Source organism: Prionailurus bengalensis, chromosome A3, assembly GCF_016509475.1.
Source record: "Prionailurus bengalensis isolate Pbe53 chromosome A3, Fcat_Pben_1.1_paternal_pri, whole genome shotgun sequence".
In the NCBI taxonomy this organism is placed as follows: Eukaryota; Metazoa; Chordata; class Mammalia; order Carnivora; family Felidae; genus Prionailurus; species Prionailurus bengalensis.
The window spans coordinates 110,690,654-110,910,259 of NC_057354.1; the positions used below are offsets into that span (position 1 = coordinate 110,690,654).

General features: G+C 42.2%; 2 protein-coding genes across 5 annotated transcripts in view; one reads left to right on the forward strand and one right to left on the reverse strand.

The window, feature by feature from the left end:
* The window catches only part of STRN (striatin), a 94,214-nt gene extending 60,191 nt beyond the window's left edge, over window positions 1–34,023 (forward strand). The window contains exons 8-19 of one of the 4 annotated variants that reach the window (XM_043604171.1): window positions 147–257; window positions 2,305–2,391; window positions 2,856–2,999; window positions 7,559–7,695; window positions 13,065–13,240; window positions 15,320–15,367; window positions 16,134–16,276; window positions 19,593–19,760; window positions 21,447–21,587; window positions 26,028–26,132; window positions 28,018–28,104; window positions 28,222–34,023. In XM_043604171.1, coding sequence (XP_043460106.1) covers window positions 147–257; window positions 2,305–2,391; window positions 2,856–2,999; window positions 7,559–7,695; window positions 13,065–13,240; window positions 15,320–15,367; window positions 16,134–16,276; window positions 19,593–19,760; window positions 21,447–21,587; window positions 26,028–26,132; window positions 28,018–28,104; window positions 28,222–28,391 — 1,517 coding nt within the window. In that variant the 3' untranslated portion in view covers window positions 28,392–34,023. The remainder of the gene's footprint in view (window positions 1–146; window positions 258–2,304; window positions 2,392–2,855; window positions 3,000–7,558; window positions 7,696–13,064; window positions 13,241–15,319; window positions 15,368–16,133; window positions 16,277–19,592; window positions 19,761–21,446; window positions 21,588–26,027; window positions 26,133–28,017; window positions 28,105–28,221) is intronic. The other 3 variants (XM_043604172.1, XM_043604173.1, XM_043604175.1) reach the window with 3 other exon arrangements.
* Window positions 34,024–57,497: 23,474 nt separating this feature from the next.
* On the reverse strand, window positions 57,498–162,631 carry VIT (vitrin). Its single transcript, XM_043604176.1, has 15 exons — window positions 162,338–162,631; window positions 139,657–139,726; window positions 132,412–132,477; window positions 118,761–118,917; window positions 112,425–112,558; window positions 107,284–107,361; window positions 100,549–100,740; window positions 95,707–95,763; window positions 88,920–88,964; window positions 87,388–87,450; window positions 82,794–82,941; window positions 69,610–69,713; window positions 65,987–66,213; window positions 63,010–63,523; window positions 57,498–58,822 (listed from the first exon to the last, which is right to left on the reverse strand). The coding sequence occupies exons 2-15, from the start codon at window positions 139,706–139,708 to the stop codon at window positions 58,644–58,646; spliced, it is 2,016 nt and encodes a 671-aa protein (XP_043460111.1). The 5' UTR covers window positions 139,709–139,726; window positions 162,338–162,631; the 3' UTR covers window positions 57,498–58,643.
* Window positions 162,632–219,606: the final 56,975 nt, after the last annotated feature.

The window sequence follows — 219,606 nt, forward strand, 5'->3', positions numbered from 1 at the left end:
TTTGTATGACTTATAAGCAATAACTTTAAAATTAGTGTTACATTGAAGAAAATGGTTGTTGTCATTCAGTGACACAACAGTGAATTGACTTATAGTGTTCAATATTTAATTTAAAAAGGCTATTTCATTTGTTTTACTCTATTTAGAAAAGGAAGACCAGTGTCTCATGCCTGAAGCCTGGAATGTGGACCAGGGAGTAATTACCAAACTCAAGGAACAATACAAAAAGGAGAGAAAGGGGAAAAAGGGGGTGAAGAGTAAGTGGAAAACATTGTATCTGTAAACCATAAATCTTTCCTTTTTTATATCCCCCAATTTTTTTCCCCAATGTTTTCCTAAAACCACTTACTCTTTTTCTTTTCTGCTCCTGGTCTCTTTCGTTTTCATCTGCTCTCAGGGGTTGAAATTAAGTGGTTAGTTATTTGATTGTGACCTTAAAAAAATAAAAACAACCATGCTTCTGATTATGGAATCATAATATATCCCAATAATAAATCTAGAGCCTTGTGAGAATATGGAACTATATATTCAAAACATAGTGATAATTTCATTTTTAAAGTATATGTGCTTAATTACCACAATGATTTTTCACTGTTGACAGTTTTAAATCTCATCTAGTTTGACCCTCTGGCAATCCACCAAAATTACTGCATATAATTTTAGACCTTGGAGACAGAAAGTTAATTTCTACCCCTGAATATTCTGTGTGTTCATAACACACAGTTCATTTGCTCTCACTACTATATGCTATACAGGGCAGAGAGTCAAATACACAACTTTTAAAAGTATTTATTTTCTAATTTAAGAATTTTGGCCAATTTCATTTATAATAATATTGCCAATTAGCTTTTTTCTTTTTAATAAGATGTCTGCCATATAAAAACTGGAAGCTAAAATGAAATTGCTAGCCCTGTGAACCATATATAACCATATATATATAATTATGCAAATTATTAGGTTTAGCAGTAGATCTAATTAAGTATGTAAAGTAGAAACCTTGAAGAAGCTTTCAAGCATCCCTGAAAACCATCTAAAACACCTTTTTAGGACAGCAAAGCTAAACTACCTCCTGTGCTTCCACTCCCGTTGACCATATGCACATGGGTCTCCCTTTTATGGCAAAAGGAATTGCATCCTTTGGGATATTAAAGTAGTGTAAAGTGGGATTAAAATCCAGTTTAGTGAAACATGCATTTAAAAGTTGGAAAAAGTGTAGTTGTTATTGATAAACAATTCAAATCTTTATTTAAAATATGCTAGGAGTTACAAGTATTTAACTTGAATGGATTAAAAAGTCAGTGGCTATTTTTGATGTTATACTTGTAACGATTACATAACTAAGAACTATTATTTGATGCCTTCTCAATATAAATTAAATTATAATGAGAAATATTAATATTAAAACATTAAGAGCATTTTGTACTTTTTATCCAAATGTATGGATAATAAATGTGATCTTAAACAGTAATGAGATATGATTTACTAGGGCTTTTCAGAGCCATGGCAAAACCAGTTACACTGAAATTTTAATGCAAATGTCATAAATGAGAAAGGAGAATATTTTAATTTTCAGGTTGACATAAGTTGATATTTCTTTAAGTCATTATGCTACAATAATGTTTTGAAATGTAAAAAATCTCTCATTTGGAAGGGTATCCAGGATTTACGTAGAATCCACCTACTATTATACTGGTTATTCAGTTCTTGTCAAATATCAAGGCATTGCTGTAGTTGGCATTTAGCACTTACGATCTAAAATGGCACCATTTGACTGGAACCGTACTTCTACTAATGGAAGCTATTGGCTTTCCTGAATCTGGAGATTATGATCAGCATGCAGGTATATAGCACATAATTTTTTTGTATGACAAAGAAAAATGACTACAGGGGGAGAAATTTTAATATCTTAGGGTAGAGGGACTGCAGGGTGAGGCTCCACACATTTTGTTTATCATCATCAGTTCACACTGTTTTCATAAAATGGTGATCTGGGAACAAGTGAAGACATGGTAAAAACAGAACCGAAGCAAAACTTTGACCTGGTATGAAGCAGAAATTTACAAACCCCCACAAATATTTTTTTAATTGAACGTTTACTGTTGGAAAAATTTGATTCCAATTGATATGGCCCAGTAGAAATATTTCCAGTCAAATCGTGTACTCCAATCATACGGTCTTGAAATATATTTCTAGGTAGTAGTTAAAATTGCTTAAAAATAGTTGTATTCTTTGCTGGTATAGGAAAAAAAAAACCATAATGGACTATGGGTAAGATTTTCCCATTCTTAATTAAACTTGTAACAGGAAAAACTACCGAAGATCTGTTTCAGCCTCTATCCTATATAAAACAGTCAAAACAGGGATGTGGGAGAATGAAGAATCAAAGTTCAGGTAAGTAATCAGTAGGGCATGAGACTTCACCTCGGGTACCATAGCTTCAGGATGTAAGGCAGTGAATGCAACTTCACATAAATGGACAAAAAGGAATGTTGCCGTTTAACTCAGTACACAGTAGCTTCACAATCCCTGGTATCTGTCGTCATTTAGAGCAATATATAAGGATTAAAAGAATGCTATTATTTTTAATGGTCCAAATTGCATATGAACATGATTTTTTATTGAAATAGCGATATTATTCCATTAGCTTAATTTTTAAAATATATGTAAAACATAATTCTTCTCAAGAAATAAACTTTTAAAATAATTTGAAAACTTGGAAAGTAATTACTTTTTAATATGGTAGGGTAGTTTTAAAGGTGAATGTAAGCAAATGTGAATAAGGTTTATGGCACCATTTTGATGCAGTTGGATAATTCCATTCTTTTTTGTTCTCTTCTTCCCTGTTTCTGGGCTAGGGCCCAATAGGTCAAAACTACAAGATATGCTTGCTAACTTGAGAGATGTTGATGAACTTCCCTCGTTACAGCCATCTGTGGGTTCACCTTCCAGACCCACCAGCTCCAGGCTTCCAGAACACGAAATAAATAGGGCAGACGAAGGTAAGTATATGACACTCCTGAGTGCACGCGCGCGCGCAGACACACACACACACACACACACACACACACACACACACACACACACACTACTGGGAAATGCATATCTAAATTCAGTTATTAGAAAGGACTTTCCTAAGAAAATAACTTTATTTTACGTATGTTTGATCGACATGGTGTTCCCCAAATGTAGGCTTTCTTACATTGAAGGGGTTTGATTCCCCCTTCAATCTGTTAGACTTGAAAAGGGTGCATAAACAGCAAGTCCAACTCCAGATTCTAGTCCACCTCCCTAGAAGCCGTGTATTTGGTATGTACAGGCTGTTTTATTCACCCTACTGAAACAAGAAGAAAATTAAGTCCATATGATAGGTAGTAAATGTTTGCTTCGAGATTCACGTAAGTATTTTCAGATGTTTTCTTTAAAGTCTGTCATCGATAAGTGAAAACGGGGGGGGGGGGGGGGGGGGGGGGAGGGGAAGGACACCTGAAAGTCTACTCACACTTGCAACTGTGTTTCTTTGTTCCCTTTCAGTCCTTGTCTAACTGTGTGTATTTTTTTAAACAAAGTTACAGTCACCACAGAGTAATTCTATCTTGTTTTATTTATGTAACATAAAGTCCCAAAACAACTTTCATAATTATAATTTTGAGATTACACATTATATTTTAGACTTGATACTTCACCATATCCCTTTTGGATATTTAGGTTCCCAGTTTTTTACAGTACTGTCTTACGATATTTAAATACAATTCTGCCTGTTTTCTAGACATAAGTTCTGACTTATCTATTTATAAATAGATAAAATGCTTATATGTAGAAATTGATCTAAACTTTTTTTTAATGTTTATTTATTTATTTTGAGAGAGAGAGAAAGAGAGAGAGAGAGAGAAAGTGTATGTGCAAGTGGGGGGAGGGGCAGAGAGAATTCCAAGCAGGCTCTGCATGCTGTCAACACAAAGCATGATGTGGGGGCTTGAACCCACGAACCATGAGATCATGACCTGACCCGAAATCAAGAGTCAGGTGCTTAACTGACTGAGCCACCCAGGCACCCCTAGAAATTGATTTTAAAGTATGTATTTACTGGGGCGCCTGGGTGGCGCAGTCAGTTAAGCGTCCGACTTCAGCCAGGTCACGATCTCGCGGTCTGTGAGTTCGAGCCCCGCGTCGGGCTCTGGGCTGATGGCTCAGAGCCTGGAGCCCGTTTCCGATTCTGTGTCTCCCTCTCTCTCTGCCCCTCCCCCATTCATGCTCTGTCTCTCTCTGTCCCAAAAAAAAAAAAAAAAAAAAAAAAAAAAGTTGAAAAAAATAAAGTATGTATTTACATTAGCTGAAAATCCAGTATGATGTAAAAGGAACCTTAATGATTAATAAATATTTTTCAATATTTATTTTTTAAAATTGCCTTGAATTTAAATACTGTAATTGTTTGCAGTGAATATGCTTCTTCAAATTACTATTTATTGAATAAAACAGACTGGGAAAAAGCCACAGAAAAATCATAAGTGTTTTTCTTTCTTGGGTTTTAAATTCAGTTACATTTTAGAGAGACATAAACTGATAGAACCTTGATGGACAGATTTTCATGGTCGGAGTACTTTTTAAATGAAACTTTTGACCATCACATGGTTAGTTATTAGAGTTAATTTTATACATAGTATACCTGGAATTTATTACTCATACATTAAGTAACGAAGACTTGTACATTATACCTTTATACTCTAAATACACAATTTCTTTGATATAGAGACGTCTTTTGAATTAAAGATGTGAAGTCATGGGCCTCATTAGGTATGTTTGTTGTCCTCTAGGAGATACATTCACTTGACACTATCCATGTGAGAATTTTAATCAGTTTGTTATTCTAAGATCAAGTCTAGATAAGAAGTTCATTTTTCTTTTGTTCTAGTAACTCCTAAAGAGTTTTATCAGAGATTTCATCTTGCAGAATTCTAATAACAGAGACAGAATAAGTACTATATACTAAATGACAAATGTATAGAAGCATTACATAAGCCACAGAAAGTGCCCTTCATGGGAAAAAATATTGAAGAACCTTAAAACTGAAGCATTGAATATCTAACTTACTGTCTCTAACATGGGTCCTATAAGCTTTCTTCCTCAGTGAAAGGTTTTCAAAAATATAAAAAGTATGTAAGAAATACACGGTGTATTTAATTGCCCATGAATGATGCCTCTTGGTCTCCAGTTTAGTTTCAGAAAAAGTGTCCATAGCCTGTGTGTGCTATAAATGTTTATCACTTTATTTTTGTTTTAATGGTTTTGTTTTAATTATTTAACTGTAAATAGTAAAGAGGCACAGTTAAATAATTTTGTAAAAGCTGAAGAAATGTGGCCTATCGTCTCAAGTTGTAAGGAGTCTTAGAGTTCTGCCCATGGTCGCTCCCTCTGGCCCTCGGGTGTGCTGGCTTAGCCAGGGAGTGTGCTGGAAGGAGCTCTGCCTTTGTTTCAAGGTTTGACATGGCCATTTTTAGAGCATTGTTTAAATTAGCCCAAACAGAGTGTATGCTCAAATCCCATGAATCTTAGTCTTGTTTTTAAGAGTCCTTTTTATTTCACACCTGAACAAAGTTGTCTGGATACAGTAGAAATGAAAACAAACAAAACACCTGGCTGAAGACCCAGTCTCATAGTCTCCTGTGAGTCATTTGATTGAAATTTGGCATGAAAATTGCTATTCTAACCTAAACAGTCTCCACCCTGCAGTAGTTAATGTGAGAGCTGCTCAAACCCCTCAGAGGATATGTGGTATGTTTGGGTAAAACCCATTTTTATTATTGCTGCTTTATTGCATGGTGGTTTTAATTGCATAAGGTCTTAATTTATGTTCTCCTTTGTTCTTACAAGGGTTTTAAGACATAACTCTTATGTCTACTATTTTTAAGACATAACTATTCTTTCATTTCTTCAACAAATACTTATGATTGAATCTAAACTTACATAATTTAAAGGTGAAAAACACCTTTAAATCCAGTTTTCTACATATGCTAATTAATATATTGACTTGTTTTTCTTAAGGAAACAAAACATTTTTTTAGCAGCCGGAGTTTAAACTGTTAAATTCGTCTTACCAACTTATAAATGTTTGTTATTAGTAAAGTAACCACCTCTAGAAAACTACTCAAAGACTATCTTTGACAGTTTGCCAGCATAATTGCATTTATAAAAATCCGCAATTTACTATTGACCAAATTAGGTAAAACTCCTGTTTTACTTTGGCATTTTGCTTTTAACTGATTCTTCTATGATGGTGATTGGAGGAATTGGATTGGTATGTTCAGTGTCATCTATTACAAAGAAGATATGGCGTCAGCTCGCAGCTAATGAAACTGTTCAAACGGACACTTCGTTAAAAAAAGTCTTTGAAATAAAAATCCACTTATAGTGAAAAGAAAATGTCTTTGAAACAGACATTTTTAACTGAACTGTACCTGTGGAAAACTGTAGAAGTGGTAAGGGAGCAGGTCAGTGAATTATCACAAAGTGAACCCAGCTGTGTTACCACTCCCTCGGTCAGAATCCGAACATTACCAGGGTCTTGAAGGGCTGCTTGGGCTTCAAGTTACTGCTTCTCCCCTTCTCTCCAGACACAGTCCTGAGTTCTAACACCAACATTAGGTTTGCCTCATATAGGCATATTTTATAGTTGTAACTATTTTACTTCTTTCTTTTTTTTTTTAATGTTGATTTATTTTGAGAGAGAGAGAGAGAGAGAGAGAGAGAGAGAGAGAATGCACCATGAGCAGGGGAGAGGCAGAGAGAAAGGGAGAGAGAGAATCCCAAGCAGACTCTGTGCTGTCAGCATGGAGCCTAATGTGGGGCTCAAATTCACGAACTGTGAGATCATGACCTGAGCTGAAATCAAGAGTCAGACGCTTAACTGAGCCACCCACGCACCCCAGTTGTAATAACCATTTTCGTTTGAAATTTTCTGTATTCTTCTGAGTTACAGAATTAAGCAATTTTATTTTGAATAAGACCAGGAGTGTTCAGATCACTTGTTACTTATGTTTAATATTTGATAGAAGTAATTTGAGTAATTAACATGAAATAGCAAACGAGGTAAGCCTACTTTGCTTTAGTCGTATTATTTTTTTGTATAGTGAAAAAGAAGGGACAATGGTCTATTGGATTTGTTTCCTGTTGTACTTTTCTTTTTTCTCTTTCTTTTTTTTAATGTTTATTTATTTTTGAGAGAGAGGAGAGAGGGAGCCAGAGGATCCAATGTGGGATCTACAGGGGCTGCGGAGAGCCCAATGCGGGGCTCGAACCCACAAACAGCAAGATCATGATCTGAACCAAAGTCAGACGCTTAACCGACTGAGCCACCCACAGGCCCCTTGTGTTGTACTTTTCAAATTAGATACCTTTGCCTATGGTTAAGATACAGAAAAAGCAACCAGTTCTTGAGGATTTTCTGCTCACTGAATTTTACTGTGTTTGAATGCATTTAAAAATAATCAAATATAGACATACCCTTAAGAGACTGTTTACACTTTAGAAGTTTTTTTATGTGTCTTCTGTCTTCCCCCTTCAGTGGAAGCATTGACCTTTCCTCCTTCTTCTGGGAAGTCCTTCATCATGGGAGCAGATGAAGCCCTTGAAAGTGAACTGGGACTTGGAGAATTGGCTGGACTTACAGTGGCCAATGAAGCAGATTCACTAACTTATGATGTGAGTCATGGTTTTATTTTTGTTGTTTTTTCATTTCTTAAAAATAAAAAGTTAACCTAATAGAAAAAGATAACAGTGGTAAAATTTCCTTACGGGTATAGAATTTGGTTCTGTTTTAATTGCAAACTTTGAAAATACAGTATTTTTCACATTGTGTAGAGATTAAAATTATGGTCTTTGCCTAAATCCGTAAGTTTTTATATCTTGTTTATTGGTTTTAGATTAAGGGAAAGAATTCCCTTTCTGTTACAAGTTTGGGTTTTATGTTTTAAGGCACCAGAGATCACTTGAAATTCATGCCTCCCTAATGGCAACATTTGAGTTTCTTCTCCAGTACATTATCAGTGAATACTTGGTCTACAGGAGATTTTAGTTATTGTTAGGCAGGGATGTCTCCAGGGTGTCTTGCAGATGTTAAGGCCGACCCATCAGTGATTTAGACCAAAACTGAAATCGTCATACCTTTACACATGCATGCGTTTACTTAATCCCAAACACAGTTGTTTTATAACTACATTTAAATTGTCAGAAAAACAGTTGCTTGTTTTATAAAGTATTTACAACCTGTCTTGTCTTGATGAAAATGGTCTCACTTTGATACCTCATTATCTTTGTTGGAGAACACAGTATAGCTCCTACCACATGGGGGCTGTAAAGATAGATGCTTAAGCAAACCATGGATATGAGAAGGATGTGCTCCAAAGAGGAACCTCACCACTCACTCCTCTTCCCACAAATCAAAATTCTCACTCTTTGCTAAGTCCATTAGTAAGTCTTTTGGGTTCTTCCTCCAAAAATACCTAAAATCGTTAGCTGTTTTTTACTTTTCATCCTACTCCATTGTTTTCTTCACCTGGAACTACTACAATAACCTCATCTAAATGGGCTCTTGGTTCCCATTCTCTGCATATATGATACAGGTTTTTAAAAAATATTTGTTTCCAGTAGTTTTGTATCCTTATATTCTACATCTGTTGTGTATAAAAACACAATTTAGTTGACTTTTGTTTTTTCATCTAATATTTGACAACCTTTTTATTTTTTTAATTTTATTTAATTTTTATGTATTATGTACTTATTTTTGAGAGGGCGCAAATGAGCGAGGGGCAGAGAGAGAGACAGAATCCCATGAGGGGCAGAGAGCGAGGGAGAGAGAGCGAGAGCGAGAGCGAGAGAGAGAGAGAGAAGCGGGGCTCACACTCGCCCCATAAGGGGCTGGAACTCCTGAATCACAAGATCATGATCTGAGCAGACGTCGGATGCTTAACCAGCTGAGCCACCCAGGTGCCCCTGACAACGTTTTTAATTGGAACATTGAGTCCATTTCTTTTTAAAGTAATTACTGATATATTTGGATTTAAGCCCACTGTTTATTTGTGCTACTTGTTCTGTGTTCTTTTTTCTCCTATTTTTAGCTATATTGGGATTCTGTTTTTTTTTTTCAACGTTTTTTTTTTATTTATTTTTGGGACAGAGAGAGACAGAGCATGAACGAGGGAGGGGCAGAGAGAGAGAGGGAGACACAGAATCGGAAACAGGCTCCAGGCTCCGAGCCATCAGCCCAGAGCCCGACACGGGGCTCAAACTCACGGACCGCGAGATCGTGACCTGGCTGAAGTCGGACGCTTAACCGACTGCGCCACCCAGGCGCCCCGGGATTCTTTTTTATAAGTCACCCCCACTCCATTATTTGGAGATTATGCAGTCTTTCATTACTCTTTCTATTGTTACCCTAGAGATTACCACACATATCCTTATCAAAATTTTAATGCACAGACCTTAAGAACACTTTTAACTATACTTAAAAAATTCCTACTGTACATATATGTTACTATTACTATATATTTTGTCTCGACATTTATCTCCTACAAGATAATGTTTTATACACTCAACATTCAGTTACGGTTATCCGTTTTACATGATTCATTTTGCTTTATTCTCTTCTCCCCTGCGCATCTGACTGTCCATCTGGAACACTTTTCTTTTACTCTAAAAACAGTTAATATTTCTCTTTGGTGAAGGTCTACTGGTATCCAATTCCCTCAGTTTCTGGTTTTATTAAATTGTTTATTTCACCTGAGTGAGTTAACTTTTATCTCTGGTATTGAGTTCCAGTTGGCAAGGTTTTTGTTTTGTTTTGTTTTGTTTTGTTTTGTTTTGTTTTGTATTTAGTTTCACTTTAAACATTTTAAATATATTACTTCATTTTCTTCCTTCGTTTTCTGCTGAAGTCAGCTGTCATTTCTTTTATTGGTCGTTCAATGTTAGTCTGATTTTTTTTTTTCTTCTATGACTCATAATCTTCCTATGTCTTGACTGTTAGCCAAGGTTTAGTTTTCTTTTTATTTAACCTTCATGAAGTTCTTAGACCTTCTTGGCTTAGTATGTTTTTCTCAGTTTTATATAAAGTTCTCAGCTATTTATCTTCAAATACTGCTTTTACATGTCTCTCTTCTCCTTCTGGAACTCTAGTTATATTGTTAGAACTCTCTACATCCTCTGTCTCCTGCTCCCTTTGTTATGTATTTTCCATCTTTTGTCTCTATACTTCACTCTAGATGTTTTTATGACCCATCTTCTGGTTAACTAATTCTTTCTTCAGTTATGTGTAATGTGTAATTAAACCTATCTACTTAGGTCTTACACTGTTTGCTTCTAGAATTCTTTTTCTATAGATTTATTCCAAAATTTACAATGTTGTCTTTTATCTTCTTGAACACAGTAAGCATGATTATGTTCCCAGTTGTTTTCATTAAGCTGTATAATCTTTTGTGGGCATGGTTATTTTTTATTGTGTCCAAATAACCATACTTGAAAAAATGTCTATAGAAATAACTTTAGGCCTAGGATGATACCTTCCCCCAGGGAGTATATTTTAATTTGTTTCTCTCAGATGTCTGTAGCCAGTAGAAATCTGGATCACCTCATTTCAGTTTCAGTTTTTCAGATGATTTAAAGCTGATCTGCAGTCTCTGCAAGGGCTTTTGTTCTAGTTCACGCTTCTGTCTAGGATGCAACCCTTTGGACTCAAAACCCAAAGCACAGTGCTTCACCAAGCCCCACCTTCTTGGCTGGCCCTGGACACCAGTCTGTATCTCCTTGCACTGCCCAAGCGTCAAAAGCACAGCCTAACCTCTCAACCATCCCCTCTGGAATCAGTAAATACCCTCTGGGGAGAAACAACTCCAAATATCAGGCTCACCTTTTTAGATTTCTGTCTTCCCCTAAATCCTGGCCTCCTTTTTCTTCACTATTTTTCTGGTTCTCCATTTAAAAATTATTAGCTCTGCTTTTCTACTTGTCCTCAGTACAGACTTGATCCTAATGGTCTAGTCTACATCATGGCTAAAAGCAGAAGTTCCCATGAGATACTTTTGTCCTCTCTATACGTACCTCACAAAGATTTTGTCCCATATGTTACAGAATTCAGTCATGTCTCTAGACAAATGTCATTCTTTTTTTTTTTTTTAGCTGTTAGTTGTTAAAAACTTAGTGTTATGTCTGTGTTTCTAAAAGAAGTCTCTAGTTCTAATAAATATATTAGTAACCTACCGCTGTGTAACAAATTGCACACGACACAGCTTAAAACAACATTTGTTACAGTTTCTGGAGGCCAGCAATCTGGGGCAGCATAGCTGTGTGGTTCTGGTCTGTCATGTGGTTATAGTAAGCATGTAGCAGGGGTTGCAGTCTTAAATGAAGACTTGGGAAGATCTCCTTCCAGGCTCACTCATGCAGTTGTTCAAAAGCCTTGGTTCCTTGCTGGCTATTGGCTGGGGACTAGTTTCTCACCCAGGAGCCTCTGTGTGGCGTTCTCGGTGGAGCAGCTGGCTTCTCCCAGTGTGGGTGTACTTGAAAAGAGAGTGAGCAAGAACACCCAAGATGCAAGGTTTTTATGACCTGATTTTGGAAGTAATTTGCCACCACTTTTGCTATATGTTATTGGTCACACAGAGCAACCCTGTATTGTGGCAGGGGACTTCACAAGGTGTAAATATGAGGACGTAGGGCTGATCAGGAACCATCTCAGTGGCTGTCTACCACATTAAGACATTCAGAAGGAATCTAATTGTTTTTGTATATGAAAATCTTTCAGCTCTTCAATAAGAGCAGACAAGAGTCAACTTAGTTGTTCTGCTTCTCCCCCTGCTCCACGCACCCCCAACCCCCATGCAAAGATAACCAGCCCCAGATCTTATAGTAGTTCCTTGCATCGTGTGTTCTGTCTTCTTACTGCTCCAGTTGTGACCTGCTCTATCCAAATTTTTCTGCAGACTTTTAAACTTCTGGGTCCTAAGTTATAGTTTGTATTACGAGTGTAGCCTCTTAAGTCAGGCTATTTGGTTTTGAATCCTGAGTCTTCCACTTACTAGAGGGAACTCATTCAGCTTCTCTTTTCTTTACATGTCTGGTCCTTAAAGTGGGGATAATGTTGATTCCTTCATAGAGCTGTTGTGACACTTAAGTGAGTTAATGCGTGTTAAGTTTTTGAAAAATGTATAAAGTAATGAATAATGCTCAAAATAGCAGTTATTATTAGTATTGGGTTTTTTTTGTCATTGTAAGTATGGCAATATTTCTTCAGTGTGTTAGCCAATATGTGCCCTACTCGTGCTTAAATCTAGAATGCTTGTTAGTCATGGAGTGTAAAGTAATATGTGATAGGATATGTGGTGCTAGTGTAAAGTTAAACATGAACCTCTTTGGCTTTGCTGTTAGTTGGAAATGAAAAAAAAAGTTGGAATATTCTTGGAATGAAAAACTGCATTTTTTAAGTTGTTGAGATGGAGTCTGTGTGGAGAAAAGCAAGATAATGTTGTGCTTTGCAAATGGAATTTATTGTTTTGTAACATCTGATTGTCTCTTCCAGGGTTAACATTTTATGTTTCCAGTTTATAAACATTGTTACCAATTTGACAAAGAAAATTTAGCTTTTCATAGAAAGTACTGAAAATCTAGAAGTAGGATCATATTCTATAATGTTAATAGGTTATTAAAGGTAACTTAGTTTTCAGGTTTTATCCCAAATTAGTTTCTATACTATAATTTAGGTTGAAATTACTTGTCTGTTGTTTTTTTAAGTCATCCTAGTAAAGACCCATTCTTGTTATTTAGTCTTCTTGCAATTTTGAATTATGTTACTTGTTTTTATGTTGTGTATTCATTCATATTTCTTCAAAGAAAACCACTGTTGACGTACTGTTAATTTTGCCTTTTGATTTGATTATTTGCATTTAGAAATTATATTGTTTTGACAATTGCACAATGTGATGATTTAATGACAAATCAGCAGGAATTAATGTTGAAATATAATTTTTTTCATGTCCTGAACCAGATGTCCGGGTATCTTTCTTTTGTTTCCTTAACAGATAGCAAACAATAAAGATGCATTGAGGAAGACATGGAACCCTAAGTTTACATTACGAAGTCACTTCGATGGCATTCGAGCCCTTGCTTTCCACCCCACTGAGCCCGTTTTGATAACAGCATCAGAGGATCACACATTAAAAATGTGGAATTTGCAGAAAACAGCCCCAGCCAAAAAGTGAGAATATTCTACTTTAACTGTATTTGAGGTTTTTTTTTTTTTCAGTTTATTTATTTATTTTGAGAGAGAGAGAGAGGGAGAGAGAGAATCCCTAGTAGGCTCCACACTGTCAGCACAGAGCCCAACACAGGGCTCGAACCCACAAAAGGTGAGATCATGATCTGAGCCGAAATCAAGAGTCAGATGCTCAACCAGCTGAACCACCCAGACGCCCTGTATTTGAGTATTTTAATTATCAGTTTTCAGCAGAAAAGTACTTAATTATTTGCTATTAAATTTCTCAAGTATACCTTCCAGCTTTTTCTTCTTTACCATGTCACATAATTAGAATTTTTCCCTTCTTACTCACAATCTGATATCAGGTTGGAAAACTGACACTGAGGGAGAAATAGTATTATCTGATAGTTTCCCAGAGCTTGTGAATGCTGTTTACAATCCTTACACAGTATTTTAAATGGTTGTCATATTTGTGGATTCCCTTGTCTATATTGAAGGTTTCTACTGTTGTTGTAAAGAGGTGTAGGCGTGTCATCATTCCCCAGCACAACCTTGCCATATTATTTATTAGGTTTGGACTTAATGATGTGGAAGGGAGGCTGATTGAGGGGTGAAGGACTGTTCTTTGGTATTGTCTTTTGGCCTTGACCTTTTAGGTACTTTCCATACCTACCAACATGTATAGACTGAAAGGCACTGTTATTCCTGTCACTTAACTGCTATTTCTTCCCTCAGCCCCTCGGTTCCTCTCTTAAGCATGAACAGACATGAGTTGTTATAATCTCTTTTATCAGTGACCAAGCTAGTCCGGGTCCCACTTGGTAGGGTACTTACTGGAGGTCGCTCTCCTGTGTCCTTGAATCAGATGGTCCAAACCTAGCATGTGCCAGTAATGGCCCTTCTCTGGTGTCAGGCACTTCGGTTATTGGAAGGAGAAATAAACATGAACTGGCAAAGATTATAGAAGTTTTACTACTGATAGAGGATATCTATTGCCAAGTTTAAACGAGATCAGTGAACATTCCTGCTGTGAGTCCTACATAAACTTGATAAAATACTTGATTTATCAGTCTTCATCAACCAGTTCAACCAGATCTTGCTAAAACCAAGTGACTTCTCATAAGGATCAGGTATCTTCAGCAGAGAGTAATTATTTCTTTGTTATAAATCGTGCCTTTTGTCTTTTTAGTTCTCTGGCCACAATGGGCATCTCATTCGACCAAAGAATGTCAATGTCTCATATATTCTTGACTAAAACTTAGAAAAATATTGAAACAAGTTTCTTAGCTGGTGATAGCTTAGGAACAGTATCTCCACATGTAAATAACAGTGACCTGTTTACCTTTGAGCATAAAATTTTGGAAATGCTTGAGGAGAGAATCATATAAAAAACTGTAATACAATATAAGAAATGGTAAGTAATTGACTTTACATCCAGTTTCCATTAACAGTCATGGCCAGTATTAGTGTAGAGTATCTATACATTCAGTGTTCTGATTAATGAATTAACTGATGACTTGGACAACTTTTACAAGTATCGAGGACAGATATCTTAACCTTTATGGAAATGCAAAGAAATTAAAGTGCCATGTGCTGAAATCCTGCTAATGCCTGTTTCTAGCCTAGTCTGTTTTACATGTAGACTTTTATTTAATCCTGTGAGTATTTGGTATTATCCTGATTTTTCAGTTTTGTTTTAAATATGTAGAGGAATCTGAAGTTCCAACAGAATAAATAATTTGCCTGAAGTTAGCCAGCTAATTGAATCCAGAAATTTATCTCCTCAAAGCCTATGATGCTCTTTGAGTGTGACTCTCTCTTCCTTTAGTCAAATAGACTATGATAATGCTGAGAACACTACAATCAGGTATTATTACTAAACTACTACTAAACAAGTGTTTCTTGAGGCCACAAAAATATGTGATTGATATCAGATAAGCTGTCTTAGGTGTCCTAGGTTGAGAATGGTATATTACCACAGTGTTGGTATTTCTAAAGGCAATTTTGTGGCATATATTCAGGGCTACTGTTTACTACTGAAACTTAGAGTGGTAAAAGTCCTCTCTCTCTTGGATTTAGGAGTACATCTCTTGATGTGGAGCCTATCTATACATTCAGGGCTCATAAGTAAGTATGTGCTTTTTCTTTGTTTTAAGTCAGCATCACTGTACATCAGCCTGATTAGAGTATTTTATTTTCTTTCCCTTAAATATTTGTGTTATATATTTTTTGTATTTAGTAGCTTTTTTCTTTTGTAAATGTAAAAGAAACTGGCAGATAATACAGTGTTAAAAACAAGTTTATCACTACCAGAGATCCTTGCTAAAATTAGGTTTTATTTGGATAATGTTTAAATATGATATCTCTCTTGCTTAAAATAAGTTGATGCAGTAAGGGTTAAATATTATAAATCCTGACCTTTGTTTTCCTTAAAGATAATATAGATTAAAAAAACCCAAGAATTTTAAAATTATGAACACATATTGCATGCTGCTCATATTTCCACATAAGCTTAAGGGTTATACTTATTCACTTGATTTAACACAGAGATTGGCATTTTTTATAGAAAGGGTCGGATAGTAAATACTTTTTCAGCTTTGTAGGCCATATATTTTCTGTTGTATATTTTTGTTTTTAGTTCAGTTTGTTTTACAACCCTTTAAAACAAAATGTAAAAACCATTTTTAGCTTGAGGACTGTACAAAAACAGACCATTGGCTGGATTTGGCCCACAGGCCATAGTTGGCCAACCTCTGGTTTAGCAGCAGAAGAGAGATGTGCGATGCTTCCATAGTATTTTTATTCATCGTAAAAAGCTGAAACATAGAAACCATATTAATTAAGCACTCTTATTTCTAACAAGTCCTATTATCAGATTGATTTGGGGGAATAGAAATTGCTTTTTATCTCCCAGAGGACCAGTGCTCTGTGTGGTGCTGAGCAGCAGCGGCGAGCAGTGCTACAGTGGGGGTGCCGACGGACTGATCCAAGGCTGGAATACCACCAACCCCAACGTCGATCCCTATGACTCCTACGGTAGGTGTTTCCCCCAGGATATGCAAGAATAACTTGTCTTCCTTTTACACATTTTACATAGCATATATAAGGATAAAATGAGATATGTTAATAAATTGGTAAAAGACAACAAGGTCTTTATATGGTTGAAAAGGACTCTTGTATTTAGGAATCAATTTGATATATGATGTTAAAAGAAAAAAGAAACAAAATGGGTTATTCCTGCAAAAAACAGTTCCCACCCTCCCAGAGTTTTGTTGATTGGAAATGGTGGCTATGACTGACCATCGTTTTCTTCATTTTGGGCATCTGTACATTACTTGAGACATTATTACACATTTCATTACTGTTCTTGACAAACAGCCTAAGGAAAATTAATGTTGGCATCATCTTCTTGATCAGTTACTGGAGTGTGTAGAGGGTAATGATTTTTAAGCTCCATGACACCAAAATACTTGAAAGGCCTTAAAAATTAAGAAGTGCCTTTAGTCTTGGGAACAGTACTGTGAAACATAAATCCACATGATAATCTATCTCTAGATTTTACCATAAATTCTTTTGCAAAAACTGTTTAGGAATTGACTCTTTTGGTTTCCTCTTACATTCTCAGATTTTACAATGGTATGAAGTGTCATATTTGTCCTAAAACCATAGTTTCCTCTTCACTTTAGATTAATTTTACCACCAAACCTAAGTAAAGATAAATTCGATAAACAAAAAATTTTCCCAACATATATTTAATAAACATTTAACATGTATTTTGTGAAAGGTAAACCCCCTCTCTCTCCCCGGGTCTCTTTTTTTTTTTTTTTTCAACGTTTATTTATTTTTGGGACAGAGAGAGACAGAGCATGAATGGGGGAGGGGCAGAGAGAGAGGGAGACACAGAATCAGAAACAGGCTCCAGGCTCTGAGCCATCAGCCATCAGCCCAGAGCCTGACGTGGGGCTCGAACTCACGGACCGCGAGATCGTGACCTGGCTGAAGTCGGACGCTTAACCGACTGCGCCACCCAGGCGCCCCTCCCCGGGTCTCTTAAAAGTTGATCTGTTCCATATTTTTCCTTACTTCCTTTATCTCTCTATGAGAGGATCAGTTGTTCTGTCCCAAGGCAACCAGCCCTTCTCCTTTGGCTCTTGACCTCATTCTCTCTTGTTTCTTTTGAGACTGCACTTGATTCGTTCTTGCTGTCTCTCTTGCTCTCATCTTAAGCCTTGCCCTCTTTTCTCTCTTTCCACCCCCTCCACATATAAGTAAATCCAGCTAGCTCCTCTCCTGGGCAAGGGGAAGCCTTTTCTTGACTTCATTTCCCTCCCTGGCTTCTGTTTAGTCTCTGTTTTCCCCATCATCTGTGTGTGTGTCTCTTTGGTGGTTGTGACTAGAATACACAATTTGGAGTTACTAATTCCATGTCCTTTCCCTGGGCATCATCCCTCTGCAGTCTGTCTTCTGGTCATTCCCCTTAAATATACCAAGATTATCAGTGACTACCTGATTGGCTGATCCAAGGGGTATTTTCCAGTCCTTGTTTTTCTAGACGTATTGGCTATCTGAAACTGTAGAACATTCCATCCTTGTTGAAATTTGTCCACTATTGGCTTCTGTGACAATTTGTTTCCTATCCTTCATAAACTTTTATTTTTCTCACCTTAGATACTGGCATTTATCAAGGCCCACACCCTATTCATTCCTTCTTTTGTATGCATATTCTTTGGTAGACTGAATCCACCTCTACGGTTTTATATGCTGTTGACTCATAAATATCTTCTGTAAGCCTCAGACTGCCTACAGAACATTTCAAAGTCACCAACTCATTGTCCATAAATCCCTGCAAGTGCTGTGTTTCTTCTCCCATATATTCTTTATGAGATGGTGGCACCACCACAGTTACCCAAGCTAGAAACCTAACAGTTATCCTTGTTGCCTTGTTCTGTTTGCTATCTGCACCTTATTAATTTCCTAGTAATTAATATTTACCTAATATTCATTACCTAAATATTCCTTGAATACAGCCCTTCTGCTTTGCCCCCTTTCCCAATGCCCTCCCCTAGGTGTTCATCATCACCCCCCCCCAGACTGCTGGAACAGTTCCCTTGCCGTCATCTGGATTCTGTCCAGTCTGTCTTCTGCACTACAGTGAAGGCTACCTTATTAAATACCTACTTCATCCTACTGCTCCTGGAAAACCCCGTAGTGGTTCATTTTGCTTTCAGAATAACTCCCAACTACCTTGATATGCTGTAGAAATCCCACCTTAAGGTAGCCACTCTCCTCTCATCTTTCTGTCTCCAACTTCACACTTCAGTGGTGCTGAATTGCTTGTAAATTTCCTCACATGTCGTGCTTTCCTTCCTTTGTGATTTTGCAGGTGCCGCCTCCTTTGCCAGCAGTGGCTTCCCTCTAGTTTTGACTGGCCAGCCCCCGTATACTCTAGGTGTCATTCTTTCCAGGAAGCTTTCAGTCAATCCTGTTACTCTCCATGGATACGATGTCAGTCACTGTTATTGTACTTATCACAACATCTTTTGAGACCAGGATAGCACTGTGTCTTAATTATCTGTGTGGCCCCAGCATCTAGCATAGTGCCTAACACACCGTGTCTTCAATAAATATTTTATGATATGACAGAGAGTAGAGGACAGATGACATTGACATTTTAAACTTAACATGTGTGAGCCATCTTGAAAGTACTGCTTCATAGAGTCACTGTGAGGATTGATAATTACAGTTTCCAGTTTGACTTTTGTCACGAAACCGTGCTAAGTGAGCCTCCTTCCCTTCATGCACATCATTCACATGTCGGTTAGTGCTGTTAGAGGGGAATACCTGTATGTCTCAGTTCGTGTCCACCGTGAATTCCAGGGACCTGTTGCTCCCAGGAATAACTGCCATTTGTAGTGCGGAGGTACAGGAGGCTGGTCTGAAGAAGCGTGTCCAAAGTGCTGACAGAGCTCAACGAGGAAAGGATCTCTGTTCATTTCCTCGAGGAATAGTTGTGACTTCTCTGAACGCAGATTAAATTCAAATGATGTGTGTTAACGTGCTTTTTAAAAAATCTAGACAAATGGAAAGAAGGGAAGGAGAAGGAAATACCTGATTTTTTTAAGGAGAGAAATATGTACTTTAAAATTTTAATTTATAAGTCCTAGACTCTGCATGTGCGTATTTCCAAGCCTGTTTTTAGTTACTGCAACATTTCAGAAGAATAATAGAAACTAGGAAGCACATTTTGTGCTGTTATTAGACGCTTTTGTTTGTATTTCCTTTCTCTGGAATCTGAGTTACCTTTATGATTTGTTTTTTTCTCCTGATTTTGCATTCTTGCTATTTTGTGTAGATCCTTCTGTTTTAAGGGGCCCTCTGCTGGGCCACACCGATGCTGTCTGGGGCTTGGCTTACAGTGCTGCCCATCAGCGCCTGTTGTCCTGTTCAGCAGATGGCACTCTCCGATTATGGAATACAGCCGAGGCTGCTCCAGCCCTAAGTGTATTTAATGATAATCAAGGTATATGCTTTTTTTTTTTTTTTTTATCATTCAACTGAATCTTTTATAAAGTGTCTAACAACAAGCAAATAAATAAGTAAACGATTCTATAAACTCTTAGAGTTTAAATTTAATTTGAAGGGTTTTTTTTTAAGTAATGAAAGCATATTTGTTTGAATTTCCAACTTATGATTTTTAAAAGCATAGTATTCAATGAAAGAACACACATTAAAAAATGTTTTTTAAATCAAAATATAACATCTACAGTAAAAATGGATATTGAAGACATGTCTTACTGGGTTTGACAAATATATAACTCTTATACCTCTCAAGATCTAGAACCTTTCCTTCACCTCTTCAAAGTGTCTTTGGGTCCTTCCCAGCCCCTCTTCCCATTTCCAACCAGCGGTGTGATTTCTTTCATTACAAATAAGTTTTATCTGTTCTAAATTTCATAGAAGTGAAATCATATAATATGTACTCTTTTTGTACCTGGCTTTTTACTCTCTAATGTTTTTGTGATTCATCCATGTTCTACATATCAACTTATTTATTTTGATGTTTAATAGTATTTCATTAAACCAGTGTGTTTATTTATTTACCTTTTGATGGACATGTAGGTTGTTTCCAGTTTTTGAGTATTATGAACAAAACTACTATGAACATTCTTTATTTATTTATTTATTTATTTATTTATTTATTTATTGAGCTAGTAAAGAGCTAGAAGTAGAATTGCTGGGAGTTAGAAGTGGTTTTGTGTGTTCAACTTTATGTGAAATTGCCAAACTTATCCAGAGTGGTTGTGCCATGTTATACCACTGACAGCATGTATGAGAATTCCAGCTGTGCTTCATTCTTAATTAATTAGCATTTGGTGTTATCATTTCATTTAGTTTTAGCCACTCTGGTGGGTGTGTAGCAGTGTTTCATTGTGGTTTTAATTTGCATCGCTTTGGTGGCTAATTATTGTGAGCACTTTTGTGTGTGTGTGCTTATTAGCTATTAATGTATCTTCTTCTATAATATACAGATTTTTTAACTGCTTGCTTGCTTTAGATTTTCAACCATATAAAAAAATCAGATTATATTCATGTATATGTATACATGATATGTATACATCATTCTATTCTTTTATGTTTGTAAGTACACTGTAAGTTTAACCAAGTTTTATCCTATTCTAGATGATAAAGTACCTTCTTTATTCTTGAGCTGTTTTAACCTGTGTCTGGGTTTTGATGAGTTGCCTGCATTTGATATTTGTATGACTCTACCAGTAAATAATAATTTGAAATTTTATTTTTTTAATTCTGTATTTTTGATGAGTTAGAATTCCTCATAAGAGATGGTCTCTTAAAGAATTCCCACAATGCCACTCTAAGCCTCAGGTAAAAGTGGAAGCAACAAAACTTGTAGTCCAGAAATGTTTTCCATTTATTTTCTGAGTAAAGGCCTGCATTCTGTGAATATATTAGCTGAGTAACAGGTAGAAGACTTGCTGAACAGGTAAAGATAATAAAATAGGCTAGGGCTAACAGTAAAAAAAGAAATAATCTCTATTGAATGGCTAATGAGCTAATTTTTATTCTAATGTTGAGCCTTCTTTACTTCTTAAGGAAATCTTGTGACTATTTGTTTTGCTATATTATAAGGACATTTTCAACTAGACCCTCTGATCGCCATTCTCTGAATATGTTCTGACTCTCTTAGAATTGGGAATCCCTGCGTCTGTGGATCTAGTGAGCAGTGACCCGAGCCATATGGTAGCATCATTCAGCAAAGGATATACAAGCATCTTTAACATGGAAACGCAACAGCGCATTCTCACTTTAGAATCCAACCTAGATACAAGTATGTATACCAATTTTAAGTATTCTTTGTTTGGGTCAAATTTTTAAACTTTCTCAAAATTATAATTACTAGAGTCAACTACAGAAAATACTTGTTATTATAAAGAGTTCTGCCTTTTAAATCACAGAACACAGTTACTTGGATAAAATGATTTACAATTGATTTTAAGACTTTAAATTTATGCACATTTATAACTATACTATTTGGAATAGCATTTGAGCTATTCCAAAGAGGAGTCAAGTCACATCCCCAAAGGCAAAGGAATTAAAAGCAAAAATGAACTGTTGGGACCTCATGAAGATAAAAAGCTTCTGCACTGCAAAGGAAACAGTCAACAAAACTAAAAGGCAACCGACAGAATGGCAAAAGATATTTGCAAGTGACATATCGGACAAAGGGCTAGTATCCAAAATCTATAAAGAACTCACCAAACTCCACACCTGAAAAACAAATAATCCAGTGAAGAAATGGGCAGAAAACATGAATAGACACTTCTCTAAAGAAGACATCCAGATGGCCAACAGGCACATGAAAAGATGCTCATCAGGGAAATACAAATCAAAACCACACTCAGATATCACCTCACTCCAGTCAGAGTAGCTAAAATGAACAAATCAGGAGACTATAGATGCTGGCAAGGATGTGGAGAAACGGGAACCCTCTTGCACTGTTGGTGGGAATGCAAACTAGTGCAGCCTCTCTGGAAAACAGTGTGGAGGTTCCTCAAAATATTAAAAATAGATCTACCCTATGACCTGGCAATAGCACTGCTAGGAATTTACCCAAGGGATACAGGAGTACTGATGCATAGGGGCACTTGTACCCCAGTGTTTATAGCAGCACTCTCAACAATAGCCAAATTATGGAAAGAGCCTCACTGTCCATCAACTGATGAATGGATAAAGAAGTTGTGGTTTATATACACAATGGAATACTACGTGGCAATGAGAAAGAATGAAATATGGCCTTTTATAGCAACGTGGATGGAACTGGAGAGTTTTATGCTAAGTGAAATAAGTCATACAGAGAAAGACAGATACCATATGTTTTCACTCTTATGTGGATCCTGAGAAACTTAACAGAAGACCAAAGCAGGCGGGGGGGGGGGGGGGGAGGAAGAAAAAGAAAAAAGGTTAGAGAGGGAGGGACCCAAAACATAAGAGACTCTTAAAAACTGAGAATAAACTGAGGGTTGATGGGGGGTGGGAAGGCGGGGAGGGATGAGCACTGGATGTTGTATGGTAACCAATTTGATAATAAATTTCATATTAAAAAATAATATGGGGATAAAAAAACAAAGAGGAGTCAAGTTTTATACCAAATGATTAGTTTTCAATTCTGTTTGAAGAAAGTAATATTTATTCTGAATATAAAATAAATCTGTTTTTCATTTCTCATAATTTCATTTTTTAAATCAATTTAGTTTTGTATTAATAATATTATTTGACACAGCTCACTACTGATTAGACTGTAAATCAAGTTGTGTCTCTTAAAATCTCAAATATGAAGCTTCTCATTGGATACAGAAAGTCAGGAAATAATTTCTCAGATTGTGAAAAAGATACTATGGAATCTTTTTGATTTTTGGCTTTTTAACCACTGCTTTCTGTCTTTAGGCTTAATCTAGACAAGTACATTTTAGGTTGCAGTTGACAAAGGAAGCTGTGTACATATATATTGTTGTTTTAATCTGAGAACTAGCTTTGAAAATAATTACCATGGTGTGTTTGTGTGTGTGTGTGTGTGTGTGTGTGTGTGTGTGTGTGTGTCTCTGTCTGTCTGTCTGTCTCTCCCTCTCCCTCTCCCTCCCTCCCCCCGCCCCCACTCTTTTCCTTGCAAAAATTTCCCTCATTCCATTTTGGCTTTCTTCATTTTCTCTTCCCGATCTGTTGGCCTTTGTTTTTTTCTGAGGTCTTAGGAGAATTGTTTGGGGAAATACACACGAATAGAGTTTTGAACTATTTGGATGTAAAAGAGAGGGGTGAAAAAATAAAAACTGATATTATGGAATAAGAAAAGGAGAAACTTTTTTTTGTCAAGAAATAATCGGTTTTAGACTCTCAATAAATTTAAAATCAATTTAAATATATGACTTAAAGCTACAGTAGTAAAATACAGATAACAATATGAAACTAAGAAGGATGTGAACATTTTTGGAATTACCTTCAGAAATTGTAGTCAATTCTTAGAATGTCCTGAGTGGTAAATACTGACTTTAATGACTGCTACAAATTAATAAGATGTCAAGTCTGGTGGATGAGATGGATGAAGTAAACTCGGCAATCCCAATTTTCTCTTTAAGTGTGTGACAATAAAGTCATGTGACTTTTTGCCTGATACTAGAAACATTTTCTGAAGAAAACTGCCAAAAATGTTTTGAACAAAGGCAACATTATTGGAATAAGTGATAATTACTTTGAGTTATAATAATAATATGCCCTGACATTTTCTTTTTTAAATATATCCTTTTTTTTTTTTTAATGTTTATTTACTTTTGAGAGAGAGCGAGTGAGTGTGAGAACACAGGCAGGGGAGGGGCAGAGAGAAATGAGAGAGAGACACACACAGAATCCGAAGCAGGCTCCAGGCTCCGAGCTGTCAGCACAAATCCTGACATGGGGCTCGAATCCACGAACCGCAAGATCATGACCTGAGCCTAAGTCGGACGCTTAACTGACTGAGCCACCCCAGGCGCCCCTGTCCTGACATTTCCTAAATTATCAGTTTGATTACTTTCGAGTTGTATAAATTATCAGTTTTATTACTTCAGAGCTGTACTTTTATTCTTTTCTACTGTGACTACCCCTGCTTATTTATTTTTTTACTACATTGTTCTTTTCTGTAATTTAGCAGATTTTTAAAAAATTAAAGTTCAGACCAAAAACATGTTTCAAGGTAAAAGTAAATTTCTTATAGAATTAAAAAGGATGGAGGTTTTTGTTTTAAAAATCAGAATAGACTCACTTTCTGTTCATTAATGTCAGTGGTGATTTGTGATAAAGTCAAAGGTATTTGAAGCAGGTAATTGAGGTCTTGTCAGTCCAGTGAAAAGTAAGCCATTTCTACATTACAAGCTGAATACAAATACTTGCAGGAGTTTTTTAGATTCATTGTTCAATTTATTCCTAGTGTTCTTTGCATTTTGCTTACATGTCTGATTTACTATTAAGTGGAGAAACTTCCTTAAAAGTATTACTAAGTAAAAACTCTTTTGCTTCCTTCCATCATTTGATTTCTATCATAATTATTTTCTAGGTCTCAGCATAATTGAAGCTATTCTCAGAAACCTCTCTCTCAGAATACATGGGATATTTTACTTAAAGTATTTCTTGTCTTTTGTTACTCTCCTGCTAGATCCTACAGAGGATAATGCTCAGTGGTATGTTATCTCTGGAGGAAAGGAAAAAAAAAAAAAAAAACAACTACAGGCTGAGCTTTGAAACTAAAGTCTTTGTTAAGGACCATTTAAATTGAGTATAACTGACTGAGCTTACTCCACGTGGTCAAGTGACTTTTTCTTTTATTCTTAGATATCAGGCTGTTAGTACTGGAAAAAGATTACCTTCAGTTTTTAAGATGTCATATTTTTAGGGACCACAAGAAAATCCAATAGAGTACCCTAATATTACCATTATTTTTATCTATATTTAGCTATATTTTCTATTATGTGAATGTAAATTCGTAATAACTTAACTAAGATTTAAAAAAGTTTAACTCTTTTTGAAATAATTTTAAATATGCAGAGTTTCAAAAATAGTACAAGAACTAGTTACATTTCACACGGATTCATCAGTTTCTACCATGAAACAGTTCACGTACTGTGATACGGGCCTAATGACATGTGGCCTGCTTCTCTCATTGTGCGTATAATTGAAATTCTTTGAAACTTACTGTATAGGGCACAAAAACTACTGTTAGGATGCTGACTATTTGAAGATTCCAAACACGGTAGACTGTCAAATGATAACCATTTCTATTATGATGAGAAAGAGAAGATTATACATTTCAGAAGCTCTCTTTGTCATATTTGTCTTCAGATGATAACCATGTGATAAAGAATATCTAGAAAGAGTGGAGATTTAAATTTGGTTATCATCTACTTGTAAGTAATGATGGAACTTTATTAAAGCTGCAGAAATATCATAGATCATCAGAGAATGAGAAATGTCTGTGGCCCCACGCTCAGTGCTAGGTGGCACCCATTGATTGCAGGTGGTGGAAAAGAAAATTCTCATTTGTAAGTACCTCTACATTTGTCAGTATGGTATTGTTCAGGCACTTCTTCTTTCCTAACATTGATATTGAGAATACAGTCACAGAATAAATTAACTAAAGACATATTAAAGTCACAAAGTCTCCTAGGTGAGCATTCAGTCCTCTTATATGAAGAAATAGTAGCGTTAACTAACTTTGTTGCTCTTTTTTTTTTCTTTTTCGCAGCCACCTCTTCCTGTCAAATAAATAGAGTCATCAGCCATCCTACTCTTCCCATCAGCATCACTGCCCATGAAGACAGGCACATCAAATTCTATGATAACAACACAGGTAAGTGTTTATTACAGAGTGATCAGTGTTAAATAAATAAATAAATAAATAAAACCCACTGTAAGTAGGCTGACTTGGGTGTCTGTTAGTGGCTATATAGTCTAGGAATAAGCATGGAAACAAATACTCTTCCAGCTCAGTTTCTGTTCATTCTGTCCAAATCTGCTAAGAACTAGTCTTCATGATAGCATATAAAATCATCTTAGGTTATTTAAGTCATTTACTTAATGTTTTATTTATTTTTGAGAGACAGAGTACAAACGGGGGAGGGGCAGAGAGAGAGGGAGACACAGAATCCAAAGAAGGCTCCAGGCTCTGAGCTGTCAGCACAGAGCCCGATGTAGGGCTTGAACCCACGAACAGTAAGATTCACAACCTGAGCCAAAGTTGGATGCTTAACCAACTGAGCCATCCAGGCGCCCCTCATCTTAGTTTATTTAATAATAAGTAGATAATATGTTTTGGCCCTAGCACCAAGGTTATCACTAGGGACACAATTGAAAAGGTCATTCAAATACCAATAAAATTGATCTCTTGCTGTGAATATGTTGGGGCAAAGTAGAAACATGTTAGAAGTAAGAGGCATATGATCATTATATTTTGTTTAAAATTGTTCAAGTTTGGGGTGCCTGGGTGGCTCAGTCAGTTAAGCATCTGACTCTTGATTTCAGCTCTGGTCATGATTTCACAGTTCTTTTTTTTTTTTTTTTTTTTTTTTTTAATTTTTTTTTTTTTTCAACGTTTATTTATTTTTGGGACAGAGAGAGACAGAGCATGAATGGGGGAGGGGCAGAGAGAGAGGGAGACACAGAATCGGAAACAGGCTCCAGGCTCCGAGCCATCAGCCCAGAGCCTGATGCGGGGCTCGAACTCACAGACCGCGAGATCGTGACCTGGCTGAAGTCAGACGCTTAACCGACTGCGCCACCCAGGCGCCCCATGATTTCACAGTTCTTGAGTTTGAGCCTCGGTTCATGAGTTTGAGCCCCATGTCAGGCTCCACACTGACACTGCGGAGCCTGCTTGGGATCCTCACTCTCTCCCTCTCTCTCTCTCTCTCTTTCTCTCTGCCCCTCCCCAGCTCACAGTTTCTCTGTAAATAAATAAACTTTAAAATTGTCCAATGTTGGAGAGCCTTAGTGTTGGAGATAGAAACCCCTAAGTCATTTGTTTTTTTGATTCAGTTTTCCATAGACTACTCTTTTCGGTATTATAATATTGACTATCTGGTCCTGATTGATTTGAATTACTATATGTAAGGTGGGGAGGATATGTGGGCTTTCCCATTTTTTATTAGCTTTCATTCACTAGTCAGAAGGAAATTCCTGAAGAGCTGTGTTCGGAGGAAAACACTCCATATTGGCAGCCATATTTACCTGAGTATCTGCTATTAGCTTTGTAGATATATTAACTTTTGCTGACTTTGCTTAGCTGTGAGTAATGAGTAATTTAATATTTTAATCCCTTTCTATATGTTGTTTCCACCAATATTGTGGCTGGGTTTTCCCTCCGTTGCTTTGTCTTTCCGTCTCTTCTGTTCTCACAACCCATATAATTTGCCTGTAGCTAAAGGATGCAAAGTAGGTGATTCATGTCTTAGTCTTAGTTAATGAACATGGCTTAAGGGAATATTTGTGTATAAATGACTGACTTTTATATTGCTATTTGAAAGACAGAAGTATAATCTGAAATTTAAGCTTTTGTTTCTCATTACCATGGCTAGAGCAGGAGGGAGACACATTGTTTTAGCTGTGATGGAAAAAGCTATTGATGCAGTAAGTACACAGAGAGGGGTGACTGGAGAAATCAGTGTAACATGGTAACTGGCGTATGTTCAGGATGAGGAAAGCTGTTAATAAAGAGTAACAATCTCTTTTTCCCAAAGGCAAACTCATCCACTCCATGGTAGCCCATCTAGAAGCTGTTACAAGTTTAGCAGTTGATCCCAATGGCCTGTACTTGATGTCTGGGAGTAAGTACATCAACTATGGATTATTTATTTATCCTTACTATTTTCATGTTAATGTAATTTTTCCTTTCAATTTCTTTTTCTTTTCTTCTTCTTTTTTTTTCTTTTCTTTTGATACAGGTCATGACTGTTCAATACGTTTATGGAACCTAGAAAGTAAGACGTGTATCCAAGAGTTTACAGCTCATCGGAAAAAGTTTGAAGAATCAATTCACGATGTAGCTTTCCACCCATCCAAATGCTATATAGCCAGTGCTGGGGCTGATGCACTGGCCAAAGTCTTTGTATGACACAATGCATCATCTTCACCTTCTAGCTCTTTATAAATAATCAACTGCACAAAAGAGATACAGAAGACCAGGGCAAGAATCAACCTGTCCTGCCCTTTTGTTCTGCCGAAGGAGCACAGAGAACATTTGTTAAAGTATAGTTTTGCAATTCGTATACTGTTTTCTAAAACTAAGGTTTGTTCTGGTTGCTGCAAGCTCAGCTGAATCTGTGAGCCTGAAAACTGTTTCAAAATTTCCCCCAATAGGAGCTATTATTTCTGAGGTTGTTCTAATTCGCTAGGCAGGCCTGAGCGAACATAGGTTTAGCCTGTCCCTATTGAGTAAATAGGGCATGCTATAAGGGATAATTAAAAAGCTTGATGACTGGGAATGATAGAGGAAGAACAGAAATTTAGACCCAGTTCTCCCCTGAGAAATCTTGTTAACCACATTAGGTAGTCAAAACAGTAATCTTTACCATATCTGCTGTACTAACCCCGATGTGCATAATGAGCAGGCAGTGTTCAAATGAGTTTTTAATTTAGCTCTCCTTTCATCTGTGCACATAAAAGCACCTGGCAAAGCATTTTACCATTAGGGGAAAAAAATAAATGCAATAATATGTTAAATATATTATTATTCAAAAATGCTAAACAAATATTTAGTTTGTAAGCAGATTTCTATATTGTATTACCTTTTTGAAAATAGATTTGGTAACATTGTAAAGTTAAGCTGTCAAAAACAGTCACCATTATCAATAGTCAGTAGAGTCTGCTTTTACTAAAGAATTTAACTTATTCAGGTTCAAGATTCTGTTTATTTTTAAGGGCAAGCAGGGCATATCTTGATAATTTCTATTAATTTTAAAATTCACTTTATTCATGTGATATTTCTAGTACCAGAGTGGTTATCTCATATTGATGAAATCTTACCTTTTAGTGGTTGAAAAGACGGAAGTTATCTGTGAGTACTTGTTTTTCAAAATCCACATAACCATGCTTCGGATGACCTCTTGCTTTTTCTTTGTCTCTCATATTCAAATTATCCGACATCTACCAAAAACAGTTTATAATTATGTTTTGACAGCCCAAAGGGTATGGTTAATGTCAGGCAACTGCTTTTGCAGTACTAAATAAAGCACCTGGTTTGTGCCCCAGAAGTCTTCCATTAATCTATCCAAGAAGAAGAGCCCACTGGAAATCTGGATGGAAGAGTTCAGTGCATCCCTTGGTTAAAGAGTTTTCTCTTTACCTTCCCCTACCCCTCCATTCTCTAATTGGAGTACACAGCGTGTTTTAATAGGCAGTGTGTCAGTATTGTTTCTGTGGAAAACTGTCATAAAGGACCAGGGTTCCTTGAACTCACCTAGGTTCCTTGAGCTCACCTAGCCTGTGACCCACATGTGACCAGCTCTTAAGATTCCCATGACCCCACTCTTTGGACCTAGTGTCTTCACATTCTTTTGTTTGCCCCAAATGTCAGAGACCAGTGTAGAAATTAGGAATAAATTATTAATGCCCAACTTTTCAGCAAAATGTATATATAGGAGTTTTCATACTTAAAATCCATATCCATAAATGTTTTAATCTTTTAATATAATTCCTACATTCCTCTCCCAACATATTCCATTGTCGTAACAATGACACTTCTGATGATATGTATATTTACTCTGAAAAAGTATTCTGGTGGTGATATGGATAGTAATTGACAATTTTTCTTTAAAATGTCTGCTTTTCTGCCTCTAGAGTTTTGCAGCATACAAGCTAGATTTGCCTGGTTGATAGACAGATATACTTTAATATTTTGACACAGCTACCTTGTCATTTCATCTGTGCTTTGGTTCACAGTGGGCTCAAGGGACTCCTTTCTATAATCGAATGAATTGACCTGGACTTGAACTCCCAGGTGAATGTTTATATTCCCATGCAGATATAGAAGTCCACATTGTGTTTGGTTCATTCCTCTTTTTGGTTCTTCAGTGAGTAAAAAACAATGGTGTTGCTAACCTAACATTTATATAAGTATACTGGAAAATCCAGTCGGGTGCCCTTACTTGGCATGTTTATGATGGACTAAGCTATTGTTTTACCACTTACTGCTTAAATTACCTCGCAAGGTCTCCAGTGCCTGCTTTACTTACATCACTGAAATTCTCAAAACCAAGAAAGTCTCTTCCCTTACGTTTTATACCTCCTGGTTGAAATTTCTCTCTTCGTGAGTGGAAAATGACCATGAGATAGGTAAACTGTGGTGCAGATGATGGAGCTTTGGAAGTTCTTTAGCCAGCCAGTGCCAGGCCATTGGAGACCCTAGACAGAAACAGATTCCTCTCCACTAGCACTGTGTGATCACAGCCTAGAAATGAGCCAAAGCTGTCTTCCAACCAGAGAGAAGCATAGACATGTATCTGCTTTCCCCGCCAGCCTATCAGAAATTTAATCCCCCAAATGAACAAATTCAAGATTCACACAGTCATTGAAATGCTTTCATAGTGCTTGGTTTGTAAATATTTTGGGTGAAATGTATTGGGAGAGTATGAAAATCAGCAGGAGACATGGTCCCTGCCTTATTTTCATATGCTATGAATACATCTCTGGGACTTGCAGCACCCTTCTCAAAACCCAGATGTCATATGGAGCTCATTTGCTACTCGAACCCTAGACAGGTATTTAACATAAGTGATATAATGACCTTCAGTATTTTTCTATTGAACAAGTTTAGCGATTTTTGCCATTAAACAGATAATTAGTTATGCAAAGTATTTAGCTTTTATAATCATTTTAGTTATGACTAAAAGGGGGGAAATTATGCTGCATCACTGATAATGAACTTTGTGAAAAATTTTTGTTTATCTGACTTTCATTCCTTCAGTATTCTTGCTATAAATTTCTTTTGGAGATAATGATAAAGATTTATTTGAAAATGTCTAAAATGTATGTATATTTTATAAATATATATTATATATATTGTAGGAATATATATAATATATATAGACTATATATATTATATATATTATATATATATATATATATATATAAACCATAGGTGCATTTTACTGTTTTGTATTTTCATTCTTAGAGGTCGTGTACACCACAGGTAATGATGAGTATGATGAGTGTTGTGCTGTTTGCTTTTGCAGTATAATATATAGTTCTAAATGTTTCAATTACTGTATATACTATATTCATTATAGGCTAGCATGCTTGTTTTAAAGACTGTCATTCTAGTTTATTAAAATCTGAATGTAAGAAAACCTGGCTATTCAAATGTGAATTGAAAAATATTCCATTCTCAGTACTGAACTATTTCCATTGAACATTCAGGATTTTTTTTAACAAAACAGATATCATCAAGAAGGCAATAGCTAGAGAATGAGAGGTGCCTTTAAAATAAAATACAAATGCAGCCTTACAGTGAGGATGAGGATTGAGCTGGGGGGGTGGGGGTGGGCTATGGCAGAGAGAGATTGAGAGACAGAGAGAGAGTGAATGTGTGTGTGCGCGTGTGCGTGTGTGTTTGCCAGTCTGTGAAGATCCTGATTTGTGACCATCAATGTCTTTTCAGTGTATCTGCTCAACTTCTAGGATTTCAAGGGACATTTCATGCACTGTCTTCGTGCTCTTCTGAGCACCACGTGTACTTTCCAAGGATTTTGAATGTGAATTCCTAGAAATTTCAGTAGACAGGAAAATAACTATTCTTTCATGATAGTTAAGTTCAGGTAAAAGGAGAAATTATTGATTCACCAAAATTATGGGATCTTCTAATGTTGGCTAGGTAATTTTGTAAAAATGTAATTTTTAAAGGCTTACTTTTTTAGTACTTCATATATTTCCCTCTTACACAAGAGCATGCCATGAAATTCTTCTGTGATGAAGATCCAACTAGTAAAAATTATTTTTAGATTAAACACCTGAACTAGTTAAAATACCACCTAAGAATAGTGTTTAAATGGCATCTTTCATATCTACCTCGTTGTCATTGCTGCCATTTTAATGAAAGCAAATCTTTATGATCAGAAATGACTGGATGCAATTTCTCTGTTGGTGCTTTTCTCAGGCTTTGTCATTTAAGTTATATTGAACTAAGATGTCACAAATCAGATTGAAAGACTCAGAGTTTTGGTTTTCTTTTGAAAGAACTGCTTAAAATTTATCATCAGTGTTGATAGTGAGTGGATATAGTTCAACTCTGGTTAGTATACGTCTGTGATATTTTCAACCAAGAGCCAAACTGTTACTGAATTTACATGGAAAAAGAGCTCTAAGTACAATTTTCTTCAGCTTACTTTATTCTTTGAAAGCTATTTCAAGGCTATTAAGTACATAATCATTAATTTTATGTACTCAGAAGTTGCCTTTGTTACTGTTACTTGTCTAGTTATTTATATAATTGCAGTACTTTATGTGTTTGACACTGGGATTCAGGTTGTATAAAAGTAGTAGCTGACCGAAAATCATATGTATATTTTTGTGAAATGTATCAATTCCAGAAGTTCCTTTTAGGGGAAGGTCCAGAAAACATGTCCATCTTTAAAAACAAAGGACAGGTCATTGGTAAATGATTTGAATCATTTTTACTTTCAGCACTGGAAGCTTTTTAATTGGCCGTATCCATCATCTAGCTGGACCTCCATGTCAGTGTAAGGGACACCAGATTGACAAAGTATTTAGCAGATTGCATCAGTTTTGTTTTTGTTTTTCTGTTTTCGTTTTTTTTCTTAATCGGAAAAAAAAAAAAAACACAAAAAACAAAAACCAAAAAACTAATCTAGGCCAAACAGAGATCCCTAGATTCCACTTACTTATTCTAGCAGTATTCCTGAAGTGGTGCTTAGGGGTCAGAATTTTCTGGATCTTTGCTAGTTAAGCTTTAGATTTGATTTAACTGGGACCACATGGTTGCCATCCCTGTGATGCAAATTAGAAAGTTCATTTTAATTTAGATTAACTTTAATGTCTGCCTGGGTTTTTAACAGGCTGTGAACCAGTGAGTGCCTTGTTAATGTAGAATGATTTTCCCTGGTTGTTAGCTCCTTTCTGAAAATGTCTCAGAGAATGGTATTTTAGTTGACTTGTACAGATCTGCTAAGTTCGGTATTATCAGCAGTCAGAAAGCCTTCAGTCTACCATGTACCTCCCTCCCTGCTTTCTTCTCATTGTTTGGCTGAAGTTTGCCTCTTGTGAGAAACAAATTCGACCCCCCTCTCCACACACTTTTTTCAATCCAGATTAAGAGGTATTCCCTACATGCATTCCAACTGTATGATCTAATATCTGTTTTTAGGAGGAACCACTTCTTTGTAATCCTGAAATCTACTGGTTACTTTACGTCCTTCTTAACTTCAGTTTACTAGAGCTGACTCCAGGGCATCATCAGTTTAGATTCCTACTAACTTCTTTTCTCCACCCACCCCCCCCACCCCCTCCCCACAACTGGTGGGCCCTGGACCAGATTGTTTGATCTTCAGGTATTTTTAAATTTAGTTATAATATCAATTAATGTAAATTAATCCAAATGCTAATTTTTGTGGTGCAAGAAGTTTCTTTTGTAAATTCAGGGTATGGATAAGCTAATTAAGATATCTTTATTTGGTGGCTCTAAGTGTATTATTTGTTTTTAAATAAAGTGTACAAATATAGATAATGTGCTATAGGTGTCTCATGAATTGAAATATTTTGGAATCTAGTGGATTTGCAGTTTATTATAAAATACTTTAATACAACTTGATTTTGTTTTTTCCAGTAGGGGTGGGGCAGAAGAGGCATGCAGAGGAATGAAGGAGTATTAGACAAAGTAGATGTGAGTCCAAAGTAATAAGCCAGTCTTAATTATTGATTGTGAGGAAGATAGAGAAATTTATCATTATAGAGTGTGAACCTTTGGAAAGCCAGTAAAATTAAAATACCCCATGAGATTGGATAATTGATACTTTCAGGGACACACATATATTTTTCAAGTGTTTAGTTATATATTTTTTAAAAATTACACACACATATATAAATTTAATGTGTTTTTATTTTTATTTATTTTTTTGTTTGGCTACTTAACAAACATAAGCCCTCCCCTCCCCCTTGCCTTTTCAGATCAGCATTAGTTTTCAAGAGCTCTCTCTGCCCACAGCTCACAGTCTCTTTGTTCCAATCTGAAGCCACCATACTATGTGGAATCTGAAAGTGTCCTTGAAACTATCTGCCGTTCTCTGATGTTTTTGTATTCTGCTGTAGTGATGAGTTTATATCCTTTAGCACGTACACATTCTTCAGCAGCGTCAGAAATACCCCTTTTTGTGCCTTTTAATGAGAACTGAGACATTGCTGGAGTAATTTTTGAGTAATCTAGTACAGAAGGCTAGGAAGATGCCAAAAGTTTTTTCATGGATTAACGGGCCCTCTGGGGTGCCCCAGAGTGTTCCTCTGACCTGCATTGGGTTCCCCAAGACCATCACCGAGGTTTTGAGGGGCCCCAGAGATGTTCTGGCACTTAGGATAGTCCCCAGGAACACCTAGGAATCTAGCAGCGCCATGTAACTCAAACACTGTGGCTATGAAGTGCCCCTCCACTTGTTCCTTATTAGTTAACACCTGTTGCTTACAGTGATCGGGGTACTCTGATTTTATGGGAATCACTGGTATGCACCTCTAAAAATTAGAAACCCTGTCTTCTGGAACACTAACTTAGTATAGTTTGTATACTTTCAAAACCACAGAATTCAAAGTTCACCAACCACAAAATGACTCACTTTGCATTTCACTTAGATCCTACAACCCCAAGTCCTTTCTCCATCCTAGTGGTTTAATTAAGGGTACTGGTGGTTTTAGTCAGACTTGAAGAAGGATCTATTTGAGTGAACAAAATCTGCAATATCCTGCTAACAGGAAGGGCCTATTTTGTAGAAAATTCCCTTGTCCTCGATGATTTAGCCATTCACCTTACATTGCAGGCTGGTCCAGATGCTAACTCTGCATTGACTTTCCCTGTGTGCCTCTTTAAAGATATAATTAATCCAGTAATGTAAAGGAGAACCCACCATAAAACATCTGTTAAATAGCACTTGGAGCACTGGAATGAGTATGGCTAATTCATGTGCCACAGTTTTCTGTGCTCTCATAAACTGCAGTGTATATACCAGGTTCCCAATCTCTAACCTCAAACCACAGATATTTTTGAATTACCTCATATAATAGCATCACCAAGTTAAGGGTAATGGTAAGGGAAACCCATCATTTACAAATGAAATTTCCCAAACTGAAAAACTTTCTTTAATTAAACACTGCATGGAATGCAAAAATTTTATGTTTAGTATGAGTTGTAAAAACAAGGAGTTTGTGACTTGTGTAAGATGTGCTGAAATGTTAAAGTACACTGACATCTAGCTATTTTCTGAGTGAAATGGACCAAGGCAGTAGTTTTTCATAAGTAAGATTAACTTACTTAGAGCAAAAGAAATCTCATCAGGAAGTTTACTTTGGGTGCTGGCTAACTTGGGTGAGAGTGTGGGGGAAAACTACCGTACCAAGAAGGAAAAGCCACCAGCCCTGCCATCTGGGCCCACCACCCATTGGCTCCCTTTTTTCTTTAAATGACTTGGAACGATGACCTCTGAGATCTTTTGACCTCTAAAAGTGAATGGTTCCAATTCTGCCTTGTCATTGCTCCCTGTCACCTAAATGAAAGATTTTTAGGAAGTACATCAAAAGTATTCTAGAGCTCCCAGGTAAAGTGTCAGCATAGCTTTTATTATATTTTAGGAAGCCATATTAACATAGACCCAAGTATGTTGTGCCACTTGTATATGTCAGAATGACGACCAGAAATGTAAAAATGAGGCCTCTCATGAGGCCAAGTGATAATCCCATGAAAAGATCAGAAAGTCATTTTTGTAGGATGAGTTGTTTTGAGTGATTTTACTATGCTTTCAAAACCGTTTAAAAATATATTTGCATGTTTCTCTACAGACTTGAGCCCATATATTTCAGAATATCCTGTTGGTGGAATAATTTTATTCAGTGTGTATTTTAGAAAAAGAATTCAATGGTCTCACATCTTTTGACAGTTATTAATGATCAAACTCCTGACACTCCCTCCCCTTTTCCTCCCCTCCCCGCTGGAACTCATTGGTATGTAGACCAGTAGCATATGTCTCCATGTTTTGGCTGCCTGGAAAAACAGCATGTTGTATAGTTTGCAGATAAACATGGAGCCTTGTATATTTGATACATGTCAAAATGATAGTGAATATCATGTGAATAATGTTAATTAGCAGTGTCCCCTCAGCTAACAACATTAAGGTTAGATTCTGCCAATTACCATTCAGGAGTTTTGAAAGTATGCACATTGAGCTAAAATACCACTTAATTCATTTAAATGGAAACTTTATTTTTCAGTGAAACAGTACGTGTTCAGTTTCCTTGTAGATCTCAGGGTCAGAAGAAATCAGGCTTTCTCCCAACTCTAAAACATTCAGGCTTTCTTTTATTCATTTTGGTCAGCCTTTTAAATAAGCAAGACAATAAACTCCTATTTCTCATATCCTACTATACTTGGGAATACACATCTAATGATTCCAATTAAGAAAAAATAAACCCTGCAAGCAGGCTTCCCCCCACCCCCCCCCTCCCCGTTTTTAGGAACATCATTGCTTTCTGGAGGAGAAATTATTTTACTTCAGAAAATGAAGGTGAGAGATCCATGCAGTTTTGTCTCCTTGATATATGCAAGTTATGTACAGCTTTCCTCTGCAGAAAAACACAAATTTTATTTTGTATGATTTTTAAAAGTTATTTTGGAAGTACAAAAATCAGCAAGGAAGATGTGATAAGTTTATTTTATATACTGTCTTTCAAAATCTTAGATTTTTTGTGTTGCATGGGAAGCATGTAGTGATGAATTTTATTATGAATGCCTGGTTTCCACCCCATCCTCAACTCACATTTTACATACTATGTATTGCTCAGTGTCACGTAACTAAAACAGGTAAATGATTGCTTCAGTCTCTATAAGCTCATTTGTTTTTCTTATATTCTGCTTAGCACCTCTCCTGATTCCTTCCCATATAAAAAGTACTCAAATACTATCTGTGGGTTGAGAAATTAGAAAGCACATTTTCAAAACTCTAAATCTATCCAGATCTTCAAAAACAAATAAATCATCCCTGCAGGTTCCTAGCCGATCGCAGATATATTTAGATCTGTGAGGCTGATCCTAAGATTGAGGTCTGTATCCTAACTGAGGAGGAATTTGGATCTCACCTGGAAGGTGGCAGCAGAATGGCCAAGATACCACCCTCCTGCACACTTCCAGTCCTGCCTACGTGGGAATTAAGCAGAGCATGTGGGGGACAAGGACATGTGTCTGAACACTGTTAATGGTGCATCTTCTTTCCCTAACCTCTCTAGCACCAACCCACTGGCCTTTGATCTCTTGTGGGGCAGCTCCTCCAGTCTGGAACTTAAACCTGCCGGGACTGTCTTGGGCCCAGGCCAGATCCACCACCCTTTCCTTGCAACCCTCAGAAGGTCCAGCTATTCCTAACTGGCTGTTTTTTTCCCCAAAGAAGTAGGAAGTACCTCCCAGTAGAAGATTGTCAAGAAAGGCATTCCTCTGGGGGAACTTGCCTTGGATTTGAAGAATCTAGGACAAATCCCTCGGGATGTTTTCAGGGCTGCTTTTTGCCTAGAAGATTTGATGGTAATTATCTAAACGTTTATTAACTCTCCTGGGACCGAGCTCTGTGTTGTCTTGCTTTGCAGCTACCATTCCACCAAGGCCCAAGTGGCTTGCAGCCTTGAGCTGAAAAGCTGAATTGCTTCAGGAGCAAAATAGTCAACAAGTTAGAGACAGACTATATTTTAACAATCAAATGACTTTTAAATCATTAAGAGAATCATCAGAAGAGTAGTGAATTGAATTTTTCACATTTCCATTTCTAAAGGCTTATTATAAATAAAATTGAGTGTGAAATGTTCAATTAAATCTCAAAATAATGTTAAACCTATATATTATGTAAGAACTATTAGCTCTTCAAATTATTAAAAGAGGATTATTTCAAGATCAATCCAGGACAAAGGAAAGAACAGGATTTTGACCTGGACACAGGACATTGTCGGTGAAACTTTAGTGAGACTAACTCTTATGAATTGGTTTCTCATCTATGAAAAGGGGATTATACATCTGCCTGATAGATTGGTTTGAGAAAAGAGATAAAAACACCTGATAAAATGTTGGGCAGTCTTAAGCATCCAACAAATAATTATTCACACCCTGAGTTCAGACTTCTTGTCCATGTAATTCTGTCACACTCCTGGTAACTTCTAGAATATCAGAGTTTTAGGAGAAATGAGGTTAAAATGAACATCAAGAGTAGCCCTAAAGAAGAAGTTACTCCTAAAATATTACTTTCCTCAATATTTGAGTGCCTGCTGTGTGTCAGTCAGTTCGAGGTGCTGACATTCAGCAGTAGACAAAGTCCTTTACCTGATACAGCTTACGTTCCAGTTGGGAGGAACAAATAATATCAATAAAAAATATCGAATATTGGTGATAAGTGCTAAAAGGAAAGGAGATGGGTGTTTCACAGATGTAAATAGGGGTACAATTTAAATTACTGCAATTAACGAAAAGAGAAACAAGGTGCATGTGGCTGGCTCAGTTGGAAGAGCATGCGACTCTTGATCTCCAGGTCATGAGTTCGAGCCCCATGTTGGCTGTAGAGATTACTTAATTAAAAAAAAAAAAAAAGCAACAAGTGAAGTAATGAAGAGACATAATGGCAGAACTCATACCCCACCATACCATTCCACTCCCACCCCATCTTGTAACAGCCCGATCTATGTATCCCTATTTTTGTTCATCCAGATAGGTGTACACAAATACTACACAGGGTTTTGTCTTACTCTACATGTTCTCTGCAACTTGCTTTTAAAATTTAATGTGTATTTTGAGCACCTTCAAGTCCATACATAGACTTCTTTTAAATTCCTTAATCTACACACACACACTCTCGGGTAAATGAAATGAGATTTTTTTTGGTGCGTCTGTTTGCTGTAAATAAGTGGGATAACACATACCCTCTGCATCTTTTCTCATCCAAAAATGTGTGATGGAAATCCCTCCAAGTCTGTCTCATAGCTGTTATTTCATTCTTCTGAATGCTGTATAATACTCTATGATGATGACTTAAACTTCTTCTCTAATTAATGGACATTTACTTTGCTACCGGATTTTCACTATTATGGTAACTATGCCTGTGCACATACTCATGACCATGATGGTGTCACTTCTGTGGAGTAGATTGCCTGCAGTAGGATTTCTGGTTGACAGCTACATAGATTTAAATTTTTTAAATAACTATTGACAGATTATTTCCCAAAAAGGCTGGAGCAATTTATATCTTCATCAGTAAATGTACAGTATAAAAATTACCCATGCCCTTCATCCCCACTAGGGATGTTGTATCATTTAAAAAAATAATAGAAGAAAAAAAAAGACTGGTGGTGTGTATAATGATTTCTCAGTATTACTTTATTTGCATTTTACCTAATTATTGTAAATCTGCATAACTTTTCATATGTTCTTTGGTTATTTGGGTTTCACTCATAATTAAATTACCTTTTGTATTTTCTATTGCTGTATAACCGATTAGCACCAATTTAGCAGCTTAAAGTGATACCTGTTTATTATCTCACAGTTATATGGGTTAGAACTTCAATCAGGCTTGACTGGGCTCTTTGTTTACTGTCTGATAAGGCTGAAATGAAGGTGGGTGCCAGTCTGAGCTCTTAACTGAAGGATCTGGGGAAGAATTCACTTCCATGCTCATTCATGTTGTTGGCAGAATCTGAATCCTTAAAACTGTAGGACGGTTGTAGATGGAGGGCTCTGTTTTCTTGCAGGCTGTCAGCCAGAGGTTGATCTCAGCTTTTAGACGTTACTCTCCAGTCCTTGTACATGACCCCTCCCATCTTCCAAGTTAGCAAGGATTCATCAAGATCCTTCTCATGCTTGACTTTCTCTGCTTTTTCTTCTTCAAGCCAGAGAAAACTCTGCTTTTAAAGGACTTATGTACCTAGGGTGAACCCACCCAGATAATTTCTGTATGTTAAGGTCTACTGGTTCGTAACCTTAATTAAGTCTACAGACTCCCTTTGCTGTGTATATGTAGCATTATCATGGGAGGAACATCAGGGTGAAAGATTATGGGGGCCATCTTAGAATTCTGCCCTACCACAAATCTTCATATTTTTATTTATATCTTTATATTTGTGTCCATGTTTCTATTATGTTTGCCTTTTTATTTAGTTTGTAGGAGGTTTTTGTATATTACATATATTAAGCCTTCCTACTTTTGGTTGCAAATAGTTTTACCAACTCATTTATAAGTTGTCTATTGACCACTAATATTATTAAGTACTTTTTCCACAGAAAACTTAGCCATTTGGATTTCCCCCTTAAGGTGAATTGCATATTTGTATTTTTTAATTCACATTTAAAATTTTTACTCATTTTTTCATTTACTTGATTTTTTATTAACATTTTGCCCATATGTGCACTGTCTTTTAAAAAAATTTTAAGCACTCTTTCAGTCATTATATGTAAATGCTTCATCATATTATTTGCAAATTTTCTCCAAATCTGTCGTCATTTACCATATTTATAATACATTTTCCCATTAAAAACTTTATATTAGTATATACTCAAGTATATTAATTTACGAAATGTGAACACTTGTAAATACATAAAAATTTCAAAGTATTCTGTATTGATTAAGGCCTTCACTTCTGGGTGACGTGTGTAGTCTCCTAGAATGTCTTCTACATTTCATTTTTGTTGTTAGTGTTTTTTCACATTGTTTTTACTCCATTTGGAATTTGGTTTTGTATAGAACGCCAGCTATGGACCCAACTCTCCTTTCTTCCACGTGGGTTGCCAGTTGTCCCAGCACTTTTTATTAAATTATCCTTTAACAATGAAATGAAATACCAACTTTGTCATGTATTAAATTTTCATATATAATGAGATTTCTCAGTATACTGTGCTGTTTCACTTATAGTACTCTTTATATGTGGCAATATCACACTGATTTAATTACAGTGGCTTTATGTATAGTCATACAGTGGCTTCATAAAATGGTCAGGCAGAACTTTTTCCCACCCCACGGTCCTGCATACTGTTCTTTTTACTACCTTTCTTGGCTATTATCAGGCATTTCAAGTTTGTGATCATTTTATCCAATTAGGGGTTGAAATTCCATTAAATTTAAAAATTAATTTGGGGAAATTTGACATATGATATTGTCTTCTGTTTTTATTTTTATTTTTAAATTTAATTTATTTTTGATAGAGAGAGACAGAGCACAAGTGGGGGAGGGGCAGAGAGAGAAGGAGACACAGAATCCAAAGCAGGCTCCAGGCTCTGAGCTGTCAGCACAGAGCCTGATGCGGGGCCAGAACCCACAAATTGTGAGATCATGACCTGAGCCAAAGTCAGATGCTCAGCCGACTGAGCCACCCAGGCTCCCCGCCATATGATATTGTCTTCTAAGAACTAACAAAATTATATCATTTTCTGTTTGCTCAGATCTTGTCTATATCATTAGTATGATTAAGATTTGAGAGTTTTCTTCACTTAAGCCCTATGTCTTTTTTTTACTAAATGTAGTCTTGTTCCTTGGTTTTTTGGTCATTATTAAGAACAGATTTTTTCCCCCATTTTCATTTCTAAAGGCTTATTACAAATAAAAAACCTATTTTTTTTCCTGTGTGCTTAAACCTTATATGTAACAAATTTATTATATATACTTACTAAATTTTCTCATGAAGTTTTCACTAGTCTCTTGGGACTTTTAGAAATATAATGATGATACAAATATTATGATACACGAAATCACAAAAATAACTCGTTTTTTTAATAGTTGAAATATTCTTTTCCTCTCTAGAATCTTTAATGTCTAGAAACTCTATTATAGTGTTGAATGGTAATGGTGATAGCCAGCGCCTCTGTCACGGATTTTAATTGAAGTAGTTTATTGAGCTGTTTCGAATATTCATGTTGCTATTTGGTAAATAATCTTATCTAAACAAATTCTTGTTTTACCAAGACATTTTATCAGAAAATGCTACTGAATTTTGTCAAATGCCTTTTCAGCCTTTTTTGATGTGGTTTTGTGTTAGTCTTCTTTAATCTGTTGACTACTTAGATTACATTGGAGCTGCTGATATTAAGCCACTCTTGTCTCCTTGGAATAAAACCTACTTGGTCATAATGTGTTATTCTTTTTTTTTTTTTTATAAATCAGTATTCCAGTTGCTAATATTTTATTTAGAATTTCAGCATGCATATTCATACATGAGATTAGTCTATAGGTTTCTTTAGTGGTCTGTTTTTATTAGGTATAAAAAGTTATGCAGGTTGACAAAATGTGGGACTAATCAGAAGGCTCGCCCACTGTGGGTGAGAATGCAGATTTATTCAAATGTGTTAGAAAACCACTTGGCTGAATCTACTAACGTGAAAATATAAAATCTAGTAATTCTGCTTCTGGGCAAACACCCAATAAAATGCATACGTATGTTTACCAAAAGACATGTTCTAGAATGTTTATAGCAACATTATTAGCAATAGCTTCAAACCAGGAACTACCTAAAAGTCCATCTACTATAGCATGGATAAATACATTTTTGTGTTCATACAGTGGAATATTATACAGCAACAAGAATGAAGAGTTTATAAGCACATGCAATATATGGATGAATCTCAGAAATGTTATATCGAGCCTTAAAAGGCAGATATAAAAAGAATACTGTGTGCTTGCCTTTTTATAAGTGCAAAAACAGGCAAAACTAATCTGTTAACTGTTAGAAGACAGGAACGTGGTTATCTTCAGTGAGAGATAAGTAGAGGGGGAGGTAGTGTCTGAAAGAGTTTGAGGGGGATTCTGCAGTGCTGGTAACATTTTGTGTCTTTGTCTAGGTGCCTGTTTATGTTCGATTGTTTAGGTCATGGAAACTCATCTACTTTACACTTACATGTACACTTTTCTGTATGTATTTTATACTTGAATAAAATGTTTTTAGAAAGCAATACTTGTTTCATAGAATGAATTGGGGAGATTTCATCTTTTTCTACAGTTTAGAATTGTTTAAGAGGTCTTTGAAATTATATGTTAAAGATTAGATGAAACTTGGCTGAGAGACTTTCGGTCCTGAGGCCTTCTTGTTTAGAGGTAGGGTTTTTCATTGCTTTTCTAATACCTTTGGTTCAAAATACTCACTTCTTGAATTAATTCTGATAATTTATATTTTGTAGGAAATACTTCATTTTTTTGTAGGTTTTCACATTTATTTTCTATAGATCTGTGTTTTTATGTTTCTTGTAATTTCTTCAGTGTGTGGTATTATGGTTTTTATTCTTTTTATCCAAGGATTATCTATCTGTGTTTCTTAATTTTCAAGGAGTTCAGGAAAAGCAGTACTAATTTTTCACATTCAGTTCCTCTTGGCAAGTTGAGGGGTGAGGAGGAAACAATCAAGGTGGATCAAGAATTTGCTCAGAATCCCATCTGAAGATTCCTGGATCAGAGGAGGTGTGTTACTGAGCTTCTCCATGTCCCTTACCTTTCCTGGAAAAACAGGACACCAATTCTTTTTTCCCCTCTCCCCAAGTCTATTGCTTTACCCAAACATCTCTTTTTTGTGTGTCAGTTGGAAGAGTAGTGTGGCTCCTGATACTATAGTCAGTGGTCTGTTTCCACTAACGTAAACAGTCTTTCTAGATACAAACATGTGAAACAAATGGCAAGGAATAATTAGGAATTGGCTATGGATATTAGCCACCTTTCCTATCTTATTCCCTTTGTGTTTGGTCATTGTTACTGGGGCCTATTTGCCATCAATGTACAAAGTACAGCCCTGCCAATTTGCCTTTTGCTTCTGTATCAGCAAGAAATGGAATTAGCTTTTAAGTTTGAGAAAACCCAACAAATAATGGCCTAAAAATTAGGGTTTGTTTCTCTCCTATAAGAAGCCCAGTGTAAGGGAGTTGTTGGCATTGGTCCAACTGTTCAAAATGTCAAGAAGGACCCAGGCTCTTTTTATTTCTCTTTGCCCCTTCTGAGAGTATTGGATTTTCATCTATTGTTTGGTCTCAAGATGGTGCCCACAATACCAGTCATATTATCAAGTTCAAGGCAAGAAGAAGGTAAAAAGGGGGGAAGGGCAGAACTAATTAGGACTTTTCTTTTTTTGACAGCAAAGGAAATCTGCCCAGTGGCCCTCCAGCAGATTTCTCCATGTATCTCACTGGCCACAACATTGCCTCTCTACCTTTAATGGATGTTGAGAAAGTGAGTATCTCACTGTTTAGCTTCTGTAGTAGGAGATGGCAGTGAGAAGTCAATTTCAAATGGCTTTTGGGTTAGACAACAAATGTTCCCTCTCACAACTACCCCATTAGCCAGGAACCTCTTTAATCACTCATTTCTATTTTGCATTTGCCCTCATTTCTCCTCTCTCGCCCTGATTATGAAAAGAAATATATGTGGTTTGTGAATGCTGAGTCCTAATTTTCCAATTCTTGAGAACAGTGCCTCAAATCACCTTCCAAATGAGACATTTGCTTTCTCCATGGGATATTACAGTCATTCTAATCTTGTTTGTTCATTCCCGGTTTTGAATTCACTCACTCTCTGAAGAACCATCAAACAAACCCTGATAAGTAGGCTTCCTTTCACACAAATCCTGAAGAACTCTGTTGTCTTAGATATAGCCTGGAGTTTGTCTCTAAGGTTAAGTTTCATATCAGTTGGTACATAACTCTTCTTGAATTCTTTCTGCTCCAAGAGGATTACCTTTTACATCTTAGAAGAAGTCGGTTTGTTTTCCTAAAGTTGCTATAAAAAAAAAAAAAAACAACCTTAAGAAATGTCATAAAAAATAAACATCCTTACACATAAATTCTTTGGGCCAACCAGTACCAAAAAACCCCCTAAATTTCAACCTTCTGATATAAAAAGTGTACCCCTCCTTTGCTCTTTAAAATTGAAGACCAAATTATGCTTCTGGCTAAGTGAAGTAACAGAGATCAGATTTACCGTCCCCCTTTAAGCAATAGAGGGGAAAAAAAACCCCAGTAGTTTTCAGACATTGAACAACAGCCAGCACAAGGCAATAATCCCTGAGAGAGAGGAAAACAAATTGTTGACCTGGCTTCTTGCCTAGAGAGAGTGTCCATGATCAGTGCAAGGAGGGGCAACCCAGGCAGAGCTTAGAGATCTCTGAGTTGAAGAGACAGAGTTGGGAGTTTGGCAAGTCCAAGATAGTTAGAGTTTGCAGGACAAAATACTACAGGAAAGCTCTGGAGATCTGAACTGGGTCTTCTCCAACTCTTCAGCTGAGTATTGGTATGTACAAGCATGTGAGGAAACTATGAGAGGCTGAGGAAAGAGTCACCCAGTATATAGGCAGAACAATCCTCTGGTGTTACACAGGGTTGGGAATAGTTTGTTTCCACCAGCACAGTGGAATAATATAAAATGTGAGGCATTAGGTAGAGGGCTCAGAAGGATATTATTGCCTTATCACTGTGGAAAAACTCAGCCCTCGGCTAAAGGTTGCTTTGACTCTGTCTTAAAGCTTAAAAGTAAGATCTGGAAAGCTCAAACACACACACACACACACACACACACACACACACACACACACACCCTGAATATCTAGTTCCCCAAAAGGTAAAATTCAGAATGTTTGGAATCCAATTATCTGGAATGCAAAGAAGCAGGAAAACACAACCCCAAATGAGGAGGGAATGTAATAAATTAAAAATAACCCAGAATGAACACATACAGAATTAGTAAACAATGGCATTTAGTTGTTTTTATAACTATATTGATATGCTAGAAGACAGAGAAGAATCTTTAAAACACTGAAAAGAAAAAACTCTGTAAACTTTCAATTCTATACCCAATAAGAATATCTTTGAAAAACAAAGGCAAAGACACATAAGTGCCAAAAGTATTCATGACTAGTAAGCAAGTCCTTCAGGCAGGAGGAAATTGATAGCAAATGTAATTGATGCAAGATAATAACAGAAAAAATTACTCTTTCTACTTCTTAAATTGCTAAATGACAATGACAGTTTAAAGCAAAAAATAAGAAGGCGCCTGGGTGGCTCAGTCATTAAGCATCTGACATAGGCTCAGGTCATAATCTCATGGCTTGTGAGTTTGAGTCCTGCTTTGGGTGAGCCCCACTTCTCTCTGTCTCTCTCTCTCCCTGTCCCTCATGGGATTCTCCCCCTCTCTCTCTCTCTCTCTGGCCCTTGCTCACTTGCCCCCCCCCCTATTTTAAAAAGTAAAGCAAAAAATAATATACACAGGGTTATAAAACAAATGTAGAAGGACACATATGAGAATAATAACACAAAGGCTAGAAGAGGGTAATAGAAATAGACTGCAAGGTTCTTATACATTTCTGAAGTAGTATAATATAAATTATAGATGTATACCATTGAATCTAAGGCAACCATTTTAAAAAAGCCAATAAAGGAGACAAAATAGAATAACAGAATAATTCAATTAATCCAAAAGAAGACAGGAAGAGGAAAAGAGGAACAAAGAACAAGTATGACAAATAGAAAACAAATATCAAGATGGTAGATTTACACCCAACCACATAAGTAACATTAAATGTAAATGGTGTAAACACCATAATTAAAAGGCACAACTGACAGATTATATACAAATAATGAGACCTTGCCTACATGAAATGCTGCATACAAGAAATCCACTTTAAATATAAAGATTCAAATAGGTTACAAGTAAAAGGATAGAAAAAGATATGCCATACCAAAAGAAAGCTTAGTGACTATATTAACATCAGACAACATAGATTTCAGAGAAAAGAATATTTCCAGGGATAAAGAGGTTTATTTCATAATGATTAAGAGGTTAATTCATCAAGAGAACATAACAGTCCTGCAAGAGTATGCCCTTAATGGCAGAGCTTCAAAGTAAGTGGAGCAAAAGCTAATAGAATGAAGGGAGAAATAGACAAATCTACAATTATAGTTGGGGATTTCAAACGTCTTCTTGCAATAACTAAGAACAAGTAGACAGAAAAGCAATCAGGATATGGAAGACTTGGGTAACAGTACCAACTTAATTAACATTTTATGGAACATTCTACCCAACAACAGCAGAAAACACCTTTTTTTCCCCAAGTGCCAAGAACATTTACTAAGATAGACCATATTCGGAGCCATAAGACAAGTCTTGATAAATAGAAGAGGATCCAAATCATACAAAGTATGTTCACTGACCACAGTAAAATTAAATTAGAAGCCAATAAAAGAAAGGTGTCTGGAAAATCTCCAAATATTTGGAAACCAAATAACACACTTCTAAATAACCAAAGGGTCAAAGGAAAATTAAAAAGTATTTTGCCTGGTGAGGATGTAGAACAAGAAATCTCATTCACTGATGATGGGAATGCAAATGGTACCACTACTTTGGGAGACAGTTTGGCAGTTTCTTATAAAACTAGACCTACTCTTAGTATACAATTCAGCAGTCATGCTCCTTGGTGTTTACCCAAATGAGTGGACAGGTTATAATCACACAAAAGCCTGAATAAGGATATTATAGAAGATTTACTCATAATTGCCAAAACTTAGAAGCAATCAAGATGTCCTTTGGTAAGTGAATGGATAAATAAATAGTGGTACATCCAGAAAACGGAATATTATTCAGCACTAAAAAGAAATGAATTGTTGGGGTGCCTGAGTGGCTCAATCAGTTAAGCGTCCAGCTCTTGGTTTCAGCTCAGGTCATGATCTCATGGTTTGTGAGTTTGAGGCCCTCATTGGGCTCAGTACTGACAGTGAGGAGCCTGCTTGAGATTATCTCTCTCCCTCTCTCCCTCTCTGTCTGCCCCTCCCTGGCTTGCTCTCGCTTTCTTTCTATCAGAAAATAAAAAAATAAACATTAAAAATTTATTAAAAAAAAAAAAGAAATGAATTGTCAAGCCATGAAAAGACATGGTGGAAACTTAAATGCATATTACTAAGTGAAAGAATGAACCTGAAAAGGCTACCTACTATATGATTCCAATTATATGATAATCTGGAAACTAGAGATAGTAAAAATATCAGTGTTTTTCAGGGACTTGGGAGAGGGAGAGATGAATAGACAGCCCAGAAAATTTTTAGGACAGTGAAACTATTTGTATGATACTATAATGGTGGATATATGTCATTATACATGTGTGAACTCTGAGGTAAACTGTGAGCTTTGGGTAATAACGATGTGTCAGAGTAGGCTCATCTATTTTGATAAATGTACCACCTGGCTATGAGATCTTGATAGTGGGGGAGGCTGTGGAGGGTGGGGGGCAGGGAGTATATAAGAAATTTCTATACTTTCTGCTCAATTTTATTGTGAGACTAAAACTGCTCTAAAAAAATAAAGTCTTTTAAAAATATTGTGAACAAATATTTTGATCTGAATGAAAATGAAAATGCAACAACATTTGTGAGATACAAAATAAAGAGGACTCAGAGGGAAATTTATAGCACTGAACTCCTATATGAGAAAAGAAGAAAGCTTTCAATTAAATGACCTCAGCTTTCACATTAAGACACTAGACAAAGAGGAGTAAAATAAACCCAAAGTTAGTTGAACAAAGGGAATGATGGAAAGCAGAAATCAGTAACATGTAAAACAGAAAAACAGAAGAGAAAGTCAATGAAAACATAAGCTGTATTTTTGAGAAGATGAATAAAATGGTTATTCTGGCAGGTTCTCCAGGGAGCTCCTACCTGAATAGGTGGAGGCAGGGACTTGCAATGCCTTCTCACACCCAAGAAAGATGACAAAAAAGGTCTCTGGGTAATGAGAAATACCCACTACCGTCTCTGCAGGTGGCTGATCTTCTAAAATCAAGTACGATCTGTGTTCTTCAGTGAGGGAAAAACACAGGATTTCTTTTTTCATCCAGGAAACTTGTTCTTATCTAGTCATTTGAGAAGTTTCTATATATGCCTGAAAGTTTGAAAACAATATTTCTTCAAATAATTCTGTATTTCCGACTTCATGTTAGACATCTTTCTCTCATCCTCCCTCTTATTCAGAATTTATAACTTTGAGCTTTCTTCGTATCTTCACTTTATTTTGTTCCATGGCTTTTTAGGTTATTGGCTTTCTGTTTTCTTCTATAGGTAGCAAACCTTAAATAATTGTTTCCCCCCAAAATATTGGTGCATAATTTTATTGCATTTACTTAAAGTATGTTGTATTTACTTAAATGATTTTTTTTTTCTTGAGGCAGATTTGCATTTAAACCAGCCATTTATCCAATATGTGGGCCCAGACAAGAGATTCTCTGAGAGTCTATTTTTCCCTCTAAGAAATGATGGCTTCACATCTCTTATCCCACTTAAGTCCTGCAAAGATAGTAGCAGGCATCTGAAAGCCCCTCAGGAGGGCCAGGTTCTCAGCTCTTTCCTATTCCCACCCCAGCAAACCTAGGGTAGCTGCTCACAGTGTCCAGCCTGCTGCAAGAAGCTTTGCTGTGGAGAATTCTGGACCTGGTAACCAAAAGCAACACATTACAAAGACCTCTTGGTTTAAAAACATTCGTAACCTGGATCTTTCCAGGTGATTTATTTAGAAACCTTCTTAGGAAAGGAGTCACACTAAAATAAAACTAATTTTCTCCATTCCTAATTTTCCCCAGAAAATGATGAGATTTATTCAAAAGAATTTATAGGCAATGCCACATTTAGGAGCAAAAATCTAAAACAGCTCCCTTTTAATTCCCCAAGTGTGCTTTTCAAGATGCAGCTTTGCTCTTTAAACTATGGAGATGGATAGATCCCAACTCCCCCACCCCACTGCCGTGACAGATACCACGAATTGATTTTAGTGTCTCTTTCTTTAAGGGCCCTTTGGCCTCAGAATCTCTCTTCATATGCTCCGTTAGGCAGTCACTCCTACCAGACACCCAGACGAAACCTATGTACCATCCCAGCCCAAAGCTTTCAGGGTATCAACCCAGTGTGGTGAAGGTGGTGTGGTTGCAAACATGTGTATATCTGAAAAGAGAACTCTTTGTTCTGTACTTTGCTCTTAGGAAGAAAAAGTTCCCCAACCCCTGGCAGGGCATTTGCAACTGGGACAGGTGACTGGGGTAGGCCTTGGCATTGTTGTGGGTGTGCAAGATCTGGCGCATCTAGAAACCTCTTTGAGGGTGATACTGCGGTAGGAAGGGCTTCCTAGGGCAACTTGAAAAAAAACAGCAGCTGTCAAGTGGCCAGCAGGCCCCAGGCAGCCGCAATTACTGCCAGCGCCAGGTGGGCTTGCCACACTGCAACAGGTTTGGCAGCTAAGGACACAAATGGCCCAAGTGGCTTAAGACAGCCTACTACATAGGCTCTCTTGTCCCACGGGACATCAACGTGCATGGCAGGACACCAATACCAGAGGGCAGTGGATTCTCTTTATAAGCTATGGCTCAACCCTAGGGAGGGCCCAGGTGGAAAGTAAGTCCTAGGCATGATGTGGTGAATATAAATCTGCTAGCACAATTGGTGGCACGTTGGGACTTTGTCATTGATGTCTAACGGTTGGTTTTCCTTCTGTCACCGGAATTTCCCTAGGCCTCCTCAGCCTGTGGGTATGAAGGCAATCATAGGAACATAACTGCTCCGTAGTACTGGCTTATCTTCATGGGCATGCTGCAGGACCAAGCATTTCTGGGGTCTTGAGGGTTGTCTCAGATCTTCTCATGAGCAAGCCTGTGGTCCAGCCAGGACACTCTTGGCCGCTGCCCCTGTGGGCATCCCTCCCTCCCCACTGAGGCTGCCACAGCTCCACCAGCATTTGATGTCCAGGATGGGAGCAGCTCCCAGATGAAAAGGTTGATTTTTCACTTCAGGAGAATGCCCCCTCTCTGCAGAGAGAAACAGGTCTGTGGGTGTTCCAGGCCTTGCAAGTAGGTCATAGGAGCTGGAAGGGTCCCCTGTGGTTTCCACACTCTGGTTGTCTCCTGGTTCAATGAGGGTATTCTCTTAGGAGAGAACCAAACTGTACTGCCGCTCTGCCCTTTAGAAATTTCTGTCTGCTCATTTATTTTGCTTGGTGCATATCTTAGACAGTTATTACCACAGTGGTTTGTAGCCTTCGACTTGCCCCTGTTCCCTCTTTGGCTTTCAGACGCCACACACACCCCCGCCTATTGAGGTTGGAAAGAAACTCCCTTTCACTGGGGTTTCAAGGAGAAACTTGCAGACTATTAGGGTAATTGAAAAAAAAATCGATATTGTAATATCAGGGTACAGGTTTACAGATGCCTTGGGGATGTCAGGCTAACAACAATTAAATTGATTTGGGGTCTGGTTTTGGTGTTTGCAGTTTCCATGGCTTCCAGACCTTCCCTGTTTCTGTGCCCTGGGCAGCCATGTAAAGGCTCTTTGTTGAGAACCCAGATTCAAATTTGCCATTAACCTGAATATACCCTGCTCACCTCAACTGAGTGTGAAACTAGAGGAGGCACAGAAAGAAGCCATTCAGCTGGGATTGTACTTTTTATAAGAAAGCCTCAGCTGCCAAGCCGAGTTTAGGATTTGCTTACTTGGGCAGCCTCTAGCCTGCAGGCCCCGTTTGTGTAAAAGGGATGGCAGGAATAAAGCTAAGTTCAGTATTTCTCAATTACAGGAGAAAGAAAAGAAAAGAAAAAGGAAGGAAGAAAGGAGGGAGGGGGGAAGGAAGGAAAGAAGGAAAGGAGAAAGAGAAAGAAAAAAGAAGAAAGAAGGAAAGAAGGAAGAAAAGCTTGCACTGAAACTGTGGTCTTTCAATCTGATTTGTTTTCCATGTAGATGGTTATTTAAACAGCACATTTCTCCTTGGTCAGGCCTTCCTACTGAAAACAGAGGTGGATCCCGGAAGCAGTGCTGTGCCTCTCTGACAGTCTTAACAGTCTTCGAAGGCTGCAGCCTGTAAACAAGTAATGTAAGTGTAGCCATCCAGGCAGAAGGAAGTGAAAGTCTTAGCAAGACAGTCATTGGTTTTCTGGGGTGAAGCTTCTTTTTTTTTTTAATTTTTAATTTTTTTTTTTAGTGTTTATTCATTTTTGAGAGAGAGAGAGAGACAGAGAGGCAGAGCATGAGCAAGGGATGGGGAGAGAGAGAGGGAGACACAGAATCTGAAACAGGCTCCAGGCTCTGAGCTGTCAGCACAGAACCTGACGTGGGGCTTAACCCCAGGAACCGTGAGATCACGACCTGAGCTGAAATCAGATGCTTAGCCAACTGAGCCACCCAGGCACCCCTCTGGGGTAAAACTTCTAAAAAGACAGAGGGAGACTGCACTGCTGGAAGGCTTTTATTCAGCCTGTCGTTGGTTCTTTCCCAATGCAGGAACTTGTGGACACACAGTCACTAGCATTCCAAACAACTTGATGAAGGAACTTCAAGAGGTTACTACCTGTAAGGTGATCAGAAAGAACAGTGGGGGTGCTTGTCCCCAGCCAGCCATATCAGTGTAGTTTCCTGAGTGGCCTTGCTGAAGAAGGCTGCTGCAGGGGGTCAATCCTTAATGGGCAGGAAGCTTCACTCTGTTCCCTCTCTGCAGGGTTGCCCTACACTTTCCAGATGAAGATCTTTCTGGAGGAGAGCAGAGGGAGAGGGCTGCCTGGTTCTCCTATTCTGCTCCTGACCTTCCTCCCCTTTCTGTGACTTCTGCCTCCCTAACCCTGGACTTCATGAGTTACTCCAGTTTCCTTCCAAAAACTTCCCCTTTGCTTGAGCTACTGTGAATTGAGTTCCTGTTACTTGCAACTGAGAGAGTGTTACCCAATGCAGCCTCCTGTGGCCTGGCCCCTGCCTTGCTCCCCAGCTCTGTTCCTGGACACCTCACATTTCATGCTGTCACTCTCTCTGTGCATTGCTGCTTCCTGCCTCCTTGCCTTTGCTCCTGTCATTCCCTCTGCTGGGGTATCTTTTCCATCTTTGTCTGGCTAAAACAGACAAACCCAGCTTAGGAAGCCTCCCCAAGCGTGCCTGTCAACTATCCTATCAGTCAGATGTTAGCTGTTTATCTTTGTGTCTCCCACACTGGCCTCTAAGCTTCTTGGGCAGAGACCAGATCTTATTCATCATCTCTGTACCCTGGTGTCTATTACCATGCCTGGTACATGATAGGTGTTTGTTGGAAGAAAATATGTTTGTTGAAAGAGATTCAAGAGGGTGAACTAAAAAAAGGGTTTCCGTTTCTGCAGAAGTGAGAGCAGAAGGTGAGGAGAAGAGTTACCCTGTGGGTGGGTCCCTGGAGAGGATTTTTGGCCCTAGCCCTAGAAAAAGAGCGATTGTAACATACAGTAGTAGACGTCGGAAGGGTGTTCTAAACAGTGGTGCAGACTGGACGGAATTAGATCCTCTTTTTCTCTTGCCATCGTATCATGCTTCTCTCTTCCTGAAATATCTCCGCCTCCCATTCTACCAGTATTAGGGGTTGACACTGTTTGGGTGATTTACATTCAAAGTTCTCATTTCCTGTGTTCCATGTCCCTAGTGACATGTGTGAATTGTGTCCCCTAAAGACAGGGACTCAGGAGGTTGCTGGAAAATGGGTGGGTCAGGATTTTGTATCCAGAGAGTCTAAATCTATCTGAGCAAATTGGAGAGGGCTCCAAAGAAGAGGTGGCATTTGGCCTGAGACTTGAAGCATAATGAGGAGTTTAACAAGAGGATGGCGAGCCCAGTGTGTTCAGGGAGCTACAGGGACTGCGGATAATAGGTTAAAATCACTCATCTCAGGTCTCCTGGGTGGCTCAGTTGGTTGAACATCTGACTTTCGATTTTCTGCTCGGGTCATAATCCCAGGGTTGTGGGATGGAGCCCTGTGTCGGGCTTTTGCTGAGCATGGAGACTGCTTAAGATTCTCTCTCTCTCTCTCTCTCTCTCTCTCTCTCTCTCTCTCTCAAAAAAAAAAAAAAAAATCACTCATCTTAAGTGAGGGCAAGGTGGCCGGCCAGAGAATCAGGTGTAGGAATGGGGAGAAGTGCAGTGTACCTTGGACATTTAACAGACTCTTCACTTTGTACATTTAATAGACCCTGGGAGCACACTTTGCAGAATTATACATATACTTTAAACTGTTAAGCTTGGTAGAGAACCTTCTATGCAGCCACCATTAACAAGAAGCAAAGTGGTTAAGTATATAGACCCTGGAGTCAGATTGTCTGGCTTTAATTCCCAGATCTGCCTCTACCAGCTCTGTGACCTTGGGCAAGTTATTTGACGCCTCCATGCCTTGGTTGCATGGTCTGTAAATCGAGCATAATAGTACCTCTCTCAGCAAGTCATAGGGGTAAGATGAGTGAGTTAATACATGAGAAGCCCGCAGAATAGAGCCCAGTGCACAGCAAACACTCAGGAACTGTCGGGCACTAGTATGATTTCATTTCTCATAAGGTTGTTTGCAATCACCAACCGTGCACTTAGTGCATGATCCCATGATAGTAATTACATGGTGTTAGTTGTTCATTTGGTGGTGTTTCCCGCTGGACTGTGAATTCCTCAAAGGCATTAGCTGAATAAATGTCTCTTTCCAAAGTAATTGAATTCATGCTTTCAAGCATATTTCCTACTTACTACATTTATGTGTTGGTAATCTAAGGGGAGAACTTTCCTTAGGATTGTGAGGGGGAAATAACATTCTTAGTTGGAAACTCCTTTGCGAGGCGGGAAAATCTTTGCACACAGAAGCATTGTCTTCTTTATGAACCCAGGCCAGCCCCTTGAGATTGTTGCTGGAAAACTTGCTTCATGGAGGTTTTGTCCTATTCAAAAGGGTTTAAGGAGCCCAGAGAAATAAGAAATATCTGAACCCTGAAACTTGTCCATTTGGCTGGACATTTTTAGCAGAGCCTTGTTATAAAACTTTTAGCAAAGAAACTTCTTTCAAAGGGCCCTAACTCCTGAAAGGTGGGAAAATTAAGTTAAGTGGAGTTTAGACATCACATGCACCCAGAGAAACTGGCCTGATGCTCCTTCTCGGCTTGTTTTGATTGCCTTGGAGGAGAAAGGGCACAGAGAAGCTTTTCTGCTGAGACCACGGAATGAAAGTTAAAGTTGCCTTAGGAGATTGGCTCTGAGTCTGCAGGACCCAGGAGCTCTGCAAAGGCTGGACCATAGCCCAGAGGGCAGACCCAGATTATGTGTGTGTGTGTGTGTGTGTGTGTGTGTGTGTGTGTGTGTGTGAGAGAGAGAGAGAGAGAGAGAGAGAGAGAGAGAGAGTGAGAGAGAGAGAGAGAGAAAGAGAGATGGAGGTGAAGGTGGGGGTTCTAACTTCTAACCCTCCCCCACTCAGGAAGGCAGTCAAATAAGTCAGTTGGAAGACAGATCTGAATTCCCTTTGTATCTGCATGACCTTCCTCGAGACTGGTTTTTTCTCTTTTGCCATTGGAGGGCTTGACGTGAATTGTCTGTAAGGTTCTGTTCCCAGTGTTCAGATTCTGGCTTGGCCCCAGCAGTATTGGGCACAGTCTGGGTAGAGCAAGGTAGCATTTACTTCCGAGCTTCCCACATCATCCATCACCACCAGGACCCTTATCTCCAAACTGCTCTGTGCAACCCTGACCTGACCCAGCTCACTCCCACGCCAGCCTGCCCACTGCATCATGGGGCCACTCCTCTCTGTTGCCAGCAAGCTCCCAGAAGCCTCAGGGCTTTCTTGCCCCTGCTCATCTGCACCCTAAGGGGAGGCTCTTCGTGCTCTCTCATCCCTTGATCTTCACGCCTAGGGTGGGGAGAGGCCTGCTCCTCACCTCCTTTGCCCTTCCAGTCTCCCTCCTTCCTTCTGCAATGTCTCCAGCTCCCTTGGAGATCTGACCTCAGCCCTCCACCCTCATCACTGCTGTCTTCTCCCAACTGGATCACCTCTCGTTCGCCGAAGACGGTGAAGCTTGGCTCACTACTGGTCTCTCCATCCTGACTCACGCCACCAAATGTGGCGATTTGAACATCCACTCAGATGATTCTGGCAACTCCATAGTCTCCAGGTTCCTCGACAACCTCACCTCTGATGCTCCCTTCCTCCACACACATACACTCAAATATTTGTTGGCAACATGTAGACAATGGGCCCACTTGGAGAAGTTTCATTTATCTTGAAAACTATGATACCTAAACTAGAGTGATCATATAATTTATTTTCCAAACTGGAACAGTATTGTGAATAAAAGAGGACACCAAAGTGATTTAGATTATATTATTTTTGCAAATATTTACGTATTGATGACAAATTGGCTTTTATATTAAGGCCCCTATGAAATAATTATATTCAAAAACTATTTTCCCAAAATAAGTTTTTCTTCAAAAATTAAAAAATAACTGGGCGCCTGGGTGGCTCAGTTGGTTAAGTGTCTGACTTCGGCTCGGGTCATGATCTCATGGTTCCTGAGTTCCAGCCCTGCATCAGGCTCTCTGCTCTCAGCACAGAGGCCGCTTCAGATCCTGTCTTCCTCTCTCTCTGCCCCTCCCCCACTCATGCTCTCTTGCACACGCATGCTCTCTCTCAAAAATAAACATTTTTTTAAAAAAGACAAAAAATTTAAAAACACTTGTATGTGTACATATTTTTATGTATGTACATTGAAGAGACATTAAACAAAGTTCTTTTGTATTGATTATCTGCATATTCAAAAACATAAGCAGAATAAGATTTCCTTGTACTTGTTTTAACTTCTTTAATTAGTTTCTTAGCTGAAGTTCTCACTAATTGTGTGTGTCACTGGTATCTTTATAAAGAATTTCCTTTTTGAAAATGTTTTTGTATTTGGAGGTTTTTGAACAAATCTGTTTGTAATCGCTTTTGAAGTAAAATTTAGGGTTAAAGAATTTGAAATTGCTGACAATTAATGACTTGATTCCTCCCTGTAGACTTCAATGTTTTTAGTTGACAATATACTGTCTCTCCAGGTACCGAGAAATTTGGTAAGCTTGATACAAATTCTGCTAAATAGATATCTTCAAACTGTTTATGTTAAATATTTTGTCCCAAGTGTTGACACAGGTATAATCTTTTTGCCGCCATTCATGGTAGCAGCCTTCAACACACATTTTCACGAAACACAATTTGTCAGGTAAGTCATCTTTATTAAGGATTCTTTGGAACACTCCCCCATTACACACAGATTTCATATCCTAACAGATGAGTCCTTGGCAGGAGCTGGAAGTAGAAAGTGGAGCTCAACCAAACCCCATCCTGGCTTATCTGAATGCAACTATTAATGATCATATCTGGTTAACGACAAATGCAGCGCAAATGCTAAAACTGAATAGGACACAAGGCAACAGGCACAAACGGGCTCTCCCAGGAAACACCTATAACACTGACCCCTCAGAGGCAGCTCATGGTTCTCAATCAATGGCAGCATAGCAGTATCGCCAGAGAGCTCTTCAAACAATGCTGGTGTTCAGGCTCCACCCCCCAAGACCCAGATTCCATAGCTATTGGAATGGAGCCTGGGAGCCAGCATTTTAGTCTCTAAGAGAGTCTAAGGTGCAGCTCAGGCCAACAGCAGCCTCACGCACTGCTGTTAGGCCAGATCACCATGGTCCTCCAGGGCCATTCCTCAACTCCTAACGCTATAGGATGCAGGTACACAGTGATTCAGATAATAGAGAGGAGGGAGGTAAATCAAGAGTGGCTATGCTGCTGCCACACTTTCTCTGCACCCCCATGGTTGTATTGTTACCATGGGCCAGGGGTGGGTGCATAGCAGGTGCTCTGAGAAACGAGAAGAGCGGAGGGTGGTCCTGCCATAAACCCTGTGAACATTAGCCATGATATGGTCAGAATGATTGCATGTAATCCTTTAAAACATTTAATGAAGCTACTCCTCTATTGTTGTGATAAAAATGAAATTTGTTGAGGGTTACAGAATCGTAATTAGAAATAAAAATGGAAAAAATCTCACAAAAGCTCTAGTGAAGCCTGTCTTAAGTTCTGCACTCGATTCTGAACATTTATTTTGAAAATAATCACCAAATGTAAATCCCCAGCACCCTCAAAATGATGTATCATTTTGCCTCATTCTATAAGTTTCTGATCATCTTTCTCACTCCAAGTTTCAAAGTATGAAAAACCACACAGGCAGAAAACAATCACAGCACATCCATTGTCCAAGCCCTACACGCCTTACTGCCCCATAATGCATTGGGGTTGTCCCAGAGCCAGTCGGGAAAGCAGCATCCGTCAGTGCTTCACCTGCTCTGAATTCAGTTTCGAGGCTGTGAGTTGAACTCTGTACAAATGTTCTGGATGACCTTGGGGACAAATTTGTACAGGTTGTCAAACTCGTCGACAAAGAAGGAATGGTCCTTGGCAGGGTGAGTGGCAATGACTTCCAGCTCGTCCTGCGCAGCCCATGCGACACCTATTGCGTAGGTGATCACTCCTGTGGGGACAAAGTTTAGATGAAGCAAAAGTGCCCAAGAAAAGGTACTGCTGGGGCGCCTGGGTGGCGCAGTCGGTTAAGCGTCCGACTTCAGCCAGGTCACGATCTCGCGGTCCGTGAGTTCGAGCCCCGCGTCAGGCTCTGGGCTGATGGCTCGGAGCCTGGAGCCTGTTTCCGATTCTGTGTCTCCCTCTCTCTCTGCCCCTCCCCCATTCATGCTCTGTCTCTCTCTGTCCCAAAAATAAATAAAAAGGTTGAAAAAAAAAATTAAAAAAAAAAAAAAAAAAAAAGAAAAGGTACTGCTGATGAATCCTTGCCTTACCGTTGCTCTGTTGGCTATTGTGTTTGAATGCAAACAAATTCAAAATCAGAAGTGTTCCTCAAAGCATAACCACCTGCTATGTGCCAACAGTAACAAAATTGATAGAGCTGCCATCTCATAAGAGTTTGGAATCTTTGGGAGGAAAAAACCCAGACAAAATGGAATAAATAAGATGTTCATGTCCAAGGGCAGTAGAGGGTATTTTGGGACAAGTAAAACTTGGTGCCATGTAGATGACATCACACAGTACATGCCTGCTCTACCTGTGTGTAGAGCCAAATAAAATCTGATTGATTGATTGATTTTTTCAAAGATTGTTTTTGTTTTTAAATCATCTCCATACCCAATGTGGGGCTTGAATTCACAACCCTGTGGTCAAGAATCGTCAACTTGCTCCACTGACTGAGCCAGCCAGGCTCCCCTCAGTCTTAAATGCATCAAAAGTCAGTTTGAGATCTTAACGAAAACCGTGGAACTGAATTACTTTAGGCTTGAAGGTGACTTTACAAGCCATACAATGCAATGTCATTCCCAGCGCAGGAGCCCTTGCACAAGGACCCGGAGAGACGGTGACCCAGCGTCTGCTCCATCACTGGTATGAAGAAAGGCTTTCAAGACAAGGAAGTGCCCAACAGTGTTGGATGCTGCAGGGAGGTCATGTGGGATTAAAACAAACAAACAAAAATGCACATTGGATTTAGAAAACAAGACATAGGTAGAGTGGTGAGAGCAGTTTCAGGGAAGTAAGTAGATGCCAAAAACCCCAGATGAATTGCTGTGAGGTGAGAGTGAAAAAGAACAGAAGATGTGGACACAGCACATAGAACTGATCCTTTTCAAAAGTTTGGCTGCAAAGAGAAGGAGGTAGGTGGGAAGTGGAGCAGAACATGGTGTCAAAGAGTTTGGTTTTATTTTTTAGGGAGGGATCTCGGTGTGCCTAGATGCAAATGGGGAAGGGTGCCGGGGGGTTAAAGGTTCTGGACTGCAGTGAGGAAAAAGAGTCCCTAGGGAGGAGAGGACAGACTCAGAGACTAGGCATCTGTCCTCAGTGGGAAAACTGGAAGACTCGCTGCTGGATGGTTCCTGATTGGGGTTGGGGGCAGCTGGTCAGCGGGAGCTTGAGGTTACTCTGCAAAAGCCTGTTCCCATGCCACCTGCAGGCTGGCAGAGTGGGGTCAGCTACTTGGCCATGAAGCAGAGGGGAGAGCCTGGGTGTGGCTCTCCTACCCAGCCACCCATGGCAGCCCATGTCACCATCTTCCAAGCGCCCTGTTGTGCTGATTGGAGAGTCATCCACACCTCACATGGCTGTGGCCTAAGCTGCTTTTCAACTGTGGCTCCATAAGCTGCATTTAAGCTGCCAGTCCCTTTTCTTACCTCTCCAGTGTCTTTTCTCTGGATATTGTCTATGTTGTTGTCTACAAACACTAGCATTAGGCTTAAGAATGCTGCCAAGTGGCAGTGGGAACAGATTTGCTGCACAACGTGGCTTAGATCGGCTAAGCCCTCATTTTGCACAAAGATTGAAAGGCTGCCCCCCAATAAAGGCAACACAAACAGTATTAGAAATTTAGCTTTTCAGATCCTTGAGTCCACCCTTGTAGAGAACCTTCTACTGGCAATTCTGACCAATGGTCAGCCAGCCTTGGCTTGGACACTCCTGGGGACACAATGCTCATTGCCTCCACATAATTTGCTTCTATTGTAAAGTTTCCCAGAACGTCTCTCTCAGTCTTCGCTTCTTCTAATGAGGAGGCCGAGGATATCCTCTGGGTGAGGCCCAAAGGATGTCCATTTAGGAAAATGAGTAAGAGTGGAGCTAAACATGAACTGGAGACAGATGTTTGGAGATAGCAGGAGAGCCCTGGGCTTTCAGACAAAAGCTGGCCCATCTGGCTCTGCCCACTCACTTTGGAACTTTGAGAAGGCTGCGTCTCAGCTGTTTATCTTCACTCCGCTGACATGAGCCCGAGGGAGGCTGTGACTGCTGGCCGACATGCAGGCCATCTACCATTTTGCTGTTGAATACCCCCCGTAGGCTCTACAAGGGCAAATCACTGGGAAGACTCTGCCTGAACCTGGTGTCTGGTTACTTTGGTTCCCAGAAGGCAGAACTGCTGGTTCATGAAGGCTTGTTTATTTTTCCCCCTCCTTGTTTAGGGAAGGATTAAAGCAGCTTTAAAGAATACTGAATATCCTGCAAACTAACAGAAATCAAATGCAGGCTCAGAAGAAGGGGACAACCCTGGCCCTGAGTGAGTCTTCTACCCTAGTATGGATCTGTCCAGTCTTTGGTGTTCACGGACAACTCAGTTTACTTTGGTTATCCTTACTATTATTACTAGCACTTGGGTTTTTGCCAGTTGTTTGTATTTTTGTGATATTTTGTGGTACTTTTCAAAATGGCGATTAAACTTGATTCTGTGAAAAAGGCATTTAATGGGACTGATTTTCTAAACAGCTCAATTTTCATAGTTTTAATTTTTTTAGTTTATTTTTTGAGAAAGAGCGAGAGCGAGAGAGAAAGAGAGACAGAGAAAGTGAACAGGGGAGGGGCTGAGAGGGCGGGGAAGAGAGAATCCCAAGGAGGCTCTGCATTGTCAGTGCACAGCCCAATGTGGGGCTCAAACTCACAAACCATCAGAGCATGACTTGAGCTGAAATCAAGAGGCAAACGTTTAACCAGCTGAACCACCCAGGTGCCCCTCATTTTCCTAGTTTTAAACTTTCTGTTGCCCTCTTACAAATTTTTATTCAGAAATATCTCTTTAAGTATTTTGGATGAAAATTTCTTTGAGGTTTCCTCAAAACCCCCAACATCTGGCTAGCAGCTACTTACAAAAAATAGTACTTTTCTTTTATTTTTATTTTTTTAATTTTTTTTTTCTCAACTTTTTAAATTTATTTTTGGGACAGAGAGAGACAGAGCATGAACGGGGGAGGGGCAGAGAGAGAGGGAGACACAGAATCGGAAACAGGCTCCAGGCTCCGAGCCATCAGCCCAGAGCCCGACGCGGGGCTCGAACTCACGGACCGCGAGATCGTGACCTGGCTGAAGTCGGACGCTTAACCGACTGCGCCACCCAGGCGCCCCAGTACTTTTCTTTTAAAACGCTAGTTTTCTTCAAATTTCTAACACAATTTGGTGGCCTTCAATAGAGACTAAAATAATGAGTCAAATTCCTTTTTAATGCATTACAACTTCGTGTGTAATGCCTCAGAGTGTTGGGCGCAAAGGAGAGGGTTGATGTTCCCAGTCATCTGCAGGCCTTGGGTTTGCCATGACACTTTGTAAACCATCGTGGTACTCCCCACCTTGTTCCTTCTTTGCTGCTCATAGAGGCCTGTAGTGCTTACCAACACCTCAAATACATTCCCCATGGTTTTGGGCATTTTATTAAATGGTGGACAAAACCAGTGCATAAAAAGACAGCCCCGGGGTGCCTCGTGGCTCAGTTGGTTAAGCTACTGACTCTTGATTTCTGCTCAGGTTATGATCTCATGGTTCATGAGTTTGAGCCATGCAAACAGCCACAGCTGTGCTGTGCTGACGGCAGAGAGCCTACTTTGGATCCTCTGTTCCCCTCTCCCTCTGCTCCTCCCCTGCTTGCGCTCTCTCTCTCTCTCTCTCTCAAATATAAATAAATAAATAAATAAACAAACAAATAAATAAAATATTTATAAATATATATAAATATAAATAAATAACATTTATAAATGCATATAAATATATAAAAATACAAATAAATAAATAAAATACTTAAATAAATAAAACATATTTAAAATAAATAAAATAAAATAAAACAAAATAAAAAGACAGCCCCCTCCTTGTCCCTCACTGGACTGGTCAGCAAGACCAGCTTACCCTTGTGATGGGCAACCATGGCCGGTATTCGGACGTCATCATAGGATCTCCCATCAGTGATGAGGATCATTAACTTCCTCTTGTTGGGTTTGGACTTCTTGAAGAGCTGTTCTAGGGCATAGTTGATGGCAGCCCCTGTGCTGGTCCCACCACTCCAGTATCCCACCCTCTTGATGGCATTGAGGATGTCAGACTTGGTGTTGTAATCGTCAAATCCAAATTCCAGCCGCTGCTCGTAGGTGTACTGCACAGCCCCGATTCGTGTGTCTATGTCCGAAATCTCAAACTCTTTGCTGAGGTTGGCCACAAACTGGAGAACCGTGCGGAAGTTGCCTGTCCCCACGCTGCTGGAGCCGTCGATGACGAAGCCAATGTCGGCCGAGTTCAAGCAGGTCTTGCTACAGGCCAGTCTGTCGGTGTCGCAGACCCGCTTCACCAGGGCTTGCACTGTCTTGTGGAGGCTGAACCAGCTCTGCACATTGAGCGAGTAGAAGCCATTTGTTCTGCACACAGCCTGGAAGACAGAGGGAAGGGACACTCGCCACGTCAGGTGTCACATTCTCCAGGCTGTTGTCACTACCCTGACCAGCAAGGCAGGTGAAGAAAGAAGCAAACAGACTCTTGTTTTCTGCAGTCTTCTTCCTAATGCTCTTTCTGCACCACGGTTCCCCCAGTCAGGTGTTCATTGGGGCAAAGATCCCTCAAGTTGTCTCTGGACTCAGTCTTACTCCCTCAGCTGGCTCTCTGCTTTAGGGGAGAGCTATCACTTAAGCAAATCCTTAGAGAGAGGTGAATCACTCATTTCAGCTTTGTACCCGTGCCTCCCTGGGCCCCTCAGTTCATCTGTACTGGCAGCCGGCCATAAGATTGGCACTGGTGGGCACCAACATATGAGAGGATTAAAGAAAGTTTTTGTTCTGATGGGGAAAACAAGATACATGAGAAATAGCTGAAGAAATGTTTCCAGAGCAGCCTTGCACCCAGCAACAAGGGGTCCCATACATATGTAAGGAGTCATGCTAGAAGTTCTTGGAGAGATTCTCTCATAACCCCCTGCCCTCACCCTAAAAGGAGGATATAACCCCTCTTCGTGAAGGAACAAACTGGGGGCCGGCTGTGAAGGGACATCCCTGAATCCCTAAGACGGGAACACAAGTCTCTCTGCCTGCAAACCCAAATTCTGTCCTCCAGATGACCCTGCCTCCAGACAAATGAGTATTTATTGACTTGTGCCCAAGCGTGTTCCAGAAAAAATTTAAGGTAGCTACAAATAAACATTGAGCAACCTGACTGGTGTGCTCCTGGAAGGGACCAGGCTTGTTCCTAAAGTGAAGTGTTTCCTCCTTGCCGCTGTCTGTCCGGGGGTCACAGAGAGAGTCACAGACCTGGTGACTACAGATGAAGCAGTAAGATTACCAATTTATTTTAAAACAAGAAATGGCTTTAAAATATCCTAGGAAATGTTTTTAATTGGTTTGCAAAAACCTAAAAGGGGTTTATAAAACTTTCCATGAACTAGGTGGTATTTGAGCTGAGTTCTAGCCAGTGGAGGGAAAGGAGGGAGACCCACCAGGCACTGGCTGAGGTAATGGAGGGAGAGGGCAGTGGTGCTTGGCGTGGGCAGGAGATGGGTCAGGACCACACTCCAGAAGGCCTCAAGAGTGTGGGGGACAATGAAGGGTTTGGAGCAAGGACCCCTCCGGACTGGAAGAACTCTCCATAAACAGGAGTTGAGCTTCATTGTGGAATCTAAACTAGACTGGGGAGCCCTAAGGGGGGAGACAGACCAGATGCAGAGTGCTAGCGTGACCCAGGGAGGTGGCATTGGGAGTTATCGAGGCCTCTGGGACAGCTGTGGGGCTATTCATGTGAAGTCCAGAGGAGGAATAAATTTGGTGGGAAAGATGGCACTCAAGCTTTTTACATGCAAGATTCAAAGCTCTTCATGACATCAGGTGGAGGGAAGTCAATTGGCTGGAAACAGATGGAAACAGAGCTCAGGAGAGACCGGGGTTGGGGACAGATGAGGGTATTGTTGCTTGTGACTTGTGAGTGAAGGTGGTGGCTGTGACCTGGGAGGGCTCTGTGGGGAGAAAGCCCAGTGAGAGGGGAGGAGAGGGCCAAGCACTGAGTCCGGGCAAGTTGGGTGCAAGACAGGAAAGGGTAGAGAGAGCAAAGGAGATAAGAGCCACGCTGTGTCCTGGAAGTCAAGGGAGATGAGAATTTCAAGGACGATGAAGTGGTCAGCAGATTGGTGCAGGAGGTTGAGCCCTGTGAGATCTGGAGACACAGACCATCAAAGCTAGAAGGGAGTCAAAGACAAACCAGTACAACGTATTCCTCCCTCCTTTCTTTTCCGTTTCAAGCTGGGGCCTTTTCCTTGGAGGCAGGTTTATGTGGAGTCGCACTGTGTAAAACATACAAAAGGTGAGCTTCTCCAGGGGAGTGGGCGCAGAGGCCTGGCTCCCCGTCTATCCTGCTCCTGTCTGCTGCCAGCCATCTCCACAGAAACCATGAGCAGAGTGTGGAAACCTGATCTGCCTGACCTGATTCAATGCCTTTCTTTTCTTGTTTATCGGGTTGGTTAATCTGCAGTGTGTGTGTATGTGTGCATGCACATGTGTGTGAGCAAGTGGACATGTGGCTGTGTGTGTGCTCACATGAGGCCTCACCAGGTGGCCTGGTGGAGGTCCTCGGTGGCCATGGAAAGAGCCTGGGGAAGCCTCTATTGGAGACTTGGGGACACTGCTTCTCCCGAGGGGCTGTTGTTGGCCTCAGTTCACCAGGTGGGTGTGGGGTCTTGCTCTGAGAGGGTAAGTCTGGGTTCCAGACTTACTAGCCCCTCACTAGAGGCTCCCCTACCTAGAAGAGAGCTCAATCCTTCTTCAAAAGTAGGAGAACAGCCTTGATGGCAGTTACAGCTTTGCAAAGTGCAGCAGATCCTGACGGTGGGTGGGTCCCTTGGGCAGTTACGTACCTTATGAGAGAAGTTGGGCTCCACCACGTACTGCTTCTCATTTTCAGTGGCACCTTCAATGGTGATGAAGAAAATATTGATTCCTGACTCCCTTGCAAACCTCGAAGCCTCCTCCACCTTGTCGGTGGGCCAGCCATCCACAATCACCACGGCCACATTGGGAGCACTGCCTCTGTTCCCATTAGCTTTGGAAAAGAAGTTCTTGGTCACAAAGGAGATGGCCCGGCCTGGAAGAAAAAGAAACTTCATGCTTGGAGTGCTTAGAAATGCAGGCAAGATCCCAGTGGTGTAAAGAGAGCCAGAAAAACCCATTCATTCTCTTCTTTTGTTTGTTGGTTCCCCCCACCCCCACCAACTTTTTTTTTTTAAAACCACATTAACTGTTTTGAGGTGTACAATTCAGTGGTATTAAGTACATTCACAATGTTGTAAAACCATGACCACTAACCATTTCCCTCCCCCATGTCACTTTAAGCCTTTAACTTCTAACTGTCTTTTATTTAAAAAAAAAAAAGTGTTAGGGACCAGCAAACAGATGAGAAAGACTTTCATGGGAATAAAAGGGTCCCCTCTTTGCCTGCATGCTGGAACCACACTATGCTCTTTCTGGGAGCATGGGGTGGGAGGGGTTAACCTGGAGCGACAGGAGCCTTTTCTCCACCTCCTGTCACTGGGGGTCAGCCAGCCTGGTGCTCTAGGGGCTGCTGGGTGTGGAAGGCTACATTCGAAGTTGAGTGGTATCTTTTGTCCAGTTAGGGGCACAGGTCTGGCTGGCGAGGGAAGCACTGCACCTGCTAAGAACTGAGGGACTGTGTTCGAGCCCTGGCTGTGCTGCCTACTGGCTGTGTGGGCCCAGGTAGGTCACTCCGGGCCTCTGGGCCTGGATTTCCATTTCAGCTGAAAGCCACAGTTGTAAGATGTAATGGAGCCTCCCAGCCTGCCTTTCCAAAGCACATGTTTCACACCACATAGGACCTCAGGGATTTTTCAGTCAAGCAGGGTGACAATTGTCCCAGTTTTCTGGGACTTTCCCAGTTTAAGCGCTGAAAGCCCCATATGTTCCTGGGAAGATTGGGATGACCAGGTCACCCTAGAGTTAGCATAGCTGCATACAGTAAGGTGGTGCTCTTAACCCGGGCTCTGTGGACCCCTGGGGGCAATGGGCACTGTGTATCCACAAATTCCCTGAAATTATACACAACATTTTGTGTATAAAAGTATTTATTTGGGTAGAGGAGTAGCTTTCAGGAGATGCTCAAAGGGGTCTTCAATCTAAATAAAAGTTAAGAACCATCTTATGACTTTAGGATTAACGTCATTTCACTCAATGCTTTTTGGTTTTGGCCAATATCCTGGCTCCACGGGTTAATCTTAACCTGTCAAAGGAAGGATCAAATGATCACACATTCAGTTGCTGGAGAAAAGTCTTGGAAAACCCATGTGATCTGGCTGCAGGGAGCACAGTTGCTAAGGGAAAACCTGGCTGCTGAGAACTGCCTTCACAGCCAAGGGACATGTCCCTCAAGGCCCAAGGCACCTGGCAGTCCCCTCTGGCTTAATGTTAGATGCCTGTAAACAGAGCACACCCCTGGCCTCACTCAAGCTTAAATTTGGAGGCCATGGTCCATTACTGCTCAACCCACATTGCATCCACCTTCTAGCACATCTTGGAAGCAGAGGCTGGAAATCTGAAAACTACGTTGTTGAGACTCCCTTGCAACTACAGCCCTGGATTTGTTCTAGTTTCATGAATCGATGTGCATACATGAAATTTAGAAGAGTGAAGAGAGGCAGAGACTGTATTTTGGACTCTGCTCTTTCTTCTTATGAGCATCTGTAGGGTACTTCTTGGGTGGTGCCAGAGGAACTTATGTCTGCTGTCTAGCTTTGTTGCCATTGAGGTGGCAGGGTGCAGAACATTCTTTCTTTGCATGTGAATGGAGCAGGCAAGGCCTGGTTGGGGGGCTGACCACCGTAGCAGGAACTTCCTGACTGTGGTGGCTTCCTGGCTAAATCAGGTTCCTGAAGAGGCTCTACTGGCAGAATTGAGAATGTGATTTCCTGATCTTGGAAGAGGCAGCAGCTCCTTGGAGGTCCAAGTTTTGCAGGAAGACTTTAGAAAACATCTCTCAAAGTTCAACCTAGAGTTCATTTCTGCAGTCCTTTTGATTATCTTCAAAACCATTTAATACCTAGGAATAAACCCCTTTCTGCTTGAACCAGTTGAAATGGGTCCTGTTCTCTGAACCCAAACTCTGATCAGTACAGGGCAGGGATAGAACATGTTATCTGCTGAAAAAGGTATATGATTTTATTAAGACACCACTCTAATCCCATCAAGAACATAGGGTGTCTTCAGAAGTTTTAAAGTTTTGCTTCATGATACATTACTGCAGTATGACTGATATAAGTATTCAATTGAAAACAAATCAGAAATAAACTCTATCGGGGCACCTGGGTGGCTCAGTCAGTTAAGCATCTGACTCGACTTCGGCTCAGGTCATGATCTCATAGCTCATGGGTTCGAGCCCCATGTCGGGCTCTGCTCTGGCAGGGCAGAGGCTGCTTGGGATTACCTCTCTCTCCCTTTCTCTCTGCTCCTCCCCTGCTCACATGCTGTCTCTCTCTCAAAATAAATAAATAAACTTTTTTAAAAAAAGAAATTAAGTCTATTACATTTGCAATGTGGTAATACTGATTTGGGGTCCCAGATAGCAGTGACTTGGCTAATGTTTATTTAGCATTTTTCGAAGATCAAGGGCTTTTCATTTGCCAGATACTAACATACCGGTCCACAGAGATGTACAATGAAGCAGAGAACAAAATAATCAGACTTATAGTAACTTCAAAGATGTTCCTTCAGAGTCAGTTCTATTCTCTGTGTGCTCCATGCCAAGCAACTGTGGCTCACTTCTCCATTTCTTTGGGTTTCAATGATACAAAGAGGTTCCCTGAGAAGTAGACAGCCCTCCCAGTGCCCCCAAAGCCAGACTACTATTTATGAATTGATATGCTGGCATAGGCTTACTGGCAACTTTTCAGTTTGGTTAGTGTGGAAGGGTTCCCCAATGTCTGGATAGCTCCTGGTGAACTGGCAAAATGGTTTCTGGACACATTGAGGGCTAGACTTGGACTTCTGGTAAACCCCCCACCCCACCCCTAACCACCAAGGTGCAGACAACTCAGGAGACTCAGCTTGAAACAAGGAACCTGTGTCTGTTTCCAGAGTCAACACTAGAACAGGGGAGCTCATTGGAAGAAGATTCCCAAGGGGCACTGTGGAGCTTTCTGAGTGGAATTGGTTATAACATTTAATGTTAAATAGTTTATGGCTTGTCAGTCAATTAGGAAACAGTTACAATAGCAGTCCTGCTTGTCCTGAAGAAAGCTGCCAACCTGAGGAACCAGGCATGCTGGAACTCTTCAGCATATGTGTGGTGATGATTCTTACCCCTGAATCCATGATGATACCTTAGAAAAGATATAATTCATTTGTATATGTGTGTCATTTCTTGATGGATTATTATTATTTTTTTCCTCCTCCTATATAGGATGTTAGAAGACAATCACACAGAGGGAGAACCGTGGAAGCAAGCTAGAATGATCTGAATTCGGTCACATACCTGCATTGGAAAGCCCTCCTCTCTGGGTGATTTTCTCTATGGCAGTTCTCAGATCCCGGGAATTCATGTGAGTTCTGAGGTTAAACTGGGCAGAAGGGTTGTCTCTGGAGAGTGAGAACAAGAAATAAAAATTAGCTGGAAAGAGAACATGTTATATGCTGAAAAAGGTATATGGTTTTATTAAGACACCACTCTAATCCCATCAAGGATATAAGGTGTCTTCTGAAGTTTTAAAGTTATACTCCATGATTACATTACTGTAATGTGATTGATCTAAGTATTCAGTTGAAAATAAATCAGAAATCAACTCTAAAATCCAACTCTAAAATCCTTTGGAGGAAAGCAGAAATCAGAGTCTATTCTTTTATATATGAATAGAATGGAAGCCGCTTCAAAGCCTTGAGCTGGGTTTCATAAAATGCCCCACTGTGGACAGAAGGAACAATGAGATGGGGGGACTGGGGTCCTCTTCAGTGTGTGTAGAGAAAAGTGGTCTGTTTTAGGACTCAAGGTTCTAGTTTTGAGTGTGCTATTTCCTAGCTGTGTGACCTTGGAAAGTTGTTTAACTTCTCTCGGCTTCAACTTCCTCATCTAGGTAAAAGCAAAGATTGTGACATTCGGATTTCTAAAAAAAACCAGGATGATAGTCAAGTGGGATTCTGCAAATGTGTAGGTGTCCCCAGGTTGCCTCAGACCCTCCTCTCCAGGGAGATAATCCCAGCTGGCAGCCACTGCCTGGGTCACCCCTCCACTGGAATTGCGCCTTAACAGTGTTGTCCAGGAGAGGACATCCCTTTATTTTTTCATTTTGTGGTGCCTGTGACTGGGTGAGAATATTCAAATCTTACCCAAAAGGTTAATCTATTAACCAAAAGGTCAGCTGGAGAGGAGGTGGAGTGAATTAAATGGAGAAAGGGAGGGAGAATCCTTCTCTAGAGACGAGTCTCTGTGGGTAAGCTGGGCGTACAGGCATGGGAGCAGCTGAGCAGAGGGTGTGGATACCTTTTATGACCAGGTTGGGGAGGGGGGATCTATCGGGTGGGTGTTTGCACCCACAGCCGCGATGAAGTGGGGAAGCACAGTATGAGCACATCTCACGATGCACTGACACAGAGCCATTGGCGCGGCTTCATGTGAGTGTGACCTCTAAGGTCACGTGGGCCCCCCACTCCAGAAAAGCCAGTGCTCGGTTCAGTGCTCTGATGCTGCCATCTTGGAATCCTTAGTTTTTAAAACAGGGCCCAGCAAATCATGTAACAGGTCATGCCTGCAGTTTACTAAGCCTTCAAGGGGAGGGAGAAGACTTTTTTCTGTTTATTTATTTATTTTGAGAGAAAGGGCCAGTGCAAGTGGGGAAGGGGCAGAAAGAGAGGGGGGCAGAGAATCCCAAGCACTAATAGTGTGGAGCCCTACGCAGGGCTCAAACTCACGAAACTGTGAGATCATGACCTGAGCTGAACCCCAGAGTCAGAGGTCTAACTAACCGAGCCACCCAGACGTTCCAGGAGAAGACTTTAAAAAAGCAGCCTTTCCACAAGCACCTGGAGTAGGTCCCAGGAGAAGCAGCTTTAGGCGGTTTAGGTGGGAATTCCAAGGGGACTTACAGTGGATTCTTAGCAAGTCCTCTAGGAGACCTGGCAGTGTGGTCACCAGGAAGCCAGTTCCCTAGGACTGAGAGGAGACATCTTCTGTCTCTCTCCCTGCTTCCCTCCCCTACTCTGCCCATGATTCCCACTTTTCTAGGTATCTCAAGGTGATCTATGTCGGAGGAGAACTCTTGGAGACTGGCAGTGTGACCCTCTGTCCTCCATTTTATTAGTAAACGTGAGGGACATGGGCTGGTTCTCAGACCAAACCAAAGCAAAGTGCCCAGAAGGCATGCTTGTCTCGGTGAGAGGCAGGACAGGCTCCATTCAGAGAAGATGAAGGAGGTTTAAAAGCAGCTCAGTGATGTGAGTGTTGGGGCCAAACCCAACCAGAAAAATGCCACCAGATGAAAACCAAGTTCTAGTTTAGGATTCAACAAGAACAAACAACAACAAAGCAAACTGCAGAACGGGGAAATGTGGGCGTTTTAGCTGAGCCCGACCTTACTCTCAACCTAAGTATGGTGTGGGTCCTCACGAATGGGCTGCAGTAACACAAGCCCTGTGCGGGACGGGGAGGAGGCATCACACAGAGAAGGAGCTCTGTGGTTTCCATGGTTAGATTTCTCTCTCTCTCCTGGCTCAAGGGTTTTGGGGCTTATATGCTTTGCAGATCAATCAGTGAATGCTGAACTTGCCCCCTGGCCATCAAGACTCAAAACCTGGACTCCCATCGCTATTTGCTCATCATAGGGACCGTGAGTCCAATCAGTAAAACCCTTCAAGTTCCTCTATACACCATCACTTGCTTTCATCCCTCCTCCATATGTCTGCAGTGACCCTCTGAGTTCAGGCACCCTGCTTCTTGCTGCTTCTATTATAAGAGTCTCTATTTGGTCTGTGCAAAGCCAATTGTATGCACATCTTCTAAAAACCTCTTCCTCATGTTCAGCTCTGAGAGTAAAATTCCTCTGCTCAAAAATCATCAGAGGCTCCCATGGTTAAACTTCATATTTTGGCTTTCAAAAGCCCATCCATAATTTAATGCCAACGTACAATGTTCATATCATGCTCTCTGTCTTTGTCCCAGGATAACCTATATCCTAGTTGGAAAGAGCTGCTCACTGTTTCCTGGTTTTTGAGCTTTGTGACTTTGCTCATTAACTCCCTCATCTGGAAAACCCAAATTGTGCTCACTCTCTACCTCTAGCTCCCTGTCACCCTGCCCGGTGCTGACAACCTCCATACCTGACTCTGCTCTCCTCTAACTCAACACCATACACAGTATGTAATCCCTGCAGGTTCTCAATGAACAGTATGAAGAAACAAACATTTCCTCTTTTTCTGTGCATCTCTACCTCTAAATGATGGTGTTGCCCAGAGTGTATCTCCCTCATGTCTCCCTCCTCATTTATGCACTTCCCTGGGAGAGCTCATCAACTTCAGTCACCAGGGGTTCAGAGACCATTCACATGCCAACAGCTGTCTGGTGCACACTGGTGGGTGCTCTGTCTTGAGCCCCAGATAGACATAAAATGACTTCCATCCATCTCTGTCCAGAATGCACTGTGTGGTGCCTGGGGGCGGTCCACAGCCACCTCAGGTTTGTATTTCCAAAACTGAAGTCATTTATCTTCTAAATCTGCTCCATTCAACCACTCATATCCCCTTCTGTGTTCCCTCTTCTGACTCATTGTCATCTCAGCAGAAAACATGCTGGACATGTTCTGACACCTCTTTCATCAAATGACATTTCCTATCAGACCAACCTCATAAATATCTCTTGTATCTCTCCCTTCCTTTCCATCCCCATGTTTGTACTTTGATCTTTCCTTTCTTGAACTGCTAGAATTTCCTACCTGGTCTTCCTGTACCTAGGGTGGGCTCTGAAGAGGACCTTTTTTTTTTTTTTTTTTTTTTTTAAAGCAGGCTTCACACCCAGTGTGGAAGCCAAAGTGGAGCTTGAACTCATGACTCCAAGATCAAGACCTGAGCTGAGATCAAGAACTCGATGTTTAACTGACTGAGCCACCCAGGCACCTCTCTGCAGAGGACCTTTTATTCAATAGGCTATACATGCTGATCAGAGGCAAATTAACCTGGGAGCTAATAATACTTCTTCCAAGGGGCCTAATTTTGTATTTGTAATTTTGTGTTCTTTTTCTTCACAGGACCCTTGAGCTGCATAGGCTTCAGAGTCCCCAGTCTTGATCTTCCCTTGGTTACCAAGGACTAGGAACTTTCTCAAGGCCTAAAAAATAAAATACGAGTTGAACCAAAACAAAATATTATGGGCTATAAAATTAAAAGTTGCAAAATGGATATTGCCAATGGTAAGTATGTAAATTGTCTACCAAACATAACACAACTTACACTTCCATAGTTGTACAATTTTAAACTCACCAAATTTTAATTACATTTGAAACTGATTTGTGGGCTAGATTTTCTCCCTCTGCAGGATTTCCTGCACATGTGAGATGATCGTGTAGAAATCATAGCTAATCATAAAGTATTGCTCATACACACATAACTTAAAAAGCAAAAACATAAAATTTTCTTTTGAAAGTTTTTCCAGAAAAAAATGTATTTAAATGTAGAACCTAGTCACTTAGTCACGTCCACAGCATTCCCTGGAATGTTGCTCAGGAAGCTGTCTTGATATTCATCACTTCGCAGAGCAATCGATTACCTGTCTCTTACCCATTCTACATATACAGCCAAGCCTCCTTATTTGCAGTAGTTATGTTCTATAAAGTTGCTGCGAGCATCACATTAGCAAATACTGAGCCCTTGCTCCTAGGGGAAATACTGGCTTAGGTTCCTGTGGGCCTCTGGTCACAACATTTTCATCAGCAGATCGATATATAAACTTGTTTTATGTACGTTTCTGTTGGAAGACACCTAATTTAATATATGTTTCTTACAAATAATTAATTACATGCAATATTTCTGTCTAATAAAACACAGCTGAGAAGGGTTTAACAGTTTCCTGACCCTGAGTAATGTTACCATAAATTTCTTTGGCTTTTAGCCTCACAATGCTGTCCACCATTTTTTTTTTTTTTTTTTTTTTTTTTGCAAATCAGTCTTCACTTCATGAATTCATAAGTTCAGCTACTTTTCCATATTTTTCATAGCTTCATCAGACATTATAATATTACCTTAGAACTTTCCAGAGCAGAAGCACACACATATCAGCGACGTTCCTCTTTCTTTTTCTGAAAGTACTGAATTATTGGTTCATTAACTTTGAGCTCATGACCAACGCACTGTCACGCATGCCTGAAGGAAACTTATCAAACAGTTGTAGTGTCTCGGTAAGTGCATCACAGCCTTCTTGTGCTCTGGACCCTAGATAGCATTTTCAGCACCACATTTGGGGGGCATTTCAAATAGTGAACATAACCAATGACAAGCACAAAAATATGAAGACTGTGGCACTAGATAGATTGTGACAAGGAGACTTGTTTATAGCATGGCGGCTGAAACAAGGCACAACATTGCCTTGCTTGACCTGGGCTGGGGATGTGTGTCAAGCAACTCAAATCCCACCCCTATGCTGTGCTAGTCTGCAGATGACTGTAAAAGTACCATGAGAGTTTGCTGTCAAATATGGAAGCCATAAGTCAGGAGGATCGACTGTTACCTATTTGAGAACAGGCGCTATGTCCCGGTATTTCCTATCCCTAGTGCTTAGCGTACAAGTGATAATAGGTGATTGTGGAATAAATAAATGAAAGGAAGAAAGCTCAAATGTCCTTTCCTCTCTCAGATCATTCCCGGTGGAGTTGAACACTCTGCTTCTGGGCTCCACACTGATTCTTCTCTTCCTTTATGATACCATAGAGGTGGATGAATCCATCTACAGAGGCAGACAGATGAGCTATTCACATACCCAGTGAATGGATGCTTTTAATTTTATTTAATGTTATTTCTTTTAAAAATATTGCCTCCCTTACTAGATGGTGAAGTCCTGAAGAACACAATCTCTATCACATTTATTGATTTATTTTTAGCAGATTGAAAGTTTGGATCAGAGGACCTCTGAAACTCTCCAAATGCTAAAATTATGATTAGGGGCAAAGCAACTGAGCCATCCATCAAGAGACTTATAGGCAAATGTAATCAAACCACTTAGAAGAATTTCACATTAGCATCTCCTACAAATGGCATAGAGCTTAGTGCATGGTAAACACTCAATAAATCTTTATTAAATTGAAATGTAATTAAATCAGAGGGATGAGCGATAAGTCTTAAATCTGCAAACTGTAGCAGCTCTTGGTACTAGAACACATGGGTGTATGTATCCTTTTTCAGGATATACGGGCTGGTGGCCTGACACCCGAGCCAGGTTACTTTTCAGAGACAGACTAGTTAAAAAGTTCAAAGAGGTATGCCACTACATTTCCATCTAAGTAATTTTATTACAAGATCTCATTAAAGGAAAACAATTTTTTTCCCTCAGCGATTTCAAAGCTTTCCTTTGAAAATAAGAGAAGAAAATAAAAAAAGGTTTATAGCTCAAGGAGAAAATAACAAATTGTTCTGTTTGGAAAAGAAGCTAATGACGAGAAATTATAGGGAGCCAGAATTTGTGCATGGAAAGGAATAATTTATGTGACAGGAAATGATGAGTCTGTGAATGTTTAAGAAAAAAGAATACCTGTCAGAAATGGCCCCAGGTGATCAATTCCTAGGAAGGCTTGGGACCAGGGGCTAGGGAATTGGGATGGATATCAGTGTTTCCAGGCTTTCCTGCTGGTGCAACTCACCTGAGGCACTTGTTAAACTACATAGGTACCAGATCTCCTGCTGGCAGAAACTCAATTCAGTAGATCTGGGCTGGAAGTGGGAATTTTTATTTGTTTGTTTGTTTTAAACTAGGGATCCAGGCGAATCCTATCCTTAGGAAAGTTTGGGAAGGCCTGGGGTCTGAGGACTAATGAAGCCCTTTCAGTCCTAAGGTCCATGCAGTTCTAGTCCCAGAGGCTACTGCTTTACCCCCATAATACTTTCAGTCACACTGCGTGAGCCCCTCAAATGAATTTTTATGCCAGTAGAGACATATTAACTCATCATATAGCAAGAACCTTTCAAAACGGGTTCCTCCAACAAGGCATCACCTTAAGGTTACTAATGCTAAAATGTGATGATTCATGGGCTTAGTCACTGAGATGTACCATGTGAAATCAGGAGGATGTTCTAGGGTGACCCTGGCCACCCAAGGACATGCTGGTGGCTACAGATTGGGTGGCAAACTTGTTCCTTTAGTGCATTACCTGGCTCAGAACAGAAATGATTTTGCCCCCATCCTCTCAAAGGACTGAGAGCTATGGTCCACCCGGTGGCCTGGGCCAATCTGCTGAGGGACTTTGTACAACTAGCCCCTTCTGAAAGGACACTGGCCTTACACTTCCAAGGATCAGAGATGGGAAGCAGGGTCTCAGAATCAAATTTTGTCTTTAGATGAGTGTTTTTTTGTCACTAATGACAACAAATTCAATCCACCCACCAAAAAGTGGAGAATTGACCTGAGTACCTCTTCCTTATGGGGGAAAAGCAGACATGCAATCTGCTCATCTGAGAGTCACTCTGGAACCAACGGACTCTCAGGCTGGCTCATCTGTGACCACATCACAGGGCTCGGAAGCACTACAACGTGGAATGTCTTGGCAACAGACACACTTGCTGGCACCCCCTGGGCTCAGACGTGCACCCGATCTCCTGGGGATCCTGTCTGATTCTATAGGTCTAGAGTGAGGTCTGAGGTTCTGCCTTTCTCCCAGATGATACTGTGGATCCCATGTTGAGAAGCAATGTCTTAGAGGATGCCGCGCCATCAAGAAAATCAGCAGTGGGCTGCCAGTGATAAGGGGAAGGGAGGAGAACAGCTGAGGAGTCTAGAGGAAGCATGAGAAAGGCAGAGAAAAGGAGGAGGAGGACGGAGCGGAGGCAGCTCTGTAGGCACAGAGCTGGGAGAGGATTCACCAGATGACAGCACAAGCCTGTGGGACTATCTGTGCCTGAGCTCTCTGGTTGCACAACACAATCACCTGGGGAGCTCTAAAAATTAATGATGCCTGGGTCCCACACTCAGAAATTCTGATTTAATCGATCTGAGGTTTGGTCGGGGAATTGGGATTTTCAAAAGCTCCCCAAGTGGTTCTAATTGCATGGGGGTGGCCATCTGCTTCTCTAGCAGAATGATCTAGGGATCTAGGGATGTAGGGAGAATGATCTCAGGGGGGGCCCTGGGATAAACCCAGCCAACGTGCGGTGGGGGCTGAAGGGGGACCGCTGAAAGGGAAGTGGTAGAAGTCAAGTGCACTCTGTGTTTTATTTGTACCTCTGGGAGAACTGAATGGCGAGGAACAGAAAAAGCATAGGGTTCTTTGTGTAGATTTTATTCATAGCTCATTCAGCTTTGAGACTGTGTCCCTGAGGAGTGTGGCACCCAGGCTCACCTGTGATCCTGTGAGAAGGGTCCTGTGAGGAAGGCAGAGGCAGTCTTTACAAGTTCCATTAGGCCCTTGGAGAGGCTGCTTGGGGGCCCCGTTGGTTTCTGTAAAGGCAGTATAGACTAGGGCACGAGGAGAATGGGGTGGGCATGGGAGAGATCTGAGTTCTGGACGGCGTGGCCACTCTGCTCCTGGGAAGCCGAGCTGTGCCTGACTCTCTCAACAACAGACTGAAATTACAGACTAAAATATCAGCTTCTGGGTTTTTACCAGATTCTGACTTACTCAGTCTGGAATGGGACCTGGGCAGTGGCATCTGTGAAGCCCCCTAGGTGACACTAGCATGCAGTTGGGGCCTGGGCCGCAGCTTCTTGCTCTGAGCCCCCTGGAGCCATGTCTCATGCTCCAGCCCTGCCCGCTCCTCCTTTGCTGCAGACTCAAGAGAATGTGACAGAATGGTCCTCCTTGCCAGGCATATTCATTTTCTCTTTCCGCTGTAACAAATGGCCATAAACCTAGGGGCTTAAACGCTCAGTAGCTTACGGTTCTGGAGGTCAGAAGTCTGACACGGGTCTCCCTGGCAGGACTGTGTTCCTTTCCGGAGGCTTGGGGGCAGGGGTGGGGTGGGTCCATCTCTTTGTCTTTTCTATCTTCTAGAGGCCACTTGCATTCCTTACTCGTGGCCCCTTTCCTCCATCTTCAAAGTCAACACTCACACCTCTGACCATCTTTCCATAGGCATATGTTCCTCTGACTGATAACAGCTGGGGAAGATTCTCTGCTGTAAGGCCTTGTGTGATTAGATTGGGGCACTGGATAATCCAGGATAATCTCCCCATCTCAGGGTCCTTAACTTTAATCACATCTGCAAAGTCCCTTTTGCCCTGTGAGGTAACATAATTATAGGTTCCAGGGATTTGGATGTGGACGAGTTTGGGGGCCACTGTTCTGCCTGCCACACCAGGGCTGACATTGGTTCTTCCCTCCGCTCTGACTGTCCCGTGCACGGGGGCTCAGCTGATCCACGGGAGTCTCTGGGCATCCTTTCTTTGCGGGGAGGGGGCAGGGAAGGAGGGAGGGGAGCTGCTGAGTGTATGACTGAGGGTCTTCAGTCCAGGGCTGATAGGTAAGAAGGGTAAGAAAGTACAGCCCGCTTTCTACCACACTGGATGACTGTTACAGAGCAATGAGCAGAGAAAAGTCTTATTTCATTTTGAAATGAAGAAAAGCCAACATGTGGCTTTGTTCTGTAACTGTTTTCGAATGTTGATATCCTAGGGTTGATTACAGAGTTCAGAAGCACAGGTGCAATTCTGTTCCATTTGTACCGAAACTGGGGGCTAAAACAAAATCATGTTGAAGGTCAGGGGGCACGAGGCACACGTGGATCCAGGCTGCAGTGAAAACACCAGTGTGTTGGTTTCATTCGTTCTGCCGGCTCGAGTTTACCTACTAGCCGCTTGCTCCGGCTGTCCTTGCGTTTAGCCCTTCTGTGTGCCTGTTGGTATTAAGTGCAGTCACGAGCCTGTTGGCTGTGCACTTCTAAATCAGAGCTCAGCTGCAAAACAAGGGCTTGGTCCTAGGCTTTTTGCTCAAGCACAGCGTTTCAGTCTTCAGCTTGGTGGAAAGCTTCAATCATCAGAAGCTTTCTCGGCAGATGAGCAAAATCTTTGCTTTGAAGTCAATTTTGGTTGACATTGTAGGGATTAACCCAAGATTTAATACCTGCCCTCTCCCCAGTGGTCATGCATTTAGCTGTGTGCTCTTGGGCAAGTCACTCAACCTCTCTGAGGGCAGCACCGCCTCTCTTACAGCAGGCGTGTGATGATTGGGGAATGAACTCTGTGGTTGCCTGAAGGCTGGTGCGGTTGGGGGTTAGAGGCTTCTTCATGTGCAGGGAGGGGGGACGTGGGAGCATGCTGGTACCACAGTGGTTGAGGCCTCCCCTGGTCTGGATCAGGAGCAGAAGCCCAGGAAGTGCAAGGTGAAGGTGCGGAGGAGCAGAGACCGCGAGCCCGCTGCTGGGCTGAATGGGGAATCGAGGGGACAGAGAGACACAGAGAGGCAAAGAGGGAAGGACCAACCACTTGTCAATCCCGTGACATCAACCCCCCTTCCCTTGGGCTACCTGGACTGATTTTCTGTTTCTTGCACCCAAAAGATCTTTGTGTAGGATGCTTGGGAATGAGCACTGCATCCTGTAAATCAGATCATTTTTAATACTTCCAGTATTTTTATCTCATATTTGCCTTTTGTTTCCTGTTAATAGTATGAGTCTCTTAAATTCTAAATTTAAAAGTCTAAATCTAGCCGTGAAAGTCTAAATTCTGACGCAGCCCTCCTAAGGAAACGCGGGGAAGGAATCTTCTGAGCCTGGCACGTATGAGCAGAGTTTCCAGATTTCAGGGACTCCTGCCTGGCCAGCTTCTTCCCAGCCCACACCTCTCCTTGGAGTGCTCATTGTTGGTAGGCTGGGCACTTCCTGTAGAGCCTCATTTCCTCTCTATAACATGTGGGACTTTCTATGGCCCCAAGGCTCTGTGATCCTGAGAAAGCAACACGATCCCAGTGACCCTAAGGTGGGCACTGGAATCCACTGAGGACCCAAGACTCCAGGAGAGGGATCAGATACCAAATCAGCCAAGCACTGGCCCTTCCTGCTTTTCATCTTCCAGAAACACAGGCCCCACATCTGCCTCTACTTCTGCTTCCTCCCCTTTCCTGCCCCACTCCCTCTCTCTAGATGCACTAAGACCATTTGGTAAAGAAAGGATTGAAGGGAGCCCCCTCAGGAAGGAAGCCAGGGGGCTGAAATCAGAAGCAATTTCAGCTGGGCACACAGATTTCCCTTCCACCTCACACACACTTCTTATACCGCCCTCCAATTTATTGTGTTCCCCACATTCCACTAAAGGATGCATCACCTCCGTGCAACACATCATGTCATTACTGACCACGCCACCTAACTGGAACCAAGGCTGGAAGGAAGGGAGAGGCGGCTCGTTTAGTCTGTTAGCCCAACCTTCATTTATTGGGTGTCTTCCGAGTACAGAGCCAGTCACTGAATCACAGGACATCAGGGCTGGTGGCACCCTAATAAATCATCCCGTCCGCCCCCAGGACTTCACAGATGGCAGCACTCACACGGAGAGGTTAAAGCACCTGCTTAAGGTCACACAGCAGAGCTCAGGCCAGAATTCAAGACATCCTGTCACCAGTTTGTTGTGCTTTCTAGCCCACCCTATGGCTGAAGGAAGGTGCAGATGATTGATTCGCTTCTATGAGTACATAAAGTGAAGGAAAACATGCAATTTCTCTTAAGTGCTCCAAATTAATAAGGACCCAGGATACAGAAAAAGATGAATAGCAAAGGCATTTTTAGAAAGCGAAATTGGAAAGCATGGAGGTAACTCTTCTTCTGCAAATGGTGATCACATTAGGAAAACGTGGGGGGAAATAGTTTTCTGGGGGGAAGGAGCCTTTATTGAATTGGTTTTCCTTCCCTGCTACATTTGCTCGTTCATCCGCCTTCCCACTGGCACACAACACTATTCTTCCGCCCATTTTTCTTTCCCCTGACATATTTATTACCTTATTTTCATATTATACTATAACCCTTGGTATACACAGCTTTTAAAGCAGCTATTTTTAATGCAAGATGACGCGCCAAGCTTTGAACCCCCCAATAAAATTGACCGGGGACATCTGGCACTAAAATGCTTACACTTCCTCCCTAGAGAAGCCTGCTCTCCGTTTGCTATCTTTAAAAAGTAACGTAGGAATGAAAATAGGTTGACATTTCGAAAACAAAACAATGACCAAAAAATCTCATTTTTCTATTTCAAGTTAAAGTCTTCAAGATAGATCCCTTGAGAGTTGACATTTGACGCAATTGGTTATTTTCATATATTTGACTCTGACTATATACAAGGGCCAGGTAGCTCATCTACTAATTTTTCTTCAGAGGAATACAAGATAGTACTAAACGTGTCATTGGAATTCAATGTTAAAAGTACAAATGCTATAAATTTATGAAAACAAAGGATTTGTGATTATTTCTTTTGACAATTGAAAAATAAATATTCTAAGGTCTTTGAGATAACAGCCTTGATTAAAATACAGCTCCTGGAGATCCTTGGGGAATTCCAAAGGATCTGGAGACCCTCTGGTTGTTGTCAGGTACATATGTTTTTACATTTTAGGTGCAGAGAAATTAAGTCGTGACTGAAGCTTCTGAGCTACAGGCACAGAGGTCTGTGTTAGTTTCCGCTGCTAAGGTTAAGCCGTGGGTCTGCGGGGAAGAAGGGGTCATCTTGTGTCTGAGAGTCCTTTGTGGAAAGGGAGATAACTATCCTGCCCTTAATGGTTTCTGGTCAAAAGTCCATCTATTATTTGAGATTTGTGCTTGTTCGCTCTTCTGATCGTTTGCTTATTGCCTGTCAATATCTGTATATCTGCTTCAGGGAGAAGTAGGTTTCTCGTATTATAATGAAATAAGATGGGCTTATTATCCCAAAGAAGAGAAGAGGTTGAGATTGGATGTCAGTATGAATGCTTGATTTCTACCCCAGCTAAAATAATAGAACGGAATGGGGACAGGCACCTGGTGCTCAGCTGACTGACAGACCACTCCCCTCCCCGCCCATTCTTCCCCATTGCCTGGTGAGCTCTTCTGGTACCAGTGCAGAGGCCTAAGGTCATATGGAGAAAAGAGAAAGGTCAACCTAGAGCACCGTATCTTCTGGGCATCTTACCTGTCGGTGTGCAGGAGTGAGCACATGGTACGGTCCACCTTCCTCATCTACAGATGACAAAACTGAGGACGAGAGAGAGGCGAAGGCCTAGCCTGAGGCCACGTGCTTGTTGTGGGCGGAGCGAACACTGGATTCCAGCTCTCCTCCTTCCCAGATAAATATCCTCTCTACCAATCGGAAGTGCAAATGCCATTTACTTCCAAATGTTCATTAACCTGTCCTTCCCTTCTGGAAGAATCAGATTTCTTAAATGGCACCTGAATTGCTTCAGTTTCTTTCACTTACATTTGTATTAGGGAAGACATGAATTTATGCTCTAGGATGCGTTGGTATTATTTGTGGCACAAGATTAAGTATGCGACGCCACTTGGTTTCACAGCACTTACCCATACTGAACGATGCCCATCAGTGGACCGGCAGGGCCAATGTCAAGAGCTTGGGCAACATCAGCCAGGAACTGCTTTTGGATTCGGAACCGACGTTTGCCAATGCTTGAGCTCCCGTCAATTACAAATGACAAGTCAATTTTGCAGTCTGAGGAATGGAAAAGGGGTCTGTTATTCTGATGATCTCTCATTGCATTAACCTGGGCATTCTCCCCCTCCCTCTTTCCCCATCAGAGCCCGCCCCCCCCGATAATCCAATGAAAAGAAAATAAAAAAAAGTGGCAAGATGCGGGGTATATTCACTTATTTATATTCCTGACAGATTTTCACTGGGCCCCAAGGTCCGGGACACTTGGACTAGTACTTATTTCTATAAATGTTTTAGAATTCTCTGCCCCAGCCACACTGATAGACTTCAGAAGCAATGACCTCCCATTCAAGTTTGGGGAAATCCTGAGGATGGTTTCCTAGGCTCAGACCATGTAGGTTCAGACCCCTAGATGTAGAATTCACGAAGACTGAGTCTCAGGAGCTTGTGCTAACTCTCGTCTTAATTTTGTAGAATTATGTGTTGGGTCTTTATAAAGGCAAGAAAAAATCAGCAAGGCCAGTGCGGAGGGGAGGGCAGGAATAGTAGAATGAGAAATTAATACCAATCTTCTCGTCATGTCCCTGGGTAAGGCAACCATAGAATTAACCATAGAATTATCTACACCTATCAGTACTTGTTTGTAGCAGTCTTTGAATTTTTCCCTTTCTTTTAGTTGTGATAAAGACTGGGACATTTTTCTGGCTAGGATCCCTGGACTTTCATGAATATATGGAGGTTATGTTGGAGGTGGGGGCGAAGAGCTATTCTCGGCCTCTCAAATGCTGTAGAAATTGGTGGAAAGCCACATAGGCTAATAGTGTCTTCTTTGCTCTCGACTGAAATTGCATCACCTTAGTATGATAAAACTGATTATTCAAAGCTGATCAGAAGTTCTTATTGGGAGGTATGTATCCCTTTGATCAATAAAAAAAAAAACAAACAAACGGGGAGGGGTGCCTGGCTGGCTTAGCTGGTTAAACGTCTGACATCAGCTCAGCTCACGATCTCATGGTTTGTGGGTTCAAGCCCCACGTCAGGCTTTGCACTGACATCTCAGAGCCTGGAGCCTGCTTCGGATTCTGTGTGTGTGTGTCTCTCTCTCTGCCCCTCCCCTGCTTGTGCCCTCTTTCTCTCTCAAAAATAAAGAAACATTTAAAAAAATGGGGAATGAATCGTTTAACAACTGCAATTTGGGAGACAAAAATATTTCAAAGCACAGTTCCACGTGGAGAAAAAGAGAGGGGGACAGTAAAATTGGGAATTTCTGGGCTGGAGCATCCACGAGGACACAAGGACCAGTGATGCCCTTTGTGCTTGGTGGCCGCAGCTGCCTGAACAAGCCTGGATCTCTTTAAGCTGCCATAGGATCGCCCATGAGGCCACTCTCAGCCTTCTCTTCTCTCCAATGCATGTTGTATTGCTTCCATGCGACTGGGGTCTTCCCTTCCCCAGAAGGAGGTCGGTGGGCAGGGAGGGATATCCATCTACCTACCAATCAATCAAAGTATATATATATACATATATATATATATGTATATATATATACACATATATAATGAGAACAAGAAATGGACATGAATTGACACAGTTTTAAGCAGATTTGATGAGAAATACTTATTAAAGAGTGATACTACGGAATTGGCAGATTAAGGGAAAAAAGTTGTATCTGAGAATGTGCTTCATTATCTTGCACTGGTGCATGGCAATGAAAGCAAGGGGAGAAGTAGGCGATGACAGCGACCTCTCTGGGACTGGCTGACTCTGCTCCATCTGGAATCAGTGCCTTGGCTCATTAGTGGATCTTGCAAACTTTTGCTTCCTGTCTGCCTGGACATTTAGTGCCGGCCAACTCTTCTTTTTCTGCTGGCTTCCCCTGTCTTTGCTGCCCCCAAACTGCCTATACCCAAGCATGATCCTTGAGATGAATATTACAGGAATCAAAGAAAATCAAGAAGTGAAGCTTAAAGATGTCACAGAAGCCTGGGAAAAAGCAGAAGAGAAGCAGAACAGTTCTAGGGCTACTGATGTACCCCACACAGGGGGGGCCCATTCTTTCCTATGTCCGAGCTTGCAATGAGAATTGTTGCCAGCAGGTGGCAGTGGTGTTCTTCAGGGCTTGCCGCTCACCAGGCAGGCACCTGTGGTTTGCTAGAAATGAGGACTCCCAGGCTCCACCCAGATCTACAGAATCAGATCCCCATTTCAGCAAGAACTCCAGGTGACCTGTGTGCACATTAAAGTTTGAGAAGCACTCCTGAACAGGGCTTTTTCTTCTAGATGTCAGTAGATTAGTTCAATATGCCTTTTAAAATGAAAAGTCTTTTTTTTAATAACTGTTAATTAGAATAAGGCCCCGAAGTGACTTCCTTTCTTTTTTTTAAAGAATGTTTATTTTTGAGCCTGGGAGGGACACGGAGGATCCTAAGTAGGCTCCTCACAGACAGCAAGGAGTCTGATGTAGGGCTTGAACTCAGGAACCGGGAGGTCATGACCTGAGCCGAAATTGGATGCTTAACCGACTGAGCCCCAGGCACTCTAAGGGTGGTTTTCTTTTTAAATAAATAAAGCCCACGGGGCGCGTGGCTGGGTCCGTTTGTAGAACTTTGAGTCTTGATCTCAGGGTCAGGAGTTCAAGTCCCATGTTGGGTGTGGAGCTTACTTAAATAAAGCAATGAGCCTCTTCTTCATGGACAAATTTTTTCTCATTTCTTACAACTTGAACCTTGTTCAGGATTCAAGTGTTCACTTCATAGCTAAGCTTTAAAGAAGTTGAGATGCTCTCTATTTGCTTAGGTCTCTTTACTACTACCTGATGGCTGACATTGGAATCACCTGTGCTCCCCATTGCCCAGAATGCTTTAATGATCTGGCTTTCAGCTCTGCGCATGTGCTCACTGAGACACAGCGGCTTTCTCGTATTGAGAGGAAAACATGCCGATATGTAGATGGCATCACTACTACAGGATAGAACTGAGTTACTAAATGTTCAGCATGAACAATTTATTACGGTCACAGAGGGCAGAAGTTGGAAGACGAGGAAGAAAAGGTAAGATATAGTGTCTACGGGAATCAATCTACCAATTTTCTTAATTGCTTTGGTTTTCTCCAACATGACACAATTTTTATAGATTAATGCTTTGTGTTGTCTCATACATTAGGCCAGTGCTTCTTAACCCTGGATATATATCAGAGTCGCTTATGCAGCTTCAACAAATAAGAATGCCTGGGAATCTCTCTGGGCTGTGCTTCTTAAGGTTTGATGTGCAAAGAAATCACTTGACTCAGTAGGTCTGGGGTAGAGCGTGGGATTCTGCCCTCCTAACAGGCCTCCAGGTGATGCTGATGTGGCCAGACCATACACTGAGTAGCAAGATCTAGGGTGAGTGGGATTCAGTAGGTATGAGCAGGAACTGGACATCTTGAGTCTTCAGGTGATTCTCACACACAGCTGGGTTGGGGCTCACAGCGCCCTGGTAGCTGACTTCCAGCGACTTTCTAGGGGAATCTGTGGGTGCTCCCTTGGGCCTGTAGCACTCACCTGCCTCTCGGTTTTCCTCTTTCCCTCCCAACCCCGCCCGGATCCCTCCTGTCTGGTATCCTCAGGTGGCTTCTCCACCTATTTAGTGCTGAAGTTCTTCAAGTTTTTTCACTTTTTAAAAATGCATTTATTTATTTTGAGAGAGAGTGGGGGAGGGGCAGAGAGAGAGAGAGAGAGAGAGAGAGAAAGAGAAAAGAGAATTCCAAGCAGGCTCCACTGTGTCAGCACAGAGCCGAACACAGGGCTCAATCTTGCAAACCATGAGATCATGACTGGAGCCGAACTCGAGAGTCGTATGCTTAACTAAGGCTCCCAGGCACCCTGGAAGTTCTTCACGATTAAGCCCTCTGGTTTCCCTAGGTCACCTTTCCTGTTCTCATGACCTTGGTTTTAAACCCTAGCTCATCATCTTCCAACTCTGAATTCCCAGGGGGCTCCTCCTTCTCAAGTCAGATCTGGGGAGTCAGGCACCTACTGGACCAAATGTCTTTCAGAAGATGGAAGACAGAAACCATCTGTGGACCCCTGTGGACCTCATGGCAGTACCATTATCCCAGCTGCTTCCTCTCTCATACCTCCCCCTCCAAGCCTCTAGATTCTTCCTCTCTGTTTCCTGTTTCTCTCCATTTCCAGTTCCAGCTCAGAGCTCTGTCTGCCCTCATGCCCAGTAAGCCCCTGGCCCTGCTGGCAAGCCAGTCTCCTCCTCTACCCCCCTCCTTTGTCTCCCTTTTCCATCCCACCCTGTTGCCATAGTGATGTTTAAAAAATCCGATCCTCTCCCCTTCGTGTACACAGTTTAAATCCTCCATAAGCTTCCCTTTCCCCTTAGAACAAAGTGACAGAAGAGAGGAGATCAATAGATCCAGGGTGGGAAAGAGGTGGGTTTGGGTGGGAGTAAGCGGGGAGAGAGGGAAGCAGATTGGATGTCACGGCCACTATGGGTTTCTAGTTGTCAGTTAACTTACTTGGATCTCCCTGGGATAGCGGCTCCAAAGCCTGTGTGCTTAATTCTTCTTTTGGAACAAATCCTGGAAAGAGCAGTAAAACTTTTGGTGACTTACAAGAACAGGAAGCATCTGGCCTTACCCCAGGGATGGGGACATAATGGATATTCACACCCAGCTGCAGGGCGAGGGGCTTGGCTACAGGCTGACTGTGTTCTTCTCCACACCACCCCCACCTTGAGAGATAAGACTGAATTACTGACAGTCTACAAAAGACATGGCAGCTTATGGGTGCTCAGGGGTCTGAAGTCAGAAGACTTGAGTTCTGTTACCTACTGCCTGTTAACTGAGTCTGTCTGAGCCTTAGTTTTCTTACCTGCAAGCAGTAAGCACTTTGCCAGTGTGAATTATCCCTCTGTAAAACTCTGAAAATCTCAAGGTCAGGGCATGTGTCTTACCCATCGTATAAACCTTCATGGTGCCTATCACCATAGGTCCTCGGTCAACATTTGGTGACTGAGTCAATGCACGAAGATGGGTGAGACACATGGCCAGTCTAAGGGGGGGGGGGCGCAGATGCAAGCTGCAGGGCAGGAGATAAGACACCAGCAACTCCAACAAGTGAGAGGGTCTAGAACGCAACCCCTCCCCTCCACAGCCTGAGATTAGAGGGGAAGCTACAAAAGGGTTTTGTCCTTTTAGTGCGTGTGTGTGTGTGTGTGTGTGTGTGTGTGTTGAATTTCAGCCTTGGGAAAGTGCTTTAGAGCCATTTACATGGAAGCCAAATTCACACATGTATGATATAAGGGAATAAAGACCATCAATAAGATGGCCTGGGAAGTTGGTCTTCCTATTTTCAGCATGCCTGGAGTGTGGGGTGCCCTCCCAGAGGCTCCGTCAGAGGAGGGAAGTGCGGGGGGCTCTGCTCTTGGCTGTGGTGAGCTTTCTCCAGGCTTGTTAGTTTTTCCAATTTGCCAAGCACATGATTTCATCTTTTCATGAAAGGTCAGTCTGCTCATCCCACTTCCTCACATCATTTTGAAAATTCACTTTGGGTGTCTAACGGCATTTCTCAGCCAGGAGCCTCTCAGGGAAACTGTCCAAGGCTCCATGTTGGAGGGAGGGGGGAAGAAACGTGAGGCCAGAGGCCTCTCCTCCACCCCGTCGTTCCCTACCAGTAAAATCTACCCTCAGACCGAGAGCCAGAAGGCTGTGTTTGCTGTTGGAGTTTCAGACCCTTAATTCAGTAAACAGTAAACAGCGAGCAACACTCATTCATGTCAAGGGCCAAGCTGAATACCACTTTGCAAAGAAGGACAGGGCAATAGAGGGAAGTCAGAGTGTGCTTTGAGATGGAGTGAGCCTCTAAACCTAATTTTGGGGTGAGGAACTCACTCCCTTGTACGTTCGGGTCTTCATGACTCTCACTTCCCTTTCGTTATCCGGTGGACAACAGTGGCCTCTGTGCCACCAGCTGGATTATCAGACTCTCGTGATTCTGTAATCCTATGTCTCCATCTAGTCGTGGCCAGGGGGTTGGGCTGTATAATTACCTGCATCTAAAAGGACCGATCCAGGTTTCCACAAGTCCATTTCCCCTGATTTTCAAAATTAAAAAGAAGCAAACTTGTTATTTAGGTGAAACCAGCAGAAACTTTCAAGTGAACTGCCCGGATGATAACATTTTCCACTTGTGGCAGAGAGTTCAATAAAAGAACACGGGACCAGACGTTAGGAAGATACCACCTAAAACCTACAGCGTTTTTTCTCGTGGGAAGCTCTGAAAACCAAAGACAAAAACATCTTTGCCCTTTCCTTTCTTTTACTGTGAACCAAGAATCATGGACTATAAAAATCCCGGGATTCAAGGGGACCTAAAAGCTCATCCAATCCAGACCAACCTCCCCAGCATGCTTCCACAACATCACTACCAAGTGAGTGGATGGCTGGTGCTTGGATACCGCCAGAGACAGGGAACTCATTACATACCCAACCAAGACAGTACATTTCTTCTCGGACCGTTGAGACTGTTAGAAAATTTTTCATCGTATTGATCGGAAATCTTAATCCACCCCTCCATCCACACTTACTAAGCGCCCAGCATATACCCAATATCATTTCAGGTACATTTGACTCACCCATCTATTTTATGTTCTCTTCCTTAGAACCACACAGAACAAATCTGGCCCCGTCAGGGAGTGGGCAGTCCACTCATTTCCTGGGGCTCGGCTGCTCATTGTGTGCCTCATGCAGAATAAAGCAGAGTCACCGGGCATTTCTATGTGCAGTAAAATGTTTAATGCCCCACTATAAACTGGGGTTGATAAGGTGGAAAGCGTGGTCAGGAAGGGAGGGGGATTCTTACCCAAAAGTCCCTGACGTCTTTTGGAGAATCATGGCCAGGAGGGGCTCAGAAGCAGCACAAACGTGTTATGAAGCCTCATAAGGACACCAAAATAGCTGTTTCTCTTCCTCTGTCCCTTCCTTCTGTCCCCACCTCCCCAGCTCAGAAAGTGTAATCAGCCCATCAGCTTTGCGGCAGGCCGAAATGAGTAACACACCCAAAAGAAGTGATGTTTTCCTTCATAGGATGAAGGTGCCCGGCTATTTTGAAAGGCTGTCTGCGTTTGTGCACATTCTGATTTAGTGGTGAGAACTGAGTTTAATCTGGCTCAGCCATTAACCAGGTGTACACCTTAAACAAGTCTCCTACCCTCTGTGAACCTTAATTTCTCTGCGAATCACATTAGCAGGTTGGGTGAGATGATCTCCCTGTTCAAATATTTATGACTTAGAAGTTTAAACGGTCGGCTCGTCTCATTTCTCTATCGCCACCTACTGGTAAACACACGCACTTCACCCTTTCCTTGAAGAACGAGTCTGGTAGCATCTCAGTTTTTGCCCAAGGCTTTCAGCACCCTTGAATGCTACAACGAATTAGAATTCTGGGCATACTTTAGCAAGAGAGAAACAGTTCCCTGACAGTAGGGAACCAAGCCCTTCCTCCTGTCCTGGGAGCCTGTCTTTCTGTCGGTGCCACTTATATTTGTTTGGGACAAGCATGAACCAAATCACTTATCCAAAAGCTGGAGGCTGAAAAATATTTGGACAGCTGAGACTTGGTGTTTTTTGGACTTGGTGGTGATGGGAAGGAAGTCTGTGAGAACACTGACTTTCTGATGTTGAAGAGTAACCAGGTGATGTGAGGATAAAAGGCACTGGAAGACCCATCCTCTGTCTACCCAACCTTGGCCGGGGGGTTGGGGGACTTGCCTACCTTCTCTGACCTCAAGTTTTCTCCTGTGTAAAGCTGAGGTCATGAACACCTGCCTTGACCTGCTTCCCACAGAGGTTAATGTGTACAAAATCACACTGCAAAGTGTAAGCCAGTCTTAAAAAACAAGGACTTATTTTTTGGGACGATACTTGCTTGGTCATCTCATAGATACAGTCAGCGTCTAAGGGAAGAACTGGCTCTGAAGGATTTCCATGGAAAAAATGTAGATCTGTTAACGTTTACTAAGAGCGCGCTTGGCGTCAGGCACTGGCCAAGCACTTTGCAAGTTTAAGTCACAACGGCCCCGTGAGTTGGGTTACGGCTGCGACCTCACGTTACAGGTGAGGAAGCTGAGGCACAGGGAGAGGTCGAGCTGAACTTCGAGCTCAGGCTCCAGAGCCTGCACTTAATCACCCCCTGTTCATCACACGTGCGAAGTCACTGTCACGTTGGCATCTCAGGGTCATCTTAGGCCACTGAAGGACACACAACCTGGCACACTCCCCGTGACTCACGCTAAATGTGGGGGACCCCCATATCCCTGCTCTGAGACCCTGGTGATGACCTCTGCACTGGTGACAGCTTCCGTTCCCTGCACATCTGGAGGTGACCAGCACAGGACCCAAGCGGGAGCTGTAAGACACGGCCCTTAGGGCTGTAAAGTTTTATGGGGCAGAAGCACAGTTGGCCCTTCGCCCCCCCCCCCCCCACCGGGTTCTCCCCAGAGAGTCCCCTGGAGTGTGAGTATTAGGAGGTGGCGGTCTGAGAGGCAGCAGGCCTCCGGAGCTGGGGCACCCTCGTACCCTCCTTCCCTTGGCCCGGCTCCCTGCCTGGAGTCGCACGGTCCCCGTGGACAGCTCCCTCTTGCTGTAGTGAAATGGCACGCACTCGCAGAGCCGCTGGCTGGGCCAGAGAGAGCACAAGGGCTATCAGAGCAGGCTGAGGACAGTCCAAGGTTCTAGGCACTTGATCTGTCACCGACGCATCCATAATGCTCGGTTTACAGACGGGTTGCCCTCCCAGCTTGGCGTGGGATATTGGTTTGGGACCTGGCAGCCTTTTCGCGTGCAGACAACATTAATTCCATGGTTGGGTTTCCAGGCAGGTGAAGCCTATTGGATCGAACATGGTAGCCTGAAGCCAGACAGCAGAAGCAGAATGGTTCTGAGGCAAAGTCACCGAGTTCTAACTGAAATCATCAGAAGCACCCTCCTTCCCCTGGAAATACAGCTGGCGTGGCCATGCTAGCAAGGTGGCTCCTGTCCCCACTCAGAGGGTGCTGGAAGGAGGGGCAGGGCCTGGCAGTGGAGGCCAGAGGTGGCAGTGGCCTTACGGATGACTCTGAAGGACCAGGGTGTGGGGCCTTCTACCTGTGGAGGCAGAATTCCAGAACCTGAAAATATCTTAGTTGTCTTTGTAGTCCTAATGCAAAGCACAGTGTCTGACATCTAGCATGCTCAGGAAATAGAATTTCTTTTAATTAAAGAACAGTTCCTCTGCAGTGGGGATGGTGGCTTAAATTGGGGAGGTTGGGCAGAAGGCATGGTGGGAGGTGGGTTTTAAGTCTGGCGTCCTGTGGAGGAGAGGATGAACTACTGAGGCCAACGACAATCTCATGAGGTCCATGTATAGCTGTCCGCGTCTGTTAATGGGTTGCCTTAAACACAGGTATTTAGTGGGGCTCTGAGATTTGGTCCCATGTGGTATAGATTTGTATCAGTGATGAGAAAAGAGGCAGGTGGCACATTAATCAATTATGCGGATGACAGAAAAGTTGGAAGGATAGTTAATACACTAAATGACAGAATTAAGATACAGGAAGATGGCAAGAGACAAAACTGAGGAATTTCACAGCGATAAGTGTGATATTCTAAGTTGGGTTCAAAGACTCAATGGCACAAAGACAGGACGGATGTGACCTGCTTCTGTAGAAGTGCAAGAGAAAAACACCCTGGTGACTTGAGTTACTGAGTTATTGCCATGATGGAAGCAGAATATTTAGGCAGCGAGAGGCAGTGCCCTGGCACACACCCCTCGTGGGTGGCATTGTGTTCTGGTCTGAGTGCTCTGTGTGAGTCTTTCAAGGACTGTGGTCACAATCTGCCAGGTCACAGAAAGACCTGTGGGAGGAACCGGAGAAATTTATCCTAGAAAAGATGAGACGTAAGGTGGATGTGAAGGCTCCTTTTGTATATTTGAAAGGCTCTCAAATTCATATTCTTAAAAATGATTGAAGGGGCGCCTGGGTGGCTCAGTCGGTTAAGCATCCAGCTTTGGCTCAGCTCATGATCTCACGGTTCATGAGTTCAAGCCCTGCGTTGGGCTCTCTGCTGACAGCTCGGAGCCTGGATCCTGTGTCTCCCTTTCTCTTTGCCCCTCCACCTCTTGTGCTCTGTATCTCAATAAATAAATAAATGTTAAAAAAAAATTATCAAAGACCCCAAGGGGTTCTTGTTTGTGTGTTATCCTACTAAAAATCAAAATGCTCGGTCATTTGAAACAGAATGTTAACTATTTCACCATTTATTATGCTTTTTTTTTTAACACGAGAAATAGCTATTTTCCAAAATAATTCAGTGACAAGGGTGACAAATTTCTTCAATGCCTGGCATAACAGAAGACTGTGGGAATCTGATATCTGTTCCTCAGTCTGTTGGGACATGTTTCGGTTGAAGGACGAGAAGAAAGTCTGGCCTCACTCAGTTGTGCGGTGGGAGCAGGGAGGACATCCCAGGATCCCCATGAGCAGGGTCCTCAGGCTTCACTCTGAGACACACTAGTTTAGCCAAATTAGGATCAATGGGCCTAAGTTCTAGATAGTTACGTCTAACAGTGAGAGGGCTGGGACCCCTCCTGACCGCTCACTCAAAGGTATCTGACGTGGGGCAAAAGCCTTTCTCTGGCATATTCGGTGGGGAATCAGACCGGAGGCAGTTTATGCAATTCATCCCAATTCCATGTCTCAGTGATTTTCTAGCTGAAGAACTGGGCAACTTGCCTGATAGGCCTGATTACCTCTGAGGTGAGAGCCTGACAGAGGGTATCTAAGAGCCCCAAACGTTCTGACCTGCCTTTGCTCACGGTGTGCGAGTGGCTTCTGCCCACAGGCAGGAGCCCTAACGAGGCTGCGGGACCGGTGAGGCCTGGGTGCCCGTGGGCTAGGAGACACTCCGAGGCCAGGGCTCTCTGGGGGTGGGTGGGTGGTTCAGAGCAAAGTTCCAGGGATGACGGTGAGGGAAGGAGCCGCAGAAATGGGTAGGATTTGAGGATACAAAGGCAGCTGGGCGCATCTGGAAAGTTTAGGAAGATGGAGCATAATGGCTGGGAGCATGAAAGAGAAAGGCAAAGGAATGAGGGCTCAGAGCTAGAGAACTAGAGAGGTAGCATTAGAAAAAGAGAATGGGGTCAATCACTGAAAGTAACCTTGGATTCTTGGGAGTCAAAAGTAGGAGCTTGGAGATCAGGTAATGTGCCTCATTACCAACCACCCCCTGAGCCGTGTCTGATTTGTGGTGTATGTGAGCTCAATCAATCCCAGAGGCGGGTCCTGGGGTGTGCAAGGTGGGGGCATAGGCCGCCCAGGCGGGAGCCTCTCAAGCAGACCCAACCCATGAGAGCTACTGGGTGTCTGCACGGCTGGAGATTTTTCTCTTTGACACACCAAGAACAGACAAAGCAAAGAGACGTTTTCTAGAAGGTAAAATGCCTTGGCATGCCCACAGACTCTGACCATGTGGCAGGGGCCAGCAGCCAGTGCATGGGGAGTAAGGTATTTGCAAGGGTGCTGGAGCACGGCTGGTGAGCAGCGGGCAGCTTACCCTGGCTGACCTGTGCTCCAGCAGGCTTCTGGAAAGCAGCTCTGGGAGAATCCTGACTTTGGATACCTGATGGGATCACACGGCATCAGCTGATTCAGGTGCAACCAGCAGTCTGCTCTCCTCCCGTAATTTGCCCCCTAGTATAAGTGCCCCCGGTTCAGATCTTCCTTGGAGGTCAGCCAAGCTGGCTGAGCTTGGCTCTCCTTCTGGCGGTGGTGGAGGAGGCAGAGATCCTAGCCAAGGGGACAGGGTGTGGGAGTGCCCCGTGCCTGGCTGCCTAAAGGGTCCCGGGGGCCTACTGAAGGCTAGAATGGCCTTGGAACCCTTGCCTTGCCCAGAGATCTGATTCCTAAAACCCTTTGTCCAGGACAACAGCATGTGCTTTGGCAAAGGTACAGTTGGGCAGCAACTAGAGGGGGACCACATGGAGCCCCTGCTCTGATCCAGTATCAAAGCAAAACAGAACCTACAGTCTCTAGGAATCTTTTAACATGCGGAGGACAGACTGGTATCCCCCAGCAAGAGTAAAACCTGGACTCTTTTCCTTGGGAGACCCAGGCCCCACATGGCAGTGCCCTGTGGCTGCAAAAGGCTTTGTGTCCCTGGATCAAGTGGATCAGCTTGTGGCCCAGGCCCTGAGCACAGTTTGTAGAAAGCACCCGGCCCTGCTGGATTTTTCTTTCTAATCTCTGCAGGCCTCCAGGGCATCACAGAGAAGAGAATTACTTGCCTCGTCCCTCTGCCATCCCAGGGCTTGGGCCAAACTTTAAGGGATCCACACAGACGTGAACAAAGGGTTGCTGGGAGTGTCATAAGTCACAGAATTCCTGGAGGAGAGAGAATGGGCTTCTATTCTCCATATCATAGAATTACCCCAGCAAGATCGGCTCTGCCCTTCCCTAGACAAAGCCACAAATTTTTCTCTTTCTTTTACCCTAGTTCCTCAAGCATAAACCCCAGAGAGTATCCCTTTTCAGGTTTACAAGAGCCTAGTTACTGAATCCTTAGGAATTTCCATCATAACCTGCACAAAAGTGCCTTGAGGGAACAGCCATGGGTGAAAGCTTTGCATTCCTTTCAAGTTTCCTCACAAGCTGGGCCCCTGAGCAGTGTCTCCTGTTGGCATCACTGGTTTAATGCCCTCTGTCCAAATCTAAATCAAATGGCAAGGATCTGGAATGACAAAGCTCATGTAAACACGCTTAACTTCCATCAGTAGCTGGAAAGGTGAGTTCAGGTTCTTACCTGGATCCGTGCGGGGGCTGTTTTGGCCGCTTGTGTAGGTGCTGGTGGCCCAGAGATCTGTAATAACATTTGACCGGTCAGAGCATGAATTTTCATTGAACTGTTCTCATTCTTTCCATGATCCAGCCTAGCAAGACATTACCAAGGTCAGAGCTAAGGTAAAGCTTTGTCCTTGGGCGGTCTGAACCTACCCCGAGGAGGCACTGAAATGGAAAAAAAAAGTCGGGGGGGGGGGTGGAGCAGGGATTTAACTCAAAATACTGACTGAAAATTCCACATAATAATCACCCTTGTATTTCACAATTGTCAAAGTATCTATCTTTTACTAAAGTGCCATATTTTTTTTTTATACTTTGTTATTCTTACAATAATTCTCAACGGTGCCACTCCTGAGGAGGTTAAAGTAATCCTTCAATAGCAATGTCACTTAACATTTAACAATTTGCTTAAATGGCGTTAACAGGGTATTGACTCAAATAGCATTAGCTTTCAGTCATTTTAAAGGCACACGAAGGGTTATCCTTAATTACTTTATGAGAAAATCAAATGCAACTTCGGTGTTCATTATTTATTGGGCAATTGCTCTGAAGCAAGGCTTTAAAAGGAAGGAGGGGGATTTTATAAAGAGGGAACCATGGGAAATGAGCTGAAAGAAGGAACCAAGTTTCAGGGAGGGGGAGAGAAAAAAAAGGTCATGGAACAATATCAATTTCTCTTAAAACCCAAACTGTCCACAAGTCAACGTTTCCCTCCCTTTGACTCTGTTCCATCCGTCTGAATACAAACTCTAAATAACTTTGTTTTCTGTCTCATTGTAACGATAACATGTGCTCACTGTGAAAATATATGCCGTGTATAGCAAGAACCCACATGCAATCTCTCTATCCTCCGGTTGCTGGTACACAAAAGTGAGATCAGCACCCGTGCTGTTTTGTCGACTCCTTCCTTGAGTTAACAACCCACCACAGGCCAGTCTCCTGCCAGGAGGTGCACATATTCATCAAAATGATAATAGCTGTGTGCTAATTGCTTTAACCATTCTGATGGTGGACAATTAAATCGCTTGTACTTCTTTTTCTGTTAGGAACAACATCTGTGTCCAGGCTCCTTGTCCCCCTCAGATGACGTTACCTCAGGATACATTCCAGTAAGTGCAAATTCTGGGTCGTTTCTCTACACTTTTGCCCAAACCACGTATCCTCAGTTTCTCATGTGAATTGGTGAAGAAGGATGTGGTATAGCTTAATTTGCATTGATTTGATTCCTGGGAAGGTTGAACATCTTCTGCTCTATTTATTGGTCATATACAGTTCTTCCGCTGTGGCTTGCCTGGTCATGACCTTCACCTATTTTTCCATGGGAATGTTCATCTTTTTCTTACTATTTGTAAGACTGGACTTGAAGACCTAAGTTTTCCAGATAAACTTAAAGACAGATACGCTTTCAGAGAGGAGATAAACGGCGAGAAGGTGAATGACCACGGCTGCCCGCATGTCTTGCCACCAGGCGGCGCTCTGCTCCCTTCCTTGGTTTACCCTTCTTCGTGGGCACATGTAATGTTAGGTCTCCCGAGTCACCTGTGGCACTTCTTGAAAGGAACCCGACTAGGAAAATCATGCCCAGCAGAGCCACCCCACCCTTGTAAGCCTGCGGTAGATTCAGCTGACCCTGCAGAGCAGGCCTGGAGGGATCTTCCATCTTTTCCAGAACTCCTTCCCCAGCATATCTACGGATCTGGTTCTACTGGCTGCCCTCTCTGGTTGTGGGATGTGGCTCTGTGGTGCCCGTGTAGTCTGGCTTCTCTCATGACGGACAGCCTCACTCCTGTCCCTCTGAAAAGTCTCTGTTGCTCTGGCTCTTGGCTCCCTTACCCCCAGCCTTGATTTGTTCCTCACTGTCTTGTTAGGTTTGCCTATTCACGGGTCAGTTAAGGGGTGTCCAGACCCATCCTTTTTCTTCCATCTGTATCAGCTCCTCTTCTTGGGCTGGGAGAGCCCCTGTCTTTTCCTGCTACAAAGTTTCCACCTTCCGCAAGACTCCCTCCAAGTTCCTATGTTCCGTCTGAGAGGCAGCCTTTTATCTTATTGTAGAGCAAAGATACTCGTTGATCCCAGAGGCAGATTGCTCCTGTTCTGGTACACACTTTTAGGTGTCCTAAGCTGAAGGGACCCGTTGCAGGGATCTTGGTAGGGTGTGTTCACGGGTGTAGCCCAGGATCTCAGGGCAGTGCCTGACACATAGCAGGCTCTCAATAAATATTTGTTGAATAAACAAATAAATTAGGTTTTACCTGGACACCCCATCTACAACACACTTCTACAATCTTTTGACTCTTGTCAATACAAAAGAGGAGAAAACCCTTAATAAAGGCAGTAACTTATCTATCAGCAATAGGAGAGTTGCTCTGTTAGAGCTGGCAGAACATTCTCAGTTGATTTGAAGAAAAAAAGGAATTATCTGTGTACTGATTATGACTTAATATAGTTGGGCTACAAGATCACAGCCAGCTACCTATAGCCATACATGAAAACAGGCATTCGTGAAAGTAGACTTACGGTTACCTGGGGCTGGGGGACGGAGGGATCAGTTAATGGGTACAGGTTTCTTTTGGGGATGATGCAAATGTTCTAGAATCGATCGTGGGGATGGTTGCCTAACTCTGCAAATATACTAAGAACAACTGAATTGTACAATTTCAATGGGTGAATTGTATGATATGTGGAAAGTATTTCAACAAACTCTTCTTAAGAAAAGAAAAAGACAGAGGCCTTCAAACATCCATTTTCACTTCTCTTCATTCCTACAGCAAATCCTTTGAGTGGGCAACATGGTTTCTTCATGCCCCCTCTCCCTTCCTCCCCTTCCAGTCTGGCCCATTTCTTGGCAGTTACCGTGGAGGCGGCATGGAGCGCTCCTTCTGAGTGTTTGCCTGGCAGGCTGTGGGGCGGCGTGGGCGCTGGCCGAGGTTGAAGAGGGAGGCGGCCGGGCTGGGAGGCTGCTGTCCAACGGCCCCTGTCCCCCAGCCAGGAATAATGAGGCTTTGCCAGGTCAGGAGCCACTACATCAAGTTCCTTGAGGTTTCCACCAGCACAGGCCCAGCCTGTCACAGGATTTCCAAGCTCCCAGTGTAGCCAGATAAAAATGCCACATGTTTAATTACATGTGTTATGTAAAAACTGACCTCCTCCGAGGAGACACCAGGAGCAAACAACTTACTCAACCACTCAAAAGTCTCTGAGAGAATCAAGGGCCCCTAAAGTCAAGAGCCTGAAGTTATGAAGAAGGAAAGCTTGTGGCTTGAGGGTCTCTCCCACCCAGGATCCTTGCTTCCTATTTCTCTTGCTGTCAGGCATCATGTGCCTGTGCTCGTGTTAGCCGGGGTTCCACAGGAACAGGATGACGGGGGCAGGGACGGGGGTCATGTCCTGTGTATCCCGGCAATTATTTTTATTTGGGTACTTTCCATCATCGATCCTTCCAGGGGTTGTTCATCCCATGGAATGAAAATAACCCTTGTTTCATAGAGTAGTTAGGAACATTGAGTAAAGTAGTGCACACAGGGTGCCCAGCCCAGGGAAGCATTGACTGCGTGCTCCATTGTTATTCTTCACCTCAGTGGGCGTTGGGGGTGCCTAACATCCTCTGGCCTCGCTGCCCCATCCGTGGCAAGGGCAGGTCAGGCCCCTGCTTCTGGGATGGCTTCATTCCTGCCTGGGGTGTTCGTTTATGGCAGGGATGCCTACTGCAGGACAGTCAGGGGGGAACCCGGCTGCTGGGGTGCCATCGTGGCTCTGCTGTTTCCCAGCCGTGTGACCTGGGCCAGTTTCCTCACTGCCCTTCTCTCTGGTTTCCTCATCAATGCAAGGAATTAGTGAAATCAGAAGTCGTAGATCTAATTACGTAGCTCGGTTATGAGGATCTCATAGGCTAATTGTAAGGTGCTTCGAAGTGTCCAGCATGTTGCAAGTGCTGATGTTATTTGTTAGAAAAAAGGACGAATGGATGGCTGGACTCTGATATGGAACAGGCAAGGGCCCTGCTGTGTGGCGGGAGGTGAGGCTGAAGGAACAAGTCCTGGGCACGTCCTCCTAGAAAGAGAAAATGGCTCTAGGTGGGAAATATTTAGAAAAACCTGCTGTCACTCCTGCTGTGGAACGTTCCGGACTCTTTCTAGAAGACCTTTAGAAATGAGATGGTCTTGTTAGCCTAGGATGGCTTGCATAAAAACCTGCATAGAAACTAGAGACTGAGTTATCAGATGAGCTCTTGAGGTAATACCATGTAATACCAAGATTGGTTAAATCTAAAACACTATTTAAGAAATGGATACATAAAAAGCAATCAGAAAGGGAATAAAAACTTTAGCTGTCTGGCTTTTCCTATAGTTTTGTTTGTTTGTGTTTGGTTTTGGTTTTGGTTTTGGTTTTGTTTGCTTCTAATATTTGAAGACTTCCAGGAGCATACGTTTGTCCCTTAAAACAAAACGCAACAGCATTTACCTTGAAGCCTACTATCCCTTCGACTCGGCTTTTGCAATGGGAAAGTTTCACGTAACGTCCTACCTTCCTAAGTATGGTAACAGCAGTCACACTTCCGAATTTGTCTTAAGCCCCTTCCACGTGGGTCGCTTAGCTCTTAGCTTGGTCCTAACGTGTATCAGGCTCAGATTTACCCCTGGAGTCTGGAAGGACACAACCACGTACTTCCGGCCCAGGTCTCGGCGCTACTCCTCAGCCAGCTCAAGAGGCGGGACTCCGCACGAGCATTCAGACAGAGCTGTTACCCCGGAAGCCCCGTCTCCTACTTTCCTAGAGCATGACAACACACAGTCTACCTACTGACCCAGCTCCCCGCTCCTGAGGCCCACGGGCTGGGGTCTGAGGCTGCTGCTGGTGGAGCCGGCCGATGGGGACGGCTTTGGCAGGCTGGCGTGGGCGGCTCCAGTCACAGTGGCTCCCGTTACCTGCGTCAGGGTGACTGGCTGTGTGGTTGTTCCTGGAACTGGTGGCTTCTGGTAGGCTTTCGTGGCCTCATCTGTAAAAAAGACGAAATTATACTGAGTCCTACCAATTGGCTGGTGGGCCCGTCAGGACAGAAACGAATGCTTATTGAACACTAGCTTTGGGCAAAGATCTCTGCTAGCTGCTGCGGAGGAGAAAATCCACCCGCCCGAAAGGAATGTACAATCTGGAGGGAACAATGAGCCAATAAACAAACCAAAGACTAAATAACAATAAAATATTTAACTTTTTTTTACGTATTTTTTGAGAGAGAGAGACAGAGCGTGAGCGGGGGAGTGGCAGAGAGAGAAGGAGACACAGAATCCAAAGCAGGCTCCTGGTTCTGAAATGACAGCATGGAGCCCGATGCGGGGCTCGAACTCACAATGTGAGATCATGACGTGAGCCGAAGTTGGATGCTTAACTGAGCCACCCAGGTGCCCCATAACAATAAAATATTTAAAAGTTAAATCCTACAGCAACACTGAGAAGGCAGAACATGATTTACTGCCAAATTAATTTGCCAGACACCAGAAGCAATGGTTTATGAACCTTTTTCTTTCTTTCTTTCTTTTTTTTTTTTTTTTTCCTGTGTCAGTATTGACCTAGGGATGGAAGGAACTTTGGGGCTTTCACTGTGACTTACTCTCAGAGAATGCATTCTAGATGTTCTAGCTTAGACTGGTTCATGACTAGTCAAATCACTCCTCTGGGCCCCAGTTTTCTCATCTGTAAAATGGGGTAATGGAAATAATTACATGGTAAGGATCACCTAGATTCTACTAAATTGTGCTCTTCATTCATGTGTAGTGATTTACATTGTTTCCATGATTTAAAGAAATTTTTTTAGTTGGGGCACCTGGGTGGCTCAGTCAGTTGAGCATCCAACTTCAGCTCAGGTCATGATCTCACTGTTCGTGGGTTCAAGCCCTGGGTCGGGCTCTGTGCTGACAGCTCAGAGCCTGGAGCCTGTTTTGGATTCTGTGTCTCCCTCTCTCTCTTCCCCTCCCCCGCTCATTCTCTCTCTCTCTCTCTCTCTCTCTCTCTCTCTCAAATAAACATTAAAAAAATTTTTTTAAGTTTTATTTATTTAGTTTGAGGAAGACAGAGACAGTGTGAGTGGGGAAGAGGCAGAGAAGGAGGGAGAGAGAGAATCCCAAGCAGGCTCCGTGCCCGATGTGGGGCTTGAACCGTGAGATCATGACCTGAGCTGAAATCAGAGTCAGACACTTAACCGACTGAGCCACCCAGGCACCCCTCCACAATTGTAAACAAGTCTTAATGTGTTAGTTCTCTGGGGGCCCTGACAGTTTTTCTGAAGGTTTAGGGCACCAGTGGCTATCCTCTGGGCATTGGATATTGTATTGACAGCCATGGTCTGTGTCAGAAGGGGACACAAAATGGTCCCCAAACTGAACAGCACCCCAGTCCTGGGAGGGACCAGTTACATGTGTCACCTGAGCCCCCCCGCAGGGACATTAACTCCTATGCCTGCTCCTCTGTATTAGTGTCCTAGTGCTGCTGTCATAAATTGTCACAAACGCACAAACTGGCTTAAAACAACAAAAATCTATTCTCTCACAGCTCTGAAGGACAAAAGTTGGAACTCAGTGTCACTGGGCTGCTGTCAGTGTCGCTGACCTCAAGGTGTCAGCAGTCAAGGTGTGAGCGGAACCTGCTTTCTGCCTCTTCCATTGTCTGGTGGCTGCTGGCATTACTTGGCTTGTGGCCACACCCCTCCAGTCCTCAAGGCCAACATCCTGAGTTTCTCTCTGCTCTGTCTTCACATGACCCTCTCCTCCTTGTGTATCAAATTTCCCTCTGTCTCCCCCTGCCCCAGATAATTCAGGATAGTCTCCCCATCCAAAGATCTTAACCTAATCCCATTGGCCAAGCACCCCTCCCCTTTCTTTTTTTGCCGTATATGGAAGAATTCACAGATACCAGGGACAAGGACGTGGGTATCTTTGGTGGTGCTGGGGCATTTTTCAGCTTACCACAGCATCGTAGCCATAGCTTTTTTTTTTTAATTATTATTAAGTTTATTTACTTTGAGAGAGAGACAAGTGACAGAGCAGGAGCAGGAGAGGGGCAGAGAGAGAGAGGGAGAGAGAGAATCCCAAGCAGACTCCATGCTCTCAGCATGGAGCCCGACATGGGGCTCAATCTCATGAACTGTGAGATGATGACCTGAGCTGAAATTAAGAGTTAGATGCTTAACCAACTGAGGCACCCAGGTGCTCCCCGCCCCCAGCTCTAGCTTTTAACTCTGCTTAGGGATATGCATCTTTGGTACATAGAACAGCAGGCCGAAGGGACAGCATCTGAGATTAGGTGCCGTGCTGTTCCTGTGAACCATCCATCTTCCTCTTTGACATCGTACAGCATGCTGGGAAAACAGTGTCAGCACCATGACCTTGGACCGGTCACGCAGGCACATGTGTGCCGGGGCATTTAGACCCATCACCCAGCACTGGCATCTGCTCGTTTCCCACCCTGCCGCTGTCACCTGTCAGCACTGACTCGGGAGAGCATATCAGCATACAGTGCCCCAGACACAGGTTGGAGTTTGGCCATTCAGTCTGCTCTCGTAGGCCATCCAGGCTCTCCTTTTCCCTGTTGTCGCTAACAGTAGGTCACCTTCAAATCTGCCCGGAGATGGTGGCAGACGATTGCTAAAGAGCTGGCAGCAGCTTTGGGGGGGTCAGCCAGTCTTCACGCCGTCCTTGGGCAAAACCAAACCTGCGTGGTTTATGAAATTTCCGTGACTTCAAAGGAACTGAGCCTTCATGACAAGTCCTAGGGAAGTTTCTGATTTCTCCGGAGTAGTCTTCTGTCTTACTCTCTGGTAAATGCTCCGAAGCATTAGCGTCTTGTTAGGGGGATGTGGGCCCAGGTAGGACCCGCTTCATACAGGGAAGAGCCATTTAATAGAATAACATATATATTTTATGAAATAGGATAAAAGTATTAATTTGGAAAGAAAGATATAAAACCTACAGTACATTTTACTTGGAAATTGTTAATTAAGCCACAATTAAAAATAAAACTTCTAGCAGTAATGAATTTTGTCACCTTACACTCATGAGATATTGAAAACATGAAATGTCTTTTTCTCACACCGTTGGCTAATTGTGAGGTTTCCAAGCACCCCCAGTCTTCCTTTGCTAACATTGATGGCTGGAGAGCAGATTAAATATCCTGATGGCAGCCAGTCGTGTTAGCTGCTTAGGACACAGATACTTTCAAGCAAGTCATAAATTCAACCAAGAGATCCATGTGTCTGGTTTTCCATGGTCTTCCATGGGCTGTTGTTTCCACCTGCTCTCCTGCCTGGAACAGAACTGTCTTTAAGATGAAGACAGAGAAAGAGCTCTTCCCCAATTGCTCCCAATTCCTTACGGAACATAACGCCTGATGTGACCCAAAGTGAATTCCTCATTGCACCAGGTTCCTTTTGAGCAGTTAGAAACGAAACCATTAAAATGGTTTCTTCATACAATGTCAGATACACAGAAGCCTCATGGAAATCTTTTCAAAGATTTTCATGGGAAAACGTGAAAATTTCCTTTAGGCTCTTAACATATTACTCTATGGACAAGGTCATGTAGTGTTCTTTTTTTTTTAAATTTTTTAAGTTTAGTTTTAAGTTTAGTTGTTTATTTTGAGAGAGAGAGCAAGTGAGCATGAGAGGGGGAAGGGCAGCGAGACGGGGGGGGGGGGGGGGGGGGGGGAGGGAGGGAGGGAGGGAGGGAGGGAGAGAGAGAGAGAGAGAGAGAGAGAGAGAGAGAGAGTTCCAAGCAGGCTTTACACCATCAGCGCAGAGCCCGATGTGGGGCCCAAACCCACAAACTGTGAGATTGTGACCTGAGCCAAAATCCAGAGTTGGACGCTCAACGAATGGAGCCCACCCAGGCGCCCCAGGTCATGAACAGTTCTGAACAACCTGCTCAACAGCAGCGGGAGGTCCTCAGAGCTCCCTACACCTGACTCATCATTGAATCATAGCGACGGCGTTAAAATGCAGACTCCGGGGCCCTAATCACATAGATTCTGATGCGCTGCATCTGGGACGGACCCTGGAAATCTGATTTGAGAACCGTCAGCCAGCATCAGGCTGGACTCCTGACTTCAGGCCTCAGCAGCTTGGCCACTACCGTTCCTTTGCTGTAAAACGGGGATGGTCAGACCGACCTGACAAGGCCGGGTCCTAACTAGGCACCACGTCTGTGAGGGGCCCGCACAGTGCCCGGCACATGGTGGGCACTCGGCAAGTGGCAGTAGCTGACACTTATCGTCGTGTTGTGTCACCCCTCCCCTTCCCCCACTGGAGGACAGTGCGGACACTGAAGCCCAGTTAACAGCAGTGTCTGGAGGTCAGGGTGACGAGGGAGGGTTTGCTCTTCCCGCCACTGAGTCAGGATTATACACGAGGGCAGGTAATCTATTCACTAAGCATCTACTACGTGCCAGACGCCGTGAAGGCCTCTTTGACAGAGGCATTCACATTGCATACCAGTCACAGTCCCGGAAGCCAAGCCAAGAAGAGGTCTCACAGACAACAGGTGGCAGAGCCAGGATTCGGACCCCTATTGGTTTGATTCCAAATTCCGTATGTCTTTCCTCCAAAGGGGAACACGGTGGAAGGCAAGTCAAGAGCCTCGAGATTCCTGAATGCGGTTCCCACCAGAGGGTGGCCCAAGGTCTCTCTAGAGTGGTGGTGGAACCTGTCTTATTCCCAAGACGGGGGGGGGGGGGGGGGGGGGGGGGGGGGGGGGGGGGGGGGGGGGGGGGGGGGGGGGGGGGGGGGGGGGGGGGGGGGCGGGGTGGCCTTGGTGGGTACAGGCTGTGAGGGCAGGAGGCTCTGCAAAGTCAAGTGTAATGGATTTTGATTTTCCTCTGGGGGGTGGGAGGGGCCGGGGCACGTGGCCAAGGGGAAGCAGGAGGGGGCTCTCCGGCCACTTTCGCTCAGAACCCTCTGAGAAGCATTTCCTTCCCTTTCTCTCGCTGTAGTGCCAGCGATGCGCCTTCTCGGGTTTGGTGAGCTTCTCCGAACCAACACTTACCTGTTTTTACTTAGTTCAGAGTAGCTTGAGACTCGAGCCCAATACCAGCTGCCTGCCTGACGGTTGCTGCCTGCCTGGGGAAATAGCATTTAAATCAGAAGGAGCTGCCCCTGGCAAATCAAGGTGCTTTGTAGTTTTTTTTTTTTTTTTTTAAGATGTTTCCTATTTGTTGAGTGAGCTCTTTTCCCATGGAAGAAGGCTGCTTTGCTGTGAGGGGGTCATCCTGACCTGATTTACCTGTTAACTCACCGTCTTGGAGGGATTAGGAAGCCTGTTATCCGCACATGCCAAGACCAGAGCAAGTGACTGCTGGCCCCCATATCTTCATCTCATCTGCTTCCCCCCATTTCTATAGGAATTGTGTCATCGGGATAGGAAAAAAAGGGGACCCCCCCCCCTTTTATGGTTCTCACTGGAATTTTTTTAATACTTATTTATTTTTGAGAGAAAGCCTAAGAGCGTCCACGAGTAGGGGAAGGACGGGGGGTGGGGAGGGGGGACAGAGGATCTCAAAGCAGGCTCTGCACTGACAGCAGAGAGCCCAACATGGGGCTCGAACTCACAAACCATGAGATCATGATCTGATCCAAAGTCGGATGTTTAATCAACTGAGCCACCCAGGCGCCCCAATGCTTTTTATTATTTTTAAAATTTATTTTGAGAGAGAAAGAGAGGGAGCCAGTGGGGGAGGTGCACAGAGAGGGAGACAGAGAATCTCAAGCAGGCTCCACGCTGTCAGTGCAGAGCCTGATGTTGGGCTCGAACCCACAAACCGTGAGATCACGACCTGAGCTGAAACCACGAGTCAGACACTCAACTGACTGAGCCACCCAGGTGCCCAGAGACTATAACTTCAAAGAGTGCCTCCTCTAGAAGCTGGGCAAGACCCCAAGTGTCCCTTTTGTGTTTATGTTGGAAAGGGATGTTTATCCCTTCTCTTTGTGTGGGAAATCAAAGTGCCCCCAAAGACACAATAACGCATAGCCTAGTTCTCCCTTGACACAAAAACCTAGAAAAAGGTATTTTCCTGACCTGAAGTCTATCTGTGCTCCCTTTGTGGTTCACATGACGCACAACCTCATAAACACTGTATCTTTGGCTTGGGTTATTTCTATTAGTTGTTTTCTGTTAACACCATCCTTTTTGCTTCCCTTCATTTCATACCTAGTAAGAGGCAGCTTTTCCCCTTTCATCTGCCAGGGAACATTTCTAGACAGAATGTCCTGTCATCTTCTAAAGTAACAATACAATTCAAGGCAACAACCATTGTGAATGAAGATTACAAAACATAGAGATCATCTTGGAACTCGAAAACCAAAACCAAAAACTGAAGCCTTACTCTTCAGCCCCAGCCATCTGATCCCCTTGATTTCTGGGGCCACGTTTCTGGCATTGGTGAAAATATTGCTAGCATCAGTGGAGCTTGACCAGATGTTAATTTCTACACTACCTCCTAAAACACGTGTTTACAAACTCAGAATATTTAGATGAAATCACATATGAACACTTGCCTGTTTTCGCAGCAGGGCTTTTAGATGATGAATATGTGAGCGCCGATGGGTAGGTTACACCCTTTTGGGGTTTACCTTCTGCAAAAAAGAAACAAATAATTTATTTGTAGAGCTAGAAGTTTTAGATGGTTCTATTCTGGTATGCTGATTCCCTCTTTCCTATTGATCTCTCTTGAGTTCAATAAATCCGTGGTCTCCCCCACCAAGCTGAACTGCTGATTACAATAAGAAAGTCAAGTGAGGTTTTGTTTTCCTGTATAGCCTGTGTTTTATTAATATTAGAAAGGAAGCAATAATATCTCTGTGACTCAGAGTTAACATTAGCAACCCTCGTTCTGCCCATGAAGATGTGACATGTGAGCTAAGGTTTTCATATGTGTGGTGCTGAATGTTTAATTAGGTCAGTAGATGAATGTAAAAGCACTCCCCGTGCTCTCCTTCTGGATGCTCCAGAGCTCTGGTCACAAGCTGGCTGTGCATGAATGGCTCTTTCCCCCTTTCACGGACCCTGTGGGATCCATTTGAATTCCATGGCACTAAAGAAACCTAGAAGTAGTTTTCAAAATAAGCATTTGTTGCCCACCTAGGGAAAGAAAGTTTAGAGGCCAGGTGAGGAGAAGGAATGTTAATATGTATCAGGGAAAACAAAGGAGGCATAAAAAAGAATAACGATGAGGTGATCGGAGCTGGGTAAGCAAGTACCAAGCCTGATAGGACTGGAAATTGCCCGGGAAAGGCTGTTGCGTCTAAAGCCTTCCTCCGCCAGGAAATGATGCCTAGAATTCCACACAGGAGTTTTGCCCCGCAATGAGGTGGACAGTGTCACTTGGAAGGTGGAATCTCCCTGGAGACTGGGGATTTGTCTCACTTGGTAACCGTTGAGACACCGCCTCAAGCGGTGGCTGGTATGTAGGAGATGATCAATTAGTATTTATTCGATCATGCTTAGATCTCTGTTACAATTTCAAATACCCTTAAGAGGGGTCCTACCTGGTATCTAATATTTGCATCGGACAGTGAAAGAATTTTAAATCTCAATCTAAGGAAATAGTTTTATAGGACGGGCTTGGGGACGAGATGGGGAGGAGTACTGAATGGAGAGCCCGAGCGGCAGAGCAGAATCTAGTGCACGATTCTTGCCAAAAGCCATACTGACACAAAAGGTTGTAGAGCCGTGAAGCAACCAGAATGATGGGGTCTCAGAAAGGACCTGGAACTGGGAATGAGAACATCTACGTTTGTGTTTGTATTTGCCATGTATTCTCTGCCTCAACCTCTGAGACTCTCATTTTTCTCATTCAGAAAATAGGGACAATGATATGGACCAACTTACTATATATTAAGTTGTAGGGGCCTAATGAAAAAAAGAGGTTAAAATGTTCTGGAACCATGTATTACCAGAGAGATGCAAAGGTTCTCTGCTGGTATGGTCTATAAATATCACTCGAAGTGGGGATGAGGCAAAATGTTTGGGCTGACTGAGTTATTTTATCCCATTAAAGTCCCCTGGGAACAGAGTTTTCCAGGTCCCCTGCCCTTGACTGGGCCTCTTCCAAATTGTGATTGAGGTTATTTCGGGCCCAGGGAGGGCCCTATGGCCGTTGGCCTCACTTGATCAACAGAGGGGACTGCACAGACATGGTCTTCATCGGTTTACTGTTCTCACATTTAAAATCCTATGGCTTTTCCTGCTTCTATTCAGAAGGAAAAGGAGCATGAGCTCAGTTTTCTGAAATGTGGATCAAAGAACAAATGGGCAGTATTAGGCAGTCCCTCTCTGACCATTCCTATCCACGGACCGCCAAAAGACTGTGCTGACCAAAAAGGCATATCCTATCGTCTGCTTCCATCCCAGCCCACCAAAGTGAATTAACTAAAGGAGCACAGCGATGCGTGAAAATTAAAAATAAGAAGGTCATGGAGGCACCGGAGCCTTCAGAGGAGGATTCTGACACCATCCAGCTGAAGTTGGTGGCCTTGAGCTCCCAGATAGTGGGGAGCGCGGCTTGGCTGCTGGCCAGTGTTGCCCCCCCAAGTCACCCATTCGAAAGAGATTCCTACTCATTGCAGAAGCACCAATGTTTGTTATAATTGGCAAAAAGTGTTTTGGTTAAATGTCACTAGGTGAAATGAGGGGACATGGAAGTTGAGTTTGTAGGGAATAATCTCAGTAGACTGATTTTCATCTAAAAAACCCAAAACATCTCTACTCTCTTGGAGTTAATTTTTCCTTTAAACCTCTGTTGGGGATTCTTGAATTGCAGGCTATGCATTTAAGATGGAAACACTCTTATTTAGCCAGGAGCTACCTGGTAAACACCTATGTGGGGATTACATTTCTCTATATACTTGACAAATTTGTAGTCTAGCTATTAGCATTTTCATATGGCCCCTGTTCTGAATTCTCACGGCACTGTGGTTGATGACTTTCCACTACCTGACATAGAAGCCAGTTTAATTTGAACCCTAGGCTGCAGAATTCTGCAGGCAAGAGGAAACAGGGATTGCTCAAGTTGTGAAGAATCCTAAAAGGTCTGTTTGTAGTTCTATTAAAACTCTGAAAAAAACCAACTCTGATCAATGGAGGATAGTAGGAGTTGGGGCATGGGATGCATAAAGGTACCAGAACACCATCCAGATGGGAAGACCTACTATATTATGAAACATTTTTCTTTTCCTTGCTTTGGGTGGTCTTCCACAGGTGGCTCCTCAGGAGAGTTTCAAGATTCCTAATCTTGATGGCATGCCAGAAGCTTTGCTAGAATATAGTTTAAAATCATGTGAAACCTCTTTGAAGAAAATGGGATATGCAAGGCCCAGCATAAGGCCAAGTACAACACAAGGATAGAACACTATGTTGTGCTCAAACACCAATGAGGACGTGCCAAAAAAGCCCAAAGGGCTCCCACTGGCTGAATTTGGAAAACTTGAGCATCAAAAAGAATAATGATAGCCAAATTATGGAAAGAGCGCAAATTTCCATCAATTGATGAATGGACACACACATACATACACATATACATACAATGGAATACTACTCAGCGATGAAAAAGGAGGAAATCTTGCCATTTGCAGCAATGTGGATGGAATTAGAGGGTATTATGCTAAGTGGAATAATCCAGAGAAAGATATCAGATGATTTCACTCACATGTGGAATTTGAGAAACACGACAGATAAACATAGTGAAAAGGAAGGAAAAATTATATAAAAACACAGAAGGAGGCAAACCATAAGAGACTCTTAAATACAGAGAACAAACTGAGGGTTGCTTGAAGGGTGGTGGGTAGGGGAATAGATTAGATGGGTGACAGGCATGAAGGAGGGCACTTTTTGAGATGAGTACTGGGTGTCATGTAAGAGATGAAACACTGGGTTCTACTCCTGAAGCCACGACAACACTGTATGTTAAATTAAGAAAATAATAATGGTGATAATGGATTATAACATATTTTCAAAAACAATCCATGACTCCCTGGTGGTACTTAAAAAAACAGGTGTGCAGAGAGGGAAAAAACCCTCTTCTTTATGTAAGAAAACTTGCTAACAAATGTGGAAGGAATGACAGAATTAGAACAATTATAATTTTGCAAATTCTAGTGTAATTCTTGCTAGTGCCAGGATCATCAATGGATGTTAAACCATTGGATGAATTTGTTGGGGAATGAGCTATTCATGCTGATTTGAAGTATCTCCCTACAGATTGCTTATTCGTTACAAAGTATCTCTACCATGGAGAGATACTGTAAAGTATCCAAGCAGTCCAGTTTAGCATCACCGACAACTGGATAAACTGACATTATTGTGTTTTCTGATATGACCACTGTGATAAAGCACAATGCATATGCTATGATACTACCTATGTAGTAATCTTGGCAAAATATGTAACTTGAATCCAATCATGAGGACATGGCTGGACATGTTTGTGGTCGGTCCAGACTGGGAGACACAGTACTGGACAACTGGCTGGAACTTCAAAAATGTCACTGTCATTCATGACAAAAAAAAAGGTAGTGTGGTGGTAGATAGTTTTAGATTATTGGAGAGTTAATAGACATGACAACTAAAGGCAATGGATGATTTTTATTATTTATTAGACTGTGGATCTGGAAGGAAGGAAGGGAGGGAGGGAGGGAGGAGACAGGGAGACAGGGAGACAGGGAGGGAGAGAGGAGGGAAGGAGAGAAAAGGAGGAGGAGGAAGAAATTCCTATGAAGACTAAGATAACTGGATACTGTTGAGGAAGAACTATTTGTTAGATAACATAATTGTACCAATGTTAATGTTTTAGGTGTGGTATTGGTATTGTGGTTATTAGGAAAATCTTGTTTTTACCAGATGTGTGCAGAAGTATTGAGAGATAAAGTGTCATGATGCCTGCAGCTTATTTTCACATGGTTTAGAGCAAAATGTAGATAAGTAGGTTAATAAAGCAAATGTTGCTAGGTGAAGGGAATGTGGATATTCATCGTACTATTCTTTCAATTAAAAAAGTTTCAAACAAAAGGTTGCGGAATTCACAATAATAGGAAAGGGAGGGTCATGATAATACAGATACTAGGTCACCTTTTTTCCCGTGAAATCACACTTGTCATTAGCTCATTGACATTACCTCATTGGAAGAGGGAGGAAAAGAGTGAAAATGTTATCCACAAAAATCCTAAGGAGCTAGATAGCAAGGACCAACGAGTGAAACAATCAATTAAATAAAAAGAAATCTCAAAATTGCAGCTCAGTTCTATAAGAGCCTATATCCCTTTCCATTTACCACAAATATCAAGGAATGAGGTTCTAGATATGAGACATATTTGGCCTAACTAAAGGAGTAGTTCAAAACCGAAGTTATTAAATGTAATTCATTTCATTAAAAGTTTGATTGGATTTATGGATAGCTGCAGTGTGTTTAAAATGAGAAATTGGAGCCTTTTAATATTTCCAGACTTTGTAGTGATTTATCACTGTAATTATAATTTATTGTTTCATGATCCTAATTATCAGAAGAGATAATGCTTCAGACTTTTATGAAATGAGTTGGGCCATAAACTAAAACCAATAGGACATTGAAAAGAATACATTTCATCCCATGAGGTCACTTAAGCCAAGTGCCTGGGTAGGGCTGTGTTTCTCCAGTGTGTGGGCGTACCTGAGACAATGAAGGACTCTCTCCAGCGTGGCAGGGACAATGACTGGACACCATTGGAATAACTCCCCTTATAGCCAGATTGCCCGGCAACTTTCCGAACAAGTATTTTCCCTCCTGAATTATCAAGCACACCACTATGAAGAGAAAAAAAAAAAATTGAAGAACAGAAAAATATTCTTTGACACAGTCAACAGACTGATATCAAAGTAGCCTCCATCTTTATTTGAAGATATGAAAGAGTGAGATTAAGAAAAGGTTTATCCTCACCTTCAGTCCATCCCCCAAGAAGGGTGCCTTCATCCCATGGCCCAGCATCTGACCTCCCAGGTCAGATATGCTTCTCTTTCTTATTACAGAACCTGCTTGTTCCATTGGGCAGCAATTTCTGTTTGCCACCATGCCTCAAATTTCTCTTCCTTGGTTTGCTCATTCTAACTAGATCTTTTGAGTAAAACTTCTGACAATTTCCAGTTTGGTTTTGTGACATCACAGAATGAGTCCAGTTGTTTCGGAGGGTGGCCATGAACTTTTACCAAGCAAATTATTCCTTTTATTTTGAGCAAGGGAAGGAAGGTGCGTGGCTATACTGAACTCACTAAAAAGAGTCCTGAAGGACTAGAAATTGTTTCTTTAATTTCTAGGATTTTGAAGGTTTTAGATCCTGATGTAACAGTGACTGACATATATACCTCTTGGCTTGTATGTGAAGCAGGGGTCCCATTCTGCTTCCTCGGAATCACTTCACATTGTCATTTCCTTGCCCCAGAGCCAAAAATGGCTCCTGTGGGTATCTGTGATTTATGGCACAGAGGGAACTAAAAAAGCACTTAGATTTGTTCTCATCAACACCCTCCCTTCCCTCCAGGAGTTAGAGTTGCCATTTCCTGCCCTCCCACCTTCATGAACCAACAAGTTTCAAGACTTACCTGCTCAATGACCCAGAAGGAAAGATAGTGATAATAGTACTTGACATGTGGAGCACTTAATTGATTTAAAATCATTCTCATGTATGGTATCTCACTGGGTCCACCCAGCAAACCCCTGACTTGTGGCATAGAGGCAGTGCTGTTGTTCCCATTTCACAGAATTGGGCTTGGACCAGCGGAGTGACTCAGAACAGATTTTGTAACTAGTAAATTGGCAAGGCAGGGATTTGAACCCAGGTCTCGCTGACCTGGAATCCCGGGTCGGTCTCGCTTGGTCACAGTTGCCTCTGAGAGTCCAAAAGCACAGGCACCAAACTCCTCATCTTTCCAAATCTTTGCAACCCTGCCCTCCTTTCTCTCCGGGGCTCAGGATCTGTTACCTCACCAATTCCAGCTGTGGCTAAGCTGGTCTCGGCTCCCCGGACAGAGCACCTGGTTCCCACTCCCCTGTCTGCTCCTCCTGCTCTTTTGCTCTGGAAAACCAGCTCCCACTTCCGCCTGACAAGGCCTGTGTTGCTCAGTGCCCAACCCTTTCTTCTCTCCAGAGATTCTGGAAAGACTTTGCGGCATCCCTTCCTAACGATGCCTTAGAATCTTGTCTCACAACCGAGACTCTGATCGTATTTGGTCTTGGGCCATCTTCTAAAAATTTCTTGAGTTGCTTTTGTCTCCCAACCAGATTAGAAATGTTCATATGGAAAAGGCAGTGTTTTAGGCTTCTGTGCTGGAAGGCCTGTCAGTGGTGTGCCACTAGGAAAGCCAGTTGTTAACTTTTCAGGATCGTGGGAGTTGGTTCGCTTCCCACCGTAGCTTGACTCAGCCACAGTGGGAGTATTTATGCCACAGAAGCTGGTAAAATCAGAATTACCCCTGCGTTTGAGGAGCTGGTTGTTAAACATTTACCAGCACAGCTCTGGTGCGGCTGAAAATTCTAGTTATTAAAAAAATTATCCCATGCTCCTTTTACTTATAATTAATGAGGGAATTAGAAATCACAATAACACTTATGTTTTTATTTTCTTCCCAAGAAATTATTCTGCCCTTGGTTTCATACTCCAGTGTATTCAGGAAATGTGTGTGTGCGTGCATTTGCTCCTGTTTAAGAGTCAGAAGAACAGGGGCACCTGGGCGCCTCAGTCGATTGAGCGTCCGACTTCGGCTCAGGTCATGATCTCACAGTTTGCGGGTTCGAGCCCTGCATCAGGCTCTGTGCTGACAGCTCAGAGCCTGGAGCCTGCTTCAGATTCTGTGTCTCCTCCTCTCTCTGCCCCTCCCTCGCTCACACTTCGTCTTGGTTTCTCAAAAATAAATAAATTTAAAAAAAAATTAAAAAGAGAAGAACAGTAGCTGCCACCTAGAAGTAAGGGAAGCAAGCGAAGGGGGGGTCTGTGTTGAGCTTCCCTCAGGCTGTTCAAGGAGATGGGAAGGGTGGGGGCGGGGGTGGTCTCAAGCTGGACAGGCCTACTGATATCCCTTGTGAGGGTGAGGTAAGGCTGAAAACCTAGACTTTGGGGAAGATGTGATACCCAGCTAGGGTGTGTTCCTGAGATTTCCCTGTTGCAGACCAGACTGATGCCTGACCCTGGCAGTGGACTTAACTGGAGGATGTGGATCTTCCCAGATATTCTAGAGAAGAGTGGATACCGGAGAGGTCAATGGTCTGTGAACTACAGGTGCTAGTAGTCCACGGAGATGGAATGCACTAGAGACTTGACCACTGTAGGAGACACTAGAGAAGAGAGACAGCCTGAAAGAGGCTGTGGTTTTGCTTATGAAGCAGATGGGAGTCATGGTACTTTGGAGAATTTATGTACATGTGCCCTCATTTCTATCCTCACTCAGAGATAGGCACCTCGTAAATATTCTCCAAAAGAGCAAAACAGTTTTACTTCTTTGCATTCCTTAGATGCCCTGCATGGTACTGGGCATGGCCTTCTCTTCCCTATCCCTGGTATCCAGGGATTGGGCTACGCTGAGGGTCAGCTGCGTGGTTCAGAGAAAAGGGCCGTTTTGAACAGCTGCCATTCTCAGGGCGGGCCTCTGGTCAGAAATCAGCATGAAGAGGGGCGCCTGGGTGGCTCAGTCAGTTAAGCGTCTGACGTCAGTTCGGGTCATGATCTCATGGTTCACAAGTTCAATCTTCGTGTCCGGCTCTGTGCTCAGAGCCTGGAGCCTGCCTCACATTCTGTGTCTCCTTCTCTCTTTGGCCCCTCCCCACTCATGCTCTTGTCTCTCTCTCTCTCTCTCTCTCTCTCTCTCTCTCTCTCTCAAAAATAAACATTTAAAAAAATCAGCATGAAGAGTACTCTGCATGGGGATGGCCTCCTCATCACCCCATTGGGCAGAAATCTTCCCCCTCCCTGGCACTTGGTCCTACTCTATGTATAGAGGTTAGTTCGGGACAAGATTGAGCCGAAATATGATGCCTCCAGTGTGTTCATTATCCCTTTGGGTTGACAGAATCAAGGGAGCCATTCATAATAAGACATCTGATTATGATATATTGTATTAATATTAAATTCTAACGCTAAATCTGAATTTCTAAACCAAAGTATGCTCTCTCCAGCTTCCCAGTTCTGACCGTGGGGACTCTGAAGGGATAATATGGGAGGACCCGTGTGTACTTTCTACTCATGTTCTAGGTCCTAAATCCTGCCTTATGAAGACAGACTCATTCTGTTTGTGAAAAACAAAACTGAGAGTATCAAAAAACTCCTATCTGTTCTCCCTTAAGGTCTCCATTCATCCTCCCCAGGGACAGTTTCTGAATAGTTTCTGAGTAGTTTCGCACTAGATCAGACACTGGTCCAGAAAACTACAATGGCACTCGGTTCAAGTAGCAAATCTTGTGTTCTGAAACATTCAAGCTCTTCTCCTCCGCCCCTCTACCCTCCTCTGTATTCTCTCCCCACGTTCTTTCCTACTCTCCAACCCCCAAAATTGGGATTGCTGAGTCCTGGTCCTTGTCAAAACCCTTCTTATTTTCTCCCCAGTGGGGTCTCCATCCATCATAAAGCCATTCTCAACTCTTACTGGTCCAAAGTCTACATCTACCTCACATCCTCACTTGTACATTAAGCAATGCTGGGACCCCTGCCCCTGTTCTTATGTACATATGTCACCTGGGCTCTGGACTGGAAGTCAGGGGACATGAGGTCTAATCCTGAATTAGCAACTAACTAGCAACTTAATTAGCTTCCCTATTTCTCAGCTCCTCTTGTAGCAATTGGGGATGTTAACCGCAGCCTCAGGGTCGAGATGATGCTGGAAGGAGGGAATCTTAGCGCAAGGGATTACTGTGATTACGATGACATCTTTGTGAGGTTGAATGAACTCGTGTGACTCTGTCCTGCATGGGAAGCATGGAAAGGCAAGAGAGATCCAGCAAATGCCAGAGGGAGCAGAGTGCCAACCATCTGGATCACAGATGGGAAAATACAGGCAACGCGAAGACAGGCTCGGCCTCTGCAGCGGACCCTGTGTCCACACAGACACAGCCTGGAGAGGGCCAATGGCGCTGGAGCTGACTGGGCATGCACGTGTGTGGGGATGTGGGTGTGCATGCACATACGTGCAAGCACACATGTTGGAGCACGCACGTGTGCATTCATGCATATGCATGTGTGTGTAGATTTGTGTGCCTCTTTTTGCAGGAGATTTATTTCAGAGTGAAAGCGAAATTTTTTTTTTCATGGTCTGGCGTTAAGAAATAGTGTTTGGTGTAGTTTCTGTCCCTTTTTTTTTTAAGTTTATTTACCCATTTTGAGAGAGAGAGAGAGAGAGCAGCATGAGTGGGGGAGGGACAGAGAGAGAGGGAGAGAGAGAATCCCAAGCAGGCTCCGTGCTGTCAGCAGAAGGAGCCCCACGCGGGGCTTGATCTCACGAACTGCGAGATCATGACCTGAGCTGAAATCAAGAGTCAGACACTCAACCGACTGAGCCCCCCACGCGCCCCTGGTATTGTTTCTCTTGAATGTTTCACTAGTTCTCCGTAATAGAGCGTTTGTAGTCCTTTTCCCATCGGAAAATCAGCTCATCATCCCCCCGCAGTGGCGGGGAAAAGAGGCCAGCCAACAGACTCTTCCAGTAATTCTTAAGTCTTATTTTACACATAGACTTTGCTTTTGCTGCTTCCCCAAATTTCTGAAAAGCTGCTGACGACACACCTTCAAAGGGAGTGAATTTTACATCTTTGCCCCTCTGTCTGGCAGAGATACGACGGCACTATCACCTGACCGGTGTGCAGGAAGGAAAAAGATACAGAAGCCTGACTGATTCAGAAACTTCATCCGGCATCCGGTGGCCGAGCACTGACTCAGGGGCCGCATCTCAAAGCAGTCTCAGAGTGGTAGTTAAGAGCTGGACTTAGGTGCCAGTCCCCACGCGGGTACTTTCTAACAGTGTGGCTTTAGAAAATCTAGTCTGCCTCTCTCTCTCTCTCTCTCTCTCTCTCTCTCTCTCAAGATGTGGACGGTAGTAGCAGCCACGGCGTTGGGAACTGTGAGGATTAAATAAGGTGACACAGGTGAGGCGCTTGACCCAGACACATTGGCCTTTTTGTCAAAGGCGCTGCGTGGACACGCATTCCCCTGTGTTTGGACTCGCAGCCTGAGCAAAAGAGGTTACGAGCGTTTCGGGGCGCCTGGGTGGCTCACTCGGTCACGTGGCTGACTCTCGGTTTCGGCTCAGGTCATGATCTCACAGTTGGTGAGTTCCAGCCCCACGCGGGGCTCTGCGCTGACAGCACGGAGCCTGCTGGGGAGTCTCTTTCCCACTCTCTCTGCTCTTCCCCTGGTTGCGCGCGCGCTCTCACTCAAAATAAACAAACTTAAAAAAAGAAAGAAGGATGAGGATTCTGTGAAGGTCACTTTTGCCTCTCCTCATTTAGGCAGTGACTTAGTTCAAAACATGTCATGCTTCCTGTCCTCCTTCCTGGAGGACAGTTGACCAAGCAGTGCCACCTGCCACCCTCCTTCTCACGTGTCCTGTTCTACTTGTCTCCAGGCCATCGCCACGGCTGTGACACTTCTTCTCTACACTTCTGTGCCTTGCTTAGTCCCATCCCGATTATTGCCTTGTTCAGCACGTACAGGTAGAAAAAACATGCTTCACGTCACCGAGAACTGTGGCTCCCTTGTCACGAACGTGAGAGAGTAGAATTCTCCCCGTCCCATGAAGTCAGTTCTTTTCCCGGAGGGCTGTGAAAGGAGACTTGGGGCCATGCTTGGCCTCTGCCTAATCCCAGGGGATAGGGTTGCCACACGAAATACAGGATGCTCGGTTACATTTGTAGAGTCTCGTTTGCTAAAGCAGGCGGCCCTGCATGGCAGGGGGTGGGAGGGGTGGGGGGTGGGGGGGAGCCCTGCCCACAGCCTGGGTGCTGGTTGTTAAGCCCCGTGGAGCTACCCACCTGTGAATCGCAGCACTGCACACGCTTGAGTAAGATGCGTAGATGTCCGTGCCATAAACGTGGTATTTGGGGTCTTGGCACCCTGCTGGGCATTTCACAACGAACTCAGGATTGATGATCTTTCCGGCTTTGACATCACAGTTGATCTGAGGCACAGCTGGGAAAGCAAAATGAGGCCAAAATGACACCTAGGGGTATCAGCTTATACACTGGGTGGCTCTGTCAGGTCATACATGATCATTTACTTAATCTCTAAAAGCCAGGGCCTGGGCCGACCCCGGGTCCTCTCCATATAATGAAAGCAAAGATATAATTAGGACATTCCTCAGGCTAAAAGAACAACAGTGACCATCCACCGCATTTAACCTGCTGAGAGCAAAAACAGAGGTGGATTCTTGTGCTTATTCAGACAATTGAAGAGGAGAACTCTGGGAAAAGACCCACCTCCAGGGTGGGGCGGGGGGGTCAGCAATGTCATTGTGGGTCCATGACTGGGGAACACTGGCTTTTCAGATGCTCTGGAGCTAGTTCGGGAAAAGAGGGAACTGTCAGACGACCTTTCGGGCCACAGGGAAGGTATTTCAGGGAGGGTAGATGAGGGAGCACGGGCTAGGGCCAGGCGGCCTGATGCATCAGAGGCTCTGTACTGGAGCCGGGTGGGAAGGTGGGGATTGGGGGGGGCGGCGCTGGGCCGGGTCAGGAGGCTTGAGGGCTTGTGTTCTGTGCAGGAGGTGGGACACAGTGGAAGGTTTCTGGGCAGGGGAGACAGATAATGGAAGAGATCTTAGGTCGTGGTCCTAGACAGGGGTCCTAGGTCCGGGCTCAAGATGATAGTGATATTTACTCATCTGCCTCAACACATGATGGAAAACTAGGATCCTCCCCCCCCCCCACCCCAATCCCCTCTGCAGAGCAGCCAGGGGAAGCTCAGTCTTTCCTGTCTCCTTTGTCCTTCTCTGGCTTTGTGACAGCCATTGCCAGACTAGCACCATCCATCAGGCAAGTGTTCTAGAGCCGAAAGCTTGTCTGGGAACGAGGTGAGGTAGGTTCTCCAGGGGCAGCAACTAAAAGGGGATGTAGCTGCATCTTCCTTGGAGAAATTTCCCTCAGAAACTCTGAAGGACAAGGTCTCCTGGATGATACTATACTGGTGCCCTTGCAGCTGGGAAATGTATTCCGTTCAGGGCCCTGGTCCCCAGAAGGGATTCTGAAACACGAGCATAGTTCAAAAAATAGGCAGAGGCTCAGGAGGTGTCTGTAAACCATCAGGTGGGAGGGCTGGCTGGCAGAACGGGTTGTCTGGCCACAAGAAGGTGAGAATTCGGAGGCGACAAGTGATTGCCGTCTTCACATGTAGGGCTGGTGTGTGCTAGGACACCAGAGGACCAAGCTAGAACTGAAGGAGCGACTTTCCATAGAGGCAAATTTTGCAAAGAAGAACCTTCCAGTGATCGAGGCTGTCCTTGAAGGAATGGGCTGCCTTGTGAAGCGGTGCGTGAGCTGAAGTATACAAGCAGGGACTAAAGAGTTGAAGACGAGATTTCTCCATTGGGTGGGAGGTAGAATCAAGCCCCGCCCAGGGCTAAGAGTCGGTGAGGACATGCATGGAGCCAGGATCTCTGCCAGGCCACCCACCCTCTCCCTGGGTTACTGAGATGGTCTCAGAGTTGTTAATGGCTTCCAGCTGTACCCAAAACTACCCCCCCCCCCCAACTCTCTCTCTTTTAACCCTTATGTACCTGAATGGAGCAGAGTTGCATTTCTCTCAGACTGAAGAGAAAACTGATGTTAGAACTTCTGCTCTTTTCCTAAGCTCCTCCCAGACGATATCGGAAGCCCTCCTCCCCCGGGGGGTGGGGGGGCTGAGTCTGATCACAGGCTAAAACAATTTGTGGTCTAGGTTAAGAAGCGGAGTGCTGTGCTCAGAACAGCCTGTGGTTTTCTTCTCCCTACCACAGGTTGCCTCCTCTCCAAAGCTATTTTCCTTTTATCTTTCATTCTCTTAAATCCCGATACTCAAGTCTGAATTTACTATTTTGAGTCTCAGAATATCTTTTTTTTTTCTTTTGTAAGCAATTTGAGGGCTGAAGACGCCAGTGTAGTGTCTCCTTAAATTAGTTAATTGATCCCTGGGCGTAAGTGGACGTGTTCGGCTCTCCTCCCTTCCGCACACCACTTCCCCACCCCCAAATGCATCTGCTCCTTTGCATGGACACAAAACCGAAGCATGCCTTCTTGGTTCTTAGGGATTTGAACCAGGAGGTGACCAGCTCTGCGAACTGGGATTTAATGTGGATGTGACTTTGGCTCTCCTGTAGGCCAACCCAAATCTTCTGGAGTGGAATAAATGGGGGTATATCTGGAAGCTTATTGCCTGAGTATTACACAGTGATCAACGCTATTGAAAGACTTTAAGGTATACACAACACACGCAAAGGATTTTCCATGAAATAGTTGTTTTAAAAAGACAAGTGGGGAGGGGGGAATGTCACATGGGAATATTTTGCTTCCTGCTAATCAAGTTCCCCTTTCCCTCAAGGGGTGTTTGTTTCATTTTTTACAAAGGCCTGGAAGTGCCCTAAATAAGCTCTGTTTTAACTGCACCCAATTGGATTAGCAAAATCAGTGAATTAACTCAACCCATAGCAGGGAAAAATGAAATCAAGCACATATGCTCATGTACTTTGGAAAAACAGAGTGCAATGGCAAAGTGTGGCTAAAGGTCAAATATTTGTTAAATTTGTACAGAAAATTAAGCTGGAGAGAGTGAGCTAATTAAAAGTAATTGCCCAAATCACTGGGAAGTGTAATGTCTGAATCCAGCCTCAGGAAGAAGCGGCCATTTGCATTTTGGGGGCCACTTTTCTTTGAGTATAGAAACCACAGTTTGGTTCTTTAAAGTATTCCCCCAGTTATTTGTGAAGTAGTCTGTTTTCTTGTAACCTCGAAGAATCTTTCATCCATCCACTTATAGCCCAAAGGAAGTGATTTCTCTTTGCATTTCCTCTGAATACTTTTGAACCACTCTGATCTTACAGCTTAGGTTTTCCTTTCCTTTTTCTTTCTCTTTTGTTGTTCAGATTCATTTTCGTATCTCCCTTCACCCTTCTCTGGGTTTTATCTCAACCGTGCAGAACTAAGACTTCCTTAAGAGGACAAGACAAAATTAAGGCAGCTCAGGAAGTATCATCCTCAGGTCTGAGGGGAGGAGGAAGACCTTTGGCAAATGCCTGGTGAGGGGGGTTGGCAGTGCGCGCTGCTTCCCCACTGTCAACCTCAGGGGATAACCTAGAAGTCATCAAAAGGTTTACTGCCAGCAACGTTTGAAGAAAGCAAGACGAGAGCCTCTCCCGGTCCTTCCAGAGTAGACAGGTGCCATGGTGGTGAGGGAACCCGGGGCTGAAGCCACAGAGATGCTAGGATTGTCCAGAACTGCTTGGGTGGAACCTTTGCACAGAGACCTGTTCCTTGGCCATGTACTCTTCTTCTCCCTAGTAGGATGCCTTTAGGTTACCTTGCTTTCTCATGGTCACTATCACTTTCACTGACAGAGCTCACATGAGAGCATTGCAGAATCCACCAAGATTTCTTCCTGGAGGTCCTTGGCACCAGCCATAGGCAACAGGGAACCGCTTACAACCCAGATGATTAGAACTGAGAGATGAACTTTAGTTGCTGCTCACTGAGGTCCTGTGTTTGCTGTATGGATCTCAGCGGGTCCCTGGGCAAAACTGGTACTGTCTGAGTCACTATTTCATACAACACAGGAATACTAGAGGTAGGTCTTCTGCCTGATCTAACAACGGATCAGGTGATGGGTTATCAGACTGGGTAATATCGCATACAATACACCAATCACATAGCAGACCAAATCAAACGGAATACTTGTTTTATATTCATCTTTTCACTGATCCCAGGTGAGCTACATTGCTTCTGGAAAACAGATAGGTTTCCTAATCAGTTAAGAGAAGCCCTTTGTAAGGTTGCCTCCTGGCAGCTTATGAGGAGGAATTATTATAACATAAAAGCACTTATGTATAAACAGTTTTGATGTGAAATTTGATTTGTTAGAAATTTGAAACTGAATATGAAATTTGTTAGACTGTGCTATTGAACTCAAGCAAAGTCCTATTTTTAAGATCATTATGCAAAAACATTAATGAAATAAAAATGACCTTTAAATAAAATTTGAAGATGAACTGTCTCCTTGATCCTCATGCCCAGTGACCAGATCATGTGCATCCTTCCTTGGTAGTGACTTCTTTTGCAAAGCATTCTTGCCCATTTTTCTTAAACGGTCCTTGACCACCTTGAATCTTTGGGCAAAAACCATCAATACTATTTTGCTGCCCGTGGACAAATTTCAGAATCCTTAAGCCCTTTCCCAATCCCCTCCACAGGACTTCTGGGCTCGCCAATATTGCTCCTGGCACTTTTCAAATGCATGTCATCTTGCAAACTTGGCTTGTATCATTTCCCACACCCGGAACCCTCTTTCTTATATCTGTGTAAATGTTACTACTTGTCAAGGCCCCAGTTTCAGTCAGATCTTCATCTACCTCCTGGAATATATATTCCACAAAAGTAGGGATTCTTGTCTGCTTTGTTTACTGCTGATCAAAAATGTCTGCTGAGTGAATGAATGGATGAATGAATGAACTGGTCCATTAGCAAATCTTATTAGTTTTATTTCCAAATCTGCTATTTCTCTCTACCTCCATCTTGGTCCAAGTCACCAACATTTCCTGTCTGGACTATTAACATAATAGCCACCTATCTTGTCTTCTTCCTTCCATGTTGCCCACCCTTTGCCCCAAGCTTTCCCCATTGGAGACTCAGGGTGATTCTTAGAAAAAAATGTAATCACATTTCATCAGTTTCCTGATTAAAACCCTCATTGGCTTCTTATTGCCCTTAGGATAATGTCCAAGCTCCTTGAGATGGCCTACAAGGCCCAAAGGACTTGGTCCCTGTACTCCTGTCTACTTAATCTCCTACCACTGTTACTCGGTGATGAGAATGTGCTAGGCAACAAAAGCCTAGAAGAAGGAGCCTTCAGACAGAAAGAAGAGCCAGTACAAAAACTCTGATGTGGGAATGGGCTTGGTGGTTTGAAGAATATAAAGGAGGCCAGTGTGTGTAGAGAACAGTGGAGGAGGGAGAGAGAGATCTCTGATACAGACTGGGAGGTCAGCAGGGGTCAAATCACATGGGGACTAGATGAATTAATAATCCTGCCATAACCAAGATGTCATAAATTGTTTTTGCTAGCCCTCTTTCCAGGACTGTACAATAGCTTTTTTTTCAGAAGAAATTTATTGATAAGCCTACTCGGGATAGAGGCTGAGCTTCCAAGGACCTGTGTGTGGGCTGAACTCTTCAGAGAGGCAAGGAGAAGCATCTATGTGTAAAAGGGGCTTGAGAGGGAGGTAGGGGCATGAGATGGTAAGGGAGAGAGAGCGAGGGTGAAATGAGGTGTTAGCAGAAAATTTTATGCTCTACAAGATGACCCCTTCTGTTGATCCTGGAAAGTCCATAGTAAAAGCTCCAAAATATGATAAAACATCAGATGCAGGGAAGTTTCTTGTACAAGTTAGTAAAGTAGCTGAATCACAGGGCAGGGTGGAACAGGAAGGCCATTGCAACACAGGAGTGACTAGGTAGAGAAATCAGGAAGTTCATTGCAGATTCTCCAGAAATCATGGGGAATGCTCCAGGATTTTTAAAAGATTATAGAACTGGTATTTATACAGGTTTAATCTGGCATCTGAGGATCCATGGTGGCCAAGCTAACACTGGGACGACATCACTCTAGATGATGGAATGACAGCATTAGTTAGTGGTGGGGCTGGATTTGAACTCTAAAATGTCTGATTCTAACACTATGCCACATTTTCCCTGAGACAAGCTTTTGCCAAGATGTAAAGCCTTGGGGTTAAAAATATTTTCCTTTGGTCATAAAAGATTCCTTAAGAAGACTATATCAAGCGACACTGGAGGGAAACATAAGGCATGTGATGGAAATTGTTTACAAAGGCAAACCCAGTAGAGAGCATGTGCCTCAACAGGTAACTCCAAGCTCAAGCTTTAAGCACTTCTTAAGAACTCTGTAAAGGTTGGTCCTTCTAACCAGGCTTCCATATTCTATGGAAGGACAGTGATGAAGGAGTGACTGGAGAACAGAGGTTAATCTATCTGTGGCAACACAGCTTTTGGGCAGCTGCAAAAGTTTGTGTCTCTAAAAATAACCTATTTTTAGTTTTCAAAGGACTCTAATACACATTTTTTCTTTCACTTGAACCCTACAAAACCTTGAGAGGTATATTATTTCTACATTTCAGAGAAGTGAGTTGACTTGCCCAAGCCCAAGTACTAAGTAAGTGGCAGAGGTAGGACCCGCACTCAGGTCTCTGGCTCTAAAGCCAAAGTTTTGCCGCTTCCACCTGTTTACTTCTTCCGTAACTGAGAGAAAGAATTAAATTACTCTTCCCTAATCTAATCCTAAGGGTTTTCCTGAACTCAGAGGTCACTGACAACCACCAGTGGGTGAATATTTCTTGAAAATGTGTGTGTGTGTGCGCGCGCGTGCGTGCGTGCACTCATCTGTGCATTTATCCCATTGTTTTCCTGCTATTTCTGACAAGTGCCATGGTAGAGTTTGCTCAACTAAAAATCTGCAACACAGAGAGTGCACCTCCCTTCTCACTCCCACCTCAGAAGGAGGGCTAGAAAGTGAATCCTCTTCCTGTTTCGTGGTCTGAGAAAGGGCGCACACACCATTCTGTGTGGAGAACACACTGGTGTTGGTACCAGGTGTCTAAGAAGCAAGCAAGCACTGAAGGTTACTCACAAGTTGCTACAGCTAACAACACGTGAGCCTACTCGGGAAGCTGTGTGTGTGTGTTCTGCCCAAATCTGACAACCACCCAGAGCTGTCTCTTCATCAGTGTCCAATGCACTAAATAACCAAATCCCAGAACAATTACCTCTTCATGCCCAAGGCAGTACCTCTGGGAATCATCAACCTTTCAAGGTTGATTGCAAAAATCTTTCCATGCCTTACAAGGTATTAAGGTTAACTTATTGGAAAGAACCACGTGGATTAAAGGTTGTACATTTCACTGCAAGTTAAGACTATTTTAACAGACTCAATGTAATGGAAATATTTCAGAATGTAGCTTTACTGCCCTGGAGAATATCTCACTGTTACTTATCCTACTGATTGTTGTCTTCATTGTGTAGACAGCTCAGGAAACTCTGAGGGTCCCCATCATCTAATGAATGGCAAAGAACAAAGCTTCTCCACCTGGCCTTGTCTAGTCCTAACCCATTTCCCAGCTGCATCTCCCATGACTCCCCCACACTTAAACCGACCGCATCACTCACTGTTTCCTGACATCATCTTCCACTTTTTCTCCAGGATGTCTGGGCTTAGTCTACCTAGAAAACCCTCCCACATACCTCTGCCCTACTTTCAGTTCGTGTCCTACCTCGAATGCTTCTTCATCAAAGCAGTATGAATCTTTTAAAAAATTTTTTTTAACGTTTATTTATTTTTGAGACAGAGACAGAGCATGAACGGGGGAGGGTCAGAGAGAGAGAGGGAGACCCAGACTCTGAAACAGGCTCCAGGCTCCGAGCTGTCAGCACGGAGCCCGACGCAGGGCCTGAACTCACGGACCGCGAGATCATGACCTGAGCCGAAGTCGGACGTTTAACCGACTGAGCCACCCAGGCGCCCCAGTATGAATCTTATTCATACATCCCTTGTTATTCTTATGTAATCATTTGCCACATTTTGCTTTATTTTATAGTGGGTTTTGGATGTTGTTTTTGTTGTTCATTTGTCCATCCATTCAACAAATACTCAATGAGCACTCAATGAGTCTTCATGTTGCTTTTGATCTAGATGGCAAGACAGACTCTATAAAAAAGCTCTTCTAAGAATGTGGGATAAGTACAGAGCAGAGGAAGTGTAGTGCACATAGGAGCCATATAAACTCGTTTAGTGTGTGTGTGGCAGTGGGAATTAGGTCCAGGAGGTCTCACCTTTGCATAATTTAATTTTATCTTCTACAAGATTGGGTGCTCACTGAAGTCAGGGACTCTGCAGGATGGATGGCTGGTAACATGTTGCATGGAGCTGATCATGGCTCTCACCTGTGTGATACCATCTCGCCTGAACCCACTTTTAACGGAAGCCATTGCTTCTGAGGCTCTTCTGGGGCTTCCTTACAGGTAGAAAAGCCATGGAGGAGACTTGATAACTTAAAAGATTTTTTCCCTCCTTTACAGACACTGCCTGGCAGGGATTGTTCCAGAGATGCTGGTGGACATAATTTAAGGGGAAACATATGATGTGTTTGTTACAGTGTGGCCTGAAATGTTCATGAGTTGAAGACTAGGCTCTTTTTTGAATGTGGAATCTACACATAGATGAAGTTAGCAATTAAAATTCATAAAGTACAGTGACTGCCTTAGGAGAAGAGTCTTATGAATATACCCGAACCCTTCAATAATTATTTGTAGCCTACAACAATTGAGAAAAATGCCCCCACATTTTGGTCATTTGTTAGCAACTGCTTGAATAGGTTTGTACTGACTATGTCTACCACTGAGGTGCCTCTAAGTAAGGTCAACCCATGGCTCCAAAACATATCAGGAAAATGAGAACCTTGAGAAATCACCTCTAAAAATAAACTTGGTGAAACTCTCATTGCATATAGTGTGGTAAGCTTTACCATGGACTATACAGTGGGTTGATTTATTGAGACATTAACTTAGGTTTATTCTGATTGTATTCCCCCCACCCACCCCCCCCTTACTATTCTAAGAAGGTAGTCAGGCCTGTCTTCTCCCACCTCTGGAATTCAAGGTTGCATGAGAGAGGGCAGAGTTGCCCAAAGACAGCTCTCCCTCACGCATTGGGAATTCGTTTCTCCAAATCCCCCGTTTGAGAGCACTGACCTTGGTCAGCCCAAAGAGTGATGGAGAGGAAATGATCTTCCAAGACTGGGAAGGTGGGAGTGGGCAGGTAGGTCTCGGTGGGGGAAATGTCTCTGTTCCCTAATAGCTGCCTTGGAGGAAAATCATCTGGGAGCAATACCTGGTGTGGTGCCCCTCATGGTGAATCCTTAGTCCTGGGACTGCCGCCATCTTTCCCAAGATCCCACATTTCAGAAAACAATGGAGTGCCCAACTTCTACAGATAACACGGGCTTGGACACTGAGCAGGGCAGGGGAGCTCCCTGAATACTGTAGATTGCATAAGCCTTCCAGGGACTGGAGCGGGGAGGGAGGAAGCCCCTGTAATGATGAAATTTTAATTTCTCAGCCCCTGGAAATTGGCAGTTTGGAGTCAGACTTGATTTGATTAGAAAATGAAGTGATGTGATAAGCCAAGCGTGCTGAAATTACATTGTGCCTAATACAATTGTGTACATGAAAGCAAAATATTATCTTGAAATGAATGGTCATGCATAAGAGCGAGGAGTAAGTTTGTAAGAGCTTCTCCCATTTCTTTTTTTTTTTTAACCTTTGCTTTCCCTTTTGTAAGACTCCCATGCCAGATTATTTTCAACATGTAATACCTTCTTGGTCTGAAGGGCCCCCAACAGAGATAAGTGATATCCATGAGGGCCTCTGGGGAGCCATAGGAAGACCAAAGAAATGGAAAAAGGAAAAGGAGATGAGAAGAAAAAGAAATGATAAAGAAGACGAAGGAGAGAAAGCAAAGTCTACATGTAGACAGAATAGATGCACTTGTATGGCACATGGCTTCTGGCCAGACCAAAGGAAGACACCCACGGTGGTTCCTCCTTTTCCTGTTCTCTCCACATCTCTTCTACTTTATTTCCTATTTGGTCAGCCTGTAGTCATCCCACACCCCTCATCTGTCTCCAGGCAACAGATATTTCGTTCCTAAGCCCTGGCTGGCTTGGCAGAAGGCACTAAGAAAGCATCTGGGGTTGAACCTCACACAGACCTGCATTTCCAATCTGGCTCTGCCAGCCTGTGGCACCAAGTCGTGGGCACTGAGTCAAGAGCAGCGCTGCATGGGTTGTAGGGGTCAGTGTCCACTCACCAAAACTCTCAGATTACTTTCTTCTTGTTAGCCTTGAATGGGCACTGGTGCCAACGGAGGGCTGGCCCCAAGAGGGGCCAGAGGGCACTGATGAGTACCCATGGTTTTACAATCATATCTGAAAGTACCCCTGATCTGGGATGTCTGTCTACTTCCTGGGTTCTCAAATTTCACCAGGCATTGGGATTACAGGAGGGCTTGCTAAAACATGGATGGCTGGGACCCGTCGTTCGCATGTCTGATGTCAGCAGCCTGGGCGGGGTGGGGCAGAAGGTCCCAGGTGCTGCTGGTGTGGCTGGTCCAGGAGCACACTGTGAGCATCACTGACCCAGTTCGTTCTCACACTGAGGCCAAAGTGATTGGTTTAAAGTCTTGCTTTTATGATTTCCCTTTTCTGCCTAAAATCCTTCAGTAGCTCCCTACAAGATACATTTTGGGGTGTCAGCTGAGCTGGAAATGAAACAACATTTTCTTTGGGGAAGAGCTCGGAGACCACCTCCTCCCCACCTCCTCCTTTTTGAGCGTCTCCTGGGAATATGGGCTCCAAAAAGGCCCACCTTTTGATCTTATGATGCAAGGCCTTCAGCCTTCTGACCTGTGGATCCGTAAATACTTACTTCTAGAAGGAGCTCGGGGCTGTCCAGGTATAGGGGAGACAACCATGGAATCCATGCATTCACCTCTCAAGGAGATGAGAGAAGATGTAATTGTCGTGCCTCCTACTTCACTGTAGACCTTCGTGTGAAGAGCTGGGCAGACTCAGTAGATGCTTTCACTGTACCCGTACATGCATGTAAATCCGTACCCTCACCAACAAACTGCATGCTCTCTCCTCTCTCTCCATTTGTCGGCAGAAAGAGTTTTGTGTTTTTTCAATTTTTTTTTTTCTTGGCAGGATGGTCTTATTTCCCCAGCACAACCCTAACTACTTTATTCTTCTCTGAGAACCACCCTGCAGCCTGGGATGATGCAATTAGGTTCTCTCTCCCAGGAATGTGGAGTCAGTATTGACAGACACCTTGTGCACAGAGTGGGTAAAGGGAGGGGGAGAGGGAGGACCAGGGAGAGAGAGGGAGAGGGAGACAGTGAGGCAGACATGCATAGAGAAGCAGAGGTACTCATTCTTGGGGCCTTTTCGTTTGGGGTGTGGTTCCAGCGAGTTCCAGCTACCAACCCCCCACCCACGTCCTGCCAAAAATCCCTTTTGGAGTTATGCTGATTGCAACCAAAATAATGTGCGCTGAGATATTCCCATAGCCCTCATAAGGAAGTCCAGATTCCCGGGCACGGTAACAAAGCTCTCCACGATCCCACGCCTGTTTAGTCCTTCACCTCCTATCTCAACACCTTCACTTCCTACTCTATGTTTCAGTCACATCAAACTACTTTTTAGCTCTTTCCACTCTCCAGGCCTTAAGCGTGCTGTTTTCTCTCGGCTCGCATCCCTCTCTTCTCACCTTTGCCTGGTCTATACCTAGTCGGTCTTCACATATCAGTATAGTTGCGGTGCTTCCTCCAGGAAGCCCTCCCAGATATACAGCTCTTCTCCACATTCTTGGAGTACGTTTAGCTGCCTGGTGACTTGCCTTTCTTTCTCCCTAGATTTTGAGCTCTGTGAGGGCAAAGACTGAGTCTCAATCGCTGTTGTATCTGGGTGTCTAACATAGAAACTGGTACTTGGTGGGCACTCAATAAATACTGATCAAATGAATGGAGTGCCTCTTTGCCATCAGTCACCTAACCCAGTGGCAGACTGACAACAGCGAAAAGAAAACATGAAAATGACTTTGGCCTCAAGCCATATAGACTGTCATTTGGAAATACTCCTGAGGTAAAGAATCAGACATTACCATGGTTTGGGAATATCCTATTACCTTCACTGTATCCCCATCTCCCTACCCCCCTTATTTCATCATTGTGCCAGGGTTTCCAACTAGAGAAAAGGCCTCTTGCATGTATTGATTCAAATGTGCTGCATCACCAGGGAGATTTCGAGTATAAGGTTAGAATTTAGCATATCAGAAATCTAATCCATTTGAGATCTCTCAAAGAGGTTTGCCTTTGGGTCATTTAGCACAGGCTTTCATAGTCACTGACAACTGTTGTCATGGTAATCATGGAGCCTTTCATGATTTTTGTAGATGAGTTAATGAAGATACTGGAAACAGCCCAAAGGAATTCATACTTGGGTGTGCGTTTGTCTCCATATTAACCCAATCATTGTTTTGAACACACATCTGCCCCTGGGCTGATTCTCTTGGCTCTTGGTACCGACAGGAATAAATAAACAACTGATTCCTTTTTAGGATTTTAGGCTGGAGGCTGTGGATGGCTGCTCTTTTGGTCTCGTTTCAACAGGAAATCCCACATGGAGGGTTTAAAGGAGCAGAAGGGAAAAAGAATGGTGTGTGAAGCAAATATCTTTCTTTTATTTCAAATTATTAATGTTGCTGATTGCCAGCATCTAAATTTAATGCCTGTGAAGAAGTTTCAGTTGTGGGAAGCACAGAACATTGACTATATCTACAGCATTTCTTTCATGGTCCTTTATAAATGTACCTTCACTTAGGCCTCCATCAAATGCACAAATTTAGATCCAGATATCTGAGCGTGTTTACAGTATTGGAGTGTGAGATTTTCCATCTATGTCCTGTCCTGCTAGTGATTTCCCAATATCCATTCTTCCTTCTTTCCTGTAATACAATCCCTTACTTTTAGCTAGGCATGTGGATACTTGAAATGAAGACATTTCCCATTCTTCCTTAAAGCTGGCCAATGACATTTAAGTAGAAGTGGTGTATTTAACTTGCTGGACTTATCTTTAAAGGGGTGGGTATGTGTCCTTCTTCATCTCTTCCTGCTGACAGGAATGTGGATGTGATGGATGGAGCTGGGGCACCCATTCTGGGCAATGAGTTGAGAGCCATGTTGAGGAGAGCAGAATGACAAGACAGAAGGGGTCCAGGTCCCTGGAGACTGTAAACCTTCCATAAAAGCCCAAACTGACTATGTTTACAGGAGAAAGAAGCTTTGCTCCTATTTAAGCAATTGTTATTCTGGGTTTTCTGTCATCTATTTTAACTGATCTATTATCCAAAAATGAAATTTATTTTTCCTCTTTCCACTGATTAGGTGTGAAACCTTATGCGCTTTTCTGTGAGATTTACCTTCTTATCCCAGAGCATGCTGGAAGGTGAACATGTTTGCATTAGCCAGACTCAATTTTCTGGTATGGAGAATTGAGACACCATTTCAATGGCAAGAAACTAGCTACTCCAGCTTAGCCATAGAGACTTAGTGTTGCCCGGCCTTTGTATGTACATTTTGAAATTTTCCAATATGATGGGACCACGTATCTTTTACCCCAAAATCAGTGCTCCTATTTCAGATGCTTTTGTGGAATGAAGTAGGTGGTAAATAATAATTACTACTAATTAGACTGAATGCAAAGTAATTGAAGGAAGACCAAGAAACCCCAAACCTTCCAAATTATCTGAAACAAGCATAACAGCCCAATACACGGGAGATACAAGTCTTATGCTAATAAGGAACTGCAGTTTTACTTACTTAACTTGGGCCTTTTAATCTTCTTTGTCATGTCTTTATTTGAGTGTATTCCAGTCGCCAGCAAAACTACATGAAAAAAAAAATTGAAGAAAACCTAATCAGTATCACTTTACCTAAACACTTTCCTTTGACCCTTATCTTTGCTTCGATCCCATGTTAAAATATTCTCATCGGTGAACTAATTTTCCCTTAAATGAAGGTCGGGGAAATAAGACGATTAGTTTGTGTTTTTGTCCTCCGCGGAAACAGACCTTTCAAAAACATCTCTTGGATACCTGCCCTTTGCTTTTCTTCACATTTCACCACATCAACTCCCCTCTCTCCAATTTCCAAAGGAGGAAATGTGGGCCTGGAGAAGTCTACTCTTTGCTTGGCGCAGGAATAAATGATGGAGGAAGGATGAGCACCGAGCTCTTCTGGCGCTCTTTCCTCCGGTCCACACTCAGTTTCCAAAGGGCTAATTCCCCGCTAGTCGGAGAACTCCATGCGCATGCGCATGCCTGTGTGCTTGTGTGCATGTCTGCGCATGTGCATGCGAGTGAGAAAGGGAGGGCTGGCAGGGAAAGGTAAACTAGGAGGAGGGGGGCTGGGGAGAAGAGGAGGACTGGTCGCACGGTCGTAGGTGTGACCTGGGTGTCCCCTGTTGGTGCAGCACCTGGTTCTGTGCCCCATCAAGGCCGACTGCAGGTAGGTGACCTTTCCCCTCAGAAACATGAATAGAACAGCTTTTGGAGACGGCTGTCTTCAGGAGGTGTAACACCAGAGGAAGGAGGGGGAACTCTCTCCTTTTTAATTCGAAGTCATGTTACCAGTTTGAGCCTTGTGTTTTTAAAAAATAACATTGGCCAGTTTTTCTTATTTCCGAAATAGTACACGTTCCTCACTGAAGGATGTAAAAAACACAAAGAACAGTAAGGAAATTATAAATATAAATGAACACAAGAGTATAATATTTTTGGTTTTTTTTCTATATGTGTACTTATTCATGCAGGTGCTCAAACAAACCTTTGATCATGCTCACACCGTTTACAATGTTTTATAACTTATTTCTACTTGAGGATATATACAAACACTTTTTCATGTCATTAAGTGTGCCTCTCACAATAATTTTAAGTGTGGGCAAGGTATTGCACTGTATGGATGTATCAGAATTTAGCTAACATCTGATTTAATATAAATTGCTTCATCTCCACACGGATCCTTTGTTATTTCCTTTAAATAAATTTCCAAACAGGATTTCTTGTCTGAGAGACATGCCCACTTAAAATTTCAATATGTATTGTGAATATTTCTCATAGCATTTTTTTTATTAGCAGTGTCTGAAAACGCTCATGTCTCTACCAATGCAAATTCTACCTGCAGATAGAAAAGCAATGTTTTCCCTTCAAAAGGCTGGTCAATTCTCCATTCTCCTTCCTTCCTCTCTAGGCCTCCCTTCTCCTCTACCCACCCAAAGCTGGTACTGTTTCACGTGTCTCTATATTAGCCACGTTTTTGAGAAGCTCACTTTGTGGGTGGGGTTGGGACTCCAGAGGTAAACATGGAGAGATAGAGTAATCAAAATAGGCATTCTACTTCCTGCCGTGTGTGTGTGTGTGTGTGTGTGTGTGTGTGTGTGTGTAACACAACTCAGATGCTCAATGTAAGCATACATGGACTTAGGAATTCTTGAATTGGCAACTACCTTTGAAGGAAAATGTCACCAGCATTCGTTAAGAAAACTTTGTATTTATCTTGTGATTAGCTAGTCTGCACCAATGGTACAGCCCTTGAATTATCCCCAGTTTCGACCTGTAATGTTAAGCAGAGGCCTGGACAGTTGACATACCATATCCTGCAAGAACAGGCACATGAAAGAGAACTGAATGAGACCCAGAAGTCGAGCCAGGTGGAATGAAGGCAGACATTTTTTACGTGTTATTTACTTCTGGGGTTTGGGTGGGTGTGAGTGTCCTGGAGGTCTAATTTTTATAGTGGTCTCTGTGTCATTTAACTCTGTGCAAAGACACATCTTCATTTTATCCACGAAAACAACGAGCCCTAGAATATTAAAAAAAAAAAAGCAAGTACTAAATAAGTATATAGAAGAAAATTAAGCAAGTAGAAGGAGTAAATGAAATAGTAAGTAATACATTTGGGTATCAATATTTGTGGAAAACCAAATACTGTCCTCCCAGGTCTGTGTGCCTGTGGCAAGTGGTTTACAAGTCTCTGTATCATTAGGACTATAAATACTTCGGTAAGACCACCCCACCACTCGCATTTGCTCCCCCATGACCCTCCAGGCTGAAAACATGCATAACTGGGCTCAGTTTTACCACAGTGGTTAATAAAGTCATTATTTTCAATGGAACGCAGAGGCCCTCTCCTTGGCTTAGATGCTTGTTAATTAAAACTCTCCAGAAACCACTCCTCAAGGGGGGGGGGGGGGCTGGTCAATAAGGCTGCAAATGTGCTTGTGCCCTGGAGCAAGTCTTCATTCCTCATATATAAGGCTTCCCTCCCTGCACTGGAAATGGTGAATTAACTGTTGAATTTGGGAAAGAGAAAAATCAGTCTTGTGTTGCCTTTCTTAGGAAGTCAGGCAGAGCGCGGGGGTGGATGACCAATAAGGGATGGATGGCCAATACTCACTTCCGAGGACAAAGTGGACCACAGGTCTGAAAGCCAATCCCTTCTGTAGGAGTAGCTAGTCACCAGGCTATGGAGGCCATTAGTGTCTAGAAGGCCTGAGGATGTTAAATCTAGAGGCCAAAGTTCCAAGGCAATCATGGTTTATGAAATTTGTTGCAATACTTCTCAATTGTTGAAAATTCAATATTCTAGTTTTGAGTAGCGTTGAATAAAGGGAATACGGTTCTCACCTTTTGATAGTAGTGCTTGAAATTACCAAACCAACGAACTGTTGATATTACTTTTTCAAAGAAAAGATTTCCCCCCACTTCTCACTCTCTTCCTCTTTAGAGTAGCCATGAGTACAGTTGAGAGGGCTGAAGTGTGATTGTTTTAAAATTCAATTTAAATAAATTATCATCCAGATAGCTTATAGATAAATACAAATGAGTTGGCTTAAAATGATGTTCAGTCTCATTAATGACAAGAAATGCAAGGTAAAGCCAAACATGATAGTTTCTCTTATCATGTCAGCAAATATTGAATACAAGATTATACTTAATCTTGGCATGGATTTGAGATGATGGCATTTAGGTACACTGCTGGTGAAGTCTAAGCAGGTGCAGTCATTCTGGAAAGCCATTTGGCAATATATGTCAGTAGCCTTAAAAATATTTCTATTCTTTGTCCTAGAAAATATGCCCCTAGGAATATATCCCAAGTTATAATTAGAGATAAAGATAAAAAGTGAGGTAAACAAATGTCCATTACAGCATTATATATAATGGCAATCTGGAAATAATGAAATGTTGGAAATATCCCAACAATGGGGGTATCCTGAGCATTTATTACAAATGATGTGTTAAAGAATATTAAACGGCAAGTGCTCAGTTCTAAACTTAAGAATGATTCTGACAAAGTTAGAATACATGCAGAGAGAAATAACATAGCAAAATGTTAATGATGGAATTATCATTTCTATTTTCTATATTTTCCCCATTTTATAGTGTATTCCATATATGTATTCCATATTTTATATAGAATATGTTTCTTTTACAATTAGAAAAAGGCAAAATGTTTTATAATTGGGTCATGTTGAAATCATATAGGCTTATGATAATGCAAAGTCCATTCCAAAATCATTGGTATGATTAATAGGCACTTGTGTCCCAGTTCTCCCTATCAATAATGCATTATAATCAGAATTCACTTACTTTCAAGAAAAGACATGAAGGGCCAGAACATCTAATCAATGACCAAATCAGGATGTACTTACTGAAAACTTATTATGTGCCCAGAACTTTTATGGAAGTGCCTCGTTTTAGCCCATAAACTTTTTGATAGATCCCTTCAGGACCCTTGAAGACACTAACTCCGGTGATGTTGACAAAAACTCTCTCCTTGACCAAACTTTAATTCAACTCCTCCAGACCCTCTTCCCAGCTGGCCTTTGACCGTGGGCTTCATTGTCTCTCCTTGTTGATTCTGCATCACTCGGTTTTAGCAAGAATCCTGTTTAGAGAGAATCCTCCACCCTTGATACCTGATCGCCCTGGTCTGCCTTTAGCAAGAACCCCCCACCCTTGATGTCTTCATTCAGTAATTTCCATCCACTGACCCATGCGACTTGCTGCTTGGATAGAAATCTCCATGTTCCTTGTTGTATTTGGATTTGAGCCCAGTTCTATAGTGCGATCTCCTCTACTGCAATAGTTCCTGATTACAATCTGTTTTTACCTCTTTAAACACTATCCAGCTCTGGTTCTCTTTAAGTGTCCACAATGCCTTCCTGAAAACTGATTTACGAGGCAGGTCATTTTAAAGCAGTTCAAATTTCCCCCATGCTTTAATTTGGGATTATGTTCTCAATGAAACATCTGGCATTAAATAAATCAGAGCTTCATAGCAAAGACAGGACAACTAACTCTCTACAATCATATAAATCATACAGTTATGCTTCAGATCACGAATATTAAAGCTGGGAGGAGCTTTGCAGGTTATCCTTTTATTTTATAAAAAAGAAACAAAGTTCAAGGTTAACACCTTGGCTAAAGCGGCAGTTATTTGGGGGCAGAAGTTGGAACCAGAACAAAAGTTTGCTGGCTACTGTCTTAGCCCATGTATACCACTTGCTCCCCATAGGTGCAGTTGTTGAATTTGACGCCATCTTCAGGTAGGTAGAGTCAGAATTGAGTTAAATTACAGGACATTCAGCTGGTGTTGGGGAATCACTTTGTATGGTGAAAAAACCCACACATCAGAATTGGGTACAGAGTTGGACTCTGATACCTTAGAAATCCAGCATCCCTAAGGAGGACAATTTATTTCACGATTATTCTTGAGTGCCGGTGGGATGTGTCAAGCACTGGCAATGCACCAGCTCTTGCCCGCAATGAGTTCACAGCTTTGGGGGACCTGGGCTAGTAGCAAGGCAAATGCCATGCAGCTATGATGGAAATCAATACAGGGTGCAATGGGACACTTAGAAAGATGGCCTGATCAAATGAGGGGCTGAGGGAAGGTTTTTGAGGACCAGTAGGGCTTGGGGAGGTATGGAGGCAAGAGGAAGAACATTCCAGGAGGGGGAACAGCATGGTCAAAGGCCTGGAGGGGAGAAATGATGTGAGTCTCAGGGGAATGAGAAAGTCAGTACTTTTCAGGTCGCTGGAAGCCAGAGTGGACTCCGTGGGGAGCAAGGAGCACAGAAGACAGCAAGGGCCATATCAGTAAGGCCTCCCCAACAAGCAAGGCACTTTAATTGATATGGACCCCATCTCAAAGACAAAAGGGAAATACTGAGGAGTTTAACTCAAGAGTGGTGATCAGACATGGGCTTTAGAGAGATTGGGGTATGGTAGAGAAGGAGTTAGAGGGCTCAGGATTTGGGGCAGGGAGGCTGTCATGGGTACCAAGGAGCATGACAGGGAAATGGTCCTGGGATGGAGACCAGCAGATGAACAAGAGAGATGCCAGGGAGGCAGATGTGTGAGGACACAGAGAGGGGATTTTGTGACAGGAGTCTCCTTTGTCTACTTTGATTTCTCACTTTCTGAATGAGTAGCCCTGAGGGGAGAGAGTTTTGCAGAAAGGCAGGCTGAGTCAGGCTGGGACCAGGAAGGACAGTCAAGTCTTCCTTCTTGGTTCTCTGATGCAGGGGACATGCTGAGTATGAAATGGCCTCAGGGTTTGCTTGTTTTGTTTGTTTTACAGTCACTAAAGCCTTCTGATTTCTGACTCTCTACCTGCCCTAAATAAGAAACCTGCTAACAGGCGAGTGATTGTGGGAGGGGGCAGCCTCTCAAAGGACAAGGTCCAAGTGAAGGAGCCTGAGTTTCCCAGGTGAATATCCTTCAGCAGGTTGGTGGGGGAGTCTGGACCAGAACCCATGTGAACCCTCCGACTCCCAGTCTAGTCTCCTTCCACCAGGTGAAAGCCCTCTTGCCTTCTCAGCTGTGTTACCTATTTCTCTTCCATTTGCCAACTCTGCTGTGTAGACGCCCTCTGCACAGACCTTGAACATTCAGACTATGTTATGGGTTTAATTTTGTCCATCCTAGATTCATATGTTGAAGTCCCAGCCCCCAATACCGAATATGACCTCATTTTGAAATAGGCTGCTTGCAGATGTAATGATTTAAGTTCTGATGCGGTCCTACTGGACTAGGTTGGGCCTCTAATCCAATATGTTGGATTATAAGTGTTATAAGAAGGGGAAAATTTGGGCGCACACACAGATGCACACACAGAGGGATGTGACGTTAAGAAGTGCCAAAGATGGCCCGCAAACAACCAGAAGCTGAGAGAGAGGCATGGAACAGACTCTCCACCACAGCCCTCTGAAGAAACCAAGCCTGCTGACACTCTGAGTTTGGACTTCTAGCTTTCAGGACAGTGAGCGAATAAAATCTTGCCATTTGAAGCACCCCCCACCCCCACCCCCACCCCTGGTTTGTGGTATTGTGTTGTGGCAGCCCTAGTGAACAGATAGACTGCCTGAAAGGGCTTTGCACACTTCCGTGGCATTAGTATCACAGCCATCCGTGGGGTCACTCTATCCAACATGGTTGGGGTGCAGTGGGGTTGAAATTACTAGAAGATTACCCTTGGGCTTAAAGCTAAACCCATCAACCCTCTTCTCTCTTCTGGGCGAGCTGCTGCTCCTCCAGAGCCTACCCAAAATTGTGTTCCCTGCTGATAATGGGTAAGGGTTTCATCTCCAAAAGTATGGGTCACCAGTGGTTACAAGTAAGGTCATGTCAGTGATAATAATTTTTTTTTTTTTGAGGAATAAGAAACAAGAATGTTCCCAAATTCAGAATCCTTAAATGTGCTCTATCTGCAATGTTGGCTAGTTGCTGAAGAATGCACAGATATGTGCATATAAATGTGTGTAATATGTACAAACATGTAATACATACATTTGCCTTATACAAAAATATATACACACTTACATCCTGAATTTGATCCACAGTTAACATTCTCATTGAAACTTCCCTCCAAACTATGTATCATAAAAAGATACACTGTGCTGTTTACATGCAATGTCTTGGTTTAAACCTTTTCTTGGCAAGATTCTTTGGACTTTAGGAAAATGTTAAAAGTGTATCCAGATACACATATAAAAGTACTTACCAAGGAACATTTCAATAACAGATGCCTTCATAGTGAGGACAACAATCCCCATAAAAATCAAAATGGCACCCTGGAGAGGAAGAAACAATAACACCGTCACATTTCAGCCAAGAGTTCTGAAATTGGACGCATGGAGTGGGGGGCGGGGTGGGGAGGGCTGCCTCGTTTTGCATCGCTCCCTGGAGTCTCAGGATTCTAAGTGGCAGCTTGCTCTAAGGAGCCCACAGAGATGGCAGTGGCCAGCCTCACTGGTACCCAGAACCCCTGCTGGCCACTAGTCCCTATTCTTCACAGGTTTGGTCTTTACTTAGAACCGAAGACAAAGTAACTCCACAATTTCGGGAAGATGCTCAACCAGCCTTTAAATTAGGACAAAAGCTACACTTATGATATTGAGAGAACATTTTTGGATTACAAGTAAACAATGCATTCCTCATTCAATAAATATTGATTAAATTCCCATTATATGGCTAGGTATTATTAGGGAGGAAGTGATGGAAATGGAACTAATAAAGGTTTCTTAAAAGGCTTATATTTTAAAAGAAGTGGGAAGACATGTGTAGATACAAATAACCATAACGTTAGTAAGTGTGCCAGGCTCCATAAGGGAATAGAAGAGGCGTGTGTAGACCAGTGGTTCTCAAACTTTGCTGCATATTAGTATCGTCTGCGAGTTTTAAAAGGCCCTGATGTCTGGGCTGCACCTCAGACTAATTGAATCAAAATCTCTTAAGGTGGGATCTAGCATTGTGTTTTTAAGAACTCCCCCAGGTAATTTCAATGTGCTGACAAATTTGAGGACCTGTGGTTTAGAGCAAGACTTGCTAAATCTTACATGCATAGGAATTACCTGAGGTTTTGTTAAAACGCAGATTCTAATCCAGTAGGTCTGGGATACTGTCAGAGATTCCCCAGGAGGCCAGGGAATTTTAGAGAAAGGAGAGATAATGACAGCCATGGGGATAAGAGAAAGCCTCCTAGAGGTGGTAGCATTTGATCAACTTTGAAAGACAAACAGTTTGGACATGCAGAAATAGGGAGAAGTGACCCCAAGGTCACTTGGGGGAGGAACAGCACTGACAGGAGCTCAGAGGTTAGCATAGTGGATATGAAGATGCTATCGATCTGTACGGGGTTTCCTCCTGCTCTTGAGGCTATGAGGAAACTCTAAAAGGTTTGTTCATACTACCATTACTCATTACGTGGAGCACATACTCTGTTGCCTCAAATCTTCACGATAAGCCAGTGTGGCAGATTTTATGATGCCTTCAGGAAAGTAAGGCTTAGAAAGGTTAAATGTCACATCCCTGGTGACCAGGGTAGTCAGTAGGACCGGAATGGAGGTGGAGTAGGTAGGAAGGATCTGCCCTGGGCACAGGCAGTGAGGAAGAACGTTGTCTGAAAGAATTTACAGGCTTAAGGTTGGTCTGCTTTTTATTACCTTTATAAGCTAGCAATTCTAAGCAATGTCAGTGATAAAGCACCCCTGTCTTCTGGGGTGCATGGCTCTCTGCCCAGTGCCATTGCTGTGTGGCCTAAATCTGGCATTCATACCCTGCACTCTGCTATCCTCAGTGGTGTTATTCTCTGGGGCAGGGAGACAGGGAAAGCCCCTGACTTGTAGCGTTTGTTGATTTCTGTGTAAAAATTCCATGGCTGATGACGAAGCCACCAAAGTAGAGAATTGGAAACACCATCAAATACTAGCTAGGTCCAGTGCAAGCTTATACCCAATATTTAGATTCTGTACTATGCAGATTTTATTAACAAAAAGCAATTATCAAATTATGGTTGAGGTAGTAATACAAGTACCTGATGCAATTAACTTAAATAAAACTTTTTAGTATATGAAAGATTTTATTACAGACAATTAAATTAGGCAGCAAGAGTAACCTCAAACAGAACGGATTATTTTGCTAATTTCCAGCAACAATTGCAATGTGTTAAATTTCCCAATAAAAGTTGTTGACTACTGTTTACATAATAGGCAAATAACGGCTCTTAGCTTCAAAATAGAAATAAAATCATACATACAGTCAGTTTGGCAATTTGATGCTTAAATAGCTGGGTTATGTTTTGGAAATAGGGTGATAGCAATTAAAAAATTTTTTTCGCCTTTTACTATTTTGACTCTGAGAAGCTCCGGAGCCACTTAACATGTTTTCAGGATGAAACCATTAACTTTTTATGGAATAAATGCAGTATATCAAGCTACCCTACTGTACCGACCTAACCCTGCACCACCAGTTGGCTGTTACTGTTCAGCTTTGCAGATTTTATCAGGTCACCCTTGATTTCTGCTTCTCTTTCTCCACATCTTACCTATCAGCCAAGGCTGTTAGCTCTATATTCATAATGTATCCAGAATCTGACCATGTCTTATCATCTTTACTACTGCCATCTGCTCCAGGCCATGCCTCCTGTCACCTGGTTATCGCAATCAGCCTCCTTACTGGGCTAGTTCCTTCTTCCTCTGACTCCACAATCCTCACAGCAATCAGAACTCTGAAGTGGCTCCCCATGTTACTCCGAATCAAAGCCCAAGTCTTGACAAGTGGCTTACAACCCTATGTGATTTTGCACCATTGGCCCCCCTGACCTCATTTCTCCCCATTTTCTCCCTTACTTGTTAAGCTCTGAGTACAATGGCCTCCTGGCTGTTTCTAGCACACACTTCTCATCTCATGGTCTGTTTCCTCTACCTGGATGCCCCTCCCCCAAGATCAGAACATGATTTACTGCCTCATTTCTTTCAAGTCTTTGCTTAAATGTTACCTTCTCTTGAGACATCGCCTTACCACCCAACATAACCTCTGCCACCCACCACCAACTGGTACACCCTATCCTTTTCCCACTATTTTTTTTTCATGTTACTATTGCCACGGACATACTTTATTTATTTTACTTGTTTACTGTTTGTGTTCTCCACTAGAATGCAAGCTCCATGAGGGCAAGGATTTTTTACTCGATTTTTTTTTTTTTATGTGCCCGATAAATACATGTTGGATTAAGGAGTGAGTAGCTGGGGCTTTCTCCTTTCCCTGGGAAATAAAAAAAGAAAACCAACAATCTTGTGAATACACTATAAACTAGTGACTTGTACACTTTCAAGGGTTATCTTATGGCATGTGATTTATATCTCAATAAGCATTATTGATCGTCAACAAACTGAAGATGGATTGCAGAGAGAAATGCTCTCAGATCTGTGTCTTACAACTTGAGGAGACATGATGGACCTGACCTTTACGTGCTGGGACGGGTGGATAAAAACAAACAGGATTCCAGGAAACACTCTAATCCTGTAGGAGTTATCACCCAAATGCTGACTCATTCATCATGGACTAGAATCACTCTGGTCTCTTGGAATCAATGTTTTGAGAACTCTTTCTTACCACTTCAATTTCTCTCCTTGTTTGGCCCATTCACTCATATACTGAAAGAAAGTATAAATGTGCCTTTTTGAAATGTGTGTTGAAAAACCTCTAACCCTCTCTTAGCCATTCCAGAGGCCAGAAATGAGGATGGCTGCCACCGCTGTTAAGCAGTACTTGTAGACTGTCCAGTGCCACGAAACTGTGTGGTGCACAGTAATGTTGGAGCCCTGAATCCTCGTGTGCTCACCAGGGTTTGAACAAAACCCAGACAACTGGAGTTTCCAAAAGAATGTGTTACTGATTCATGAATTTATGGATTGCGCCATGAGATGGAATATGGAGTCCTGAACATGAAGTTCTGGTGAGGCAAATGAAGCCTGATTGTGAAATAAAAATACACACTAACGTAAGTGGAGTAGCCAGCCAACTTAATTAGACCTCTCGTTGCCTGGATTTAGAAAAGAGCGAGCTGGTAATAAATAATAACATCACCTTATATTTATACGGTTCGTCGGGTTTTTTTCCTCCAATTTAAAAATTGTGCTAAAATGCACAAATGTAAAATTTACTATCTTAACCGTTTTGTAAGAGTCTGAAATTCTACGCCCATTAAACAAAAACTCCCCATCTCTCCCTACTCCCAAGTCCCTGGCAACCAGCATTCTGCCTCAAGGATTTTGACTAAGTACTTCATTTAAGTGAATCATACAGTATTTGTCTTTTTGTGACCGGCCCATTTCAAATAGTATGATTTTTTCAGGGCTCACCCACGTTGTAGCCTGTCTCAGAATTTCTTTCTTTTTGGTGCTGGGTGATACTGCATTGTATATATAAACCACATTTTACTTATCCTTTCACCTGTTCATGAACTCTTGGGTTGCTTCTACACTTTGGTTATCATGAAAAATGCTGCCATGATCGTGGATGTACAAGTATCTCTTAGAGACCCTGCTTTCAGTTCTTTTGTTTATACCTCAAAGGGAAATCACTGGATCATATGGTAGTTTTATGTTCTTGTGTTTTGAGGAACCACCATACTGTTTTTGGAATGGCTGCACCATTTTACGTGGCCATTAACAGCGCTCAAGGGGTCTGGCATCTGCATGTTGTCACCAACCTTGTTATTTTCAGTTTCTTTAGATGGTACTCATTCTAATGGGTGTGAAGTGGCATCTCGTCGCAGCTTTGATTTGCGTTTCCCTAATGGTTAGGGATGTTGACGAACTGTTTGTGTGCTTGTTGGCCACTTGGAGATCTTCTGTGAAGAAATGTCTATTCAAGTCCTTTGCCTGGTTTTTTAGCAGGTGGTTTTCTTGTTGAATTCTTGGAGTCACGTATACTTTCTGGATATTAATCTCTTATCAGCTATGATTTGCAAATATTTTATCCCATTTTTTTGTACTTTGTTGACAGTGCCTTTGATGCACAAGATTTTTAAATATTCATGAAGACTAATTTGTCTATTTTTCTTTTGTTGTCTGTGCCTTTGGGTAGCCAGCCAACTTAATTGTTAATCCAAGAAATCATTAATCCAAGAAATCATTGCCAAATCCAATGTCATGCAGCTTTTGTCGTATGTTTTCCCCTAAGAGTTTTATAGTTTTAGGTCTCACATTTAGATCTTTGGTCCATTCGAGTTAAATTTTGTTTATGGTGTTAGGTGAGGGTACAGCTTTGTTCTCTTGCATGTGGATATGCTCTTCTCCCAGCACCATTTGTTTAAGAGTCTGTCTTTTCCCTATTGAATGGTCTTGGCACCGTGGTCAAAAATGATTTGACCATGTATGTAAGGGTTCATTTCTGGGCACTCTATTCTGTTCCATGTATGTTTCTGTCGATGTATGTTTCTCTGCCAATTCCACACTATTTTGATTACTATAGCTTTGTAGTAATTTGTTTTTTTACTTTTAGATCAGGAACTGTGTGTCCTCCAGCTCTCCTCTTCTTTTTCAAGACTGTTTTGGCTATTTGGTGTCCCTTGAGATTTCACATAAATTTTTGGATGCATTTTTCAATTTCTGCAAAGAACGTCATTGGAATTTTGATAGGTATTGTATTGAATCTATTGATTGCTTTAGGTAGTATTGAGATCTTTTTAAAAATAGACTTTATTTTACTTATTTATTTTTGAGAGAGAGAGAGAGAGAGAGTGAGCATGCAAATGCATGCAAGTGGGGGAGGGGCAAAGAGAGGGAAAGAGAGAATCTTAAGCAGGCTCCACCATGAGATCGTGACCTGAGCCGAAATCAAGTGTCTGACTTTTAACTGACTGAGCCACCCAGGTGCCCTGGTATTGACATCGTAAAAGTATTAAGTCTTCCAGAGGCACCTGGGTGGCTCAGTCGGTTGAGCATCTGACTCTTGATTTCGGCCAAGGTAATGACCCAGGGTCATGGGATCCAGCTCTGTATCAGCCTCTGTGCTAAGTGTGCAGTCTCCTTGGGATTCTCTCTCTCTCTCTGTCTCTGTCTCTGTCTCCCTGTCTCTCTCTCTCTCTCTATATATATATATGTGTGTGGGGGGGGGGTGTGTGTGTGTATATTATATATAATGTATATAATAAAGTGAAAAAAATACTAAGTCTTCCAGTTTATCAATATGGAATACGTTTCTACTTATTTATGCCTCCTTCAGTTTCTTTCAGCAATATTCTGTAGTTTTCATTGTATGTCTTTAGCCTCCTTGATTAAATTAATTCCTAAGTATTTTATTCTTTTTGATGCTATTGTAAATGGAATTGTTTTCTTAATTTCCTCTTTAGACTGTACATTGTTCATGTATAAGGATGCAAGTGATTTTTATCTGTTGACTTTGTATCCTATTTGGCTGAATTCATTTATTCATTCTAACAATTTTGTTGTGTAATCTTTAGGATTTTCTACGTATAAGAGCATACCATCTGCAAACAGATAATTTTACTTCTTCCTTCCATTTTAGATGAATTTTATTTACCCCCCTTGCCTAATTCCTCTGGCTAGAACTTCCAGTGCTATGTTGAATAGAAGTGGCAAAAACAGATGGGCATCCTTGTCTTGTTCCTGACCCTAAGGAGAAACTTTCAGTCTTTCACCATTGAGCAGGAAGTTTGCTATAAGATTTCATATATGGTTTTTATTATGTTCATGTAGTTTCCTTCTATTCCTAGTTTGCTGAGTATTTTTTTACCATGAAAGGGTGCTAAATTTTGCCAAATGATTTTTCTGCATCACTTGAGATGATGTTTGTTTTTTCCTCCCTTTATTCTATTAACATGGTATATTACATTAGTCGATTTTTGCATGTTCAACCATTTTTCCATTCCAGGAGTAAATCCCACTTGGTCATGTTGTATAATTACTTTTAATCTGCTTCTGAATTCAATTTCCTAATACTCTGTGGAAGAGTTTTGCATCCACATTTATACGGGATATTGTATTGTTAGGCGACACTGTAGTTTTCTTTTCCTGTGGTGCCTTTGTCTAATTTGGGCTCTGGGTAACGCTGGCCTTACAGGATGATTTAAGAAGCATTCCCTTATCTTTAGTTTTTGGGAAAAGTTTGAGAACGTTTGATATTGGTTCTTCTTTAAATGTTTGGTGGAATTCACCAGAGAAGCCATCAGACCCAGGGCTTTTTGTTGTCAGGCGATTTTTGATTACTGATTAAATCTCTATACTAGTTACAGGTCTATTCAGATTTACTATTTCTTCATAGTCTTGGTAGGCTTTGCATGTCTAGAATTTGTCCACGTCAGTTAAGTTATCCAATTTGTTGGCATACAATTGTCAATAGAACGTTCCTATATATATATATTTTTTTATCTCAATAACATTGATTACCTCAGAGAAAGAAAACCTGGTAAGTGGTGATGAGAGACAGAAGTGACTGTGACAGTTTTGTTCTGTTGAAATCCTTACTCTGTGCCCCTATGTAAATAAGTCAGAAATTAGTGAAACAGGCTGTTTGGAAGATTGAACATAGATAACATTGATATTTAACGAGAAGCTGCAGTCATCTCCCAACCCATTCCTTGCTCTCTGCTTTCTGCTCCGGGTCATCCTTCCCCCCAGCTGGGGAGGATCAGCTTCCCGAAGCATGGGTCCGAGTGTACATTCACCCTCTCAGAATCCTCCTTCACAGTCCACTCATCCTCTGTGGAATAAAAGCCTGGCTTCCTCAGTGAGGGATTTCAAGCCATCACACTGCAGTTCTTGTCTGTAACCCTCTCCTCGGACCCCAGCACACCTGGGAGTCAGAGGAGGGTTTTTCTCTACACGCGACACCTCAGCGTCTCGTCCTGTGAGCTTGCTATTCCTCTGTCTAGATTAGCTCCTCATCTGCCTTACACAAGCCTCTCCATCTCTCAACGTTCAGTTCATGAGCCACCTCTTTCTTGTAAATCTTTGTGACCTCCTCAAGTCAAAATTCATCTTCATTCGTGCATCCATTTAATCATCCAAAAAAATTATATGCTCCATGCTAGGTGGAGAGGAGCGAGATGCAGGTCCCATCATCAAGTTGCCTAGGGTCTTCTAGAAGGAGACTGATGTGCCCTCACCATAACTAACACAGACTGAGCACATACTAAGTGTCAATAATGGCTCATTTAATCTTTGCAACAACCCCATGAGGTGGGGGCTCCTTCCTGCCTTAATTGTAGAGGTCCTCTGCCCAAGGTCACAAGGCTGCGGAAGAAGAGCTGGAATTTACAGCAGGCATTCTGAGCCCAGAGCCCAGCATTTGCAAATCACTGTTTTGTAATAAGTATGCTTCCTTCATCTGTTCTGATGTAATTGCTCTGAGTTGGTATCAATATTGTTTTAAAGCTCCCCCGGTGACTCCCCTGTGCAGCCAGAAGTGAGAATCTCTGCTGTCAAGGATACGGTGATGGCAAAAAGTGTGGGTGGCCACATAGGCCTGGGGCATGGGGATTGGAAGGGGCTTGAACTCGTTTAACTGGCAGGTCGGAACACAATGAGTGACGAGGGGAGGACAGGACACGGGACTGAGTAGCTTCAGGAACTGGGAGCTGCTCTGAGAGGCTGGGCGAGAGATCAGACTGTTAGAGAGGAAAGAAGGGGCCATGTTGGCCTTGAATGTCATGCCTAAAGAATGTGCAATTGATCCTTTAGGCAATAGGGAGACATGGAAGACTTAAAAATTATTTTTGCATTCATCATTTTTAATAAGCCCCCTAGAGGCTTACTGGAGCCCCTCACTTGCAGAAAATCTGCCCTAGTGGGCGTGTAAGATTTATGCAGTGCTGGTGTTTGTCTGATCTATGATGCTACAAGGGGGAGCACCTAACAGTACTCTTTGTCCACAAGGCAGAAAGAGCCAGTGTCCATCTGGAAACGCTTAATAGTTATGAGAGGCTTGTGCTGTATTTCCAAAATGCCAAAAATCCCCCGAGGGCAGACATCTCTGAATGGGGAGAGGCTACATGTGCAGGCTTTTGCTTTCCCCATCTCTGCCTGATGTAAAGCCTCAGCTGTTTGTCAGTGGATGTGGGTTGATCTAGTGAGGTTGGAAGAAGGAAGACTGGTCCTAGGAGGGGTCTTTTCAATGTGGAGGTGGCCTCGATCTGCATATAAACCTTTACATAGATCCTATTCCTCTGGGCTGGGCCTGAAACACTGCATTTCCTGTTGCCATGACACCAGCAGTCACTATTACAATCCCCCAGGATTCTGTGAAGGAGAGGGAGAGGGAGGGAGGGAGGGAGAGAACACAGGAGCGAGCCAGAAAGCATGGTAGTTTTTCTCCCTTTCCTTATTTTCCTCTTCTTTCCAATCCCTTCTTCTATCTTAAAGAAATACCAACAGAAAAGTACAAGCCAAATAGGCAAGGAAGGCAGGGGAGAGTTTCCCTTTTCTCCATGTTGGCTGCTAAGAATATACCAGGCTACTTGAAGATGTGCTCTGAGGCAGGCTTTGCGGACAGGACGCTGATGGTTGCCTAAGCAGAGCGACCTCTTCTCCACTTCCTCTTTCCTAACACAACCCCAATTTGATAAAAAGAATAAATGCACACAGATGACTTAGAGGAAGCTGCTCTATCCCTGCTCCTGGGGTGGATCCTGATTCCAAGTCTAAGCCAAGGATTGTTATATATACTTTCTCCCCCTTGCTGGCGATTGCTTCAGAACCCCAGCCTTGAGCCTATCAACATGGGGCCCCCTCCAAGCGATAGCGCCTAGTTCAAGGGCGGGCTGTGTCCTGAGTTGTGTCAGACACACCGAATGGAAAGACAAGTCTGTGTTTTTCAGGGAGAGAGGTTGCCTCCCTTGTTGGTCTGCTGGCAGCCATCTTGTGACCACGAGACAAGTCAGTGTGAGGAAAAAGTCAACACAAAAAAGGAGGAGGACAGCCAAGTGAATCACAGAGAAATGGAGCTGGAACTCTGTCTTGTGCCTGGAGGTGGGGCCCACCTCTGGACCACCTGACAAGTGAGATAATGTGTTTCCTTTTCAGTTGGGCTTGTAGCTGAGGAATGATTCCCGATACTTTCCTAACTCAAAGTACCTATCTTTTTAACTACAGAAGACTGTAACAATGACAGAGTCTGTAAGAAGCTTTCTCAACAAATCTCTCTGAATCACCTAAGAACCTCTTGATGTAGAATGGCCATTATTATCCCTATAATTCAAAGCAGTAAAGTGACTTGTCTAAGGCCAGGTCTCTATTTTAGTCCCATGCTCTTTTGACTATATCAAACCTCTCATGTAACTGTTACTGTAAATAAATCCCATGATTTATTATATATTATTATAAAATAAAAACTCCACTCATTTGTATAGTTCTTTGCACATTTAAATGCCTGGTTACATCTAGGGCTTTAATCTCAAAAGACCCCTGAAATGAATGTCTCAGATGTTACAGTCAGACACAGAAATAATACATGCTAAAATTAAGTGATACAGCTGGTCTAGCAGGAAAAGATAACCTATGCCAATCAAGATCCCCCTTGGGATTTGGAGTTGGGACCCTGAATAAGATATAGAGATGAAGGCCAAAGAGAGGAGAAGAGAAAGCCTATGGCCCCGAGAGAAGCAGGGGGAGAAGACACCTTGGTTTCTGGACACTTTCCAGTTCCCATTTCCAGTGTGACGGAGGTCCAGCTGGACTGGGTCTCCTGCTCATGACATAGATGTTTCTGGGCCCTTTTACTCCAGCCAGTTGGAGTCGGTTTCTATTTCTTGAAGCTTTGATTCGAACCTCCCCTTCTTTAGTTTGTTTATTTACTTTGAGAGAGGGAGAGAGAGAGGTGGGGAGGGGCACAGAGAGAGAGAGAGAGAGAGAGAGAGAGAGAGAGAGAGACCCTAGGCAGGCTCTACGCTGTCAGCACAGAGCCCGATGCGGGGCTCCATCTCCCAAACTGTGAAATCATGACCTGAGCCGAAATCTGGAGTTGGATGCTTAGCCAGCTGAGCCACCTAGGCGCCCCCAAACCCTTTTCATCTCGTTTTAGTTATCTCTTTCCCTGACATGATTAGTAGTAAAAAATGAAAACACTTAAGATGAAAAGGGCCCTGGTGCCAGTCTTGTGGTAGCCTCAAGCAGGGGTTTGAGAGGCTGTATCCCAGTCTGGAGGGAGGCTCTGGGAACAAGTGTGACAAAGAATCTTACAAGCTGTGGCAGCACCTGAGGAGGAAGAACACAGCCTGCACCCCTGGGGTGCTCTGGGAGTGGGTGACCTTGAGCTGATGCTGTGAGAATGTCACCATGGAGTCTCCGATATGTTTAAGACCATGGTTCACGGGGCAACTGGGTGGCTCAGTCAGTTAAGCATTGGCTCAGGTCATGATCTCAAGGCTCATGAGCTTGAGCCCCACGTCGGGCTCTGTGCTGACAGCTTGGAGCCTGGAGCCTGCTTCGGATCTGTGTCTCCCTCTCTCTCTCTCTCTATCCCTCCCCTGGTCATGTTCTGTCTCTCTCTCTCTCCTTCAAAAATAAATAAATATTAAAAAAAAAAAAGACCATGGTTCACAACCAAGAGGATTTTGCCCCCTCCCCAAAAAGGTATGGTAGTGTTTGAAGACATTTTTGGTTGTCACAGCTTGGGGTGGGGCCTCTGCTTCTAGTGGGTAGAGGGGTGGGGGCGAGGGATGCTGCTGAACGCCCTCTAGCACATGGGACAGCCTCACAACCGTGAATTATCCAGCCTGACATACCAGTAGTGCCAGGGTTGAGCAACTGTGATTTCTGAGATTTTTTTCCCCAGTGTGTTTATAAGAGGGTTATGTTTACTGATGTTCCAGTCTAGGAATTTTCCATAAATATTATAGGTAAGTATTTTTTATAACCAAGGTGTGGACAACTCAGGCTCACTTCCCCAGGACCGCTTTTGATCACCACGTACAGTCAGGTCAAATCCCGAAGCAGAGAGATTTACTGGTGGGCAGTGGGGGACGAGAGAGGTCATCCCTGTGTTCGATGATGGAGATAGGCCTCTGCCATTAGGCTCATTGATCCATGTGGCATGTTTCTGCATGTCAGAAAAGCAAAAAGGGAAAGCCTTTTTTGGTGTGCGTGTTTCGGACCATCATTTTGTACCTCGTTAAGAACCTGACATATGGTAGTGCTTACCACATCCACAAAGGCTTCGACCAATAGTGATTTCTAGTAAGGTTGCAAACAGTAATTACGTTTCTAAAGTGGTAGTTTAGATCTTCTATTGCCAGTAGGAAAAAAATACTAGTTTGCAGGCATGCCCCCAAATGAGCTCTAAAGAACTCCTTCCAAGAGTTATTTATCTTCCGTAATGGAAGGGCAGTAAATCTGGGGGAAGGGCTGAGGACCTTAGTAAAAGGCGAGGTGGACCATGACCGCTCCTTTCAGTTACTCTGGCAACTGTGTGCAGTTAAAAGATTCTCGTGGAGCTTTGGAAGATGAGCTTCTCTCATCAGAAGCTTCTTTACTTAATGTGTTTGACACTGTGGATTAGCGCTGCCTCCTCCCAGTGGGTTTTCTCCTTTGGGCTCTGAGGTTTGTGGTTGCCAAGGGCTGTCCACTGTGAATGTGGAGCTGTGTGCTTGGATCCGTCCAGCTGTGATCCCCGGAGCCTCGACTGGCCTGAACACTCTGTGCTTTTTGGTCTGCCTTCAATTCTGAGGCACAGAAAAACATTTTCAGGTCTTGCCTAGCCTCCCAGCTGGGGTAGGAAGGAAGATGAGGGTGATTCTGTAAGATCCATAGCATCTTCCCGTTGGCCTCCTGGTAACGTGTGGGTTCCTCTCAGATGAACAGGGTCCTGGGTCTTCCCATGCTGCAGAGAGGCAAGCACGGGGCTGTGGGTTAAAGCGCATTCTTGAATCCCAGCAACCAGAGGCTCCTCGAGGTGGGAGGAGGGCAGTCACTGCGGCTGGGCATTTGAGGTGATGGAGGCTTAAGTCCCAGACATCGGCAGAACCAACAGAAGGAGGCATTCTGAAGCAGGAGACCCAGGTCTCCAAAGCCATGTGGCGTCCTGCTCCAGGGGCCCTCTCCAGACCATTCTCAGCTCTGATGGAGCCTTCCAACCGTCCTTCGTGTCCATCCCGACAATTTTGGCCCAGCTGTCTAGTGCCCTGTTACATGAGATGGGATTCATTTCTTTGTTGTTCTTCATGGGACGTTTTCGAACCTGAGAGCCCACTGGGATCATAACAACTTCATTTGTTGAATCCCTACCGAATCTCCACACCGCACACATACCATCTTCTTTAATTATCGTGGCGGTCCTACGAGGTAAGTCCTACTATGCCCACTCTTTAGAGTAGGAAATTGAGGTTTAGAGAATTTAGGGAGCTGTCCAAGGTTGGAATGAATGTGTGGCAGCACCAGAATTCTGCCCCAGGCCTCACTTTATCCCCGCTTACTGCCTCATTCTACTCCTGCAGGAGGGTTTCACGTTCCTCTTCACCTTGACACGTATGTCCCAGGTTTTTTGAAATATTCTGTTGACAGTAGTTAAGATGCACACTGTAAAATGCATACGTTGTGTAATAAAATTGTCTTGGTTGTGAGGTCAAGGGATTTTTTTTTTTTTTGAGTCCTATCTGGGCCTGAACTCACACAGAGCTTTCTCTCTCTCACAAACGCTATTTAGGGTAAAGTGATGCACCAGGCATATTTTTAAGTTTAACCAGGCATAACACACCCATCTAAATAAACATTTGAGTGTATTGTAATTGACTGTGTAATGAGATGTTAAAATCGGATGACCCTTTGTCTTAGCTTCAGCGGGGACTGGAGACTACATGAGAACTCATTGCATGTTCCAAAGTGGTCTCCCTGACGGTCCTCTTCCTGCTGCCTGAAGTGATGGGGGTGGGGACACGCCCTGTTCCCCTCCTGCATCTGGAGAGGGGGGCGGGGGGGAATGCCAATAACTTTTCCTACAGCCGTTCCTGCTCTCTGGTCTCCAGCTTTCCACTCGACTCCTATAACTCTGGTAGTAGTCTGGAGGGAGGCGGTCGGCCACACATCCCGGCTCTTGGTCACCTCCTTTGGAAGTCCATCTTGGATGTCCTGTAGCCCCATTTAAAATGACCGACTGGTCTTGGGGGTGCAGTGGACGGGTGTCTGGCTCATGATTGAGACATCTACATCTACCGGAGAGAGAATAGCTTGTGGCAAAGCAGACCCTGTGCAAGAGTCAGCCTGGGGTCACTTCAGGTCCTGCCCAAGCCAGGTGCACGGAGGGCTGAGGAGGCCACAGTGGAAAACATAGGAGATAGACTGCCGGTTTTTCAGAGGCTGAGCAAGGAGCTGTAACACAACCCCCTCCCCCGCCCGCCCCTGGCCAGAGCAGATCCGTATGCAGTGGCATCTGGGGAACCACGGCTGAGGCGTTCCCAACAAACTGGTAGCATCTCCCAAGAACCCACAGAAGTGCCCCATGCAAACAAGAAACACCTGCACATGCCTGCCAAACCCAAGGAACCCGGATGCCAACTTACAACAGAATCCGCTGTAAGGCCCTTCTGTCCTCTTACCTTTCCTCTCTGTACCCACTTCAACTCTGGATCTGAAGGTACTGTCATTGGCAGCTAAGTGGAAGGTGGGTAGAGGCACAAGGCAGAGAAAGAGAGAATCTGGTAATGCCTCCTTCTCCGTTGCAGCAGTTAGGCCTGGGGTGGGGGTGAAACTTTAAACTTAAGCAGTACTTAGTATTACATCCGTATTAATGACTAAACTGATTGTCTGGAGGTGTAGTGTGGGTAAGATCTTTTTAAAAATTCTTCATGTGGCCTGAGATATTAAGGGACCTACTCTGATTTCATCCAGGGCAGAGGCAAGAACTGCGGCAGAGTATGTGAATCGGCGGAGGGGTGGAGTGGGGGGGGGGTGCACCTAGGGGAGCTTGAGAAGCATTAGGATAGTGCCTTCCATTCTGCTTGTCCAAATGCCATGACATTACTTTTCCCCCTCACCCTTCGGCTCCAGATCGTGTGGTCCTTGCAGGCATGGTGCTACCTCAGGGCCTTTGCATTTGCTCTTTTCTCTGCCTGGAATGTTCTTCCTCCAAGTGTCCGCATAGATTGCTCCCTGGTTTTCTTCACCTCTCTCTCTGTTTAGATGTCCCTTTATCAGACATTTTATCTAACCATGCAATGCACATCGTCATCCACGTCTCACTGCTCTGTCCAGTCCCCTTATTATACATTCTTAGGTTTTCCACAGCCCATAATACCACCAGACCTCTCATGTGGATCTGTTTATTGTGTGCTCCCCAGAGCAAGCTCTAGCAGAACAGAGACTATTTTCTTCACTCTTCTTCCCAAATGCATGGAATTATGGATAGCACATGATTGTGGCCCAATAAATATTTGTTGTTTCTGTTGTTCAGTGTTATCTCTGCTTCCCCAAATTCCTTTTACCTTTCGGACTGTAGATTCATTCACTCTATTATACAAGCAAAGCCAGTCTGGGCAAGCTGACTCACACCTTTACTTCCAAAGCCTGTTTTCTCTGTCTGGGACACAAAGGAACCCGGAGGAGGGAATTCACTTAGCATTGAGATGCCAGTGACCTGATCTCTTGGAAACGATACATTGGGTTCCCCTGAAGGAATAGTTTCTCTCTCTCTCTCTCTCTCTCTCTCTCTCTTTTTCTTTTTAAATCTGAGAAGAAAGAATGCAGAATGAGTCCCTTCTCACTATAGCCCGAAGGGTGGTTTTTATGAATTTTTACCACATGTCCACACAAAACTTTAGCCTTTCTCTCACTGAAGGAAAGAATGTGAGAAATTTTTACTAGAGTCTTGTCCGTGTAGAGACCCTTATCAGGGAAAGTGATTTTCTGAAGTGGCCTGAGTCATTAGGAAATAGGTTTCTTTCTCTGACTCGCAGCTAACTTAGCCCTCGAGCGAAGATAAAGGACTCCTTTTGGGGACTGGCTACTCACAGGGCTTGATAATGAGGTCTGCTCCTTGGCCTTCCCCTGAGAATCAGGTCTTCCCAGCACACCTGACAAGTGTTCTTAAATCAGGAGCTCATCTAAGAATGACAGAAATAAAAACCTCCCTTCCTGACAGAGCTTCTCCGGTGAGATCCTTACGTCTGCTCCCCTCCATCATTATTACCCCTGTGTCTACACTTGCAGGAAGGAATTTTCTCTGCAATTTCTCTGAAATTTAGTTGGCTTGAAAATGATGTTTTCAGGGATGGCAAAGATTAATTTAGTGCAGTGACAGGGAAACCAGGGCCCTGTGTACTTGCTGCCTGGCGGATTAAGAATGTGAGCTTTGGAAATAGACCGCGTGGGTTTGAGGTTGAGCTCTATCACTTACTAGCTGTGTGACCTCGGACAAGTTACTTAACTTCTCAGTGCCTCAGTTTTCTCATCTGCAGAATAGGAATAGTAACAACCTACCAATATGGTTGTTGTTAGGATTAAATGAGTGAATATAGGAGGAGGGCTTAGAACAGTGTCTGGGCACATAAGAATAGCTGTGGAGGTGTCGGCAAATATTATTTTTGTTCAGTGGTGGTCAATCGTGATTATCGTCATTATCCTCATTGTTTTATCTCCATCCTCTTGCAAATGGGGCCCATTTATTTATTTATTTATTTATTTTACATCTAAGTTAGCATATAGTGCAACAATGATTCAGGAGTAGATTCCTTAATTCCCCTTACCCATTTAGCCCATCCCCTCTCCCACAACTGCTCCAGCAACCCTCTGTTTGTTCTCCATATTTAAGAGTCTCTTAGGTTTTGTCCCCCTCCCTGTTTTTATATTATTTTTGCTTCCCTTCCCTTATGTTCATCTGTTTTGTCTCTTAAAGTCCTCATGAGTGAAGTCATGTGATTTTTGTCTTTCTCTGACTAATTTCACTTAGCATAATACCCTCCAGTTCCGTCCACGTAGTTGCAAATGGCAAGATTTCACTCTTTTTGATTGCCGAGTAATACTCCATTGTATATATATACCACATCTTCTTTATCCATTCATCCGTCGATGGACATTTGGGCTCTTTCCATACTTTGGCTATGGTTGATAGTGCTGCTATAAACATGGGGGTGCATGTGTCCCTTCGAAACAGCACACCTGTATCCCATGGATAAATGCCTAGTAGTTCAATTGCTGGGTCATAGGGTAGTTCTATTTTTAGTTTTTTTGAGGAATCTCCATACTGTTTTCCAAAGTGGCTGCACCAGTTTGCATTCAGATGGGGTCCATTTAGACTCTAGTTGAGGACTTATGAGAGGAAAAGTAGCCAGCTGAATCTCTCTCAACAAGATGCTGCTCAGATTAATCATGGCTTGATTTTTTTCGGCTTGTTGGTGAAGGAACCACACGGGTTTGTGACCCCCATTGAGTTCTGTTCTTCTAGGGCTCCAGAAAGGGAGTGATTCTACACTTGTGTTCCTTCCTACTCTCTCAGATTTATAAGGATCATCACCCCATTCTCATGAAAATCTTCTACATGACTGTAGGGCAATCGAACCAATCAGATGGCTGAGGAATGATACCTAGCTTTTTAAAAAGAATTGAAGAAAGCCTCTAGTCGAGAAATGGGAAGTAGAAGTGAGCCTAAACATTTTTTTTAATTGTATCACCAAAATAAAACACAAACACCAAAATATTCTCCAAACTGGATCTAAACCAAACTAGTGTTTCTTTTGTTCCAAGATCATGGCTTGTAGATTTGAGGAAAGGATTTTGGCATCCACTATCTCAGTTCACCTTTCTCCCTCAGGATATTAGCACTGGAATGTGGCAGCGGATTTCAGCCGAGTCACAACATCTGCATGGGGGATTTGCCTTTTGCAGGTTGCCACATGATGTGCCGCGTTTATAGGTCTCAACTCAGAGCATCACCTGGTACCTGCTTTGTACACATCCCAGGCAGCCCCGAGCATTTCACATGGGCAGTCTCTAAGGATCTCTTCAAGCTTTGCAGTCTGTTGAAGCGGAAAGTTTTCTAGCTGATTAAAAACAAATTCTAAATCTAGTATCCACGACTGTTTGTTTAACGGATGAGGTAACCGTAGAAAAATGCAATAAACAAAACTGAAATAGTCTTTGCTCCATTGTGAACGTGGGGCTCTGGGAATCTTGCTGGATTTTGGTCCTTCCTCTCCTGTTCTGCAAACAGGAACTTACCTAGAGGATCACAGACTGACTTAAGTGTGTGTGTGTGTGTGTGTGTGTGTGTTAATTAAAATTTTATTCTTCATTGTGGAATTTCTTTTTGGTTCTGTTTTATGTCGTCTAGGTCTTTGTTGAGCCTATTTTGTTTTTGTGTTATTTTCCTGGTGTTATTATATAGCTGCATTGTAGCTTTAGAACAATTATTTTGAATTCTTTGTCAGGTAGTTCATGTATCTCCATTTCTTGAGGGCCAGTTTTTGGAGATTCACTGCGCTTCTTTGGTGATGTTGTTTCCCTGTTGCTTCATGATCCTTATACCCTTGTCCAGTGTCCAGTTACCTCTTTTGGACTTCGTGGCCTGACTTCAGTAAGGAAAGGTGACTTTGGTAAGGTGACTTCACCTGTGGGTCGAGGCATGATGGGGCAGACTGCAACCCTGGGTCTAGTGGTACAGGGAACCAAGTGTAGCGGCTTGTGGTGGCTCTGGGTCCAAGGACGTATGATGTCTCGACAGCTCAGGCTGCTCGGGTCCATAACATTGACAACTGTGTAGTCCTTGGTGAGAACTTTGGTGTATCTGCAAGGGCTCTTTGGGTCCTTAGTGATGCCTCAGGGTCCAGAGGCTAGAGACCAGGGAGGGCAGGCAGTGGTGATGGCTGGAGCTGGCGTCGTGCATGCAGGGGCTGCCGTGGTCAGCTGCAGGTGCCTGTGTGGTGGCAGGGGCCGGTTGCGGCACGCCTGTAGTGGCCGGGGTGGGGGTGGGGGCAGGCCCAACTGCTGGTGCATTAGCAGGTGCCTGGCCCCTGATTGTCATTATGCTCTCTTGTGGCCTCGGGGTCTCACCATGGGCTGTGCACAGCAGTGGAGCCAGTGATGGGAGTTGGGCCAGCAGGGCACAGGTGCACAACTGGAGTGGCTTAGCTGCAGGTGAGCTCAGGGGTGCGGGCAAGTAATAGGAGTTAGGGCTGGATCTGAGCTGACGAGCTGCTATGCGGGCCCTGGCTGTTGGCATGCTCTCCTGCCACTTAATTAAAAATTAACAACCAGCAGCACCTGGGTGGCTCAGTTGGTTAAGCGTCCGACCCTTGATTTCAGATCAGGTCATGATCTCATGGTGTGTGGGATTGAACCCCTGTCGACGGGCTCTGTGCTTACGGTGTGGAGCCTGCTTCGAATTCTCTCTCCCTGTCTCCACTCTCTCCCTCCCTCTCTGTCTGTCTGTCTGTCTGTCTGTATGTCTGTCTCTCTCTTTCTCTCAAAATAAATGAACGTTTTAAAATTAACAGCCAGCACTATATCAAACGGTCATCTCTGATGCCTCACCTAAATTTGCCCCGGTCTGTTGCTCCTTCCTTTCCCTCTTCTCTGCACTAACTACGTAAGCTGCTCACTGCCATGTGTACAAGGACGTTTCGTATATGTCACATGTCGCAGGCCCCCTTTGCAGCTCTCTAGCTCACACCATGTATGTTCAGAGGGCCAGGAATTCCATGCCCTTCTGCAAACCAGAGGGACACATTCTTAGGCAACGAGAGAGGGCCTTTGGGGTTTCTCAAATTACAGACATCACAGAAGTTGCCTCTCTTGCTTATCATTTGCTGACTGATTAATTAGCTCATATCCTCTGGATGAGGAAATGGCAACACATTTCTCATAATTATACTCATATCACATAATTTCCTAAGTCTAATTACTTAGGACATCCACAAGAGTTAATGGCTAAAAGTTTGAAGAGTATCACCATCAATGTGTCTCACAGCTGATCTGATTTCTTCGTTCTAGTCACATGCAATAAAGAGAATTTGGGGGCATCTGGGTGGCTCAGGTAAGTGTCTGGCTGCAGCTCAGGTCTTGATCTCACAGTTCGTGGGTTTGAGCCCCACATCGGGCTCTGTGCTGACAGCTCAGAGCCTGGAGCCTGCTTTGCATTCTGTGTCTCCCTCTCTCTCTGCCCCTCCCTGGCTTGCACTATGTCTCTCTCTGTCTCTCAAAGATAAATGAATGTGAGAAGAAATTTAAAAAAATTTTTTGCTGACATTTGGGTGCTGATGGTATATCAAGCACCAATGGAAGCTTTTTGTCACAATCCTAATAGACACTAATGATAGATGCCTTTTACAGATGAGAAAACCGAGGCCCAAAAAGTTGAAGTAACTTGCCAAGGTTAACACGTTTAAAAAGAGGCAGATCCTCCTGCCAGACAAACTCCCACAGGATCCATACAGCACAAGGGGGCCACTTGAACTTGGCCTTGCATGCAAGGCCTTAAATTTAGGTATTTGACATTATCTCCATATGAGGTCACACAGTCATAGAAATGCACTAGAAAACTGAAGTAGGTCTGGCATACAATTTGGACCACACTGTCCTCATAATAAAACTGTTATATATTATACACACACACACACACACACACACGTTTACATACATATAATTATGTAATATATAATAGTATATACACATACACATGTATACACAGTTGGGTTACATTTCTGTAATATGCAACTACAGTACATTTCATTTTTGTGTGTGTTAAAGTCTTAGGTAAACACAAATATTTTAAATATATCATAGGTTCCATACTTCTTTCACTTTGTAATATACAGAGGCCTGGCCATGTCTTGACACGGGACAGGTCCCAGTGCACAGAACCATAGCAATAGGAGGGAAACTTAGAGACTAACTATCTTGTCCAACTTTTCATTTCATACGTGAGGACATGGAGACACAGAGATGTCGAGTAACCTCCCCAAGGTTACACAGCTAGAAGGCCCTTCTACTGACGGACCTGTGTGCTCTGTCCTGCACCCACTGCTGCTGCTGTAGCTGCTGCTACCTGGTTCATGCTTCCAAATAAGCAAGGAGAGGTTACGCGTATGGGCACAAGTAACATTCTGGAAGCCTTGTAACATTTCTTTCCAGGCCAGTGACTCCCTCCAGTGTAATCTGTTTTTGCATATGGGGGGAAAAAGATTACATTTCCATGGGACTTTGCGCATTTCAAAACCCATTTGGAGCTGAGAATCAGCAGTGGACCTTGTGACCACCCTGGGAGGGTGTGTGCGCAGGCATTGCTACTTCTGTTTTTCCGATGGGTAAACAAAAGTCAAGAAATGTTGCACACCTCTCCCAAGGTAACACAGCCAGGTAGTGGCAGAATTGTTACTGTAATTTAGGACTCCTGGCTTAGACCGTTGTGCTGCACGCCGCTGCTTTTCTGCGTGCGATACGTCCTACAGGAATTACAGAGGAGAGAGCACAAGCATTTTTGTTTTCCTGATGCTATTCATAAACCATGTTAAACCCAGTGTATTTTTGTCTGAAAGAAACTATTCCTCATGTAATCAGTAACCTGGCAAAAAAGATAACTAGATCTTCTAAACGATATTCATACAGTAAATGCTATGAAGATAGATAGTAAGCATTTCCAGTGTTCCTTAGGTGTTTCCTTTCAGTGGTGAGGTATAAGATATATTTAAATGAAGCTTAGTCTGGGAAACCAGCACATTGCAATTAAAAATGCAGCCCTTTAGTCTTGCAATTCTTTGTCTAAAGCCCTTTTACAAAAGAGGGTATTTTAATTCAATAAATAAAAGGCACTTCCAGCTTTCCTACTGGAGGAGGAGGAGGAGGAGGAGGAGGAGGAGGAGGAGGAGGAGGAAGCTTAGCTACCACTTGCAACTAACACACATAACAGAGGAAACACACAAACAAATAGCATTTGATCTTGCTTTGCTGCAGGGCGTTTTCATCTTTCAAAAGACGGAGGGAAAAACAACCTCAGAACTTTAACCACCAAAGCTTCCAAATTTATTGCAACACAACGTAATGGCAAAATGCTATTTTCTTAGCGCTCAGATTTTTTGAATAACCACCATGGCCAAGAATGCCTGGTTTTATTTTTGCAATACACCCAAAGAAAATCTGGAATTCTACTCTCGATTTGGGGATGGCAGAGATGCCTGGGTTTTTCAGAGCAAACCATTGAGTCTAGTTATTCGATCTTATCCTCTCTGTTTAACCTGTGCTTGAGGCATTTATTTCATGTTTATACTAGTTTGACACAAATCATGCTTAAAAGAGATTTCATACCCTGTCTCCCTCTGCAAAGTTGGGCTACAATAGTAGACTTAACAATGCCAGCCTTTTCTTGGGCTTATCAGTTAAAGAAGCATTCAGCCTAAGAAAACGCTTCCAGTGGAAACAGGATACACAATTGTACATCTAGCCACATTCCACCGAGATTTGTGTGAGCAGAGAGAAGTATAGATCTGCACTAAAAAACTTCTCTTCATTTAGCATCAATGTGTCCATTTCTCATACTGCTTTTCATACACGGTTGGAAGCAACTTGTTACAATTCTGTTACATTCGGTATAGGAAGCAAGGTTTAAAAAGGGCAGGATAATAAAGAGACTTAAAGCTACTTCAAAGTTCTACACAAATGTCCTACTTTTCAACTTTTTTTTTAACCATAATTAAATCGGTTTAAAAATACAGTGAAAATCTTGTTCTAATCTTATCTCAGCACAATTTACTTATAGTTGATATACATAATATTAGTCGTTTACAAGGATGTCAACTACCCCCACTCCCTCCCAATTCTCCTGAGACTGAAATTTGTCCAGACTGATTACTTGGTCAGGGTGTGTATTATAGTTTCTTAATGAGAAATACATTTTAACATTTTTATAATAAGGTATGGAAAGAAAACTATCTACATAGCTTAGTAATTCATCAGACATACCTTGTTTGAAGAAAGCAATTTTTTTTCAAAAATTTTCCACCACACAGAATGGATATCCTTTTTTCTTTAAGCTTTTCTGCATCACAAATCCCATCCAAATTATTCTAAAGAAGAAACAAGGAGAGGTCCAAGCAACTTTCCTCTTTTCTCAGAGGAGCTAATCAAACATTCCCATCAACCTCTCAGCACTTTGAAAAGCACATTTTAGCCACACACACACATCCACACACGTACATGCTCACGCACACACACACACACACACACACACACCCTCACACACTGCTTCTCACACTGGTTTTAGTGCTGAATTAGGCGGTCCTCTTTCAAATTTCCACTCCCACTTGCTTTTCTTTGGGGTAAGGATTTCTAAATATTCTTCTCTAGCCTAAAGCACACATTTTCAGTAAGCAAATTCTGTAATTAGAAATTCTAAAAAGTAGAAGAGAGGAGGCTAGATAAAATGGGAAACAAAAAGTATCCTTTAAAAAGGTTGTACACGGGGCAATTAGATTTTCTCTTTCTTTTTCAAATGCTACGAAACAGCTGGTTAAACTGCATAAGGAAAGACTACTGTGCCAACATGACCAACCTGATTCTACCGGACTCTCACTCCTGGAGTCAAAAGCACTTTTCCTACATGGTAATGCTATTTTTTTTTTTTTAATTTTTATTTTTTAGCTCACTGTGGTCCTTTCTGCATTTTGGCAAGCTTAATGAAATGACTGTAGTCTATGTTGCTAGTAACAGGACACAAGATAATAATAGTGGGAAGCCAAACCTGACTCATGTTTCGAAAAACTGATGGTGGCGAGCTCACATCATCAGTGAAATCTGCCGATTTTAGTTATTATTGGTGTCATCAGTTACATGAAAGGAATGCAGACCCAAAACATGCACAGGCATTAGCATATCACAGCATTTTAAACAGCACACCGTGAGTCCATCTGGCACTCCTTGAGATTCAAGTGTGTGTCAATATGACGAGCATCTTCTCTCCAGCAGGGCAGGAGGTAGCACAGAACCATTTCTCCTCCTGCTGGGGAATGTGCACTCACGCAGCCTGGGAGGACAGTCCTCCCCCCAGCAGCCTTTCCACCCTATCTGTTGCTCTGAGGTTGCCCCTTATTTAAGATTACGGTTGGAATGCTATCGAACTTTTTCCCGCCTCCATTTGGTTCTGCATTTAAGTTATTTCTTAGTCCTGTTTCTTCTTCCACCAACCCCTGAGCAAAAACCATTGGTAGTAAGAATGGGGCTGCCATCATCATAAGGATGGCTTGTCCCACCATCAGGGTTAGGGGAGGTTCAGGTGAAATGGCTGCCCAGGGCACCTGGATGGCTCGGTCAGTTAAGCATCTGAGTCTTGATCTCGGCTCAGGTCATGAGTGCATGGTTTTTGAGTTCAAGCCCTGCATCAGGCTATATGCTGATAGCACAGAGCCTGCTTGGGATTCTGTCTCTCCTTCTCTCCACCCCTCTCCACCCCCCTCAAAATAAATAAACTTAAAAAAAGAAATAAATGACATTCCAACCTGAATAACTGCTGTTTATCAAATACTTACTTTCGCTAGGAATGGTGATAGCCATTAGATAGATCATAGATCATAGGTCATCTCATTTAAAACTTAAAAGAATCTAGAGAGGCCGGTACCATTATTCCCATTCCTCAGATAAGAGAATTAAGGCTCAAAGAGATTAAGTAACCCAGACAGAGAGGCAAGAACTGGGATTCAAATTCAAGGCCATCTCATTCAGAGGCAAGTGTGCTGTGTTAACTTCTAATGTTAGTCTGGAGCTTCTTCTCTTTCCCTGATTTGTTTTCTTTTGGTGAATAAGGCAGAATTAGATGTAAAGGTACTGAGAAACATGTGAAGAGATGCTCAAAGAGAAATGCCAATTCAAAGCAACTATATTTGTGGTGATGAAAAATACTGTGGTCACCCCATATCCTTGGAGGACATATTCCAAGACCTGTAGTGGATGCCCGACACTGACTATAGTACCGAACCTTATCTATACTATGTTTCTTCCTCTGAACCTTGTCTACACTATGCTTCTTCCTCTGCATGCATACCTACCTACCATAAAGTGCAACTTAGAAATTAGGCACGGTAAGAGATTAGCAACAATAACTAATAATAAAATAGAACAATTATAACAATATACTGTAATAAAAGTTATATAATGCGATCACTCTCTCAAAATATCTCATTGTAGTGTATTCTTGTGATGGCACAAGATAATGTAACAGAGTGAGGTGACAGACAGGCACATTGTGACACAGCGTTAGGCTACTATTGACCCTCTGGCAATTTCTCGGAAGAACCATCTGTTTCTAGACCAGGCTGACCATGGGTAAGAGAAACCACAGGTAAGGGAGACTACTGTAGATACTGATGGTTGTTCATTATGAATATAATTAATGCTAGTGCATTAATGAACTTAAAATGGTTAGACTAGCAAGTGTCTTGTTATATACGTTTCATAATAAAACAGAAATTCCCTTTTGGGAAAAATAATAAAACCTATATAATAACATCATGACAAGGAAATTAATATTCGTAAAGTTCTTGGAACCTTACCTATGTGAGGCAAATATGATATTAGTGTTTTTAAAATGAGTAAAATGTACATCAGCACTACTGCGATCATTTTCTATTGTGGGTCACAAATGACCATACAGTCAGTGTCTTAAAACAACGCCCGTTTCCTGTGTCCCAGTTGTGTGGGTTGGAAGTCCAGGTGGGGCATGACTGGGTTTTCTGCTCAGGGTCTCACAAGGCTGAAATCAAAGTATCAGCTGGACTGAGCTCTTATCTGGACGCTCTGAGAAAGAATCTACTTTAAGTTTGTTCAGGTTGTTGGCTGAATTCAGTCCTTTGTAGTAGTAGGATTGAAGTCCTCATTTATTTTCTTTCTTTCTTTCTTTCTTTCTTTCTTTCTTTCTTTCTTTCTTTCTTTCTTTCTTTCTTTCTTTCTTTCTTTCTGTTTATTTATTTTGAGAGAGAGAGTGTGTGTGTGTGTGAGCAGGGGAGGGGCAGAGAGACAGGGAGCAAGAGAATCCCTATCCGTGCGGAGCCTGATGCAGGGCTTGAGCTCACGAACTGTGTGTTCATGACCTGAGCGGAAATCAAGAGTCAGACACTTAACCGACTGAGCCATTCAGGTGCCCATTTTCCTGTTGGCTGTCAACCACGGGCTGCTCTGAACTCTAGAGGTCACTCCACTTCTCCCCACATGCCCCCCCCCATCTTTAAGCCAGCCATGACATGTTGCATCCTTTTCATGCTTGGATTCTGTCTTTCTCTTCTACAACAAACCAGAGAAAACTGCCTATAAAGGGTTGTTGTGATTAGTTTAGGCCCACTGGGATAATATCTTAATGTCGACTGATTAGTGACTATAATTACATCCGCAATGTTGTTTTGCCGCTTAACTGTGACATAATCATGCCCCAGGGGCAAAGATCATCTTAGAAGCCTGCCTACCTGCTGCTATTCATCTCAACAATGTTACTTTGAGGGAAAGAAAGAAGCAGAATGAGAAACAATACAACATCGGAATGGTTCATTGTTTGTGTCAATCTATGTGTCTAGCTTGCTGACTGCAGACCCCAGATTTCTCAGTCACCATGTGATCCAATTTCTCAGCAAATCTCTCTCTCTCTCCCCTTGGTTCTGCTGCTTTGGAGAGCCCCCATGACTACAAATGCAATTATGAAGATTAAAACGATGCACATAAAACTGCAATATTCATTTTGCAAGAACACTTATCAGTCAATGAATATATACGCAGCAGATCCCTGGTGCTTCTGAGCCTGGTGCTTGCTGTTGCTGACGGCTTCTCTCGGATCCCTGTGTGGATCACATGCTCATCTTCTTTGCTCAAATATCAAGATGTGAGTGAGGCCCTGCTTGGACACCCTGATTTAAAATGGCACTCGCCTCTCCCCCCAGCACTCCCTCTGTTTTCCTCATAGTGCTTATTGCATTTTAATATTTACTATTTGTCTTTTCATTGTGCATCCTCCACTAGCATGTAGGCTTTGGGAAGGCAGAGGTCTTTCTCTGTTCTGGTCTCTGACATATTCCTAGTTCTTTGAACTGACACATGATAGATATATAGTAAGTGTTTCCTTTTAAAGTTTTTTTTTTTCAACGTTTTTATTTATTTTTGGGACAGAGAGAGACAGAGCATGAACGGGGGAGGGGCAGAGAGAGAGGGAGACACAGAATCTGAAACAGGCTCCAGGCTCTGAGCCATCAGCCCAGAGCCTGACGCGGGGCTCGAACTCACGGACCGCGAGATCGTGACCTGGCTGAAGTCGGACGCTTAACCGGCTGCGCCACCCAGGCGCCCCTAAGTTTTTTTTTTTAATGTTTGTTTATTTTGGGGTCAGAAAGAGAGAGAGAGTGAGCGCACTCTCTGGGGGAGGGGCAGAGAGAGAGAGAGAGAGAGAGAGAGAGAGGGAGGGAGGCAGAGGATCCCAAGCAGGCTCTGTGCTGACAGCAGCAAGCCAATGCGGGGCTCGAACTCACGAACTGTGAGATCATGACCTGAGCTAAAGTTGGACGCTTGACCGTGGGAGCCACCCAGGCACCCAGATATACAGTAAGTCTTAACTGCATGATTACAAGCACATTAGAATGCTTGCCTGTAGGGAAAGGGAATGCGAGTGGAGAATTGGGATAAGTGGAATAAAACACATGACAGCAGAAGGTCCCAGAGTCTTGTGTGGACCAGTGAGGAGGGTGCCGGGAATTGACTGGACCTTCCACACCTAAAGGCTGGCCGCAATAGTACCAGCTCAACCCTCAAGCTGGGAGCCTCAGGGAAATCTTTTCAACGTTTATTTATTTTTGGGACAGAGAGAGACAGAGCATGAATGGGGGAGGGGCAGAGAGAGAGGGAGACACAGAATGGGAAACAGGCTCCAGGCTCTGAGCCATCAGCCCAGAGCCTGACGCGGGGCTCGAACTCGCCGACCGCGAGATCGTGACCTGGCTGAAGCCGGACGCTTAACCGACTGCGCCACCCAGGCGCCCCAGGGAAATCTTTTGACTTCAACAAAAACAAGGTCACACCTTCCTGGTAAGTGGCCTTGAGCTTGCTACTTGGCATAAACTGAACTTTTCGATTGTTTCTAGTTGAGAACAAAATTTGTGGCGTTCAGTTTTTTCCTGCATTACTTCTTGAAATTCTGTTTGGCTTATAAATCACCTGTGGTTGCTTGAAAGCATCGGCTCTTTCCTAAATAACTGTTTGTCACTACGTAAACGTAGTGTCCCAGTCTTTACTGTACCCAGCACAAAAACTCAAACCTCTTTTAGAACATTTTCTATTAAAAGTTTTTTATTATTGTCGTAAACATTGAATTTGATGGCTCTTTAAAATACTACCTCATTTTTTTTTCCACTCCAGAGATAGAACTCAGGGAAATCAATGCCCTCTTCATATCACAAGTCCATTATTTTATGTGACTTTTAAAAATGCAGGGTGGCAATTTAAGAGTAAGTAATGAGGTAGCCTTTTCAGACACTCCTGATACCTTTACTGTGAACAGGTATAAAACGCAAGAGTTACACCTTTTATAACACAAGCTCTCTGAAATGTCTAAGGCCGCGTCGTGTTTGATGCTCCATCAATTTTTCATAGAAATATGATTTGCCTTGAACTCCTCTACAATAGTTTTGGGACTTTTTTCCCCCTTTGGTAGAAGCTTACTGCAATGATCAGGTGTTATTTCTGTTTCCTGGACACTTTTGAACATTGCTGCTTAAGTGCACCTGTTCTGTGTACTGTCAGTGCGACATGGGCAATTTGCTACCATAATTAACTTGTGTTAAATTTATGTTACCGCTGTCTTTCAGAAGCAAAGGGGTTATTACAAGAGAAACATATCTTTTAAAAAATGGAAGGAACCAAACTGAGGGTGTAATAACTTATAGACTATGGGTAGCCAAAAGAGATTTTGCCACAGAACATAAAAGAACCTCTGAAACTGGAAGGAAGGTTTGTTTGGAGTATATCAGAGGGAAAAATTGATTAGAGATTGGACAGGAGTTATTGATTATGATACAAAAGATAAACTTAGTGGTGCAAAGGCGATAGTGAACCAATAGGACTCATCTTCCTCAGCCTTTTTTGTTTGTTTGTTTAAGGATGTTAGAAAGATTACTACTCCCAAATGCTTCCCTGAAAGAAATAAGCTGAAATCACTGTATCAAATATTGGACAACCCCCACAATATTCCAGGCCAAATTGACAAAAAAAAAATAAATGCAGATAAATCACTGTGTGTGCAATAGCAGAAAAGAGATTCAAAGACCTACATGATGATATTTGGAACAGGAGGCTGTAATGTAGATCCTAGCATTAAAAAAGGCTGCTGGTCTGGCAGATTCGCAAAATACAAAAGTACCTTATTCAAAACAAGGGCTCGAAATGTTTGGCAGGAGATCATAGGCCTTATATCTCCCTTTTATGCCACGTAAGCAAATGGAGTCTGAAATAAAGGACTGGTTCATTGAACACTGGCCAGCTGGGGCTCTGCTGATCTAAGCTGGTCGCGGCGTGCTATGTAGCTCTCTTCTCACTGCAGGTCTGGGGGTTGGCTGGCGGGGCCTCCGTTCTACGGGTATGTATTTTGGCGCCTATGCTGCCGGGCAGCAGCTATACAGGGGAGGAGCTTCTCACAGCAATGGCAGAGTCATAAGAGGGCAACAGGAAATGTGTGAGGAGTCTTAAGGCCTGGTCTCAGAACTGGCACACTGTCATGTCTGGCCCATCCCACTGGCCAGAACAAGTTTCACGAGCCAGCCCAAAGTCTGGGGTCAGGATACAAGACTCTACCCATAAAGAGGCTATGGCAAGGGTGTGAATGAAGAGAGGCGTGGAGATTTTCATAGTTGATACACTGGCACACTTTATCAGTGTCCGTGTTTGCCTCTGTGTCTTTCTTCCCATGCCTTCTTTCTGGATTCAGGTTTCTTCTTGCTGATAAAAGTTTTGAAGAAAAGAAGAATTGGTAGATACTTTAACGTGATAAAATATATCTGCCTTAGTCCTAGAATCCATTCTCTCATTTAACGGGGAAACTGTAGAGGCATTCCCACTAAGATCAGCAAGGATGCCTACTATCTCTACTACTATTCCACTGTACTAGAGACGTTAGCTAATGCAATTCAACCAGAGAAGTCTATTAAAAGAAAGAAAAACTAGCAACGAAAGAGTAGCACTGTCTCTATTTACCAATATAGAAATTTACGTGAGAGAGAGTGTGTGTGTGTGTGTGTGTGTGTGTGCGCGCACATATATCTTTGCCTCCCAAGAATGCGTAGAAGCAATAAAACCTCATTACCAATGAGCATATGTAGAACAAAAGCTTGGTTTCTAAATATCATTCTTCAATAAACAGAATCAAACATCCTTAGAAAATACTTGATTCTCGGGCTCAGGATGGGAAAGTACAAGATGTGCCTGGAACATTTGGGAGCCGGTAAGTGAGAAAAATGATGGCGACATGTCAAAGGATGCACGAGCTGACTGGAGGAACCCTCCATAGCCAGATCCGGGACAATTTGGACAACAGACCAAATAATGGTATTAATGAATTAACACATTAAATAAAATCACAATTTGGGGATTTGTACTAACATAAATAATTAATTGAAAAAAAATAAATGCAGGAGAGGAACAGCTTCTTTGTACAAAAGAATTCTAACTAATAAAGGAAGAACGATGGGAATAGAAAACCATTCAGCAAATAGCACAGTAGTCGGTGAAAAGATGATGAGAAACAGGATATTTGCAGAGCCTCAAAGTATCTCCCCAGAAGATATTTATTAATTAAGTAGGGGGAAATAATATCTTTACAGTGGAGAAACCTGGAAGATGCCACTTAACCCAGTGATCCCAATTGACATCATTAGTGTTTAGACAAATGATACTACATGCTCCTAACAGGATGTCCTGAGAACACAACATTACTTCTGTGGGATCCTTGCCAGAAATGTGTAACTGACATTAATCATGAGGATGCATCAGACAAACCCAAATAGAGGAACGGTCTACAAACGAACTGGCTAGTACTTCTCAAAAGTGTCACAGTCATGAAATGTCATTAAAAGAGAAAAAGATGGGACAGTGAAAGCAACGTGTGAGTGCGGATTTGCTCTTGGACCAGAAAAAGGATATTAATGGGAAAATTGGTGGAATTTAAACGAAGTCCAAAGATTAGCTAATGATGTTGTACTAATGTTAATTTTTTGATTTGGATAATTGTAAGTATGTGAAATATTAGTATTTGGGGAAGCTGGGTAGAGAGTATACAGAAATTCTTTGTACTATTTTTACAACATTTTTGTAAATCTGGAATTATTTTAATATGAAGAGATACATTTTATTAAAAAAAATTTTTTTAACGTTTATTTATTTTTGAGACGGAGAGAGACAGAGCATGAACAGGGGAGGGGCAGAGAGAGAGGGAGACACAGAATCTGAAACAGGCTCCAGGCTCTGAGCTGTCAGCACAGAGCCCAATGCAGGGCTCGAACTCACGGACTGCGAGATCATGACCCGAGCCGAAGTCGGACGCCTAACCGACCCAGCCACCCAGGCGCCCCGAAGAGATAAATTTTTTAAAAGGAAAAAAGGTACCGTATGAATGGAAAATTGGATTAAAATTGGATAACAAGTTTTAGTAGAAATAACATCAGATTCGTACCAGGAGACCTGTATTTGTATCTTTTGGCTCCTTATCCTCAAATGAGTTACTTGGGCAGTCAGATTCTTCATTCTGTAAAATGAGGAAGATAATTTGCATGATCACTATATCAAGGGGGTAAAGTTGATTGAGAAAATACCCCGTAATCTCTGAATTGCTGCACAAATTGTTATTAATAATAACGATGATACGGCCTTGTTCTGGACAAGATCAGAGACAGTATTCAGGAATCAGATCCTTTCAGTAATATTCATAACTGCTCTGGAGAAAAAGTGCATAGCAAACATTAAGGTTTTCCAATGACCCCCAACTGTGCCAGCTTGTGAATCGATGTGGATGTGAAGCAGGGGGAAGCCAGGCCTTGGTGGGGCACAATGCAAGGGGCAGCACCTGGAGATGAACCAAACTCCTGCCACAAGCAGAAAGGACAGGTTCAGAGTGCCTTAAAACAGTAGAGAAAAAGGACCTGGGTCTCTTTGTGGAAGGGACTCCAAGAATGCCTGCACAAAGCCCAGGTCACACAGATCAATATGCTTGTCATGGGGCGCTCGGGTGGCTCAGTTGGTTAAGCCTCCAACTTCAGCTCAGGTCATGATCTCATGGTTTGTGTATTCGATCCCTGCATCAGGCTCTGTGGTGACAGCTTCTCCCCTGCTTGTGCTCTCTCTGTCTCTCTCAAATAAATAAATATATTTTAAAAATGTATTTGTCATAATGTTTGGGTCTTAATGTAGAAAAAGATGGCAGGTTACCACTTGGAAAAGCGCATACAGGTGATCTGCATCTGGATGGAGGTGGCCCAAGTGGTGGTAGTTATGCTATGGGAAGGTGGCCCCGGACATTTCCATCAGCAGTATAATGAATAGAGCTTCTGTTTGAAAGAGCCAAGTCTGAGATGTGACAGGATGGGACTGAAATGGCATGAAAGCCATGGAAGATATCACAAAAGAAAAGATTGATAGGTTTAACAGCATTACCAATAAAACTATGATATGGTTTTAAAAAATCCACATGCATGCCATGAAGGAATTAAAAGACCAATGACCAAATGGGTGGGAGAACATATTGGTAAGAAATACAACAAATGGGTAATATTCATAAAACATAAAAATACTTAAAATCGGGGGCACCTGGGTGGCTCAGTAGGTTAAGCGTATGACTTTGGCTCAGGTCATGGTCTCACAGTTCGTGAGTTCGAGCCCCACGTCAGGCTCTGTGCTGACAGCTCAGAGCCTGGAGCCTGCTTCTCATTCTGTGTCTCCCCCCACCTCTGCCCTTCTCCTGCTCATGCTCTGTCTCTATTTGTCTCTTAATAATAAATAAATGTTAAAAATTTTACAATAGTTGAAATCACTAAGTAAACCTCAAAAGAACCACCAAATGGAAAGAGAGGCCAATGACATAAAGACACACACACACACACACACACACACACACACACACACACTGTAAATGGACAATAAACACCCATTTACCTTATCTGGACATTCAATAAATACAAATTAAAATGATACCGAAACACCATTTTCAGCCTGTCGACTTGGCACAGATGTGTTAAATATTCGACATTCGTATGGGTATTGCTACTCAGAGCAAGCAGTAGAATTGGTACAACCAAATTTGTTGCACTAATTTCAGAAAGCGATTTGGCAAGCTGTTCCATGAAGCGGAAAAAAGTGTGTAATCTTTGACTCAAGAATTCCCCATCTATGAGTGTATCCTAAAGGGAAAACTAGAGATGTGTTGGTCATATCTAGGAGCAAGGCAAATAAACAGCATAATTTATGCTGCTTCCCTGAGCGGCTGAAGCTGCTTTCCCTGCAAAGAACTTGGCTCTCACTCGGGTAGGGAGATGGGCAGGGCTTTGCCAGCAAAGAGCACATTCTTCATTTTGTACCACCCAGCATCCTCCCCAGTGCTCACTAAGGTCCTGGGTTGTGCCCCAAACCTTGTTTGGTATTGGCTCAGTGGCCCAGTGGAAAGTTTCAGAACTTCTTTTTTAATTTTTTTTAAAATGTTTATTTTTGACACAGAGAGAGAGAGAGAGAGAGAGAGAGAGAGAGAGAGAGAGAGAGAAAGAATGGGGGAGGGGCAGAGAGAGAGGGAGACACAGAATCTTAAACAGGCCCCAGGCTCCAAGCTGTCAGCACAGAGCCCAACAAGGGGCTTGAACTCACGGACAATGAGATCATGACCTGAGCTGAAGTCAGACGCTCAACTGACTGAGCCACCCAGGCGCTCCAAAGCATCAGAACTTCTAATCCTAGTTATTATGTATTATTTGAGAAGCTTTGCCCTTCTGTGCCTCTGGTCTTGAGAAACATTGATAATGATGGTAACTACAATATTAATAATATTTGTCCATCAACTGATGAATGGATAAAGAAATTGTGGTTTATATACACAATGGAGTACTACGTGGCAATGAGAAAGAATGAAATATGGCCGTTTGTAGCAATGTGGATGGAACTGGAGAGTGTTATGCTAAGTGAAATAAGCCATACAGAGAAAGATAGATACCATATGTTTTCACTCTTATGTGGATCCTGAGAAACTTAACAGAAACCCATGGGGGAGGGGAAGGAAAAAAAAAAAGAGGTTAGAGTGGAAGAGAGCCAAAGCATAAGAGACTCTTAAAAACTGAGAACAAACTGAGGGTTGATGGGGGGTAGGAGGGAGGGGAGGGTGGGTGATGGGTATTGAGGAGGGCACCTTTTGGGATGAGCACTGGGTGTTGTATGGAAACCAATTTGACAATAAATTTCATATACTGGAAAAAATAATATTTAGTGAGCATTTACTGTGTACCAGGTAGAGTTCTTTTTTTTTTTTAATGTTTATTTCTTTTTGAGACAGAGACAGAGCATGAACAGGGGAGGGTCAGAGAGAGAGGGAGACATAGAATCTGAAACAGGCTCTAGGCTCTGAGCTGTCAGCACAGAGCCCGATGCGGGGCTCGAACTCACGGACTGTGAGACCATGACCTGAGCCAAAGTCGTACGCTTAACCTACTGAGCCACCCAGGTGCCCCAATACCAGGTAGAGTTCTAAGCACTTTGCAGATACGAATTTGGTTAATCTTCAAGCCACCCCAGTGAGTAGCAATCATTTTTGAAATGAGAAAACCCAGGTAGAGAGAGTGACATACCCAGGGCCAAATAGATGAAGAAACAGGGTCAGCAGCCTCTCCCCTGACTGTGCTGTTTCTACCTACATTGCTGTGAGGATCAGAACAGAAAAATATGTAAAAGAGATTGTTTAAAATCATAAAGCAGGGCTTACATGTAAGGCCTATTTACTGCCTGAAAGATAATAATAAAGGAGATACTGTGGAACACTTTCCTTGGCAGCATTTGCTGATAATTCCACATTTAAAATTCAAATAAAGAAATCCCGACTAGATATAAAAATGAGTATTGAAAACCCTTTTTATTTTCTTAGACTGTAAGCTAGTTGACAAGGGTTCCCTTGCTAACTGAGGGGGGAGGTAGGGTTCGGAGGAACTTTCTTTTCCAATTTTCTGAATGCAAAATTTAATGCAGACTGGAGAGTCTGTTTTTCAGCAAAGGGAGGTTTTCTGTGGCCTGATTTGTCTGGCTGTATTCCCCCCCCCCCACCCTTTTAGATAGAAGAAGCTTAATTCAATGGACTTGTAGGAGAAATGTTTTGTTTTCCCATGTTTTGTGAGATACCAGTGTAGGAAAAGATTAATTAGCATAAAAGATTAATTACAAAGCACTTGAACTAAATGGATTCTCATTATGATGAAAGTCGAACATTACCACTTCATTAGCAGAACAGGGAAAATGCAGATGGCGAGGTGAAGAGGTTATGACGTTCCCAACCAGGTGAAGGGGGAGCACCGGGCAGAAGTGGGGGAGGGGCATGTCCAGCTCAGGCTCTGAGCCCCAGGGCCACCACAGTCTTCCCAAGTCCGGGGTGGACACACCTGACCACCACATTCCCTGATTTATCAAAGTCAGGTATTTAGAGATGCTCCCAGTATTTTGAAACACTTGAGTTAGTGATATGACTGGACTCCGTGGGTGTTAGGGTACCTATTTACCTTTTTCTTTCTGACACCTTCTTCTCACCCTCCTTGGAGGGCACCTCTTCTGTCCGTTCCTTCAACACGACTTCCCTTCAGAGGCCTACCCCCAGCCTCTGCTCTCTTGGCCCATGTGCCCATCTTAGTTTGTGGTGTCCACTTCCACGGATCTAAGTACAAAATATAGGCTGAATTCTTTCAAATCCTTATCTCCGGACTCTCTCTCATGACTTCCCCTAGCTATGGTTCATCACCATCTTGATACTTCACCGGAACCTCAAGCCAAAATGTCCAGACAGGGGCTTGTCATCCTTCTGAATCTCCTGTCCTGATTTGTGGTGGCCCCATCCACCCAGCTCCACAAGACAGAATCAGGGAATCGTTACCACTCTCGTTCCAGCCTCATTCTTTTTCCTAAAGAGATACACATTTTTTTTTTTTATTGAGGGGCAATTCACGTCATAAATTCACCCTTCAAAGTGTACAAATCCAATGGCTTTTAGTAGATTTACAGACTTGTGCATCTATTACCACAGTCAATTCTAGAACATTTTCATCATCCCACCTCACAAAGAGCACCCCTTCACCCTTCTCCCCATCCCTCCACCTCCCGACACCGAACCTACTTTCTACTTCTATGTATTTGCCAGTTCTGGACATTTCTCATGAATGGAATTATGGAGTCTGTGGCCTGTTGTGATCGGCTCCTGTCATTTACCATAATGTTTTTGAGGCTCACCCATGTTGTAGCAAATCCTGGTACTCTGTTTCTTTTTATGGGCTAAAGAATATTCCATTGCACCCATTATTTTTTCTCTGGACAATTACATAAATTCCTAACTTGTTCTTTTGCTTCCAGGCTTATTCATCTCCCCCATCCATTCTCTGCATTGTTTCCAGAGGAATCTGTAAGCATAAATTTAATGACGTCCTGTTTAAAATCTTTGGGTGGCTCCCCACTCCTTGAGGAGGCCTGAACTCCTGGGCATGGCATGTGAGTTCTAGGATGCTTCCACTGACCTACTCAGCTTGTTTCCCACCCTCTTCTCCTGTTCCCTGGGTGCAGCCTGGACACGACTATCTACTCCATTTGTTTTGTGTGAGATGACCCCTTCCTGTGTTTGTAGGTGTAGCCCTTCTGCCAGGAATGTCCTTCCTCCCAGACTCTGCCCAGCGCACTCCTGCTCATCCTACTCTATTTCTGTATCATTTCCTGCTCGTGTTTCCATAGGTTCTAGAAGACATTAGGGTATGTGTCTCTTGCTATAATTATTTGTGAATATCATGAACTTGAATCCAGGAGCTAGCTTTTGCTCCTCTCTCTAATCTTAGGGCCTGGTACAGAGCCTGAAATACAGGCAAAAATTGATAAATGTTTGTTAAATAAATAAATTCTTGGAGATAGAGATATCATATTTTAATGTTCCTGTTTGTAGCTTACCAAATAATCAACAACGTTAATATTTTTGTCTGAGCACATGTGTAATAAGTGGGGTTTACTAAACACCAGACTGTTGTGCAAAAAGAAGAAGAAAAAGAAGCAGCAGCAACAGCAAAGCTGCCATTAAACAGAATAGAAATTTTATTGCCTGGGAATGGCTTAATTTACTTATCAGAGCTTCACTAGACAATTGCTGACCGCTTCCTTTTACTCTGACACGATTAGCTCGATTAGCTCGAGGATCTCAGTAAATAACCAGTTTGTAGAAAGAATCGGTTTTTGAATTTGAATCTGCAAAGGACCTTTCACCCATAAGCCATGGATTTTGATTGTGAAATTCTTGTAGTAACTGAAGGCGTGATCACTAAATGTAGGTATTTGTTTCTACATGCGAAACCTAAGAAGCCAAACTAGAATTTCTTCTATTTCGTGAAGTGAGCGACGGACTCACTGAATCGACCAGCAGTCTACTACATGTTGTTCTGCTACGGAAGTTAATTCCTTGGTTTGTATTTGGTATTTTTGAGGATTTAAAAAAGACTTCAGTTTTGTAGAGTTCTCGCTCTCTTTAATTCATAGCAACAGTATGAGAATGTACTTGCGGAATTCTCAGTTGATGATGAAATTGTAAAAAGTTAATTGACTTGGCAAACAGAGTCACAGGTATGTAACATTCAAAGGCAGATTATATATAGCCTTTGTGTGCCAGAGCGTAAGAAGTCTAAGTGAAGCAGTGTTCTCAAGAACAAGGTTGGAGGACCAACTACCTGACTTCAAGATTTAGGATAAAACTGTAGTAATCAAATCAGTGTGCTGTTGGCAAAAGAATAGACAAATAGATCAATGGAACAGAAATAGACCCACATAAAGATCCAACTTTGATCTTAGGCAAAAGAGTAAGGGCAATACAATGGAGAAAAGGCTTTTCAACAAATGGTGCTACAATTGGACATCCACATGCAAAAAAAAATCTAAACACAGACTTTACACCTTTCACAAAAATCAACTCAAAAGGAATCATAGATCTAAATGTAAAATGCAAAACTGTGAAACTAGGAGGTAACACAGGGAAAAAAATCTGGATGTCCTTGGGTAAGGCAGTGACCTTGAAATACAACCCAAGGCATGACTCACTGAAGAAAGACTTGATAAGCCGTACTTCATTAAAACTAAAAACATCTACTCTGGAGAGACAGTGTCAGGAAAATGAGATTAGCCACAGACTGAGAGAGTATGTTTGCAGAAGACATACCTGATAAAGGACTACTATGCTAACTATAGAAAGAACACTTAAAACTTAACAACAAGAAAGTGGACAACCTGATTAAAAAAACAAATGGGCAGAAGACATTTCAGACATTTCACCAAACAAGATATATGAATATCGTATAAGCATATGAAAAGATGCTCCCCGTCATATGTCATAAGAGCGTCTCACATTATAGCAACAATGAGATACTATTGCATACCTGTTAGCGTGGCTAAAATCCAAAACACTGACAACAACGAATGCTGGTAAAAATGTAGAGCAACAGGAACTCTTACACATCGCGGTGGGAATGAAAATTGGTACGGTCACTTAGTAAACAGGTTGATAGTTTCTTACAAAATCAAAAATACTCTCACAAATGACTCAGCAGTGGTATTCCTTGGCATTCACTCAGCTGAGTTGCAAAGTTATCTCCACACAAAAGTCTGCACATAGAGACTTATGGAAGATTTATTTATAAGTGCCAAAACTTGAAAGCAACCAAGATGGCCTATAGGAGGTAAATGGATAAATAAACTTTGGTACATCCAGACAATGGAATGTTATTCAGCGCTAAAAAGAAATGAGAAAGTCAACATGCTATATAATTCCAACAATCTGACATTCTGGAGAAGGCGAAGTTATGGAGACGGTAAAAGGATCAGTGTTGTCAGGAGTTAGGGAGGAAAGATGAACAGGGGAAGCACAGAAGACTTTTAGGGCAGTGAAACTATTCTGTATGGTACTCTCTGTCTTACTGTATCAATTTCTCTTTTTTCTGAGACATTCTCATCAGCATACTAACATGCTCTACAAATTCTATCTGGAAAAATAGCCAAAAAAGAAATCTTTCTCCCATGACTCAATATTCCCACCTAGCTACTGCCTCAAAGCTTTGCTCCCCTTCACATGCAAACTTCTTGAAAGTTGTCCATCTTTACAGTGCCCACTTTCTTTTTTTTTAAAGGTTATTCTTTTGAGAGAGACAGAGACAGCGTGAGTGAGGGAGGGGTAGAGAGGGAGGAAGAGAGAGAGAATCCCAAGCAGGCTTCCTGTTGCCAGCGCAGGGCCTGACTTCAGCGCGGGGCTTGAATTCACAAAACTGTGAGATCATGACCTGAGCTGAAACCAAGAGTCAGACGCTTAACCAACTGAGCCACTCAGGTGCCCCTATCGTGCCCACTTTCTTATTCTCTCCCCCACCCTGTAGTCCCTGCTAGTCTTCTGAAACTGCTCCTCCCCAGGCCACCTGTTACCTCCACAAGGTCAACTGCAATGACCACTTTCTGGTCCACCTCTTCCTTGACCTTTCAGCGTATTCAACATGACTTCCTTCGGGAAATATTCCTATTCTTGCAGCTACCCTGATACCATGGTGGCGTCCTTTCTGGTTTTGTTCCACTTCACTATTACACCTCACCACAGTCCCACCTGACTACTCCTTCTCCATCTCCTTCGCTGGCATTTCCTTCTTTGCTTTCCCTGTATTTGTTGGTGTCCCCAGGGCTCAGTCCTGGGCCCTTTTCTCTATTTTACACCCCTCCTAGGTGAACCATTGGTTCCCATGGTTTTCTCTTCTCCCATATGCCAATAACCTCTTTTCTGCATGTGAGGGTCTCTGACCCCAAGCTCTAGACTTCTGATAGCACATCAGACACAGGGTAGGCATGGAGTGTGTCTCTTTTTTTCCACAGCAATGGCTATCCTGCCTGGTTAGCAAATTAAGATGCGTCTTGAGACAAAAAAAAAAAAAAAGTAAAATGTATGATTTGGAAAGACTATTATCATTAAAGAAAACTTCTTTAATGGTAAATTATTTTATTATTTCAGCAGAGGAAAGCTTATTTCTTACCACAATAGCCAAACACATTGCAATTTGTTTTATATTCAAGCTTCCTGGCTCTAAATATAAAAGTGAACTCAAGTCAACCAGGGTGCAAATTTTCCGTGTGTGGCCTGCCTTCCCTCTTCCCCTAATTTTGTAGTTGGAAACACCTTAAAAGGGAAAATAACCCCCCTTTGGGCAAAGTGAAACAAAAATGTAAACCGCATCTTATGCTATCTTGAAGAAATGTATGTTTCCCATCATTACATTTCGTGGTCGGGAGTAGGCTCTTGAGAGAAAATGGGGGAAAGAAATAGACAAAATATCAAAGCACATGCATAAAATCATAAAAATAGAAGAGACGGCTGTGTGAGAGCTTACTTTAAAAAACAGTAAACTGATTATTTAATGCTCATGCCAGCTGAATTTTTAGCATCTCTATGAATAGGTTGGTAAGAATAAAAGATGGGCTTTCTCCATCAAGCTTCCCAGTCTCTGCTGAATTCAGGTTGCTATTTACTCTCCATCTTTTTTGGACAATTGGTTCAACCCCTAATCCGGTCCTCCTATCTAGAGAACTTACTCCTTCAGCAAAAATTCCCTTTACTCACCACTGTATGATCCCCACTCAGCTCCCACCCCTCCCCCCGCCCCGGAAGCAAAGGAGATCTTCTGACCCCACCCCCAACCCCATCTATCCCATTGCCTAGTCAATACTCTGGGAATTCCTGCAGAAGTGTCCATACATAGAAACTATGAACTTTAGAAAAGCTATAATTATGAATCAGTGTGGGGTTACTAGTAGGCTTAGGAAGGAGCAGTAAGGAAGAATATTTCTGTGGAAGTTATTAATGGGGACAAAGAGCTGTTTTTATGCTGTCTTCTGGAAAATGTCTCCATTATGCCTTATTCTCAATTGCAGAGGGGAGTTTGGGGGTGAAGAAGTGAAAGAAAGCGTCTTTCTTAAGTAAGATTATACAATATGCATTTCATTGTCTCTCAAACAACTGGTCCTATAAGTTTATTGTTCAAGTTTTGTATTTTACAGCCATAATTTGTGACGTTACAACCTTTGAGCTATAGGCAAAAGCATAAGAACACATTATGGAAAGATAAAAACCTCCCTCTTCCTGCTTTCAAAGACGTCTGCAAAGGGGCAGGCAGCACAAAGAAAGACATTGTTAAACAATGAAAGTCTAAGGGGCACGTAGTAAATTTTTCCGCAGAGCAAATAGCGCACGATCAGAAAATAGGGTAATGAGTAAGATTGAAACTGGGCGAACCAATGCTGAAATCAAGAGCAGGAAGGAAAAAAGAGGTTGGCGGAAAGTTAGCAGGCACCGAATTCTTTATAAGCTGTGGGAATTTGGGGGAAAGTGTCAAACTATTATTGAGCCAGAGAGAAATTTGGCTATGCCTAAGAATGGTAATGACTGGAAGGTGGAACTGATAAGAAGGATGAGGCATGTAAGTTGAAGTTCATATTCTTTTCTCTTTTTTTTTTTTTTTAAATTTTTAACGTTTTTTATTTATTTTTGAGACAGAGAGAGAGAGACAGAGCATGAACGGGGGAGGGGCAGAGAGAGAGGGAGACACAGAATTGGAAGCAGGCTCCAGGCTCTGAGCCATCAGCCCAGAGCCCGATGCGGGGCTCGAACCCACGGACCGCGAGATCGTGACCTGAGCTGAAGTTGGACGCTTAAATGACTGAGCCACCCGGGTGCCCCTCTCCTTTTTTTTTTTTTTTTTTTTTGAACAGCTTTATTGAGATATAATTTACATGCCAGAAAGTTCACTTGCTTAACGTGTATAATTTGATGGTTAATGTGCAATCATCACCATAATCTAATTTTAGAACATTTTTATCATCCTCCAAAGAAACCCCAGTATCCATTAGCAGTCACTTCTGTTCTCTCTTCCCCCCAGCCTCTGTCTCCATGGATTTTCCTATTCTAGAATTTCATATGAATGGAATCATACAATATATGGTCTTTTGTGACTGGCTTCTTTCACTAGGCTTCACATTTACAAAGTTTATTCATGCTGTAACATATGTAAATTCTTCATTTCTTTCATGGAGAAATAATATTCCATTGTATGGACGGACATACCACATCTTGTTTATAATGTTATTAGTTGATGCACATTTGGGTTTCCACTTTTTGCCTAGTGGGAATAATGCTGCTATGAACAATCGTACAAGTTTTTGTGTATACATATTTCTTCGTTTCTTCAGGGTAGATACCCAGGAATGAAACTGCCAGGTCATTGTATCTCTAGGTTTAACATTTTGGTGAACTGCCAAACTATTTTCCAAAGTGAGTGCTCTATTTTACATTTCCACCAGCATTGTGTGAAAGTTTCAATTCCTCCACATCTTTGTCATCACTTGTTATTGTCTGTCTTTTGATGTTAGCCATCTCAGTGCTTATGAAGTCGTCGTACCTTATTGTGGTTATGATTGGCATTTCTATGACTAATGAAACTAAGCACTTTTTAGTGCAGTCATAAGCCATTCTTCCTATCTCCCTTGCTACTACATGTTCATTTATTATCCCTCAATCTCCCGTCCTGTCCTTTCTCTGGAGATATGGCAAAAAACCTGGATACGCAGGACCTGTATTTTCTGTGCTGAAGCTATCTTTCAAGGAAACTCCAGGACAAGTTCATTACTATTGATTCTGGACAATTGAAATTACTAAATTTGGTTTAATTGAAGCCGGTAGACTTTTATTAAGTGCTTTGGTGGTATTTATGTTTGAACTACTGAATATTATGCGCTTAGTGACTATAACTCTTGCAAGTTACTAGAACTGTAAGTCCATCAATAAGTATAAAATAAGGAAGAATTAAGTAAATTCATAAGAAAACTACCAAAGTGTGCTATCTATGACTGAAATGAAAACCTTCCAATATACTTACCCTTGACTCAACCATCCACTACTAGAAATCTATCCCAGGGAAATGATTGTTATAGTTCCACGAATGTTTGGGTATAGTGATGTTTGCCTGAGTGTTATTTCTAATTGTACAAAATCCAGTAGTTTGATAGGTAGGTAAATAGATTATGACATATCCACCCAGTAATTATGCATTTATTTAAAATGATTTACAAATATGTTTGTTATATACCATGCAGAATGTATGGGAAGTCTCCAGGGACAAGAAAAAAAAAAGGCAGAAAGGAAAACCAGAGCAGTAAACAGGAAAGCTGGTCCTGCAGCAGACTTGGGGAGAAGGGGCTGGGGAGGGGCTATTAGATTTAGGTTCCTAGGGATTTGGGTTTTGATATTCACATGGGGACAGGAGGCAAGAGCTAGGGTACCTGACTGTGCAGCATAAGGCCAGACTCCTTGAAGGACTACAACCAGAGAAGGGGGGCGATTTGGGGAAACTCTCTTCTGCCGTAGAAGTCACATGGGATTCTGTCTGTCTTGGCTAGTCTCTGGGTAGAAAAAATAAATATATTTTGAAATTTTGTAATCATGAACCCGTAACTCATGTAGGATTGGGACCCAAATTTTACTGCCTAAGTTCAAGAGGAACTTGGCAGGAAATTAAAAAAAAAAATGTCTTCTATGCAGGGCCCCTAGGGTACCTGTCAGAAGACAAGAGAAATACACATGTCAGCAATGCAGATTGCACAGGTCACCAACAGATCAAGTTCAAGGAAGAAAAAGCACATAATCCACAATTCAAGGTCAGTTTCTTCTACTTCACAGATTTTTTTTTTCCCCTACAAGATTCCTCATTTTTCAAAAGTCAGAAAAGAAGATCCACACTAATTCTTATCACTCTCATCTTTAAATGTTCCTTCTCGTTTCTTTCCGGCAGCCTGGAAATTCTGCCTTGGTTAAAATGTAAAATCGTGACAAGCTAATGTCAGTGAGGATGATTTCTGAGTGGAACTGAATGGGATCTTTTAATTTGCTGAATAATTGCCTGCCAAAATTATCCATCAGATCAGAAAACAGTTTTCTGTTTTGCTTTTTAAATGTCCTCGCTTATGCTTTCTTCGTGGTTGGCATTTTGTGATTATGCCATTGTTTGCAATTGTAGGTATGCATATTTTGTATCAGCTTCTTTGAACTGTTGTCATCTACTTGATTCATTGCACCGCGGTTTGGTTTTGTATTGTAAATGCTCACCAGTGTATCTGCAATACTTTGCAACATTCACTCAACTTTGTCCCAGCTCCCTCTCTGCTCTCAGTTTCTCCTTGGTATTTACAACTGGTGCACGTTCTTCAGGTATCAGTGAACATCCTGCTTCAACTATCAGTATTCTTTTATTTTTATTTATTTATTTTTAATGTTTATTTTTGAGACAGAAAGAGACAGAGCGTGGGGGGGGGGATGCAGAGAGAGAGAGGGAGACACAGAATCTGAAGCAGAGCTGAAGCAGACACAGAATCTGAGCTGTCAGCACAGAGCCTGACGTGGGGCTCAAACTCATGAAATGTGAGATCATGACCTTAGTTGAAGCTGGACGCTTAACCGACTGAGCCACCCAGGCAACCCTACCATCAGTATTCTTTTAAAGGAGTTAGTGCTATTTACTTTCTGACTTGTAAAAGGTATTATTATTATTGTTACAACAATCCCACCACTACTCTGGAACATTCCACTCTAGGTTTCTGCTGACTCGTACTTCCTTAGTGACGGTGTAACTAACATATTTGAACAGAAACTTTTTTTTTTTTTTTGAAGACATGTTCATTGCTTTAGAAACGCATCTGGCTGGATATTCTTGTTTTTGTTCTTTCAGATGATTTTAAGTTTTAGTTTAAGCTTGCAGGCGGCGTCCTCCATGCAAGTGGCCCTGTAGATTATAATGAGGACTGGGTGAAGCAGGGAAATGTCTTGTGAGGAGCTGCTTAAGCTTACAGAGATAATTCACCTAAACACAGAACACCCAGGAAAGTCATAAAACGGTCCCCAGACATTGGGATAATGGGGTCGAGGGAGGAATAATTCAGGAGGGAGCTGTAGTTTCACTATGCAGAGGAAAATGTTAACCAGAACTGGGCAACAACTAGATAGATGACATTGCAGATGAGTGGTTTTTGTTAGTGGGGTTTGAAGGATCAGGCATAAGCTTCAAGCCCGGACCCAGGGCTTCACTCCCTTTTAGGCTTACACAATACACATTCCATAGTAGGAAGAAAAAAATAATTGTGTGAATTATATACACAGTTCTCTTAAAATTTAATTGATTTAATTATGAGATGAAGCTTGGAAATAGGGTGTCATTATATTTTATACCCTTTTTTGTCTCTTACCTTCAGGGGAAGAGAATTTTGTGATGTCTCTAATATTCTTTTTATGATTTAAATGTCCTTCCCCTTGGGGCATTGTGTAGAAAAATAAGACAGCACTTTGGACAAGTAGCTTTTATTTTCTCTTTACTCTTTGGAATAGTCATTAAAGTATACAAGTTAAGAAATATGAAGGGTATTTTGTTCCTAAGAAATATAAAGTCACCTAGGGGCGCCTGAGTGGCTCCGTCGGTTGAGCGTCTGACTTCGGCTCAGGTCATGATCTCGCGGTCTGTGAGTTCAAGCCCCGCGTCAGGCTCTGTTCTGACAGCTCAGAGCCTGGAGCCTGATTAGGATTCTGTGTCTCCCTCTCTCTCTGACCCTCCCCCGCACATGCTCTCTCGCTCGCTCGCTCTCTCTCTCTCTCTCTCTCTCTCTCTCAAAAATAAAATAGGGGCACCTGGGTGGCTCAGTCGGTTGAGCATCAGACTTCAGCTCAGGTCATGTACTCACGGTTCATGAGTTTGAGCCCTGCATCAGGCTCCGTGCTGATGCCTCAGAGCCTGGAGCCTGCTTTGGATTCTGTGTCTCCCTCTCTCTCTGCCCCTCACCCACTCATGCTCTGTCTCTCTCTCTGTCAAAAATAAATAAACATTTAAACAAATTAAAAAGAAATACAAAGTCACCTAAACTACATATATTAACGTACTCATGGATATGATCGGCTCTTTGCTTTTTTCAACTCCTAAGGAAATTTAGTTATAGGTTCTAAACTAGAGAAAGTTCCTCTTTTAAAGAGAAATCCTTGTAAGAAAACAAAATAAAGCAGAAAGAAAAATGGCAAAACCCTGAGAAGTCAATTGTCCCATTGTTCCACAATGGGGCACTCTTGAGTTTTGCAAGTTGCCCTTTTAATGGGCAGAAAGGGAACCGTGATACAAATGATCACTTACAAGGTAGTGCTTTGGTTTCCTATGATGAGTTGTGTAATGTGTATTTTTCTTAAGTGAGGATTACAAGTCCTCACCAAAGAACTGAGTATATATTTGTATAATTTTCCTTGAAAAGTGCCACCATCTCCTGTTGAGTGGTATCGTTTGGGTCTGAATTCTTTGAAGATGTGAACAAGCGTACAGATATTTTTAAATTTGCAAGTGATGTGCTAGATTGAACTTTTTCTTCTAGACTTTGCATTTGTGAGTAGGGAAAAAGCTATTTCAGTCATTAGACTATTTTTAGGTATTCCAAAGGCCCTAAATCCCCATTAACTTTTGGTCTTTTCAAAAATAAACCTTAATATTAGGTTGAGGTGGTGTGATATATAAATAACCTGTGAGTTTAATTCCTCGGTAGGTAAATCACTGAAATGACAGTCTGGTTATTTGGCATTGTATACATAGACCAAATAATTAATGTATTGGTTCTATTTTCGTTTAAAATTTTTCTTTTGCCATCATGAATGAATATAAGTAGGTATATATTTTTCTTACTAATGTTTTTGTTTCATTTTGGATAAAATGGCTCTTGTATAAAAGAACAATTTTGAAAAGAAAGGGAGGGGGGGCGCCTGGGTGGCTCAGTCGGTTGAGCGTCCAACTTCGGCTCAGGTCATGATCTCACGGTCTGTGAGTTCGAGCCCCGCGTCGGGCTCTGTGCTGACAGCTCAGAGCCTGGAGCCTGTTTCAGATTCTGTGTCTCCCTCTCTCTGACCGTTCCCCATTCATGCTCTATCTCTCTCTGTCAAAAATAAATAAACGTAAAAAAAAAAATGAAAAGGGGGAAAACGAATCTGTATATAAACCAAGTTTCATATCTATGTATTGCTTAGAGAGGAGAGACATGTACTCTGGTGGCACCTTGCTCTACTTACCTAAGCCTGTTGCTAAAATCATTGGCTCAGTGCTGAGCTCTTTGGAGAAATACATGGTACATTGAGGTAGGAGTAGAAAATGAATGGAAATCTGTTCTGAGAGATAGTATGTCTCACTTCCTCTCAGTTGTCTCTTCTGACCCTCCCAGTCCTTGCTGCTCTTATAGAGGGGTGGTCAGGGGGATGGTATTTAAAGATGGGAGAAGTTTCAGAAGATACTCAATCCACACTTGCATCCAATGGGGTCTTAAGTATCCCAGAAAGAAAGACATTTGGCTTTTGCGTACTTACCTACATCCTGGGAAAGACAGCACTCTGCCTGCCAGGGCAATCTCTTCAAATGGTGAATTTGTAAAGGTCTTGTTCCTGTGGCTTTGAAAGGTTGTGTCATTGTTAAGTTATTTCAGATTTGCTGGCCTCTGAGTGCCCTCATAGTTGCAATAGTGCATACCATCTGTCTCTTTTCTGTTATGTGACCTCCTGTAAGAGAGGACAGCACTGTAGTCATTGTCCTGTCCTTATCACAATGCCTGCAGAATTATAGCCATCGAAGAAATGTTGATTGCTGCATTAGTATTTCTGGGGCCTGGAATGGCTTATGACTCCAGCCTCTCCACCATCGCGTTATTACTCTTCTCACCTGAGCATAATGGAACTGGTCCTTAACACCTATCATGTGCATGGAACAACTAGAGCTAATTTAGTGGGTAGAAAGAGAGCCAGAAATCTTATGTTTGCTGCTTCATTTTTTTTTTCTGATCACAAAAGTAAAGTTGGTTCATTGACAAATGTTTGTAAAATACAGAAGAGTACAGAGAACAAAAGAAACAATCTGTATTTGCATCCCTCAAAGGATTCCATTTTGCTTGTATGTACGCCTGTGTGGAAGTGTCTGTAAAGTGTGTGTGTGCGCGTGTGTGTGTGTAAATCCTGAGAACATGCCTTGCACCTCTTCTGGGATATGTGGACCTTTGTCTTTCTTTGGGGGACATAGAATGTGAGGCAACATAAAAAAGTCCCACTTAATGTTCTGTTTTCATATAAATATGTTATGATCTATACTTAATATAATGGAATGATAATTTGAAGCAATAATTGATTTATTTTTTCTCCCTGTACTTCCTGCTTCCCTTGTTACCTTTCCTCAGATGGGTCAGGTGACAGGAAGCCTCCTTTCAAGGGAAGCTGTGATGGTGGAACCAGATCACAAAGGCTATAATTTCTTTATTTTTAGTTTTGAAAACCATAATCCAGCTGTGAGACCAATGGATCAGGAAAAAATATGTGATCAACTGAACTCTCCTCGATACGTTTCCCCCCACTACAAATATGAGGAACTAAGACAAAGTTATGTTAGGAAGTATAAGAAAGGAAAGATGTTAATCCAGCTGTAAACATAAAAAAAAATTGTAAAAAAGATTAGCTTCAAAAGAAATGTACAGGACTAACATACAGAAAATTAATATAAAAATAGCTCTACTGAGGGGTACCTTGGTGGCTCAGTCGGTTGAGTGCCCAACTCTTGGTTTCAGCTCAGTTCATGTTCCTAGGGTCATGGGATCATGCCCCATATCAGGCTCTGTGCTGAGTGTAGAGCCTGCTTGGGATTCTGTCTCTCCCTCTCTTTCTGCCCCTCCTCCACTCATGCGCGTGCGCTCTCTCTCTCTCTCAAATAAAAAAAAAAAAAAGATAACTCTTCTGAAGGTCAGGAAAGAAAATAGGAGTAAATGTAGAGACATGTTTTGTTTTTGATAGACACACTTAATATTACAAAGATGTTAATTCTCCCAAAATTACTTTATAGAGTTCATACATTCCCAGTCAAAATCCCACCAGGATTATTTGTGGAATTGACAATATGATCCCAAAGATCAAATGGAAGAACAAACACGCAAGAATATTTGGGAAATTCTGAGTTGGGAGGGATGAGAAAACGTTCTCCACCACACATTAAAACGTATCATGGAGCGGTTAGAAATGTTTTAATTGTGCTCCTGATGGGGGAATAAAAAGTCGGATCAGTGGAGCAGAATGGAGATCTGAAATAGAGTTCAAAGTGTATGGGAGTTTTGTTTCCCCGAGTGTATTACAGTCATTTCCCAACTTTCCTTATTGCGGTCTTCCTACTTCTTTTATTAGCCTCTTTCTATCCTTTCTCCTCAGAACATCCAGAGTCACTACCTAAGAGCATAATCAAGTTATGTAAGCCTTGACTTAAAAGCTTTCAGCGGGTTTCCACGCAGTTGGAATCGAATCCGTATTCCTACCCTGAATCTCTTGATCCAACAGACCTGCTAACCTCATCTCGCAGCACACCTCTCCATGCTCAGCATGTCTCAGCCACACTGGCTGCTTTCTTACCTTTAAAGAGCCAAGATCTTTTTCCATGGAGCCCATGCACCCGCTGCTCCTTCCATGGGAGTCAGGGGTGCTTGTCCCCTGGCTCTTTTCGGGGCTGACTTGATCTCATGCTTTGAGCTCTGGCTTAAATTCAACGGAACTTCCTTCAAGCAGTCTTTAAGAGGAAGGTGCCCTCAGCTCCACCCCATCATTCTTTCTCTGTACTGTGTTCGCTTCCTTCTCAGCACTTTGCAAATTGTACTTACTCGTTGGCCTGCTTGTTATGGTCTCCTCCACCATACTGTATGCTGCAAAATATGGCGGTACATGACAGGGACTGTGCTTTGCTTATCACCCTGCTTCCAGCATCTAGCACGGTAGGCTTTCAATTGATATTTGCTGAGTGAGAAAAGGAATACATGCATAAATGAATAAAATCGGTGGGCTATTGAAGAAAGGAAGTTTGGGCAACAGGATAGCCTTTTAGAACAACAACAACAGAAATAGCATGAACTCTTTATTTTCTTACATAAACATAAATTTAAGGTTGATCAAAGTTTTAAATTTAAATTGTGAAACCATAGCATTTTATAAATAAAACATAACAATGTTTTCATGTATTTTGAGCTAATACGTAAGTATGATTCTTGGAGAATACATGAATGTGAGATATCCTGGTGATGTTTAAGAAATTGCTTTTGGGGTGCCTGGGTGGCTCAGTTGGTTAAGTGCCAGACTTCAGCTCAGGTCATGATCTCGGTCCGTGAGTTCAAGCTCTGCATCGGGCTCTGTGCTGACAGCTCAGAGCCTAGAGCCTGCCTCAGATTCTGTGTCTCCCTCTCTCTATTCCCTTCCCTTACTCGCGTTCTGTCTCTCTTTCTCTTTCAAAAATAAACAAACATTAAAAAAGAGAAAAAAGAAATGCTTTTATCTTACATTAAAATTTTAACATTATTCTATCTTATGTTAAAATATATTTTGCATTCATGTATCTAAACCTAGAAGCAACATCATTGTCCCTTGTCTTTCAGTGTAAGTTGTTGTAACAGAGACCCACCCCAAAGGCAATGGTTTAATCAAGATAGCAGCTTATTTTGCCCTTAAAGAGGTTACCGAGATAAGCAGTTCAAGGTTGGTGGGTGACTCGGTAGTCTCGGCCTGCACCCCCATCTCCTAGCCAATGGGAAGAAGGAAGGGTAAAGGGAAATACAGGTTATTTTATTCTATGGTCAACCTAGAAGTTAGTTACATGGACATGGGATGCATCTTTGGGTTCACATTCCACTTACTGGAACCTGGCCATGCATAGCTACCATGGAGACTGGAAAATGCAGTCTTTAGGTGGACAGCCTTCTTCCAAGCTCCGATTCAGAAGTTTCATTACTGAAAGACAGGGAGAATGATAATTGATGGATACCTAGGACTTCTTGCCACAAGGAGGCACTTGACCTACAATACCACGAAACTGACTTTTTCCTTCTCGTGTTTTGCCTTATATTTGTTTTTACAATTAGTTTTATCTGGATTTTCCCCTTTCTTAAACTCCAGCTTCAAAGTTTACAGACAGGGTTATGCTCTTCTGGCCATTGTCATTTCCCCCAGTCACTGCAAAAGTTTTCCACTCCATCTTGTGTTAAGAACCCCATTGTCTTTGAAATATGGACTGATTCAGCAAGCCAAACCAGATATTTCAGCACATCTATGTTCAGCTATTTGTTTTCAAGATCCTTTTCCCTCTCCCCAAATCATGTCCATTAACCTGATTTTGAGGATCCAGGGTCAGCAAACATTTCCTGTAAAGGACCAGATAACAAATGTTTTAGGCTGTGTGGGTGACACATACAGTCTCTGTGCATAAATTTTTGTTTGTTTTATAACTGAAATGTACAATTATTCTTAGCTTTCAGACTGTACAAAAACAGTCGGTTGGGCTGCTTTTGGTACACATGCCATAGTTTGCTGACCCCTCTTGTACAACAGTGAATGACAATGGGTGTCTGTATGTCTCTCTTAAACAGTGAGGGAGTGGCAGTTAGTGTTCCTGCTCTAGATGATATATATCAAGGAACTACAAGGAATATCTTGCTATGTTGGCAATGACTATAACTCTGACATAGGTATGTCTTCTGCTAAATAAACACTGGCCAAAAATTATGATATAGTCAGTATCATAAAGCTTTATGCTCTATTTATGTCATCACAAGGATGAAAGTCACAGTTTGTCATATATATCTCAGTGCCTTTTTAAATGTTATAAATGTCAACCCATCTATTCATATCTTTGATAGAAAGATGCTGATGAGACCCTAATAGCTGACAATATATAGCTTAGAAACGATTTTCTAATTCCTAACTTAAAATGCTTACAGATTGCATTCTCTCTGAATGTACATTAAGCCATTCATAATACGATTAATCAACAAGTATTTCTCGAACCGCTATCATATAGTAGGCGCTGTACTAGACTCTGGGAATGCAACAGTGAACAGATAAAGTCCCTACTCTCCAGCAGGGGGAGCTCACATTCTAGAGACAGGCAACAAACAAATAAGCACATTCATTAAACATGCAGGATGCTGACAAGTGCTATGAAGAACTATAAAGTATGGAGGTAAGGATATAGATAATATTTGAAGGAGCTATCTTAGAGTGGTCAGGAATCGCCAAAATGAGATGAGAGTTGAACTAAGTCAAGAATGCAGTCGGGAGCGTTATACAGGTTCCAAGGGACCACGTGCAAAAGTGCTCATGAGTACTCAGGACCAGGAAGGGGCCAGCTGTCTGGGGAGAGTGGAAGGCAGGGTGTTATACAGAAGGTCAGAGGGCTAATGAAGTCAGATAGCACAGGATGTCGTCCTGTGGGTTTTATTTTGAGTGAGATGGGAAGCCTTGGGAGGGTTTTGAGCAAAGAAGGGTTTTGATCAGACTTAGGTTTTAAAAGGACCACTCCAGCTGCTGTGTAGAGAACAGACAGAGGGCAAGAGTGGGAGCAGGGACACCAGGTGCCAGGTTATTGTGACTGTGCAGGTGAGAGAGGACAGTGGTTGGACAGGCTGAGGGTAGGAAATGTAACTGTTTTCATGTGGCTCAGCACACATGAAGTAGGTTTGCTTTAATTGTATTTTCTAATCCTGGAGGAATCCAGTACCATCTAATTGTCTATCCCAGGATGGGCGTTGGTAGTCAAGGTCTCTTTCAATGGAAAACAGGCTAATTAAACGAGGATTTATTATGGCTTACTTATATCTCAAAATCTAGACAGTGCTATATTATGATCACTAATAAAGAGTCCTGGCTATAAATTAGGATGAGTTCATGAGGCAGTGCTTCCTTTAATATCGGAAGAGATGATGGAACGCTATTTAGAGCTAAGTTATGTAGAACACTAATCTTTCAACGATGGCTTGATTTTCAGACCTCTATTTACATCATTGCTGCAATAAGGAATGAACACAAACAAATGTAACTCTACGCCTAACAATGCAAGGCACCAACTGCATATAAACAAAGCTAAGCTCACAGTGGATCCCCAGTTAATTGTTGTGAATGACAACTGAGTGATGCATTTTAGCATTTAAAAATTAGCACACTATGATGTGCTGAGGACATTATAATAAATGAGAGGACTATAAATACCTTCCAAGTCAACACTTTTTTCTCATTTACTGCCAGGAAGTAGGTGCAGAGTAAATGAAGCCTTCCATTCTCTGCCATATTTTGAAGATGACTTCAGTGCTGAGTTCGGAATTTTTTTTTTCTGTCCAGCATTCCCCAAACTCACTTAACTAGTTGATTTTGGGGTGGTAGCTTCTCTCAAAAGACAAAGAGTATGTTTTCAGTGCAAACAGGTCCTTTTGTTAAGACTGATCGATATTTTACTTTTTGGATAGTTGTGGCTTCTATAAAGGAAAGTGTATAGACTGAAATATACTATACAGCTTAACTGATTTTCACATATATGTATACACTCATGTAACTACTGCCCGGATCTACATGTAACATATTTACAGCGTTTCAGATAACCTTTGCATTTCCTACCAGTCAATACTCCACCAATGGAAATCATATTCTGACTTCTGGGTCCATAGTTTTGCCCTTTTTTTTTTGAACTTTGTACAAATAATATTATATAGTATGTATTCTTTTGTATCTGGTTTCTTTTACTCAATACTGCATGATATTCATCCAAGTTGTCACCTGTAGCAGAAGTTCAAATTTTTTTTCATGGCTGTTTAGTATTCCATTGTGTAAATACACCACAATTTATCAATTGTACTGTTAATGGACTTCGGTAGTCTCAAGCTTTGGGTCAACATGAATAAAGTGCTATGAATACTCTCATACATGTCTGATAATGAACATACATACTTGTATATGTTGTCTCTATGTCTAGGGGTAGAATGCTATGGCAGAGGGTCTATGCAATACTGACTTGCATCAAACAGTGTTTTATTTTTTGGACAAGAAAACAAATTAGTTCCAGAGAGACAACAGTGTTTGATTGTCGTATGAAAAGAATTTGATAGAGTGTTTAATTGGATTACTTGGAATTATTTGCTTGGTTATTTTTCTTTTCATAAAGATAAAAAGTGAGGAGTCACATTGATATATCACCCCACAACCATTAGGATGCTCACTATAAAAAAACCCAATAAATACTTCTGCAGGCAACTTTTCATTCACCTTTTTCTGCATAGAGGACAGAAATTGGGATGTGTGATTAAAATCATAATAAAATTTATTTCCAGTTATTTAAAAAAACAGTAAATAACAAGTGTTGGCAAGGATACGGGGAAATTGGAACCCTTGCACGCTGTTGGTGGAAATGTAAAACGGTGCAACCACCATGAAAAACAATATGGAGGTTCATCAAAAAATTAAAAATAGAATTATTGTGTGATCTAGCAATCCCACTTCTGGTTGTAGTCCCCAAAGAATTGAAAACAGGCTTTCAAAGAGATATTTACACACCATGTTCATTACAGCAGCATTCACAGTAGCCAAGAGGTGGAAACAATTAAAATGCCCATTGAAAGATACATGGATAAAGAAAATGTGGCATATATGGGGGCATCTGAGTGGCTCAGTCGGTTGAGCATCCGACTTCAGCTCAGGTCATGATGTCATGGTCTGTGAGTTCCAGCCCGCATCAGGCTCTGTGCTGACAGCTCAGAGCCTAGAGCCTGATTCAGATTCTGTGTCTCCCTCTCTCTCTGCCCCTCTCCCACTTGCCCTCTGTCTCTCTCAAACAATAAATAATAAAGATTAAGAAAAAAAGAAAGAAAATGTGGCATACACACGCGCGCGTGCGCGCGCACACACACACACACACACACACACACACTGGATTATTACTCAGTCTTTAAAAAGAAAGAATCCTACAACATGATTAAATCTTGAGGATATTATGCTAAGTGAAATAAGATGGTTACAGAAACACAAATAAAGCATGATTCTACTGATATGAGGTAGTTATGAATAGTCAAAATCACAGACACAGAAAGTAGAACAGTAGTTACTGGCAGCTGAGGAGAGGAGGGCAAATGAGCTGTTGTTCAATGCATATAGGGTCTCAGTTTTATGAGGTGAAAAAGTTCTAGAGACCTGATGAACAGTGAGCATATAGTTCACATGAGTGCCCTGGACATTTAACAACGTTTCAGGTGGGGAACAAAAAAGATGGATATTATAAAGACCTTATAGCTTTGGCCGAAAAATATCCCTCTCTGCTTTCAAGCAAACATGTCATCGAGAAATGAGATGTTCGTAAGATGTTGTAGAACATAACTATGTTTGTTCACATAGGCTTCTCTGCTCCCCTGTTGCCACATGGATAGTTTGGGAGGAAACAAGGTCCTTGATACTGAATAAAATTATAAAAGTAATTTTTTGCAAAGCAGTGAGGAGTTATTGCTGATTTGTAGAGATTAATAATTTACAAGTACAAGATGGTTATTTTCTAGTTCTCTCTGATTAAATGAATCTATTTTTGTACTCGCGATCTTTGCATGAAACAAAAAACTCTGGAGTTACAGTGACTCATAAATAACCTTAGTGAAGCATTCAGTCCATGATCTAGCCAGTTGCAGGTTGTCGATAGACGTGATGGAGTGTAAAGGCCTCTGGACAACAGCTGTGCTGGAGCTCAACGCCTACCCAGGCAGGACAGACAGACGCTGCCTCCTGGTGGGCATGAGGGTTTTAGAGCAAAGCTGAGGCTTTCACAAGACGTCATAGCTTTCCCAAAAGGGTCATGAATTTAGGTAAGCCAGAGAGTATGGTAGGCACAAACTTGTTGATGAGGGCAGGCTTTCCAGTCAGTCAAGGATATTATTGTCCTAAACTCAGCTTTCTGAGTTGACCTTACTTGAAAATCAAATGGGCTATTCAGTTGCTCAGAAAAAATAACCATTTATTTTTATGGAATTTCTGAATATGTTTTTATCTCTATCGGGGCATGAGCCTTTGGCCATGGGGCCTTGGGCCTTGGGCCACATGCTGCCTGCCTTACCCTTGCCATAGGGCCCAGGATCTAATTTCAAAGTAAAAGATTGGAATGCTGCTTCCATTTTACTATTTCCTGAATAGACCCAGAAAATAACATTGTAATGGCTAAAATAAGCAGCATTATTTTTCTCACCAGGTACTGTAACTTTCCATACGGCAGATCATCTAAATTGTAGAACTATAATATTATACATTTTTCCCATGGGACTAAATAAAATTATTTTCATTTAGAATTTTTTAAGTATGGTAAGCATTTTACATTTTTCCCCCTGAATTTATTTTTCTCCTTTCCCCTTCCTTCCTTCCTCTCTGTCTCTGTCTCTATGTCTCTGTCTTTCCCTCTCATCCTTGTTTAGATACCAGTTGAGTCAGTTTGGAATAGAATTTGAGCCTGAGAATTTCAACAGGGATTTTCCTAGCAGAGTAAATATACCCCTCAAGCTATCTGTTTCCCCTCTTATAACATAAAGATAATAATAGTATATCCTTTAGGGTTACTCAAATGATCACATGAGACATTTTTGCCTGGCTTGGTAAATGTTAACTACTATATATTATTAATATATACTATATGCTGTGTATACTACATAACTACTATATAATATCAATCTGACCATATAGTATACGCAACATCAAGAACACTGATCTGGAGCAACAAAACAAAAAGGAAAATCTCTTAAGAGCAGTCCAAAAGCTAAACTGATGGCAAAACTGATGAAGGAGATCTTGAAACTCTGCAAATTAGATACACAGAAATAAGAGAGAATTAGGAAAAATATATGCTTTTAGTCAATGAAATAGCAACAATAAGATTGTTGCATTAAATGAACAAAACTTAGTTCAGGCCATCAGCTAAGCAAGAAGTTTTTTTTTAATGTTTATTTTTGAGAGACAGAGAGGGAGAGACAGTGAGCAAGTGGGGGAGGGGCAGAGAGAGAGGAAGACACAGAATCCGAAGCAGGCTCCAGGCTCTGAGCTGTCAGCACAGAGCCCCATGTGGGGCTCGAACTCACAAGCTGTGAGATCATGACCTGAGCCAAAGTCAGACGCTGAATCGACTGAGCCACCCAGGCTCCCTGAGAATTTTCTTAATCATGATCAGCATTTATATTGATAAAACTGTTTTAGGGGATGATATTTCTTTGAATTATAGTGGAGATGAAAATAACTTCGAGCTTACAGATCTCTCAGTCCAACTTGGTGATTTCATAGGGGAAGAGACTGGGGGTTCCAAGAGATTCAGCCCCTTGCCGAAGGTTACACATCTCCTCATGGCAGAGCCAGACCAGAACATGGGTCGGTCCCCTGATTGGAGTCCAGGGGGATATCCGACTGGAGCACACAGCTTTTGAATTGTGACAAGGTAAAAACAAACAAACAAACAAACAAACAAAGTTCATGCTGGAGTGAGAACAACTTTACCTTCATATCAGGGATCATTTTTTGCACATGGAATTCAAAGCATTTTGAAGAGATCTCATTATACCTGTTTCTAAATGGAAAAATAGAAACAGAGATAGGCTCTTGGTTGACTGGCTTTGTAGCCCCGCCTCAGGCACCATAAGTATATCCCTCATGCCCATGAATGCTGGTATGTTAACCTGCTATAGGTACCTGCCCCTGATGCTGGGACACCTTACACCTTGCTTTCTATTGCCTACTTTTATAGTCCTTTGTCGTAATCTCCTTTCTGCCAAATGTAAGCCTCCCAAAAGAGTATTTTTTCCGTTGTTCGTAGATAAATCTCCAACTTCCTGAACAGTGCCCAGCATACATTTGACCATCAGTGGGAGTCATGCCATTTCTTGAATGAATGAACAAAGAATTGGCAGTCTTGGTTTCTCTATCTAGATACTTGAATTGGCAGATGAATTTTAGGCCATATGTGTAGGCTCTTATTTTGCAACCTCTCCTATATTGCCCAGTTCCATACCCTGCAACCATGGGTCAAAGGAGCCTGCCCTTGGATCATACCCTGGATTCCGGGACACAGCATACTGAGCACATTCTGTGCTCCACTCAAGACGGACAGGAAAGAAGACAAAAACAGGTATAATCCAGAAGACTGGACTTCTATGTTTCGGAGGTATAAAAGGGAATCCTCCAAAACTTGTGCATGGTGACAACTTGAAGCCAGTGAAGCCACCCCTCTGGGAAAAAGGAATAAAACCAAACACCATGTATGTAAGCCCAGTGAAGCTAAGCAAGGCCTCCAGTGGAATCAGCCAACCACCATTATGAAGGTTAACTCACCCTTCAGACTGGGTGTACAAGGTTTCCTTTAGCTTCGAATTGTACTTGACTTTCATTTGAAGCATGCCTCACCAGCATAACCAGACTGCTTAATCACTGCTGTCAAAGACTTGGGCAGCAAAACAGCGTTAGGCTTTTGCTTTGTTTCATTAAGCAAAGCAGCTTCAGTCTCTGTGGTGAAAGAGTCCTCTATCAATGACTTCCAGTGTAAACAGGAAAACCTCCACATACACTGCCTTTTTGCAGAACTGCTACATCTTCTGACCACCAGATGTTGTCTACAGGGTCTTATAAAATCCCCCAAGAGGTCTGTTCTGGAGAAAAGGATAAGCGAGCCATCCAGTGGATCTTCAAGATGGGCAAGCACTTCTCAGCCTTGGGGGTGTTTTCAATGTCCTCTGTGTCAGCCTTCTTTCCTCCAATTTTTATGCTGTCATGTGATTAACAATCAGATACAAGGTTTAGCAGGAAAGATGCTATTAAGTAAGTTGAAAAGAGAAAAAAACCAGCATCCACAACACAACCACTCCATGCACATACCTGACCAGCTCTCCTGACAGACACTGCACAGGTCACTGGGAACACCTAATTGGCAGACCCATCAACATACCTTGCCAGATCCTTGGAGGGGGGAAGGCCTTAATTTATGACCCCAAGACAAGATAATCATAAGGTTGGGAGAACCCTTCTCTTGTAAACAATCCTGGACCCTATGCAGCTCTAAAGACAGCTGGAATATGTGTGGACAGCACTGAATTACAATAATACCTATTGATTGAAGAAAACTGTTTTGTGGCCTTAGAGTATTGGGACAATATTTGTGAGGGACGTGGTCATTATCAAAAAAGGAAGTTTTAAAACTAAAGGAAGCAGGAGTGACTTTTGTGGCTTTGGTGAGGTTCCATTTCATTCTGTACCTGTTTCCCTGGTGAATCATTCCAGTATGCACTGGTTCCTACACTTGCTGAAAGCCACGGTGAGTGGGCCACCAATGAGTCTCTAAAGAGAAGACCAATATGACTCTCCCTTCTCTGCCTGGCCTCCCCTAACATGGCAAAAATTCAGATTATTCTACAGGTCATCAGGCCATGTAGGCTTAAGCCAGGAAGTCTCAAGAATTGTTTTTGCAAATAGCTTATTATCAGAGGAAATGTCAGCTGAGCCAGGAGCATTATTCTTCCAACGGACCTGGGTGTTGAGGGATTTAATTGGGGTGAATAGTTGAGCAAGACAAAGATGGCTTTTCCTTGGGGACCTGTGTACTCTATAAAAGGGCTAAAATAGAAATGCTTACGCAATGACTTTCTTCCTAAAAATTCAGAACACTTCAGAAATGCCCATTAATTGTATTCTCGGCTCAACTCTGAAGGTTAGCAGACTGATGATAAAATAGATGTTCTGGGAAGTTACATATATGCCCGTAACTCCTTGTTTTTTTTCTTTTTTAATGTTTATTTATTTTTGAGAGAGAGAGAGCAGAGGAGATCCAGAGAGCGAGAGAGGGAGACAGAGGGTATGAACTGGGATCTGTGTTGACAGAAGACAGCCCAATGTGGGGCTGGAACTCACAAACCACAAGATCATGCCCTGAGCCGAAGTCGGACGCTCAAACAACTGAGCCACCCAGGCAGCCCTCCTTGTATGGCATTGTACACTCATCAGAAAAACGGACGATTGATTGAGTACTATCACCAAATATCATCAAGGAGTGCAAATTCCAACCGTGTGTGGAGAGAGGAGAGTTTGGAGGCATTTGGAGGGCTTACAGAATGATCAGCCCACCAAGTCTCCCTACAACTTATATTATTCAATTTCAGTGCTCAAGCCCTGGCTATTTTCACTTGTTTAATCTTGTATGGAGAAATTTGATTCCAAAGTCTATTATAGGGGACTTGCGTCTTTCCATCATTTCTGCTTTGGGAGGGTACATGCTATGTTATTTGGTGCGTAGATGTTCATGATGACCACACCTTCACTGTGATTTGGAGTCTTTAACATAATAAAGCAGCAGGAGCCAGAAGAGTATTCAGTGATGTCCACTCGCTTTCTGTGGTATCCAATAGAACTTTTGTGACAATGGACATGGTCTCTGCGCTATTTAAATTGATTAGCTGAATAAAATAAAAAAAAAATTCAGGTCTTCAGTCACATTACCCACATTTCAGATGTTCAGTAGGTATTGTTGCTAGCTGCGGCAGGATGGGCCAGCACGGTTATATAGTATCTTCTTTGTCTCGCTTACTACTTTTTAGCTTGAATTCCATCTTGCCTGTTATCAAAGCCTTGACCCCTGTTTTCTTTTTGTTTGCCTTTGACGGGCACAATTGGGCTAACATTTTCTTTTTAACCTTTCTGGATCACTTGGTTTTAGGCAAGTGTCTTGTACAGAGCACAGAGCTGGATTCTGCTTTTTAGCTTAGGTTAAGCCCATTTGCACTTATTGATATGACCTCTGTGTTTGATCTCATGTCTTTCATTTTTTTGTACGTATTGTAAATGCTAGTAGTGCCATCTCTTTTTAGTTCATGTGTCCTGGCTGCATGCTCTGAGCAAACTAAAATTAGCTCGCATCCTCCTCTTTCTTCTCTCATCTCTCGTCTGCTTTCCAATTTTAGTCAATAATATCTTCCTTAGTGTTTACCTTTGTAGTCCTAGGCTTCTACTATTCAGCTTGTCAGCATTAAATGATCTCCTATCACTTCCTCCAACTGCTCATGATGCAATTAATATTCTACTTACCACATTCTCTCCACTCCTTTTTCCTCCAATATTTTATTATGAAAATTTCCAAACCTACAGCAAAGCTGAAAGAATTTTCCCTTTGAGTACCCATACACCCACCGGCTACATGCCATCATTAACATTTTACTATATTTGCTTTATCACTGTGTCCATCCTTCCATCCATCTGTCCATCTCATTCTTTTCAAAGAAAATTGAAATTCACTCCAAAGTAAATTGCAGACATTAGTACATTTACCCTTAAATACCTAGGCCTGCATATCACTAACTGGAGTTTAAATATTTTTTTTAAGGTGTTTTCCTTTAGTGTAAAATGTACATGTTGTAAAGCACCTCAATCTTACGTACACCTTTGCTAGTTTTGAAAATTGCATACATCTGTGTAACCTGACCCCCGTAACAAGATATTGAACATTACCATTGCCCCCAGAACATTCCCTGTCCTCGTTTCATGTTAATCCCCACACAACAACCAGAGGCAAACTTCTGATTCTTTGCCACCGTAAATTCGTTTTACCTGTTTTAGAACTTCACAGAAATAGAATCAGGCAGTATGTGCTCTTTCGGGTAAGGTTTCTTTCACTCAGCATCATGCCTTTGAGGTTTGTTCAGGTGATTTAGTCCTATTTATAGCTCGGTGCTATTTTACTGTAAGAACATATGGCGTTTTATTGTATATTCTCTTATTAATGCTTTGTTTCCATTTGGGGGCTACTATGAGTAAAGCTTCTATGAGCATTTTTGTACAAGTGTTTTTTATTAGCTTTTCCAATTTCTCTTTGGTTAATACCTACATGTAGAATTCCTGGGTATGACACAGGTGTAGGCTTAGTTCATGAGAAACTTTGAGACAGTTTCCCAACCAGTTTGTATTCACGCCAACAGTGTATAAGAGGGCTGTTTTCCCCACCTCCACACCAATATTTGCTGCTGTTAATCTTTTTAAATTTCAGCCATTCTGGCGGATGTGTACTGGTATCTTTTTGTGGTTTTAATTTGCATTTCCCTGATGACTAATGATGTCGAGCACTCTTCATTTGCTTACAGGCCACTTACATACTTTGTTTTTTCAAGGGCATATTAAAATATTCTGCCCACCTTACAGTTGGGTTGTTTGTCTCTTTGTTATTGAGTTGTAGGTTTATTTGTTCCAGTATGCTGGAATCCAGTTACTTGTCAGATGTATATTTTGTGAATATTTTCTTCTAGTCTGTGGCTTATTCACTTTCATAACAGTATCTTGTGATGAGGACACATCTTTTAGTTTGATACACTTAACTTTTTATTTCAAAAATGTTATAGTTATTGCTTCCAGCATCCTGTCTAAGAAGCTTTTGTCTACCTCTCCTTCAGACTGCAATCTGGGTTCACTGGGGGTGGGATCTGCCTTAAGCTCACCTCATGGTTGTTGGCAGGAGTCAGTTCCTTGTAAGCTGTGGATCTGGTTCCTTGCGAGGTGTTGGTAAGAGGCTGCCCTCAGTTCTGTGACACGGGGGCCTCTCTGTAGGCCGGTGTGTTTCATCAAAGCAAGAAGAGAGTCTGCGACGAGATGGAAGTCACTTGCCTTTTATAACTGAATCATGGAAGCGACACCCCATCACCCTTGTTGTGTTCCATTGGTTGGAAGTGAGTCGCTAAGTCCGGCCCACACTGAAGGGAGGGAATTAGAGAGGCCTGAACACCAGGACACGACTTTGGGGGCCACCTCAGAAACTACCTAATATCCCATAAATCCTCTGTAGGCTCCCCCCAAAGACAAAGTAAAAGGGCAGGTGGATAACCAAGATGAGAAAGGGGTGTTTTCTAGACAGCACGAATCCGCTGTTTTCAGTTAGGATTTCAAAACCGGCAAGAGTGTGTAGGAGAGCTAAGGAATTCAAATTTGTCCTGCAAGACAAATGGCCAAAATTAACACAGTGGACAATGCCAAGTGTTGGTGAGGCATGGAGTCACTGGAACTCTCATTTGTTGTGAGTGAGGGGGTGCATTGGTACGAGAGCCTCAGAAATCTGCTTGGCTGTATCTGCGGAAGCGGAACCCAGGCCTCGCCTACCACCCACAATCTCCACTCAGGGCGTTTACACGACGGAATGAGATGCCCTGGGACAGTACACAAATGCTTCTTAGTACTGGGATGTTTTCTTACGCTATCTTCTAAATGCTTTATCGGTTTAGCTTAAAATTTTTTTTCTGATGTTTATTTTCAAGAGAGAGAGGGAGACAGAGCACGAGCAGGGGAGGGGCAGAGAGAGGGAGACACAGAGTCGGAAGCAGGCTCCAGGCTCTGAGCTGTCAGCACAGAGCCCGATGCGAGGCTCGAACCCACAAACCGCGAGATCATGATCTGAGCTGAAGTCAGATGCTTTACTCATGGAGCCACCCAGACGCCCCTAATTTAGTCCTATTTCTAATGACTTTTATGCCCCCCAGCCCCGCCATCCTGTTCCTTTCCTAGATTTCCCCCAGTCACCTTGTGGTGGGTAAAGCTTGTCCTATAGTAAGTTTCTAAAGAAGGGTGCCTGGATCCAACAATCTCTGATTCTTAGACTCCATACACAAGGGACAGTCAGGATTGGTAAAACATCTTTGGTTCACACTTTCTTGCTTTGATTAGTATTTTAAATATTAGTTGTTTTCCATTATTTATTATTTTCTATAGGCACAGGATGAGAAATCCACTTGTTTTAGACTGTTTTCTTAAGATCTCCATATAGCCAATTTCACATCGACATTGTCTTCAGGGCCGTGTAGAGGGCTGCCTTGTGAACTTCTTTGTTACTGATGGTCAGTATGGATGTCTCCTTTGTAACATGGGTTTTTGTGAGTTTTGAATTTGCATGTACCTGGGAAAGTGTATAGTAAATGTAAGGTACTAAGCAAATATATGCAACAATAATAATGCCACTCTTTCCTATTTTTGTAGCAAGGGGTTTATATCTAAGAAGGCAGAGGTTTTTCTGTTTTAGGACTAGAATTTTCAGCCTAGAAATACTGAAAATAATTTATGAGGTTGGTAACCCAAAGTTTAGATGATTCAGTTTCTTGTATAAACTTGGGACTCCAATGTCCATTCCATCCTAATTACTGACTCTTAGGAAAACTTTTGAGTTGGGTAACAAAGCTGAATTAATGAGGCGTATATTTTTTCCTCATTAAATCTTTCCATATTTGATCCTTCCTTACTTAGCAAGTCCATATAGGAGTATACGAGGACTAAGGAGCCCATTATCTCAAAGTACAAGAAAGGTTTTAAAAAATCTCTTGGGAAAATGCAAGCACAAGATACTAGCATCTGATCTAAGTGGGTCAAAGTGAGATAATCCGTGAAATTCAGTATCCTTCTCTATTTATGTAATATGAATATCGCAATATGGTTTCCAAACACACCTTACTCTGTTTTTATAAAAACAAAATTATGTAATAAGACAGAAGATGGTAAAAAATGAATATGTAATTTATGATATGCTGGAATTCTTAAACGTTTACTTGTGTAAAAACGGTTGAATTCATACAGCGCCATGTTGGCAACTGATGAGTCAAGAAAGAATAAGGGATTTTTGTACCTTTCACATGAGGCAAGGCTTTTCACAAAGACAGTAAGTCCCTGTTCACGGGGGCAAAAAATACTATAATCAAATCTTTGCCCTCCATGGAAATTTTAATTTCAAAATGAAAGTATTTTTTCTTATAAAAGAAATGCCTGCTTCTAAAATGTAAAAAATACAATTGCATATAAAATAGAAAGTGATGGGGGTCCCGGGTGGCTCAGCTGGTTAAGCGTCGGACTTTAGCTCAGGTCATGATCTTGTGCTTCCTGAGTTCGAGCCCTGCATTGGGCTCTCTGCTGTCGGCCTGGAGCCCGCTTCGAATCCTCTGTCCACTTCTCTTCCTGCCTCTTCCTACTTGCGTGTGCTCGCTCTCTCTCTCTCTCTCTCTCTCTCTGTCTCAAAATAAATAAACATTAAAAAATATGTATAATGGTGAAAGCATTTTAACTACTTCCACGACTGTCCCTGCTAGTGATCTCATGCTACAGAGACATCATTAATATTGATAACTTAGCATTTCAGACATTATATAAATATATACCATATATGAAAATTTATAAATTGTATACTTTATAAATATACGTTTTTGCCTGAGTGTAATCTGTAATTTTATATTTTTTCATTCAATACCATATCTTGGATATGTTCCATATTAGTTCATATAGATCTACCTTATTTTATTTTATTTTATTTTATTTTATTTTATTTTATTTTATTTTATTTTTGTTATTTTATTTATTTATTTTTTGTTTATTTTTGAGACAGAGAGAGACAGAGCATGAATGGGGGAGGGTCAGAGAGAGAGGGAGACACAGAATCGGAAGCAGGGTCCAGGCTCTGAGCTGTCAGCACAGAGCCCGACGCGGGGCTCGAACCCACAGACCGCGAGATCATGACCTGAGCCGAAGTCGGATGCTTAACCGACTGAACCACCCAGGCACCCCAATTATTTTATTTTTTAAAGTTTATTCATTTATTCTGAGAGAGAGAGAGAGAGAGAGAGAGAGAGAGAGAGAATCCCAGCAGGCTCCACGTTGTCAGCACAGAGCCGGATGCAAGGTTTGATCTCATGAACAGCATAGTGAGATCATGATCTGAGCTGAAACTAAGAGTCGGACGCGTAACCTACTGAGCCACCCAGGCACCTCTGCCTTCTCCTTTTAAATGGATTTATCACAAATATATTGTATGAATGTGCCTTAACTGAGTTAATGAATTTTCCTGCTGATGGATAAATAGTCAAGTTGTCCCCAGTTTTTTAATATGATAAACTGCACTGTGGTAAACATTCTTATACGTACGCTTAGCTATTAGGAGAATTTATTATATTTTTTAGAAGTGAAATTTTGAGATGAAAAGGAATGGTCATTTTCAATTTTGATATATAATACTAGATTATACTTTTGGTTTTTTATAGACCTCAGGACTTTGCTTGGCTTGTTAGATGACCAATAATAGAATAATAGAAATTTAAGATATAGAGGCCACATTAAAATTAGTATCTATTATTTTTGTTGTGAAATAGATAAGAGGGTTGATGAGAGGATTCAAGATTTTGACCAGTGGTTGTACAACATGCAGGGGTAATGCAGTGGAAGGGATACCCTTACTTTTTTATAAAATGGCAATAAAAGTACTTACCTCATAGGGCTAATGTAATGATTCAAGGAGATAATGGTTCTAAATCTCCTATACTAATACTGTTACAAAGTAGGTGTTCAGTAAAAAATTACTGGTATTTTTATAAAAAGAAGTTGTTCTCATAAAAGAGCCTTTTAGCTTTCATGATCACATTTTAAATAATTCCTGTTGGCTTCTGTTTTCGTCAAGTATGAGACATTAGTAAATACTTAGTATCCTATTTAGTATGAACAGGAAAAAATTGTGGAGTCTTTAAAAATGAGTGATCGAATTTTATACTACAAGATATGGGATGTTGGGGCACCTGGGTGTCTCAGTCAGTTAAGCACCTGACTCTAGATCTCAGCTCAAGTCATGATCTCACGGTTTGTGAGTTTGAGCCCTGTTGTCAGGCTCTGTGCCGACAGTGTGGAGCCTGCTTGGGGTTCTGTCTCTCACCCTCTCTGCCCCTTCCCTGTTTACTCACTCTCTCTGCCCCTTCCCTGTTTACTCATTCTCTGTCTCTCTCTCTCAAAATAAATAAACTTAAAAAAAAAAGTTACGGGATGTTAGGGGTTACTAGTCAAGGCAACACCTTGGGGCCAGGAATATCCACCATATGCCCAGGGTCAGTGCCTGCAGGGTGCAAGGTAGCAATGTAAGCTCAGATGTCAGGAAGTGAAAGCAGGCCAAGAGTCAAAAAGCAAGATGATTCACAGGTAATAGGACACCCAAATGTTGGGAGTCATGAGAAGCTGGGAACCTGGCTCTATAACCACAGGAAGGCTCAAGCTCATAGCAGACTCAGGCCAATGCACAATCTGAAGTTTTAAAGTTCAAGGTAGCCAGCCAGGGGCCCAAGGGGACCAAGGCATACCTCCTTGCCAAGGAGACTTGGCTGATAGCTGTTTCTAGGTTCTTACAAACTTGTGTGGGTCGGAAGTCAACCACAGAAGACCTTGTCTAAGTTTTCTAGGGCAAGTCCGTGAATCGGGCAGCAGAGAGTTAGATTACATATAGGAAGAAAGAGGCAATAAATAAATAGAAGCATTAGAAAAGCTACCCATGCTTGCATTAGCAAGCCACACATCTGCTATCATCCCTTGGGAAATGGAATGTTGCTATGTTCTTTCCTTTGTGTTTCTTTTTTTTTTTTTTTTAATTTTTTTTTCAACGTTTATTTATTTTTGGGACAGAGAGAGACAGAGCATGAACGGGGGAGGGGCAGAGAGAGAGGGAGACACAGAGTCGGAAACAGGCTCCAGGCTCTGAGCCATCAGCCCAGAGCCCCACGCGGGGCTCGAACTCACAGACCGCGAGATCGTGACCTGGCTGAAGTCGGACGCTTAACCGACTGCGCCACCCAGGCGCCCCTTTCCTTTGTGTTTCTAAAACAATTAAATACATAAAATTCTTACAGCTCTGCTAAGATTGAAGCAACTATGGCACTAAGCCCTCCATTATGTTCCGTCTGTGTGCTATCCTCACCTGTGTCTTCCTGGAAGAGGTCTGGGGTGATGTTGGAGGGAGACATTGCTATGTGCTAAGAAGTAGGTGGGGACGGGAGTAAGCCCACTATTTTAGAAGCCGCACTCCTATACGCAAACCATGCTGTACTGGGAACACTTTATTGGGAAGTGCAGTCCCATGAAGCAGGACGCAGGCAAAGAAGGAAGGGGAGCAAATACCAAAGAGCAGGTTATGAAGCTGGCCACAGCTTGATTGTAAGTGCTGTCGATTGCTTGTTCTCACATGATGTCTTCAGAGAGATGGTAGTAAGCTGTTACATCTCAGTTCTGGGGAGTGTAAGGGAGAAGAATTATCCTCTGATTTCCATTTCCAACTGGTCACAGTTTGCTCTCTGGGGCGTTACTGCCCCACACTTCCAGGTTGCACCACCTGGTCCCTCCATCAACAGCTGGGGAGGGTCAATCCAAGGGAGCAACTGTGGCATCTGCAGGATAAACCCCTTTCCTCAGGACAAGCCATAGTGTAGGCAAGAGTCACTGGCATTTCAAACACCCCTGTCTGTAACACTCAGCCCCACAGGTTCCGCTGGATGGGTGCTCAGTGGGATCCGAAGCATCATTTAACTCAAAGCCCAAGGTCGAGAGGGAAGTCCAGGTAAGGCACTGGCTGGTCATGCCCACAAGTGATGCCCCAGCCACAAGAATGACACAGGCCAATGCTTCAGACCACCTTGACCAGAATGCAAAGCATGTGTCCAGATCTGGGGTGACTCATCAACTGAGTTCAGTAGTATTTCCATGCTGCTGGTCACACAATAACTAACACTATTGAGCACTTACTGCCCAAAGCACTTAATATATAATCGAATGTATGAGTCTCATTAATATACATTGTTTTATAATCTATTTTTTCCATTTAATTTTCTGTAGTGAAGATTTCCTCATCTCATTCAATATTCTTCAAAGGCATTTTTTCTCTGGCAACAGCATATTTCATAATATGGCTGTATAGCATTTTATTTCACTTTCCCATGTTATTGAACACATCAGTTGTTTGTAATTCTCTGCTTTCGTAAGTCATTCAATGTGTGCAAGCCAGATTTGTCTAGTCTATGTTGTTAAAACAAACAACTCTTAAATCTTGGTGGCTTAAAATACCAGAGGTTTATTTTTCACCCACGTCGGGGGTTAGCAAGGGATCTCTGCACATCATAGTCACGTACACACCAAGTCTAACAGAGAAGCATCATCTCCAATGTCATTGGTTACTGTGCCAGAAGGAAAAGATAACTCTGGAGAGATTCATGTTGGCAATTAAATGCATCCTGAAAATGATACATGTCACTTCTGAACTCATAGGTCAAATCTGTTTGCAAGGCCCCACCCAATCACAGAGGGGCCAGAGGGGAAAAAGAACAAGATGAGGCAAGTACTACTCAGTGTGACACCATTAGGAATGTACTTGTGCCTAAATTTTTTGTGTGTTTTGCTACTCATTGTTGCTACTTATAGTGTTTTGATACAAATTGTTGTAAGAGACAGAGTAAACATTTTTATGTTATTGATGCAAGCTCTGGTATTTTATGTTTTGACCTGTTCTTTTATATTCTCCTCTGCACCGGGGCCTAGGAGCCTGCAAACTACATTTCCCAGGTTCCTTTGCCAGCTGGGTAGAAGCCATTTTTTTTTTGTTATTGTTGCTTCTGGCTCCATCAGCAGTCATGGAAGCCAACTGCAAGTGATTACAATCTCTAGCAGCAGCAAGTCCAGAAACAGCAACAGAATGTTGGCTTTCTGCTCAGGGTTGGTGGTGGTGCTTGTGGACTCTGGGTGGTACCCACCTTCTCCCTTTTGCTTCTTCAGATCATGAGTTAGCATTAGCTTCCTGCAATTCATTATTACCTCTAGGTACCATCATCTTCCCCCTTTGGTTCTTCCAACTGTGCTAACAATTTTCTAATCAACGCCTGTATTAGATTTCCCCTGCCTAAAATGCCTAATGGGATACCTACTGATATAGTATATGTGCCAAATTGTCCCTAGAGATTTTGTGCCAATTTATACCCAGTCCCAAAGGGATACCTCTTCCCTTTAACCTTCACCATAAAAAAATGTTTTATATTTTCATTTAGAAATTACCTTTGGATTGTATAGGCACTGAATATTTTGTTGTTTTAATTTGTATTTCCTTGTTTGCTGTCGAGACTGAATTTTGTAATTTGTTACTTTCTTTCACAAATTGATCACTCATAATCTTTACCTATTTTAGGGACATGTCTACTTTTCATTGATTTGCAAAAGACCTTTATATGTTAAGGACTTTCATCTTTTCTCTCTCATGTTTCAGATACAACCCCAATTTTTCATTTGCTTTTTAGTTCTGTTTATGGTGTTTTATAACATGGAGAAATTAATTTAAAAGATTGAATCAGTTCTACTAATTGTTTCCTGTGTGGTTGTTGCCACAGGACTGGGTTTTAAAGACCTACTTGAGGTTTTAAAATTTCCTTTCTACAATGTAGTTTTAACCTCTTATCTATTAGGGTATAACAGATAATAAAATCAGAGGTGTGTGGCTTCTTAAGATGGTTTTATTATTTCTCCTTCTTCCTATCTCTTCTTATCCAGACAAAGAAAGGGCTGCACGAAGGGCACAGGGGATGGTTCAGAGCCACTGCAGTGAAGTGAGATTCTCTCCACAGAGATCGTGGCAGCTCTGATCTCACTGGCCAATGAGTCCTGCCCACAGTTCCAGTGTAAAGTGGTCTGTGAAACAGCTCTTCTGTGGATACAATTGTGACATGAGAAGTAATGGCCAGAAGCTCAGACCTCCAGTCCCAGCTGTCTGATCCTCCTCTTTTATCAGGACAACAACTTCCGTTATCTCTATACTCCAGTCGCCTGTCTTGAAGAGTGGTTTTTGATTAGTGTGCAGAGATTTTTCGGGGCACTACTTTATATCCCAAATCATGCTCAACATTTTTAGCTAATACCCTCTCTGTTGGTCTTACAGGTGGTTTAAGGAGATGAAATTATGTGTTGGGTAGATATGTATCAATAATTTACGACAATTTCTATTCAATATTTCACTGAAGGATGTAATTTTTCCCCTCTGTTGGTTCCTGTCTTTGCTTTTATGCTTAGAAAACATTTTTACATCTCAAGATCAGAAAACCATTGATCTTTCTTTTCTGTTTATTTGGAGATAGTAGAGTACTTTACCCTGAACAGTAAATAGTGGTTGAGCCCTAGAAATATTTTACAGCAAAGAGCAGTAGCTGGTATGCAAAAAAAAAAAAAAAAAAAAAAAAAAACAAAAAAAAAAACATATTTGCTTTTTCTTTCTTTTCTAAAGATTTTTTTTTTCATTATGAAAAGCATAATTTTCCAACAGTCTCTTTCACTTCATTTCTTTCCCAGGGACTGGTCTATGGGCTTAGGAAGAAAAGGGAGCATTAGAGATGATGCTCATGACTTCACACTTCTCAGGCAAATTCTGCCCCTTCCTCATAGCCTCACAGCCCTATCTCTCTAGTCCAGGAGTGGGCATACTTTACCTGGAAAAGGCAAATAGTATATCTTTCAGGCTTTGCCAGTCTGTGGAAACTACTCCATTCTGTTGTGGTGGGAAGCAGTCATTCACAATGTGTGAACTAATGAGCATGTTCTAGTTAAACCTCACAGAAACTGCAAAAGCTGTCAACGCCTAGCCTCCATGCTGTGGAAGAGGGTAACCGGGTAGGTGTGATTAACGAACCCTTCAATTTTTGCTACTTTGTGTTCGTCAGGAATGTCAACCAATTTGAATCTCACAAGTTTGTTTAGTTTGGATGTTGTTAATGCCATTAGATGAGACCACTGTGACCGGTGTCATCTGGGCCTCCTTCCTCTTCCTTCTATAGAGTCGAGTTCACTGTCTTTCAGGTGCGTGGGTGGTTTCTCTGACCGTGAATTAACCACAGTACCATTTTGTCTTAGAGGAGATGTGGGGAGCAATCATGAGGCAGGTCAAAGGCCTCGCCTGAGAAGTGGCTGCTTGCTTCAGCCCACACGAGTCTGTTCATTATCACGGGTGGAGGCTGTCAGACTTATACCACTAATAAATGTGTCTGTGCCTCCTGATGTCCCTGTTCTTTGGGAAGGTACCGGCGACATCCTGACAGGCTACAGGAGCCAGCCCCCTGCCCCTCTTTTAAGTACTGTACCTTAGTATTCTACACTCACTATGTCATTTTTCACAAAAGAAATTGCTTAATTTTGCCCTGTGTGTCCATCGTTCAAAGCTCCTTCTGTGTTATTGACCATCTTTACTCTTCACATTTTTAATACACATTTACTCGGGAAGAGGAATACATGTAAGAATGCCAAGTTAAAAAAATCATTTTAAAGCAACAGAATTGGAGTCAGAATCAGATAAATTAAGCTTAAATCTTATCACCTATTTATGGGTTTGGATATAGGCTAGCAGTATCTGTTACAGATACCTTCCTTGCTTGGCTTTAATAAAATCTCCCTGCAAGACACATGTGCATACTGAAGGATAACCCAGTCACTTGAGGTTTTAACTAAAGCTCTAGAAATTGTATATTCATACACATTTAAGTACTTGCAAATACTGGTAGATGTCAGGCCATACCTGTCTCACTCAACCCACCTCATTGGCAGAGGCCACGTGATTAAGGGCTGATTGAGATTTTGTGCACTCTGAAGCGTATATATAACTTGGTGGGCTCTGTATTTAAAAAAAAAAAAAAGACAAAATTAGCTATCAAAGCAAATATTTCTTTAAAAAAATTAAAAAAAAATTTTTAATGTTTTTTAAATTTATTTTTGAGACAGAGAGAGACAGAGCATAAGCAGGGGAGGGGTAGAGAGAGAGGGAGGCACAGAATCCGAAGCAGGCTCCAGGTTCTGAGCTGTTAGCACAGAGCCCGACGCGGGGCTCAAACTCACGGAGTGTGAGATCATGACCTGAGCTGAAGTCGGACGCTCAACCGACTGAGCCACCCAGGCGCCCCTAAAAATTGTTTAATGTTTGTTTTTGAGAGACAGAGAGACAGAGCATGAATGGGGGAGGGGAGGAGAAAGGGAGACACAGATTCCAAAGCAGGCTCCAGGCTCCGAGCTGTCTGCCAGCACAGAGCCGGACTCAAACTCACAGACGGCGAAATCATGACCTGAACTGAAGCTGGACGCTTAACCAATTGAGCCACCCAGGCGCCCCGCATATATTTCTTTAGGATGAAAAAATTTTATAACAAATAATATATTTTCTAAAAAGGTGACAAATAGCACAAACATCATAAAACCCAGAAAAATAACATAACACTTTAAAGAAATTAACTTTCTTTTTAATTTTTTAAAAAATGTTCATTTATTTTTGAGAGAGAGACAGAATGCAGGTGGGTTAGGGACAGAGAGAGGGAGACACAGAAGCAGAAGCAGGCTCCAGCCTCTGAGCTGTCAGCACAGAGCCCGACACAGGGCTCGAAGGCACGAGCTGCGAGATCATGACCTGAGCCGAAGTCGGACACTCAACCGACTGAGCCACCCAGGCGCCCCAGAGTAATTAACTTTCTAACACATCTCTATAATACCTTTCCCTTACATTTTGGCTGTTGCTCTTGAATTGCCTCCATCAGACTGCAATTTTGTAACACAATCATTTTTCATAAGCGACAGAAAGAAGATTCAGTCTTTCCTCTGACATAGTCAAAATCTTCTTCATTATTGGTAGTTTAAAAAAGTTTCAGGTTCCTGACTTGTAAGTAATACTGTCAGGTAAATGTGTTAGAGTATAGTCAAATTTAGAAAAGCTTTTCTCAAATTTCTTAAATGAGTTCTCAGATTTCAGGGCAATGCAAGTGTTTTGTGCAGCGATTAATCTTTAATATTGCATGAACTGGCAGCACTTGTTGCTTCTCCCAGGGTCTCGGGAGAGTTGTGCAGGTGAGGGTCCCTGAAGCTTAAGCTTCCTTGGCTTCATGGTAAATTCATTCTTGCACCAGATCTTACAGGAAAGTTCAGTATTTCCTCATTTTTTTAGACCAGTCATGACCCAGAGAGGCTGGCTAGTTGCCAGAAGACTACCCTAAACCTCATCCTATTTTTTTGCCTGGATGAGTCTCTAGGTATTGCCTGTTCCTGGATCCCTCATCATTGTGCTTTGTTCAGTTGTGAGGCTAGAGGGCCCGCTGAACCTGATATAAGTTGCTATAGAATCCGTGTTCACTGTTTTGTGAACATTTTGCCCTGCCACTAATTTGAATGTAGCCTCAAGATCGGCTGTAGGGCCTGTCCCCCACCCCTGCCCAGGCTAATCCAGTTCCAGTGGCAGACTTAGCTGCAGATGGGCCACCCTCCCAGTGTGTCCTTCCTGATAGTGTCCGTGATCACTGGATATGACCATGAGACAATGGTAGGGGGGATCATAGGTGGCTTCTTCATCCTTTAGGAGCAGGCTTGGGTTGGCCAGAAAAGACTACGTGGATGGGAGTTACAGATGTCTTTCTGAATGACCAGGAAAATATGGGAGTAGCTGGAGAAAATATTCACGTGTTCTAAACATATACATGGCTTGAGTCCAAGTCCCATGCAAAAGATGGGCAGCGTAGAGAAAGTTGATGGGAGAAAGTGAAGAGAATGAAAGAATGGAGGAATAAATGGTAAACTAGAAAGTGATTAAAATAATGGTAGATAAGGAAGGCTACAAATGGAATGGGAAAATTTGAAGGAATGGGGATAAAATAAGGTATGTCTGCACGGGCTCTGAGTAAGGAATGATATTTGAAGGCAGTAGCTGAGCCGAATGAATGAATACAAAGATTTAAAACTCATGTAACAGCATTTGGTGGCATACATTACCTATCATTTATTTTGAAACCAGCTATTTTCAAATTCTCAGAATGAGCAATGTAACACAATTATCAAGCACGAGAAAGAACTTTCTGGCTTCAGAGAACTTCAAAGCCTAGTTAGAAGCTCTGAGGATATAAATGAAAATACTATTACTCAATGAAACCAATTACAAGTAAATTTTATTTTTCAAAAATAATTTGATGCATGTATAACCGTCATTATTTGCAAATAAAATATGTAGAAGTTAGTAATTTGGTAATCCTTCTTCACTCTTCTGACACTTTTGGAAGATGGAAGTGCTATATTTCCTTATAATAGATCTTCCATTAAAGAGTTTAATTTCAAAGAACTAAATATTGTTTATTTTATTAGACACTGGAAATGAATCTCTGCTCCAGGGTCATTTAAACATTTATTATTAAACACAGATAAGATCAATGCTTTCTTCAGGGAGTATTAAAAGCAAAGTCTAGCTTGTGTCACCCTTTGCCTATGGGCAACTATTTTAATGCCACTTTTATATATGGAACAAACTTAGAAACAAATCAGTCTTCAAAACAATTCATAGAACTTCCACTTTATAAATTATTCATAGGTAGGACACTGCCCATAATAATAGAGGCTTATCAGTCTCTCCTTTGTTCTATGAAATCAATGCTATTTCTTGTCTATGCATTTTACTAGGAGAATGGGAGAGATATTTTCAGTTCTCTGTAAACTAAAATATTTCTTGGGTGCTAATGACAGAGGAAATGGTCTCTGTTGTCTCTTAAATTTTGGCTGTTTTTATTCCGTGAGGGAAAGATTACTGAATAAAGAAATGCAATCCTTTCAGGAGTCAGAGGCTTCAGGATCTTCTGACCTATTATTCCCATCGTCCCCCGCCCCCCCCCCCCCCCCCCCCCCGGCTTTTTTTCCCATTATTTTCCATGGGTGTGTACAGAGGCATCCCTGTGTGGAGTGCTGGGAAGTTGAGGCTTGTGACAAAGCAAACTTGAATAATAAAAGTGAGAAAATGAATAATGTTTAAAAATTTGACAAATAAAAGTGAGGCTGTATTAACATTAAGCCAGCTATTTAGCAAAGGAGAAAGAGCACTTATGGGTCAAACACCAAAGCCCTAAATTTGTTTCTTAAATTTTTATTTAAATTCTAGTTAGTTAACAGTCAGTGCAATATTGGTTTCAGGAGTAGAATTCAGTGATTCAACACTTACATACAACACCCAGTGCTCATTACAAGTACCCTCCTTATTACCCATCACCCATCCAACCCATCCCCTGCCCAGCTCTCTCCATCAATCCTCAGTTTGTTCTCTATTGTTAAGAGTCTCTTATCCAAAGCCTAAGTTTTGGCGTAGAATGACGTGCTGAACCATATCAAAGCATCTCACAGCAAAAGGTAACATTGTCTCTTTCACCTGAACTGCACTTTCAAATTTCCTTTATTCCATAGAGCCAGTGTCTTTGGTCCCCTGTGATTTCAAGTAGTGAATATCCTCCATCTATCACTCTTTTTATGATCTTTTATGGACCAGAGATTTGGTGGGTTTTCCCCTTGATCTGTGACCTACTGAAGCAACTGCATTTCATCTTTATGCAGACTTCACTTTTGGAAGACTATTCATTAGAGGGTCCTCATCTATACTTTCATCATCTAGTACCTATTTCTACCTGGTATTGTCTTTATTTGGTGGTTTAAATGTAGATTAATTACTGCTATAAAGGCGACAGGTGATCTCAGTCAAGGTTGAGTCTGACTGCATTGGGGTAGCAAACTCCTTAAGCATTTCTATTTGCATGAGTTGATATCTACTGGGACATTGTTTCTTGTTAAAAGAAAATGAAGGGGCTTTGTGCATGGGCAAGGAGCGGGAACCAGCCAAGAGAGATGAGAACAGAGGGCTGGCATGGTGTCTATTTAAGGTGGTTACAGCTAACGTTGTTGAGTCAATGTATTGAATGGGTTGAATTCGATTATGTACAACATGAAAAATATTTCCTTTCCCCTGATCTCAGCCTGTAAACATGCTCTGTCCAGTGTGTCCTCACCACTTCTGGCTAGCATGTTGGCCAGATTCCACAGCTTTTTAGTCACTTTGACAAATCAGAACAGTCTGATTTTCAGGTATAAAAAGTCTGACTCCATGTAAATAACAATTTCCATTTTATACTCAGGTCCGAACTCTCCCCTCCACCCCTCGTCAGCCTCCCTGCATAGGCCAACCTGGAAGCCAGCAGGGGAGTGGCTTTGGCTTGCTCTTTCGCTGCCTCCATCAAACCCCCTTCTTGCTCTGTATCCTCTCCTCTTCCTAAGCTGAGGTAGTTTCCTTCCGGGCTCATCAAACCCGCTCACGTTTTTTTATGGGACCCTTTCAAGTTGACTTGAGTCTAGCTACCTTCTGGCATGAACACTGGGTCCCCAGGGTAAAGTCATAACCCTTGCCCAAGAAATGGTGAGCTGCCCCTCTGCTGCCTTCTCTCTTGGCCCCAACAAGACAGGCAGCTCCTCTGTCCTCCTGGCTTCAGAATTCTCTAGGTAATAGGAAGCCCTACTTCTTAAGTTCACATATGCCCCTGAACTCCAAGGAACATACATTGGGTTCTTCTAAGAACTGCTCATAGTGGCCCATCCTGTGGCCATGAGGGTACTGGGGTCAAAGTCCTGCATCTCAGTATTCTCTTGCTGGAGGCAAAGACGCTGGTCACCCTTCGTGCAAGCTCTGGACACTCTCTGGCTTTCGGGAACCCCTCTCTCTTGGCTTGAGTCAGGGCACCCCAGCCCCTCTCTATCTGGCTGGCAGCTCTGTGTCTCAGTGACACTAATTCCTCTTTATCATTTCTAGTCTTGTCTTTTGTAGGTGGGTAATAGGGTACAGGGAAAGTTCTGGCTTTGTTCTTTATTAGTAAGTCACCCATTTAACATCTAATTACTGTTATTTCTAGGAAGGACCAATAGTCAAGGATGACAAGGAAGCCAGAAGAAGGAACAGGATCATTATCTGTCCTGAAGTGAGGTGCCCTGTGGGGACTCTCAGAAACCACTGGGATGACTTTGGGAGGTATGTTGGTTGTTGAGGGCTGCCATAACAAAATGCCATAGGCTGGGGGACTTACAACAGCAGAATTTTATTTCCTCACAGTTCTGGAGGCTAGAAGTCAAAGATCAAATTGTCAGCAGGTTTGGTTCCTTTTGAGGCTTCTCCCCTTGGCTTGCAGATGGCTGCCTAGTTGCTGTGGGCATGGTCTTCTTGATATATGGATGTGCCCCAGGGGTCTCCTCCTCTTTTTATAAGGATCCATCAGGTTGGATCAGGGCCTCACCCTAATGGCGTCATTTTAACCTAATCACCTCTTTAAAGACCTTATCTCTAAGTACAGTCAGATTCTGCAGTACTGGGAGTTAGAATGTCAACATAGAATGTTGGGGGAGCCCTATTCAGCCCGTACTAGGAAGAGAAGGCTGAGGCTGGGATTTTCTGGCCCCGTGGGTAGATGGGCACAACCTTGAGGGTGCTGGCCTTCCCCAGCACACACTCACCCAATGAGCTTCCAGGTGGCAGTTCCTGGAGTCCTGCAGGCTGACCAGAGGGGATGACCAAGCTCATTACATTTAGGCTAATTCAGTGCATTGGAACTCCCAGTTTGGTGAGACTTGAGGACTTTGAAGGTTTGTACACCTATCCAATCTTCCAAAGGGCAAATCCGACCTTAAGAGTTAGTTACTTTCTACAACATTTAATTAACCTTTCTTCTTTAAAAAGTAACAAGGAATTCCCAAGACAACTAGTCCTAACCATCTAATATCAGATTAGAAACACGCTTACTTCTGTGTCTACCTTAGTGAAGTCAAGTAGAAAATTGAGCAATTACGTGTGTGTTTGCTTAAATTATAGAAACAATTATCTTAATAGGCCACATTGTTTTGTCTTTGTAGATCCAACAAGTGGCTTATTTATTTAGATGCATAGCAGTTAAAATATTTTTAATTGAGTTTTTCATTTTAATTCCAGTACAGTTACATACAGCATTATATTAGTTTCAACAGTGAGCCAGTTCTATATATTTCAGTGCTCATCATGTTAAGTGTACTCTTCAATACTCATCACCTATTTAAACCATCCTCCCACCAACTTCCCCTCTGGTAACCACCAGTGTGTTCTCTATAGTTGAGTCTATTTCTTGGTTTGTCACTCTTTTTTCCTTTGTTCATCTGTTTTGTTTCTTAAATTACACATATAAGTGAAATCATATGGTATTTGTCTTTCTCTGACTGGATTATTTCACTTAGTATTATACTCTCTAGCTCCATCCATCTTGTTGCAAATGGGAAGATTTCATTATTTTTTTATGGCTGAATAATATTCCTTTGTGTATATAGGCCACATTTTCTTTATCCATTCATCCATGGATGGACATTTGGGCTCTTTCCATACTTTGGCTATTGTTGATAGTGTTGCTATAAACATGGGGGTGCCTATGTCCCTTTGTAACAGCACACCTGTATCCCTTGGATAGATACCTAGTAGTGCAATTGCTGGGTCATAGAGTAGTTTTATTTTTCATTTTTTGAGGAACCTCCATACTGTTTTCCAGAGTGGCTGCACCAGTTTGCATGAGGTGCATACCTACCAACAGTGCATGAGGGTTCATTTTTCTCCACATCCTTGCCAACAACTGTAGTTTCTTGTGTTTTTGACTTTAGCCATTCTGATAGGTGTGAGGTGATATTAGATACATAATATTTTGATGACACTATTTAGATGCAGCAATATTGGCATAACTCTTTTGATGACAACATTTTGAGCACCCTTTAAAAAAACCCCGTTAAACTTACAGCTTTAAAAATTATAACATTGGGGTGCCTGGGTGGTTCGGTCGGTTAAACATCCAACTTCGGCTCAGGTCATGATTTCACAGTTCGTTGGTTTGAGCCACCCATCAGGCTCTGTGCTGACAGTTCAGAGCCTGGAGCCTGGTTCAGATTCTGTGTCTCCCTCTCTCTCTGCCCCTCCCCTGCTCATGCTCTGCCTGTCTCAAAAATAAATAAAATAAACACTAAAAAAAATTAAAAAAAATAAAAATTATAAGATCATGTGTAGAACAGACATTTAGTCTCACCCATCACAACCCCACTCACAATAAGATTTTCCTTCTCCAAAGAGAGCAAAAGAAATTTTAACACCTCTGGAAAGAAAACCATAGAGGGAGAAGAATGAAAAACAAGAACCTGAGAAAATACAACTCCAAAGAAGTAGGGTATTTCAATTTTAACACTCATTCTTGTAACACCCTCATCTTTGGAAATTTGGGGGGATTCCTCTGGTTCATTTTGTGGAATATTGCTGGATGTTATGGTTCCCTTGTCCTAGCACTCTTGAGTCTATGGACAATTTGGGACAAATACCCCTAGAAGAAATTTGTATTAATAAGTATACCGGAAAATAGACTGTAATGCATATGGGCAACATTAAATGTGTAACCTGGATCAGGCAAAAAATAAAATCATTTACAGAACC

Coding starts and splice junctions, on each gene's coding strand:
- VIT (XM_043604176.1), bottom strand. CDS start 139,708: ATGGGGATTGTTGTCCTCACTATGAAGGCATCTGTTATTGAAATGTTC. Junction 132,478..139,656: donor TGTTATTGAAATGTTCCTTG/GTAAGTACTTTT, acceptor TTTTTCATGTAG/TTTTGCTGGCGACTGGAATA. Junction 88,965..95,706: donor CAGCCCCCGCACGGATCCAG/GTAAGAACCTGA, acceptor TTTGAAAATCAG/GGGAAATGGACTTGTGGAAA.